Here is a 279,217-nt window from a genome sequence, read left to right as displayed (position 1 = left end):
GCAGCCTCAGCATGGAATTCCCAGTAACAGAGCTCCAGAGGCAGGCCAGGATCAAGGGGGAGAACTCAGGGATGGGTCTGGTTTTAGTTTACACCTTGGTGGTGGTCGCCAGGGGAGGCTGAGACGGGGAACAGCAAATTTTTTATCCTTTAGAGGAAAAGGGCTGAGCTTTGCTGCTGCTCCCCACTTTGCAGGCAACCCCATGCTCGATTTACCCATCTCTTAGGGGTATAAAAACATCTCTTTCCTATCTGGGGCACTCACAGCAGCTCAAAACCCCCGGCTGAGCAGCTCCTTCCAAGAGTCTGAAGGTCCTGCTCCCTCTGAGAGCAGCAAACTCTTAATTTTAGGTGCTGTCTGTGTAATGGGCATTTTCTGTGTTGGCAAATCTCACTGAGGTGGGCAACAGTGAGGGGAAAACAGGGTTATTCTGTATTTTTACCAGTGGGATGACTTGTCATAGCCACAGGGAGGATTTGATGGAGATACGAGCACAATTTTCTGGTGTCCCTATGGAATTTTCAACCTTCTGGTTGTTTCTGCCAGTATGGAAAATTTTGCTCCTCAGCACCTGATGACTTCCCCCAGCCTGTCCTCTCTAATCCCAAGGGAAAGTAAAGTTTTCCTCTCTCAGGTTCCAAAAATATGGAGCTCAAGTTTTCAAGGAGCTGCTCTTATGCCCTACATCTCCCCCAGTGCCAAGGGTGTTTCAAGGACTCTTTCAGCTGCCTGGAATGAATCCCAAATTCATCCTTCAAACACTTCCCAAGAAGCAGCTTATTTGGAGTCAGGGGCTGGGAGAAGCTTGAAGAGGAGTTTTGTGGAAGTAAAATTGGGTTTCCTCCTCAAACAGCAGCTGTCCCAAGTTCTGCATTAGCACAGGGACAGGTCTTGCAGAACTCAGCTTTTAGGATGGAGCTGGAATCCATCCCACCCTGATCCACTGATTTCCCTCCTTTCCCTTTTGGATTCCAGCAGAGTCAGCACCTTCACCCAGCTGATTCTGGTGCTGTTGCCTTTGGGGGGGGTCAAGCTTTGCTTTTTCTGTTTGTTCTCTCATCCTTGCTGGCACCAAATTTTGGATACAGCAACGTCTCTGGTCAGGATTTATTTTTTGCTGGCTTGGGCACGTTCCCACTGCGTTGGTGATGCAGCAGGAGAGGAGCTGCAGTGATTTGGAGCTCCAAGGCAGGCTGTATCCAGGCTCTGTGGATGGCTGAGTGATTTCCAGGAGGGAATGGACTGGCTCAGGCAGACAGAGATGCTGCAGAGCTTTGGGATGGGTGGGATATGAGGGGGGATGAGCAAGGGGAGGGGAGAGCTGCTGTTATAAAACAGGAAGCACTTTTTAAATCCAGCAGTTAACAAAGGCAGTGCCAGCTAAAAACCCCAAATGAGGCAGCTCTGGCTTCTATCCCAGTGAAAAAAGAACTTTCTGTGCCCTTTGACTGGGGTCCTCTTCCAGTTCACAGAACCCTAGAACGGTTTGGGTTGGAAGGTGCCTTAAAGCTCACTCAGTTCCATGGGCAGGGACACCTCCCACTATGCCAGGCTGCTCCGAGCTCACCTTGAGCAATTCCAGGGATGGGAAATCCAGCCCCAGTCCTCACCTAGGTGTGATCCAGGCTGTGGAATGTGCCCTGGGTCCTGGCAGGGGAAAGACCACGAAGGATTTCTTGTGAGAGCTTCCCTGGCCCAGCTCTGACTGACAGCTGCAGCGAGGTGAAATCTCATCTCTCTGGTGTTAAACTTAACCTTTATGGGTTTGGAACAGCTGTGGAATTACTCTGCCTGTCCTTTAATCGTGGGAGGGGTTTTAAGGGAAGGGTTTTTGTTTAATGCTTCAGTCCACTCAGATTTACTGAGGAGATGGGAGGGAGAGGGCACAGGAGGAGGCAGGTGGGGAAAGGAGAGGTGGTGGAGGCAGCACTCAGGGACAAGAGCAGGGAGTTTTCAGGGGGATGCCTGCATTGATTTGGGCCAGGAGAACACTGGAACATTCTGGGAATTTGCCTGGTTTGGGAAAGGAATTATTTTTCTTCCCTATTTGGGGAGACTGAGATAGAAATTTGCTGCTCTGGGCATAGAAAATATCCAGGGAAGCAAAGCAGAACCGCTACAGGCCAGTACAGAATAATCTGGAATAGTCGTGCCTTCTGTCCTTCTTCTTCAGGCCCAAATATTCCCTTCAAAATCTTCTCCTTTGCCCCAGTGCATGGAGCTTCCACATGCCAACTTTCCACACCATCAGCTGCACCACACACACACAAATAATTGATCGAATCCTCCCCCAGTTCCACAACCTCAGGAAAAATCCCCAAGCCATGAGCATTGGTCCCCTCTGAGCATCATTGAGCGTCCCCACTTCCTGCACTGGAGCCTGTTATCTTTAATTAACACTCCTAAATTCCCTTTTCTCTCCTTCCCAGACCAGTTAATAATTCTTGGATCTCATTAATGTTTTTATTTTTGTCAGCAAATTCACATTTTCTTTCCAAGTCCAACTTTTTAACAAATAATGAGCTTAATTTATGCCTGTAAAAAGCGAGCTGACCTTCTCAGCTTTGTATTGCAATTTAAAATTTAAAAGAAACTGGAGGGGAAGGAGTGCTGGAAAGTGACTCCAGAAGTGGCTGGAAGAACTGAAACACTCGTTTTCCTCATCAATTCTTGGATTTTTGCATAAATTGCCTGATTTTGGCCCCTCTGGAGTGGGAACCAAGCATCCCTACAGCACCAAGCCCCAGTGTGAGTCAGCAGCATCTGTCACCACGTCCCCACTCTGCCTTTGGAGGACGAGGCAGGAGCTGCCAGGGCTCAGCACAGAGCAGGGAGGTATTATTAGGGACTTCAAACTTTAAATCCCACACCTTTAAACAGCTGCGAGGTGAGCAGAGGGAAGGGCTTGGCTGCTTCACCTGGGCTGTCCTCAGCCAACCCTCAGCACTGGGAGGTGAGAGGGGGCTCTGCTGGGATGCTGCAAACAAGCGGGCATGGAAAACGCGGAGCTGAAGGAGCTGGAAGGGATTTTTCCTGGCGATTTGAAGTGTGGAATAATGCGGGCAACGCGCTCAGCGCCCAGGATGTGAAAGTGGGTTTGGATTTTGTGTGCTGGGGGCACAAACCCAGGGGACAGCACGAGGTGCAAAAGAAAAAGGGATTGCGAGAGCCCAGTCCCACCTGCAGCGACCTGCTGGGGAAATGCCACCCTGCAGTGGCTGCTGGGCACCTGCAAAGGGATGCTGGCACCCTGCTGCCCACCCTGAGCCACCCAGGTGGGGTTTGTCCCCTCCTCCAGCTGCAGAGCGCTGCTCCCAAGGGCAGTGCCTGGCATTTGCTGCCAGCTTCAGCTCTGCATCCGAGCGGAGGCACCGGCACACGACTGAGAGCAGGGCTGGGCTCAGCCGGAGCTCTGAAAGGCAAACAAACGGGGCGCTGAAAAGCAGCTGCGGTTTGGGGTGCAGGGAGGGGACACTTGGATAAAAGTTCATTGGAGAGGGGATTTTCAGCATCTGGAAAAGCTGATGGATTCTATTGTTTAGGCCAGGGCTGCTGAGGAGAGGTTTTATCTCCAAAATGTGGCTGAAATGGAGAGAGTTCACAAAGAGTACCCAGGGATGGGGCCGTACACAATGCAGAGAGCTCAGAGTGGGGCTGTGTCTGCCTAAGGTCTGTGGGGCTGGATTTAATGATAATCACTGACCCTGCATTGCTTCCCGGGGCTTGTTTTCATCCTCTGAAACCCCACAGCCCCGTGGGTAATCAGGGCAGCAGCCGGGCTGCTCTCCCTGCCCTGATCAGCACCACGCTGCGTTAATGGCGGGCTCTGTTCCTGCTGTTTTCCTCAGGTTAATTTTACCTAAACCTCCGGTTCAGCTGCTGCAAGAGCAGCCTGGGAGCAGAAATGTGCAGGTTTTCCCTCAGTGCTCTGTCCCTGTCCCAGGCAAGAGCCACCTCAGGGTGCTGGTGAGGACGTGCAGAGCTGTGGCATCACTTTGGGGTTCTCGGTGGGTTTGGGTTGTCCTTTCCTTTCACTCTACAGATTCCTAACAGGGTTTTGCGTTGCTTGGGGCAGCACAACGAAGTCAGGTTGTACCTGGGCAAGGTGCTGCTGCTCCAGACAGAGGCTGCTGCTTTGTCAGCTGTGATGGCTGCATTCCCCTGGCACGGAATGAGCTGTCCCCGAGAGCTGGGGACTTGCAATTCATCCCTGGGGCAAAGCCCAGCTCCAGCAGTGGGAAAGCTGAGCTTTGCAAAGCCTCAGCCTTCACGCAGAGCCCCGGTGGTGCCAGTGCCCTTGAGCTCTGCTCCTGCAGGCACATCCCTGCTGGGAGCACAAAATGCCCTTGGAGCTGTGCAGCACAGCTGAGCCTCAGCAGGATTTTGGGATCTCAGATCTCAGCCCCAGGCTGCCAGCACGGAGCAGTGCCCAGGGGAACGTGCAGCTGTGGTGGGTCTGACAGCAAAGCCATCCACAAAGAGCATAAAAAAAGAAAAGAATTTCATGTTTTCCATCCTAATATTTGGCTGTCGCCATCCCGGGGCAGATTCCTGCGGAGAGGAATCCTGTCGGGGGAGGCTGGTGGAGGAGCAGATGCCAAACCCCCAAATCCTTTCATGATGTGGCAGAACCGAGGGGGTTCAGAGGCAACAAGGAAGGAAATCGGAGATAAAAGTGCTGGGGCAGATAAGAGGTGTGAGGCTGAGCTGACAGGAAACAAGGCCGGGTTTAGGCTGGAATCAATGGCCTGGGGGGGATGGGGATGGGATTCATTCCGGGCAGGCTGAAGCAGATATTACGCACCCTACAATTCTTGTGTGCAGGAGAATTAAGGACTTTGACTTCCCAAGGCCTGACAACAGAAAGGGGGATTTGCAGCAGATAAAGTCAACTTGCATGACTCTGTAAAGGCTTAGAGGAAGGGGGAGAAAAAAATTTCTTCTTTTAACAGGCAGCTTTTCCCACATTTTCTCTTTTGTTCTGCCCTCTGTCATGTGAGGAACCATGCTCCCAGTGCTGGGAAATAGCTATATTTTTTTTTACCTTGAATTTTGGTGTAGTATCCAACCAGAATTTCAGTTCTTGCCATGCTCCCATTCTCCTGTGCCTGTCTCAGGTATGATCCATGCCTGCGACCCTCTGCTGAGCTCTGGAGCACAAAAATACCCTTTGGCACAGAGGAATGGCTTGTCTTTCCACCTGGCTCCTTGACCCAACTTTAAACTCTTGGAATAATAGCATGTAAATAAGGAAATATGGAGGGCATGGTCCAGGATGTGCAAATTCAGAAGTGTTGAGGTCCAGCAAAATCCAGGCGGAAGGAATCTGGGTTTTTTCTGTGTGTTTTTGATGTGCTCTGGTGGGGAAAGGACACTCAGAAGCCACAGGGAAGGTGCCTCTCCCAGTGTAAGGAAAATGCTTTGCATAAGAGGTTTTTTTTCCTGTTGCCAACTATTTCTGCTCCTGCAGGTGAATCAGCTGAGAAGCATGAAGGCCTCTTTAGCAGAGGCTTTGGCTGAGGGATGTGACAGGATGATGAACATTCCCAGGACTTTTCTAACTGAGTTGGGAAGAAAGTGGTGGAGAAACTTCCCCAGGCGGGGCTGTGGGTCGAGGAGAGGAGACGGTGCAGGGACAAAGATGAACTTCTCTGTGGGGAGGGAGGGAGCCAAAGACAACAGGGTCCACCAAAGATTTTTGTCTCCTCCTTCCAGAGGGACATTTGTCACCCTGGAAGGGGATGCTCGTGTGTCACATGATTTACAAGAAGCCACCCAGTCGAAAATGTCCCTTCTGTTCCTCCTGCTGTCCCTGCATGGGCACCACAGCAGCAGGAGCTCAGCTCCAAAGGGGGCTCTTCCTGCCTGAACTGACTTGGCAGCAAAACTGAGGCAGATTTTCCAGGGTTGTCCTGCTCAGGGCTGCCTAGGAGGCTCAAACAGGGGCAGAGCTGGAGCGTGATGAGGATGAGGAGAGGTTCTGGCATCCCCAGACTAATGAGCTCTTGTGCAAGGGACACATTCCCTTTCAGCTCAGCAACACCCAGGATTTTTATTTTTGCCCCCTTTGCCACTTGGTCCACCCAGCTCCTTCCCCAGCAGGCACAGGGCTGGTGGAGCAGCCCCAGCCAATCCCTGACTAAATATTCCCAGCTTCTGACTGAGCAGAGTGGAGCAGGGCAGGTGTCTTTGGGCAGAACACAGAAACCCTCCCGTTTTCCTCAGGAGGAGGAATCGATGGATGGATGGATGAGTGGGCAGGAGAACCCTGTGAGAGGCTTATTGCTCCTGTGGGATGGATTGTGCTGCTCCTCTCAGGGCAGTATCCTCTGGCAGCAGCGGCTCCCTCTGCTCTCAGTGAGCCTCGGGCTCCTGGAAATTCTCCTTCGGCCTTTTCATTTCACAGTGGCTGAGGATGACATTTCCAGAGCAGCCCATGGAAATCAGGTGCTGCATCCCAGTGGGAGCTGCACCTTGGCTCAGGGATAACACTTGGATGAGCTACTGAGGCTGCCTGTGCCTCCTCCCTCGATAACCACAACTGCTGAAAATTTGATTTTGGGGCTCTTCTACACCTTCTTTGTACCCTCAGCCCTTTGTGCCACCACAGGGGTTTTTGGGATGTGCTGTCCCACGCCAGGGGAAAGCAGGACTGAGTGACACCAGCGTGGAAGGAGCTCTGTGCTCTTTGCAGGGAACCTGGGAGATGGATATGTGGGAGTGGGAAGTGTTTCTCCATCTCACTTCACCTACCTGGGCAGGGCTGATGAATTTCCTTCTGCCTGGACTCCTTTTGGCTGTGTGAAGCTTTGCAGATGAACTGCATCCCTCCACAGGCGCGCTAAGGCTGTAAGAGCCTTGCTCCAGCAGCACCTGCTTGTTGTGGGAGTGTTAAGCACCTAAAACAAGGTCTGGGAGCAGGATTTTGTACCCCTGTGATAAGAATGCCAAGCAGAATTAATAATGAACAGCCCAGGTCCTGCTGGTGCTGCAGAGGAGGGGAAGCAGCTGTTGTTTGTTGGCTTTAAGGGCTCACAGGAACAGGAGGTCATAAACAGTTAAATCCCTGCTGGCAGCTGGGGCTGCTGAGGGCTCAGCCCCGTGCTGGGGCTTCTCCAGCACCTCTGTTCGGCTGCAAAACTCGATGTTTTTCTGTCCAGTGCTTTGATCAGAGGCACAGCACAAACGACACCTTGATGATTACTCACATTTTCAAATGCTGTCCAACAGCAAGAGCTGTCACCTTTCATAAACCCCCCTGGGCTGCCCTGGCTTCGTGGCCCCTCTCAGGATTTCTCACAGCTTTGGCTCCCTGGGAGTTGTGGATGAGGAGCTGGGTTTGGTGTTTTTTTTGGGGGCTGGTCAAGTAATTCTGATCAGTGAATAAAAATAAGAGCTGCTTGAGAAGTCAGGGAAAAGCAGGGGATCAATGGGATGTGAAGTAGCTTTTCCCTCAGGGGGGCTGAGTGCTTCCAGACGAGGGTTATCAGTGGATAAATGAGTTGAGGAGGTCAGCTCAGCCCTGCTGCAAGAATGGCTTTTTCCAATTCAGGCTGTGATTTAATTAGACCCCTGAAAGTGCGACAAGACAGTGCTGAGTGGATGAATATTGGACAAATAAATATTATGGGAGGCCACTTTCAAGTTGACTGAGATGATTCATAGATTAGTGCTGAAGTTGGGCAAATTGCTTCAGCTGGGGGAAAGACAAGGAGGGAAATTTGTGTGTGGATTCAGGATTAGCAATCCCCAGCAGGCTGAGCTGGGGTGGGGCTGGATCCTTGCTCCTGGATGCCAAAGTAAATTCTGGGTGCAGCAGAAGAAAATCTTGAATTGTAGATCACAACCCCGAAGTGAGAACTGCTGAAAGGAAGATTAATTGATATTCAAAATCGCTGTTGTGATTGCAGGTCACAGCTCTGTGTGTTTTCAGAACAAAGTGCTGGCTCAGGGAAATATTTCAACCTTGTTCTGTGCTTTCTCTATCCCCGCTTTGTGCTCTGCTCGCTTCTAATTAAATGCTTAATTATGGGGGGTAGAAGCACCCCTGTGCCTTCCCTGCCTTTGGAATGCTGGATTAGATGGTTCAGGCTCCACAGCCACTTCGAAACACGAGAGGATTGGCCATTTGCTGCAGTGCAGGGATTGCTGCCTTCAACCCAAACCCTCCTCCACCCTCACACTCCAAACCAGCCTGCCCTGAGCAGGCTCCTCCTCCAGCTCCTTTATCCTGAAAACCTCTGCTTCTCCTTCCATCACCCATCTCCTCTTCCTCTTCTCCTTTTTGAGGGTGGTCACCCAATTCCTCACTCCTGTGAGCAGCTGGGGCTCCTGGAAATCAACTGGAGAGGGCTCATTTTTCAGGGAAGTGATGCCTTGCAGCATCCAGCTGCCCTTCCTCCCTCCCCCCAGCACCTGCAGCCCCTGTGCACACCTTGACGGATGGGGGGATGCTCTGAGGAGCTGCTTCAATTTTTTACTCCTTCCTATAATCCATGGCTGCAGTGCCAAATGCTTTAAAGCTGCTGCTGCTCCATAGATCACCCCAAAGTGGTGAAGTCCAGTTAATAACAGCCTGGAAAACGCCATCAATCAGCAGAGGGAAAACATCTCCCAGCAAACTCCTTAGTGCCCAGTTCGGCTGTTTGTGGCAGAGACTGATGGGGCTGCGGTGCTCTGGGGGGCTTTTTCTCCCTTTCACCCTCTCCCTAAGCCCTTTATCGGGGTTTTTCTGATCGAGGCAGCTGGCTCGGGGCTGGAATTCTTCCCCCTGCCCTGGAATTTCTGCTGCACTCTCAGCCAGATGTGTGTGCAGAGGCTGTTCCTGTCCCCATGCACGTAGAGCTTTATGTTTCAGACAGTTCTAAGCACTCCTGCTCAGGATTTCCACCTCCCTGCCTGGCTCCTGCTCTCAGATCTCTCCTGTCCTGACATCGTTTCCCAGCTGGGTCCCTGCACATCCTTTCATCTGTCACAGCCACGAGCTCTCAGCTGCTGAATGCCACAACTGCCATGAGCCAGAGGAGTGATGTAACACCTGGCAGGTGATTTTGCCTCCCTCCCTGTGCAGCTTTTTCTTCCATGCATCATCTCCTGCCACTGCTGCAGCCATCACAGGGTGGGGAATGGCAGCGGGGACGGGGAATCTGGGGCCCTGCCACAGTTTTCTGTGCATTCATATTCCAGTCCCTGGCAGGGGTCAGGATGCCACTGTGCCAGGAGCTGCTCCCAGTAATGAGGAGTGGCAATGTGAGAGCCATGCAGAGCAGGGAAAAGGAATCTTCATTCATTTGGGGAAAAATGAGGAGCAGAGCTTGCCTGGTGCTGGTTTTCCTCCGAGGCAATGGAGTATCTACAACCCAGAGCTGTGCTCCTCATCAGTTCCTGGCTGTGCTGTGCTCTGTGTGCACACGCCCCACGATCCCTGTCCTGGGGGGTGCAAAATGCTGCTCTCGGTGATCCAAACCTGCCAGAGTCACACAAACAGGGGTTTCTTTAGGAGGAACTCACCATTGTCCCTTGATAAATGCCATTATGGACTTGGTTTATTCTGGAGCCAGACTAAAGCTGCTTACCCTCCCTGCTCAGCTGCACTGGAGGATGAATACAGAGAGTTATCCATGTGCCAATAATCCCACTGGATAGGTTTGTTTGGGGTTTTTCCCCTCTGGGAAGAGACCCCTGTGCAAACACACCCCTTTCATTCCCTGTATCCCAGCTTCCAGCCCTGCCTGTGCCCAGCCAGGTGCAGCTGGAGGCTGCTCCCCTGCTCTTCCCCAAGCTGTGTCAGGCCAGGTGGGATGTGAGCAGGGAGCAAACAGCTCGGCTCTGGCTGTGCTCGAGTAAACGAGGGCCGAGCAGATTGTGGGGGAGCGAGGTGGCCCCTGCACAGGCAGCCTCTTGGGCTCCTGTCTCAAATACCTGCAGACAAACCTGATTTTCCTCCTGAGGGAGCTGCAGGGGCCACAGAGGTGCAGGGCAGCTGTGCTGAGAACCCTTGCAAAGATTGCTGAAGGGAAAAAGTGGAAACAAAGCTTCTGGACGGAGATCCTGATGCTCCCTCCACATTTATTTCCCTCCACATTTATTTCCTTTCTCCCAGCTGCAGCCTCTGCTCTGGGATGGGTTAATAGCTTTTTAATGCTCTACCTCGTAGCAGCGTGTTTGGGATGGCTCCGAGTGTGCTCTGAGTTATCAGGAGCAGGTTTTAATGGCTGCATCGCTCCTCTGCTTGGCTGCTGCGGTGTTCGGGGGATGGATTGTTCACTCACCTTAAACAGCCCCAAGTAAAGACCTCCAATCTCTTTAAGTGCCTGCTCTTGAAAGTCAGCAGTGCCCTGGTGATCCAAGCTGGATCTGGAGATCTTTGAGCGCAGGACAAATAACCACAGGCTTAAGCCACTTAATTAGGAGCTGCCTGTGCCTCGTAGCAAGAAAACTTTGTGCCATCGTACAGGGAGATCAAAAAACCCATATCAAACACCCAACAAATCCCTCTGGGTTTATCTAAGTGTCTCCAGGCCAAATGCCACAGCTCAGGCTCCTCCAAGAGGTCAGGAAGGAATTTCACCTTCCTCTTCCATGTCCTGCCTCTCCCAAAGTGACATTCCTGGCTGGACAAATGTGCTCCTGTGGCACCAGCTGGACAGGCTCTGTAATGTCTGAGTTGATTTGCTTTGGTTTTAAATAGGAAAATAAAGAGGAAATAGTACAGAAGGAGAGGACTGTGACAAGGGACAGGGTGGCTGTTCCCTTCTTCCAAGTCTTGTTTCAATGAGAGCAGGAAGCAGAGACTGAGGTATTAAATCCACACCAACTTCCCTGGATCCCCAAACCCTTCCCACGGCTGATCTCCTGCAATATTTCAGCTGTCTTTGCTCTGCTCTGGGAACTGACCACTCAGCCTGATGCTGAAATGTCCTCAATCTAGCCTGGACTCAAATCCAATATTTTATCTTTTTTTTTCCCTCTCTGTCTCTGGTACTTTGCTGGGCTGAGGTATGAGCTTGTCCACCACATTTGGGAACAACTCTTCTGAACCCACCTGGCTCCAGAGAATTCCACCCTAAAACAAAGCAGCTCCCTGCTGTTGGTGGGTGGCGGCACTGCAGGACCACCTCTGAATCCCATCTTGGCCAGATGCTCTCCTCTGACAGCTTAAAAATGATCAACATCCCACAAAGACATAGGAAATCCTCTAAAACTCATTTCTCTCTTCCATTTCCCCTCCTTGCTTGACCTGTCTCCCAAAACCCCGCTGCCCTAAGGTCCAGGATCAGGGAAATCTCCACGAAATCCGCATTATGCCTCATTTTTTTCCAAGGAAAACCGCTGTTGGTTGACTCTGGAGCTCAGCTTTTAGCAAACAGACCCACGCTTGATTGCTCTTTTGTCTTTACAAAGGCAGCAGCAGGGAAGTGGCTGAGCCAGTAATGTACTTGTCTGTGTCATTATTGAGTAACCATAAATAAAGCAGGTAATAAAAGCAGTCTTTTTTACTCTCTCTTTTCAAACAGTGACAGGAGCTTCCTGGAAAATTACCTTTTTACCTTTTTCCTTTCTCTTAGAGCACAAGTTAAAAGGGTTTTGGTATTTCTCGACATCTAATAAACAACCACTTTCCCCTCATTTTCTCTGCGCTGAAGTGGAGGTAATGAGTGCATTTTATCATTGTTCTCTGGAGAAGAGCAGGAATCAGGGATCTGAGGGAACAGGGAGAGGCATCTCCTTCCTTCCCCACAGTCTGGTGCCGTAGGGAAGTCAGACGTGGTAATTCCAACCTTCCATCCCAGAGAAAAGCAGCTCTTGAGAATGACTAAAATTGATCCATGTTATCCATCAAAAATGGGATGGGGGGGGGGGAGCTGCCTTTGAGATTTCCCTGCAATACAGAGAAAGGAAAATATGCAAATAACCACTTCAAGGTTCCCAAAGTGCTGTCCTGATATCCCATCAGGAAGAGGCTTTGGAGGGAAAAGGCAGGTTCAGGGAGGGGACGTGGCTGTGGCTGTGACACCAGAGCAATTCTTTAATCCCTCCCTTTATTCTCCAAAACAGGAATCCTGCTTCGTGTGTAGTACTTAAAAATGAGCTTTTATGTCCCAACGCCACTTCTCAGTTCTGACTTGGCAGTAAAAAGCCTCTCAGAAGGTGTTGTTGAGGCTGTTGTGTTAACACCGGATGGGATGAAAAACCTGGGTGGATTTTGGGGCAGGGGAGGAATCCCCAGTGCACACCAAACCCCCTTTCCCCCTACCTGCAGCTCCCACCTCCCCTGGGGGAAGTTTTTTACCTGTGGGAACAGCAGAATGGGAGCTCTCAGGGCTCAGAAAGGTGAAGCAATTCTCCAGCCAAGGCTACTTTCTTCTCCTCCGAATGGGAATGCGTTAATGAGCCGAGAAAAATCATTCCTGGCAGCTCAATTCGAGAAGGAAAAAGGGGGGGGGGAAGAAGACAGAGATAAGGGGATTGGGTGAAAAGTGACTATTTGGTGTTGGGAGAAACCACAATCAATGAGCACAACGTTAAAGCTGGTTCCTTTCCTGAGGGGGCTGTGGGATGAGGCTCTCAGGGATTCTCCTCCCAGCCCCAGACACGCTCTGGGAGCTCCCGGGGAATTTCCAGGCTGACATTCGGCACAGCACCAAAGGGAGACGCGGCTCTAAAATCGGTGTCACTTTGCCGGGGGCCAGGTGCCACCCCGGGAGTGGTTTTGTTCCTGTGGTGGAAAAGGGGATTTTCCGACCGTTTAGGATCTGTAATGTGCTGTCCCCCAGCTCCTGCTCCAGAGACGCTAATTTCTAATTCAGCTGCGGAGCCCTCCCACCCCTGGGACAGAAAAAGGCCACCAGGTGTAAAGGGAGTGGTTTTAATACCAATAACTGGCTTATTTGGGGGTAATTTCAGAGCTGACGTGCAGGCTGCTGCTCTTAGAAGGGAAATGGGGACCCCTGAACAGCGCCCCTGTCCCTGAAGTCGCAGGGGACGTGCTTTGATATTGGGTGGTGGATAAAATCCCGGCGTTGTGGGGCAGGGGTTGTTTTTTAGTGCTTTGCACAAGGAGTTTCTGCAGAACAGCACAGCTGTGCAGTGCTGGTGTCACAGGAACAGCTGGGGATTTTTCTCCGCTCCTGTGGACTTTGCCAAGTGGTTCAAACTCACAACTCGGCGACAGGAAGTGTTAGATATTATGGATTTTTTTATTATTATTATTATTATTTCTGTCAAAAATTAGCCAAGCTGGGGAGGAGAGTCTGCTCCTTTTCCAAAGCTGTCCTAGGTTACAATTAGGTTAAAAATCCTTAAATTTTTTAAGTAAAATTACTTTCTTCCCGAGTACGGCACGGGTTAGGGTACTCCGGAGTGTGGGAAAACCCGGACTGGATTTTTCCCGGAGTACGGTATGGATTCGGGTATGGGAGAGTAAAACCGGGGTGGATTTCTCCCGGAGTACGGAATGGATTCGGTTGGTTGCAAAACCCGGACTGGATTTTTTTTTTCCCGGAATACGGAATGGATTCAGGGAAAAACTGGATTTTTCTGGAGTATGGAATGGGAATACCTTAAAATGCATGCACAGACTCACATTTCCACATCCATCCCAGCTGTTTTAACAACGAAACCAAATGTTATTCCTTTAGTTCAGCCTAAAATGCTGCTCCACTGGCACCAGCAATTCACTGTACCCCAGTCCCTCAGCTGTCTTTTAGCCACACCCACTCACCAGAAGTGCTGACGGCCTTGAAAGCAGAGGATGCTGCTTGGGAGTGAACGTTGTTAAAATGATACCACCAAAACCAATACCACCAAAAATTACATTTCAATAAGGGTTTTGAATTTCAGTTGTTTCTGCTCCCAAAAGGTTCCTGGCAAAGAGAGAGGGAAGGAAGGGGATATCTGAGTCCTTTAATACTGTTCAAGGACTCTTGTCCTAGGTTATAATGTAAGATGTAACCAACGGTTTGTGTTCTATTATCACCTTCACAAGCTGTTAAAGCAGGTGGGGCTCATTATCTCCTATGGTGACTCATCCCGGATAACACCCTCAGGTGTTATCTCTGTTTAATGGGCAATTAAGGACCCACCACGTGACTCGTGGAATGACATCATCCTATTGTGAGAGCCTCCACCCAGGGGGAGGGGCCAAGCATTCCCTCCTGGATATAATCTGGGGTTTGGCACAGCACCCTTCGACAGGATCACTGCTTTGACAAGACCCCACTTCATCTGGACTGCTACCACCGCCCTGTTACGGTCTGGTCTTCATCTGAAGGCCTAGTGGTAGTAGCTCTTGTCCTCTGGGAATCCAGTGGGTCAGGGCTGCTCATGCTGTTCCAAACCCCAGATTATATCCAGGTGGGAATGCTTGGCCTACTCAAGGACCCACAACGTGACTCATGGGTCCTTGATTGCCCATTAAACAGAGATAACACCTGAGGGTGTTACCAGGGGTGAGCCAGGGTAGGGGATAACGAGCCCCACCTGCTTTAACAGCTTGTGAAGGTGATAATAGAGAACAAACTAGGACAAAACCCCACCCTGGCTCCGATGTGGGCACAGAGGTGCTGGGATCCCCTCTCGGATCCCCTCTCCTTCCCACAGCAGGAGGCACTTCCAGCTGTGAGTGACGCGCTGGGAGGATGGAGTGACAGGTTACAAACGCATCAGCAGGAGGCTGGGCTGATCTTTCAAGGCAGAGGGGCTGTTTTCCATCCAGGAGCAAAACTGTTTCCATGTCAAAGTGGATCACAAGTGACAGGCACAGCCAGGAGGGGGAGGACCCCCTGCCCTGCCAGCAGGGAGTTATCAGGACCTATTTTGCTCTGTGCATCCTTCCAAACAGCCTCAGAAGGGAAAGGTGGTAGCAAAAAAAAAAAGAAGTTGAGCCACTAAAAAATGCGCAGGGATCTGCCACCTGTCTGTGCTCCCTTCTCCAGGGTGTTCAGGACTGAATGTTTATGTATTTATTGGAAGGTTTCTTTGTCGTTTCTATGTTAATTGAACAATTTATCCTCCAAATAAGAGCCTGTTCATAGGAGAAGGGATTTGGGTGCTGCCCACAGAGCCTGCAGTCTCAAGGTGTGGTTTGGGATGAACAGGAGTTTAATGGGAATTGAGGGATTACCAAAGGATGGTGGGGACTCGAGATCAGATCTCAGTCTAATGCCAGTCTGGGCCCTGAGGAGCAGAGTTGGGTCGTTGACACGGGGCTGAGTGCTTGGCCAGGGGTGCTGAAGGATGGATTTGAGCCCGGGACTGCGATGTGGTGCTTGGGAATAGTAAGGAAGGGAGCGGATGGAGAGGGGCTTATGAAGAGTGGTGCTGATTTTTCTTTTCATGGGCCAAGGAGGATGAAATGACTGAGCTGGGCTTTTGCAGGAAACTAAGCCCAGCTCTCCTGCTCTCCTCCTGGTGCTTTACATCTCATTTTTCTCTGAGGAAGCATCAAGCACATGGCCTGACCTGGTGAGACATCAGTCCTGGAGCCACCTGTCACACAGCTGTGCTGGCGCAGCCCCTGAGCCCAGCCCCTCACAGCTCTGTCCTCCTATTTGAAAACAAACTTGACCTCAATTCCTGTGTCAGCCCTGCTGCTGAAGGGGATGGGCAGCGGAAGGATTGGGTTTCAAGTCCAGTTTCCTCAGCTGACACCGGAGCTTTTATTTAAATGGAATAGTTAAATAAGTCCATCTGAATAAACTCTGCGGGCCCTGGGAGGGACAGGGCTGTGGCAGCTCATCCCCTGCCTGGCTCTGCAGGGTTTCAGCTGCATCACTGTGACATTTGTCGGACCAGCGGCGCTCAGGGCATCGCTGTGACTCCAACATCTCCTTCCTGACGCTGCCAGGGGCTGCAGCTCCTCCAGGACGCTGGCCTGTGGCCTGCTAGGACAAAACTGATGTGTCAGGGCCGATCAGCTCGGGGGCTCTCATGCTGAATAACTCTGTGGAGTGTCCTTGGAAACCACCGTGGGGAGGGCGAGGAGCCCTTCTTGCTTGACAAAGCAATTTTTAAAGACTGGAAACCTCTTTTTTCCCCTCTAAGGGGCTCCTCGCCGGTTTGAATGTACAAGGAACGACGTGGATGTTCGTGATTATCTTGACATTGCCTTCCCCTGTGCTTGTCCTCTGTGAAATCCCCCTTGCAGGGAGTGTTTGTGTGTTTAACTGTTGCCTCGATGGGCTGAATTCCATACCGGCTTTTCCATCCTTTCTCTTGGCAAAGCAGGATCTGCACCGAGAGGGATAAATGGGGAAGGAATTGGTAGGATCTCCATGCAGCTCCTCTTCCAGCTGTGGTTTTCCTCACCGAGTTATTCCTGTGAATGTCTCCTGCTGCAGGAACGGTGTGGAAGGCGAGGGAGTCACAGCTCAGGGCTCTGATGGTCAGTTTCTTTGGGGAAGCGTGTGAAATTACAGTTTTTCCTCGTGCTGCAAGGGAAGGGAGAATGGAAAAAAAAAAAAAAAAGAATGAGAAGCACTTTTGGTGCTCTCCTAAACAGGCAGAGCCTCGGGATCCTGGAGACCTCCTCCCACTACAAAGCAGAATTATTTGGGGGTTTTGTTTCTGCCTCCTGCACCTCATTCCTCTCCTGCTTTTGTCTTCCGAAGGCCGAGTTGAGGAGCTGGAAAGGTGCAGAGGGAAGTGAGGCAGCAAACAAAACATGATTTAATATTACCTGTGATTAGTGTTACCTGTGATAGCTGGAGTGTGGGGGAAGGAAAACAGAGGCGTTGTGTTTTAGCTGCTCCTGCCTTGCTGTTGTTGGCCGGGGTTGTGGCGCTGCCTGATTGTACCTGCACGGGTAAACAATGAGTCTGCCTCATCAGCATCATTAATGGGGCGATAATTAGTGCAGTGGGAGTGTAACTCTCTCTATTTATGGCCCTGCAGAGGTGCATCCTCACCCCAAAGCACGCAGGGTTCGTTCCCACCCTGTGCGTGTGGTTCTGATTTACACCAGCACGAATTAAGCCTAAATTAAGTGTGGGGTTTTTTTTGCTACTGAACCGGCTTGAGAGCTCTGAGCATTCATCTCCCTTCTGGGAGTAAATAGCACGGTGACCACAGATTAAGTAGCTGCCTGAAGAACAGCTTTAGCTGTGAGTAGGGAGTAAATGTGTTTTCCCAGTTTCTCTGCTGAATATTAATGTCCCGTCCCCGGAGCTGTGGGGTTTAGCACGAGATGTTCTGCAGGCGCCCTGGGTGAGTGCTGTGCAATAGAGCTGAGAGCCCCAGCACGAGGGAAGGGCCTCGTCAGGGGTTTTATTTACAGAGTTGATGGAAATAAACAGGGGCATGGAATGTTGGTTTTTTTTTTTTTTGGGAAACACTCAGGATAGCTGCTCCCTAGCAGGTGAAACATTGAAAATGAGTTAGAGAGGGGTGAGCAAGGACAATTTGCTGCCCATCCTTCCCCAGCTGCAGAACAATTCTGCCCACAGCACAGGAGGCACAGCCTTTGCTGAATTAGGGGATGATGTGAGGTTTGTGCTCTGTGGGTTCAGGTGGGTTTTTTTTTTTTTTTGCATGATCTGGGGGAATCGTTGCAATCCAACAGCCCAAGGTGCTGGATCACATCCCCTCAGTGCCCCAAGGACCAGGATCCATCCGCACTCCCCGGATCTGCCATGGATCTCATGGACTCACGTGTGTCCCTCGGAGGATTCCTTTGCCCCACAAAGCCAATATATGGAAATACAACACAAAATTTCAGCCCTCAGCACTTCTTTAATCGTTTCCAATAACACAGGAGTCGTTCTCTATGCATCCCATAATCAAATTTCCCTGGGTTTATCTGTCACTTGCAGACCTCCATCACCCTTACCTGGGAACAGGGGGAGACATCCCAGGGACTTGTAACACCAGCCATGTCCTGTTGTTCCCATTTGTTTGCTGAGCATGCAGGTGGAGAGGCATAAATATTAAAATATCCCCATTATAAAGCCAGGCCTCCATTGATAAATGATGTATAAAATCAATTTACAACCCAGGAATAAAAAGCACCCATGAAGTGGTTGCTAGGTCCAGGTACTAGAAAATTATTCCTCCATAACTTGCTCTGACTGGAACTCATTACACACTCTGTCCGTGGAATGATTTTGTTGTTAAAAACTCTGTCACTCAGAGCTTATTTATTCTCTCTCCTGGCAAAGAAGCCCGGAGTGGCTGCTGCCTGTAGAGCAGAGAGGTGCTGTGCTCTGCTGTTTTCGGGCACTGCCAGTCCCTCACGCCTCAGTGCTCAGCAGAGTTTGGGAGGCAGGGCAGGAGGAAGGAAAATCGGCAATCGCTGACATCTCCTGAAGTGTTGGCAGCTGCATGTTTAACTTCAGACAGGTGAAGAGTCCCCCTTTTGTCTGATTATGCTGAATTTAACCCCTTGGTCACGCTCGTCAAAGGGAAAAGTTTCCCTGCTAAAGAAATAAAAACTTCTCCAGGTTTGTCTGGGTGCTGCTTCTCCACGGGGTTTCCATTTTAGGAAGGAGCAACAGCAACGCAGACTTGAGAAATCTGGAATAAAGGCACCTTCCTTCGCCCCTGATGCACAGCTGTTAGGTTTGTCTTCTTCCACAAATTTTCTGGGACAAAAAGCAGAAAAATTGTTTGGTTCTTGATTGAAAGGATATTTGTGTCACCAGCTGTGGATTATCTCAATGCTGATGGTTTTGTACAGGGTTTTGTGTGTCAAAGCACCTAAAACATCCCAAAAGGGAGAATTTCCTGTCGTTTGAAGGCAATACCTGATGTCCAGCTCTGTTGGGCAGGGCTTGGAGCACCCTGGGATAGTGGAAGGCATCCCTGCCCATGGCAGGGAGTAGAAATGGATGAGCTTTAAGGTCCCCTCCACCTCAAACTACCCTGGGAGTCCATGACCCTACTCTGCTCCCAAAATGAAGGCACTGAGACCTCTCAGGAACGGAGGTGTTGATTTAAATTCGTTGCCCTTAGTGGGAGCCCAGCCCTGGGTGGCTGCAGACAGACGTGAGCTCACGGTGCCCTTGCTCAGCCCTGGCTCTGGGCCAGTGCTGCTGTCTGGGAGCTGCATTAGCTGATGAGGCTTTGGGGAAGGAGAGGGAAGTGAGCCCGGCACGTGCCCGCGTGGCCCCGCAGCTGAAGGTGAAACCCCTGGGCAGCCCTTGCCCTCCAACGCTCTGCCAGGGCCTCCCGAGATCTGCAAGGCTCAAAGCAAGGCACAAAAAAGCCAAGGCAGGTGGGGAGAGCAGCAGTGAGAGGTCAAAGCAAAGTGGGGGATAAAAATAGACGGGGTGTGAGTCAGCAGAGCGTCCTCAGGTGGGTCTCATCACACAGAGCTGCTGGAGTTCTGACAGCTGGGCACATCTGCCTGCTCTGGGAAGCAGTGCTGGAAGCACATCCTGATCATCCTCTCAGGGCTTGGTCTCAGCTGGCATTTTGATTAAAGAAAATGTTCCTGAGGTGGAATTAACGGGGTGAGCGTGAGGTGGAGGAGAGGCTCGGGAGCAGAGCCGTGCAAGGACCAGCACCCCTGGGGGAGGGTGTTCAAAGCAGCTTCCCCAGGGATGGATTATTTCGGTCTTCAGCTACTCAATACCTTTAGTAATGACTGAGCTGATGATCCATGTCCTCTGCTGGGCTCGGCTGCAGATGAGGTAAAGATCTGTGATGTTGCAAATAATGCAGTTATTGTTACAGCACCAGGCAAACTGCCTGCTGAGGTGGCCACCGTCCAACAAATCATGGCTAAAAGCATCCAGTGCTTCTGGAATTAAGATCCCAGGGTTTGGGAGCTCAGTGTTTTGCCAGAGATTGGCCTTGCTGTCCTGCTGGGCATTGTTTTAACTGTTCTGTAGCTCTGCTCTCCAAATAAATGCTGCCTGATGCTCAGAGTCTCTCTTCATGATGAGGGATTTAATCACACCCTGGTGGAAATCATCCTGCAAAGCTAATCCCAGTCTAAAGCAGTGTAAGCAAGGAGAGAACTCAGCTCCCTGAGACTTCTTAATTCAGAATATTGGCACCTCTGCAGCCTCTGGAAGAAGCAACACCATCCATGGCTGTTTTTAGGGCTGTTGATGTGAATTGTGTTAGCAGAAATCAGCCTGGTGGCTCTGCAAAGAATGTTCCAGCAGCCACCCAGCAAAACTGGTGTCCTTTACTGCTTGTTTGGTTGGTTTGTAGAAAACAAAAAAAAAATTCAAAAATCATCTGGTTAAATGAGGCAATAAAGCAGTGAATTAACTCAGTGCCGGCTCCTCCTCTGGGCTGGCGCTCCAGGGATGGGCTCTGGAGCACGAGGGGAGAACGGTTCAGACAAGGAAGCGCCGTTTTGGGGCACATTTTTAGGACAGCCAAGGCAGCAAGGGCAGGGCAGAGGGGCTGGGAGCCCGGATGAGCACAGAGCTGCCCAGCCCTGGTGCTGTCCCTCCCCAGGCTGGCACCACACCGTGATGGGAACACCTCGGGGGCTGAACCTGCCCTGCTCCTCTGCTCTGCAGGCGCAGTCAGGGGGTGAATAATGCAGCAGCGACAGAAATTAAACCCCACTCTTCCCTGGGGCTGCAGCTGGTCCTTACAGCTCCTCTGTCACCGCTGATCTCTTCAAGAGGCACAACTGCCCTATCCAAGCTCTTTTTTCTCCCGTTTTTCTCCTCTGAGGCAGGGGTTGGTGGTGTTCACCTTGTTAAAAAGCCATTATGCTGTAAAACAATCTCTCTCTTAATAAGTGTATTAATTTTAAATGCCAGAGACAGAGTCATAAAACCTCCTGGTGGGTTGATACAAGCACAGAGCCCTTTCCCTGCCGTGCCTGCAGGATGAGGCTTCTCCCCAGCCCCTTCCTTCCTCCATTGGCACTGCTGGGGACTGGAACTCGTATTTTACAGCAAGTACCCTGTTTGAAAAGGTCAATGGCTGATGTTATTCATGGCATGGGGAAAAAGGAGGAGGGAGGAGAGGTCTCCCAGCTTTTTGCTGTGGAAAGTTCCCTCAGTTCTGCCGAGGGGCTTTGGCACCTCCTGAAAGGGGAGCAGAGGAGTGGCGTGTTCGTGCAGTGCTTGGGAAAAGGTGATTTCAAAGTCAGCCCAGCCTCTGCCTTTCAGAAAATCTGAGTTTCCAACAGGTTCCTGTGAGTCTGGGTTTGCAGGGATCTCCAGGCTGAGGGGTGGAGTGTTCTGGACAGTTCCAGAGCTTCTCTCCTATTATTTAGTGCTTCCTAATGCTTCACCTCAGTTAATGTTGAGCTGGACTGAGCCAGGCTGTGTAACCCTCCCTGGGAGCTCCGGACAAAACTGAGGAGAAAGGATTTGTCCAGGGATGTGGGACCATCAGCAGAGATGGAGGAAGAACCACTGCTCAGGGAGGGCTGTGCTGGAAGAGGCAATCAAAAAAAGAAGTGCCCTTAAATTGAAAGTTCTTCTTTGCCAGTTCATCTCATTATTATTGGTGGAAAAGCCATTTAATTTTTTGTGGCAGAGTTTACAACATCCTTCAGCTTCCTTTGAGAGAGGAAATGGATTTTATCTGTTGAGGTGTCAAAGCAGCTTTGAGCAAACCCAGCTCTGTTCTGGTGCTGAAACACTTCTGCCAGGTGACTGCACCCATCCCAGGGGTGGGAGGTGCCCCCAGCTCCTGCAGAGCATCAAAACAGGTTTGGGACAGAAAAATATTTCAGTGGGTGAGGTCAGGAGTGTGGAATTGGGAGTTAGGGGAAGAGGCAGACCTGAAATCAGCCCAGTTTTTGGCAAGGAATGTCGTGAGTCTCAGTAACCACTCAGATTTCTGCAGGCTGTGCTTGTTACGGGGCTCACAGCAAATGCTCTTCGTTTGATACCTCAAATCTCCTACCTTGGTTTATTTCCAAACTGCTCCTGAGCCAAACCAGCGGGGGATCCAAAAATCAGTGATATTTTCTGTAGATTTTTAGAGGCAAAAAGGATGTTAGTGTCAGGTGCTTTGGCCTTCTGCAGAGCTGGGCAGGGAAAATAGTGATAATGCTCATGGTTGTCATTTTCTCCGAGGAAGAGTTGTGGGTTTGTTTTTATTACTTTTTGTGGCTGTTTAGGATGGAGATGGGCAGTTTGGACTGAAGGCACTGAGGGACACAATCCATATTCTTTTCTGGGGGAAAAAAAACCCCCACCAAAATAAATCATGTCCTCCTTCCAGCCTGGATTGCTTCAGCTTTAAGCCGCCAGTTTTTGTTCTGCCTTTGGCAGATTAGAGAGACCTTTACAGTCTCGGGGTGGGTTAGAAAGACTAACAAAGCCCTTCCTTCTGTCAATAGGCAAATAAAGCCTGGCTTTGCTGTGAAGTTCAGTGTCTCTGAGGCTGGGACTTATAGCTCTGCAGGTGACTCTGCTCTGGACTTCCCTTCCTCCTGGTATTTATAAACTCCAGGGCCCCTCTGTCCTGGTTTTGGGGTTTAGGGGTGTCATTCTACAGCCAATATTTATCCAGACGAAAGTTTTCACTGAATTCTCTCCCTTAGAGGCACCCATGAGAAATGTTGGGGTTCCTGGGGTTATCGGAGCGTCCTGTCAGCTGCTCATCCCTAAAAAATGAAGTTCATTGAGGGTTTCAAAGTAGAAAGCACCGTTTTCTGTCCTGGTGCACCCTGCAGCTCTCACAGGTGTCTTTTGCTGACGTCTCCCGTGTTCCACCTCCTGTATTTAACCCCCATGTGCCAGTTTCTGCTGCCTGCTGGAAGAGCAGGAGAGAAGGGCAGGAGCCGCCTCACGGAGGGCATCAGAAAACCCAAATCCTGCCTCGTGTTTAGCTCAGGCTGCTTCATTGCCAGGAGCAGCTTGGTGGATGAGGAGGGAGATGGGCTGTGAAGGCTCAGATGGCTCCTGCTCAGGAGAATTCCCCTTCCTGCCGCCCCCTGAGTCCCCCCTGTGGCACGGTGACATCCAGGTGACAATCAGCAGTGACGGGCAGTGTCCGACACACATCCCTGCTGGATGATGGAACACCAGGGCAGGGAGGCAGGGAAGAAAAAAAGCCAAAACCAGGTAGAAATGGTGTTCAACGACAAATATTGAGTGTTTTGTAGTCAGCACTGCTGTCCTGCAGTTACAGCCCCAGCTCATTGCTCTGGGTGCAGACAGGAGTGAAAAGGCCAGGTTGTGAAGACAGAGGAGTTCTTGTTGTATTGCCACTTGTCCTTTTTTTGATGTGAATGCTTTCAATTTTACTGCCAGCCTGAGAGCTTGCCGTGTCCTGCCTGCTCACGAGCCAGGCGTGCTCTGTGTGCTCATCCCAACCTTTCTCCCAGCTCAGGGCATTCCTGTGAATGGTGTCTTGTGAAAAAGAATCAAAAACCACCCTCCTAAGCTCAGTCAGACACAATATTTATCAATCTGAGAGTTATTTAGACTTTATGTGTCCTCTGCAAGACACAGAAATGCTCAGAATGAGGTCGCATGGCTCAAGGGCTGAGGGAAGAAGTGGTAAATAATTCTTGTGTTTGATCCAGAGCTGGCTTTGTCCCTGTTTGTCAGCTGTGATCGATGTCACCCACTGGTCTCTATTGTTATTCTGCTGTCGAGTGTCACACTCACACCTTCTTTTGAATCCTGCTCTTGTCTCTTTTCCCTTTTTCTCCCCCCTCTCCTGACACCAGCCTTGTGAGTAATTTACCTATGACAAAACGAGAGTCATTCTGTTGTTATGTCAGAGGGAAATTGAATCTGGGGCTTGAGAGCTGCATCTGGGAGGAAGCTTCAGATGGATCTGGAGCTCAGGAAAACTCCGTGTTCGCCTCTCTGGCTTGTCACGCTGCCTGCCAGATGAAGTCATTATGAAGGGCAGGGAGGAGGAGAAATGAGGGGGAAAAAAAACCCCACAGGAGCTGGGCTGAGAAATGGAAGGGAAAGGAGGAGAGGACAGGAGAGTGAAGACCAAAAATAGGAGGAACAAAGGAGATGGCAAACGCAAATGAAGATATTGGCAGAGCATTCAGCTGAGCGTGTGCTCAGCAGTCAGTGGAGCTCAGTGAGGCTCAGGCAAGGGTTTAGACCGCTCCTAAATGCCCAGCAGTGCAGGGAACTGTGCTGGAGAGCGGGACAGCCCTGAGAGCCACCTTTTGGGCTACGGGGATGCTCCATGTCCCTGCTCTGCTGGGCATAGAGACCTGTCAGCTGCTCATCCCTAAAAAATGAAGTTCACTGAGGGTTTCAAAGCAGGCTGGAGTATCACAGCACCATTTTCTGACCTGGTGCACCCTGCAGCTCTGACCTGCTCCCTTTTGCCGACATCTCCCACATTCCACCTCCCCTCTTTAATTCCTGAGTGCCAAATTGCTGCCTGCTGGAAGAGCAGGAGAGAAGGGCAGGAGCCGCCTCACGGAGGACACCAGAGATGCCTCGAAATCCCAAATCCTGTTTGTGTTTAGCCCAGGCTGCTCCATTCCCAGGAGCATGGATGGGCTCAGGCACTCCATGGAGGCTCCTGTCCCTTCCTGTTGAGCAGGAGCTCGGCCCTGGCCGTGGAGCTGATGAGCTGGGGGAGGCAGAACGTGCCCCGTGTGTCACCTGCAGCTCCTGCTGCTCCCATTTGTCATTGTCCGTGCTGTGTGTCACCCAACAGAGTGACCAAGCCTCAGACTCTGGGATCTGGGATTTGCTGAAGCAGAGCAAATGGGAGCTGAAATTGAGGGGTTGAGAGGAAAAAGCACAGAGCAGATGTAGAACTTTGAGCTCCACTCGAGCAGGTTAAAGCAGCAAAACTCCTGCATGGTGCTGAGGGAGCTGGGCTTCCCCTCTGAGCTGCAGACAACACCTCAGCTTTGTCTTGAGGCATGTCGGAATTAACAGAGCCCTGCTCCCTCCTTGGCACGCCCGGAGTTTGTTTATTTGCACAACTTTGCCCCCAGCCCTTGTGGAGGGTCCCACAAACCCTCTGAGCTCGAGGACTGCCAGCTCCACCCCCCTCCCAGCCTCCCCTCCCCAGCAGCATCCCTCACCCCAGCTCCTGATGCTGCTCCACTATTAATTGGCTTGTGTAATCTCCGAGATTGTTATTTATTAATAGATCGTTCTGAGCGTAGCAAAGTTCATTATTTAAAGCAGGCGGCTGAGAGAGATCCAGAGGAACAGATGGATGCATGGAAGTATCAGAAGAAGGACTAGTTAAAATTCCAGGCATGTGCTGAGCCTTGACAAAGGATGGAAAACAGAATCAATCATCATTATCTAGGAGAAAAGCCATCAGTCTGTGTTTAAAATAAGCCCTTTGGGTATTAAGCCCACGATGCCAGACTTTGCAAGAGTTTTGCCTGGTAGCTGCAGACCCCGGGGTTAGAAACAGGGCTGGGGAGCACTGCTGCATGCTCAAAGCAGCACAGGCAAAATAAAAATAGATATTGAGGCATGAAAAAGCAAGGAGAGATGGTTTTGATGTCCACCCAGTCCTGACCAGCAGCAGACAAAGGTTTTTCTTCGTGGCTGTGGTGGTCGAAGTCGCCCCAGCAGAACTGTTAAACAATTTCAGATGTTAAGGGCTGCTCTGACATGGAAAAAGACCCGTAATATTTCTCTTAAAAAAGGAATTTCCTCACTGGAATGATCTGGTTTCCCACCAGGCTGCCCAGGGTGGGTTCTCAGTGGAAGGTGCCAACAGAAATCGGGGTAAATTTGGGAGCTACGAGGGATTTTTGAGTCAGCTGAGCCTTAAAGGTGGCTGAAACCAGCCACAGAGAGGCAAAGTCACTGTCACGTTGGGCTGACAGCAAAGATGAGGCTCAGATTTAGAGATTTTAACCCCCAGACCAGTCTCTGACCCCAGTTCCCAACGTGTTTTCCTCTGCCGAGCTGGGTTGTTCTGGTACTTGCCAACACAAAAGCTTTCTTCTTCCCACAACAAATAAAATAATATCCAACATCATCTCTCTGCTGGCCCCCTGCATGGGAAAGCAAAGGTCAGCTCTGTTGTGAACTCTTGCTAAAATGGCTCTAATTGCATCCAATTTTCCAGACATGAATTTATCTCCCATTAGCAGGCCCTGGAATACTCAACTCTAATGGCCAAGCTGCTGCTCTGAGCTGCCTCTCAGTAATTGGTTAATAGTGGGGCTGCTTGGTAATAGGTAAACAGGTCTTTTTTCTTCTAAATTTAACATTTCTCTCATGGCTTTTCCCCTGAACAAGGTTATTTGTGGCTGTGCCCTGGGTGTGCTTTTATGCTGAGCCCACCACGTGTTCCTGGGCTATTGCAGCATCTCCTTTCTGCCCTCCTCAGCTCCAGGGGGAATATTTGGGATCCCTGCTGCACACGGGAGGCTTTGCTGGAGGTTCTTTCACCCTCCCACAGAGGAGCAGAACACTCTGTGGGGTTGTCTAAGCACCTTTTTCTCAGAACCCACCTTCAGCTTTCTCCTGAACTCTGAGATTTCCTGGCCTGGCACCTGTGAGGCTGTGCCATTTCTCCCTTCCCCAGCCAGCACTTCTCCCTTGGAGCCTTTATAGAGCCTTTTAAAGACACCTTTTAGAGTGTTTAGGCCATTTAGAGCCTCCCAGTGTGGCTCTTCCTTGCACTGGGGGGGCAACTGGAGATGATCTGATAACGTCTGATTTCACTTCTCCTTTCTCTGTCTCTCTCTCACAGAGAGATTTCTCATAACCTACATGTCCCCTTCATCCCTGGCTTCTTTTTTTTTACACCTGGAACATGAGAAAGGGAGAAAATTGAATAAAGCTTTGTGTTCTTCCCACGTGCATCCCTTACAGGAGAGGGGTGGGGGAGAGGCTTTGCGAGGGGTTCTGATTTCTGCACAGACCCTTCCTGAGCTGCTGGAAGAACTCAGGTGATGGATTCGGGGCTGTCAGACCCATCAGTGCCTTCGTGAGACATTTTGCAGATCCCAGCAGAAGAAAATGATGGCTGGGGCAGGTGGGAGATGAATCCTGAAATGATTTGTTGATGTTTTCTATCTTAGTCCTTGTTTGGGGCAAAGCTGCCTCTGGTTTTCTTGAGTTTGGGCTGGGGTTGTTCTTGCTTGGGAAGAGGCCACAGAGAAATAACTTTGGGGTTTGTGAAGGATATTTAGATCACTCCATTCTGCACTGGTTCTGTAGTGGAACAGAGAAGCTGTGGCTGCCCCAACCCTGGACGTGTCCAAGGCCAGGGTGGAGCACCCTGGGAGAGTGGGAGGTCTCCCTGCCCATGGCAGGGGGTGGGATGGGATGTTCTCAACATCCCTTCCAGCCCAAAGCCCTCTGTGATCCTAAAAAACCCCTCCCTCTTCCCATAGCCTGGAGGAGAAGCTGGCAGTGAAGGGGAGCTGTGGGAGCTGCCACAAATTCTTTAGCAAAGAGAATTTCAGTTGTTCTGGTGAACGTGCAAAAAGCTCCCAAGTGATGGCCATCAATCTGTCCTCAGTATTAAGTCTCGTCCCACCCTCTGAGAGTTAAGAAATTACTTCACAGTCACAAAAACCTGACTCTTTAGCTCAAAATCTGCACCAGCTCAACCACGCTTTTAGATTTTATTGCTGCCTGCACCATGAGCCTCCCTCTGCCCACTCAGCACTCCCCAGCCAGGCCAGTCCAGGCCAGAAATAGTCCTTGCTGGCAGGGATAACAGAGGAGAAAACAGATTAAGGAGGTGTAGACAGGGATTTGCATTTGTTTCACCAGCTGTCTTCTCATTCCTTGTGTTCCCCACTCGGACGTACCTTGGCAAAGGACTGGAGTCAGGGATAGGAGCAGAGAGTGGTGAAATTGGAGTGAAATATCCCTAAAAACCTGATGTTGAGGCTGTGGCCAAGCTGGAACGAAAGCTCAGAGCTCTACTTTGGGAGGAGGGAGTTTTTTCAAGTTAAATTCAGTGGGAGTGGGATGAGGTGTGGGGTGAGCAGAGCACGAGCCAGAGGTGAATTCTGCCTCCCTCCCCATCAGTTTGTGTGGGACTGGGAGCACAACTTCCCCCAGGCTATTCCAGACAGGAATACCTGGAATTGCTGCCAATCCATCACCCAGGCAGTGGCTCAGCCCCAGTCCTTGGCTGCCACCAGCATTTGGCCCTCGGCCCAGGGGACAGGACAGGACAGTGGCTCCTCTTCAGCTGCCTCTCAGGGGAATCTGAGCAGGGCTGGGGGGTGATGGATGGCAAGTTTAGCAAAGCAAGTCTGGGAGATCAATAGGAGAATATCCAGCCCATGGATCATGCGAGTTCCTCTTGTCTGGGCAGCACTAAATCAAAAATGATGAACGGCAGCTCCCTCAACCTTGGCCCCTCCGGTCTGCCCCAGTGGAGCAGCATCCAGTGACTGAGAGGGATTGTGCTGCTTTCCAGCCTATCTCCTTTGCTTTCCTAATAATTTTGGCATTGAAACATGAGGCTGTGTTTTTAATATCCTCTCCTTCCTCCAGTGCTGCCTCCCTCTTTCCCCAGGTAATTTCCAGCTGGCAGGCGCAGTGCCCAGCTCACCTTCCCCTGCTCTCCGGGTGCACCTGATCAATCTGCTGCAGACTGGGTTCCTCTGGACCTTGCACCAGTTTATTTCTTGATTTTGGGAAGATTTGCCCTCCCAGAGGTTGTGTGGCAGCCACAGGAACAGTCAGGAGCTCTGAACTCCTGTCCAGGTGTGAGCTGGCTGCTGTCAGTGCTGATCAGACCCGGATTTTCCATGGGAAGGGAATGCAGGAGCAGGTTTGGAGAGGGTGCAGGGTGGCAGCAGCTTTGCAGAACTGCCCTAAACTCAACAAACAGCACCTGGATTTCCTCAGGAATTAATGTTTTTGACTTGGAGCAGGAATTCACAGGCACAGAGAGTTCCATCATCTCCTCCAGCCTTTGCAAGGTCACTTCCACCACGAGAAGCAAAGCCTCATTTTATTGCATGAGATATTTATAATACATGTTCTCAGTAGCAGCTGAAGTGACACTGATCTCAGCAGGGACGTTTCCCTGGATCTGAGCTCTCTGGCTGCTCCAGTGGGAATATTTCCATCCCCACTGCCACAGCTCACTTGGCCCAGCTGCACATGACGAGTGGCTGCTTCAGTTCTTGACGTAAATGAGCTGGAGGTTTTGCCCAGTCAGACTCGTGCCCCTGTGACAGGCAGGACACAATAAAGTCAGAACATCAGCTGGCCAAAAAAAAAAACCTGGGAAGTTCTCCTTAAAAACAGCCAGGGTGAATTTGAGCCGATGGAGAAAGGCCATCGGTTCTACCAGGGCTGAAGTGGCCAGGAGCGATGCTGAGAGGGTTTAAAGAGCTGCTTTGCAAATATCAAATTATGAATCATGGAAAGCCAGCCCAGGCTTGTGCAAAAAAAAAAAAAAAAAAAAAACAAAAAAAAAAAAAACAAAACCCAAAAAAAAGCCTTGAGAACCATCTGGGAATTTCCTATTTCATGTCTGCAATGACATCATGATGGCCCTGAAAGCGGCAGCAGAATCCTCCCAGGCTGCTGGAAGGACAGGAATTGAGCAGGATCTGAGGGACGCATGTGCTCCAAAAAACCCCATTATTGCAGGATGGGGACAACGAGAAGGGAAAAACCTAATTCAGAGTCATGACAACAGCACGCCCCTGGAGAGAATGCCGAGCACACAGCCCAGAATAAGCTCCAGTGGGTGAGAGAGACAATAATAGAGAGAATTGTGTCTTGATCTGGCTCTGAATGAGAGCTCCTAGAATGAAAGAGGAGAGGCAGAGGATGCTGCGTTATCTATCAACCCAATTGATTGTTGTATCCAGAGCCTGGCTCAGTAATAAATGAGAATGCCACTCATCTGCTTTTCTGGTCTATTTAGAATATTTTTAGAAGCCTTTCTGAAAGTTATTCTGATTAATCTGTTGAATTTTCCTTTGCTCAGTGAGACTTATAGCAACATCGGATTTAATTACCCCGTGGCTGGGAGGGCTGTAATGAAGGCAGATACAAATCCCTGTGACAGCTGAGAGTGGCAGGGAGAGCATTTATCCACCAAGGAGCTGAGATGACAAGTGCTGAGTTTGAGCCTGAGCCTCTGGGAAACAAAAACTGGGATTTTTTAGCTGCCAGCAGGGGCAGGGCAGAGGAGCTGAGGTGGTGGGAGAGAGCCCTGGATCCCCACACAAAGCCAGTGGCACCCAGATTCCCCAATCCATGAGCTTAGGGCTTCATGAACTCGTTAAGATTGGAAAGGACCTCCAAAATAACCGAGTCCTGATGACCTGCAAGCAATAAGAAATAGGCTTTTCGAAGCGATAAAATGAACCCCATGGAGACCAACAAGGTTTTATGGGTTATAGGGATGCTGGATTTTGGTGTTGGCATGGATTGGGACAGATCCTGAGCAAATCCAACCTCCCCTGCCACATTTGGGACACCTCCAGGGATGTCCCCACAGGCAACTGGTGCCTGCTGGGCTCTGAGGAGCCTCCCAGCCAGAAGAAGACAAATATTCCTTCAAGCTGCACCTGCTTGCCTGAATAATTTCCCAGGAAAGGAGGCCACTGCACAGGAATTCATTACCCAGCCTTCGTTAGCACAAACAGGGCTGGGAGGAGCGAGCACAGCTTTCCCTGCTCCTCGCTGTTTATCAGCTGGGCTTTCTACTGAGGCTTTCCAGCACAGCTCCTCTCTCGCTTTCCCACTTCCCAGCTCTGCAGCCAGGATTTTGGCAGGCTGGGGACATTTACAGCTGGTTTTGGCTGGGGTTTGTGCCACAGTCTGAAGAGGGAAAAAAAAACAAAACCAAACCAGCTTTTTCATGTGGAGGGAAGGAAATGGGAAGAGGGCACAGAGCTGTTGCTCAGCATTTCTCCCTGAGCCCCAAAATGTGTCAGTGTTTTCCTTCCAAAGCTTGGTTTTGCATCCAAAGCTTGGACCCTTCAGTGCCGTGAGGAAGCTGCATGAGCCTGGATGGAGATTTCTAGGACATGCTTTTTGTGTCAGGGACACTGGAGACGAGATGCTCCTTCCCTGTGACCTCCAGATTTATTCCTTTTAGCTGGTTACTATGGAATGTCAGGATGGTTTGGGTTGGGAGGGACTTTAGAGATCCAGTTCCAACCTCTGCCATGGGCAGGGACACCTCCCACCATCCCAGGGTGCTCTAAGCTGGCCTTGAACACTCCCAGGGATCCAGGGGCAGCCACAGCTGCTCTGGGCACTCTGTGCCACGGCCTCACCCCCTCATTTTCTTCCCAAAATCCAATCTAAACCTACTCTCTGTCACTTTAAGCCATTCCCCATGTCCAGTTCCTCATCCACATTCTCTCCCCACCTTCCTCATATCCCTTTCAGATCCTGGGAGGTGCTCTGAGGTCTCCACACAAATTCCCCTTTCCAGCCCGAACAGCCCCAACTTTCCCAGCCTGAAGAAACCTTTGACACTTTCCAAATCCCTTTTTTTCTTTCCCCGTGGCTTCTTGCTATTTAGGGGGGAAAAAAATGTATCTCCAGAGCAAGAATTTGGCGACTTTCTGCTAACAAGAGGAACGGGAAGTTCATCCACACGTTTTGAGGTTCTCTCGCCACGAAGTGTGAATAATAGATAGGGAGAAAGGCATTTTCCCCTTCGTGCTTGGATTTCTCTCACATCAATTAGTTTCCATCAGGCTTTCCTGCAGGAGAATGGAGCTTTGAAACGCTCTGGCTCAAAATTAAGCGGAGTTGTGGGGGAAGAAAGGGCAGGAAGTTAAAAGGAAAACTGCTGGTGCCTTCTCCTGTGTAGTTTGTCATGTAATTAATTTCTTGTTTCTTTAGAAACCCTCGATTTTTTTCCCATTTTGGTCAAAGTTGATCTCCACTAACGAGCTGGAAAGCCACTGGCTTGTAAATCTTATTGAATGGATACAGGAGAGGAAAATTAGGATTATTGTCCTCTAAGTTGTGTTGTCACCTCTGTCTGCAGCAGGCCTGGCCTTGGCTGAATGTTATTTTTGGGATATTTGTGGAGGTTCCTTCATTTCTTTTGCTAAAGGTTTATTGGCAGGGCTCACTTGGGGGTGTCCCATCACAGAAAGGAGTGTGGATAATGATAATAATAATATAATAATAATAATAATAATAATAATATACCTTGAAGAGGGAGTGCTGGCTGCCCATCCTCCCTGGGGAAAGGTGTGGTAAAGAAGCACTTGAGTACCCCCATTCTTAATTAAAACCTGGAGAAGTTGATGAAAATGAGCCTTTCCATAGTTCCTTCTTGATTCTAGTATGCAATTGGTTTTTTATCTGATTATTTTGAGTCATTTTACTGCATGGGAGGAACTTCCCCCAGTCCTGTCCAGTTAAAGTTGCTCCTGGCATGCTTGGGTTGGGAGAATTGTCTGTCCCTGTCACTCACCTGGGGGTGTCTGCACCTCTTGGAACAGAAAGAAAGCTCCAGAAAGGCATTTTATCACTTTTATCATTTATTTTATCGATGATTTTATTGCACAGAAGAGTTCCCCTTCCCACTGCAGGTCCAGGGAAGGGGGATAAAAAAGCAGGAAGGAGGCAGAGCGTTTTTCAGGGCTATTTTCAGCTGGCCTAATCCTGGTCCTCCCCTGAGACCGAGCCTGACCTTCAGCCAGTCCCTTCTGCATGCTCTAAACAGGGTTTGAGGATGTTGATCACTCCAGGTCCCAGCAGGAAAAATGTTATGTAGGGCAGAGGAGCATTAATATCAAATATTTCTGCTGCAAAACCTTTCGGGGAGCAGAGCATCCCTTGTTCCAGGGTTCTTTGGGCAGGGAACTGTTCCCAGCACTCTCAACTCAGCTTATCCAGGGTGACAAGCAGCCAAATGCTGCTTGGAAGAGGGAATACAAATAAATCAGTGCTGGGATGCTGGAATCAGGTGCAGACCTGGAACTGGACACATGAATCCCTACAAAACAACATTTGTCTGTCACGAAGCCAAAGCTCCTCAGTGACTTTTTGCTGAACAAGTTTTGAGACCTTTTTGTCCCAATCCAGCAGGAAAAATGTCTCAAAATGAGCTTGGATTGCCCATTTTTTTTTGCTTCTTTTTTATCCCAAACCAGCTATAAATCCAAAATAAGCTGTTGGTTGGGCAGGAGCGAAGGATTAAGTGTGCTGCCTGCAGAAGTGCACGATAACATAAAGCATTTTATTCTCCTGGAGTTACTCCTTGCAGGGAATGCAGAAGATTGGATGTTTCACTGGCATTTGTCAGGCTGGCCAGCAGACACAGGGATCTTCTTGCAGCCTTGCTGAGCCCTTGTCAGGCAGCTTGGCTGTGAAAATGAGCACCTCCAGCGCTGCTGAGGGAGCCCTCAGGCTGGAAGGGATTGGCTTTCCAGGATGCCGAGTGGCATTTGGGCTGTGCTGGGATGAGCACGGGAATCTGGATTCCCTCAGCACTTCACAGCTTTCCCCATTTCCCTCTGTAAATTTTTCCCCCGTGCTCAAAAACCCTGGGATGAAATAGGGGAAGCACAAATCAGCGTCTGTGGGGAAGGAGATGGAGCAATAGAATTGATATTCTCATCTCTGGGGTAAAATGATTTAATGTTTTGTTTTTTAAAGAGCACTGAGATTTATAAACTTGCAAGGCCAGGCTGTGTTCTGGTGTAAATTGACGTTGTTTTTTGGGTTTGCCTCAGCTGTGGTTCTGGGTTTTTGGAGCTTATTAATAGGCTGCAGCTGACTGTTATCATTTGCATTAAGCAGGAATTTCCAGCTCCCAGTCTCCACATCTTGAAAGCCATTCCTCACCTGGGGCTGTGTTGATAAAACTGATTAGCAGGAGGAAGGCAGGCAGGGAGAAATGTGTTCCTGGTGAAAAGGGCAGTACATCAAGCTGAAATTCTGGAGAAATGCTGAGTTCACAGAACATATCAGGAGTTATTAACCTTTGCATGAGAACCGTGCTGCACAGGGGGAGGAAATTTGTCTGAGCTGAACTTCAGCGTCTCTCTGAAGCTGTTTGAAAGTGCTGCAGCAACGCTGGGAGTCTGATTTTCGCTCCACAGTTCCATCCAAGGATGTCAGAGCACCTTTGCCTTAATGAATTTATCCGTGCAAGAACCTTTGGCTCCGGGTAAATCCTCACCAGGTGAGGTGCTGTAGGTGAATTTCTCTGTAGGAGATATTTCCACTGGATCAGGGCTTGTTTCCTATTGAATGTAGGGAATTGGAGGCACTAAAACATCTCTTCTCTGCCTTATTGTGAGCATCAATCAGTGCAGTGAACAATCCTGCATTTCCTGTCACAGCCCTGGATCTGGAGCTGATAACGTGGTCAGGGCAGGGTGTGACAGCCCCCAGCAGGGAAATCAGCAGCTCTGGGGAGCTCAGGCTCAGTGCAGACATCAGCTCTGCCATGGAAACTCCACTGGGTTCCGGGCTCAGGCTGCTCTTTGGAGTCGAGGAAAGTTTGGATCCTTTTTCAAGCGAACTGGTTTGAATGGCGTGGTTTTGCTTCTCCAAAAATAATGTTGCCTCCCTACTCACATCTTCCTCCAAAGCTGCATTATTTAGTTCAAGTAAAAACAAGTAATAATGAGGAAAAAAAGAAAAGCCTTTGGGAAGGAACACGCTCCCCAAATCCCCTGAAAATGAAATAACAGCTTAGCAGAGCAGGTTTGATTGATGCTTTGTTTGACATGCAGGGTGTAGGCAGCTACCTTGCTGTGGCATGTCTGGCTAAATCATCTGCTGTCACTTCTCAGAATATTCAGTTACCAAAGGTTACATGCTCGGTAAACCAGAGCTTAATTACTCTGCATCACCATCTAGAGAGCAGAGGCAGAACTAAGGCTGGGAGAACAGCATCGTTTCGATGGGGATCCTTTCTGCTTTAGCGCTGTTTGCTCTCCAGAGCAGCTCTGTAATTTGTGCTCTATTGCCACATCTGCTTCGTTGTATGGAACAGAACTTTCCATTTTTGCTCCTCTTCCACACAGCAAGAGGCATTTTTTTGGGTGAATTGGGACAAATAATGGAAAATTCTTAGTGACAACCACCTCAGAAATGAGAGATTCTGGGCTGGCCTTCTCCCAGAGGGAGCTGTGATCCCCATCTGGGGAGGATTTGAATATTGCCCGTGACAGTGCAGGAGCTGTGCGCTGTAACGCACGTTGTCGTGTCTTTTCCTGGGTCCCCACAAGAATTAAGGATGCAATGATGGATGCTGAGCTTTGTTCCCTTGCTCCAGGAGAACTCCTCTGCTCTCTGCAGGAGCAGATCAGAAGATTGCTCTTAGTTCCTGGGGTAGAAAGTCCTGTGGGCCAAGATTTCCCTGCAGCCCACTCCTGCCACGGCTGGGAGCTGCTGCGATGGGCCTGTGAATAATGGAACGTTTTCATGTTTTAATCAGATGCAATTTTCCAAATGGTTTTTATGATTTAGCAAGTCCATTAAAAATGACATTTGTTCTGCTCTGACACTCCTAAGGAGCTCCACAGAGCATAAACACTGGAAATTACTTGTAAGAGGAAGAAGATATTAAAATTCCCCAGCCCTCATGTGCCTGTCTGAGAAATCCTGGTGCCTCATGCGGTGCCAGCTTGGAGCGGAGCCACTCGATGCGCTCGGAGTTTTGCTGTGATCAGGGGCAGCTCCAGGCTGCTGCAGACACCAAACATTGGTATTTCTCATGCTGTGCCTCTCAGATGCTCTACAGGACCACATTTTGAGGCTGGAGATGAGGCTGAGCTGAGCTGGATGGGGCACTGGAGCGTTCAGAGCAGGAGGGGCGGTGAATGCGAAGTGTTTTATCCCGGGCACGTCAGGAAAGCAGCACGAGGACCAACTGCTGCTGCCCATCAGCTCCTGCATTTATTAACTGAGCTCATTCTGCTTCTCTGTCAAACTCGAGATTTGCACAGCACTCAAAGCAAATCCCAGTCTTCTGCCAAGTTCAGGGTGGTTTCAGAGTGATGGTGGAGACTGGTCCTGCTCCTTCTCCAGCTTTTTCCCTCCATTTACCAAAGAAATCCCTGGAGTTCAGTTCCAGCTGACTGTTATCCTCTGCATTAAGCAGGAATTTCCAGCTCCCAGTCTCCACATCTCGAAAGCCATTCCTCACCTGGGGTGTGGAATCATCTCCAGGGCTGTTCTGGACGGCAGCCACCTGCCCCAGTGTATCTGAGCATCATCAGGAGGCTAAAAACGCCTCTCCAGGAGCCCTGTCTGTCGGAGAGCAGCATTTCAGCTGGAGCACACGGCTGGACAGCTCTCAGGAAGCATTTTTCCAGCCTTGCTTCCATATCCTGTTCAGGCAGTGGAGTCCCTCTTGGTGGGGAACGACTTTCTGGAACCACATCAAATTGCCTGCCTTGGTTTATTTGTTTCCCCAGCCACCACTTTGGCGCCGGTTTATTTTGTGTGCATCCTTTAAAATGGTTTTTTGCGCTTCAATTATGGATTATTCCAGGCTGTGCCTCTCTGGGCGTGGAATGCTGCTCAGGAGTCACAGCTGTCACCATGGGCTCTGCCAGAAAGGGAACAAGAGTGGGTTTTAGGTAGTTAAGCTTCCAATGGCTCCTCTGAAGCCCATTCCAAGCTGGATTTGAGCCTGAATGGACTTTCCTTTTTTAAAATTTATTTTCCTCTGCAGCCACCAACCACACACTGGGCCCTCGATGCTATTCCAGATAATTTTTCCAAGTTGAAGCTTTTACTTTGCTAAAGTGAAAAACCTCAAATCAGGAACCACCTAAAGCGAGCAGGAGATACCCCAGGGGAAACCTGTGCTGGGGAAATTGGTCACCACTCCAAAAATTACTGCTCTAGCCCTGATTACTCATTAATTAGCCAGAGCAAGCTGCTCTTTCCAGCCTGCAGAATATGTTCCCTGCTGGTCCAGCTTGGAATGTTATTCCCTTTCTGTTCAGTCCTGAATCAGGCATTGATTTACCACCCCACGGTCAGCCAGGCAGGAAGTTTGTTTTTTGCAGAAATGCTGTGTTCAGTCCAAACCCCAAGTCCAGCATTTCATCCCATTTTTCCCTTCTTCCTTGTGCAGGGATTAAGGTTTTTCACTGTAACAAGTGTCCCATCTTCCTGGGTGTGGGAATAGCTGGAAGTCAGATTTTCCCTGTTAGATTCTGTCTGTAAGACCGGAGAGTTCTGGTTTTCTTCTCTGCAATGTATTTAAGGGAGAATCACTGAATCTTTAATGTCTTTCTTCTCCCTCCACCCCAGTAAAGCAGGTGGGTTCTGTTATCCCAATTTTCCTGATGGGAGCTGGAGTGCCAGGCTGGGTTTGGGCAGTTTGTGCTGTCTGAGCACTCTGACTGCAGCCTGAGGAACCCAAATCTCTGAGATCTCCTCTGGCTTTGGATTCTGACCCTTGAAAACGGAATCCAGGAATGGCTTGGATTGGAAAGGACCTTAAATCCCATCCTGTTCCACCCCCTGCCATGGGCAGGGACACCTTCTACTATCCCAGGGTGCTCCAAACCCTGTCCAACCTGGCCTTGGACACTCCCAGGGATTTTTAGAGACATTTAAAGTGCCATACTCCTACTGAGAAGTTTAATCCTTTCAAAGGGGTGGTTCAAAGTTCCTGGCTGAAATATCTCGGTGGGTTCTGGGAGCTGAGCCTGGAAGTCAGGATTAGCAGGCTAAACCCAACCCTCCCTCTTTCTTCTCCTGCTGGAGATCTCCCACAACCAACCAACCAGCATCTCTCTAGTCCCAGCTTCCAAGCTTGATGGTGGACTTGGAATTATTTAGAAAGGACATTTCTTTCTCCTTTTCACTGAAACTGGAGACAAAACCAGCCCAGCCAGGCAGCAGCATTCCCACCACAAAGATTTCCCTCCTCCTGCTCGGCTTTAAATCGTTGCCACAACGAAGCCACAGAAACAAGGAGATTGAACAGCAAAAGCTGTGTGAGATGTGATGGTTCCTAATGTGTTACCAGCCCCCAGAGTTACCCTGTTGGGAAAGAATCCCAAGGAAAAGGGGATGGAATTCCAGCTGGGGGAGTGTCTCCCACCGTGCTGCTCCAGCTTTCACTTCTAATTCTGGCAAACAAAGTGAACGTGGAAAACACAGTGTTTGTGCAAACTCCCGGAGAAAATACGGGCTCACCTGGAGCCTCTCCTCGATTTGTGCTTCAGGCTGTGATTGCACAACAAAGGGAAAGGGTTTTATGGAGGTCGGGGCTGAAAAGAAGTTGTTGTTTACCAACAGAGTAAATGTGTGGTTATCTTCTCATCTCGGATCAGTTCTGATTGGGATTAATCTGCCACTTGAGTGCTCAAATCCCTTGGGTTGCCTGAGCTTAAACACGAGATTTTTTTCTGCTGTGGAGCTTTGGAGCTGCTGCTGTCCTCGGTCTGAACATCCATCATGGGGTTTTGGGGGATGCTGGAGGGATCCTCAGGAATTTCTGTGATTCTGGTGGTGCCCAGCACGAGCAGAGTGACCCTAGCTGGGTCAGGAAACACATCTCGGAGCAAAAAGTTATTGATCCTCTGCACTAATCCGAATCTTCTCTCTATTTGTGCTGTCACTGAGGGAGCTTTCCCTGGAGGGTTTGCGGGGTTAGGAAACCCAAGTGCTGCAGGACCACGGGGCGTGTGGAGAGGCATTCCCAGGGGATTGTGGCAACCTTTGCTCCTGGAACAAGTGGAAAGGGGAGAGAAAGTGCAGGAGGTACAGAGGGACCCTGGGGTTTGCAGTGCCATGAATGAAACATTATAAAAAGTGTCTGGCAGCGGAGGGAATCTGTTATCAGGGAGCTGTCAGAAGAGAAGCAGGGAGAGAGGGGAGAAGGAACAATTTAAAAGAAGAAAGGCAGAGCACAACTTGTTTTATGGAACCTTTATTTGAAGTAATATTTGTTGAATTACTTGGGGTTTTTTTCCCTCTCAAGCTCGAAGAAAAACCATTGATTCTTCTTCTTGCCTTTGATTCTCAGATCTGGAGAATTTTAAGTCAAGGGAGGGGGGAGAGAGATGCACCCAAAAGGGTTGGGATCCTAAAACCACGGCATTCCTTGTTCCCTGCAGCCAAACATCCCTGCCCTGAGCTAAAGGACCTGTGGAGCTCAGAGCCTGCAGGGGAAGATAAATATTCAGCTCTTATCTTTAATAGAAAATCTGTGAGCAGAGCTGACATTTCCTGTGTGCTCTCCCCACGTTCAGCTCTGCCCTGGGTGAATGTAAACAGCAGAAGAGCCTGGACCTAGCAGAGAGCTGACCCCACCACCTTCCTTTTTCCCAGGGTTTATTCCAGCCACTGGAATTGCTTGGTTTGAATGTCAGCAGTGCAATAACTTTGATATCAATCAGCACAGGTGCTTGGGAAATCAAAAGAGAGATGGTGGCAGAGTCAAATGAAAAATTAAACCGGGCTCTCGCTCACGTTCTGGGCTTGGCCGGGGCGGTTGGATCTCAGCTCCAGCGCTGCCCTGCACGTGATCCTCGTGCAGTTCTCCCCCTGCTTCCCATTGCTGGGGAGTTTGGGGATGGCTTGGTGTGTTTGTTCGGATTTTCTTTAGGCTGTACTAAGAGATGCCGGGGAATTGCCTTGAAGTGGTGAAAGCCGTGGTGGAGTGACTTGGTTAATTCTGGACGAGTTTGAGATGTCTCAGGATTTTGCCCTGTCAAAAATGGAAAGTTCTGCACAAATTAAGCTGTAAAAAGGTCTGGTTATGCTGCTGCAGAAGCCTCCTCTGTCCAGGAAACTCCCCCTGGATCCATAAAGGAAGGATTAACTCTGCCCTACCCGCCCCAGTCTGAGCAGGGATCACTTACAGACCTGTCTGGCTCTCTGCACAGCTCATCCCTTTTCCAAAACCAGCCAAAAATCTCTATTTTAACCCCAAATCAATCCTTAGGTTGTGAGGGGAGGGAGGCAGAGGAGGAATCAGAACAGCTCCAGGTGGCACAGGAAGGGAGGCAGTGCTTTTGTCTGTATTTTTCCAGTTTTTCTTTTAAAATTTGCATTATTTTTGGGAGCTCTGGGCAGGCACTGAGTGTTGATGGCTTTGTCCTTGCCCTCCAGACCTTGTAGGATTTATCCTGTTCTCTCTCATCTATCCCCAGCCTGCACAACTTTATTCTGAGTGACACTTTTCCATGCTTTTTCTTAGAATTTTCCAGTGCTTTTCATAGGAAAATCCTCTGGTGGCCTCTTCCACCTTTCTGCTTTCTGATTTTTCTTCTGATAAATTCCTGGAAAATGCAATAAAGCTGAAATTCCTGGGGGGTAGAAGGTGGACTGAGGTGACTTCTATTTCCTGCTTTTATTCCAAAATCTGAGAGGAATGAAGGAAATTTTGAAACAAAATGCCGTGATTGCTTTTTCAAAGCTCTCTAAAGCTCCAGCTCCACGCAGGAGCTGGTGAGGAGGTTGGAACATTTCTTTTATTTAATCCAATCCCATTCATTCTTGGGTCCTGATTTTCTAGCCCAGCATGAAAAGTCTTTGATGACTCTGGCACAGACCTCTTATTATCTAATTGCTTTTCCAGAAACCTTTCACCTGATAATTTGGATATTGTTATCCCTCCTGAAGCCTGATAACTCTGCTGTGCCAAAATCTGGCTCTATTTATTATTAATTGTGGTTTGGGAACTGCTTAAGGCTCCCCATGTTCACCATGAGGGACCTTCAGAAAATTTGGGCAAGAGAAGTGGAGCAAAGGAGTTGTGCTGATGGGGAAGAACATCAGGGGCTCATCGAGGTCACTCCAAAACTGCAGCAGAGTCTGAGGCAGGACCCTGCTCCCTGCAGAAATCCTAAAAATCCCAGCTGGTGTTTCATTCCTGGCACCACAGAGTGCATTTGGGTTGGATTTTTGGAGGTCTCACGGCATGTGGAGCTGTCCTGGTTCTCCCACAGCTTTGTGAGTAGAGGATTTCTCCTCAGGTCTCTGTGTAATCCACGGTGACTCTCTGAAAGATTCACCCAGGCTTCTGCACTTATTAGAAGGGTCATTAAAGAATTTGATAATTAAACAGAAGGATCCTGAACTGACTGCTCAGCAAATCCCTCCCATTTCTCTTTGACCTGCAGTTAATTCTCATTTTCTGAGGGCAGCCCTGCCTCAGATATATTTTTTTTTCCTTTCCTTTGGACAATGCCTTTCTTTCCATGAGTGGTGCAAGGATAAAATTCAAAAAGTGTCTGCAGGAACCAAGGCAAACAGCCACAATCTGTGGCTGGGCAGGGCCAGGCTGGGCTCCAGGGAGAACTTTGCTCTCAGGAGGTTTTTAACCCTCAGGCAGAATTTGACAACAGAGAATTTCCCGAGGCTGGAGGCTTGTCTGGAGCAATCCCCAGAGCTGGTCTCATGCTGTTCTTTAAAGGTTATTAAGGTTATTTCCCCCCCTCTCCCAAGGACTGATTGTGGAGGAATTCAGGGTGATCGAGTGTCTCTGACAGCACATCCTTGAGGTGAAGCTGTTCCGAGGGGAAACGCCTTTTTCCTTGGATGGTTGAGCGAAATTTAGGGATTAACACAGGGAGGGGATGGAGGGAAGAGGTGTTTGACCCCCTCCCTGAGAGAAGAGAGGGGGAAGAAAGCAATCTAGGTGGGAAGGAGTGGATCTGGCATAGCTGGAATGTGCACGTTGGGACAGAACCTCTGTGACAGCCAGGCCAGGACTGGCCAGGCCAGGTTTAACAAGGAAAGCAATCCATGGAGTGGAGCCGATCCAATTCCTGGCAGGCCTGGAGGATAAATGTGTAAAAGCACCAGAGCTGTTTCCAGCACTGCTCCTGCTCCAACAGCCACGATTATTTATTGTTTGTCCTACACCAGCACCGCCAGGCTCCCACCGAGACCTGAACCCGTGTGCAGGGGGGAAATAATGTCACCAAATATTTATTTTCTGCACAAAAAGGGGCTGGGGAGGCGGCTGGAGCTGAGAGCTGGCACAGCTCAGCTCTCCCTGGTGCTGCAGGCAGGAAGGAGCTGCCCCACGCCGTCCCTGGGATGCTCCCAGCTGTCACTCAGGGATTTTGGGCAGGGCAGGCTGCTCCTGAGGGGGCACAGAGCAGGCAGCAGCAGGGTTTGCAGCTCAGCTCTGGGGAAGCTCAGAAAGTGCCCACTGGGGATGGGAGGGATTTGTTCCTCCAGTGCTGTGCTTGGTTTTGGGCCCCTCAGTTCCAGAAGGACATCGAGGGGCTGGGCCACGTCCAAAACCAGGAATGGAGCTGGTGAACGGTCTAGAAAATATCTGGGAATTGGAGAGGTTTAATCTGGAGAAGAGGAGGCTCAGGGGAGACTTTCTACAACTCTCTGAGAGCAGCTTGGAGCGAGTTGGCCTCTCCTGCCAGCACTCAAGTGAGACGATGAGAGGATACGGCCTTGGATTGACCCAGGGCAGGCTCAAATTAAAGAGTAGAAAAATATTTTTTGTTGGAAGTGTGTTCAGGCATTGAAATAAGTTGCCCAGGAGTTGCTGGACTCCAGGAGCTGGAGTCACTGGGGGATGTGGTTTAGGGCTGATGATGGTGGGGCTGCGTTGAGGGCTGGGCTGGATGGTCCCGAAGGTCTCTTCCAAACTGATGACTGTGCCAGCAGAGCCCTTGGGCTTTGCCCAGGAGTCAGATTTGGGCACTAATTGCACAGCTCTTGAGTTCGAAATGCGTGACAGGAGCACGAGAAGTGGCAGCAGAGATCTGCTGGTGTCAGTGGCTTCATGTTGGCTTTACAGCAACAGAGACTGTGCAAAACGTTTAATTTCAATATCAAACACAGAGCTGCCAGACCCCCTGTCCCTGTAACCCTGATGGGTTTCCCAGGGCAATTTTTAACTTTTACCCTCCTTCCACCATGTCCTCTGTGCTCACCCCCAAAACAGCAGATTTTTTTCCCTACACAGTCAAAATTCAGCAGCACGAGGCTGCAGGGCTGGCCTGGTGTTCCTGAGACTTGAACAAATTACCCTACAGAACATTAACTGGTGTGCCATGAAGAATTATCATAATTAATTACAACTAAACTGTAGTTGTCAAATAAATGAACAAAGTACATTTCATGATGCATTATCCTTGCTCTTTTATTGTTTGTCCTCTTGCTTGTTAAGCTGGGGATAATCAGTCATTTGCAGTTGGGCTCCTGGCTTGCTAAAGTGGAAGCTCCACTGCAGCCACGGAGGTGTTGGTGCTAAGAAATACGAAATTATTAATGAGAAAAGCTCAAATGACAGCAAGATTGAGGTCAGGGGAAGTTTTTGAGGCCTTTAAGGGATAACAGAGAACCAGGAGTTGTTAAAATGTTTGTATTGTTGGGCAATTTTGTGTCCTCTTCTGTCAGAGGTAAAAAATAATTTAAATTTAGATGGGCAAAGTGTGACTGGGGTGTGAGGAAGAGCTATAAAATAGAGCCTGTAGGGTACCTGTGACACCTTTCTCCAGGTAAAGGAGACAAGATGTTTGCAGAGAATGTGTAAAATGACCTTGCCAAGGGTTTCTGAGCTCCATCTTCAGCTCCCAAATATTGGCAAAGCTTCCCTGAAGAGGCTGGGATTCACCTGATTTACTCCACTCAGCTGCCTGGTGATTCCCCCCAAATTGGCTAAAACAAGGCATCACTTTTATCCCTCAGCTCTCAACAACTGCTGGATGAACCCTAAGTCCCTTTCCCTGGATGTGACTGAGTTTATCTCATTAAAAGGCAAAAAATTGATTGTCTTAGCTCAAACCTGCCAGAGCAGGAGGCGATTGTGTGCAGAAATTTCCAGGGTGGACACATAAAACCTGATTTTTGCATGTGTGACCCATGTGAATGCACACAGAGCTGGCAAACAGTGGCTGTGGCTGCCCAAAGAGCTGCCAAAAAGTGGAAGTTTCGGCGTTTGTGCGTCGGGAAGCACTCGGGGAAGGAGCAGGGACACCTGGCTGCTGCTCTGTTTAACATCTCGAGGTGGGCACTGTAATTCTCTGCCAGGCAGATGCTCCTGTCAGCTCTGTTGTTTCCTTGCCAAGATGCATTTTACCTCTGGGAGCCCTCAGGGGCCCATTTACCAGGGATAATTAATTAAATTAACAGGCTTTTTAGGCTCGCTGGAGGTTGGTGTACCAAGTGTGCTCTGAAAGGAAGCTGAATTTCCACAGCCCTGGGTAAACAATGTGCAGGTTAAAACTCCTGGCCGTGTCTTTCACTGGTATTAATCAGAGAGAAAAAAAATCGAGTTGTGCCAATTTAGCCAGCTCCTTTCATCTGTGCTTCCCTCTTCCATATCTGCTCTGTCTCTGCGAGGTGTGGAAAAGCTGTTTTTCCATGGATCCCACAGCCCCTCCCTGTTAGCAGCATCACAGGGCGATTTTTCATCATCTTTCATGGACTAGAATTAAATCTCGTTAAAATAATCCCTTTCCCCGTGATCGGGGCTTGTTCTGTCTCCCCAGTTTGTTCTAAGGAAACAATTCCACCCTTTGCACCCATTCCCTCCACCTTGGGAGGCAGGGAAAGATGGGAAGGAGCAGCTGCCATGGATAGCTCTACAAAGGAAAACCAAACGCTTGGAAAACCCTCATTTTTAGCAAAGATGGCCCTGTTGGGCTGGAATTACCCCATGGCTTTCCATGGCATCCACTGGGACAGCTGGACAACCCTTTCCATGCAGAAATTCCTGCTGGTGCCCAACCTGAGCCTCCCCTGGCACAGCCTGAGGCCGTTTCCAAACTGACTCCAAATTACAATGGAGTCAGATTTGAGCTAAATGATCTTTATGGTTCCTTCCAACCTTCTGGGAGCTTTGCAGTCTGGCTGGGAATTTTTCTGGAAGGTCTCAGGATGCTGCAGCCTTTGGGGTTTCTTTTTTGGAGGGGATTGGTTTTGTTTGTTTTTTTTTTTTGGTTTTTTTTTTTAAGATGTTTCTTATCCCCCCACCCACCAAATCTTTGCATTTTAAATCAAGGAGGAAGGTGCAGCTCCAGGTTTCATCCTCAGGTTCTGGTTTCACTCCTCTCCATAATCACCTCCCTGTTTCGATCCTGCCTTGCATCTTTCCCGCAGGGATCTCAAAGTTTAGCTCCCTGTATCCTCTTCTTCCTTTATTAATTATGGATTGCAGCAGTCCCAGGAGGGCCCTGACTGCACAGGAAACTTGGGGGAACTCCGAATGAAACCTGGCCCTCGGGACCTTCCCGTCTAACCAGACAAAATTCCAGGCAGGATCCTCTCTGCTCTGTTGTTGCTGCTCTCCAGGTACAAAATAGGATGAAACTTCCACTAATTAGGAAGCTGCTGAGACAGTGCAATAGTTGAAAAAAGTTTGAACTCTCACTTCTTCCTGAGCTTTAAATAACTCATGTAGCTGTGGCCTCTTTCTAGAGTAGAAGTGAGTGCAGAACTTGAGAGTTGTGGTTTATCAAAGCCGGTAAAGTGAGGTTCCGATGAAGGATTAAAGCTGGGATGTTGTTCCAAGCCTCCCCCAGATGTTCTCTCTCAAGTCCAGGTGGCAGGCTGGTGGAAAAAAAAAAAGATAATTTGAGGAGATTTTGGACATGTAAGAGTTTAATTTTAATGGCAGGGTGGAAAGCCTGAGGGAAAGCCACGATCATGAACCACCAGTGGACAGGGAATGTTGTCAGTGTGGAGGTTCTTGCAGAGCAGAGCTGTGTCCTGAGGGAAATAAATCCTCCCCTTCAAGGTTTTTCCCCCTAGATTAAGTCAAATTAAGAGCTGCCAACACATGAGAGCACAGGTGAAGCAGGATTTGGGTTTTCCAAGGTTTAGGAGCCACAGGTTTGATGTTTTTCAGCATGAATGTCGTGTTCTCAGCATCCCTGTCAGCCCCAGCTGAGGACCTGAGCCCCCCATGGCTCGGGATTTTCCCTGATAGCCTGTGAGGGGTGCAGCAATTAAACCTTCATCTGCAAATATTAACTGGGAAAATATGGACCAGGTCAGGATGGGTTTGTTGTTCTCTGCACCACTCCTTACCCCACTCTCCTCGCCATGAGCCTTGATGAAAGGGTGGGACGTGCAGCTGGGCTCTGCCTGACAAAGGATTCATTTATTTTCATCAAGGAGTCAAATCTTGATCTCCAAACCATCAATATTTCAGGGCCAAGGCAAAGCCCTGAGTGGGGGAGGAGAGCTGCCTCAGTCTCCAGGCTCTTTCCGTAGTTAAAAGTTCACCGCAGAAAATTTGATGCTTAATAAATTGGAGCCTTCTCTGCTTTAAATCATTGCTACAGCAATTGCAGAAGAAAATATAATTATTACAAACTGGTCATTTGTTACTGAGAGATCTCATTAAATTGACTTCATGCTGGAAGGTTTGGTGGGGGATGGAAGGAGAGAAGAGGCAAAAACCTGACAGAGGGGTGGGAGAGGAGTCTCTTAATTACAGATTGATTCTTTCTGGAGATTGAATGTAGAACATAATCAGCTCATCCTTTCTGCTGGGGCAGATGGGAGCTACAGGGACCTTTTTGTCTTCCCTGACCTGCCAGCAAGGCTTGCTAATGGCCTGGGGATGCAGGGAATAGCCTGGAGAACTTGGAGAAAGCACATTTAGCTGAAGTCATGGATCAGGGCTGCTCTCCTCCCCGGGGAGTCAGCCTGGGCCAGGATTTAATACAGTGTTGTGTCCTCATCACATCTTCATTTCGTGCCGAGAGAATCCCACAGCTCCTGGGCACAGCAGCCACTGCCCTGCAGCTCAACAGGGAGAGGTTTGGGAGCCCAGATCCGAGCCTGGAGACAGCTCAGGAGCTGCTGGCAGCATCCAGGCTTGGAATCACAGAATCCCAGCGTGGTTTGGGGTGGAAGGGACCTCAAAACTCATCTCATTCCACCTCCTGCCATGGCAGGGACACCTTCCACTAGCCCAGGGTGCCCCAAGCCCTGTCCAGCCTGGCCTTGGACGCTTCCAAGGATCCAGGGGCAGCCACAGCTTCTCCGGGAATCTGTGCCAGGGCCTCCTCATCCTCAAAGAACTCCTTCCTAATTTCCAATCTAAACAAATTCTCCTTCATTTTAGGGCCATTCCCTCTTGTCTTGTCACTCCATCCCTTTTCCCAAGTCCCTCTGCAGCTCTCTTGGAGCCCCTTTAGGCTCTGGAACGGGCTCTGAGGTCTCCTTGGAGCCTTTTCCTCTCCAGGGTGGCACCAGAGTGGAGGGGGAGAATCACCTCCTTCAACCTGCTGGTCACTCCTCTTTTGATGCATCCCAGGATTTCCTGGGAAGCTGGGAAAGCAGGAGCTGCTGAAATCTCCCTCTTCAGTCTCAGCCAGCTCCCAGTTACGTGTGTGTGTGTACTTGTGTGCATATGCAGATTAAATAAATGTACAGGAATGCTCTGAAATGGGCGAGGATTTAAGGTGGAGCCTCTCAGAAATAAAACAACAGAAATTAAAGCTCTGCTGTCACTCCTGGGAAAGATATCCACGAGCACAAAGTGCCAAAATCACGGGGGGAAATGATTGCTGCTGAGGGGGATGTGAATTTTTAGAAAATGTTCTTTCCATGGAGGAGAATATTGTGTGTTTTGACATCCAAATGGAGCAATTGTTTTTGCGAAGTGATTTTTTCCCCCAGTTTTAGACTTTTTTAGTGGCTTCTCATCTCGGAGCCTTAAAGGAAGAAATTGCTGGAATCTGACAAATTGATAGACCATGATGATCTAATGGTGTGTGGTGTGATTGTGAGACAGGAGGGAAAGAAGAGCGAGAGTCTCTGCTAGGATTTTAAGGAAATTATTCCTGGACATTTAGATCGTCTCTTCCCAGCACTAAGAACAATACCAAGCACCTCCCCAGTGGATTTTCCTCCACAAAGACAGCAAAACTTCCTGGGTGGAGAAGGTTATCCAAATATTGGAATATTTCTTTCGAATAAATCCAAATATTATGGAAATCAGCTTTTTTTTGGGTCCAATTACCAATGCACGCTCAGGATCTTGGGCAGCAAAGCCCCAATAAAAAATTAATAGAGGCTGAAGCACTCAGGCAGCCCCAAGGGAGCTGTAATCTTTCACTCATGGGTTAACACCACATTTGGCTTAAGTAGGAGCAGCAGGACCAAAAAAAAAAAAAAAAAAAAAAAAATTAAGAGAAGAAATTAAAAGTAATTGCAGTGACAAAAATAAAGAAAGGTTTGGCAGTTCTGAATTTTTTACAGATTCTTCTGCTGACTGCAAGCATTCCCTCAACTCACCCGGATTTTTGTAGTTGCTTCCCGCTGGTTTCAAACTGTTCCTTTTCTGGTTTTGGATACATTTCACATGGAAACTGAAATGTCACCCAGCTTCAGCACTGAACTTTTGCTCCCTTTTTCCGTCTGAAGCCGCTAGAATAGAGAAGTGAGTTTGCCCAGCAAAAAGCAGCCTGTGAAATTAGGGAGAAAAAAATTCCAAAACAATACAACCCAGCAAAAGCAGAAGTCTGAGATTGTGGCCAGAAGTGGAAAGGATTGGGAATTTTAGGGGTTTGCATCAGCCCAGGGACATGGGCAGTGCTGCTGGGGATGTTCTGGCTGCTCAGTCAAGGACGAGGAGCAGGGAGAGCTGGGTGAGGTTTATCCCTCTTGGAATGTGAAACAGGCATTCCAGGCATAGGAAAATATCCCTTTTTCGGTGCCTTTGTGAGGTTTTCACAGAGTCCTGGAATGGCTGGGGTTGGAAGGGACTCTAAAGCTCATCCAGTTCCACAGGCAGGGACAGCTCCCACTATCCCAGGCTGCTCCAAGCCCCGTCCAGCCTCTTCTGGGACACTTCCAGGGCTTACCTTACCCTGCTCAAGGGCTTTTCTGGGAATGAAGGCTGTTTGTTTTGTGGGGTTTTGGGATGGGGAGACCCTGCAGAGCTCATGGGTCACTCCTTTGCTTTGTGTCCACCAAAGATCCAGCAGTGGGAGAGGAGGAAGTCAGAAGCACCTCCAAGTGGTGACACAGCCCAGATGTCACCGTGTCCTTCCAGCAACGTCTCTCCCTACAAATCCACTCCTGGAGGCAGGGGAAAGCTGCTTCCCAAAGCATCTGGGGCTGCACCAAGCCAGGTCTTTGTCTGCCCTGCCAAATCCTGGGAATCTCCCCAAAACGAGCAGCTCCCGGTGCTGGCCTGACCTCACTCCGAGAGCAGAGCTCCCAGGATCCAGCCTGGTTGCACACAGGGCACTCTGGGGAAGGAGAGAGGGGTCTGAATTCCTCCCAAGCAGCAGAATGTGAGCTGGGGAAGCATCTCCTAAATATTAAATGAGTGATTAATCAGTGATTAATCCAGGCCAGGAAACTCAGACAATCAGGGGGAATCTCGGAGGCTCTCGATGTCCGTAAGAGAACGGGAAGCTGACAGCCCTTGTTTCACTGAATGACCGAATAAAAATCCTCAGCCTTCAACGAGCAAACCAAGAAATAAGAAAAGACTCAAAAGACAAAGTCTAGAGAGCACCAGCCTTCCCAGCTGGACTCAAAATATCATCAGGCTGGCAGAATTCCTACAGAATAACAGAGCAGAGTGCCAATAAATATAAAATCCTTCTCCCCCCTGCCCCCCCCAAAATTGGTATTCATGTAGTGCTGGTGCAGCAGCAGTGCAGGGGATGTGTCGAGGCAGTGTCTGTGTCCTCTGTCTGATGTTCAGGTTTTGTCTCAGCTGTGACAATCCTATCTGATCATTAATAATACAATAATGAAATAGTGACTGGAGAGACACTTGGATAATCATCTGAGCAAAGGCTCATTAGTGCCGCAGAACAATCACTGCCGTGTAATAACAGATCCCAGGAAATTTCAATTAAAGCTGGAACTCTGTTGCAATTTCATTTTATTTCCAGCCAGACAGCGCTTGGTGTAATTGCAATCAGCCGAGGCAACACAAGCTCCTCTAACTCAAACCTTCCCATGGGAATGGAGGTGGGCTGCCTGGCTGGATCCTGGGATTTTTATCCTGAATTTCATTTCAATTCTACCTTAACAGGGCAGACAGAAGTGGATATCGTTCCCTGCAACATCAAACGCTCCCCTTGTGCTGCTGTGCTGAGCTGAAACTGGGACAGAATCAGAATCCCCGACTGGTTTGGGTTGGAAGGGACCTTAAGGACTGTGGCAGGGACACCTTCCATGAGACCAGGCTGCTCCAAGTCCTGTCCAACCTGGCCTTGCACATTTCCAGGGATGGGGAGTCCTCTCTGTCGGATTAAGGAAAGCTTTCCCAATCTTCTGCTGCTCTGTAGAAGCGTAGTGGAAGAGCTGACAGGCACCTGCCATCGTACAGGGAGTCAGGGAGCAGAGGGAGCTGGAAGTTTTCTTGGGAGAACCAGGATATCAGAACGTTAAAATCCAAAATTTGACCCAAAATACTTCAGCATTTTGTGCTTGGGGATGGAATGGGGTTTGCACTCTGTCCCTTGGTTCTCCCCACCGTGCTGGACACAGATCAGTGGATTCCTGTGCTGCTCCATCAGAGCTGCCCTGTCCTTTGTCCTGGTGGTGTCCTGCAGGGTGGATGTCCCCTGCCCGCCCTGCAGGCTGTCCCTTGTCCTTGGGCAGGACAGCCAAGCGTCCTCACGGAGGTAACCAAAGGTCCCCAACCCTCTTGTCCACCCAGGCTGAGCCCTTCCGCTCAGATATTGGCTGGCACAGCTCCAGGATGAGTAATTGCATCTCGATACCTAATTAAAACTTCTTCTGTGCCTTCAGATGGATGCTGTGCTCTCCTTCCCTCCCTGGCCTGGCCCCTTTCATCTGTCCTTGGGTGCTGTTCCAAGTGGCTGCCACGCTCCACCCTGGGAAGTGCAGGGATCATGGGAGCGAGGTGTGTGTTTAACACAGCCTGGAGAGTGGAGTGAGGGCTGAGGAACCCCCTCACCGTCCATGGGCAGCAGCTGAACATTCACTGAGGGACATTCACAGCAGATTTGGGGAGGTGGGGAAATCCACCTCATAAACACCTGGGTTTATTTGCAGAGCTGATGGTTTTATGCAAACCAAGCCTTGTCTCTTTGGCAGTCACCTGTGGAGGCAGCTCCTGGGGATGTTCGGGATTGAAAGTGGTTTTGTTTTAATGCTTTAGCTAAAGCTTTTTTTAAATATCAACTTGCATTTCCCTGCAAGCACCAAGGTCCTGGTGGTGCAGAACAGGAGGTCAGAGTGCGTGCAGCAGGCAGCAAGGTTCACTTGGATCTCTTACACTTTGGCTTTTAGCTGGGGATGCAGAAAATGAAGTCTGTTGGCATCACTGCTCCCTGCTCTCCACAACCCATGGAATAATTGTTTACACGTTCAGTTCCCTGGTATTTGCTGGCATCGCATTTTGGGATTAAAAAAAAAGGCTCAGTGGACTCACAGCCTGACCCAATCCAGGGATTTTCATGTTGTTGTGGAGCTGGAGGGGTCAGCAAAGGCACCCTCAGGGTTCCTCTGCACATCCGCGTTAGGAATGGAGCTGAATCCCAGATCTCCTGGGGCTCAGGAGGGCCAAGAGGCAGCACAGGGCCCCTTCAGGCCTGGTGTTTGTAGGGACTTGAGCGCTGTTCTGGGGGAATGTTTCCATAAAGGTGAGCAGCAGCACATTCCCTGAATTCCTGCTTTTGTCCTCCTTTCCCTTGCCAAGGTCCCTTGGGGGTGGGTTCCTTCCCGACCACAATTCCATCAGCTGCACCCTCACAGCCTGGAGGAAAACTCCATCCCATTCCTGGATGATTCACTCCTGAGCTGCTGGACCCTTCCCAGCTGTTCCCACCCACACCTCTCACAACCTGGAGCACCTTAATCCTCCCAAAACGTTGCTCTCAGCTGGGTGCAGACCTGCCAGAGGTGCAGAACCCACTGGTGCCCTGTTTGCAGCAGCTCTGCCAAGGCGTGGAGAGGCTCTGGCTGCAGAGGCAGCAAGAGGAGGCAGGAATGTGCGATGATAATCGGGGAGCAAACACCCCTCAGGGAAGGGAGGGATGTGCTGGAGGGATGAGAGAACATTCAGAACGTGCTGATGAGAAGGAAAGGTGCTCTTGGCATGGGATACTCGGTGGGTGCCAGGGATGAGGAGAGGAGGACTCTGCCCCAGCTCACCCTGGCACAGCTGGGGATTCAGGGTTGCTTTTACCCTTTTCTGCTGTTTTTCCCCCCATTCCCACGGCAGGTGAAGGGCTGTACATTCAGCTTGGCTGCTGAATCCTATCTCCCCCTGACAGGTTTCTCCTCTCGTGCTTTGGCAGTGCCTGTGGTGCCTGTCATGTCAATAAAGCCTTTCCCCTAATTTGAATTTTTCTGAGCATTTGTGCCGGTTTATCCATGTGTGAGAGCAGCTGCGTGCGAGATGGATTTATTTCAAGAGGGATGTGCCGGTGTTTGCCAATAGCCAGGAGTTCCAGACACCTTGGAACAGCCGTGCCCCCATCCTGATCTTGTTGTGGTGACCCTTAGACAGCACCCAGAACTCCACTGGGACAGAATGTTCCTTGTCCTGCTTTTCTCAGGTGTGGCAGGAGCTGTTCAGCACCTCTGAAAGAATCAAACCTTAAACAAGCAGCCATAAAACCACAATTCCCTTGCAATGGTGTTCTCCTGGCACATCCCAAACCACCCTGAAAATGCCTGACCCCAAAGCAGGGATGGATAAAGCAGCTCTGAGATCCGGGGAGGCTGAACCTGTGGTACTGGTGAGCACTGGATCAGCCCTTTGGATCTGGAATTGTCACATTCCCTGCTAGCTCCACACTGCAGCCACGCTTTTCCTGGCACAGGATTCAGGATCTAGGGTTTAGCTTGACCTTAGGACAGGGTTTAGGTTGAGATTTTGTTCTCATCCCAGTGTGGCAGAGGCTGTTTGCTCCCTGCAGCCTCCTGGATGCTGGTGGCTTTGTCCTCTGTGATCTGGGGTTGGCTTTGTCCCCATCTCTGTCAGGCTTTTGTCTTCTTTTCTAATATTGTCTCATCTTCAGTTGTTTCTTTAATTAGCTGCAGCTTTTTCCTCTCTCTCTTTGATCTTGCTCCGGCCTGCTGAGACCATCAATAAGCTTAATGGAGAAAAGGTGCTTTTTGTTTAGCTTTGAGATTTTTCCTTTTTTTCCTTTCAGCTTTTTTTTTTTTGGGGGGGGAGGGATGGGGAAAGAACTAAAGAAAAGGAGAATTATCATCATTTTACCTGTCTTAGCTGCCACTTCCTTATTGAAATCTCGAGAACGAGGATGAAGTGGTGTTTCTGGATCTGTTCTTTCACCTCCCTGCATTTCCGAGTGTGGGTGACAGATCCTCGGGCCTGGCCTCGCTGCAGGCTGATGGCAGATCCCAAATGGGGCCCTGCTTTGCTCATCAGTCAGGTTTGCTTTCTAGCTGAAAGCTTTGCTCAGGTTTAGATCGGATTTTAGGAGGAAATTCTTTGCTCAGAGGGTGGTGAGGCTCTGGGAAACTGCAGCTGCCCCATCCCTGCAAGTGTCCAAGGCCAGGTTGGAGCAACCTGGAAGAGTGGAAGGTGTCCCTGCCCATGGGAAGTGGAATTAGATGGTTTTTAAGGTCCCTTCCACCCCAAACCACCCCATAATTCTCCATCAGCTCCCAAGCATATATCCCGTGTGGAAATAGGTCACTGCCAGACTTGCTTCAGGAGCACGGGAAGGCACAGAGCGAGCGGGACTGACACCGGGAATGGCTGTGTGTCAGCCATACGTCCCGGAGCTGAGTGGATTCCCTTCCCCTCCGGAGGCTGCCGATGAAGCACCAGCCCCTGCAGAGAGAGCGGGATGGTGAAATGGGATTGTGCCTCCCGAGGGAGCAGCAAAAGGAAGGAGGGAGAGGGATAATGGAGATCAGTGTGTGTGTGTGAGATCAGGACCCCGTCTGCACTATCAGAATCGACAGGGGCTTGTCAGGGCTATGGGATCTGGGATCCAGAACTCATCCCGTCAGCTTTGCAAAGTGGCCGGGTTCAGGAGTATTTCTTTGCTCTGCATTTCAGAATTTTTCTCTGACACCTCCTGATTTATTTCCATGAAACGCTGCAGGAGCTGGGATAACTTAGGAATCCAGCTGGGATAACTTGGCAATCCCCCTCCCTTGGGAAGCATCCCAGCTGCTGAATCCCTGCTGGGGAGAGCAGGGACAGGGATCTGTCTGGGGGCTGCTGTGGGGAGCAGGTGAGCGGGACGAAGGAGAAGGAAGTGGCTTCTCCAGCGCAGGCACTATGCTTGTTAACTCCACATCATCCTGCCTTAATTATAATAATTAGGGGCTTGATGAGGATCTGTTGACATAATGTTCCTCAAGGGAGGGTTGTGAGGAGCTTTGCCCAAGCCAAGAAGCTCCAAAATCAGCTGCAAACACAATTTTTTCCATCCAGCATGGTCAGCCATTCCTTCAGTGACCACGGGTAGTCTGGAACCCTGGGCATTCCTGGCTGGAAAAATGCAGCCTCTCACCAGCCTGGCAGCCAAATGTGCATTGAAATATTAATGATGAGGAGGGTGAAGGAAAATTTTGCATCCTCACCCACTGAAATCGTAGCAGCTTCTGTGACTTTGGAGTTTTACTACAGCTCCAGTGAACGCTGCAACTCCCGGCTCCCGATGTAATTCAATCCAAAAGGAACTGACAGGGAGGTGGGGAAAAAAAAGACACAAATCCTTAAATTCCATATAAAAATAGATAAAAGCAACTGGCTTAAAGGATTTGGTTGAGCCTTATTTAAGAACTTTTTTTTTTTAAAGGAGAAGAAAATGAATTTAGCGCACACAAACTTTTTTACCTTGCTCATCAAAGAGTCACAAATTTTTGCTCAGATCCAGATCAGAGCAAGATTATAAAGGTCACAGAGGGGAAATAATCTGGATAGGGGAGGTGGGAAGGAAGGGCAGCTGCACAATGTCCCCAGCACCCTCTAATTATGCTTCTCCCTGCTTGCCAGCTCTCAAACAGAAGGCAACGTTTGAAATAATGCATCCATTAAGATACCTTCAGTGCCTGTCAGATTTGCTCTAAGAGGATTCTGCTTATTGCACACTGGTAAGGTTTTTATATTCATAAAATTCCATCGGAGCAAGCCAAAAAAAAAAGAAGGAGGAAGAGGAAAACCTGGCTCTGGAACGGGGCTGGGCTGGCAATTAAAATTCTGCCCTGTGCTGGCAGAGGACACAGGCGTGGCCAGGTTGGCCTGTGCCTCTTTGGAGATTTCTACCGAGCTGGGGCATATCCAAGATGACAATCTTGAACAAGTCTGAGATTCCAAGGGAAGAACATGACGATGTCAGGGATACTTGGAGTGCTGGGGCCTCGCTGTGGGGTTTGGAGCCATCCAAGGCAGCGGTGCCAGTTTGGCCAGGAGGGAAAGGGGGATGTAGGGTACTTAAAAGCAATGCTCCTGGAATGGTCAGGGATTTGCTTCCTGGCTTTTTTATTATTATTATTATTATTATTATTATTATTATTATTTAAGCTCTGCTCTCCCTTTGCCAGGCTCTGGGTGTGGAGAGGAGCTGTGGGCAGGGCTGTGCTCCTGCTCTTTGGTGTGATGATGGGCCAGTTCTCTTTCCTGCCTCTCAGCTTCATCCAGTGCCAGCTCCTCATCCTTCCCTCACCCATCTTTCTTCCATCCCCACAGCTCTGGGGATGATCTTGGCTCTTGCTTGTAGTTTCAGATGCTTTATCTCAAATTCAGTGTTGGGCTCTGGTTTCAAGGGTTCCCCACCCGTCCCTGTGTCCCGTGACCAGGGGCAGGACTCAAGGGAGAATGGAGCTGTGTCAGGGGAGGATTAGGTTGGATATCAGGAAAAGTCTCTTTTCCCCAGGGAATGGTCACAGCCCTGAGGCTGCTGGAGCTCCAGGAGCATTTGGACAATGCTCCCAAGCACAGGGTGGGATTTTGGGGTGTCTGTGCAGGGCCAGGAGTTGGATTCCATGATTCTTGTGGGTCCCTCCCACTCAGGATATTCTGATTCTCTGGAGTTGTCCCTATCACAGATGTTCCCCCCGACACCCCGAGATCCTTCAGAGGAAGTTTGTTTGTCTCGTGCAAACCAAAACCCTGAGCATGCCCTGCAAAGACAAGAAGCTCTGGGGATGAGCAGCATTGTAAAAAGGGGCTGAACGTTTTCTGGGGATCCATGAAATGCCTTTTCCATGTGATTAAATCTGTTCTCCTGCCCCAGAGCTGCACCTCTGTCTCTTTGGACAGAAACCACCTCTCCTCTTTGCTTTGATTGTTTCAGTCTGGATCTGTCAACAGAGGAGTGCTAGCAGCTTACACAGGCAGCAGTTTTATTTAACATGGTGCCTTTTCCTCCTCACCAGCGTTTTTCATTTAATCTCTCAAAGCCATAATTATCTAATATTAATGTTCTTATCATCACAACGCTCACAGGAAGACAGTGGGGCTTTTGTCCACAGAGACAAAGATCTCTGAAATTAATATAACGCTTGTACAGGACTGATTTCAACCTCAGAATTGCCCTCAGCTGGAGGGACCAATCTGATTAAAAATATCTGCTGCTAATTACCCAAAGAGCCGTAATTTAGCTGGAGGATTGAGTGAAATTGTCCTTCACATGTCACATCCACCTACAAACCCTCTCAACCCTCATTGTTTTTACATGGCTCCAAAAACACGTCGTGGTTTAACCCCAGGCAGAAACCCAGCTCGTCCCCCAGGGTGGGATGTGGGAGAGAAGTGGAGGAGGAGAGGTGAGAAAACTCGTGGGATGAGATAAAGACGTTTAATAGGTACAGCAAAAGCCAGGCAAGCAAAGGAAAACAGGGAATTCACTCTCCACATTCCATCATCAGGTGTTCAGCCATCCCCAGGGTGGGCTCTGAACATCCCCCGTGTCGTCTTCTTCTTCTTCCTCCAGCTCCATGTGCTGGGAGAAAATCAACTCCATTCCAGCCAAAACCAGCACAAAAAATTGAGATATTTGATATCTGCTCCAGGAGGGAAAGGAGAAACTGGGCACTGAGATATGCAGAAGTGGGATCTGTTTTCTTGCAGCGAGGAATTTACCTCATCCCTGGAAGTGTTCGTGGATAGGGTGTGGAGAATCCTGGTTTTGTGGAAGGTGTTCCTGATCACAGCAGGGGGGTTGGAATGAGATGAACTTTGAGGTCCTTTCCCACCCGAACCATCCTGGGATTTGGGAAAATGGGAAAAGGTCTCACCCGCACCTTCCTTCAGAGCTTTGAGAGGAGGTGGTGGCCACATTTGGAGATAAGAACGATAATTAAAGGCACAAGGCTTGGGGTTGCGACGCTTTGCATGTGCAGGATGAAGTTGCCTTCCTGGTGCAGATGGATGACGACCACAGAGCTTTAGTCTTGGTCTTGGTTTTAACTGCCCTGTGCTCCAGGGGATATCATGAGCTGATACCAGGAAATAGCTGGGGCAGGGAGAGGAGAAAGAAAAGGCTGAGTCCTGCTAAATGCAGCTCCAACGGGTGTTTGGTATCTCCCTCGATGGCTCCATATGGCCCAGCCCACGCAGCCCCGCTGGGAGCTGTGACAGCCCTGGGAATGTGAGGCACGACAGAGGCAGGGGTGGGAGCCAGGGCCTTCCCGCCAGAGCTGCTGCCCTGCAGGGGAACAGGAACACAGAGCTGCCTTCACGGGGTGTTGCCAGGCTGTCCTGGGCCTCACTGGACAGAAGGCCCAGTGGTTTAATTCTCAGGAGGCCCAGGAACCCTAAGACAGCTGCCCGCCACAACACGGACACCTCAGGCTGCCTGGCGGGAAAGTTCGGTGGCCAAGGCGGGAAAGACGTGACAGCCTGCGCGTCTGCAATGGCCGCCGCGCTCCCCTCCACGTCTGCAATGGCCGCCGCGCTCCCCTCCACGTCTGCAATGGCCGCCGCGCTCCCCTCCACGTCTGCAATGGCCGCCGCGCTCCCCTCCACGTCTGCAATGGCCGCCGCGCTCCCCTCCACGTCTGCAATGGCCACTGTGCTCCCCTCCACGTCTGCAATGGCCGCCATGCTCCCCTCCACGTCTGCAATGGCCACTGTGCTCCCCTCCATGTCTGCAATGGCCGCCACACTCCCCTCCATGTCTGCAATGGCCACTGTGCTCCCCTCCATGTCTGCAATGGCCACTGTGCTCCCCTCCACGTCTGCAATGGCCACTGTGCTCCCCTCCACGTCTGCAATGGCCACTGTGCTCCCCTCCATGTCTGCAATGGCCGCCGCGCTCCCCTCCCCTGGTCACTGCCTCACTCAGCCATTGCTCACTCTCTCCGCCCACCTCTCTCCCCATGGGTTAAGTTGTATAAATCCCCGCCTGTGTAACGCCCCTTGTCTGTTCTGTTCTTGGATGTTCTATGGCTGCTCCGCCCTGAGCAGTGGGGTAGAAAATCCCCTGCCAGAGACATTTTCTCGGCCCTTCTCTGGCGGGCTTCGATAAACCCGTTCCTGTCCCCCTGAGAAGGGTCCCTCGTTGCTTTGTCTCTCCTTGCGCCTTTTCCATTGGTGGCTAAAGCGAGCCTCACCTGGACCTCGCTTAGCCTCCCGCTTTTCCTCGGCACCCATCCTCTGCTACTGTGGCCGGCATAGCTATTGCCTGGTGCCAGGCCCTGAGCTAGCCACCCGGTCCCTGAGCTAGCCACCCGGCCCTGAGCTAGCCACCCGACCCCTGAGCTAGCCACCCGACCCCTGAGCTAGCCACCCGGTCCCTGAGCTAGCCACCCGGCCCTGAGCTTGCCACCCGGCCCCTGAGCTTGCCACCTGGCAGGCACCACGGCAATGGGGATGTGATAAGTCCTCTCTGTTTTGGGGTTGATTCATCAGAAGCCAAACACTTCCTGTAAAACTTCCCCAGATATCCCATAAAAATCCAGAGTGACAAAGCTCTTTCTTTTATTTTTTATCTCCATTCTTTTCTTACGTGGATGAAAAAGGGTTTTACTGGAGGAAAACGTCTTTGATGGAAAAAATATCGACTTCTTAGGTTCCTTCTTGCACATCGTCTCTCTCACCCTCAAGGTTGTGCACCCACCAGAGTCAGTGGATTTGTGTGGGATTAAAGCCAAGGGGGGGAATTCAGGAGTTTTACCTGGACAAGTGTGGCTGTGGCCGCTCAGGTGCTCCATTTTAGGGCTGGGTTTTGCATCACCAGCTCTCCCCATAAATTCTGCAGCTCTGCTTTGGCTCGTTTTACGCCTGTGATTTTTTGGAAGGCTCCACACTGGGAATTTCTCTGCTCCTGACAGCCTTTGCCATGTCCCTCTCCAAGTGCTGCCATCGGGTCCCTGTGCTGATCGTGTGGTGCAGCCAAATCTCCACTTTCTTGCCATCCCCCAGCACAGTAGGCTCAATAATTAAAGTCCTTTATTCTCCTCCCTGACATAGCCCAATCCTGGAAGCAATTGGAAGCTCCCACAGGCCATGGGGAAGTCTGGAATGGCTGCTGGTCCCATTAATTTTCTTCACATGTCATCAAGACAGGTGCAGAACGAGCCTAATTAAGCTCTGAGCTTCAGAAAAATGAAGGAGCTGGGTTTTTGGCGGGTTTTTTTTAGGAATCCACTCCTAGCAGCATCTGTGTGATAGGTTTGGAGGAGAGAGAGGAGTGAAATGCTGGATAACTGGAAATGTCTTGCTAAGGACCCAGGAGGGAAAGAAGTTGAGAGCAGGAATGTCCAAGCCCCTGATGCCTGAAGGTCCCACCCAGGTGACACCACGGCTGCTTTTGGGTTTGCTGCAGAAAGTGGGGGGAAAGCAGTAAAAAATTGCATCCCTGCTGTAGGAGGGAAGGGAGAGATCCCTGACTATCCCAAAATTGCATCAAAAGGTCTGATTTTTGTGGCATTGCATGAGAGAGCTTTGGAAAAAAGAGCAATGCTGAGAGGAAAGTCCAGGAGCGTGCAGATTTTTGTGCCTGGAATTGTGGCAGATGAAGATTTGCCTTGCTCTGGGGATCTATAGCTCCAACCCCGGGCTGTAAATGCCCCAGCCTGGTATTTAGGGACTTATTTTTACCTCAGTATATAATCCTAAATGTAACATGATCACGGAAAATTACGCTTTTTGGCCTGAAATGCTCTTTTTAAGGGGATATTTTTGCCTCCCCCTTATTCCTCCCCATCCCCAGCACCAGAGCTGCCTCTACCCGGCATGACTCAGCCACTGAACGAACCAAACATTCCCAAAAAACCCCGCAGTGCACAGAGCTGGAGCTGTTTGATCAATCAGAGGGGAGTGATGTCAGTGAAAAAAGCGACTTTGCTGCAGCACCACGAGCTGCTGGAGCTGCTCTCCCACATCCCAGCTCCGGTGGGAGCAGCTGCTCTGGATCTGGGAGTTCAGGAAGAGCCCTGGAAGAGCAGCAGCAGCTCTGAACAGCCTGGGCACCACGGGAGAGAGCCGTGGGATGCTTTCAGACGAGCCCTTAATTAATGAGCCCATGCAGAGAAGCAGCGACTCCAAGTGCCCTCCCCAGCACTTTGTCTGAGTCAAATCCCAGGAAACCTTGTGGAAATCCAGCTGCTGGATGCGAATTCCTGTCCTTTGTCAGGGAGTTTGTCAAGGCATTGTTGCCACAAAGTGGCTCTTCAGCGCAGAGATGCTCGGCAGCAGGGCAGGGCCTTACCCTGAGGAGCTGCCAGGATGGGATCTGGAACCCAGGAGAATCCCTAAAGCTGCAGCCAGTCTTCCCTCATGGAGGGAGGAAGTCTTCCCTCACCCATCCTCAGTCCCACCGTCCAAACTGGAGTTTTTTAGATGGGATATTGGGAAGAGATTCTTCCCCGTGCGGGTGGCGAGGCCCCGGGATGGATCTCCCAAAGGATGCCCCATCCCTGCAAGTGTCCAAGGCCAGGTTAGAGCACCCTGGGATAGTGGAAGGTGTCCCTGCCCATGGCAGGGGGTGGAAAAAGAAAATCCCTTCCAAGCCAGGCCATTCCATGACACCAGGAGAGGGATAAATGGATGTTTGTCTTTTCCAGACGAGCTGCTTTAATGTTTTTTTGGAGATGACATTAGCACAGCCAGTCAGCTGTAACCTCTGGGCAGATTCAAACCCTGCTCGAGCAGCTGGCTGGGAAAAAACAACCACTGAGGTGTTGCTAAATGCTTTTATTTCCTTCCACTCTGTTGTTTGGAGATCCTCGTCAACGAGGAAGGGGAAAAAAGTTTAATTTGCACTAAAACCGCATTCAATATCTGGGTCCCGGTACATCTCACCAGCACAGATGTTCCTCTGTTGTTCTCCCTTGAATAACTTTGTGAATTAAATTGGGAATTGGGTGATTCACAGCGTTCAGAGCCTATTTTGGGAGGAAATGAGCAGGACGTGGCGGGGCTGTGTGGGCTGAATTCACACCTTTGTGTGGCTCCTTCCTTCTGTCCCTTTGCTGAATTGCTGCTGCTCATCCCAACCATCCCAACCCCTCCCCAGGATCCCCCTCACAGACATTCCAGCACTCAACACCCTCCCGGCGCAGGATTTGCTCGATGAGTGGCAAAGTTTTGCCTCACTTTTCCAAAATTCAGCTCCGTTTTTCTGTCTCCTCGTTCTCCCAACCCCACAGCACTGCAGAACTGAGATTTTTCTACTCCCTTTGCTAAAAACAACCCTGTTCCCTTCTTATCTCTGTGAGGTTGAAGGTGCTGTCACAAAGAGGGGGACATCCAGGACACATCTCTTCACACCTCCACCTTTTAACTGGGATGTTCAGGGCACCAGAGGTTTTCCCTTTGGAGTTCATGGCCTGGCAAACCCCTTTGGGAACATTTCCTGCCACTGCGACACCTCCCAGACAGACAACACGATGCCACGTGAACTTTTGGGTGGCCACAGATGGCATCAGAGACAGGAAATGTCACCAGACACAGACTTTTCCCTTCTCCTGGCCCCAGGGGATGAATTCAGAGTCCTGTTGCTCCGGCCTGGGAGTGACCAGCCCCAGTCTCTGCTGGGGGAATCTATTCTGAGCTGGTTCTGCTCCAGCTCTGCCCTTTCCACGTCATGTCTGGCTCAGCAGGGCTTTGCATTTTTGTTGCTTTTTAAGGGGTTTTTGTCAAGGATCTCTGTCAAAACCTTTCGAGGGGGCTGTGCATCCTCAGGGCAGGAGAAGGGGAGGGAGAAGCTCAGAAATGAGGGGGGAAAAGGGAAAAATGGGCGAGTGGGATTCCCAGCTGCAGTTATTTAATTCTAAAGTCAGTCTCTTCCCGTTTCACTGAAGCTTTTGGCCACACTGGCTATTTAGGTCAGGAAAAATATCATGTTTTGTAGTGTAAATATCACATTTTGTAGGTTAAAGGCTGTGGAAAGGAGGAACAGCCCAGCACAAGCAAGGCAAACACGCAAAGAATTCCTCTCAGCGTTTCAAAGCGGAGAGGAGGAAGGGAGCTTTGTCCCAAAATATTTGGATTTTCAAAGCAAAATCCCTTTGAGGAGCCCTCCCAGGATGGATTACCCCCTGCAGCCAGCTCTGGTGAGGTGCTGCTCATCCTGCAGATGACTTTTTGCAGGTCTCAGCCCATGTCAGCTCCCCTCAGCTAAAAAAGGACCCAGCAGATGGGTTCATGCATACATTTAGCTCAGACGCGAGGAGGTTTTTATGAGCAGTGATTTAACAGGAGCAGATAAAAAAAAAAAAAACAAACCCTCGACTGTTTTTAGGTGAAACTTGGTCAGCTTTCAAAATGGAACAGGTTTGCCTCAGCGTTGCTGTTTGTAACCTCTCACGTGATAAATTGCAATTTAAATCATCTCCCAAAGCAACAGCAGCGAGATTATTCCAAAACTGTCAAAGCAGAACACCTCATCATTGTCAATATTCTTTTATCCCCCTCTGGTCAAAATTAGCACAATTTCACAACATCATTTGATTCGGAATGAATGACATTTTCAAATGGAAAACAGGCCTCATTCAGCTGCTCATTCACTTGATTGGAGATGAATTTTTTAGTGGCAGTTTCACACACTTTGCTTTCTGTGAATACTCTGTGATTGCAGCTTTCTCAGACGTGTGTGTTGGCAACAAGATATTCCAAAAAAGAGTTTCTCCTGATAAATCTTGGCCTAAAGCTTGTCACTTATGGGTGTCTGGGAAGAGTATTTGGAGCAGCTTTGATTCTTGTCTGTGGCATGTTTTAAATCCCTGATTGGATGAGCATAAATCATTTCCTGTATAAATCTTTGTGATTATCAAGCTCAGATTTGGTTTCCCAGCGATGGCTCTGCTTAAAATGGTGTCAAAGACACTTTTTCTAAGCAATCAATTTACTGCAATTCTTTAAAAAGAAACCAAACCAACATGAAGATCCTCTGGACACTTCTTATCTCAAGAGCTTTTATCCATTTCCTTTCATTGCCTGCATTTGTTTGTTACTTGTCCCAGTCGTGCTTAATTCCAGTTGAGATCACAGGGCCTTTTGAGCAGCATTTATCTCCCCACGTGAACACAACATTTCCAGCATAAAAGGAGCCTCATCTGGGGAGCCTGTTCTGCTACTAAATAGCACTGGAGGAATTAGATTTAGGTGAGATATTGGGAAGAAATATTTCAGTAGAAGGGTAGGGAGGCCCTGGCACAGGTTGCCCAGAGAAGCTGTGGCTGCTCCATCCCTGGAAGTGTCCAAGGCCAGGTTGGAGCAGCCTGGAATAGTGGAAGGGCTGAAACTGGATGAAATTTTAAGTTTCTTCCAGCCCCACACCATTCCATGACTCTATGAAGCAATATTGGCCATTTTTGTAGTGGATGTGTTGGGGAATGCTCACCTGACACCCCAAACTGAGGCTGGGTCTTGCTGGTACTGAACTTGAAAAATGTAAAAATGCTTTAAATGGTCTTTAATTGGTCTTCAGTTTATTGTAAGTACTCATTCTTTTCTGGCAGAGGTTCTTTTAGCTGTAAGGCTGGATCTTTTCATGCAAGAGCTGACTTGAGGATATTCTCTACCTTTGGTGGATGCCTTGTTCTTATTTCCAAGTATTAAATCCAATTTTCCCTTTCTCTTCCCTGTCCACATCCATAAATCCTTAATGATAAGAGATTTATGGAACCAATTTGAACTGGTTTGGGGTTTTGTTTTAGAATAAAATAAAACTTTTAGTTTAAACTAAAACATCCTGTCCTGGATGCACATCCCAGGCTGGATGGACCCCCTGCAGGAATTTATCCCAAATTTTCCCATTGAAGTCAATGGGGTTATTCCAGATTTTTGATAATCGGCGTTCAAGCCTTGGGATCTTCCCAGAGAAACAACCACAGAGGATCCAGCCACTGGTCTACCAGAACAATCTATTTATTCCCAAAAGAAATGGCTCCAGATGATGGACAGGAGGTTACCAGCGGGTAACTGGAAGTGTTTCCTCCTGGGGAAAACACCTCGCAGGGAAAACATTTCTTCTCCCTAACATCAGGATTGATATCCTCCTAAAAAAGTAGGAATAAAAGCAGTTTACTGAGCTCTCCCCTTTATAGCTAAGTCATTTTTTCCTTGAGGCTTAGTGCTAATTGGCGCAGCATTTAATTGTCTTGTATTTTTATTTGCAATTCATTTTTCCCAAGGATCGATGCAGTAATTCAGATAAAAGATTGGGAGCCACAGAGAATTTATCATTATGTATCGATTCCCGTGGCATCAGCAAATGAAACTCTTGTCCACACCACGAAAACATAAAGCAAAGTGGGATAAATGAAGAGTGGGAATTGCAGGGTGGATTTAAGGAGCAGTTGCTACAGTTCTGTGTGGCCTTTCTGATCCAAACAGGGAAGTGAGCAATCAGCTCTTGGCGTGCCCTCAAAAGGACTCGGAGAGCAGCAAAACAGAGCTTGGAGGGCCATTCACGGCTCTTAATTACCCAGCCACGGGCAGGACTATAAATACAGGGTGTGAAAATCTTGGATTTGATCCATGGGTGGTTATTAGATCCCAGGGGCCACCAGCAGCCTGCTTTGGTCACTAATTACACACGAGCTGATTGCATCAATCAGCTCCCTGTGCACCCAGCTGAGGCCAGTTTGGAGCTCTTCACGTGGAGAAGGGGAGAAGAAAAGGGAAATATTTCACTGGGATTGTTGGGCTGAGCTTGGTCCGCTCGGCTCCTGTGCCTGTTCCATCGGGGATTCCATAGGCCTGGAACGTGCCAGGAATGTGGCACCTCCCCAGGACCCTGTCCTGCTCACACCAACCAATCTGTGCTGGGTCAAAAACCTTGAATCAGAGCTTGCACAGGTGCCTGAGATCTGCTCCAGTTTTCCAGGAATTCCTCTGGAATCAGAGTAATTTCCTGCACAGAGCCAAAAGGGAATCATGTCACCTGTCCCCTCCCCAGTGCCCACTGATGTGTGAGCAAGCCCAGGCTCCCAGGCTTTTGTAGAACATAGATTTTGTAGAATTTATATTTTATAGACTCTATGTGTTTAGAATATATAGAGTATACACAAATATAAATATAAAATATACAAGTATAAACACATAAATAGATATATTCTCTACACAGAGTATATGTATTATAAATACACAGTGCAGAAACCTGATTTTACTTTCACTTTAATCTTGGAGCAACTAAGAATCTGATCTTACTGCCACAAACCACCAGTAAAACCCTGCTCGTGTCATCCAGAGTCTCCAGGAGGCTTTGTTTCCTGGTGATCCCATAATGTCTCGTTCCCTGAATCCACTTCAAGAGTCTTTTCCTTATCAATTTTGGGGTCTCAAAGCTTCTCCCTCAGCCTCCCGCCCCAGTCCTGGAACTGGATTTTGGAATATTTTAAGGTCCGTTGCGTTGCTCCCCTGTTGAAACCTCCGTGACAGAATTATGATGTTGTGATTTTGAAAGAAAATTGGAAATTCCTTCTGGGATTCCAGCCTGAGGAAAGTGAGCAAAACAGATCAAGGATATGCAAAAAATGTTCTAAGTCACAGTTCTAAGAGCAGGAAAATTGTTGGGCAATCCCATGAATCTCGCATTTATTAGCAGTCACTTGTCAGAATGCAGCGTGAAACCAGTGGCACTTGCATATCTGCGGTTATTAAGGAACGATTAAGGAATTTAGGGATTCCTGCAGCCCTGCCTGCCTTGACCTTGACTTCCCTCCTTGCTCCTCGTGTGTTGCGTTCCCGAGCCGGCAGCACCGCGGGATGCAGAGGGAGGGAAGGGGGAATTGGTCCCTGGAGTGATGGAGGAGCCGGGAAAATCTGGGAGCTGTGCTGGATGCAGGGCTGGGCACGGCGGGGAGGGCGGCAGCCGCCTGCGCGTCTCGAGTCTCGGGGTTAACAGCGGCATTGAAATATTTAGAAAGCAAATGTCATCGAAAGGAAATGTTGCAAAGCCCCTGCCAGCACAAATCCCGGCGCGGCTCCCGCTGGGGTGTGACGGGTTCCTCCGGAGGTGGCAGGGGCTCTGCAGGAGCCTCGGCTGCTGCTCCCCCCGCCTGCTTGTGCCCTGTCGGAGCTCACTTGGCATCTGCCAGGGAGCCCTGGCACAGGGGAGAGGTCTCCATCCCTTTCTGAATCCTGGGAAAGGCTTCCCTGCCCATCCCTTCTTTACCATCCCAGAGGAAAGAGAGAGTTAGAGGCATCACCTGCTCTCCTGTCACCAAAAAGCTGAAGGTGGAGAGGTTTTGTGAATCACCAAGGATGCCCCAGGACCCACATCCCCTTCTCGTCCCCTCAGTCCTCAGAGCTCTGTGTGAAGTCAGCTGTTCCTGCTTCCATACCCAGGAAATCCTCTCGGATTCCTCAGGAACTCTCATGAAGGATATGAGTGCCCCTCAGTCATTAGGAACTTCTTCCTTAGTTGTTCACGCGTCCTCTCCCTTTGTCACGAGCAGTTAAAGTGCCAAAGCAGCCTTGAAATGTGGAGTAGCCCCCAAAGTGCACTCCGAGCTCTGATGAGGCAGGGAATTAAAAAAAAGAGAGAGAAAGAAGAGGGGGCAGAAATCGGAAACCAGAGATTTGGGGCTCATTTATAGCCTAGCACCACTGGAGCTGCTGATGTTGTAATAATGGGACTGCTGCTGTGAGATAATTATTTCACTTTTTGTTTCAGAGCTTCAGGTGCAGTCAATCTCCATGGTGCTGAGGGGAATAAGGACTCTGTAGAAGGATGGTCCTTTCCCTCAGACAGTTGAAATTAAATGTGCCAGGAGACAGAGAGAGAGCACAGACAGAGATGAGGTGAGGAGCTGGGGTAGTTTATCATGATGGGCCACGGATGCAGCCCCAGGAAAAGCTGCTGCTTCACTGGTTTCTTCTGCAAAGGTGTTTTCAGGACAGCCGTGAAGGGGAACAAGGATTTGGCTTCATGCACACTTGCAGGGTGCTTCTCTGGACTCTAAGAAAGCTCCAAAACACCACACAAATGATAAAATAAAGCATCGGAGGGCTTGGCAGCGCTGCGTCTTTGGAAGAGACATCAGTAACTCGGCAGCCAAGAGGTAAAGGGAGGATAGGAAATGAGTAAACCAAAACAGCTGCTCCTGTCAGCTCGGCTGGGGTACCAACTTCACACCAACACTCCTGTTTTCATCTGTAATTAAAACTGCAGCGAAAACAGGGCTCCTGGAGGCTGCGTGGATCCTGCAGGGATCCTCACAGCCCCTCTGGAACCTGCAGATTCAGTGCTGCTCAACTTCTGCCAGGGTTCTAGCAGCACAGAAATAAATGAGAAACAACATCTTTGTTTTCCCAGCCCCCAGGGCAGGGATCTGGGTGGACACAGGGGCACGGAACCCAGAGCAGGCAGCTGCTGCCGTGAGCAGGGTGCAGGTGGAGGTGATGCCTGCACAGTGGAGCTGTTGTGGGAGGGCTGCTGAGCTCACCCGGCGTGAGACCAAATCCGGCCAGGGCTCATTTAGGTGCTTCCAAGGTCCCCTCCTCTCCATGGCAGAGGCGCTGCTGAGGGGATGCTGTGGGCAGCAGGAGGATGAGGAGGGGAAGCAGCAGGACGGCTCTTTAGTAGGAACGTGACTTTTAGTAGCTGCTCAGAGGGAGAACGGCATTTCAGAGCTTGTTCTTGGTTTCCTCGTGCTGCTCACTAGCGCTGCTCCCTCCTCCATGGAGCGGTTTTCTGTCCCTCTCTTCCCTTGCACCGCTCCCTGCTCGCCCCGCAGCGGCTGAGGAGAGGCAGCTGGGAGCGGCCCGGGGCTCTGCGGAGCCTCTGAACTCCCCGGTGCTGCCGGGAGAGGGGAAATGAGAGCTGCCGGGGTGTGTGCCAGGGAGGGACACCCGCTGCCGGGGTGTGTGTGTGACACCGAGGGACACCCGCTGCCGGGGGTGTGTGACACCGAGGGACACCCGCTGCCGGGGTGTGTGTGACACCGAGGGACACCCGCTGCGGGGTGTGTGTGACACCGAGGGACACCCGCTGCCGGGGGTGTGTGTGACACCGAGGGACACCCGCTGCGGGGTGTGTGTGACACCGAGGGACACCCGCTGCCGGGGGTGTGTGACACCGAGGGACACCCGCTGCCGGGTGTGTGTGTGTGACATTGAGGGACAGGACACCCGCTGCCGGGGTGTGTGTGACACCGAGGGACACCCGCTGCCGGGTGTGTGTGTGTGACACCGAGGGACACCCGCTGCCGGGTGTGTGTGTGTGACACCGAGGGACACCCGCTGCGGGGTGTGTGGCACCGAGGGACACCCGCTGCCGGGGTGTGAGACACCGAGGGACACCCGCTGCCGGGGTGTGTGTGTGACACCGAGGGACACCTGCTGCCGGGTGTGTGTGTGTGACACCGAGGGGACACCCGCTGCGGGGTGTGTGTGACATTGAGGGACACCCGCTGCCGGGGTGTGTGTGACACCGAGGGACACCCGCTGCCGGGGTGTGTGTGTGACACCGAGGGACACCCGCTGCCGGTGTGTGTGTGTGTGACATTGAGAGACACCCGCTGCCAGTGTGTGTGTGTGTGACATTGAGGGACACCCGCTGCCAGTGTGTGTGTGACAGCGAGGGACACCCGCTGCCGGGTGTGTGTGACATTGAGGGACACCCGCTGCCGGGGTGTGTGTGACACCGAGGGACACCCGCTGCCGGGGTGTGTGTGACACCGAGGGACACCCGCTGCGGGGTGTGTGTGACATTGAGGGACACCCGCTGCCGGGGTGTGTGTGACACCGAGGGACACCCGCTGCGGGGTGTGTGTGACATTGAGGGACACCCGCTGCCGGGGGTGTGTGACACCGAGGGACATCCGCTGCCGGGGGTGTGTGTGACATTGAGGGACACCCGCTGCCGGGGGTGTGTGACACCGAGGGACACCCGCTGCCGGGGTGTGTGTGACACCGAGGGACACCCGCTGCCGGGTGTGTGTGTGTGACACCGAGGGACACCCGCTGCCGGGGGTGTGTGACATTGAGGGACACCCGCTGCCGGGGTGTGTGTGTGACACCGAGGGACACCCGCTGCCGGTGTGTGTGTGTGTGACATTGAGGGACACCCGCTGCCGGGGTGTGTGTGTGACATTGAGGGACACCCGCTGCCGGTGTGTGTGTGTGTGACACCGAGGGACACCCGCTGCCGGTGTGTGTGTGACACCGAGGGACACCCGCTGCCGGGGGTGTGTGACATTGAGGGACACCCGCTGCGGGGTGTGTGTGACATTGAGGGACACCCGCTGCCGGGGGTGTGTGACACCGAGGGACACCCGCTGCCGGGGTGTGACATTAAGGGACACCCGCTGCCCCAGTGCTGCGCGCAGCCCGGCCCCGCTGCCAGTGCGGGGATGAGTGGCAGCCCTCACACGGCGCCTGACGGGGCCCAGCCCACCCCAGAGCTCCTTTGAGGAGGGATGGGAAGCCGGGATTGCCCCTGGGCTGGGGAGGGAGGCAGCAGTAAAGCCTCTGGCTGCGGGCTTTCCGTGCTTTCCCTGAGCACAGGTGTCCCTGTGTTCCCTGGCCCGCAAATCCTTGTGTCCGGGTGGGGTTGAGACAGAACTTAAGGACTGAGGACATCCTTAGCTGATGGGGGGAGCAAATAGAGCCTGAGAGAGCTGGAGGTGAGGCCAAGAACCTCAGACAGCTCAGCCTGAGAGCAGGGAGATGCCAGTTCCTCTCTTTGCACCTTTAGGTACCTCGAAGTCCCTTTTTGGAAAGCAGCCTGACCTTTCCAGGGAGTTTAGGGCACCAGTCATAAACCAGACATTTTTTATCAGAGGAAAAGGTTCCTCCCAGGAAATCTCCCCTCCTTCAGAGCCCAGCCGAAGCAGAGAGTGCAGCACCAGACCTGGTCCAAAGCGAAATCTGGGATGAGCCAGGCCAGTCGCCTCAGGAGGAGATGAACCTCACAGAAAGGTGTCCCCTGCTCTCTGCTGGCTCAGAAGGAGCCCAGGCAGGCTGCACACACCCTCTGTGCCAGGGGTACCCTCCGCTGGCACAGCTGAGCCTTGTCCTTTAGTTTTGATGCTTTTTGAGGAGAAAACCCAATTCTCCTGCTCTCATGAGCTCTCCCTGTCTCTGCACCGTTTCAGTCCAACCCTTCTTAAAAATGGCATTGAATTCCTCACATCATCCTTCACTGACAGATTCAGGGAGGTGAGGGGACTGCACCGGTCCCCCAAGAGCATCCAGAGCTCTCCCAGCCCATCAGTGGCTCATAAAATCCCCAAATCCAGGGTTCCTTTCACCTGCCTGAAGCCCTGTGACCACTGCCAGAGATGTAAAGCTGTCTCCAGGCCAGGGAAGGGGGTGAAAGGAAAGAAAATACAAGATCTAGAGGAAGCTGGTGTGTTCAGTAACCTTCAGAGTTTGTTCCTGAACAATTCTTGCTGTTATCCAGATGGGCCCTGTTCCAAGTGGATGTTCGTGTAACTCCTGAGGGGCATTAGCAGCCCTAGATCAGCATTTTAATCTTCCTTCAATTCCTATTTTCTTGTATGGCCTCTGGGGAGCATCTCGGAGCTTTTAGAGCAGTAATGGGAGATTTGAAGTGAAATTAAGGGGGCTGCTGGTGCAGAGGAGGAGATGCTGACCTCCAAAAAACAGGACTTTCCCCAAAGTTTGCTCAGCTGCTCCCAGAGCCGTGATTGCTCTGGAAGAACCTGCCTGGCAACCCAAAATGCAGACACAGCTCGACTGGAGACAAATCCCCCCCTCCCCACCAGCTCCGCGTTCTGCAGAAAGAAAACCTCCCCGCCTTCAAAGCAAAGCCCAGGTTTTCCCAAATTGGCAGGAAATGACTCATCCCACAAATATAGACTCAGAAATATCCCAGTTCTCATGCAGGTATGGCCGTGGGAGCAGTAGAAAAAGATCACTTAATTAGGGTTTTGTGGGGAAGTGTTTTGGAGGTCTCAGGTGCTCTGCTTGTCCTGTGTTGGTTTTGAGCCTCTTCAAGAGCAAAGAGATTCAAGTGAAGCCTCTGGTCTGTGATTTCCATGTGGAAAGGACTTCCTGGGACAGGAAAATTGTTGCCCACACCATCCAGCCCAGCAGCAGCTTTCTTGCCAGAGTGGCACAGGCAATTAGGTAATTAGACAGGCAATGTCCAGGTAATTAGACAGGTAATTAGGCAGCCAAACCCTGACTGACAGGAAACTTGGGTACCCTTTACTTGGGTCATAACTTCAGGATGTGTTTCCAACTGCCTGGAGAGGAGAGATTTTAGCCAAGGTCTCTCTTTCTACTCTTTAGGCTCAACTGAAAACTATTTTTCCCATGGGGGGAAACAGATAGGGAATGACAGAAGAACAAAACAAATCCAAAAATAATCCCTGCCCTTGTTTTTGTTCCATCACTGGCTCCCTTTGGCCAGGCTGCTTAACCGTGGCTGACATCCTCTCGTGGGCACAATCATATTGATTCCACTGATTCTGTTCTGGAGGATCCGCTCCAATTCCTGGGAAAACAGAAGCAAAATGAAGCTCTGCTGGACCAGGGGTAGCTGAATAGTTTGGGGATGTTTTCCTACAGAAACCCCTCAGGGCTGCTGGTTTGGGATTTTCTCTGGGGGAGAGAAGGAAGCAGAGAAATATCAAGGAAATATCAAGCTCTGTGCAAACTGATTCCCATCCCTTTGCCCCCTTTCCTGCATCCCTGCTGGGTGTAAATTTCAGCACATCCTCATCCCCCCCCCAGAGCTCCCATTCCACAGGGAATTCTCTCCTCAGCGTTGGAGAACGCCTCAGGAGGAAGGAAGCAGGCAGGGAAGGCTTTGCTGACACAGGACCTGGGGTTGATGTTGGGTTTTGGTTTTTTTTGCTCTTCCTCAACTCATCTGTGGTAGTTTCTATCAAGGATGTTTGGGTTGAATTTTCCTGATGTATTCATCCCAGATTTGGGGGGATTTGTATGATTTTGGTCTCTGCTTTGAGCTGGATGACCCTAAAGACCATCAGAACTGTCCCAACACCAAAAAAAAAAATCCCAAATAAATAAGCACAGCTCAGTCCCCTCTTCCCCATTTGGTGTCTCCCATTTTGGGGATGTGTCAGACACTGAGCTCATCCTTGCAAGCGCTGTAGAGGAGTTGTTCAACTCACCATGTGTAGATGCATTAAAAAAGCTTGATGTGTTTGTCTGGTGGGAGGAAATGCTTTCACTTAGGAGGTTCCAAGGAAAACTTAGTCCACTTTTCCCTACCGAAAAAAGATGATTTCATCAGATTTCCTTGAGTTCTTTTTTTTTTTTTTCTTTTCTTTTTATTTATTTTTGGCTTTTCTTAAAGCTTCATCTCCATGAATCGTGTGTTTATCTTTAAAATCAAAAAGAAAAACTCCCTGGCTCGCCCTGCCTTGCGCTGCCATTAAAAATTCTAAAAGCTGTGTAGCCTTAGAGAATAGCCTTTCCAAAGACATGAAAAAGAATCGCTGATTTATTTATTATTTATAGAGCTCATTATATTTTAACTCCAGGGGGTGGCAAATATAGGAGAGACTCCTTCAAACAACTTGTGGGCCCTCCAGTGGTGCTCTCCATGGTTTCTGTGCTGGAGAAGGGAGGGAAAAGCAGTCCCAGAAGAAAAGTGAAGTGAGGACAGGTAGGGTGGGCAGTTTCAGGGAGATTTGATGGACTGGGATAAGGAATAACAGGCCCAGTTTGGCCAGGAGAGCTGGGAATTGTCTGGAATGGGATTCAGGAAGTTGGGAGCTGGCACAGGATCACCCCAGCAGTGTGTGAAGGATTGGAGGAAGGAAATATTTTCCTGGACAGTGCTTGGAAACACCGAGAATTTCCAGCTCCTCTCCCCTCATCGCGCTCCTGCATCCCTGCTCCATTAAACTCCCTCAGGAAGGAACTTGCCAATGGGTCTCAGGTGGGAAATGAGCCCTGGCAGAGGAGCTGACAGCATGGGAGAGGCAGAAAAATGGCCTCAAAATCCGAGGCTTTGTGAGCAGGGGAATTGTTTGGAAGTGCACTCGGATTTCTGGTGTTTTCCCCATCCCACTGGGTTTGGTCACTGGTGTTTGCTGGGGGACAGACAGGGAGAAAGGATGGACAAAAGGAGATTTGTGATGACAGAACCTTTAAAATCCAGCTTTTTTTTTGCTGATTGTGACTCCCTATCATAATTCTGGTTAAACTTTTCCCAAATCCTGCTCGTTAGCATGATTTGGGTGGATTTATTCTGCGTCTCAGCACCATCCCTGATTATTTATGGGAGCTAATGACCGATCACAATCAACTTTGATGGGAGAAGGAGAAAAATACCCCCTCCCTTTGCCATAATTCGTAATGCAGGTGAGTTTGGGGGTGCAAATAAATGCAAGTAGGTCATAAAACACCCTGAGGCAGGGGGAGAATCTTTGTGCTCCGCCACCAGGTGTAACTCCAGCAGACTTCACGGAATGGCACCAACTTGCTGCAAGTCCTTTATCTTTAATCTGGATTTTTCCTGCTGATTAGAGTTTTCCTAATATTGGGGGGCTGCTAATTTGCGTAGATTTATGCACCCTGGCAATGTTTATGTGGGTGCACACCAGGAAAAAGGGAGGAAATGGTGTCATTGTCAGAGATGTCCTGAGCGAGGGGAGCCTCTGGAGAGGCTTTGGCTTGGGAAGCAGCTCTGCATCCAAGCTAAATTCCCTAATTCTCTACACAAGGAACCACCTTCACCTCAAAAGGGAGAAAATCAGTGAAACCTTGAATTGTGATGATATTCCAAGAGGTTTTTGCTGTTCAAATTCCATGGCAAGGGGAGAGAGCCAGCTCCTCCTGGAAGCTCAGCAAAGCACACCCCCAAATCCCACCCCACAGGACATGGGGATGATTGTCCCAGCAGCAACAGGCCTGTGCAGCCTTTCCTGATCCTAACTTTGGTTTCCCCATGGAAACTCACTCTGTGTCCTCAGCAGCTCCCGGATTTTTTCTCCTTCGGGAAAAACAAGGATTCACATCTTGTTTGTCACTGTTGTCTTGTTGCTGCTGCTGACCCGGGGATAAGGATCTGGCACAGAACATTTTATCAGCTGTAGTAAATGTTCCTTCGTTATTAATTCCATTTGGGATCAATAATTAATGCTGCTGTCTCCTTTACAATCCCCCTCGGTGGGAGAGGACGTCAGGATTTCACGGCTCTGTGTTCCTTGAAGCTCCCACAGTCCCAAAATACACAAGGGTTCCTATAGTATGGAAGTTTTTTTCCTTGTTTAGGGGTCAGCGAGATCCCAATTTATGGAGGCAAAGTGGATAATTGGGAGTAGAATTGCCAGCACAGAGAAAAGGTAGCAAAGATTGAGCAAGGATCATCCCATCCCTCCTTGGTGAGGGCCAGAATAATTCAGAGAGACTTGAGGGGCAGAAAGTGAAATTTAAATCAGTAGGAAAGCAGCAACAGAGAGGATTTCTCTGCCCAGCAAAGTCTCCCCACTGCTGAGAGTTTTCTGACCAATTCTTTTGGCAGAGATCACCAAATTCCAGGTGTGGGTCAGTGCAGCCCAAACCTCTCGTGCCCAGCGGTGATTCCAAGCTGGAACCGCTTTGTGGTCTCTTGAGCCAATGCACGTCCCTGGAGCATCTCTTACTTCAAAAATCGAAGTGATTTGGGTTCCAAATTTCCCAAAACAAATAGGGCAAGGCTCAGGAGCCAGGATTTCTTGGTTTTTTAGCTGCCTTTAGCTCCCAGCTCCCCTTGGGCCAGCCCACAGCACAGCAGGGCTCTTTCTTGGCTGCTTTTCTGAGGCATTAACCAAGAGCAGATAAATCCTAAGCTTAAGTTTATTTCTGGGACAGCAAAATGCCAAGATGGGATCTCTGTGCCAGCAGCACAAATCTCAGCCCCACTGGTGGCTCTTGGCTGTGAGTGAAGAGGGAATTTCAAAAGGTGGCAGAGCACCTGATAAAGGCTCAGTTAATCCCACATGTCCTGGTGTAAGAATGGCAGAGAGCTTTTGCACACCCTGCTGTGCCAGGCCTGCTCCTCTCCCTCAGAGGGAGATGTTTTCCTCCTTCCACATGGAGGGAAACAGAGGCAATGGGGATAAAATTTCCCCATCCATTTCTTTTCAGATGGTTTCCTTTTCCTGCTGTCTTCTCGCAGCTTCTTCCCTGCCCTTAGTCAAACCCAAGTCATTTCACTTGAAAAAAAGGGGTTTTAATTCCTTTCTGTGACAAGGTGCCACAGCACTGAGCCTGACAGCAATACTGGGATAGATATTCCAAGGCTGCTCCTCCTGGGCAGCTCTGGCTCCTGTGCCAGCCCATCCTTTATCCCAGCCACGTTTGCTCCAGTCTGGCCAAAGCTGCACAAACCCAGGGGAGACCTCCTGGAGGAGCTGAGCCTCCTCCCCTTGGCTCTGTCCCACACGTGGCTCCAGCTCTCTGTGTGTGGATAATCCAGGTCCCTGCAGAACCTGCTGGAAAAACTCCTCCAGCCTCTGTTGTTGTCTTTTGTCTGATGTTCTCCTCTTGCATCCCCAGATCTTTGCCAGTGGTGGTTTCGATTTCAGTGCCCAGGAATTCCTCCTGCTGTACCATTGTTATTTCCTAGTCCCTGGCTCTTTTGCAAAAGATCTTCAAACAAAGATCTTCAATCTCAAATTCAGAAGTTAATTCACTCAGGTGGTTGGTCTTTGCCCCACATTCGAACCCATGGATGCTCTGTGGTATAAACTGAATTAATATTACCTGGGCCATCCTCAGCCTTTGAAAACTCTCACTGGAGCATTCAGTTTTCTTTGGTTTTTGCCTCCTCCTCCACCAGAAGCATAAATGGGATTATTCCACAGCCCTCCAGTCAGCCACAGCCCCAAAACAGGGAAACAATGGAGCTCTCTGCCAGCAAAAGTGAATATGGGATTCAGAGCCTAATTAGATGGGGAGACTGGGAGCAAATATGTAAATACCGGGACGACTATTGTAAAAAATATTTTTAGTTATTTGTACTGCAGGATTTCTTGATTTGCTGCTGGGACTGGGAGGTTTATCTCTGTGGTCTCTTAAGGAAGGGGGGGAAAAATTGACATGCAAATCAAAGCAGTGATTTTGTTTTCCAAGTGTGCTGGAAAGGGGGAGGGCAGGTGAGCATCACTCAATTAAGAGGAATGTGAGGGGGGAATTAAAAAAGGTGTCAGAGATGCTCAGCAGTGTGATCTCTGAGCACCTGGATATCAACATGGAGCGATGGTTAGTGTCTGAGAGGTGTAAAATGTGGAGAGATCCAACGAGGATCCACGCTGCAGGGAACAAGCCGTGAGACCAGCTGCTCCTTTTGGTGGTTTTTTTTAATGAGTAGAACTAGAAATGCCTGGCAAGAAGTGTTTAATGAGTGCTGCCTGCGGAAAACGGAGCAAGGAATGACAGACAGGAGGCGATGAATGTCCCTTCTGCCTGGGGATCAGGACATTGCAGCAGGTTCATGTGGGACTCAGAGCTTTAAAAGCTGCTGAAACTACAGCCCCGGGCAGGAACTTGTGTTCTGTGGTGGGAAACAGAGTTTGTGATGCCCTGATTGGCAGCAAGAAAGGCAACTGGGCTTACTGGTAATGCAATTGCCAGCTCAGATCACCAGAACAACCTGTGGAAAAGCAGCTGCCTGGAGGAGAGTCTGGCCTTTGAGCAGCAGCTGAAGGAAATTGCTGTGGGCCCTCAGGGGAGGCTCTGAAGGACTGATTTAAGATGGGTCAGAGCAGTTCTTAGCCTAAATTGCTCTCTGTAATTCCTTGTCTACCACGTGCCAGCCCATCTCCGCTCTCAAATCCCAACGTCTCCCAGAACCTTTCCTGCCATGATCTCCTTTCATCCCCTTCCCTGAGCCCATCTGCTTTAAATAGAAAGCATCCTTCCCTTCTGTGGGGAAGCACAGACTCGGAGTTACCTTTAGAGGGGAAGCAGACCCTTGCACCAAAGTGCTTCTGCACTGCTGGAGCTCCAGCTCTGTCTTTGCAGCCCACCAGGGACCTCCTTCCAGACAGGAAAATGCTCAGCAGCTGCACTGCGTCCCTCAAGCACCACTGTAAGGGAAAAGAAAAAGACAATAGCATCCTTCCAGCTGGAAACTTCTGCCCCATGACCGTGTTTTCTCTGGGGCGTAATTCCTTCCAGTGAATATTCATGGAATTAGAAGGGGATTCCATCCAGAAGCCACGAACTGGCCATAATTATGCTGACTGGGATTTGTTTACCAGTGCCTTTGCTGGTTTAGTTAATCTAATCAAGTTTACTGGTGCTTAGCACTGGCAGCCCTTTAGAGAAGGAGATGCAGGAGCTTCACTTCTATTTTGGGGTTCTGTGCTCTCCACAAAGTCCCTCAACATCTGCTCACTGCTTTTCTCATCCAGCCTCAGAGGAGGGAATTGTTCATCGTTCCTTCCGAGGGCAAATCCATCTCCCATTAGGGCCTCTAAAGTGCCACGGGAATCTGGGAGGTTTTCTGGGATTCTTTGGTTTTAAACCAGGTGTTATCAGACATCACCCTCTGGAGAATGAAGGATCTTCCCTTTAGGCGCACAGGTGTCTTTAGGAGACACTGGGAAGCAGCTCAGCAGAGTTCAGGCAGGTTCAGGGTGGAAAATCTTGGGGTTTGCTGCAGGCTGAGGAGTTTCATCCTGGGGTAACCCAGAACTGCTCTTCTGGCTCAGATAAATGAGAAACCTCCCACTGAACCTGATCCATCCTTGCCTTGGACACCTCCAGATCTCCAGCCTCGTTCTCGTATTTCATCAGTCCAAGCCAGCCCTCTGTCCTTTATTTAATTCTCTGTATTTCAGACAAACTCGCTGCCTCACAAGTGATGGAATTGGGGCATGCAGAGAGGTTCAAACAAGGATTAATAATTTCTCTGGGTAATGGAAATACAAAGTTACTGTGTTAGTTATGAAGGGCAGGAGTCCCTCATGCCTACTGAACATGAGAGGATGCCGGGATGAGATTTTTGTTCTTGATTATTTCCCTCTCCTTGCAGTGCAGCTGTTCTTTAAGCAGAAGCAAATGGATTTGGGAATATTCAGTCATTACTTCTCCCTGAAATTATTTTTCTTCTAAGTATATCAAATAATAAGTGTTTCAGCAGGGACAATTTTCATTCTCTCATACTTTTTTTTTCAGAAAATACATTATTCTGTTTAGGTTCCTCTGCTCCTTTCATCATGTGTGTTATTCCATCTCCTCTCTGCAGCATCTACACATAAAATACTAGAATTATTTACTATATTTTGTATAGGCCAAGGTTACCAGAATAGAGAGATATTTTAGACTAGATATTAGAAAAAAAGAAACCTTTCCTGTGAGGTTGGGGAGTCCCTGGTACAGGCTGCCCAGAGAAGCTGTGGCTGCCCAATCCTTGGAAAATATTCCTCCCCTCATGGCCTTGCTCCAAACTCCTTTTCCTTAAAAAAACCTCACCTTCTCCGTGTTTGTGACCCCTGCGGCTGTAAAATGGGGATTCACGTTTGCTGGGGGGGGGGGGGGGGGCCTGGGAAAATCAGTTCAGTAGAGATGCTGATGCTCAGCTGTTCTGCTGATGGGCAGCCACCTCAGGTGTGTGGTTAACGTGATTTAAAGGTGCTAAAAGTGGCATTAACTGGGGCCATGAGCCAAGTGCTCACTGAGGGGGGTGTGAGGAAAGAGCTGGCCCCAAAGGCAGTGTCCCCACATCTGGGGTGTTCATGGAGCAGCTGCTCCTGGCAGATGGGCCCCTCAGCCAGCTGCCCGTGCTCTGCCTCCCCTCTGCCTCTGTTCCTGCACCTCCTCACTGATTTTCCCCCCCAAAATATTCCCCTTTTCCATTGCAGGGTGTCAATGAGGGTTGATCGCCCCAGCCATGTGTAAACCAGGCTTGATTGGGGCTGAGACCTTTCTTTTCCCCCCTAATAAAGCAGGAAATCATAAATATTGCTGAGTGCTCACCTCTGCAAGCCCAGCGGTGAATTTTCTAGCCCAGCCAGGTTGTTGCCACCTGAGGCCTGGGTGGAGGGAGGTTCTGAGGACACTGCTCAGTTCCCATCCCTCAGGGAGCCAAACAGGACTCTGAAAAAGTTCCTTGCTGCTCACTGGTGCTGAGGTCTGGCAGTGGGTTGGGACAAAGAGTTGGACACCCTCAGTGACAATCTTTAGCCAAAACAGGGCCAAAAATTGACTGACCAGAGCAAAATGAAGCACAGAATTCAGCAGATGGGGAGATGGGATAGGGGCAGGTCTGATAAAGCAGAGTCAGGCTGGAGACTCAGCTCCACACAGGCCCTGAAACGCCTGTGCCACGCGTGGCACCAGCCAGCTGAGTGTCACAGCAGGCAGAGCTGCCTGGTGGATTTTAATTAGAGTGAGACTAAATTACACGGGACTCGGCGAGCCCGTCCTTTTCAGCACGGCTTGGGGAGAATGAAAAGACGAGCATTTTCAATTTAAGGTTTAGTTAGATAATGCCTGTTGGTGCCAGTGGATTACAGAGTGGATATTAAATCCTCCAGGATTTGCAATGGGAAAGTACTCGCAGAATCCATAAGCAGGAGGGAGAGCGCGGCTGTGGAGCTGCCGTCCCCTGGAGGACCCGAGCAGGAGGAGAAAATGGGAAGTAAAGCTTCCCTTTGAAGGAAGCAGAGCACGCATGGGCAGGCTGTGGCCTTTAGAGGTTCCCCTGCTAAGGAGCTTTCCTGCTCCTGACAGCAGCCAAAGCAGGGAAAAGGGCATGGGGTTTGTCAGGCTGCTGGAGCAGGGGGAGGCAGGGCTGGATCCCGAGTGCCAGCGCTCCTGCCAGGGGTTTGGGGCCAAGGATCCCACAAAAGACCTTCTGGGAGTGTCCCTGCAAGCCCACACAGCTGTGCTGTGGTGCCTGAGCTGCAGAGACCCTACAACCAACTCTGGCCCTGAGATACTGAATAAAATCAGCGTGAGCTGATGCTGAGCTGATGCACAGGGTGATGAGCAGCTCCAATGGCAGCAAAGCAAATCCAAGCAAAGCTTGGGATCTGTGGGCCCATTTAGCCCAGCTTCAGCAGGATTTGGGGGCATCTCGGACTTGTCAAGTTCTTCCTAGAGCTCATCAAGGCCAGACTGAACCAGGTTTGGGGTGCCAGCCACGGGAAGGTTGACTGGGACCAGGTTCTAACAGGGTAAACAAACACTCTGAGGCAGAGTTTGACAGAATCTGCTTTAAATCCTCCCCAAAGCACATCCCAGAGCACGGGGTTCAGGGTCAGCAGTGCCAGGGAAGCTGCTGCTGTTGGTCCATGCCTCTGTGTCCTGATGCTGCCTGACTTCTCAGGGAGGAAGTGTTGAAAACTCACATTTACAACATTAAAACTCTTATTTACAAAACACTGAAGACCCAATAAAACCAAACAGAAAGGACAGAACATTCACCCTTCATTGCTTCATATATAAGGAGCTTTACTACTCCAGGACTGGATACGTGGCTGAGGGAGAGTGTAAGATTATTCGTTTAGAAGCACTAAAATGTGCAAATTAATTACCACAACTACCCATGCATGTTTTATCTGGCTTAAATGCTGGGCTGCTTTTTCCAGGTTAAGGGAAATGCTAACCTGTAAGGAGCTTTATCCAGGTCTGTAGCCTGAAGAGCTAAAAGCCTCAAGATCTGAGTCCTGGCAATGAAAATTCAGGAGCTATCATAGCCTTTGATTGAACATCCCAATAGTTTCATTAAGACCTCGTCCCTGTGTTTTATGTTTGCTAATTAGCAAATTCAAACACTTTATCTCCGTGTTATCTTTGTGCAAGAGAGTGGCAAATTTATGTCATTATAAAATATTGCGAGAATTTAAAGGTTCACAAGCAATTAGATTTTGTAATTCTTGTTTATGCCTCTGAAGCACTGTTCATTTTAAAACTTTATGGTTAATATGTACGAAGATAAAACAGTGGCCTGCGTTGCTCTGGTGACTGAAGTCAAGTGGTTGAGTGAGCTGAATGGATTATGAGAGCAAAATGTTTTGGAAGTGGCTGCCTTGATCCTTAGCTGGATATTGCAGGGAATTTACACCCGGGCAGAGGGTCTGTGCCCAGGTTAGTGGCATTTTCCTTGGCATCATTCCCATTAAGAAGCCCGGGATGATGGATGTGGCAGCAGGATTGAGCACAGGCTCCCTGTGCTGCCTGTCACAGTCGGGTTTCGGTGGGTTTGGGGGTAAGAAGCGATGGATGCGGTGGCAGCGGGGTGAATTCCAGGTGCCGGTCCCGGCAGGAATGCAGCGCGGCGGAGCGCTGACACCTGCCGGCAGGAGCGACCTGGGACCGGCCCCGGCAGCTGCCCCTGCCCCGGGATCCCTCCCGGGATTGTCCCTGGGACCGGCCCCGAGTCACCTCCTGCTCCGGGATCCCTCCTGGGATTGCCCCGGGAGCCACCACCTCCCCCGGGATTGTCCCTGGGACCAGCCCCGAGTCACCTCCTGCTCCGGGATCCCTCCTGGGATTGTCCCGAGACCCACCACCTCCCCCGGGATTGTCCCTGGGACCGGCCCGAGTCACCTCCTGCTCCGGGATCCCTCCTGGGATTGCCCCGGGAGCCACCACCTCCCCCGGGATTGTCCCTGGGACCGGCCCCGGCAGCTGCCTCCTGCCCCGGGATCCCTCCTGGGATTGTCCCGGGAGCCACCACCTCCCCCGGGATTGTCCCTGGGACCAGCCCCGGCAGCTGCCTCCTGCCCCGGGATCCCTCCTGGGATTGTCCCGGGAGCCACCACCTCCCCCGGGATTGTCCCTGGGACCAGTCCCGAGCTGCCTCTTGCACTGGGATCCACCCTGCGACCAGCCCTGAGACCCTCATGCCCCCGGGACTGACCCATGGACTGGCCCCGAGCCATCTCCTGTCCCCGGGATCCATCCTGGGACTGTCCACAGAGCCACCTCCTGCCTCGAGTAACCCAGCCTAGCGGCTGGCTTCCCTGTCCATGGCAGGGCTTGGAACGGGATGACCTTTAAGGCCCATTCCAACCCAAACCATGCTGTGATTCCGTGACCCAGCCCCACCGCAGAGCTGCCACAGCCGCTGGTTTCACTCCGAGTCACCCTGTGGGTGTCCCTGAGCCTTGCTCTGACAGCTCCTTTGGGTGTCCAAGCATCCCCTACACCCCCACTCCCTGGCTGGACCAGGGAGAGACCCATCACTGCTGCTCCTTAGGCAATCATGGAATAATTTGGGTTGGGAGGGACCCTTTAAAGCCCATTTAATCCAACCCTCCTGCATCAAAAAGGTTTATTACTCCATTCCAGCCCTGCTCACTGCCCAGGCCAGGAGCTCCATCACCATTTCCTGGTGTCACCGAGCCCAGGAGCGCAGGGAGTGCTCGTAACTCACTCTCCTCCTGCTCCCGTGGTGGAACTGAGACGTTCTGCAGCAGTTCCAGGACAGGAAGAAGATTTCTCTGTGATTGCTTTTTAATCACAGTAATAACAGTAATGGAGGCAATGAGTGGAATTGATGGGAAAGAGCTGAGCTCTCTCCTCTGCCAACTCCCTTGTGGGGTAAACAAGAAGGATTTACTGGCTCCTCGGTGAATTGGTGGGATCCTGGCTCTTCAGGTTGAGTGTAGGCGATGTCTGGGGAAAAATAGCTGGTGTTTAGTGCCTGGGAGTAGAAACATGCCAGGAATCCTCTGGAAATCCTCCTGCTTTCATCAGTCTGGGGATGTGAATAACCCTTGTCCGCACAGAGGGATGTACAGTTGCTCTTTTAACCAGCTGTCAGTGCTACATCTCCTTGGTTTTGGCCTTGAATCTGCATCTTTAGCACCCCACAGGGGTTTTGTCTCTCCCTCTCCCTCAGAGGAAGGAGATGCTGTGATGGACACAAGACCTTTGAACTGAGCAGAACCAGAAGTCCCCAGAAGGGCTTGAGTGGGTGGAGGGTCCCAGTGGTGCCCAGAACCAACCTCTTGAGGAGATCCAGCTCTGGGCTGGGGCAAAACAGTCTCATTTTGGCCCGTGAATACAGGACCAAGTGTTTTCCTCCAGTGGGAGCTACTGAGGTTTAACTCAGGCACAGGCTGAGGGGTTTTTCAGAAATGCCCTTGCAGGGAAGGACTTTTGTGGCACCAATGCTTGGGAACTGGAAATGCATCCATCAGCTTCTGGCCCTCAAGGATGTGGGAATTTCCTCTGCCCTTAAATACCCAAAAAGCAGTGAAACAGAGGTGGGAAGATGGGCTCTCCAAGCCTGCTGCTCACATAAAGGATAATCTGGGGAGACTCAACCTCACTGAGAGCACAGAGACGCCAAGGACAGAGCTTACCCCGTTGGTTTTGGTCAGACATGGAGCTTTCTCCTTTATTTCTGCAGCGTGGTGCACACGTGAGGGGCCTCGTTTACATCGCCAGCGCGGCCGTGCCCTGCCTGAAGAGGAGGAGGAGGTGGTGGTGGAACCCCTCTTGCTTTGCTGACCAAGACATGATCAAAACAGTTCCTGCACACCTCAAAGGCTCGCTGGAAGCCCCCCCGGGAAGCAGAGGTACCACAGGGCTGGGATGTGCCCCATCCCGGGGGAAAAGGGGCTGGGGGGCACCAGCGGGGGGCCGGGCGTCCTCCAGGGCTGAGGCAAATGGGGAGCAGCTCCATTCCTTGTGGGAATTCGTGTGTGCAAGGGCTGGGAAGGCCCCTGGGGAGGGGAAGGGGAGCAAAGAGGCTGTGGGGGTGCGGAGAGGGCAGGGGACAGCGGGAGGAAGGGGACAGTGGTGTCCTCAGGCAGGTCCCGGCTGGCACCACCCAGCCTTCCTCAGGGCAGGGAAGGACGGGGGGATTTTAACATCCAAGCTTTGGAGGAGGAGGAAGGGTCATGCCCACATTTTGGAGCATGGGAAGGAGGTGGTGGAAGGTTTTACTGGACCTGCTCAGGGGCAAAACAAACAGTGAGACCCGGAGGGGGCTGGTTTTATCCTTTCACACACATACTCAGAGCCCTCAGTGCTTTTCCCAGCACTTCCATCCCTTTTTGCACGTCCCTTTTGTCACATCCTGCCCTACCACGCCAGCCTCTTCCCTCTCTGGTCTTTATGGGGAAAAAAACCCTCATTATAAAGTGACATTTCAAGTTCTCTGGAGCAACAGACGTTCAGGCCCAGGAGTTTGGGGTGAGGTGTTGGGTTACAAAGCCGTGAGTATCTTTGCGAAGGGATGAGCCAGGAAGGAATTTTCAGGTGGGATCTCCCTCAGCAAGGTGCTGCAAGCAGGAAAAAGTGGGGGGAAAGCCATTCCAAAACTGCCTGAATAGAGCAAACCATGGAAAGGAGCTGTTAGGTCTTGGTTTTCACCATTTAAGGGCTTTTATCCCATTTCTCCCCCTGACTGCCCTACATGGCACGGACTGAACCCCTCAGCTTGTCCATGGAGAGGGAAAATCACCTCAGGGAGATCATGGAATGGTTATCCAGCCCTGGATGTGATTCATCTGTCCAGGGGACAAATACAAAAACATGATCCTGAGCAAAAAGCTGCGGCAGTAATTCTCATTGCCCACTGCAGGGAAAAAAATATAAAATAGCTGAACAACAGAATGCAGATCAATTTGGGTTTAGGGGAATTAAGAAAAACCACCACAAACCAGAAAAGCACCCACCACCTATGGCATCTAATCAATCTTCTGTTACTAGGATGGATTTGCTTTTTATTTTTTAATTTGAAAAGGTGGCTGGAGGGGCACTTTAATGGGCTGGAAAGCCTCCCTGGCCTCCTCCAGCAGCTCTGGGAAGATCCTGCTGGACCTCTTTGGCAGGTGAGGAGCAGAGCTGAGCTGCTGGAGGACCCTGGGGATGCCTGATGCCACCAGGGGATCTGATCCCAGCGGGAGCTGGGTGTCCCCAGGGTGGAGAGGTATGGGAAGAGCTCAAGCCTGGGACCTCTCCGTGCTGGGAAGAGCTTTGGGAACGGCCAGCTTGGGGCCTTCACCAGGATTTAACAGCTCTGGGGACAGGGGGACAGCTGCCTAGCAGGGGGTGCCACCCAAGCATCCACAATTCCCAGGAGGGGCAGAGCAGCTGGGGACAGAGAGGGGACAAGGAGGGGACAGCAGAGGACGGGGTTACGCTGTTAAGGCCTGCGGAGCTCTCAAGGCGAGCGGGTGATTTGGGGAAAAGTCCTGGTTTCCTCAGGGAAAGGCAATTCCCTCGTGCACCTCCCCTGTCCCGGGCAGAGATTAGAGCAGTAAGGTTAAGAGAGTAGCGGGTACATCCATGAAAATCCGCAGCTGAGTCTCCACTCCGAGTGCTGCCAGCTCTCCCGGAATCCTCAGGGAGCCTCGTTGGAGGTGGCTCCGTTGCCTTTGTTGACGTAAAAGGGGCGGTAATGTGACTGCAAGGAGAATTTGGGGCACGTCAGTTGGAGCCCCCCTCCTCTTCCTGACCTCCTACACCTCACCCATCCATCCATATCTCACAAATTCCTGCCCCAGCACCTCCAGCTTCTCCTCCTGGACAACAGCGCTGCCTCCTTCCCCTCCTGGAGGTGCTGGAGCCATCAAATGCAAACAACTTTGGGCTTTTTTTGATTTACACACGTGCTTTGCATGGCCCCTGCTGCCGAGCCAAACGATGCCTCATGTAAAACCTTAGACTGTGACTCACGGCTTGATGAGAGGGCTTTTTTAGGGAGAAGGGGAACGTCACCTTTATTTTTATGCCTCTGTCAGTGTGTTTTAATTGCTCACTAACCTGACAGCTCAGGGGAGCTGTCACACTGGGAGCCACGCACAGTTATGCAAGTCGTGTGGGGTTTATTTGTGCTCTCTGGCGGGCAAACCCCAAACTCTTGTGCGTGGCAATTCCCACACAGTGGGGCAGCGTTGGTTGGTGCCTCCGTGCGCTGCAGCACCCAATGTTTGTGTAAACAGAAATATAAATGGAGAGGTGGGGCAGAACCAACAGGAATTGGCATTTTCTGCCTCTCTAGCTCCGTTTGCTGCGGTCCCTGAGTGAACCTCATCCCATCAGGACCTGCCCCTGGAATTTCACTCTGATCTGCCCCATTTCAAGGAGCAACACGTGGCAAGGTTGTGTTGTGCAGCCTCGTGGTGCAAAAACAGCAGCCAATTTCTTTGCTGGGATCACTGGCTGCAGCCTGGGTGGGAATATCCTCCTACCACTGAAGGAGTGACCATGGAAATCAGGAAAAGAGGGGGTTTTTAATGTCCAGTGTGTGCTGGGTTTGTTCTCAGGTGCAGAAGGTGGGAGAGGGCCCACAGGAATGTTCTGGCCCCGTTTAGTGCAGCCCTATTTAATATTAGGAACAGCAGGAAGCACGGGCAGAGCAAACCCAGCCCATCTCCCTGCTCAGCGCTCAACACCTCCTGCTCCACGTTCCCTTTTGTCGAGATTCTTTTCATTTTATGGCTTTAATTTCCAACATAATTAAGATATGAAAGAGGAGGGGCTTCATTTGAAAGAGCTCCCTGGGCATGAAAAAGACCTTCCTCTTTAAACAGCACAATCCTTTGTGAAAATTTGTATTTACAGACCTTTTAGAAGGTATATTACTTAAATACACATTTAAGGCTATTTTAAAAGCCAGATTATTGGCCCAATAGACCATAAAAGCTCCTACAGAGATCCTGCAGCCTGGAGTGTGTATTTCTATTTTGGTGCTTTTAAATGCTCATATTTATCAGCTCAGTTGTTGGGTTCAGGGCTGTGTGGTGAATATTGGCTATAAAAAGAAAATGGTCATTACAGATGTGTGCATGGCAGGGGAAGGGAGACAGGGAGGCAATGGTGGGAGCAGTTACCCAGATTTTCTCTGTGGGGATTAAGGAAAAATCACTGGGAACACACAGTGGATGTGGGTGATGATGTTTTAGAGGGTCAAACCCAAGGCAGAAGGGACGGCAGAATTTTGCTGCTTTGCTGCAGCACCTTCAAAGGCTCGAGGCTGGATTTCCTGAAAGAATCTGCCACGGAACATCCCTTCCACAGGATTCACCTCCTGGGGAGCCTGGAAAACGGAGCAGATCCAGCTGCAGCCGCTTTCTACCTGTTGTGTGTTTCCCTCAGTGTGGGAATGCTCTCAATTCCTGACCCTCTGCTCCTTGCAGGTCTCATTTCCATGGAACAGTAAATAATCTCCCACAAATGTGCAATCAGAAATTTAAAAAAACATATGTAAGATTTCATCTGTGCGGGCAAAAGCTCGACAATCTTAATTCAGATCATGCAAGGCCTTAACGCAGTGCGGTGTGAATAAAACCAGATTAACTTGGTGCTCCTGAGGCAATGCATTCCCTGGTTGTGTATTTGAGACTACAAGCCCTAAAACATCCCTGGCCTGGGCCTCTGACAACGATCAGTGTAAAACGAGTGGCTCGGAGATGCTGTGATGATTTCTGATCACAGCCGGACCCCTCATCTTTGATCCTGCATTTGCCCACTGCAGGGCATGACCAGCAAGGCGCTTTTATGTGGTTGTCTTTGGTGTCATTTACACATTCTGGATGTCACAGAGTGACACAGAGTGGGTGTTGAGAGCACACCTGCAGGCAGGAAAAGTCCTCTCAGTATCATTTTACAGGATTTGCACAGTTCCTATCTTCTGCATCACATTTTAGACCAAAACCTTCTCCAAACATCAATTCTGCAGCACTGATTATTCCCACACCCCAGAGCTGTGGAAGCTGGGGGCTTAATCCGCATCCTGAATAGGGTTGAAGCCTTTATTTCCCCACCTCCAAAGGACCCATCCCTGCATCTGAAGCCTCCCTGGAACAGGCTGAATCTCTCCCCCCACAGAGCTTTTTCTTACCAATACAGACTGCTTCGAGGAGGATTTCCACGTCTGTGGCGTCACCTTTGCAGACTGGTGCCTCACTATGGAGGGGTAGGCTGTGACGACACAAAACACAGCCAGTTACAGAGCAGCCCCTGCCACCACCACCCCCGTGTCCCCTGGCCAGCGCCAGGACCAGCAGCAGGACTGGAAGTGCCACCTCATTAGTGGTGGCACTAATTGAGTGGTGGCACCTCATTGCTCAACATGGAAATGCAGCCGACAGCCATCAGACGGTGCCTCTTCCACCATCCAACCAGGCAGGAAAAGGCAGGAAAGAAGGGCTGGCTAATTAAAACGTCTGAGGAATGCAGAGAGGTGGAATGCAATCAGACCAATTAAATTCAGGCCGAGTCCCAAAGTCAGCATTGTGACTCTTGCAGAGAGCATCACAGGCTGTTTAATTAGTGCAAAGAGCTGAGCCTGGGGTTCTGCAGCTCCTCTGGCAGCTTGATAAGCCCTAAGCCCTTCCAGCCGCCCGGCTCTGCTCTGCCCCACGGGTGCCAGCAGCCCTGCTGTGTCACAGCCAGTGTCAGGGCATCGCACCATGGCCCTGCCCCACCATCTCCTTAATCAGACCTGACTCTGAGCAGGTTCTGGTGCTCTTGGATTCCACCTCTGGCGCCCTTGGACCCGTGGGTAGTGATGAGAGGACGATGAGATGGTGAATGGGGGGTTTGGTTCAGGTGAAGGAGGACAGGCAGCTCCTGAATATATTTTTTTTAAAGGTTGTGCTGTTTGTGTTGTTTTTCAGTGACAAAGCTAGAGGGGCGAATGGCCATTGTGCCTTTCTCGAAAATCATCTAAAATTTATCCCATTCCAAACAAAATTTAAAATCACTTCACCTGCTCACTAAACAAAACTTTGTAATAGTTTTTAACACTCCTTGTCGCCCTGGCTCAGCAGAGTCGCTCGTGTGCAGGTGCCTGGGAGATTGGCAGTCAGGCCAAGGTGTGGGAATGCTCTGGGAAGCCAGAGCAGGATTAGGGGGCTTGTCACCTCAGAAGGGGCAGGAGGAAGGGGAATACTCAGTTCCTAGTACCGGTCTTAGTGAAGAGGCTCCCATCAGACTGTTTGCTGAAGTCACCGGGCGGATTCTGTCCCACCGAGGAGAACTGAAAAGGCAGCTTAGTGCCATTGCCTACTGGAAGATAGAAGAGGTTGTGTTATTCCAGGGGGCTGCAGGGGGGCATTTCCAAACACACCTGTGGCGCTGCCTTCACCTGGCTCGGGGGGCGTGGGCAGGGACAGCCCTGTCCCTTTTCTCTCAGGGAGAAAAGGCAGATGGGAGCAGGCAGCTGTGAGTGGGTGGGAGCGATCCCAGTGCTCCAGGCAGGGAAGAGCCTTTCTCCTGAGAGCCCCAAGTGCAGGTGTGGCCGCGGAGCAGCAGCTCCTGCACCTCCAGAGGCAGCAGGGACGACTCCAGCGCTGCCCTTGCCTCCTGGCAGTGGAGGCTTCATTCAAACCCCACTGACATTAAAGCAACGCTTCCCCTCCTGGCCTCCTCGGGGTCAGGCCCTGGCTGCCAGAAGGAATCTGAGAGATGAGAGGGACACAGCCCTGCCTGTGGCATGGAAAGCAGGGAGGGCCGAGGTGTGGCCCTGAGTCACCAGAGCTCCCCCAGGCAGGGTGGCCGTGGCTGCTGCCAGCGTGAAGGGAAAGGCTGGACCTTGCAGGAACGAGGCAAAGGAGGAAAATATAGGGAAAGGAAGATGGGGATCTGGGAAGAAAAGGCATGAACACGGGCCAGGCTGTGTCTTTGAGAACTTATTGGTAAAAGGTGTGATGGAGAGAAGCACCTTATGCTTCTGAGAGTATTTGGAGTCTCCTCCTGGTTCTGCCACAACCTCCAGAGTGTTCTGAATGATGGTTCAGGATCTGGGGATCTTTGCAAACTGGCTCCTGTGTTTTCCACCTCCTTTCTCTGTGTGAACAACGGGAAGCAGGGATGCCTTTCCCTCCTGTGAGCACAGCACGGAGAGCCTAGGCTCGGGTGGGTGCACACAGTGCTGATAGCCCAGCCAGGAGCTGGCTCTGGGACTGGCAGGTGCCAGGGCAGCTGAGAGAGCAGCAGGAAAGGTGGGTTAGTCAGGCAGAAAGCTGTGGCACGGGGGGTTAGATCCTCTCAAACTGAAGGCGGAATTACCCGTACCAAGTGTTTCCTCAGTCGCTTGGAAGGAGGAAAATTCCCATGACCGTGGGTTGAAATTGGCTGTAAAACAAGAGCATCCAGTTCAGCAGTTGGCTCCTGATGAGCTGGCCCAGAGGCCTGTACCTGGCATTGCTCTAGGAAAAGGTCCCCACCGAGTTGGGAGCAGCCCCAAAGCAGAAATCTGGGCCCAGGGAGCAGAGGAGAACCTGGGTTTTATCCCTGGGTGTTAGGGAATGGGGAATAGGCTTCTCCTGCAGTGAGCAGAGCTCTCAGTGCCACAGAGCTGCAGCAATTTGCCAGCTCAGGTTTGGCTACTCAACATGAGAGATCTGCAGGCAGAGGTTTGGGTTCAGAGCTGCAGAGACACCAGGACAGGAACATCCCTCTGCCCTGTGCCAGGCGTGTGCCCCAGGGTGCCACCACGACGCAGACTGGTGCTGCCGTAGCCCTTTTGGGAGGCACTGGGAAAGCAAAAAGAAGATGGATTCTTGGAGCGGCTCTGCTGCCATCCTGTGGGCTGCTTCTCTATTTAAGATGTGTTTCTGTTTACACAATTCTCTCTCTTTGTGCCCGAGTCCCTTCTACTCTTCATTCAAAGACTTTCAAGATGATTTTTCCAACTTTGGCTTTGGCCAGACTGTTTGACACATCAGGAGAAGAAAGCTTAGTGGGAGAGGACAGAAAGGAGAGTGGAGCAGTTGAACAGATTGTTCCTCTGTCTTTGAGGCAGCGTTTGAAACGTTTTATATCTCCCCTCTGCCCCATCCTGTCATCCCTGCAAGCAAATGTGGGATCATAGAATGGTTTGGGTTGGAAGGGACCTTAAAAACCATCTAATTCCACCCCCTGCCACAGCCAGGGACACCTTCCACTATCCCAGGTGGCTCCAAGCCCCGTCCAACCTGGCCTTGGACACTGCCAGGGATCCAGGGGCAGCCACAGCTGCTCTGGGCCAGGGCCTCACCACCCTCACAGGAAGAAATTCTTCCCAATATCCCATCTAAGCCTCCTCTCTTTCAGTGTGAAGCCACTCATTATGACACTGTCTTTAACAACAAGAGCAGTGGAAGTCTCCTTGAATTTATGCAGGGCTTAAAACCTTACAAATTCAGCTGGAATCCAAGCAGTTCTTCAGTTTGGGCTGCTGTAATTAGCACAGAGCATTCCTCAGTCCAGCAAACAGACTTTCCACTGTGGCCTGGGGCAGAATCTGCAGTGACCCGGCCTCACCAGAAAAAGGGTGTGTAGCAAAACTGCCATGAGATACTGAAGGATTCCGAGCCTGTTACACAATGCCAAGGGTGGTCCTCGCTTTTTCCTCCCGTTTTATGGGATTCCTTAGCAAAGATGCAATCAGCTGCACTGCTGGACTTCGCTGACACAGGGACAGGGTGCAGAGAGCTCCAGAGAGTGAAATGATGATGGGGATGTTGCATTATTCATCAGGTAATCCTTGGCTAGCCAGCCTGCAAGCTAAATGGGTCGCATCTCCTGCCTTGCCTACTGATTCATCCTGCTCCCCAAATCCCCACCAGTGTGGTTCCAGCAGCTGGATCCTGCCTGTCACCCCTGAGCCCTGACCCTGCTGAGGTCTGTTCGTCAGCACAGGCTCTGTGTGCGATCATGAGCTCGGTTGTTTTGGCCAAAGTCACTTTGTTGATAGAAAACACAGAATGAGTAATTTGGAAGGCAGCATTGTCTGTGTTTCCAGGAAAACACGGATGTGGAGGTGGGATGAACGATCCCTCAGCGTTTGGACAGTCAGAAATGCATTGCAGGAAGAGGGGAATTGTTGTACAGCCCTCACTCTGCTCTGGACACTCATCACTACCTGGATCTGGCAGTGCCTGCAGATCCCTCCTGGACCTTCAGGAGGTTGGGATGCTGGATCCCAGCAGGAGCCTCTTCTCCCAGGTGCCAGCAGCTCCAGAGAGCAGCAGAGGGAGGTTCAGGCACTCATGAGAGCACCGACCATGCTGTGGCACTGCCAAAATGGCTTTTCCCTTCCTTTTTTCCCTTCCTTTTTGCCAGGCTGGGAAGCATCTCCGTCCCAGACACACGTGGGATGACATTGCCCAGTGTTCCTCCCACCACACCCCTGCCACACTCTTTAAATGCCTTTGGGGCCGTTTCCACCTGAAAGCTCCGCATTTTGGGAAGAGACAGGCTCAGCTTGTGCAGTTTTAGAAATTATTTTCAAACTTCCCCTGGGGCTGGAAAGTTTTGGGTGCAGGGCTGAGTCTGTGGTCTGAGCAGGATTTCCCTGGCAGCACAGGGCCTGGAAACCCTGAGGCAGCTGAGCAGCAAAACAAACCCAACTCTAAAAAAATGCCCCTCTGCCCCTGAAGTTGGGAAGAGCCCTGCTCAAGTCCTGCTGGCACTGAAATGGGAATGTCAGCCCTGCTCCAAACAACATCCTCAGGGCTGCCAGGTGTGGGCTGAGGGCACGGGAGAAGGGCCCAGTGGCAATCCCGACAAAGGGCTCAGTGTCGGGGTCTGGGTTATCCTCAGGAAACCCCAGCACAGGGCAGGAATGTGCCTGCAGGGAGTGTCCCTGCTCACTGCTGGCACATCCCTGCCCACCCTCTGTCTGCAGAACGGGAGCTGGAGACACCTGGCAAACCCAGGCAGGGCTGAAATGTGGTTCCTTGTTCCGTGCCACCCTTCCTGCTCTTTTGTTCCTCGCCTTGCCTGGGCTTTCAGCGCTCTCAGCTTCTCGCTCTGGATGCCAGTTTAGGAATGACAGCTGGGATTTTAGAGCTGAATATGTTGGAAACACTGGTTCACTCCAAAAGCTCATCCTGCAGTGGCCGTGCAACATGTGGGACATAACAAATCACCAGGGCTCTTGCTGTCAGAGCTCAGAGAGGAACTCCAGACTCCTGCCTTTTATTAGGACACATTCCTCACTTCTTCCGTCCTTTCCCTGGAAAATTATGTTTGGTGGTGAAAGTAAAATCTTAATCCTTAGTGCAGCTTTCACTTGATAGCACAGAGAGGTGAGCTCTGGGTGGAGAAAAACTCTGATTTTATCCTGGTAGCCCCTGTTAAAACTCCTCTATATTCACTCCTGGATAGCGTTCAGTCACTCCAGCTCTTCCCCATAAAGCTGAGAACCTTTTCTGCCTTGTTTGAGGCAAAACCTTGTCAAAGCTCTGTAAGCTGAAGAGAGGAAGTGCAGAGGGCTGGATCTGGAAGTGTGAGGGAGAGGAAATTTTGGGATACATCATCAGTGAAGTTCTTTTCCTGAGCTGGAAGGGAGCCTGCCCACCTCTGGGGTGCCCTACCTTTGGGAGACAGGAACATGGAAAATCTCTTCAGGTTGTCGGGCTGGTTCCACTCGTAGTTGTTCATCATGAACCGGTGGTCCCCTGGAGAAGCAGAGCAGGGCGTGAGCTGGGGGAGGCACTTTGGTGGTCTTTAAACCCCCTGTGGGATCTTTGGCTGGGAGCTAAAGCAGCTCTGGAGCTGCCCAGAGTCGAACATAAAAGGTTCCCTCAGAGGCGGAGCCCAGCTGAAGGATTCAACCTCTCAGCAGACACAGGATCTCCTAAAATCCACAGCGAGCCCTGAGGGTTGAGGTGTTTTCTTACCAAAATACTGTTGTGTGGCTGAAAATGCCTTCAGAAGTTTGAGTTTGGCTCCTTTTGTGCGTTTAACCTGAGCACAGGGCTGGCTGATCGAGAACCGCCACTATTTAAAGCTGCAGAAATCAGTTCTGGGAGGGTTAAATGGCTTGGCTTCTCCAGTTTTTAGTGGAAGATGCTAAAGCTGTGTTGCAAGCAGCTCTAAACTCTTGGACAAGGGTGGTTGGTTCAGGTTTCATGGATGAAACTTACTCCTACACAGCCTGGGTTTGGATTTCTGACACTGATTCACAGGAAATGAGGCTTGAGCACTACACTTGCTCATAAAAACACTTTCTTTGAAGGCCTCTGTAAACCTATTGTTCTCTGCGAGGAAGTAAATTCGGTTTTCATGTTTAAATAGCTCCACTCTTTGATTCTCAAGTCACTGAACAAACTTTTCTTTTCTTTCTCCCATTTATTCCGGTGCTATTTAAGCTCCCTGAATGCTCCCTGATTATTTGTCTCCTCGCCACGTAGGCACCTGTTATGACAACTGAAAGGACGTGGATTCCCTTTGGAGTCTGCTATTAGGCAGGTTTCATTCCATTAATAGAAGATTTCTTCCTGGGAAGTGTTTTACAGTAGAAGATCAAGCCAGCTGCAAATGAATTTGTTGCAGTGACTCAGGGGGAGTCCAAGTTAATAACTCCACAGTTCCTTAATGGATTTAATTCCCTTGCAGCCAGTGGATGCAGAGTGCTGCCCTCTTTCATCTGTCACCGTGGCTTGGAGAAGGGAGAGCTCTGAAGCTCCTGGGACTCACCATAAGTAACATTTCCCACCTGTTCCCAACTTTTCATTAGGCACACTCCAAGCTGTGTCCTTGCTAAAGCCCCTGGAAGCACCCAGGTTTCTGCAGAGCAGGAGTTAAAAATGGTTTTGGCACTTGAATTCCATGGATTTCAAATAACAATCAGGGCTTCTGGCATCACCAGCATGGAGGAGACCCCAAATAAAATAATCAAGAAGTAATCAGGCTTTATCCTGAGCTACCAGGACTGAGCAGCTGCAGAACCTTGTTGGGTTATAAGGATGTCCAAGGAAAACGGTTCAGGGCTGGCAAAACCCATCCCAGCAGATGGAAATTCTGCACAGCTTCAGGTGAACAAAGGAAGGAAAATGCGCAGAAAGCGATTTTTGGATTTGTTTGTCATCTATTCATATTAAGTTATTGTCAAGTTTTTTTGACACCTATTAATGTCAAGTTATTGTCAGTAAATCTGGAGCACGTGGAGTGTTGAGAATTTAAATGGGAATGCTGCAGTGTTGAAAGATAAGTAAGGTTCAATTTCTGGTGCTACTTTAAGGGCAGGAGAGCTTTAAAAACCTGCCTCTAGCTGTGTATCCTGAGCACTTGGAGTGGGACCCCTGACCTTCCTGAAAGGTTGGTCCAGAAGGATCTGGTCTATCTGATTCCTGTTTGATGGAGAATGGGCAGTGTAAGGTGTAGATACAGGAGGGATGGCCACTAAACACTGAATTTGAGCGAATTAACAGCGATTTGCAGATTTGCAGCACAGTTCCTCAGCTGCTTGTGTTGTCTGAACTGGCCTTGAGGTTATTCCTGCACTTTTCCGGCTCCCACATCCCCCTGGAAGAGCAGGGTGCCATTTCTCCTCGCATCACCCGCTGCTGTCCTGCTTCCTGGGGTTCCTCAATGACTGATAGATTACATCCTCCCGGCAGCCAGGTGAGATAAGCACTCATTCCCATCCCTGGGATTAAGCAACCTGCCCAGGGTTACAGAGGCTGCTTGTGGGAGAGCTGGGAAGTGCAGACAGCAGAGCCCCATCGTGGTGCCCTGGCTTAATCTGAGGTGTGAGCCTGATGCAAGACAAGGCCTTTATTCATGGCTAATTGGGAGGAAGTGGGTTATAAACTTGAAAGATTAATTTTGGTGCTGTGGTGTTGGCTGTGACCTCTGCATGCACCTTAAAGATCTCCTTAAACATCACTCAGGTGTGGGGATGCCTTGGACATCCTGGATCAGGGCAGGCAGGAAAGCTCTCCCAAGTGGAACAGGGAGTATGATCAGAGTTTTTCCAGTTTAGGTTGTAGCTTAACACCCAAATGGAGCCCTTTTGACTTGGAAAATTAGATTTTCAAATACTTCCTTTTCAGTGACAGGTGCTTGCAGGGTATTTCATGTTCCAGCCAGGCAAGCAGAGGCTGAAACCCTGCAGTTGTAATATCTGATGTCACACCAGCACCCCACATGTGCTAACCGAGTGTACAAATAGGATTTCAGACTCGCCATCCCACATTCACCCTTCTGCCACTGCCTTCTCCCTGCACTGAGCTGCCTCAGCAGATCTGTGGAGTTTCCCATGTGGAAAATGTCCTGCTGAACTTCCAGGGGCTCGCTGGAGCCTGGCACAGGCAGAATGGCACAGGGCAGGAGGGAAGGGAGGCTGTTCTTGAGCCCACACAGGAGCTGGTGGAACCCATTAAATCCTAAACATGAAACCCTAACACGAACCAGGGAACTGGGGCCAGTTTGAGATACTTGAATTCCCTGGCATCATGAGATACTTGAATTCCCTGGCAGTTCTACTGATTCCATCCCCACACAGGAGTGGCAGGATAACTCTGATATTCCAGAATTCATATTCTAATGACTCCCATATTCCAGAATTCATATTCTAATGACTCCCATATTCCAGAATTCATTCCAGCTGCAGGTGTTGTTACTCCCACTTTTCCCCCAGCTCTTTGCTGACTTTCTTCTTCACCAGGATTGCTCATCATCCTCATCACCCTCATCTCCCCTGACCCTGCCTTCCAGGGGAGCAGCGAGGGAGGGAAGGGGAATATTTGGGATATTTTACCGTTCTCCATGTGGTTCCTCTCGATGAAGTTGCGGCCCAGGTCTGCCTTGCAGATCTTCTCCACGTGCCTCATGCAGACGTTGAGGAGGTCATCCCTGAGCAGCCCCATGGATGGGCTCATGCTCTCCCCTTCCAGCAGCACGCTGTAGGTTGGGAGGGATGGAGGGGGCACGTAATTCCTCATCAGAGCCCCAAATTCCTGCCAAAAAAAGAGGGATCACGGGTTAATGAGGAGCATAAGAGGATAGATCCTAGGGAACTGGTTGTTGTTAGACTCCAAAGGTGCAAAGGAAAGCAGTGAAGATGGGCAGGAAAATGTTCTGCCCATGGTTTGCAGCCATGGCATGTCCAAGCTCATTCCTCACCCACCAGAGCACAGACAGCTCCAAACGTCCAGGTGAACCCCTGACACAGATGTGCAGTGAACTGGGGAAGGTTCACACATCTCACACTTATTTGGGGTTGTCTTTGGGACAAATCCTGTCCTCGTGGGGACAAAGGAAAGGAAAATGAGGTCTCTGTCACCTGCAGGAAGAGCACGGAGTCGCTGATCTGGTGGATCTGCTCCCTGTTCTCCTTGTCCTCACGCAGCAGCTTCGCCCTCTCCTCCAGCTCATCCACAATTTCTTTCACGTTCTCCGAGGCGATCTTCTCTCGCTGGTCCAGGGCAGCCTTCACCTCATCCCTCTGCCTCTCCAGGTCACGGATCAGCTCCTTGAAGTGCTGGTCCACCGTGGCTTTCTCGTTGGTGGTGTAGTTCTGGATGGGGAAGGGGCAGACAGAGGAGGCAGCAGGAAAGAGGAGAAAGAAAATATTAAGATTTCACAGAGTTCTTTGCTACTAGAGGGACACAGAGGGGGATAAATCCAAGGTTTCAGCTTTTAGGTTATGGAAACTCCAGCTGTGCAAGTCTTAGCTGCAGGAAAGCTGTGCCAAGAGAAGCAATACCTGTTCCTGCAGTGATCACATGGATGCAATCCAAAGGGGACACTGCCTTCCCAGGGGTAAGAGCATATCTCTTATTTCATTCATGCACTCACAAGTGATATTTAAAAACACTCTGTAGCCTCCTAAATCATGGTTCTGGCTCCTGGACAATTTGAGGACTAAATTCCCACCATTTCAAAGGATGAAAGGTGCTGAAACACTTTTTACAGGCCTGACCTCGAGGTGCCTCTGAAACATTCCTCAGGAGGACTGGGGATGTAGCTATATTGAGAGTCAACATTTCTAGGTCAGGTTTCCAGTAATCATAATAATAATAATAATAGTAATAATAAAGCAGATGAAAAGCAGAGCTGGTGAGCCAATGTGCTTGCACCACATAAAAGGGAGAAGAATGGCTTTGCCTATTAATATTATGCAAATTTGCTGGGGTGTCTCCAACTTGTGCTTTCACTGCTTTATTCAGTTAGGCTATAAATGAAAAAAATAATACCATGACTCCATTCCAACCCTCACCACGGTGCAAGAATTATAAAGGAGCCCTCTCTCGGCACGGAAAGAAGCTGTTCCACCATAAATAAGATGTTTGTTGGGGTAACTTCATCTGCTCCTGCTGTCTTATCTCAGTTTGGGCAACCCAGAGCCCTTTTTCAGGTTATTTGTGGATTTTGTTTCTAAATCTGCCTGGCTACTGGTGATGGAAGGGCCATAAAGGACCTAAAAAAGGAGCCAAAGCAGGGAGGTGCCTTGGTTTTGTAACAGGGCTTGATCTCCCCGCAGGGAATGTCGCAAGACGCCTTCAGTGGGAGTTGTTGTTTCCAAGATTTGGCTTGGAGTTTGGGATAGGGACGAGATAGAGGCCAGGGAAGGATGGAGTGAGGAAGAGCTGAATGTCTTGAGGAAAGGAGGAGAAGGAGAAAAGAAATCGGTGATCACAGGAGGAAGAGGTGAATTTAACATCTCAAACACACCTTGATGCGGTCCCTCTCCTTCTGCCACTTGTCCACCTCATCTTCCACCTCGATGATCTTCAGCTGCAGCTGCTCCTTCTGCAGCGACAGCTCGGCCTGTGGGGAGGAGAGGAGAAGAGAGGGAGCCTGGTGAGCTGGGGCTGAGGGTGGCCCACTTCAAACAGCCCCGAGCCTGCCCTGCTGTGCTCAACAGCAGCAGCAGCGGGGAGGTCCAGGCTGCCGGCACTGCCAGCGGGCAGCATCCCAGCACAGTCAGCTCCCTCAGCAAAGCAGCAGCACCCACCTCCCAGGCTGTCAGGGTGCTGCTTTTAATCACATGGGAGTCATGAGCTGCAGGGGAAGGGAGCTGTTTCAAAATTCAGCTGTGTGTGCAGAGCAGGGCCCAGCCCAGGGTGTGCCTGTGCAGCAATAACAGTTTTCATGTAATTACGGAATGACGTTTGACGAGTGTTGCAACAAGAGGATGATGCCTCCGGCAGGAATTCTGTTTAGACAGGATCGTGGATTAATTTGCTCTGAATTGAGAGCTTTCATGTAGCGATGGAGCAGGGGAATGCTTGGAAAAAAATTAAAAAAAAAAAAAAAAAAAAGCCACAAAAGGAGGAGGGAAGAGGTGTAGTCAGAGCCTGCTGGGCTGAGATCAGCAACTTCGCTGGCATTCATTTGCATTTCGTTGTGCAGTGGCTTCCCAGAGAAGCTCGGAGCAGGGACTTGTGCAGGAATTTGTGGCAGTGGAGCCATGGAGGTTGGGCAGCCATGCACCGTTTCCCCAGATCATTGTTTCCCTGGATCGGCCCAGGACCTGGATGCTGGCAAAGCCTTGCCCCGTTAACTCCAGGTCGTTCCCATTCACCATCCCTGCCCCACAGATGCCTTTGTTGGTGCATTTCTGCATTTCACGGGTGTGCAGGTTGGTCACAGCCGTGGCCAGAGGCAATCTGGCTGTGGGACACCCAGCCCAGAGCTGTTGAGGAACTATGGAGCTGGCAGAAATCCCCTGCGTTCTGTCATGTTAGAAGAGTGCTCAAAACCCGCTGTTCACGGGGGATCTTTAGGAAAATTGTAGGATTAACCCAAACCACTTAAATTCAGGCGGACGGTTAGAGGCGTGGATGGATAAATCCACTCTCACACTCCAGCTGTCCGTCCAAGAACGTAATGGAACATGAAAATGTGGGTGTTTATTGATCAGAGCTGCCCTCAGGAATTTAAAAGTTTTCAGTTCTCCACTTGAAATGAAGAGCAGGGAAGAAGCTGTGAACCAGCCCAGACAGGAGCTCTTGTCTTGATGCCAGACAAGTGTCTGAACACCCTCTGGAGCTGGAATCCAGCACAGCTGCTCCGAGAGCACCAACCTCAGCTGCTCCAATTTAGAAAATCCCTATTTATGGAGGGAGAATGATTGGATGGTGGTTTTGTTGCCTTATAAAACACAAGGAAAGTGGGGAGAAAAAAGGGAAGTGTGCTCAGAGGTGTCTCAGTGCCACAAAAGCTGCATCTTCAAATTGTTTTTAGGAGTTGGGAGAGCATTGGCCATCTAAATATTATCCACACACCCTCAGTAGCGGCCTGAAGGCTGCCATGAGCTGATTCTCACCCTCTCCAGGGGTTTAGGATTTCACAGGAAAGGATTTTGTGGCACAGGTTCACCAGGGAACCCACACTGGATTCCAGATGAGAAAATTTGCTCTGCTACTGATCAAAAGAACAAAGACAGGAGCTTGATCCCGTAATTTTCACATTTTCAAGACAGTGACTTGGAGGAGTTCCTGCTGGTTTCCATTCCCACGTGCAGTGGGAGATGTCCTGTGCATCAAGACTCTGCACAGCAGGGAAAGGCAACGAGATAAAAATATTTTAGATCCATTTATCCATTGCACTGCATTAGCCAATGTGAGAAATGACACCCAAATTCCAGTTGTTTCCCTGAGCCCCAGAGCTACATCCAGGTGGAATTATTTGTTTGCAAAGTAAAAACTCATCTCCAGAGCAATTATTTCCCTCCTCATCCCCAAAAATCAGGACACCCTTATAGGAACGTGAGTGAAATCCTACAGAGAAAGACTGGAAGGAATTTTTGGGGAAGAGCAGAACTTTCACAGCCATGCAGACACTCCCAAACTCAAGGGATTTGCAGAGAAAATGACAGGAAAAAAAAAAATAAATCAGGTGATGGCTGGAAGAGGGTGATAACTATGCTTTTCTAGTCCTTTTTAATTAAGATGGGTCTCCAAGGAATTTTGGGAACTATGATTTGTAGAAGTGATCCTGACTCTCGGCAGTTCAAACATCCCCCAAAAGGTGGTTTGGGTGCTTCTGGTGTGGGGTGTAACAAGCATTTAAGAGCAGAGCCACTCAGCAATTTGGAGCGAGATTTCTGACTTGCAAATGGGAATTACAGAGATGGTCCCAAGAGCCAGGATGCAAATCCCACACTCAGCCAGGTTTGGCAAAGGAGAAACACCAGCACAGGCTGCAGCCAAGGCAGGGGAGGTGAAGGGAGGTGTGAGTGTGTGGTACTGCAAAACATTTTAAAAATACTACAAAAAAACCACCTTAAACATAGAAAAGAAATGTTAAAGAGAGGTGTGGGGAGACTCTGGAATAGTGGAGAAACTGGTGGCATGGGCAGCAGGGTTCAGGGAGGGTGCTCTGGAGGTGGAGCACAACATCAAGGGGTTCAGGAGGTGATTTCCTGATGGTTTTAAGACCTTTTTTTTGTCTGGAAGGTTGCTTTAGCAGTCCATGTGTATCACAAATAGGCATTTACAGTGGTTACTGTGGCATTACACAGGTATTAGGGACAGGCGGTGCCTCAGCTTCATTCCCTAAGAGGAAACTCCTATCTGCCTTCATATTTCTCCAATTTTTCAGGGTCAAAAATCCTTGATGGACCACCCAGAACAAATCCATTGGAAGATCTGGGGTTCAGAAAATCCCAATGAGAGATAAAACAGCAACACCCCCCATCGTGGGGGTCCCTCCAGAGCAGAAATAACAGGAACAGTGGGAGGAAATCCAGGAAATCCAGATGCAGACAATTTTTGAGCACAGCTGGTTGAGAAATGCAGGCACTGAGAACCTTCAAGCTAAGATTGGATCCCCTATTAAAGCCTCAGTTAATTAGGGCAGTTCAGAGGCTTCAGTGAAAGTTCAGAGCGTCCATCCAAACACGCACAGCTGAGCCCAGCCCTGGTGCCGTGGAGGACCTGCAGATGGGAGATGATGAGCCTTGCACAATGATGCAAGTGGTTTGTGCAAGGCAGCAGCAGCACAAGCAGCATCATGCCCTTAATGCCCTGGGAACACCCCAGTGTCCCCAGCCTGGGAGAGAGAGCTCTGCTAATTAACCTGCCAGCAGCATCCCAAGGAAATCAGGGAGCTGGAGAAGTGCTGTTCCAACTCGTTGTCCATGTGGGTGCCATGGCTGAAAAGTCAGGGAGTTGTTTGAGACATTATTTCTGCTGGGTTTAAGATGACATTTCCCCATCTCAGTTTCTGTGGTGTCAGAGGGCTAAAACCTCTGGAGACTCTGCCAGCACCCTGCAAAAATGTCACTGCAGGAGCTGAGGCTCCCTGCACAGCTTGGAGGGAACTCCTTGCTTGCAAACAAGTGGATTTTCCCTGGATTCTGCCCTCAGTGTAGAGGATTAATGCAGAATTTGGGCAAACAGGCGATTTTGCTCCAATCACAGTCACTTCCTAGATTTCCAGCTGGGAGAAGAGTGCCCTTCCTGCAGGTAACTCTGGGGAAAGAGCATCTATTCCGAGCTATGTCCACAGAGCAACCACAGCTGATGCAGATAAAATCTCACAGCCGCGCTGCGCCAGCGAGAAAGGCCCCAAAACCCTTCCAGGGTTTTATTTTGTTTGTTCTCTGCTCAGTGAAAGTGGTGCAGAGATGGGAACCCCTCTGGATCCGTCTTTGTTTCTTCAAAGCCTGGCTCAGCCTTTGTGAAATCCCCCCCTTTTCAAAGCTGCTCTGTGGGAAGGAGGAACACCAGCTCCCCTTCCTGCGCAGCCCTTCCCTGTACCCACAGCGAACTTTGCTTTAAAAGATAAATAACTACAGAAAAAAAGCCCAAATCAAAGAGTTTTTCAGCAGAGCTGGCCTGACATGCTGAGCACCAAGGCTGGTGCTGGAAGGTAGTGCCAGGTTGTTTACAGCTCTGGGACTGGCAGGCAGAGGTGAAGTTGTCTCCTTCGGAGAGCAGGCCTGTAAAACAGGTTTGGGATGAAGGATCCCCTTCCAGAAGGAAGGATGCTGGCTCCAAGGGGGGCTCTGGCTCTGCTGATAAATCAAGGGTTTTATTGGAGCTGCTGTGGAGAATTCTCACTTTTCAAGTGTCAGTGGTTATTATCCAGCCTCACAACCCTTTCCTCGGCTGTTTTTTATACTGGTTCTGCTGCAAACTGTTACTTTTCCTTTAAATCTGCAGCAGGAAACGAATGCAAAGTGGATCTGGGGAGAGCATTAAAGGTTTGCTGGGTAAAATACGCAAATAGAACAGGGTGGGAAGTCAGGACAAATGTCTCTGTCTGAGTCCCTGTGCCTTTCACTTGTGTCTGCTCAAAAGGAACAGGGGGTGAGTGACTCTCACCCCAGGCTCCTGAAAAGTGGAAGATGCTGCTGTGTTCTCTGTCTGAGACAGAGATATCAGGCCTAACTATAGGTGTCTCTGTTCTGGCTTGTTTGCATTCCTCTTCTCCTGGGCTGCACCGTCTCTGTCTGCTCCATGAGACAAGCAGGGTTTCCTAATTCCACAGAAGGGTCTTTCCCAGCTCCAAAGCACAGCTCCTCTCTTCCCTACAGGCCTACAGCAAAGACAGGCTCCTGAAAGAGGCTCCAAGCTGCATTAATCCTGCAGAACTCAAGGGCAGATGGACCTAAACCCAGCTTACTCTGTGACAGTTTTGTGCCACCAGATCGCTGAGCGCCCAGGCTGGCAGTGCAGCAAAATAACCACCGGTTCTGGAACCCTCTCCAGTTCTGGAACCCCCTCCAGTTCTGGAACCCCCTCCAGTTCTGGAACTCTCTCCAGTTCTGGAGTCACACAGCAGCCAGGGACAAGGAAATCCTCGCAGATAAGTCCTGGACATCCAGCACTGTGTGAACGGCTCTGGCTGGACACAGCTTTATTCTGGTCACCACTCCAGTGGCAGAATGAATTTGGAGGTTTTAAAGCTACTCTGGAGCTGCTGGGATGCCAAGCTGGGAAAACAGGGCAGGGATAGGGGTGACCTGGCGTGGGGTTGTTGCTTATCCCTTCCAAAAGGGCAGCAGCACCAGCCACTCTCCCAATTTGTGGTCACATTCCAGCTGGGCTGATTTGATAAGGAGAGGTGTTACACACCAGGGGCTTGGAAATATTCATTGCTCTTTGTGGTTCTTGCTGAGGCTCCACCTCTGGTGAATAAATCAGGGCTGGGAACAAACATTCGTAGGCAACAGCTTTCGTGCTAATTGTTTTTGTCTGAGTGAATGCTCGCTCGAGTTACAACAAGATCAAACTCGTTGTCAGGAGAAACTTGCACATGTGCATGATTCATGTTGATAAATCCTAACTCCTTGAGGCCGAGCAGCGGCAGAGCCAGTGCAGGAGGACCTAAGGACTCAAGGACTCTGAGAGAGGAATCAAACACCATTTGAATCACAGTTCTCTGCTCATCCACGGTCGCCTCTTTACAATCAAGGTGCTGGAGGTGTATCCAGCCACAGGGGGAAGGATCTGAGCAGCTTTGCTTCCTCAGGAAGCAGCTGTTCCCCTCATTGCAGGGCAGGAACTGGACACCCCGGCAGACACCAGACACAGCTTTATGTTAGAGCTCTGCAGTGTTCAGGGCTGACATCAAAACCACGAGGACAGGCAATTACGGAACAAACAAGCCCTGCAGGAAGCTGGGAAAGGCTGGCTGAGACATGGAAGAGGCTTTGTCTGGTTTCAGCAAGGCTGCAAGCTGGAGATGACACGGCAAGGAAAGACCAGAGAAGACAGAGATAAGCTCTACACAAGATGCTCTTTCAGGCTGATGAGATAAATCTTCCCAGCTCCCTAGAAAGAGTAAAATTGTTCTTCCCATGAAGGGAACTCAAGAATTTCTCACAGCAGGAACCTGTGTTTGCCTGGTCACCACATCACAGCACTGGTTTGGGGTTTAGGAGATCTTAGTGCTCTTCCAGGTTCTGACTGTGTGACTCCAGGCACATTGTTTTATATAATTATTATTTTGCAGGTCTCCTTTCTGCCATCTCTCCTGTCCTGTTTCTAGGCTGGGTCCTGCTTTTACCACAGGGGATGTGCAGCAACAAACGTGGTGAGCCCCTGATTTTTGCTAGAACAAGTGAAATCTCCTCATCCACCCAGAAAGCAAACAACAGGAGGCTTTAGGCAAACAAAGCTGAAAGACATTTCATTAGTGGAATCTCCCTGGATGTCCATCCTCTAAACCTGTTGCAGTAACACTTCAGGGGAAATGATCAGGTTTTGTGCTTGCCACCAGGGTTTGTTGTTTTTTTTCCTATCTGAGCTTCAAAAGACTCTTTCCGTAGGTGTGGCTCAACAGAAAAGGGAAAAAAAAAAATCCAAAACCTCATCTCACTCTAAGAAGCTGAGATAGCAATTTTCAATCGTTATTAGTGCCCATGAGGAACTTTAGCAGCCACTGGTTTGACAGCTTGTGTTGTGGAGGTCCTGCCCCTGAACAATGCCCACCTTTCTGTGGGTAACAGCCCACAAACACCATCAAAACTCAAGAATAGTTTTTAAAATCTCAGCATTTCTGGCTTTGATTCAGCTTCTGCTGAGAGTCAGGTGTGCTGGAAACCAGGTTGTCCATCCCTAAATCCAGCGCTGTGCTGCTCCAGCCAGGATTGGGAGAACGACAATCCCATGGCAACAGCACGCAGGCAATATCAGTTCTCCACTAAACACTTCCCATCCACCACCACTGCATCCCGGGATTCCATCCCAGCCATGATCTGAGGGGAGATTGCAGGCTGGGGAGCAAAGGCTGCGGTGTGACACTGGGATCTGCAGACTGCTGGGAACAGAAGGAAGAAAAGGAGAATCAAATTACCTCTTTCCCTGCCTTCTCGATCTCCACTGTCACCGTGCTGTGGTTCTTGTGCTCCTGGAACATGCAGAGGTAGCAGATGCACATCTGGTCTGTCTGGCAGAACAGCTCCATGGTCTTCCCGTGCACAGGGCATTTTCTGGCTTCGAAGTCCCTGATGGGGTCCAGGAGCTGGTGGTCCCGGAAAGCCGCTCCCTCCAGGTGGGGCTTGAGGTGCAGCTCGCAGAAGGAAGCCTGGCACACCAGGCAGGACTTCACAGCCTTCTGCTTGTTGTCAATGCAGGAGTCGCAGAGAACATCCTCGAGCTTCACGCGGGGCCGGGAGCCGGCGGCTCTGTCGGCCTTGTTGAAGGGTCTTCTCAGGTCGCCCGTCTCCACCAGAGGCAGGGAAGATTTCTTCAGGTCCCCCATCTGCCCTGCAGAGAACAAGGATTTCCTCCCTTCCCCGTCAGCGGGCAGGAAGCTCTTTTTGGAATCCAAGGAGAAGAGGGACTTCCTGAGGTCGCCCTTCTCCGGGAAGGACAGGGCCGGTCTCCTCATGTCTCCGATCTGGCCGCTGGCGAACTGCATCTTCTTGGAGTCTGCTGAGTCCATGCTGAAGTAGGTTGACCTCTTCTCGTCGGATGACTCCACAAACTGAATGATGGGCCTCTTCCAGTCACTCCCAGAGAAGAGGGAGCTCTTGATTTGCCCCGTCTCCAATGCAGCACCGCCCGTGCCTTTTATAGCTTCTTTCTCGCCTCCGCCAGGGCTCGTGGCCTTCTTGGCTTCCTCTTCTTTTTTGGGGGCAGTTGGGCTCTTCACGTCCTCGGGCTTGCTGGTGGTGCCGTTTGTCCTGGCTGCGCTCCCCGTTTCCATGTCTCAACAGGGTCAATGGCTTCTCTGCTCGCTCTCTGCTCCAGCTCCCGTCTCTCAGCCCCCTCCAAGGCAGGCAGGCTCTACCTGGTCGTTGTCTCAGCAAGGAATGGCTCTGGAATGGCTCTGGAATGCAGGAAACCTTCTGCCCGAGTGACGCACCCGCAGCTCCTGCGAGGAGGAGCAGCGCACCCAGACCGCGCCGAGGTGGATGCAGGGGGGAAGAAAGGAGGAAAGGAAGGAGCAGACGTGGAGGGATCAGAAGCTCCAGCTGTGCAGTTAATTATACAAGGCAGTCCACACCCAGGAACATTCTTGTCTAACCAGGTTGGGGAGGAAGGGCTGTTTATATACATAGAAATGGCTCCTTGGAAAAAAAAAAAAAAAAGAAAGAAAGAGAAGTCATTTTCATTAAGATGTAGCAACCAGTTCCACCGCTTGTTTCAAAAATAATTTGGCCAGCAGCTGAGGTTCCCCTCCTTGCAGAGATGGGCAGGGTTGGGGAGACCACGAGATGCCCAAGGTGGGTTTGTTAACTGGGTCATAGCAATGCACCAAAATAATTAGGGTTGTAATTAAAATGAACGCCTAGAATAAAGCATTCTTCAACCAGGCTCCCCCAAGGGCTTGCTGCATTCAGGAGGGAGGAGAAATGCATGGTTAATACTGGGTTTAAATGGCCCTATTACCTTTATTTTGATTTTATTTTGGGTTTGTGCAAGGTCTGTCCATCTAGACCTGGAAATAACCCAGCCACGGATCAGAACAGGAAAAATTGGCTGGGCCTGCTTTTCTCACAGGCCACGGAATCTCCGAAAGATGAGTGGTAAAATAAAACCCCACTGTGTGCTCTGTGATAAAGGTTTAGGTGTATCCTACGTAGCGCTTCCCATAAATGTCCTCGGAACTGGAACACACCTGGAAGAGGAACCATTTTGCAGCTTAGATGGTCAGAACGTCTCTTGCCAGAGAAAAGAAGTGAAGAAGTTTTAAAAATAGATCTGTCTCCAGCAGCTGAACTCCTGGGAAATATTCACCTGTTGGAATCACAGAAGATTTCAGGAGAAAAAAGCTTTTTATAGGCACTGGTGGATTCCAGCGACTTCTAAAGAATGAGGTTGATCTTCTTCTCACATCACATCAGATTATACTCAGAATTTCAGTGAGATTTCTCTGAGAGGAATGTCCAGGGTGCAAATTAACCATGCCAGAGATTTGTGCTTAATTGAGTTTTCTCAGAACGCCCTGGTGACGCTGCTGGAGAAGGTGATTTTTACCTGTAAAAAATCTCCTTAAACATCCACCAGGAACCCCTTGTTGGAAGGGTTTTGAGTACAAATCCAGGTCTGCATTTTCCAGCTTTTTTTGAGGTGTGGAGGAAACAGAGGCAAAGAAGGGACAGCATAAATTCTGGATGTGATAGGAGAGGAGAGCGTGAATTACAGACACAGCTTCTAAAGGTCTCGTCTGTGCAAAAGGAGAGAAAAGCAAAGTGAAATTTGTTTTCTGGGCCCCTGGCTCATAGATCCAGCCCCTCTCGCTGCCTGCCTGTCTTTACCACTCTCTCTTTATGAAAAATGCCTCAGCATTCTGCATTTTTTGGATAATAGTTGTTGGGAAAGGGCATTTCTTTCATTAATAATTTTTTATTAATAGGCCTACAGCCTTTCATGAGTCAGAATTCATTCCCCGGCGCAGGAAAGGGCAATGCCGTTTTTTAAGAGCCGATTTCATAAAAGAAAAATTTGACTGACATAAATGCATTTCTTTCCCCCTGGCTTGCTGGGCTGAGCTGTTCTTTAGAACATCAACAGTCCTGTAAGTCTCCAAGTAATTAAAAATCCTGCAGGGTGGAGGCTCCTGTTCTCACGTGTACCGAGAGACTCAGCAGAGCTTTTCCAGCCAAGGTTGATCCTTGAGGAACAAAGAAACATCCCTAGGAAGAGGTCTGGCTTGGATGAAGGTGGCCTTGGTTTGTTTTCCTGATGCTTTGATAAGATTTTGGTGCAGCTAAAGCAGATGAAAGGTTAAGGGTTGAATTTTTAGATTTTGGTTTTACTGATGCAAATCCAGAGGAAATCCCAGAATCACAGGATGGGTTGGAAAGGACCTTAAAGCCCTTCCAGTTCCAAACCTGTGCCATGGGCAGGGACAGCTTCCACTGTGCCAGGATGCTCCAAGCCCCAGTGTCCAGCCTGGCCTTGGACACTGCCAGGGATCCAGGGGCAGCCACAGCTGCTCTGGGCACCCTGTGCCAGGGCCTGCCCACCCTCCCAGGGAACAGTTCCTTCCTAATATCCGACCCAAATTTCCCCTCTTCCAGTTTGAACCCATCATGCCGTGACATTTCCTGATCCCTGTCCAGCTTCCCTTCAGACGCTGGCAGGTGCTGTGAGGTGTCCACACAAGGTTCTCCTCTCCAGCCTGAACATTCCCCACTCTCAGCCTGTCTCCAGACCCCTTATCAACCTCGTGGCCTCCTCCAGACCTGCTCCAACACTTCCATGTCCTCTTTGTGTTGGGGACCTCACATTCCAGGTGCCAATTTGTGCACACACGCACATTTTCCAGGCAATTTAGGAGCCAAAACACAGCCCAGCCTGGACATCTCCTTATCTTTGCCCCTCCCAGAGGGTGGCTCCTGCTGTTTCCAGCATGAGTTCATTTTTGTAGGAGCATCCCCTGCGATTTTTGGTCCCTGCACAGGACAAGTGTCCCCTGCCGGGTGCTGGCCCAGTACTTGGGTCCCTGGCTGTGCCTGTGACTCAGAGCACACACCCACGGGTGGCATCTGCAGGGCCTTTCATCTCCAGGACTCGGCAGAGCTTTTCAAAGGTTTGCAAATTAAACCTGACAACACCTTTGCAAAATAGGTCTGGGCTGGTAACCCCACACAGCAATTAGGGAAACTGAGGCATGCACTGGGGAGCTGGCAGATTTTTTCAGCAAAACGGAAGTGTTTTCCCCCCTAAAAACGTTGTGCAGCCTTTTTGCTTTCTCTTATTTTTTATCTCTTGCATTCTCTTATTTTTCATCTTTTGCATCCTCTTACTTTTCATGATTGGGACCCCTCTCAATCCTTGCTCTTTTCTATTAATACCTCCTGATGCTGCTGTTCTTGTTTAGAGCTTCATCTTTTTGTCACTCTACCAGGAAGTTTGGGTGTTTTATTGCTGGTACCAAAGCATTTCCACTCTGCAATATCACTGCACATGGCTGGTGCCTGGAAAACCAATCTCCCCAGGATGAAAAAGTGAAAGAAACTGGGTCCACTTCAAACTAAATAGAACAGAAACAGTTAAGCCAACCCCGGGGCACTCCTTTAGACAGGCTCCAGAGCAGGTTTTCAAACAGCAGCGAGTGATGAAGTCATGGGGAGTCAGGGAGAGTTAGCTCAACCAGCCCGTGATTCACTGGCCCTGGTTCTCACAACTCCGAGCCAAGCAGGAGCAGGGAGCCTGCCCGGTAATTGCCTGCTCCGTGCTCTGCCCACTAATCCACGGTGCCTTGCACATCCTGCATATTTCCAGCCCTTTCTCATTTCTTCCACCTTTACATGGAATAAATCCCCGGCCCAGAAAATGTGACGCCGAGGTGCAGCCAGGGTGGTTCTGCTGTGGGAGAGCTCACAGATCACTCCAGCAGCCGTGTGGGGACCATTGGGCAATGCCAGGGCACGAAAGCAGCTCCCAGGGTGACAGCAGAGCTGGCAGAACGAGTTCAGGGCTTCGTGTTGCTCTCACAGGGATCAGGTTCAGGCAGCAGCACGTCCAGGTGTGGGTCGGTGGGGCTCTCCTGGAAGAGAGGGCAGCTCTGCAGAGACTCTGGGCTGTGATTTCATGGTTTGGGGTGGAAGGGACCTTAAATCCCATCTTGTTCCACCCCTGCCACGTTCAGGGACACCTTCTACTATCCCAGGTTCCTCCAGCCTGGCCTTGGACACTTCCAGGGATGGGGCAGCCACAGCTGCTCTGGGCACCCTGTGCCAGGACCTCTCCACCCTCACAGGGAGGAATTCCATCCAAACACCTATTCCAACCTCTTTTAGTGTAAAACCATTGTCCTGTTGTTACCTGTCCATGTAAAAAGTCCCTCTCCCTACTTTTTATAAACCTCCTGAATACTGCAAAGCCCCAGTGAGGTCTCCCTGGAGCCTTCTCTTCCCCAGGCTGAGTTTAGATGAGACAGACTCAGTTTAGATGAGATAGACTAAATTTATAGGGCATAAGGTGAAGCTCAGATGTTTGCAATGATGTTACCATCGTCTGTGTGTCTTAGATTAGGGGATGAAGGGAAGGAAAGCTGAACCAGCAGGACTCAGTAATTCGGGGGATGAATTTGGTTCCGTTCTGGTCAAGTCCCGGTCAGGATTTGGCTTCCTACACCAAGACTTGGACTTGTAGGGTGTTGTGAACATCCAAGGAGCTTCTCATGGGTACCACCGAGGCCAAGCACCCTTCCCAAGGCTTAAACCAGGCCTGCAGGCTATGAGCAGGACCACGGGGAGCCCTAATTGTTGGCAGAAGTCGCAGGCAGGACGTGAGTGCCCCGTTGTGTAAGAGCGATACCGGGTGAGCGTGCAGGAGCAGGGCGAGGCACTGCAGCAGGGACAGGGGTGTGACAGCACAGAGGATTTGTGCAGCCTGGGGGACAAGCCCTGTGCAGGGCTTGTGCTGAGTCTGGAAAGGCTGAAGGGCAAAGCGACAGCTCAGCATTAAATTAGAGGACAGACAGAGGGGAGTCGGAGTTAAAGGCCAGTGTCAGATCAAAAAGGGTGAATTTGCTCGTTCAAAAACACAGGCTGGGAATTAGGGGAGCACCACAGGAGCACAGGCCAGGCTTTGGAGGAGCCTTGGACCCCAGAATCCAGGGTTCTGCAGCCACCAACACGTTGCATAACTGCGCAGAGGATCCCGCATGCCTTCAACGTGCTCACAGGGCTTGTTGCACCATGTTCCTGTTGTTTATAATTAATTAATTAAAGCTGTGTTTCAAGGCTCCTGCTGCTTGCCTGCTGAGGGCCCCCCCCGACTTTGATGATTAACTTGGTTTCTGTGTCATTGAGTTTGAGTTTTTGTTTTCTTTTCCACCTCCTTTTCACTGGAGATTGGCCCAGGGGAGAGGGGGAAGTTGGGTGGAGCTGGCTGCACCTCGCAGGTGTCTGCTCAGCACTAAAATGCCAGCTCCAAATCTGGGATCAGGAAGGGTTATTCCTTAGCTGGACTGGAAAAGGACCACTGGAGATTTCTTGCCATCTGCTTTGGCTCCTTGGGACTGTGGGCACTGGCAGTTTTCAGCCTCAGTGACTCTGGAGCTGGGATTTCATGGGTGGTTCCTCATCCAAACTTGGGAGATGGAGATTCTGCTCTGCTCCAGCCTGTTTAAAGTGCTCTGGGATCTTTGGGAGCAAAGCAAGCTGCCAGAGAAAGAGATTATTTATGTGAAATTGATAGTTGATATAATCTTATGCTTTTGGGAGGCTGTAGAAGTCTTATAAAACATTCTGCTCTCTTTATTGTTTATTTATTCTTTATTTACCCTGCAGCTGGCACAACTGACTGCACTGAGATCTGGGTGGCTGCAAGAGGTTGTACTTCCACAAAAAGGTTTGGTCCTGAGGTGTAGCTGCTATCAAGGGTCTGTGGCCCCCAGGATCTCCTTTGAGGAAGCTCTTTTTAATCTGAAATTATAACTTTCAGCACAATTTGCTTTTGCCCCCAGCACCAGGAACCCCTTTGTTAGTTTAGTTCTCTCTGGATTTGCATCCCAGTAAGAAATTCCCTGCGTCCAACTCTGCAGAGCCGGGGAATGCCAACTCTATCTTGTGCCTCAGGAAACTGCAGCCTGCCCAAGCTGGGAAACATTGGCTTCCCAGAAATCCAGAGACTGGAAACCCCAAAACAGAGACCTTTTTGTCCCTGTCCCACTGCTTAAAAAGTTGATTTTCCCCCTAGAGCTTCTTTTCCTGGTCTATGAGATACAGTTCCAGTGTGTTGGCAGGTGGGAAAGGCTCACAGGGCACATCTGGAGCAGGGCACATCTGGAGCAGGGCACAGGGACAGCTTTGCTCCCTCTGAAGAGTTGTGCTGGTCCAGCTTGTCCTGCTGGGGTCCTGGAGTGGGGGTGAGGTGCTGTGGGATGGAGACCAGGCTGGGAAAGGGTTGAGGGCACCACTTAGTGATGGGAGGGACTTGACAAGCCCAGATATCCAGAAGCTGTGTGAGGATGGAGCTGGAAGAAGCTCTGCATGGTCAGAAGTTGTTAGAAGGAACATCGTCACTTAGGCTCTTTCTGAAGGTTCTCCCTTCCCTTCATGGTTCCCTGTCTGCCTCTCCAGGCGTCTCTGCTGTTCCCAATTTCCCTCTCAGTGCAGCCTCTGCCTCCCCAAGACCCAAGTGCAGCTCCCTGCTGAGGTCAGGGAGCTCCAGCCAGCGGAGCCGGTGGGATTTGTGTGACTCACAGAGCCCAGCCTGGAGAGAAAGTGGGGAAACAGCAGGAGAAAGAGCAGCAGGACAAGGCCTGCCAGGGAAAGAAGGAAAAGGCCAGCCAGATGTTAATAGAGTCTCCTGTGAAATCCTCTGAAATCCTCGGGATTTGGCAATCCCAAGCCAAGCATCCCTGCAGGCCGTGGTCCAGCAAGAGAGCTGTGCACGGAGCACTCCCTGCCCTGGCCTGCCCTGGGGACAGAAACTGGGGCTCTGTCCCTCCTGAGCCACCCAGGGTCACTGGGCAGCCTGGCACAGCGGCAGGGACAGAGCACAGGCCAGGCTGAGGAGGAGGCAGTGCTTCCCTGTGCTCGTGAGGAGCTGGGGATGTTGGCAGGATCATGGATTTGGGGTCAGCTCTGAGATTTTTTTGGCTGGTGTCTTCATTACTCTGAGCACATGTGGTGGGTGCCCCCCAGATGTTCCTTCACCTCTTGGAAAAGCCTCGAGTGGGATCTGACTCCTGAGAAGGCTCATAGGGATAGGAGGCATCACCCAGCCCGGGCAGCAGGGCTGAGCAATCCCACGGATGTGGGAGAACCCCAGCACAGAAAATCCTGCTCCCGTGGCTCCTGCCCTGCACAGAAACCTCCAGCAGAGGCTGTGGCCCTGCTCTGGAGCCAGCTCAGCACCCGGGGCGCTCCAGCTGCCCTGCAGGCAGGCTTTGGGTGGGCTCTGTGTCATTGTTGGGTTCCTGGAAATCAGGAAAAGGGGGGGAAATCCTGAGGAGTGAGGCCACCATGCACAGCAAAGGAGTGTGAGCTCAGCCCTGCTGTGTGGCTGTGCGGAGGACTTCTCGCTCTGAAAAGCCCCTGGGAAGTGAAATGGGAAAACATGTTGGAACAAGGACACTTATTCACCCTGTGACTGAGCAAGACAAATATCCAGCCCGTGTGTGTGCCTGCACGTGTGGCTCTGGATTTACTCCCCTCTCCCTTCCCACTGTAAATACAGAATGAAAAAACAGGCCAATGAGAGAAATATGAGACAGGGGTGAAGGGGGAGAGAGCAGGAAGAGGGAAAACACTGGGAAAAGGAGTGAAAAAAATCCAGAGCCATTCTGGGAGATAAATAAAAATATAAATACCAAATCTAGATAGGAGCGTGAACCTGGGGCCTGAAGCTGCCTTACTCATGGCAATAAACTCAGGATAACGTGGCAGGAGCCAAGGCAGGTGGAGGGTCAGGACCAGACCTCGGGGAGGGTTTTGCATCCACCACTCTGACTCAGCAAGAGCAGCACCGAGCTGCCTTGCCTGGGCTTGCAGTCCTGGGTCAGCATTATCCCTCTGCAGCCCAATCCCACCCTTTGGGTTTAGGGTGGTGGCAGCTCCTGGGAAACAACTCTGTGTGTGTGTGTGTGTGTGTGTCATGCCATCCCCTTTTCCAGGCAAATCCAGCAGGATCAGCAGGCTGCAGGCAAGGCCAGCAAGGCTGCTCTTCTCCAGGCAGCAGCACAGAGAGGGTGTTTTGGAGGCTGGAATTTAGATGGAAACAGGATCAGGTAGTGCTTGACACAGCTCCTCTTCCCAGCTCCCTTATCTGCTCCTGCCAGGGCTGCTCCATGTTGGAGGCTTGGGAAGGGATCTGTAATTCACTGGGAGCATGTGGACACCAGCCCTGGCTTGCAGGAATGGGAGTGAGATTTGGCATCCGAGGGAAGCAGCGCCCGATGGAAAATGTCTGATGTTTGCCTTGGAAAGGAGCTGGGGACAGGCTGAGCACGGCGGCCCTGACGTCAGTGGCACTGAGCTCATCGTGGGCCCTCCTTCAGCACCTGTTTGTGTCTGCTCCCAACCCGCTGTGGGATGGCAGGGACTGCACCTCTCATCCTGCTCCTGCCTCTCTCCAGGTGCTCCATCCTCGCTGCTCTGGACAGCCCAGAGTGTCACCTGCACCCCAAAGTCCCCTCACGGCCTCCACCACCCTGTCAACACCCTGAGGCCTCTTTGCCTCATTCCTACCTGCTCTGGTGGCAGAAAAAGCTCTTCCCACCTAGCAAAACCTCTAAATGTTCTCCAGCTCAGGGAACATCCCCAGCAGGACCTGACTCAAAGTCAGGGCAGACAGTGAGGTTCTAGGTGGCACAGCAGTGACATCCCACTGCATCCCTGCCCATCCATCCCTGCCCATCCATCCCTGCCCGTCCATCCCTGCCAGTCCATCCCTGCCCGTCCATCCCTGCCAGTCCATCCCTGCCCATCCATCCCTGCCTGTCCAGCCTCTCCCTGACCCCTCCCGGGCAGGATTTGCTGTGTGCCAGCTCTCTCTGGACTCGGCAGCAGCTCTGTGTGGGGAGCAAAGTGCCCAGAACAAGGTGCGGGGAGCAGGCTGGGCACTGCCAGCAGCAGCACGGGCACAGCCCACAGCCTGGCATGGCCCACACTGTCACCTGCTGGCCCTGCACGCCAGGGTGGCACTGAGGCTGGAGAACTCCCGTGCAGCTGCACTTTGGGAAGTGCCCAGAGGGCCCAGAAGCTCCTGCATTGCCTCCCCACCGTGCTGCTCCCAGCAGAGCCCGCTCCTCCGGCAGGATCCGGCCTCCTCGTAGGTGGCACGGTTGTGAAAGAGGGGGAAAATCACGGGGCAGATTCCCAGGCAGCTCCTCAGGGATGCCAGGGAGCAAGGAAGGGATGCTGCTTGCTGTGCACAGGCAGGGAACACCCGGAGCTCGGGCAAGGCAGGGAGCCCTGCTCCGCTCGGAGCCCGGCCTGCTCTGCTGGCTGGGCTTTATTACATTAATTGCATCCCAGCTGGAGGCTCCACCAAGTCCCAGCGCAGCCTCATGTGGCGTCCTGGGGCTGGCTGGCACCCAGGGAGGGGAGCCAAGGGGTGGAGGAAGGTTGGAAGGTTGGGAGAGGAAGCTGCAGCTCCCTCTTGGAGCAGGGAATGGCCTGGCCCCGCATTCCCGGGGCTCCCCGTGCCCTCGGGGCTCCCTGGGGCAGTCCCCTGGCACAGGGACACGCTGGCACCCAGGGATGGTGGGCATTGCTGGAAGGGTCTCACATCTCTCACCTGAGGCTTTGGTGCTCAGATTTTCCTGCACTCAGTGCTCACATCCTGCCCGTGCAGCGAGGGAAAGTGAACAACGAGTGGGGATGTCCCTCCCAGGGCACTCTTAGTGACTTTTTTCCCAGAGCAGGACCCTCTGAGCATCCACCCAGGCTCCCAGGCTGGTTGTGCAGCCCTGCTGAGCACCCAAATTCCTCCTTCCCTGTGCCACCTCTGCCAGGCTCCCCCAGCATCCTCTGGCCCATCCCAGCTCCCCTTATCCTGCCCATCCCCGTGCCCTGCACCAGCTTGGGAGCACACAGGAGCTGCTGATTCTGCCTTGCTGACTGTCTGCATCCATATTCCCACCCCATGGAGCATTCCAGGGATCCCCCACACATCCTGCTGGGGCCAGGGCTTGGCTGGGAGGGTGCCACAGGTATGGAACAAAGACACTCATTATCCCGGCCATGTGGATCTCCCGGGATCTGGGGCTTCTGTGTGAGCATGGAGGATGGAGAGGGGATATGGGGATGGAGATAGAGAGGGAAAAGGAGGATGAAGATGGAGAGAGGAGATGGAGAGCAGAAAGGGACATGGAGAGAGGAGATGGAGAAAGGAGATGGGAGAGGGGAGATGAGGATGGAGAAAAGGGATGGGAGAGGGGAAATGAGGATGGAGGAAGGGGATGGGAGAGGGGAGATGAGGATGGAGAAAAGGGATGGGAGAGGGGAAATGAGGATGGAGGAAGGGGATGGGAGAGGGGAGATGAGGATGGAGAAAAGGGATGGGAGAGGGGAGATGAGGATGGAGAAAGGAGATGGACAAAGGAGATGGGAGAGCAGAAAAGGACATGGAGAGAGGAGATGGGGATGGAGAGATGGAGAAGCTGGAGAGCTGTACCCAGCAGAGGAGGTGCTATGGGGCAGGACACCCCGCACGGGCTGCCAGCCACTAGGTGTCCTCCGTGGCCCACACACGGGCGTCAGGGGCCCCAAAAATCTGCGAGTGTTGGAAAATCCCTCCAGGACACGGCGGGTCAGTCCCACTCCACCTTGGGATGGGAGCAGGTGCCTGGCGCTGAGCAGGGGCAGGGGCTGTGATCACAATTGCATGTTTTTGGTGGGAAGGTGGATGTCTGGAGCTGCAGGGATGGGTCCATCCCTGGTGTGTTCCACTGGGTGTAATCCTCCTGGCTTCTCCGTGCTTTGGGAAAGGGTAAATCCACTGGGTTGCAATGCGGCCAGCCCTGGGGAGCCTGTGCTGGACCGGGTTCGTTCTCCATGTGCTGCTCCCCTGCTCCATGCCCATCCTGCAGGTCCCCGGCAGGGTCAGCGCCCTCAGGATTCCTTCCCAGCAGTACCGGGGCTCCCTGGGGCTCTGATAATCCCCTTTCCTCTCCTCCTCCCCGCTGGAATGCCCCGGCTGCTGGGAAGGGATCCGTTGGATTTACAGCAGGGAAAACACCCCAGATTCCATCCCGGCGGTGAAATCCTGGAAATCCCAGCTCTCCTAGTTCTGTTTTTCTGTCCTGGGAAGACCTTCTCCCTACGAGGCCTGAGAGGAGAGCCCGGGAGGGAACGGTGTTACCTGTGCAGGGTGCCGGGAGGGCATTTCCCAACCAGCCTGCAGAGCACACCCAGCACTCCCCATGCCCATATTCCCTCCCGGCTGAAATCCCCGGATCCTGCGCTATCTTATCAGCACGCTCATTATCCCCTCAGAAGCACCGTGTAAACATCCCCACAAAGCGCTCTCCACGACAATTTCCTTGCCGAACAAAGCCACTTCCCCGCTTGAGTGATGGTTGAGAGGGAGGATTGCTGTACCCGCTGCTGTTTGAACAAGCGAGGAGCAAACAGAGCTCCGAGCTCACCGTGCACCTGCTCGGCCGAGTTTCATCACAGGAAGGTGTCTGTGGGAACTGCTCATTAAAATCCTGGCAGCTCATCACGGCTGCTTTGTTCAGCTTCTCACCTGGAATTTGGCTGAGGGAGGGAGATAACGCTGGCAGGAGCTGCCGGGGGAGGGTTTTCTTACACTCCAGGCTGTCAGGCAGGCGGGTTGATGTCTTATTCCAGAGGATGGCACCTCCAGCGGCATAGCAGCTCTCATCCAGAGTGGCAGGGCTGAGTGGGGAATGGTTGGTTGTGCTGGGATCACAAAATCGTGGAGCTGCTGCTGGGCACCAGCCAGAGAGCAGAGGAGGAGATGACAGAGCACTCAACGTCCTCAGCTCCTGTTTTCTTTCTTCTTTCATTCATTCCCTGCCACTGCTGTGGGGTTTTGAGCAGTCCCTGGGTTGCTGCACTCCAGACCAGGTAATGCTGGAGACAGGCCAGAACCTGTCAGGGATTTCAAGTGCTCTTCTTCAGCGTTTAACTCAGCCTGAGGAAGCTCTTCCAGCTCTCCCTGGTGTTTCCTCCTCCTCTGAGTGACCCAGCCTGGCTGGAGCAGAGCCCTTGGCCGCCTTCCTCCCCTATTCAGAGAGAGAAAGAGGGAGAAGGGGGAAAGAACAGAAACTAAATTAGTCTCCCAGCTGGTAGCAGCGATTCCAGGAGCCTGTCCAAGCCCTTCTCCATCACCAGGCTGTGCTGCAGCCCCTCACCTCCTGCCTGAGCTCTCTCTGTGCTCATTCCTCCCGTGGGCTGGGGTGTCTGCTCAGATCCCACCCCGCTCCCCCTTCCCTCTCAGCTCCTATTTCACAAAGATTCATTTTCCCTTCCTTTCCCCATGTAAATAACACCACATATGGCCCCAAACCGTGTGTGCAGCCTGCCAGGCTGCTCCTGACAGCAGCCAGAGCTGAGCTCAGCAAACACCATCCCCCTGGCCTGATGCCCACCCGGGCAGGCTGGGGGAAAGCTTTACAGCTCAGGGAGAAGCATCAGGAGGAGAAAGGGAAGAGTTTTAGACAGGAACTCAAATATAAAGTGGGAGAAAATGCCCTGGGTGTTGAATGTTGGTTGTTTTGGATTCTTGCAGGGATGTGATGGTGCTGGAGATGATTCTGTATCACCCCTGGCACACATTAAAATGAGGTGCTGGTGCACAGGATGCTTTGCACTCTCACCCTGTGTCCACACCAGCTCTTTGCATTTATCCAGTGGTTGCTGAATGGTGACTGAGAGGAAAATTTAACTGCAGTCTTGGGATTTAACTCTGTTTTTTTTTAATCTGGAGAGACTAGAAGTGAGAGAAAAGGTAAAGCCTTGTCCATTCTGGGCTGAACCCTGGTTTCAGCAGCTCCCTAGTTCAGGGAACTGCATTTCCTCACCATTTGCAGCCTGCCCAGCTCTCAGAGGATGTGTTACAGCTCTCTGATGAAGTGCAGGAGCACTCTGAGGCCAGATCTGAAATAATTACAACTCCCCGAAGGGATGTGCAGTAAAAGGGGCAATACAGAGCTTTAGAGTGAGAATCCTCCAAGTCCTGACATGCTGTAAAAAGAATCTATAAGGCTTAATATCAGTAGAGAAGGAAATCTGGGCTGGTCTTGGTGTTGTCAGGGGGGTTCTGTGAGTTCCCAGGGTCAAATTGGGACGTGGAAAGAGAATCCTGCAAAATGATTCACCTGACACAGCATGAGAAAATGTGTTCTTAGGAAGGGAGCCTCTTATTTAGCCTGAAAATCAATGACATTAATAACAGCAGGGAATATATCCTGGCGTGGGATAGAGATGAATTTCCTCACCAGTGTTCACTGAACCAGTGAGGAAAGGCATTGCTCTGTCCTGGGGTTTGATAAGCATTGAGGGCACCGCGCTAAGAAAGCAACCTCGGATTCAGAGATTAACTGCTGATTCAATTACAATGAAATGGAGAGGCAAACAAAGCCTGCAGACGAGATCCTCGATTTCAAACAGGCAAGCCCTCGTTGGTGGAGAGAAATCCACAGGAATGAAAATTGGACTCAGGAGCTCAGAGGAGCGATTGCAATTTTTCTAAAAAAAAACCAAAAAAACCAAGCAGAGTTCAAAACGTTTGAGAGGACACCTTCCAAGGGAGGTTTCCAGTTCTAGCTGGATGAATAACCACCTCAAAAGGATGCTAAGAGTCATCAGAATGCCTGCAAGGGATGGAGAAACAGGCCACAGCAGCAGAGAGAGCAGAGGTCAGTGTGTGGAGGAATCAGCTGTCAAAAGCTGGGCTGAGTAACCTTGAAAGAGGCGTTAAAATACCCGGCCCGAGTTCTTTGGGTGCAGAACAAAAAGGGAAACGGAGGAGGGAGAATGGGTGATGTTCTGCAATCAGAAGGGGTAGGGATGAGTCTAAGGATTGCCTCAGAAGGGTTTAATCATCAGTGGGAAAAGGGCTGAGTGTGGGGCAAGTGGAGGCAGAGGTCCCAAAGGGAAATTGCCAAGTTCCTGGTAGAGGCAAAACTCAGAGCTCGCTCTCTGGGGAGGAGGATTTAGGAAAAAACCTTCTTCCCTCTGGTTCTGGAGAGTGGGGGAAACCACGGCTCCTTCAGCAGGGTTTTCAATATCTCAGCTTTATCACGGGGTCAGAGCACCTACTTCAGGACCTACAACTAAAAAGGGGATAGAGATGGGAGAAATTATAGTAGATGAATACAGAAATGCTGCCTCACTCCTCAGCAGGATGTCTCAGAATCCGGGAATGGTTTGGGTTGGAAGGGACCTTAAAAACCATCTCATCCCACCCCCTGCCACGGGCAGGGACACCTTCCACTATCCCAGGGTGCTCCAACTTGGCCTTGGACACTCCCAGGGATCCAGGGGCAGCCACAGCTTCTCTGGGCACCCTGTGCCAGGGCCTCCCCACCCTCACAGTCAGAGCAAATTTTTCAGGGCAGAAGCGCTAAGATTACAGATAAATGGGAAACAAGATTAACTGTAGCTGCCTAGGTTGTTTTCCTGACTGGTTGTTTTTCTTTTCTAAAAGAATTTAACTTGTAGATAAAGCCTTGGGCGGCAGGAAAAAAAAACCTCTCTATTTTGAGGAAGGCAGCTGTGATATGATTTACCCTGAGATTACTCCAGCAGATCCGAGCCCTGTTTCCGTGTACTCCTTCCACATGGCCATGGGTGAGCTGTGACCCCAACTCTGAGATTACAGGGCCACAGAAATTCCCGTGTCCGGCTGTTATTCCCAAACCCAGCATATCCAGATCTGCTCTGCTACCCTGCACACACACAGCGAGAAACCTGAGCCTGGCCTTCCCCTTTTCCTTACTTTCTCTCCTCCTGCTCAGGCACGTTGTCGCTGAGGAGGCCAAAAGTCAGGGCTGCTCCAGGAGGGAGCCCCTGAAGTGACACAGGGGGAGAGGAGCCAGCTGGCAAGGGAATGGCTCTGGGAGAGGTGGCAGGAAAAGGGAAAGAAGGGGAGAAAAAAATTCAAGGAGAGAGAAAGCATTTTTGCTCCAATTTGTGAGAAATCTCCCCGCTGCCTGTTAGCAAAACTCTCCTTTTTCTGCAGCAGCTGCATCCCTGAGCTCCAGCCTGGAAGCTGAGGAGGATGAAAGCAAAGGAAAAGGTGGGAGAGGGCCCAAGCCGTGCTGAGCCAGCGGGACATGGGAGCTGCGGCAGGGCCTGGCTGTCAGCGCTCGCTGCTGCTCCCCACCACGGCCCTGGCAGCACAGCCGAGCCCCTCGGCACCTCGGTGTCCAGCAGTGGCCAGGGACTGCCCAGGACTCCCTCAGGGTCAGTCTTTGGCAGGCAGGACTTTCTCCAGCGCTGCCTGCTCCAGATCAAAGCTCCTCTCGCTGCCCTGGCTGGCAGGCAGCAGTTCCGCTCCAGCACCAGTTCTCCTCTTGGCACTGGAGCAGCAGATGGGAAGATCTCCTAGCTCAGTTGGAAGAGCCTGTCCTGACTTTAGGGTTTTTGTTCTTTCTTTTATTTAAAACCACAGTTCACGTCTCCGGCGCTAAGCTGTGCTGCTCATGCCTCCCCAAATCTTGCACTGAGCAGGTCTGCTCCTGCTCCGGCTCAGGGGAGGTGTTCAAAGTGCTCCTGTGGGGCAGGGGAGGGGGTTGGCAGCCGTTTGCTTTCATCATCCCTGTCAGAGCTGTTTCCTGACCTTGCAGCTCTGCACTCTCTCCTGTCCACCCCAGGCCGTGGTCTCTGCCTTCCCTACCTCCCTCCTCAGGGGGTTTTGCAGGGAGAGCACCCCTGCCTGCTCTCCAGGTGCTCCGTATGGACCTGTACACCCTCCAGCAATGCCAGCTGGACCCCTCTGAGGGGCTGGGAATGTCCTCCCCAGCTCTGAGAGATGAAGCAGTGCCCAAACAGCACAACAGAACCAAGCCTTTTATAGCAGCCAAGGCGCCTGCCCTGCCAGGATTAATCATTACACCGAACGCAACACTTCCATGAACCGCGGGTGGCTGCGGTGCCGGGTGAGGGCTGTCCTGCCCTCCTCTGTCCTGCCCTCCTCTGTCGTGCCCCGGTGCCTCGAATGCCGCATGGCAGCAGCAGGGCAGGAGCTGGGAATGCTGCCTGGCATCCTCTGCTGCTGTGCCGGTGCTGCCGGGGGAGGCTCTGCTCCAAGGGAGCAGCTCCGGGCCCGTTTGGAGCTCGTGTTCCGAGCAGGGGCCCCTCTTTCTGAGCCCACCTCCTTTCCCCCTTTTACGAGGAGCTGGCCCCTTTCAACTGACGGCAGGGCTTTCCTGGCAGGCTTGTTAGCTTTAGCTGGAACAATTTCCTTTGAACTCGGCTTGAATTAACATCTCCATGGCAATGGGATCAGGGCTTTGTCTCTTTGCAACCTGCCCTTCACCCTCAGCACGAGGTTCCAGCAGGAGGTGGGCAGGGACGGGCAGGGCACCCCGGCCAGCAGCACCAGCCCCTGCTGCGGGACAGCACAGGGCAAGGCAGGGATGGTTCTGCTGCCTGGAGCTCCCAAGGGGTGGCAGATGCTGGCAGGTCCCTGCCCAGGTTAGAGGAGCTTTCTGCACCAAGTGCCAGCCAGGGGGTGTGTGGTGGGGTGAAAGCAAAGCAGATTTCCCTCTGCCATCAACAATCCCAAATGAACAGTTTCCCTCGGACTGGGTTTCTCCGGTGCAGGGGAGGGAAAGGGAGTGCTCCTGCTGGATCCAAACTCGGCATTTTCCCTTCTTTCCCCTCATTTCTCCCACAGCCATCCCCACTTCCAACTCTGTCTGCTCCTTCACCTCCGTGGCTTGGCAATGTGCTGCTGCCCACGGAGGTTCTCCCATGCTCCCAGGGACCATCTGCCTGTTCGCTGCTCAGATTCTCCTCCTCCAGCTCCCCCAGAAGGGAGATCCCTCTCTTTGGGCTATTATGAAACTTGACCTTTCCAGTTCTGCTGCCTGTGCATCACCCCCAGCCCCGTCCAGCCCGGCCACCGCATAAAGAGCCACTTTATTCCCTCCCTGTGCCACTCCTGCTCCCTGCCCTGGCCCACGTGGGTCGGGCTGTTTGGCAGGAGTGGGCTCTCCCCAACAATATGGGTTTTTTCCTCTTGTGAAGCGAGAGGCTGCTTTTGCAGCCAACTCCGTAGGTGGGGGGAAAAAAAAAAAAAAAAAGAGGCCTTTTTCTTAGAATGTCGGGTAAATTCTTTGGGAGCTGCCTGGGGGAATCGCAGCTCGGCTTCTTCTGTTTGGGGGTGATGTAAACAGCGCAGGGCTGCTCCTCTTCATCCTGCTCTGCTCCTAAACGCCCTGGGAAGGCAGTGCCCCCCCTGCTCCCCGCTCCCAGCATCCTGGGGTGGGCTCAGGGTGCCTGGGAAGCCCCAGTGGATGTTTCATGGGCAGAGAGGTTTTGCTGGGGGTTACACTGAGGTCAAGGCTGGTCCAGCTGTGATCCTCCAAAAGATTTGGGGAGCAGGACACACTGGGGTCAGTGAGGGTCCAGCAGGGTCCTTAAGGAAAGGAGTGCAGAGACAACACCACGAGGCTCAGAGCTCTGGGCTCTGAGTGTGACGCACTGTGCAGGTTTGATTTCCTTTTCCACCTCTTTCTTCTCCCTCAGCGCTTTTCCTCCCTCCTCCAAGGGAGCTGCCGCAGCTGGATCCCAGCAGGCACTTTTCATTCCCTGTTAATGAGAAACTCCTGCACTTTGTCCCTTGAAACGGAGCCACATTCTCCACGTGGTGCTGGGGAAGGGCTTTAGTTGAGGTTACAGGGAGAGGAGAAGGGGTGAAGTGGCTCCTGTCCTACCCGTGGTTCCAGGGCTGGGCTGAGGGAATCAGAGCCTGGCTGGCCTTTCCCTGCCTCTGCGGGGCTGGCCAGAGCCTTCCGTGCCACGGAATGGGAATCCATCCCCTTCCAACCTCCCCCAGCCCCATCCTGGGCTGTGATGAGCGCACCAGGCACGGAGCAGCCACTGCACCACCCAAATCCTGACTTGGGGTCTGCTGGGGTGGTGTCCTGGAGCTGGACAGTGGGGGTCAATCCTTCCTCACCTCCTGGACAGTGGAGGTCAATCCTTCCTCACCTCCTGGACAGCGAGGGTCATCCCTTCCTCACCTCCTGGGAGGGCTGGGCTGGCATTTTCCATGGGGAGCAGCTTTTGGGCAGGGCCAGGGAGTCCCAGCTTGTCCCAGAGGCAGATTCAGGAGTGTCCCTGGGAAGGAGGGAAAGGGAGATTTCTCTTCCATGAGCCTCAGGAGCATTTTCTCTCCTGCCTCTGCTCCTGAGCAAGCAAAGCCCAGTGCCCCAGGCCCTGCCTCCCTCCCGCTGTGCTTAATGCCTCTTATCTGCAGCAAAAGGGATCTCTTTCCTTGCTGATACAGACTGGAGTGCCCTGACCCTTCCGTGGCTCCGTCCCAGCCAGGAATTCGTGTTCTCTGGCACTCCTGGCCCACGAGCTGTGATAGGAATGTGATGTGATTTCTCCTGCAGCGCGAGGCGCCGCTCAATTAATCCTGGGCTGCAGATTTCCTTAGGGCCAAGAGGAAATTCCTCACCCACCAGCAGCAGGAGGGACCCTCTCCAGCCTGGCACTTCCAGCTCCAAGTCTGCAGTGGTTGGCAGCGCAGCCACAAGCAGGAGCATCCTGGTTTGTCCTTAATCAATCCGTGAGCTCCTGCCACGGTGCTTTGGGCACACAAAGGAGGTTTCCCACTGGCAGCTCTGTCTGATTCCAGCTCCTGTGCCCCCTTGCTGTCTCGTTTCACGCTTTTTCTGCTTGCCTGAGTCACTGTCTGGAAGTGGAGCCCACTGGTTTTACTCTGCAGAAAGATACATCCAGAGTCACTGCTCGAGCCAAACCTCTCCAGCCTTTGGAGTATTTGAAATTCAAAGTTAAGGTCTTTCATGAGGGAGGCTTGGGAACTCTGGGATTTGAGGCTCCATTTTTTGGGGTGGCTTCTCAAAAGGTGCTGCTGATTTCACTCACCTGCCACAGAAAGGGAAGGCAGAAGCTGGGCCAGAGGGAAGAAAAATATTCCCAGCTCTGGAGGCTTCTCAGCTTTTGCATTCCTGCCTTTCCCACCTCCTTAAAGGGGCGGGGGGGGGGGCGAGTGAGGGGAGGCCGAGCAACAGGAAGCTCTCAGACAGCTGTGATTTTTCACCAGAACCCGACAAAATGCCTGAGCTCGGCAGCTGCACTTTGAGGTGGGTCATTAAAGTGACACAGCAGCTCGGCTGGGCTGCAGGGGAGCAGGGAGAGCTTGGAGAGCAGGGCTGGGGGAAGCCCCTGAGAGAGACAAAAAAAACCAACCAACCAAATAAAAAAAACAACTTTGAAAAGACCAACTGGAGATATGAAAAATATTCCTGTAAATTCTGGTAGCTGCTGGGGAGCCCAGCTGGGGAGCTGCTGTGGTTTTTCCCCAGTGGCATGGGAGCAGAGTAAAGGGTCACCTGGAAGAGTTTGGTTTCCTTTGCTGGCCTCGTGCTCCTCCTGCTTTATCTGAGGGGCTGGGGCCAGGCGAGGAAGGCATTATTTATTTGATTCTGCTTTGCTCCATCCCCCAAACGCCACATCAGCAGCAAACTACAGGATGACCTCAATGAGGAACAGATTGTTCCTTGGCCTGCGTCCATCTTGCTGCCTGTGGGGACATCAACCTTGAGCTGGGAAGAGAGAGAGGAGGGAGGGTGGGCTCATTCCAGGAGCCACGCGTCAGGATACCGTCACCAGGGAGCTGGAGAGGGGTTTGGGAGCTAGAGAGGGGTTTGGGAATTACAGAAGGGTTTGGGAGCTGCAGTAGGTTTTGGGAGCTGGAGAGGGCTTTGGGAATTACAGAAGGGTTTGGGAGTTACAGCAAGTTTGGGAGCTGGAGAAGGGTTTGGAAGCTGCAGTAGGTTTTGGGAGCTGGAGCAGGGTTTGGGATTACAGCAGGGTTTGGGAGCTGCAGAAGGGTTTGGGATTACAGCAGAAGGGTTTGGGAACAGGAGCACTGGGTTTGGGAGGAACAGCAGGGACTGCAGGAATGGGCACAGGAGGGAATTTATTCCCTCATCCCAAATTTGATGGCTCACTGGCATCACCCAGCAAGGATTTCCATCCAGTGTTAGTCCAGAGCTGTTCTTGAGGAGAAGCTGCACCGTGCCCTGGCCCCGAGCTGCTCTCCCTGTGCCCCAGGCTGCTGTGGGCAGCCCTTGTCCTCCTGCAGCCACCAGCGAGGCTTTGGTGCCAGCTCGGAGCGAGTTCTGTGCCCCCAGGGCTCCTGTTCGCTGGCTGCACAGCACAACCAGCTCAGTGTCCGTCCTGCAGCGTGTGTGGGGCCACTCAGCCCAGAGCAGCAGGGGGACACAGCCTGCCGGGAATCCCTGCTCAGTCCCGGGGCTGATCCCACCCATGTTTGCCCTGTGCGGATCCCCAGAGCCAGATCCAACCCACTGTGCCCACAGGGACACTTTCCCGTATCTCATTCCGGGGCTGCAGAGGTCAAACCCTCCTCTGGTGTAAAATTTGTCCCAGGAGGACAATCCCAAGAGGATTTATTCCATCAGAACAGAGGCTTTTTGCTGTTCTCCCACAACTGGGAGCCCAGGAAAAGCAGGAGGCACTCAAGTGGCAGTCTGGAGCTGATGTGTAACAGCCCTTAGTCACCTATTTCCCAATTTCCAGCTCACTCATTCATTCCAGCTGTCCCATCTCATTCCTTCCAGCTTGAATCAGGCTGGGATTTAGGGGATGCTGATGGTCTGCCCACATCCTCGATTCCAGGAAATGGGTTCTGGGAGGTTTGGCTGGAGGAACCTTAAATCAGAGACGGGATGGCAAAAGTGGTGACTGTGTCCTGGTCATCTCCAGCTGTTTGCTTCAAGCTGATCCCCCTGATCTGATGAGAAGAAAATAATATAATTAATATAATATCATTTACAAACCAATTTCCAATGGGTTTTAAGACCCCATTGACACAAATGCTGTCCCCAGATCCATAAATAAACTAAATTGACATTTTGATTAACTCGGGGTTGGGTTTTTTTTAAAGCTGTTTGTCTCAGTGGCTGCTGAATCCTGCCTTAGCGTTTCAGGAAAGCACAGTGTACTAGCTTGCAAACAAACCAGTGGGAGGCACCAAGTCAGAATAACAATTTAATGGAAATTAAAGAAAAGGGGAAAAAAAAAAAGTAAAATAAAACACTGGTTCAAACTGACAGAGTCAAGATACAACCTGAGTCCCTGTTAGGCAGGGTGGTGGTAGCAGTCTGGTAGAATGGTGGCTGCAGTCTTCTGAAGTGGTGATCCTGTAGTAAAAGGGTCTGCTCCTCCTCAGGTCCAGTGGTGGCTGTGCAGCTCCTGTCCTCTGGAAATCCAGTGGAAGAGTTGTCTCTGGTGTTCAGAGTCCCAGCTTATATCCACGATGGGATGCTTGGTTCCTCCCTCTGGGTGGAGCATCTCACAATGGGGTGATGAGTCATGAGGCCAAGTGTTGATTAGGCTCATTAACAGAAGATAGTCCGGAGGGAGTTATCTGGGAGTCATGCGGCAGGACAATGATGGGCCATGAACAGAAAGATAGTCTGAGGGGAGGAGGCAAGGAAACACTGCCCCACCTGATTTCACCAGCTCATGAGGATGGGAATAGAATACACTGCAACCCAGGACACACAGGAAATATTTCCAGCTAAATCTGCCAGAAAAATACTTGCGTTTTCCTCCGGGCTGATTTTCGAACATAAATTGTTGGGGTTGGGGGGTTGGGGAGGGGGTTGCTGCTTCCCAGTGAATTACCACAAAATAGATCTTTTCCTTTGCTCTGGAAAAAGAAATGAAATCCAGGCCACTGCAGATGCTCAAATGCCAAATGACTTTCAAGCACGAGAAAATGTTGGAATTGCAAGTATAAAACATATGGCACTTTGGAGGAAGATTGGAAGGCAAAAGCACAATTGTAAAGCTGAACTGAGGGTGTTTTATTATTCAGAATGAAAATACTTTCTTTTCGCTAAAGGCAGCCAGAATTTTGAGCAGATCTGCTTATTTTCTGGAATTGATTGGGTTTTTTTCCCCCAAAGACAAACAGCATTATTGATTATGATTGTTTGGATTGTGGCTGGATTAGGTCAATTATTCCATCACTTAAGTGGAAAAAAAGAAAGACCTTTAGGAACTTATTTTATGTGCAAGTGGAGGAAAATGGAAACTACAAATGGGATTTTTCCAGTTTAAGGCAAAAATAGTCCCCACTGTGTCAGTCTGCAAACACAGCAGATTTGGGACAGTTCTGCCTTTAAACATAGCAGGTGAACAGGGGAGTGGAGAAAATCCCCAAAATCCTTCATTTTCTTTTTGTTGCTTCACTGTACCCAGGAAAATTTGGGTCGGGAATGAGTAGGGCGGGAAAATATCAGGGCTGTGCTGGCTGAGTTCTCCTGAGCTCCCATAAATTCCTGCTGGGCTGAGGATCCCCCAGAACTCCCAAGACCTTGAGCTGGAAAATTCTGTGGTTCCCCTGGCATGATTTTCACCATTTACCCCATGAAACCATCCCCATTTCACTGCCTTGCCCTGGGAAATGTGGGTCAGAATAAAGTGGGATTCAGAGTTGTGGGGAAGAGGAGCTTCCCTGACCCTCTTTGCAGCTGGAGCACAGCATCTCATTAACCTTGGGTGATTCTTTGTGGTTTTATTGCTCATAAACCTCTCCTGGTCCCCCTCTCCAGCTCCTCTCCTCTTCTGTGGGCTGTGATTCTTCTCGAAATGTCCATTTTATAAATCACTTTAATTAGTTTTAGATCTTCCTGCTGTATTTATAGCACTTGATTTAGGGTTCAGATTGCTTCCGTTACATCTTCTATATTGCTTTGATTTTATTTATGATGTTTCTGGTGCATTTGCATTGCTTTCCTTAGATGGGTATCATTTTGGCTGGATTTACAGTGTATTTCTCCTGTTAGATTTATATCACTTTAATTAGATTTATATCCTTTTAGAATTTGAGGGCTTCACAGAGATTTATAATATCTGTTACACAGGGCTTGCCTTGCACGGAAAATTCACACCCTTTTTGTTTTAAAGGATATTAACTCCACACTGGCGTTGCTTTCTCTGGTCTTTGGTCAGCCTCCCAATTAAAAACTCACCACTTGGGGGTTTTTCTCCCCCCCTAAATTCCCCAGGAATCATTCCAGCCTAAACTGTGCTGGTTTAAATTAACCTCTCCCCAGCCAGCAGCAGCAGGGCTGCGGTGCAGGACATCTCCCTGCCTGGATTCCTCAGAAGTGGAGGGACACTTGGAGAGGCGTCGCTTTTATTCATGGAATGGTTTGGCTTGGAAGAGACATGAAAGCTCCTTCCCTCCATCCCGGCTGTCCCTGGGGGCTGTTATTTCAGATGTTCCCAGCAGGATATTCGGCTGCTTTCATGGGAATGTGGGATCCAGGGCTCAGAGCAGTTGCTGCTCCCAGACCTTGCCCGTTTTTATCTCCAAACACGCCGAGGGTGTGAGTTGATGGACTTTAATCAACATTGACCTCCTGGATTGCTTCATTTCCAAAATACAGCACGGAGCCTTCCGTGTGCCCAGGGACAGTAGCAGATTCCCACTTCCCCAGCTGTGGCCCAGGGGCTGGGCTGTGAGAGATACCTGCAGAGCATTCCACATCCTTTCCATCCCTGGAAATGGCTGGAAGGTTTTCCCTCTGCCACTGAGGGATTTCACAGGATCCCAGCATGGTTTGGGTTGGAAGGGACCTTAAAACTCATTTTGTCCCATCAGCAGGGACATTTCCACTAAATCAGGCTGCTCCAAACCCCGGCTTTGAAAACTTCCAGGGATAGGGGCAGCTTCAGAAGACTTTTTTCAGTGGGTTTTAATGGGATTCCTGTATTTCTGCAGCATTTGGGAGCCATACAGGCCAAGAGCTGAGTTCGGAAAAGGAAAAGAAGAAATGATTTCACCTCCCAATGCCTTCCTCCTGCCCTGTCCTCCTTTTTCTCTCTCTGGCCTCCCCCTCTTTGTGTCTGTTCCCTCTGTGAACAGGACACGAGGCAGGAGGGAGGGGAGGAATGTGCTGCAGAGATCCTGCTGCTGGGTAGTTGAATCCAGATGTTGAGGGAAGGAGCGGGGCTGTGTGAGCAGGACACAAAAGGGCCGGAGCAGGAGGAAATAAGGAGCACCAAGCCTGACTTCAGCACAAAAGGAATGGGAATTTGACTCGTCAGGTACAACTTCTGCCCCCAGCAGAGGACAGGGGACCAAAAGGGGCACCTGCCCAAACCTCCAGTGCCACAGGAGGCATCCACAGCCCTTGCTCTGCCCCACGGAGGAGCTTTTACTTTTGTAAGGAGCAGTGCTGGCCATGAGGAGATTTTTCCAGTAATTTCCTAGTACTTCCCAAATCCACACCATCAGTGCGAACTCTGAAGTGTCTCCTGGCAGCCCAGACCCTTCCACATGATCCTTCCAGCTCTCATGGCCTTTCCAAGGAGGGCAGCCCAGTTTTGGCTGGGTGATCTCCAGCAGCTCCCACAGTTCAGGATTGTTCTCTCAAGGCTTCGGGAGCCCTGTGAGGGATCCTCACCTGGATTGTGGGGTGTGGCTTCAGAATTGTTCTTTTGTGGCACTTCCCTCTTCCACCTGAACCAGGTTACGCCCGGCTCGTGCTCTTGAGTCCCTTTCATTAATTAATCCAGGAGAGAAGGGGCAGAACCCCTCCTGCACACCCCAAGAACCTCTCCCACTGCTCTCCTTCTGCCCTTCCCAGCCTCCCTGCAGCTGCATCGCTGAGCGTGGAATCCCAATTAACCTGCATCTAATCAGGATAACATCTCTGGACAAGCATCTGCAGCAGCTTTAGAGCACTCAATCAACTTCCCAGTGCTCTGCCACCGGGGCCTGCTCATTTAATTACACCCAGGCTGCTGCACTGCTCAGCCCCTTAATTGCCAAGGACAGAGAATAGAGTGGTAACCAGGTCAGAGCCAGAAGATGCTGGGCATTCTTCTAAGCCACTAAAGCTGTTTTTCACCCCCATTCAGAAGCTTGGTTTATGTAATTGTCAAGGAAAGGAGGACATTGAGGAGGGGCAGCAGGGAACACTCCGAAGGGATGCTGAATCACTTTTAATTAATGAGAAATGACTCGAAGCCTGATTCCTTTCTGCAACAGTCAGATCTCCACTGAACGCCACAACACAAATCCTTTCCCAGAGCTTCAGATCAAGCCATAGGTCCTTGGTAGTAATATTCCTGATAATAGCTGGGATTTAGTCTACAAGTTGGGGGACCAGGAGAGTGAAAAAAAATCCAATTAACTCTCCCTGAGCTCTTTTAGTTCTGTAGTGCTGGGAACAACAGCAAATAGCTGGGTTTTGTGTGTTCAGCTCCCCAAAATGCTTGCCCTGATTGAATCCTTCAAAAAGCACTGATGATTCTTTCGTGTAGCTTTAAAAGTAGTTTGGCACGAGAAATGAAGGATGGGAGATTAAAGAGTTTGGGTCTGACCCCTGACCTCAGTTACACCAACTTGAGTTGGGATTAACACCAGAGTAAACAAAATGAGGAACTCGGGCACTGAGCAGGCAGCAAAGGCTTGTTCTTGGTGGATTTTAATTTGGAAGACTTCAGATCTTTTGGGCTGATCTGGACAACTGCTGCGTGGGGTTTGCAGAGCACAGCCGAAAGTCTGGGTTTCCTCTCTCTTCAGGGCTTCCCATTCCTGCCCTGAACTCCAGCTGTGCAAGCAGTTCCAGAGTGCTGGAAGGAGCTCCGAGCGTGCACAGAGCTCTCCTCAGTGCAGGCAGGGAAATAAACCTGCTGGGGCCGGGGCAGGGGAATAAACTGTGGTGATCCACAGGCAAAACCCCTCCATTCAGCTCCATCCTGCTTCCCAGCTCCAGCAGGGCCAGGAGCTTGCTGCTTCCCAAGTTTGTGGGCACCGCTGGTCTGTTCTGAGTGAGCAGAACCTGGTGTTAAACTCTGGCACTGACAACCCTGGTGGGTGCAGCAGCTTTGGTGCTGCTGCCTCCATCTCCTCCATGCCCTGACCAAGCCAGGGTGCTGTGCACAGCTCATTAGACACAGCCTAATTAATCACCTCGCAGGGGGAGGGTTTAGGCTGGACATTTAGGGCTCGTTGTTGCTGTTGGGGTATGGCTCAGAGCTCCTGCCCGGCTGGGTCCTTTCCCTGAGACCAGGGGAGCTCCTGCACTGAATTTCTCTCCATTTCTGCCGAGGCAAAGGCGACTTGGGATGGCAAAGAGGCCTTTTTGAAGAAGCAGAGGCAGTTTGGAGGGCCTGGAGCTTCTCGGGGAAGCACTGTGGTTGTTGATTCAGCACTCTGAGGGGAGCCACAGGGGTGCCGCTGTTTCTGCAGCAGCAGAGCTGTGCGGGACTGAGAGCAGCTGAGAGCTGGCAGAGCTCTGGGGCTGCACCTGCCTGAGATCCCCCTGCAGCCACCCCAAACAGGGCATGGGAGAGGGTTTTTTGCCCCTCCGAAGGTCTCTGGCAGCAGAGCAGCTCCCAGCAAGATGCTCTTCCCCAGTTTTCAGCCTCCTCCAGCCCAGAATTACCCAGATTATTTCTCAGAATAAGCAGCTGGTTCCCAACAAACATCGTCTCTCTTTGATGTGCTGTTGTGGTGGTTGGAATCCTTTGGTTTCATGCTCATAATAAGCAAAGTGGCCACAGAGCTTTACTCTAAGCTGATGAGAAAGTAGCAGTAATTATTGCTCTCTTCTGCATGGGAAGGGAAACTCTGGATGTTAATGGCCTCTGGAGTACGGGCTGATTACTCACTTTGGAGTGAAACAGCAAAGGGAAAGGGCCTTCACTTTCCCTGCTCTTAAAAGCTCCTTTGCTCAGGAAGCTGGGCATCCTGACTGCGTAAAAGAGATTTGGGTTAAGAGGGGAAAGGATGATTCATTTTATTTTATTTTATTTTATTTTATTTTATTTTATTTCATTTTGTTTTATTTTATTTCATTTCATTTCATTTTATGTTCTGGGGGGAGGAGGGGTACAACACCACACAGGTCAGGTGCATTCCTGGGATGGGTGAAAGGAGAAGCTGGTGCAGGAATTTCTGCTTCACCCCTGGCAGCATTCACAGGACAGCAAGTGGCTGGCAAGTGGTGAAGACGAGATGGCTACAAACATTTTGGTTTGCCTGGAAAATCTGCATGCAGGGAAGGCTCTTGCAAGCAGAGCTTTGTGTGGATGCTGCAGCACTTCTCACACCCTCTGCTCTGTTTTTCCCTCGCTTGCCAGGGCTCCGAGCGAGTCTTTGAGTCCAGCCTGAGTGGGCATTGATCCCTTCGTGGTTTTCCAAGGTGCCAGCGTGACACGGAGCTTCTGTAAACAAAGTTCTGAGGTGAGGAAGAGGCAGTGAGGATTTGTAGCTTGGCCAAATCCACGTGGTTTTCCCCAGGGACGACAGAGGCACCAAGGCAAGCCCTGTGCCAGACGCAGTTCCCCGCTCCCACGCACTGGAACTTCACAGCAAAGCCCAGCCAGGATTTTAGCAGCACTTTTTGTTCCCCTTGACCTCCTTCTCAGTCGTGGCTGAGGTATTTTAATGGAAGTTTTCTCCCAGTAAAAGGCTGCAATGTGCTCACATACCAGGAAATCCTGGCCCAGATCACTGACTTTCAGTCAGACTGATCCCGCAAGGGGCACATTGAGCTGCGGGGAATGTTTCACCTTCCCTGGGGTTCAGGAAAGGTTCCATCCATGCAGCTGCCCCACAGTAGCAAACAGCAAAGGTAGAAAGGCTGACTGACACCAGTAAGGCACTGGTTTGGCCTCTCAGACCTGTCCCAAAGTCTTGGAGCTGCACTTGCTCTTCAGGAATTCTGTTCAGTGTCACCTGCTGACCACTCCGTCCCTTGGCAGCTTCCAGCCCCTTGCACATCCCAGCAAGGCTGTCCCTCCTGTGCTCTCTGATTGCTTTTCTGCTCCCTGCTCTCTCCCAGACAGCTCCTTGTTCGTTAACTCTGCCAGCGTTTTTAATCCCCTTCCAGTGTTTATCTGTGCGTCCATTCGTTTCTGGGACTGGGATCAAACCCACCGTTCCCAGGTCAGAGTTGCAGTCTCCAGGAGGACTCCAGCATTCCTGGCAATCTGCTGAGCCTCGGGAAGAGCTCCCTGAGCCAAACTGCTGATTTCCTCTGCTCTAGGAGCTCCCAGGAGGAAAATAACACCACGTACGCCAAGGCAGCTTTGCTGCAGCAGCACAGCGAGGGACAGCCCCGGATCACCTCTCACACCCCAGGATCCAGCGGCTCAGATAAAACCTGAGTGCCCCCAGTGCCACAGGGATGTGGATTCCAGGTTTGGGATGAGAAGAACCCTTCGGACTGGAATTCCTCTAAGGGTTGTTTGTGCCCGCTGGCCTCATGGCGCTCTTCCCTCCAGCCCCTGCTGAGATCCTCCTGGTTTTTGCATAATCTCTTCTGAATAAATTCACTGTGTGAGTGGGGCCGTGTCCTCTGCAGCTTTTGTCAGGAAGATCTTTCTGTTCGTTCCTACCTTGTGGGCCCTCCCTCTCTTTTTGTACCCGAGCTGAGCCATTGCTTTCCTCCCTCGTTTGCACTTCTTAACTTTCCCTTCTCTTATTTTTAGCACCGCTATTGTCCTGAAAAGCGTTTCAAAGAGCCAATTTTGCTTGAGGGAAGCGGTGAAAATTTAGGGTTAAAGCTTGTGTGAGGTCACGCAAAAAGCACTATTTGGACAAGAGTGATCTCCCTGCCTGGAGTGGCTTTAATGGTTGTTTCTGTTTATTTCTGTGCTCCTCCTCGCAAAGCTCTTTCTCCGAGGCCCTGATCCTGCTGCCACAGTGACCTTTGTGTTTGCAGGGAGACCTTTTGAAATCAAAGGGGCCCTTCAGCAGCATCTGCCCATCTGGAAATGATCACAGAGCCGGGAGGGTGAAGGGCAGATTGGGAGCGTTTGGAGGGTGAGCTGCAGGCTCTGAAGTGACACAGGTCCCTCATGCCTGGGAGAGAGGCTTTGAGGTGTCCCAGTTACATCCTCAGGGGCAGGGATGCTCACACCAGACCTGTGGCACTGGGAGCCTGAGCAATCACATCAGTATCGTTCGATTTGCAGCAAGAACGCATTCAGAAAACTCTGGGTGTATTTAATTGTGGCTGCCCCATCCCTGGAGGCGTTCAAGGCTGGGATGGATGGAGCTCTGAACAACCTGGGCTAGTGGAAGGTGTCCTTAAGGTGGGGGTGGAACTTTGGGTGATCTTTAAGGCCCCTTCCAACCCAAACCATTCTGTGACCCCATGATTTGAGCTGGGCTTTGCTTGAACCATGCCCTCCTTTGTAGCCAGCTGGGGACCCAGGGCGAAAAACACAGCGGGAATGCGGGAGAGCCCCGGAGCGGGCAGCAGCAGAGCCTGTCTCCGTGCTCCCAGCTGGCAGCCGGGGCTGCGGGAGATGGATCCGCGTGTGCGGGACTGGGGCTCTGGATGGCGGACGCGCCTGTGCGGGGCTGTGGAGGATGGATCCGCGTGTGCGGGGCTGTGGATGATGGATCCGCGTGTGCGGGGCCGGCGTTCAGGACGATGGATCCGGGGTGTCGGGGCTCTGGCCCACGGATCCACGTGCGCAGCCAGGGCTCGGCCGCCGCTCGCCGCTCCCCCTCCGCCCCGGCGCTGTCCCTTTAACGACGGGGCGGGCGCTGCTCGGCGGGGCCGTCCCGGGTCCAGGGGGGAAGTGACGGGCGGGGGGCGAGGGCAGAGCCCGCGCGGGGAGGAGGCAGCGAGCGGGCGCTGGATGAGCCGGGCGAGCGGGCGGCGCGCCGAGCCACCCCCGCGGGGCCGGGGGCGCGGCGGGGCCGCCTTCCCCCGCCGCCTTCCGCGCTCCGCCCGCGCCCCCCGCCCCATGCGCGCCCTGCCCTGAGCCCGGGGCGCGGGGGGATGCGCGGCCCGCGGCCGCGGCTGCCGGCGCTGCCCGCGCTGCTGTGGCTGGCGCTGGCCCCGCTGCCCGGCCCCGCGGCGCGGGCAGAGCTGCGGGTGCGGGTGCGGCTGCCCGGCGGGCAGGTGACGGAGGAGAGCCTGCAGGCCGACAGCGGGGCCGACTGCGTCAGCCTGGAGCTGCGGGCGGCCGACGGCGCCCTGGTCACGCTCACGGCGGATTTCAGACAGGTACGGGGCGGGGGAGAGCATCCCCGAGGGGGGGGTTCGGGCAGGGATCGAGCAGGGAGAGCATCTCCGGGGAGTTCGGGTGGGGAGGGAGTGAGGAGAGCATCCCCGGGGAGTTCAGACCGGTACAGAGCGGGGGAGAGCATCCGCGGGGCTTTCGGATAAGAACGGGACGGGGAGAGCATCCCCGGGTGCCGCGGGGTCCCGCGGTGAGTGCCGGCGGGGCTCGAGGAGGGCACAGGCTGCGGGATGGCAGCGCTGGCCCCTGGCACCTCGCGGGAGGGTCGCGTCAGGGCTTTTTTGTGCGCTCCGTGAGTGCTTTTTGTGGGATGAGCGCTGGGGATGGCGATGCTTCCCGTCCTCCTTCCAGACCCGAGTCCATCCCAACTCGGAACCTGGAAAATCTTGTCTGGGGCTCCAGGAGCCAGAACTGTTTCAGAGGCACGGAATTCCCTCGAAATGCGCAGGGAAACACAGTCCGTCCATGCTCTCGCACCGTCGGGGGCTTTGTTTGGGCTCTCCCGCACAGCTCCAGGACAGGTGACCAGCCTTGCTGTCCCCGCCGGTGTCACTGCTGTGACCCGGGCTGCCTCCACCCTGGAAATAGCTGGTGAAAGATCCCAGGTAGCAGTTTCGCAGCTGAGCGGGGAAAGGACGGGCAGCAGTTTCCCAGCTGAGTCCAGCAGCTCTGATGCTCCTTGCTGAGTTGTGAGCAGCACAATTTTGCGCGGTTCTGCCCAGTTTCGCGTGGCAGACTCAGCACAGCCGGGCACGGAGCGGGGGCCGGGCAGGAGAGGCTGGGCTGGGGAGATCTCGGGTCCCTGGCTCCGGTGTGGGGCTGTCCACGCTCTGCTGTAGCCCTGGGATATCTCTCTCCATGGTGCCATGGGGTACAGTTAATTCCTTAGGTGGGCTCCTGCCGTCTTTGGGGGCTGGTGTGTGGTGTGGGACGTGTTTGACTGACAGCTGTCAGTGGGGCTGACAACAGCCCTGCTGTACAGCTCCCTCTGCTCCCAGCCCGGAGTGCAGGGAGCTGATGCTGCTGAGCTGAGGCCCCAAATCCCACATGTCCCATGGGCATGGAGATGCCGAGCCTGGCTGGATGCGGGGAACTTCCCGCTGCCCAGGGAAGAGCAGTTTGCCCGGGGTGGCACGGCTGTGTTATCTCATTCCCCATCCCGCCTGTTTGCTCAGGTGGACTTTGCTTTGCAGCAGGAGGAAGCCCAGACCCAGGAGATAGGAAGGTGGTGTGTCCCAGCCCGCTGTGAACCTTGGAGCCTTTTGCCAGGGGTTGTTCTGGTGCCTCTTCCCCTTTCAGTCTCAGTCTCCTTTGGATGTTCCTTTTCCTCTCTGAGGTGCCGGCAGAAGCCGTGGTGATTTTGGAAGTGGTGGCATGCTCCAAATCCTCCAGCACACGTGCAGGGAAGCAGCCCTGTGACTCCTATTAGAGAAAATATTCAATAATTGCGAGCCGTGGCACAGCAGGGAAGTGAGGGGAGGGAGGAAGGGCTCGGAAGCCTGCGGATTGCAAACTTGCACATTCCCAGGCGAGGGAGGTCCAAACTCACTACAGATCCTCTAGGTAGGTCCTTTGGGAACCTGGGGAATGACCTGGGGACTGCTGCTGTGCTGAGCTGGTGATTTTTTCAGCATTTTTCACTTGCTTCAGCTCTTCTTGAGAACTCAGAGCTCAGCCACAAACCCGACTGAGTGTGTGCTAGTTCTTCTCTCCCTCCCATCCTTATTAGAGCTGAGTGTCTTCTGGGTTGGGGTTCTCTGGAGCTGTCTGGAGTCCAGAGGTTAAATGCTCAGCCCCTGCTGGAAGCGATGCTCCCTGGAGGGCTCTGCAAGCATCCAACTTGCAGAAGTGCATTCCTGATCCTCAGTTTTAGAGCAGCCGGGGCCTGACCCTCCCTGCTCCATGGCTTTGCTGGAAAATAGCTGGGAAAAGCCAGGGAAACATAAAGGAACGAGGAGCTGGCTTTGTGGTGTGTGAGTAATGTGTGAGCAGGCAGCAGCCTGGCCAGGCTTCCCCCTCTGACCTGCTGCAGCTGCACCCAGACAGTTCCCTGTTCTGCCCCGGTGCTGCTCTCGCTGAAATTACACAACTTCTCCCCTGCACTGAAGGTCGTGGGGATCTGAGTGTTCTCAGAAGCAGCTGGGTTGTTGATCTGCTGCCCTTGAGCCTGATGGTGTGGTCACGCTCTGGCCAGGATGCTGGGGTTTTTCCACAAACGATTTTTCCACTCCTCTGGCTTAAACTGCAGGGGGTTCATCCAAAGTCAGGGGTTTATTTGCCATTTTTTAATTATTTTTTTCCTCTGCTGGCAATTTGTGGCTGCCAGACCAGGGGCTGGAGAAGAAAGGAGCTAAATGAGATCATTGTTCATTGCTCTGCTCTGACACTGGTGGGACTTGAGCAGTGCCTGGGGCTTCCACAGGGCTGGGATTTTCACTGCTCTTTTACCCCTGCCTGCCCTCCAGAGCTGAACCTGGAGGAGCCGTGTCCTCAGAGCACACCAGGTTATTTTTCCTATTTAGAGCAGCACAAAGTGGTCAGTGCAAATTTGAACTGGGACTCGGTGTTTTCTGGGCAGAGCAGGAACGACCCTTTCTTTTCTTGCAGTTTGAGAGAGGAGAACGAGAACATTTCTTTTGCTGTGGTCAGGCACAAAATGTATTGCAAAAACTAGTGAGGGGGCTCGGCAACCCTGAATGTTGTGTCTGATTTGAGAGGAGAGATGTTGCCAGTTGTTAAACACTGCGAACAAAGTGGGTGGGGGTTTATTTCGAGGTCAGCACATAGATCTGGAAAAGTTTCTCTTCCCTTTTGATTGCTGGAAAAGTTGGGGTTGGAAACAGAAGGGAGTGTTTTAACCCTCACACTGCCAGTCTTTTGGAGGTCTTGATAAAGCTGTTGTGTGATGTTTTGGGGTGCTGGTGTCAGAATTTCCTCATGCCAGGGCGCCACGTGTTAGGTGACAAATCACCAGGTGACACAGGAAAGCATCTGACCACAGATTTTATCTGTGTGATTTGGAAACTAGATTCTTCTCTGAACATTCAGGACCCTGTGGGAGGGCTCATTAAAACACCCTGGTGTTTGTTACTCTGACTTCTAGAACCTTATTGCTCTGAAAATGTGCTTTTTTCCCCCCTCTCCCAGCACATCCTTGATGTGCCTTTTATAGATCCCTTAATACGAGACACCAAAATTCTTCATTCCAGCCATTTCCAGAGAGAGAGGGGTTAAAAACCATAATCCCCACCCATTCAGGGTAGCTCAGCTGGCTGGACCCCCGGTGTGGATGCAACACCGAGTTCCCTGTGCTGTGCAAACACATGGAACTGTGGCTGGCTGTGCCTGTTCCCTGGGGCAAGGGCTGCTGACAGCGTGCAGAATGGGGCCCAGCAGTGCTGCTGTCACCCCACGGCCCCAGCAGCGCATCCCCTCTGCCTGTGCCACTGCAAAGACAGAAGTGGGTCCTCACAGCAGCACTGATGTCCTTGGGGGAGAGAAATTTGGCAGCAAAGCTGAATGGGTTGCAGGGCGGAAGGCACTGAAATGATTTATTTCCCTGGGAACTGGTTTGCTCCACTCGACGTGGAATCGTTGCTGGGCTGGGAGCTGGACCACACAGGCTTGTGAATCCCGGCTGGAATAAACCCCAGGCAGGGGGGTTGAGCTGCTCTCAGCCCCAGATGACAGCCCCTGGCTGGGGACAGGGTGAGGAGGGAAGGAGTTTGGTGATTTCCCTGCTGCTCCCTTTGGTAGGGACAGGCCACCCTGGGATTTTGGGAGCCGGGAGCACTGATTTCCATGGTGCCTTGAGGAGCTGCTGTGGCCTTGCTGCAGGGCTGCTTGTTCCCTGTTCCACCGAGTGTTTGACAGCCAAACCCCAGCAGCAGCTGTCACTGCAACCACTCAGGGCCGAGGATTCCCCGCGCCCCCGCCCTGAGTTCACCCGGAGAGTCCCCGCTCTGCTCCGCTCTGCTGGGACTTGTTCCCTGCTGGGAAGTTCTGCAGGAACCCAGAGCTAAAGGTGCTGTTTGCTGCCTTGGCTGGGTACCCACCTTGGCACTGATTCACTGCTTTTCCTGCTGGGAAAAGGTGAGGAGGCTGGGGAGGGGAAGGTGCTCTCCGAGGGGGAGAAGCTTTGGTGGCTCTTTCCCTGTGGCATCGTTTTGAAGCAGCATGGTTTGGTTCTTGCTCCACCTGGGGCTGCAGGGAGAGCTGTGCCAAAGCCGAGCAAGGATTTGGGACAGAGCAGGGAAAAGAAGGGACTGATTTTGCTCAGGACAGAGTGGTCACTGCAAGGTCCACTTTGGCTTTGCTCAGAGCCAGGTAAAGGTGGGATTTCTCCCCTCAGAAGAACTCGTGCCACAGGAGCCAGACCCTTGAGAAAGCACCTTTTTTAAGCTGCTTTTGGCTGTTTCTATGTTGGCAACCCAGCCCATTCCTGCCTGTCCCAGTGCATCTCCCTTGGTGTCAACAAATGCTCTGGAAATCCCTGGCACCTGGAGTTCAGGCAGAGGGAGTTGTGAATTCCTCGTCTGCATCAGCCCTGAGGAGGAAAGAGTCGGCTGGCTGAAGGCTAATTCTTAAATAGACGGATCAGGAGGATTAATCAGCTGCTCAGCACGTTCTCATTTTACAGAAATTGCCTCCAACCTGGGAAGTGCTGCACTGTTTTTAATCTCCTGCCTGTGGAGGTTTTCGGCCTGAATGCAAAACGTGGCTATCCCTGCTTGCTTTTCCCAGACTGTTCAAAGGGAATTAGAATTGAATCCGCAGCTGAGGAATATGCCAGAGTCAGCTCCTGGTTTTAGTCTGCTCATCCATGGGCCCTGCACGCCGTGGGGGCTCCCAGCTGGAAGCTGGAAGGCAGCTGGACTAAATGTGGATGGGGAATGTGGGTTGTTCCAGTGTCTCAGTGGGACATCTCCCCATTAAATCTCTCAAAAAAAGTAATGATTCCATAGCAATTTCACAGGAATTTTTGGTATCTCTTTCTTCTCAAGCCTCCTCTTCGCTGTGCAGTCAACAATTGCACCAGCAAGATGATTTCTGCAATCCTGGGGGTGGAAATGCTGTCCTTGCAGCTGTCCAGATGTGCACTGAATGGCATTCCCGTTGCTCTCCTGGGCATGGAGAAAAGGCAGGGAGTAAAGAGTGGGCTCTGTGAGCGGGAAAGCTCAGCTAGAAAAGAAAAATGCTCCCTTCTAGGGCAGAGAGAGGCTGGGAGAGGCCAATGAGGCATCCAGCAGGAACAGCTCAGGAGGAGAGGGATCCGAGGAGCTGGCACAGCTCTGCCTGCTGCTCTCTCACCAGTATCTGTCCAGCTCTCTGTGGTGAGGGATGGCTGCAGGAGCTGCCAAAGGCACGGATTGCTCTCCCTGTTGCAGTCCTGCTTAGCCCTTGGAGTGGGATGGGCTGGCACCAAGGGATGGCAGATTCCCACAGAGGGCACGGATGCCCCTGAAGCCAGAGCCAGAGGAATTGATCCCTGCAGGGAAATCAGGGTTTGATGCCAGAGCAGGACACAGGGAGTCTCTGCTGTTGACCCAGGAATTCTGTGGCTCCACATGAAGTAACTGTGAGTGATTTCCAGGCTGGTTCTGGAAAGGACTGCAGCCCATGTCATGTAAAATGACAAAATTAGTGACCTGGACAGGAGAGGAAGTCAGCTGCAGCTGATCATAACGGCTCCTTCTGCCTTTAACAATTTGATTTTCACTTCTGTTCCACACATTCAGGGATGAGTAACTTTTTCTCCAGGATGCCACCTGTCAAGAAGCAAGGGAGGGAAGGCTACAGAGGAAATTTGGGGCTGCTTACTCAGTAAGGCATGACCATAATGGCTGTGTGATATTTGCTCAACAAAACCAGACGAGGTTCCTTGGAGTTTGCTTCCCTTCTTGGGAAAGGACAGAAACCCTGTTGGAGGTGGGATGTGACCTGGCAGCAATTTGTCCTTGCCACAGCGGGCAAACCCTTCATTCTCTACAGACACCGGGGATTCTGCTGCAGGCTTTGGGGTGGGATTGGAGCTGGGAACAACCCCTGTGCTCAGGTAGCACAAGCATGAGACTTTGGTTTTGTTTTTTGGCTGGAGCCTTTCTCTTTCACCCCGACCTCTCAGTTCACCTCACTGGTGCCAAAGGTTTGCAGCTCTCATTTTTGTTATTCCTCTCTCTGTCAGGAGGTGAAGATTTTCCGTGCCTTAATCCTCGGAGAGCTGGAGAGGGGCCAGAGCCAGTTCCAGGCCCTCTGCTTTGTGACCCGGCTCCACCGCAACGAGATCATCCCCAGCGAGTCCATGGCCAAGCTGCGGCAGGTACGGGGCTCCGTCCTCCCATCCAGCCAGGAATTCTCAGAGTTATCCCACCTGGATGCCCTTCCCAGGCATCTTAGACCCACCTCTGACCACCCCTCCTGCTTGAGGGATTTGGTATTAAACTGAGTTCTTCAGTGGTATTGATCCTGTTCTAGTAAAGCACTCGAGGTTTAGTTGAGCCTCATTTGTGTCAGGGGTGGGTGAGTGGCCATGAAAATCCCTGCTCTGGTGGAGCCAGTACTGATCTGGAGACAAAACAGCACTGATCAGGACAAAACAGTACTGATCTGGAGACAAAACACTACTGATCTGGAGACAAAACACTACTGATCTGGAGACAAAACACGGATAAACCACCACAGGCAGTGGTAAAACATCGTGCTTGCAGCATCAACAGATTTTTAAAGTGCCTCTCACCCAGGCAGGATCAGGTGCACATCTGTCCTCACATCTGGTGTTGGCACCACCTCACAGTGGAACAAGCTGCACCCAGCATTGAAGTTTTTGATTATTTCCTCTGCAGAAAAACCCCCGGACAGTGCGGCAGGCGGAGGAGGTGCGAGGTTTGGAACATCTCAGCATGGACGTGGCTGTGAACTTCAGCAAGGGAGCCCAGCTGAGCTCCCACATCCACAACGTCTGCGCGGAGGCCAAGGAGGCCATTTACACCCGGGAGGAAGATGTCAAGTTCTGGCTGGAGAAAGGTGAGTTCCCGTGGGTTTCGCTGTCAGCGAGCTGGCACGGTGCTGCGATGGCTCCTGCCAGCTTTCTGGGCATCAACGCGGATTGTTTTGGCTCTGAGGCACGTGTGTCACCCTGCAGCAGCCTGTGTGTTAGCAGATCTCACTCCTCCTGCTGGTGCTCCCCGAGTGAACCTAATTTGGGATTTTAGAGGTAACCTTTCACCTGCTCCACCACCCAGCAGAAATACGTTGGTTTTATGTCTTCTGGCTTACTTTCCCCGAGGTCTTTTGTTCTCCTGTGGTTCCTGTTCAGATTTAAATCCTTGGAAATGCTCTGTCCAACCTCCTCCTTAACCTGGGGACTGTGCAGAGAGACCAGTGCTGGCTTTGGTGGCTCTCTCCTCTGGCTTTACCTCATGGCAGCACCCTGAGGGATGTCTGTTCCAGGTGCTGCCACAGAGCTCGGACCTGCCAGACCTTGCCTTCCTCAGGGTCTTTTGCTCTCCCGTGGCTCCCATTCCGATTTAAGTCCCAACAACCCCTGAAAACGCTCTATCCAACCTCCTCCTCAGCCAGGGGGCTGTGTGGGGATGCCTTTGGTGGCTCTCTCCTTCGGTTTGCTTCTGTCCTGAGCGATGTCTGTGCTTGCTCCCGCAGGGGTGGACGGCTCCATGTTCGAGGTGCTGCCGCAGGGCTCGGACGTGCCGGAGCTGCAGCGCTGCCGGCTGTGCCCGGACCGCTGGAAGCCGTGCATCTGCAGCTACTCGCTGAGCATCGAGTGGTACCCCTGCATGCTCAAGTACTGCAAGAGCCGCGACGCCGGGGGCAAGGTGTCCTCCTACAAGTGCGGCATCCGCAGCTGCCAGAAGGGCTACACCTTCGACTACTACGTGCCTCAAAAGCAGCTCTGCCTCTGGGATGAGGAAACTTAGAGGCAGGCCGGACTCTGCAGGGGCAGCTCGTCTGGCTGCTCTGAAGAAGGAATGCTGTTCACAGTGGTGCCTTGTGCTCTGTGTGTGTGCCTTTCCTTGTGGCCTCCTGTGACTCCCTCCCCACCTGATGCTGCCTCGTGCTGTGATGAGCAGGCTCAGCTCGCTGGGTGGTGATGCTCCGGCTTCCCTGGAGCAGCAGATGCAGGTTTTGGGGTGAAGCACGGGGAAAGGGGTGTGCTGCCCTGCTCTGGAGCTCAAAGGGGCAGCTCCCAGCCTCGAGCTGAGCGGGCAGGGCAGGCAGAGAAAGGATCTCGCTGATCTGGCTTGCCAAACATCGCTGCCATGAAGAACCCCCTTCGCTGCCTTCACCACCTCCTGGTGACACAACAACGGGAAAACAGCTGACTTTTGGGTCCACACCCCCTGAACAAGGAAGGTTTGAAGCCCACCCAAAGCAAGAGCCTGCCTGTAGCTTTTCCTAGTGCCTGACTGGCTGTTATATCCCCCTGTGGATAGAAATACAACGGGGGGATATAGCCCAGCATCTTGTGCCCCCAAAGGGCTGGTAATTAGGGCTTTAATTAATCCCTATTTAGACTAGTGAAGGCCCAGCTTTTTGTGTTGGTCTTGTGACTCTTCCACTAAGAAAGAAAACATCCAGAGACTCATGACTACCACCACAACCCTGTGGCTGCAAGGGGAGAGGAGGATCCCAGGTGGGTTTTGAAGAAAGGATTCTACACCCACGTCCAGTTTTATGTCCTGCTCTGCCAGCTATCCACAAGAAGCTCTTCAATAACTGTACTGCTTTGCTGTGCCCAAATGTTAAACAGGGATGGCACTGAAGCTGTCCTTGGCCCTGGAATATTCCTGGAGGGATCAGACAAAAAGCACTGGAAGTGCTGCCTGACCCTGTGTCCTCTTCCACTCAGATTAGAACAAGCACAGAGGGGTGAGAAGCTCTTGGGGTCTTTAGGAACCCCTGTGCCTCCTGGTGAAAAGCCTTCACAGTGTGCCTTTTTGCCTAAAATACAGGAATTTCTGAGAAAGAAAGAAAAAAAAAGGATTTGGTCACAATTATTTTTGTATTGATCACTTAGGGGGGTGGGGGGAGAAGGGAAAGGTATTTTAATATTGGAACATGAAGTAAAACACACTTGAAATGATTTTTAAAAAAAACCAAACAAATTATTTATCATTTGTAAGGTAAAATAAACTGATTTTTTAAAGCATCCTTGGCCTAAAAATGTCTCTGTGCATGATGCTCTGTGCATGAATTAAGATTTGTTCCTTTATGGGTAAGTCTCAAACCTGCACCTGGTGAAGAGCCATGGGCTGGGGGAGAACACCCAGGGATTTTTGACTCAGCAGTGTGATGCTGCACCTCAAACACACCATCCTTTGGGATCCTCCATAGGGAGACAGGTTTGGCTCCCCCCGAGCAGTTGTGGGAGCTCTGAGCTCGAGCTCTGGTGGATAAACCCATCGGCAGAAGCAGGTCCTGGGGGCTGCTCCTCTCGCCGAGTGGCCCCACGAGGCTTCTCTGGGTCCCGTAAACATTCCCGTGAATTCCTCTGCAGCTCCAGCTGATGAGGGCGGCACTTTGGGCCAGCCCAGAGCTCCCGGTGGCTGCTGGAGGGAGAAATGTGGAGCTCTGATTCCCTCTAGTGTGGGGAATGCAGGGATGGGGCGAGGACTCGAGCCTTTCTCCGCCTCGCCCACCAGCAGCTCTCCCTTTCCTGGGCACGGGGAACGGGGGTTTGTTCTCTGCTCTCTCGGCTGCCGCGGGCGCAGGGATGTTGGGATGGACACGGGCTCGCTCTGGGAGCGTCGGGACCCATCCCAGCGAGCCTCCATGGGCTTGATTTTGTAATTCGGGGCTCTGGGATGCCCGGGAGCCGGTGCAGTTCCCCGGCCTCCAGCAGTGGGTGCTGGCGGAGCGCGGCTGCGCCCGGCCGGGTGTCGGGATGTCGGGATGTCGGGATGTCGGGACAGGGATGGATGCTCGTGGTCCAGCCGGTCCCTGCAGGATCGCAGGGTGTCCCCAGCCCTGCTGGAAGAGAACGTGTGCGGGGGGAGGGTTTGTAACGTTTCCTTGCAGTTTGTGCGTCCCCAGGCCGTATCCCATAAACCAGGTGCTGTCTGCAGAGCTTATCTCCGTCCGAGAGGGGAACGAACGCTGGCAGCAGGAGAGGAGGAACACGGTGCCTGCAGCGAGGAGGAGAGCGGACAGGTCATGGATGACCACAGGGACAAGAAAGAGCAGCGCCTTTGATGGTGTCTGGGAGTGATTGCAGCAGTGAACAGAGTAAACCCAGTCCTGCCCTGCCTGATAATCCCATTTCCACAGCAGAAAGAAGTGGTGATGCTGCGATCCATCCCCCATTTTTCATTAGGAGGGTGTGTTCTCTCCTGCCCATCACCGAAGCTCAGGGCACCCAGGGGATGGGCTTGGCTGCCACAGCTGTTGGGGGAGAAAACCACCTAAATATTCAATTTCCCCCGCTGTTTCATTAAGCACGAAATAATAGCGAGAAAAAGTCACTCCCAGCTGTGTTTGGGGCCAGGAGAGGGCACTGGTGCCCTGCCCGTGGCCGGGACAGCATCCCTGCCCAGAGGATGCCCGGGATTCCTGTCCGGCTGGAGATGCCACCCGGCAGAGCCGCTTTCCTGCTCGGCTCTGGAGCACGGGAAAAGCGCCAGGAAGAGCAGAGAGAGAAGAGAAACTCCTGGTTGGTGAACAAAAGGTTCTCCGACGTGGGGGAAGGAGAGCTCCCGTGGTCCCCAGCCTTTCAAGCTGGCTGGGAGCCACCAGCACATAAATTCCTGTTTGACGCATGGAAGACACACGATCACGTCAGCCTTCAGGATGGGGAAAACCCAGAGAAAAACACGGTAAAAGAGGGCGGCAGCTGCCCAGGAACGCCCCGGGGCTCAGGGCCTGAGTGGCTGGGCGGGCTGGGGCTCGGTGGCACCAGTCCAGCCCCTCCAGGAGCTCCACGGGAGCTGCCGTGCCAAAAGCACCCCGTGCCACCTCGCTGCTTCCTGGAGGCAGAAATCTCCCCTGCCCTGGAAATAAATGTCAGTCTGACCCGGGAACCCCCAGCTTCCCTCCACTTTTTCCTTGTTAGCGTTTCGTTCAGCTCATCCACCCTCTCCTCCCGTCTCTCGGGATGTCCTCCCTGACCATGCCGCGGGCAGCTCCAGCCCCAGCGCTCCGGACTGGGTTGGAGGTGAGGCTGGAGATCCTGCCCGCCCACCCATCCCTTCGGAGAAACCTGTCTTTCCAGGGAGGGAGAGCGGCATGTGGGAAAGCCGAGAGCCCTGGAACGTGAATTACCCAGGGAGAGATGAATGTGTGATAGCTCGTACCTGGCAGCTACTAATTGAGCGTTAACGCTTTCAGCAGGGCTGGAGCGGCGCTGGAGCTCGGCCCTGTCACACGGGTGTCCCGAGGGGTGCCGGGGTCACCAGGGTGGCACACGGCAGGGACAGGGAGCAGCTGTCGGGGTGGCTCGGTCCCTGTCACAGCACGGAGCATGGGCTGAGGCTCTGGCCTCTGGCTGCTTTCTGCAGAAGAAGCCAACGTTAGGGGATTTTTTTTTTTCTTGCCTGGGTTCCCTGGAAGTTGGTAAATCCTTGAAACAGCAGGGATGAGGAGGAGGAAGAGGCTGGCTGCCACTTCTCTCCTCTCCTTAGGGGACACAGATGGACCCTACAGCGCACATGTCGGGAGAGCGGGGTCTCCATGTGCCAGTCCTAACCCTGCTCTTTATCTCCAGCCAAAAGTGGTTTCTTTTCTGCTTTTAACTTCCCTTCTCGTGCTGTTTCACGCAGCATCGAGGTTCAGCCCAGACTGAGAGGACACAGTCCCAACGCCACAGGCTGCTCCCGTGGCTCACCAGCGTTATCAGAGTGGCCCAAAAGGGCTGTCCCTTCACTCCAACACCTTCCCTCAGGGTGCTGCCCGGCGCGGCTGGGTGCCTCGGCCTCTCTGAGGTGCTTCAGGGCCGAAAGGGGGGACAGGAGGGCTTTGGGGCAGGTGCTGCTGGTGCCCGTGCGCGGCCGAGGGGGCGGGCGGAGCGGAGCGAGCGCCTTCCTTCCTGCCCTCCTTCCCACCCCACCCCGCAGCCTGGCAGCGCTGCAGGGACTCATCCATTCCCGAGTTACTAATATGCAAATGGCAGCGTTTGCATGGGCCTGACGCCAAGCTGCTGGGTGTCAGGGCACCCGAGGGAGCCGGAGGTGGGGCGAGGCGTGGCACCGCTCCGCATGCTCACCTGGCCCTGCATGGCAACAGGCAATGGAGCTCTAGGTCCCTTCGGCAGCGGACCCACGGCCGCTTCGAGAGGCAGCGGGTGGCAGAGGAGGGAGGGCAAACTGGCAGCCCCTGGCAACCTGGGGCTGACGGCAGGAGGCTGGGCACACCGCGGATTTCCCCCCGCCGGCAGGATGGTGAACCTGGAGTCCGTGCACGCAGGTAAAGGGCACCGGAGCGCACAGCGGAGCCGGGACCGTGGGCTCGGGCAGGAAATGGGGTTGCTGTGATTCCCGTGACCTTTCCTCGCTGCTTTCCCTCCTCTTTTCTCCCGCTGGGGCGCCTGGTGAAGTGCCCACATTCCTGCAGGGGATGGATGCTGCCCTGATCTGTTTAGGGGGCTGCCAAGCCATGCCCACAGAGTGGGAGCAGCGCTCCCGCTGCCAGCCCCGCGGGGTCAGGGAGCAGCACAGAGGGCTCTTGGGTGCCTGGAAAATGAGAATTTAGTGCCTGCCCTGTGCGTCCTGTCATTGGGGTAAAGCTGGGAGGAGGGAGAAGGGAGAAATCCACGGAGGGATGCGGGAAGGGTGGAGGGAGGGGTGTGAGAGAGAGAGAGATGGAACACGGGCTGAAAGGAGAAAAGTTCATGGCAAAGAGGGAAAAGGAGAGAGAAATGAATGAGGAGGGAGCTGAGGGAGGCTGGGTTGAGCCGGGAATGAATGAACAGGGATACTCGGGAACTCCTTCCGGGGGGTCTGACCCAGGGTGCAGCTCAGCGCTCACATCCCCTCTGAGCAGCCCCCCGCCCTGCAGTGAGCTGGGAACCAGAGCAATCCCTGCCAACCCCCTGGAGCTGTGCTGAGCCCCGGCTCACCCTGACAGAGCTGCCCCAGCTCAGTCCCAGGGGCAGGACACATCCCTGGGCACACGGAGCTGAGGGTGACGCTGGAGCGGGAGCAGCGTGGTGGCAGCCAGACCCCGACAGCCCCATCCTGGCAGGGGCAGGCAGCGGGATTTTGGGATACAGGAGCCACGTGCCCCGTTAGTGACTTTTGTCCTGGGCTTTGTGCGGCACAGAACGCTCTGCTGGCCCCGGGCTGGAGGGGAGGGGAGGATGCATCCTTCAGTCTACGCCGGGCTCATTCCCTGGGATATCCCTGTTGTTCAGGGGACACCTGGGGGTCTGTGCCCAGGGCTGGTAGCCCCACCACAAGCCCTGCCTGCCCCTGGGCTCGCAGACAGGCCTGCAGGGCAAGGTGCAACAATGCCACCACCTAACCCCGTGTCAGTGCCATGGCAGAGGTGGCCAAAGCCTTTGCTCCACGGCCGTGTCCCAACCTCTCCACGGCTCTGGGATGCCTCTGTGGCCAGCCTGAGTGGGCTGGGGAGCCCTGGCCACGAGGAGAGGCTGCCAAGGAGGGAGGCTCGTGGTCTTGGCTCGGGGTGTGAGCCCGACTGGTCGGAGCACCTGCGCTGGGTGTGCTTGTGTTGGTGTCTCTCGGGGACGCGTCCCCCGCAGGCTCCAATCCACCCATCCACCCATCTGCCGGGCTTGTGGGCGACTCTTTCTTCATGAGAAGATTCCCCAGATCGATACTGTGCCCTCTGTCAGAGCTGGTGGCATCGCTCCCAGGCTGGATTTGGAGCTGTGGGTGCGTGTGGAGCTTCCACTCCCCCAAAGCATCCCCTGTGCTGTCAGAAAGGCCGGAGTTTTAAGGAGTCTTTTTGCAGGGAAAGGAGCCCAGCACAGGTGGGAGGGGTTTTTCCCCCCTGTACAAAAGCAGTTCCATTTTGGGGTCTCTTCACAGCTTTGAGGCCCCTCTGTAACAAGCTGCTTGCAGAGCTGTGCTCAGTTTTAACCCAGTTTTTATCTTGGAGGTCTTTTCCAACTTTAATGATTTTAGGAGAAGACACAGCCCCTGGGGGGCTGCCCAGGCTCCACACACCTCCTCCCTGCCGAGACACTTCCCTGGTGGGTGCCACCACCCCCTCCCCAGGCATTTTGGATATTTCTCCTCCCTGCAGCCTCCAGAGGGACTCAGGCACCTCAAGTCCAGAAAACTCCAGGTGATGCTCCCAGCCAAGCCAAGCTCCCCCTCCTCCACGTTCGGATTCCACTTTTAAAGCCACCAGGCTGGTTCACCCTTCGCCCGTGCCCGAACAGCTACCGGGAACGAGGGCTTGGGAAACGCTTTATTTGCTGACACCGTTTGTTTCGGCTAAAATAGAGATGCAGATATATCCCCAGAGAAGTGTCTGCACTGGCAGAGCTCCTTTGGTCTGGCTGAACCACCCAGCCTGCCCCTACCCCAGCTCTGTTTGGGAGCTGGGGCAGAGCAGCACATTTTTAATATGGCCCAGGCCGCAGTGGCGGCTCCTAATAGGGCTGTGGTTAGGAGTTAGGCAGTCCTAAGCCAGGTTATTTTTCCCAGAGAGGTTTTATTTTTCCAAGCCTGATTATCCTGTGTGTATTGCTAAGCTGGCAAAGCTGGGGAAGGAGCTGGACTCACAGCCTGCCCTGTCTGAAGGTGTTTTTGAGGATGGAGCAGGGGTCACATCTGGATTTGCATCGCTCTGGTTTTAGTGGAAGGGTACTGAGTGTCCATAAAGAGATGTTGGCTTCACTTAGATAAGAAAGGAATTGCTCTGTGTGTCTGCTCCTTGTTCCCAAGGATCCCTTGGAGGGTGCTGGTGCTGTGCTCTTGTCCACAGGGATACAAAAGCTGCCTCAAACCTCCCAGATGAGCAGGCAGAGTTTTCCTTTTCTTCCTGTTTACTTTTTCTTTTATTTTCCCCCACAAGATATTCAAACTGTGATAATCTGGGCACGTTTATAGGGGGGATTTGAATCTCGCTGCAAATAAAATTCCTGTGCATGGGAATCCCAGGGCACCTCCTTATCTCCTGGCTCCAGGAGGAGGGGGTTTACCTGATGGATGACATGTGATATGCAATCGAGTTGCAGCAGCAATTCCTCCTTCTCTCCCCACCCACCCCAGTTTTTAATGGCAGAGGGGTGTGGGGGTCACTCCTGCGGGAAGGACAGAGCTTTTCATGCTCTGCTGCTGTGTCTTCCCTTCCTCAGCTCTGTCTGAACTGTTCCAGCTCTTGCTCTCTTGGGAATTAGATCTTTTCTTTCCCTAATTTTATATTTTTTACAAGCTTTCAGGCTTTCTCACCAAGGCAAGCACCAAACTTCTGCAGGCTTTTAGATTTTTTTTCCTCCCTCTATTTTATGAGAACTTGCCTTTTTTTTTTTTTTTTTTTTTTTTTAAATACTTTTTGGCAGCCAGCAAAACTTTGTGCTTTGTAGATTGCCTAAGTTAGGGTCCCTTGGCAGTGGTACAAGACAAGAAGATGTTTATAGCTGATGGTAATTACTCTTCCTGCAGTAGAAATGCTTAGAAGCCCCACTAAACGTTCATGTCTTAATTGCAGAGGGTTTATTTGAAGGGGAAAAAAAAAAAAATCCCACAACTCTTTTCTCCCTCCTTCCCCCCCCCACCCCCACTCCTTAATATACTTTAAGGGAAGGAAGTTTCTGAAGTATGTGAAAGTTTCTGCGCTCTGGTATAAAATCCTGATTTTTTTTTTCCACCTTTATTCATTTGCTGGAGAAAGTTTCAGACTTTTAACTTGATCAAAGCTATGAAATCTTGGCCAAAAAAGCAGATTATCTGCCGTTTGCACACGGGAACTTTGGATGTGGGAGAAGGAAACCTGCACACACACACACACACACAAAGCCCTGCCTGTTCTGGTGTAAGCAGCAGAGGGAAACGGGGCTAAAAATCCAGCGGGGCTGCTCTCATCCGTTTGGGAATAACAAAAGGTGGATATGGGGAAGAGGAAAAGGGTTTGCATGATGCTTTTAGGTGGCTTCCACCTGCCTTCCCTACCCCGGCAAAACCACAGCAAACACTGGCCCAGCTTCGCCGCTGTTGTTATTCCCCGATGCAAATAGGAAGAGTCTGTGGCCGGGATTGGCTGCAGGAAGCACATGCAAATCACTCGGGTCTTTAGAAAAAAGAAATATCTTTTTAGTTTTCTTTTTATCCCCCCCTGCCTCAACTAGTCTGGAAACAGTTAAAATTCCCATGGAAAGGGTGGAAAAGCTGAGGGGGTGTCCATCTGAATTTGAATAGATGCCCCCCCCTTCTCCCACTGCTGTGTCCTTGGCCTCTGTTGAGGAGGGGATGAGCAGCCCGGTGTGAAGTTGACCATTCCCACCTCTTCTTGCAGCTGTCCCCGAAGGAGAAAGTGGCCCCGGGTGTGGTGGCAGTCATCACTTCAAGGGTAAATGACAAATTTGTTGGCGTGGGTGAGGATGGGAGGGAATATGCAGGAGCTGGATGGGTTGGGGACAACACTTCGGGCCAAGGCAGCTTCTGGGTGGCTTGTGAGGGGTGTGAGCACCTGTACGTGACAGAAAAGAGGATAAATAATGGGCAAATTGGGGCAGTGTGAGAAACTCAGACTCAAGTTTGAGCCATCTTGAAGGACAAGGAAAGGATCTGGGAGAAAGCTGGAGGGATCCCCATCAATCCAGGTGTGGGAGGATGGTGTCACCACGGCCAGACCACCACAGCAGCTTTGGGAAGCCTGACCAGGGCTGGGGGGCTCCCAGTGCTGAATCCACCCCTCCTCCTGTGGGTGAGGAGGGCTGTGAAGGGTGAAAACCCCGCAGCAAACTGGGGAGGGGGGACAGGAGTGAGGGGGGGCTGCAAAGAGCAACAGGAGGGAAAGTGCATCCTCAGAGCTGATGAATATTCTAGTGCCTGTATGTTGAGGAATCAGAAATTTGAAAGTCTGATGGTTTATTATAATTACACACATTCATTTGTGCTGTTTAGTGGAAGCCACATGTGCCTGTTGCCTGGGACTGTGACCTGTTATTAAAATCAGTTGTGCCTCCTTTTGCAGAGATCAAGATGAGCGGGGATGCGGCAGATTCCACAGACACCCGGCACGAACCTGACCAGGTGGAGCCAGGTAAGGAGGGCCTGGGGTGGCAGGGGCACGAGAGGGAGGGCAAAGACAAGAAAAAGAAAGAAGAAAAGGGGAATGTGGGTGCTGGAAGTTTCTCCCCGCGCTTCGCTCGGCTCCTGTTGCTGCTCTTCCAGCCTGGGAGTTGATCAGGAATGTGCTCTGGGCTAGGATTGCGTTGGTATCTTGATCAGCGATGCAAGATCCCTTCTCTGTGAGAGCAGCGAATCCCTGAGTGCCTCCCTGATGTCCTCAGTGGGTTTGGCGTGGAAATTCATTCGCTGGCGCCTTTGCCAGGGCAGTGATGGCTTTGGAGCAGCGCTGGAGCGCTGAGCTGAGCACAGGCAGCTCTGTGTCACACGGGGCTCTGCCAGGAGCTGCTCCTTAGGGAAAAGAGCCTTTTTTTGGGCTCTGTGTATATGAGAGAGAGAGAGAAATGGGAGGGACTTTGGGAATAATCAAATCCAGTTCGGATTGCGAGGCGTGATTGGGTTTCTCCCCTCACACCTGATGCTGTGCAGGCTCCGGCTCCTCCGGGGAGCCCCAATGTTCCTTGGATTGGGAAAGCTGAGGCACAGGGTGATCCTTTGAAGGCGACAGTGCTGGTGTGAGCAGGGATTTCTGCCAGCTTTACCCACCTCGAGGTGTGACAGGCACCAGAGAAATCAGGTTTGTGTTTTCGGGCTGCCTGAAGTGAGATTTGAATACAAGGCCTGAGCCTGTAATTTCCCAAAGGGCCATGGTCACATCCCTTTTTAGGCAAATGAGCAACGAGGAATCATTTTAGCACCCACTAGGTACAGCAAATTAAGATTATTAAAAGCTGTGCTACAGGCTTAGAAATCAACACCTTTCCAAACAAAAACTGGTGGAGAAAATGTAGAAGAATTGAATATTCTCTGAGTAATGAAGAGCCCTAAGCCTGGGCCAGGGGGGTGTGTAAGAGCAGGGTGAAAACTGCATGGAATGATTTTCCTCTTTCTCTCATAATACTTGAGATAACTTAGAAAAAAAATGAGATTTTGGGTAAGCAAGAGAACTCCAGGTTTTAAAGGGACTAACCCCACCCCTTGATTTAGAAATCCTCTGTGCTTTTGGCTGTTAAGATGGGTTATTTGACATCATCTAAAATAGAGATAAAATCTGGTTCTATTCACATCCATGAACTCTGATTGACTTTGGCCAGCTCAGCTCCTGCTCGGGGCTCTCAAGTCACCCCAAGCTGGGGTTTGGGATAAACGAGCAACAAACACATCCCCAACTCCCCAAGCTCTTCACAAAAACCCTGGTAGCTGTTACAGGGCATTAAAATGGGAACTGGAGCCCCCTGGAATATTTGGCACTCATTGATGGGTGGCAGGATTAATCAAGATTAGGGAAACTGGGATTTCATTCTGGTATTGGCTGCTATTAAAGGTAGTGGGAGGCTCTGCTGTTGGAGTCAGAAGTGCTAAACCAGAAGCTGGCAGCACATTTGGTTGGATAAAATACGGGTTTTTTCCCTCAACTTAAGCATCCCAGACAGCCATTAGCGCGAGCTGCAGCACTCTTTTTAGTGGTAATTGAGAAAAGAAAGCAGAGCAGCGAAGTCAATTTGTTTGAAAATAACAAAATTGTTCTCGGCAGCGGTGGCTGCGCCCTCGGAGCCTTCAAATCAAGCAGGGAAATCAGGACGAGTAAATCGCCTTCACCTGCAAAGAGTGCCACAAAGAACCTGTTTAAATCGCTTTTTTCCTGAGGCTGTCCCCGTGATTTTTTGGGTCTGTTCGGGTTCTTCAGGCAGGGCAGAACTGCAGAGGGTCGGGAGCTTCTCGGGGGGGGTCTCCAGCAGCAGCCACAGCCCCTCCCGAGGGGTGTCACCCTTTGGGGACACCTTGTGGGACCCTCGGAGGGTGGGATCAGCCCCTCACTCATCACCTGTCCAAGGTGCAGCTCCGGGTACTTCACCCACACCCTCTCCGCGCCTTCCCCGCGTTGTTTTCTCCCCTCTTTCAGCCCATTCTGTTTATAAACAACAAAGCTCTCTTTGTGCCGAGCTTCCCGGGAAGTTTTTGTGCTGCTTTGCACGCATTGTTAGAGGAATATTTACTGCAGCTCCTAATAGCGGCGTGTTTTGGTTACCCGCTTCATGTGGGAAAAGGCACTTTTGTGATGAGTCATTAATTGAATTTCCCATTTCCTACGGGATTAGGCCAACCCGCACGGCTCCCCAGGAACTTCGTCCCCCCCCCAAATTAACGATATTAGACCTAGAAATCCTTCTAGGTCCAGGTATCCAAAGGGTTTTCATCACCAAAAGATGTGGGCTGGTTCCAAGAAGAATTAAAAAAAAAAAAAAAAAAAAAAAGGAATTAAGTGCCAAAATGCTTTTGTAAACCAAGCCCTTGATCTAAAACTGATGCTTAAAGATCTGATGGGAAGTGTCAGGAGCAGAAGCATAATCTCATCCTTTCATATCCCCGCCAATTCCAGGCTTAGAAGGGGGGGAAAAAAGAGGTAATTTGGGGCATTGTTTTACTTTGAAAGCGTTTGAAATAATTGTGGGGGTTTTCTTCTTCGAGAAAATTGTTAAAATCGTTTGCCTTTCGTAGGAGGTTGGGAAAGTTCAGTGTTGTTTTTTTTTTTTGTTTCCTTTCATCCACATCAATTTCATAGAAAATATTTCAGGGCTTTTAAAAATACATATTCTCCAGAAACCCGTGGGTTCTTGATCCCAAATCTACCGGTTACAGTGAAATTATATCATTTTACGAACTGTTATTTAAAAAATATATATAATTTCTAAGGGATATCATTGCCCAGCCCTGCGAATCTTAATCCTTCCTTCAACCCTGCATTATTTTATCAGGTGCGTGAGGGGGAGCAGGCACCAGTCGCTCCCACCAGGGTTGCTTTGCCTTCCCCATCACCGCGGGGATGTGGGGCAGCCCGATCAGAGGTTATCCCTCTGGTTTTCGGGTCCTTTTCCCCTTTTCCTGCGTGATCCCAAGCCTTGGCATCGGGGCTGGGCTCCCAGGCGAGCCTCCATGGGGGGTAATGACGAGCAGCGAGTTTTCTGCTTGGCTCGGAGCTCTTTTCATCTTTTTTAAACTGATGAAAGCCATGCCAGCAAGCTCGGCGTTGATTTTTTTGATGGGAACTGTGGGGGCTTGGCACTGCCGAGTGTCGCCCCTGGTCCTGCAGCCGCGGGGCAGAGATCTCCCCCTTCTTGTGGTTTATCTAAGCCCTCGGTATCTGATGCAACAGAACGCTGAGGTGGGACTTGCCCCTGTCTGTCTGTTTGTTTGTGTCAGACACTTGTTCCCCGCTTATCTCCCCCATCAAAACAGGTTACACCAAGCAGAGCTACTTCCCTTTGATTCCATCTGTTGAGGCTATGGGGGGGAAGCCAAAGCTTTTACACAAAGGGCGATAGGGAAGCGCTTCAAACACAACCACGGGGAACTGGATAGCTGCAGGCGCCCCGAGCATCTTCCCTCCCCACCCTGGAACCCAGGGAGCTGCCCGGCCTGCCAGCAGCCCGGGGTGGGGGTGTGCCGGGCACCCCGGCTCTGGGGGGGGATGTGGGGTGCCATATGGGACGGCCCCGCGGCCCTATGGGCAGGGCTGGGGTGGCTGCTGGGATGGGGAATGGGATGAGCCTGGGAGCTGGGGGGGGCAGCGATGGGGACAGGAGCGTGGCTGGGTGGGCTGGTGGAGCTCGGGGCTCTTGGTGGCCATGGGAGCAGGGTTACCTCGCCCTCGCAGCTTGGGTGACTTGTCGGAGTGCTTTAGGATCGCAGAATATCCCGAGCTGGGAGGGACCCACAGGATCATCCAGCCCAGCCCCAGGCCCTGCACAGACACCCCAACAACCCCACCCTGGGCATCCCTGGCAGCGCTGCCCAAACGCTCCTGGAGCTCTGGCAGCCTCGGGGCCGTGCCCATTCCCTGGGGAGCCTGGGCAGTGCCCAGCAGCCTCTGGGGGAAGAACCTTTCCCTGATCTCCAGCCTGAGCCTCCCCTGACCCAGCTCCAGCCGTTCCCTGGGTCACGGAGCAGAGGTTGGAGCTGCAGGCAGTGATGAGCTCTGCCCTCAGGCTCCCCTGGAGAGAGCACTGAAGCAGGAATCTTCTCTCTGGCAGTAAGAAAGACCCTTTCCCTTAAACCTGCAGAAAATCAAGCACCGAGGGGCTGTGATGCATCTGCTCCTGAGTGTCCCTTCTGAGGAGACCCTGCTGTGACATCCATCCCTGTGGATGGATCCTGCACCCCTCAGGTCCCCTGGCAGTGCAGCAGAGAGCGAGGGCAGCTCTGAAACTGGACACCAAAACTTCCACCGCAGACGAATCCCCTCCCAGTGTCAGCGCATTTTGCATGAAATCCGGGTCAGGGCAGATGGAAAATCAGAGACTTTGCCCCAGTCTGCCTCCGCCACAAACTGAATTAAGCCTCTCTTCATTCCCCAGCTCCCAGGTGAGAGTCCTGCTCTCTTCTGGCACCTTTTTGCAGGGTGTGAGCTGTCTGCAGCTGCTGCTCTGCCCAGGGATGGGCAGGACGGAGCCCTGACCTCTGCTGGGCTCTGGGAAGGCGGCTGTTTGTGGTATTCCCGTGGGGTAGGGTCTCTTTGGAAGGTGATGGATCCCGTTGGGATAAGGTTTGGGGGTTCCAGCCTCTGTGTCAGCTCCTAACTCAGGTGGAAGGACCCAGCGCAGGTAAGGGATGGCAGAGTGGCCTGGGGGGTGCTCAGCCCGTGCTGCCTCCCAGCTTGTTTTTTTCTGGGAGCTTTTTTTCCCTTCTGCCTTTTGTTGTTCCCTCCTCAGCTCGGGCTGGAAGCAGCTTGCCAGGCCAAAGTCTTTTGAGGAAACTTGGCCTCTCCCAGCCCCACGCTGAGCTCAGCACTGGGCTACGCCTTTGCTCCCCAAGGCTGGCTCTCCCTCGTGAAACTTTCCTCAAAGCCTCCAGGATTTCTCTCGTCTCTTCCCCCTGCAGCCATGCACAGCCCCAGGACAAGTCCCGGGTAAATGAGAGCTGCAGCAGTTGGGCTGGAAACAGCTGGTTGCCATGGCAATTGGGGCTGCTCGGGATTTGCATAAGGCTGATGATTTTCATAGCACAGCCACATTTAAGGCAAGCAGGAGAAATTTCCATATTCCCAGCTCCGAGTCAGTTGGGGCGTGGGGGAGGCCAGGAGGGGGATATTTGAAATTCAAATGAAGGTGATTAGGGTTTGAGGTTGCGTTATTTTATTTTTTTTTCTTAAACATCCCATTATGGAAGAGGATAAAAAAGGATGGGGAGGGGAAAGGGGAACAAAAGGCTGGTTTGACTTGAATTAGAGGGGCAAAGGAAGAGCTGGTCTGATCTGCCTCTTGCCTCTGGTCTCGGAGAAGAGACTTGCCCTCTCCCAGCACCTGCAGGTGAAATGTTTTCCGTGGGAACAACTGCTGCCCTCGGGTTTCCTTCTGGAAGGTGCCTGAGTCTCCCACACTCGCTGTCCTGCTCTCCCCCTCTCCCTGCCCCACACGAAGGGGCTGTTTATCAGCAGAGGGACCCGGGGATGGGATTTCTCTGAGGCACTGCTGACACAGGGAAGGCATTTTTATAACCCAGGGGTTTCCAGCCCAGTGAAGCACTTGAGTGTTCAGTGAAAGCTTCCCCTGGAGTCTGGAGCTTGTCCGAGTCAGCGCAAGATTCACTTTTGCTCACCAGCCTTGGCTTTCCCATGGAGATGCTCCGGTGGTTTGGGGCTTTTGTGTCTTCAGAGCAAAGAGTTGAGATTAAAACTGCAGCCCTACCTGGCTGCCTCAAATCCCCTTCCTGCTCACACTTTAAAAAAGCACTTTTTAGGTGCCTTGGGAGCATCAAGCATCCCAGTAGGGCACGTGGGAATCCAGGGAATTGACTGGTGCCTGCTCAGCTGCAGCTCCTGCTCCCCAGTGCTGGTGGGAGCAGCTGGAGGGAATCAGGGGTGGCCACTCCGTGAGGAAAAGGTGATTTGAGTGAGCTCCCAGCAGCCAAAGTTTCCTGTTGGCTCTGGAGAAGTCGCTGGTGTGGCTGCTGGGAACAGCAGCACAAGGGCTGTGCCTTGGTTTCTGCCTGAATTTCCAAAGTCAGTGGAAATCCTGAGGAGTGTTTGGTGCTGGATATCTTGGTTTGCTTATTCCTTCAGTGGAGGTGAGCATTTGGCTTCATTTCCAGCTCGAGGGACAAGTACTGGTTATAGTTACAGTAATTGCCACTCTTTTCTCTACCAGCACTTGGGCAATCTCTTCATTTCACGCCTTCTTTGAGGTGAGGGATTCGAACGAGGGAATTTATCAGAAATGCCCCTTGAAAGGCACCCTGCACCCGGCCTGCTCTGCCAGCCTCCCGTGGCATTGTGCTCCGTCAGCTGGAGTGCTAAAATCTCCAGGATAGGTGAGATTAATCTGAATTTTAGATATTTGATCCTCTGAGGCTGGAGCCTGACCTGCTCACCCCAGGCAGACCCTGATGGATGGAAACAGGGATCTCCAGAGGGTGATTCATCCCTGTGCCATCTATCTCGGGGGCGAGAGGAATTGCCCTCTGGAAGCGCCTGCTTCCTCTGCATGGCTGTAAAGGGAGCCTGGAGCAATTGGCTCCCGGTTAGGCACCTCAAAGTTTCAGACATCTCAGCCCCGGCAGCCGAACCCCCTGCCTGGTGTCTGCCTGGCATCGTTCCCCCAGCGCCCTTCAGCTGTTCCCCATTTCCCTCCCAAATGTGCAGCAGCAAACTGATTCCCTGTGGGAATTCCCCAACACCTGCTGAAGGCTGGAATCACCTCCTCATCCCCCTGTCCCCTCAGAGCGTGGGGTGGGTCGAGCGTGGAGCTGGCTGGGAATGGGGACGAGGCTGGCACGGCCCTGTTGGTGTGGCCGGGTGAGAAGTGTCACTCCCTGGAGGTGACACCTGCCCCTGGCTGCCTGTGTGAAGATGAAGGCCACCCTGATTTTCCTTTTCTCCCATTAGGGTGCTTTTATCCTCCGGGGCCGGACTGGCTCTGCAGCTCTGGTCCTGATGGATCCCTCGCCTTGGGTTTTCCAGGGGGGGAATGGCCGCCGGTGGGGGGAAGCTGCCCGGAACTGCCGTGCTGCTCCCATCCCCAGAGAAACCTCCCCAGGCAAACTCGCACCAGATCTGATGCCAGGGCTATGCAAAACAGCTGCCAGGTGAACCAAGGAGAGCAGCACAACCCTGGGCTGCCGGGCTCGGGGAGCCAGCTGAGCTTATCACTGCCTCTTCCCCCAGCCCCAACACCCAGGAACAGCAGGGCGAAGCCTTGGTTGTGGGCAAGCTGCTGGGAATTGTAGGGGCTCCAAGCAGCCTTTCCCCATTGAAATCTCAGGGCTTCCCCAGCCTCGTGGAATTTAAGGAAGGGGAGGACTGATCTAGCAGATTCTGGAGGTTCTGGATCCCATTGTGTCTGGCTCGTGCAGCAGAAATCAAGTTGTTGGCTGGGCTGAAGCTCCATTAAAATGAGTGGAGTTCTGGCAGTTTGCAGCAGGAGAGAGAATCTGCTGCCACTTACACTTTTCTTTCTTTTTATCTCCTGGAGCTAGAAAAGATTAAATCTTAAGTGCAGATTGTTTGAACAGCTCATTCCTTTAAGGAGAGAAATGACTGCTGCAGTGCGAACCCTGATGTTGACAGAAACTGGGAGGAAACTGAGGCTCTTTTTATAAAGCATTTGTAGGAAAGTTACAGATTCAACTGGAAGAGGAGAGTTATCCCTATCACACCCAATCCTTGGCCCACAGCTGCAATCACTTGAATTTTACATTCACTGAAACAGACAAAAAAAAAAGGGCCAGATTTTTTTGCAAATAAATCTGTGCCCAAACACTCGTCGGTCCTGCAGAGATTTGTGTATCCAGCTCCCATTTACATAACCACTGGGAGCAGAAATCACCCCTCCCAGTTTTAAATCTCTCCCTCTTGGACATCTAAGGCTGAACTGGTTGCCCCTGGGTCCCTTTGGAGTCAGTCAGGAGGAATAGTCATCTCCAGAGGGCCATTCATCCCAGCGGAGATGGGCGGCTCAGATAGGTGCAGGAATGGCCTCTGGAGGTGCCTATTGCTCCTTCTGTCTGCCCAGACAGCCCGGGGCAGTTCCCTCAGACTTGAGCACCCCAGCCAGTGCCAGGCTCCAGGAATATCTGCAGTGTGCTCAGCTGGCACAGGATTCCTGCCCGGCGTGCTCCCAAGTCCCCCCTGCTGCTCTGCAGGGATTTGGGGGATGCTGTGTCTGACTTTGTAGGAGAGGAAGGGACAAGAAAAGGTCAAAGAGTGTCAGCTGCACGTGCTTGTGGAGGGAGGGAAAAGCAAGAGCTGGGAAGAAGAGGGAGAAGGCTGTGCTGGAGGATGCGGGCCTGTGCAGGGAAGCTCCGTTCCAGCTGCGCCTCTCGGGTTCCAAGTTTTGGGGTGAATGGTGGTGACTCAGCCATCATCTCTGGGACCCAGGGATTCCCCTCCAGCTCTTTGAATCTTGCCTCATCACCACGCTGCGCCTGAACGTGAGTGAAACTCCTGTTTCCAAGAAACCAGGAGATTACCTTTTCCTTCCTGTTCTATTTTAGCAGCTGGGAACTTTTATTTCCTCCTTCCCTCCTGGCTGTGCTTCCCTTCAGCTGCTGCCTCCAGATCGCATCAAACACCCCCCCCACACCCTGTGGGGGTTTCAAAGGTAGAAACTGCAGGCCTTGGAGATGCGCACGCGGTCCTGCTCAGGTGTGTGGATGCTGATTGTGATCATCCATTAACGCTATCAGCATTCCCATCGCTGGATCTGCTCTCCTTGGCTTTTGGGGCTGGAACGGGGCTGGAACGCAATGAATGAGCCCAAATCCCGCGGTGGGAGCAGCTGGAGAGAGCTGGACAGGGAGCAGAGGGGGTTGGAGCAGAGTAGGGAATTACATGGGGAAAGGAGATAAAGGGCTGAGAGCTGGGAGAAGCAGGTCGGGAGGAAGGCAGGAGCAGGGCAGGATTGCAGCCAGGCTGGGGGAGAGGGCTCAGAGCTGGCTGGGGTTGCAGATAGTGAGGACACAGAGGAGATTTCAGAACTGGGGGACAGCTCAGAGCTGGCTGGGGTTGCAGATAGTGAGGACACAGAGGAGATTTCAGAACTGGGGGACAGCTCAGAGCTGGCTGGGGTTGCAGATAGTGAGGACACAGAGGAGATTTCAGAACTGGGGGACAGCTCAGAGCTGGCTGGGGTTGCAGATAGTGAGGAGATCTCAAATTGAGGGGGCAGCAGCTCGTTCTGCCGTGGCACTGCTCCATAGCATGGTCCCACAGCTCCGTCTCCACAGTCAGTGCTTTTCAAATGTCACAGATTAAATCTCCAGGGCTGTTTCTAGACAGCAGAGAGCAGCCACAAAGCTCTGTTATCCCTGACTCTCCAATGTTTTGCCATCCGTGGATAATTGTACCAAGCACACTCCCCCTCAGGATCCAGGCTGATTCACCTGGGAATACTCTGTGCATGGAAAAATGTGTGCTGGGATAGGGTAAAGGCTTGTTCAGTTGAGGAAGGTCCACGGGAGGGCTGGATTTGCCCTCCTGCCTGCACAGCCTCTCCGAAGCTCTTCCCAGCTCCTTGCAGGAGCCCTGAACTGCTGGAAAACACGATGTGTTGGAGCTTGATCAGATCACAGGCCACGGGCTCTGCTTCGTGGGGAAAGGTATCCTGGAAAAACCAGCAGGAGGAGGAGGCCTGGGGGCTTGTGCCGGTGGGATGTGAACAATTCCAGGCTGTTCATCACCAACTCGGCTGGACTGGCAGGGAATGGCTTGGGGAATGTGTTGCAAAGGGGGAAGGGGTGTCTTGGGGTTGCCTCTGCAGCTCGAGAGCTTCGTGGAATCCCTTAAAGCATTCAGATGTGTGGAGAGCACAACCTTTGCTCTGTGATGTTCTTGATGAATTTGGCAGGTGTGATGGAGGGGGGGGATGTTTATCATCAAAGGGGAATGAGTGAGGGCCTGTGCGGTACCTTCAGGCTGAAACCTGTCTGATTTTTCCCCCTGTGCCTGCCAATCTCTTTTGGAATCAAGGAGACGCCTCTTGAGCACAACCCCACGGCACCCTGTGTTCCCTCAGATATCCCGTAATTACCAAGTGCCACGCGGGTTCCTGAAGATCCTGGGTGAGCAGCCCTGGCCACCTGTTTGCTGGCCTTTCCCACAGTGAGCCCTGGATTTCCCTGGAGATTTGTGATGTCCTCCAGCTCACCTCTGCTGGAATCTCCCTTGCACTCAGCAAGATTTCCCCCACCCTTGGCCAGGTATCTCCCAGGCAGGAACACTTTTTATGGCTCAGCAAACGCTGGCACCACCCAAACGCTGCAGAAGCTGCCTTCATCCTTCCACTGCTGCGCCTTCCTCCTCCTCTCCTTGCTCTCCCAGGGCCAGGCTTTTGGTTATGTGTGTTCCAAGTTCTGGAAAGCTCCCACCAGTGCTGACTGTCGTTAATACTGAGATGTTTTTCTCTTTGTTTCGTTGTAGGGAATGAACAGAATGGGCTGGACTTTAACAGGCAGGTAAGAGGCTCCCTGGCTTCCCAGGTATTCTCCTCCTTTCTGGAATGGCTGTTTTTTAATTGCTCATCGTTCTGAGGCCCAGGCAGCTCCTGCTAAGAGATAAAAACTGTTAGGTCAGAAGCTGCCATTAAACTGACCACAGAACTCCTTCCCAGTTCCCTTTGTGGGATAAATGACAGATTACACTTCTGCTTTCCCTCTTCCTAATTCATGGAAGTTCAGCTAATTACAGAGTTTCTTTGAATGACCATTTGCTTGAGGGGTTTTCTGGCTTTTGAATTTTTTTTCTATCATCATTTAGGAACAAAAAGCACCTCAGTTATGGTGGCAGGGGTGCGAATCTGCCCCAAAGCCCCAGTGCTGTGACACTGGCACTGACAGCACGGGGGTGTGCAGGGACAAAGGCACGGGGCTGACTCACAGGAGTGTTCAGTCAGCACTAAAGGGGAGGTGGTTTGAGGTCTTGGGGTGCCCAGGTCAGGTTCCTCTTTGCAAGGAAGCAGGGAAAGGGACAGCAGATAAAAATATGTGGAAGCAAACCCCAGTTGCAAAAGAGCAGCTGAGGGGCCATTTTCCCTGCTGGGTGTGCTCTTCTCCCCCAGCTTTGTCCAGATAAAAGCATTCCCTGGCTCTCTCAGTGCCTGCAGATCTTCCTGTGTGGCTCTAAAAATCCCTGAGTGCCATATCAGGAGGTGACAGCCCTCTGGAGGTCCTGGATCTCTGCAGACACAGGAGTTCTGCTGGCAGGGTGATGAGGCACAGATTGCCCAGAGCAGCTGTGGCTGCCCCTGGATCCCTGGAATTGTCCAGGGCCAGGTTGGACAGGACTTGGAGCACCCTGGGATGGTGGAAGGTGTCCCTGCTCATGGCAGGGCTGGAATGGGATGGGCTTTAAGGTTCCTTCCAGCCCAAACCATTCTGGGATTGTAGGAAAATGCTCTCTGAGCCCAGAGCGGAGGCCTCCTGTGGCCAGCAGAGCTGGGCTGAGCCCCGGCAAGGAGAAGAGGAGCCTGGAGAGCCAAACACTGCCCTGCTGCAGGATTCCAGGGACGGGAGCTGCAACCAGGAATGCAGAAGGGGCTGGGACTCCATCCTGGACAGGCTTGAGGCAGATGTTGGCACAGCAGCCAACACTTCCAGTGTGCATTCCCCAAACTCAAGGGCTCCCTCCCAGCAGCACAGGGCAGCTGCACCTTCTCCACATGGCTTTTTTTGTCCTTCAAGCTCCCCTTGGTGGCTCTCGCCTTGACAAATGTCAGCCAGGCTGCTGTTTGTTTGTTTGCTTTGGCTGCTCCTGCTCTGGGTGGGTCTCCCCTTCCTATCCAAGGTGTCTTAACACGCTCAGCCATCTTCCAGGGTTTTGGAATCCCAGCTGCAAACAAAAAGCCCTGTGTCTCCAGCTCTGAGCACTGCAGAGCCCAGAGCATGGGCTTGCTCTCCGCATGCCCGGAGAAGAATCCAATCTTCTCACCAGGGGTGATAAAAGGAAATTCCCTGCAGATAGAAATGAGCACGAGGTCGTTCCATGCTGCAGACTTCTCCTATGGCAACACCACAAAGGTGTTGGGGCTGGGGTTAATCGAGGAGAGGTGATGGAGCAATGCTGATCTACACCCACTGCTGATCTGACCCTCCGTCCTCTGTATCCCTCTGAGTGATGCTGGGCAAGTTGTGGGGGCAGCCAGGCTTGCAGGCAGTAGAAATACCTTCCTCCTAAAAAGAAATTGTGGTTTATGATTTTTTTTTTTTTTTTTTGCAGCATTTCCACTTTTATTTTCCTCCTTCCACCACAAAATCCAACTCATTTATTCCAGCTCGTCTGTGTAACTGAATAGCCAACTTAGCTGGGCATTTAGCAGGGTTTAAAAAGCCAAAGACTGTGAACGAGCTCATTTTATTGTTTTATTTTATTTCTACTCTGCTCTGATTCCCCAGAGTCTGCCAAAGGGGTTTGCCGGGATGTCAGGGATGGGATGGAACAGTCCCTGAGTGGACACAGCCCTCTGCAAGTGGCTCTTTGTCTCCCTCTCTTGGCCCTCCCAAGGCCATGGGTAGAGTGATTTTAAATCATTATTATTTAAAATAATAATTACTATTTGAAAGTAGTGTTATTTAAAAGAACAATTATTACTTTAAATTATTCTCTTAAATGAGCAGGAGCCCGAGCACACACGGGCTCCACACTCACGTTTAGGGTTGACCTCAGCTGTTGGTGAATTCATCCTCAATTCTGCAAATAGATTTCAAATGATGAGAAAAAAGGAAAAGAGGAGAGCTGGAAATATCAAAGTGTTTTCATGTAAAATCAGGTGCTGAGCTCTTTCATTAGGGGTGGAGGTTGGTGGGTTTTTTAATTTGGTTTGGGGTTTGAGGTTGGTTTTGGGTGGCTTTTTTTTTTCCTTCTTCTTCTTTTTCGTTAGCCTGCAATTCAAGTTTTCAAACCGAAGCCAGGGCAGGATGGTTTGAAACCCAACTCCAAACTGACTGCAGGAGCTCTCTTTGCCTTTATTTGGAGTGCTGGGCTCTAATCACTTTCAAGATCATAAATCTCACATCGTTGAAGCCTCTCCCCCAGCCTTTGTAGATGGCCTACATTTCAGGTCTGCTTCCCTCCCTCCCCTGCTGCGCTCCAGGCGGGATGGGAAGGGTGGAGTGACCTGGTTAGACCCCTTCCCTGCCTCCCAATTCCCTGCCGGGGCTGCTCGCACCCTGCAAACGGGGAGGAGGGAAACTCTTGCGGAGTTTGAGGTTTTCTAGCAGTTTGTGGGTCAGCCCAGTGCTTTATGAGAAAGCTCCTTCTGATCCCTCAGCCTATTTGGCAAACATTTCTTCTCCCCCCCCACCTTTCCCTCCCCTCTTCAAACTCTCCTCCCACCTGGATGCAACAGTAATTTGTATGTGAATGAGAGGGAAAAGGGTGTGGATGGAAAAAGCAGCATCTTCAGCCTTGCCTATCTGGTTTGGCTTTTTTATTTAGTGAGTCTGATGCTGGTTGTTTCCTGTTTATGGCGAGGGAAATGCAAAGGCACAGTAATAAACTTTCACCTTCGGTGCTGGCAGCCTCCACAGGGACATCTGCCTCTGATGGGTTGGGATTGTGGCCAGAGCATGGCAGGGACAGATCTGAGTGACTCTTTCCTTGCCTGGCAAAATTCAAGGCCAGTTTGCCTCAAATGGGACCAGGCCAAGGGCTGAGAGTGCTGGAACAGCTTTTCCTGGCTGCCATGTGGTGATGCTGCCCAGGTGCTGCGGTCTCGCCGGGTCTGGGGTGGTTTAATTCCCCGCTCAGCCTTTAGGAAATACCAGATTGTTTGTTTGTGGAGAGCCAGGTGTCTGGAGCTAAGCCCTGGGATAGTGCTGCCTGCTGGAAGACACACTTGGATGGAGGGCTGATGGTTCTGGGAGGTGCCAGGGCTTGTGTGAGTGGTGTGAGGGTTGTGGCCCAGCTCACGGTGATGTGCATCCGTCCACAGCTGGAGGAGGAGAACGCACAGCTGCTGAAGCCAGGAGTGCTTTTCCAGCAGGGAAGTGATGGCAGGACCCTGTCATCTGCTGCTCCTGAGTGCCAGGGAGGAATGCAGGATCAGCTCTTCCTCCAGAGAGGGGAATGAGAGCTCCTCTCCAAGCCCTCCCTGCACTCCAGAGCTGGGAGGGGAAAAAATGCCCCTCTTGAAAAGAAGCTGACAGGTTTTTGTGGAAAGGCTGGGCAGGATCTGCCTCTGCTCCCTATCCAAATGTGCCAGGCACTCTTCATTCCAGCAAAAGGCTGACCCTTGCAAGACAGGCTGTCATTTGTTTATCAAACCTGTCATTATCATTAATCACATCAATCTGAAGGGGATCTGGCTGGGAGATTCGACAATGTTTAAGACAAGCAGGCACAGAGGTGCCTGAGCTGGGCCCAGCTTCAGTTTTACTGCTGGTTCTTTATTCCTTTTCTTTGCTTTCTTTGGTTTACACCAGCCAGGGGATGTAGCAAGGACATAGATTTCCAACAGACTTCCTAGAAAGCCTTTTCAGCTGGATCTCTTGGAAAATTCCTCCTTTCTAAACCCAAGTGAAGGATCCTGCAAGAGGTGCTGGAGGGGTTCCCTTCCCTCAGGACCTCCTTGTCCAAGTCCTCTCCCTGCTCTGTTCATATCTGACCATCCTTGCCCAAAGAAACTTTAATTTCTGAGGTTGATGTGGGATTTCCAGCAGTTGCTTTGAGGTAGCAGGGCGAGTTATCTCAGGGCTCCACAGCTGATGTCCTGTAGGCACATGATGTGAGAAATTCAAAGCGGGCAAACTGCCCCTGAGATGTGAAATCCCTGGTGGCTCCTTTTGGGTGCCACTAACAAACACCCTGACCTTGTTTGGTTCCACCCACGCGTCTGAAGGCGCTCTGCTAATGGATTTAGCATCCCTTGGTGCCTCTGGAAGGCGGGGAGGTGTTCAGCCCTGTCTTGCAGACCCAGCCTGCCTCCCTGGCTTTTCCCAAAGATGCTGAGCTCTGTGATTGCAGCTGGGATCAGGGGATGCTTCATGGGACGGTTGCCCCTGGACATTGGGGTGGATTGGAATCCAGGGGCCTGCTCCCTGGCAGAGCTGGGTTATGGACTCCCATCCTCTGATTCATAGTCTTGTGCTCAACCACAGACCAGTTCTTCCTCCCCTCCATCCTTTTGAAGGTGGAGAGGAGGGCCTAACTCGCTGGGTAGTTTGTTATTAGTATCTGGGATGCAAAACTCCCTGCACTTTTAATTTCGCTCCACCAGGGCTTCCCTCCCCCCGGGGATCTCTCTCATCGCTTTTCATTGCACTCCGTGTTCCCACCTCCCCTAATCTCATGTGCTCCCTGGATGTCATTTCTGTTCCTGCTTGGCTTTTCCCCGTGGGTAGCTCAGGTTTCAGTCTGCCCTCCAGATTTCCATCCCAGTCCTCTTTTGCCCTCCTCTCAAGGGGAGGTTCACATCCTGCTTCCTTCTCCCCTCTGGGGATCAATTCAGATTTCACTCTCTCTTCTCCCCATTGCCTCAGGGGATCAGCCTAAGTCTTGCATCTGCTTTTCATCTCTTGAGCCTCCCCTGGCTGGAAATCAGGGCTGGCCTTGTATCTGCCTCGCCTGACACTGGATCTAAGCTCAGCTCTGCCTTGGCCTTTCCCTTTTGAAGTCTCCCTGCTCTGTCCTAGGGACAGGCTGATTGCATAAATTTGTTTGTGTGCAGGTTCCTCATTGAAATGCAGCCCTTTGGGAAAGCATCAAAGAAAGCCCTGGCTCCAGGGAAAGTCCTCTGTGCCTAAATGTGGCCCTGCTTTGCTTAGGACAGATATGCAGAGGAACCCCTTCTTCAGGCTGGGTTTGTTCTGGCACCTCGGATGAGCTTGCTGGGAATGAGCTCCAAAACAGGCCAGGGGAACTTGTGAGGGAAAGGGGGATGCAATTAGGAGCAAGGATTTGGCCTTTTTTAATTGGTTTTCTCGAGAGGTGGACCTGAAACCACTGAATTAATTTGTTGACAACAACCCAGAGTTGGCTGGATTTTATCTGTTCCTTAACATCCAGCTGCAGTCCGTTCCCAAACTCCTGCTCTCCAGCTTTTAAGGAGCAAACTTCATTTATAAGGTGATTCCTACACCTGTTTCCTTGGCAAAATACCTTGTACAGCTGCTTCAAACCTGTCTGAGAGCGAGAGACGGAGATCTTTGTGCAAATTCCCTGCTCATCCTTTGGGAAACGCTTTCTGTGCTCACAAGGGACAAGCCCCAGTTTCACGGATCTATCTGAAGGGTCACAGATCTCGTTTTCCACAACAGAAACTCAGCCCAAGGCACGGCTGTCACTGGCCAGCCACAATCCAGGTGGCCCAGCACTTCTTTGAGGGCTGAGTGGCACGGAGTGCTGTGCCTGGATGTGACTCTCCCGGAGTCACCACTAATGAGGAGAGAACTCCGAGTCCTTGAAGGCCTTTCATGTGCTGAGCTCCAAGGATTCACCCCAAACCCTGCACCACCCAGCCAGGGTGGGGCCCTGCACCCGTCCTGCACGAGGGCAAGTCCCAGCCCACGGAGGGGAAGGCGATGGGTTCCAAGCAAGGCCTCTAATTTTGGACATCAGAGGGCACTTTCTCCCTCCCCAGAGGTGCTGATCTGCTCAGTGTGGGATCAGTGGGTTTATCCAGCAGCAGGGAACCCTCCTGCCTGCTTCCCCAGCCCATGGAATTCACACAGGTTGGGAGCAGAGAGCTGGCTTGGAGCTCCCCCCACCCGTGGGCTTCATCCCCTCACCCAGGATGAACCCCGTGTGATGCTCTCCCATCTGCTGCACTCTCCCTTTCTCTTTAATCGCGCTGCTCGCTGTGTTTAATGCAATCCCTCCAGCTGCTCTTGTCCTGTCCCAGTTCCCTGGGGCGTGGCAGCCGCTGCCAAAAGTGCCAGGGACCAACGGGAGCGGCCCGTGGAGCTGGGATGGAGCCAGCCCCAGCCACGAGAGCCGTCTGATTCCGAGTTAATTCCTCCTAAACGTGGGATGCGGTGGGAAGTTACCTCTCAAGGGCTACCTGGGCTGTGTGGACACTTTCCCCACGGATGGCTAATCCAGGGATATCCATGCGGTGCCAGGTGTTTGGATTTGTCACTGCCAGAAGGCACAGAGAGTCCTGAACAAACAGAGATTCCTCCCCATGGGCAAGGGATCCATGGAAAACAAACAAAAAAAAAGGGACATTTTTCATGCAGGCCCAGAAAATCCCAATAAGGCAACTTTGGAGTGGAACAGGAACATGCTTGGGCTCCAGGAGACCTGTGTGAGCTTGCAGGAGGGCAGGGGAGAAGCCATGGAGTGGTGTGTGTGAAATCAGGGTGATAAGGAAAGGGGCAGGGATGCAGCCCAGGGTGAGAGCAGAGCAGATAAGCACGGAGGTGTAGGCAGAGGTGGAGTTCTGGAGAAGTTTGGGAGTTGGGCAAGTGAAATGGAGAGAGAGAGAGAGAAAGAGGTGCAGGAAGCAGAGCTGCAACCCATGGGAAGGTTGGGGCAGGGGGCTGAGGAAGGGACAGGGAGAGCCCTGAGAGGGAGACAGAGGAGAAATCCCAGCCTTGATGGGGGTAAAAGCATTTTCCATGCTTTGATTGGAGGTTCTGGCCACTCTGACCAAGAAAATGGCATCTTCCCCTGGCTGTTGTTGAAATGCTCCCAGTTTGGGATGCCCACAGGCCTTGGCAGGGAAGGCACCGCGTGCCTCAGTGCCACCAGCATGCGGGAAGGTGCTGTAAGTTGCCTTTCCAGTATCTTTTCAGCAGCTCTGTGCCCCCTGAGAGCACTCACCAGCCTCTCTGCCCCCCAGGCTGTGGGAGCAGCCCTGGCCAGGACGCTCCCACCTGAGCAGGTGTCGCTGTGAGCGTGGCCAGGCAGGGCAGGTGCTCTCCCCACCTCTGGTTTGGTTCTCCTCTCCCTTGCCCAGCCCCTGCTTTGGAAGCCTGCTGTGCCACAGGGGATCATTTGAGGTTCAGCACAGCGAGGGGGGACTTCTCTCTCTTCCCTGTTTGTTTGGAAGCAAAAAATTCCGGGGAAAAGCTGTATCAGAGAGCCCACAAAAGCTGCGTGTGGTTCTGTTTGTTTTCTCCTGTCAGGCATGCAGCTTGGTTGCTCCTAAAGTTTTGACTTCCCACCTCTACTTTGACTCCAGCACAACCATTAACACCCCAAGCCGAAGCTGAGGATAAACCCTATCGGATCAGACCTCAATTAATAACCTCAAAGGCCTCGTGTAGAGTGATGCAGGTGTGCTGAGGTTAGGGATTGCATTTGAATTTTCCACGGCTGAGTTTTAGGACACAGCCTGTTAGGGACTTAATCTCACACTGAATTCCTTCCTGTCACGCTGACAGCTTCCAAAAATTCCTAGCCTTCGGTGGGATATAAATGTTACGGGGTGAATATCGTGGCATTGGCATTAAGGTTTTCTGCCTTCTTTCCAGGTGTCTGCTAAGCCCTGCTGTACGTGCAGGACGGTACATGTGGAAATAGTAATTGCAACCCCATTATTATTATTATTATTATTGCCATAATTTATTATTAGTGTTTTTTTATTTTATGGGGCCCACGTGCGCGGGTAATTCACGGCGGAGCGCTTACGCCATCGGAAGGTGGGAAGGCTCAGGGAGCTGCAAGAGCCTTGGATCGGGCTTAATACCCATTTCCATCTTAAAGCTTCCTCCCTGGGCTTGAGGCAAAGGTATTTGGGGCAGCTTGAGGCAGCCCGGCTGTGCTGGAGAGCGTTTTGGGGTGACTCAGAGTTGTGCCGTTCCTTTTCAGTGAGGGCCAGGTGCTCCAGACCCTCTGTGTGCACCTGATCCTCCTCTTCCCTCTGCTCTGGAGGGCTGGGAGTGAGTCAAACTCTTAAACTCGGCTCTGACCGTGAGATAAGCCAGATGTGGAGGCAGATAAACGTGTTTCAAAGAGGTCACTGTCTAAAGAGGAGCTTCCCAACAAATAGGGCTGTCTTCCATCTCCCACTAACACGGTTCCTGCCTGAAAACTGGTGCTGGAGAGGGCTGGCAGGGCTGCAAGGATTGGCAGGGCTTGGACAGGAGAGATCCAGACCTGGATTTGGGGAGAGGATTGGAGGCTCTGAATTGGTGGCTGAACGAGGAGGATGATGGAGCCCTGCGTGTGTCACACCAGGAGCTCACCCCAAGGAGGATTTTGGGGCTGCTTTGGGGTCTGCTAGATGGGGAAAACATTGAGATTATCCCTAAACTGGGATGACCCACGGAGGGCTCCAGCCCAGCCAGTGGGATCCAACCATCAGTGCATGGAGCCTAACGCTGGTCCATCTGAAGGGAACAGCAGCAAGCAGAGCTGCTCAGGTGAACCTTCCCAGCTTCCCGCCTTTCCACGGCTCTGCAAGATGTCTGCAGGATGTTTTCACGAGCCGAGCGTTTGCCAGAAGTTCACAGATCAGTTACAAAACAGTTGTACCTTTTTTTTTTTTTTTTTTTTTTTTTTTCCCTCTCCCCTTCTTCCTACTGGTAAGGAAGAGTTTGTGCAGTAATTGCAGGCAGGTTGGGAGATGTTTTCTTCATAATTCTCCTTCTTATGAAATGTTTATGAAACACCTTCCACAAATCAGTTACGCAAGCAGGCTCCGGAGCTTTGATCATTTTCCATCACCCTCAGTGTGTTTCTTCGTTTGTTTTGCTTTTTGTTGTCGTGTTTAGGCCAGAGATAGGTAAGAACCCATCCATCCTTGCAGATGTTCAAGCTGACTGCGGAAGGGACTCTCTCTTTTCCACCCAGTCACCCCTTCCTGTGTTTTTCACTCGGCTTGCTCCAGGGCTGACCCTGTTTCAAGGCTGTGAAAACATCCAAACATCCACTTGAGATTTGCAAGTGTGATTGCTGCCCTGGCCCAGAGGAGCTCCCGGGCCTCCAGCTGCCGTTACCTGCTCCCAGCCCTGCCCCGGGCCCCCCCTCGGGGAGGAAGGTGCTGGAGATTCACAGCCAAGAGCCCCCACACCTCACCTCAGCCGTGGGGATTTGCAGCTTCTGCTCTCTTCCCTGCTCGTTTTTCCGTGGAATGGTTTAGGTTGGAAGGTTGCTGAAGGATCATCCCGTTCCAACCCCTTGCCATGGGCAATGAAGCTTCCACCAGACCAGGTTGCTTTCTTTAAATAATGCTATTTTTCCAAGCAAAATTCAATGGGAACAAAGTCTCTCCGTGACTTCTCGTTCCCTTTTCCCCATCCATGATGATCCTATCAAACCAAGATCCTGAGCAATCCCAGTGGGACCTGCTCCTGTAATTTTTACCCAAATCACTGTTGCTCACTTGCAGTGTTTCAGCAGAGCTCCCATCAAATCCTCACATGAGCTGATTCTGTGAGGATTTCATCATTTCAATCTTTTTTTTTCTGGTTTGGTTCCTCAAGGAAAAGTCTTCCCATATTTGCAGGGATTTTCTGCAAATCTGAGGCAGATGCACTGGGAAAGGAGGAGGCAACTCCTCCCCTCGTTTTATTAATCCGAAATTTACATTATTTTAAGGGAGTCTCATGATATTGAGTGGCCTCGCCCACAATGTGTGTGGTTTTTTGGGGTTTTTCGGGTTTGGTTTTTTAATGTACACTTGGCAATATTGCCGGTTTAGCCAGGGAAAAAAAATGAAGGAGCAGGATTTGCATAAACCATCCCCAAAGTTTTGGATAGAGCCCGAACTCCTGCTAATGAACAATTAGCCAGCTGCAGGCCTGTCGGGGAGAGGAAGAGGAGGGCGAGGTAAATTTGAGCCTAAACCCAATGGAAATAGGTGCGGAGGGAGAAGGATTTGTCAAGAGCAACCCCAGGTTCCCGCCCACTGCGCAGGAGGGAGCCAGAGAATTCCAGGGCCGGGGGAAGGAGCAGTGGGAGATGTTGTTGTTTTTAAATCGGGAACCGGTCCTCTGCCAAACCCACCTCCCGTTCTCACATCGAGCCATGCCGGGATGCGGCTACACACCCCTTTCTCCCTGGAGCGCCGCCAGCTCGTCCCGCTTGGCAGCTGCAAAAATTGATTTCAGTTTGGAAATGGCTCGTGCCTCTTCAACACCCCACTCCCATCGGGATCACGGCTCAGGCAGCACCCAGAGCCCGGCTCTCTGAGACGTGGAAAACTCGATATTTTTTGGGACTGCTCCGCCTTGGATGAAGCAGACAAACGTTCATTTCTTTTTTTTCTTTTCTTTTTTAATAATTGAGTCTTTTTCTTTTTTGGCGCCGACGGATTCTTTTTAATGCAAAGAACGTCCCTAAATCCACGTGCCTGCAAGGACTGGATGGCTCAGGGGTAACGGGGTGTCCTCCTGACCCTTTTTGCCTGGCATCTAGTGACTTATCGCTGTCGATAGCGATCAAGAAGATCTTTCCACCTGATTTTTTTTTTTTTTTTTTTCTTTTTGCCCTGCCAGGCTAAGAGGGATGATCATGCCAACCTGAAAGGTAGGAAAGAGCTGGAATTTATAGCATGTCTACCTCTTGTTGCAAGGAGCTGGGATTATTGCAAAACGAGTTTCGGCGGTGTCCAGAGCTCGAGCTGTAATGAGAGGGGGTGTTGTAATCACCTTCCCTCCGTGCAGCACCTTCCAAAATGCACAGGGGAATGTTGCAGCTCCCTGCTCTGGAGCTGTTGAGCCTCTTGTGATCCCATTTCCCCCTTTTCTCCTCTCGTGGAGATCCTTCAGAGCTCAGACTCGATGATTGTAGAGGTCTCTTCCAACTGGAATTGTTCCGCGTATTTCTTCGCGTTGCTCAAGTGGGCAGAAAAGCTCCTTCAGCCTCAAAATATCCACTTGAGATGTTGTTTTTAGAGCGGATTTCTTGTCCCCCTCTGCTGGCAGGAGGTTGCAGGACTCAAGGCCCCATCACTGGGACAAAGACCCTCCTCTTCTTTGGGGGATGTGGGGTTTGGAAGGGGGTGGGGGGTTTTGTGGGGTCTGGTGGGACCTGGGGATGGTCAGTCCAGGAGTCAGGGTGAATCTTCAGGGGTTTCAAGCCCTGTCCTTTGTAGAGTCCTCCTGGTTTTTCCAGTTTTTGGGAATTAGAGGCTCTTCTTGCTGTGATGAGGAATAATCCTTGTTCAGGGTGTTCTCATGCTGAGGAAATATTTGGTTCAGTCTTTTCTTGGAGGAGAGTTCTGTATGATTTACCTGTCCCCGTGCATGGGCACTCCTCACCCAGCTTTCAGGAATTAACCTAAAAACTTCCAAAATCCTCCCCTTCCTCCTGTCCTAGTCAGCACTACCAAAAGATTTCAGCTACCACAATAATTGGAACAGATTATTATTCATTTTTTTTAAATAAATTAATTTTTAACAATGTAGCAGCAGTGTTAGAAATGGACATGGAGACTGTGGAATAAACCAGAAACAAGGATTTGGTTCTGCTCCCGGGGTGCGTTTTTCTCTACGAATGTGGATTTAAAAATCATTATTTTCTGGTGGACAAGAACTTTGCTTGAACATTAAAGTAGCTCCAAAAGACCACTGGACACCTGGGAAGTTTTCCAGTTCTTTTTCCACAGCTTGTAACTGAGGAGGGAGATTTTGCTCACAGATTCTTGTTGCTTTTTGGTAGTAATGGCACAAAAGCATTTGGTGCCTGGAGTGCTGCATTTTCAAGTCTGGGAGATTGCTCTGCCTTTTTGAGGTCTTTTACTCCAGGACCTTTCCTTTCCCATCCCCTTGGACCATTCTCTCTTTCCTGCAGGGAAAAATGAGAGGTTTTCCATGGCCAGCCCTGCCATCGGGGCCTGAGTGGTGATCTGGAAAGGGGAACTGCTCTGTGTCTTCATTAAAACTCCACAAAAGGCTTTAAACCTTGAAAAGCTGCTTGCAATTGGTTTTTTCCTGAAGTGTTTCAATTGAGCAAAGTGCCAGCCTGCCCTGGGCTTGGCAGAGCAGGAGAGCTGTCCCTGGGATCCAGTGGAGAGCAGGAGTGTGGATGACCATGATTTTCAGCGATGGAAACCGTGAAAATTCCCTGAGAGGAGCATCTTGCAGCCCCTTGGATCCCAGCTCCCCACTCCTCCTGCTCATCCCTCCTCTCTGCTCTCTAATCCTACAATTCCTTTGCTCTTTTGCAGATTAAAACCGAGGACCTCAGTGACTCCCTGCAATCTGCCATCCCCCCTCGGTCGGGTCACCTCGTGCAGGGATCATCCATGATGCCAGGGAGCCAAATCGCAGGGGTGAGTGACCTGGCTGCCCAGGGAGCCGGGATCTGCTCATCAGGAAAAGAGGCTGCTCCTCACCCCCTCCCTGAATTCCTTTGGCCAGGGGCAAAAGGAGCCTGAGGGGGTGAGGAACACTGAATTGGAAAAGTGAATCCTCATCTTCCTCCTCGGCTTTTCCTCATGGATTCAGGGGTAGACTGGACATGTGCTGGATTTCCTCTGAGGGTTTGCTAAGCAGGGAAACCACTCCTGGTCAGGACATCCCTCGGACTGGAAATAACTGGAGGCTGAGACAACACCGTGGGGAAGTGTTTGAGAATGTTTGCCCTGCTCTTCCTCCTTCAGGAATGTCTGGTTAATGCCATTGTTGGAGATAGGATTCTAGACCAGATTAACTCCTAATCTGAGCCTGTTGTTGCCTCAAATTGATTTACACCAGGGAAGAAATTCATTCCTTGAGGGAATTGGTTTTTCCCTAAGGTAAAAAAAATGGAGTTTAGCACTTAACTCTTGTTAAATTCTAGTGGGAGTTGGATGCCAGGGGGGCACACAGATGCTCAGTAAGCCCTTCCCTCGTTCTTTCCTGGGGTATTCAGATCCACTATACAATTTAGGGATTCTTCAATTTCCCCCAGTCTTCAGAACAGTCCTGTGGGAAGCAGCAGTGGTGAGCTGGGAGAGCCTGCTGCAATTTGCTGGGTGATTTTAGGCAGTTCACTCTGGAAATACTTTGTCTGGAAGAAATTGAAATGCAAGAGGTTTCACTGTTCCAACAACCAGAGTCTGATTGCCTCAAAAATGTCTTCTTCAAGAGTTACCTTTTCCAGGGCAAAGCAGACGCTTCTCCACGGGGATGTCTCTGTATGCACAGAATTCTTCTCCTACCCCTGAAACTTTTGGACCTGCAGCTCTCCAGCCCCCCAGACTACCCACATGCAGTGTGGATTTGTGAGGAGCAGAAATCCTTGAGTTTTATTGTTCCCTTTGCTGTTTTCTGTAGGACATGAGCTCCCTCCACACCCTGCAGCAGCTGGTGTTGCTCCCTGGGCACATGCAGTCAGTCCCCCAATTCCTTCTGTCCCAGTCTCAGGCAGGACAACAAGGTAAGAAATGGATAAATATTCAGGGAAAACCTCATTTCTCGTGGATGTCGGGTTTTCCTAGCGTGATGCTGCCTGTTCCCACACCGGGGCTGATCCCAGAAGCATCCCGGGCTGGAGATGCTGCTGGCACCTGCACCTTGTGCGCTCCACGAGTGCCACCTTGGGGCCAGCCCGGGCAGCCAGGCACGGATCCCAGCCTGGAATTCGGGACAGCGCCCGGTTTTCCAGCAAAACAGTGAAGGAGCTGCTCCTTGGGGAGCAGGGCCAGCCCGCCCGGGCTCCCTCCCACTCCTCATTAATTCCAGAAAGCTGATCAGAGGCCGGGCTGATCGCTTGGAGGGAGGGTAAATCCAGGCAAGGAGCTGGAGGACAGCGCTGGCAGCAGAACAGGTCCAACTTAGCCAGGAGCAGCTGTGGGAGGAGAGCGAGAGGTTTGGATGTTCCATAGGGCAGGAAAGGTCTCACTGCTCCTGAAACACGGAGAAATCAGCTCCAGGAAAGCGCTGAGGGCTCGCTCAGTGCTTGAGAAAGTCCCTGTATTTCTGGTTTTACCTCCAGTATTTTTACAGCATTTCTCCCGCCCCAGGGGTGAGGATGGAGGTTTTCTGCTGCTTTAATCCATAGCCTGGCAGATCCAAGGGGACTTGCATGCTTTGCTTGTGTTCTGGATTTATCCCAGCACAGAGCTGCCTCCACATGAACTGGAATTCAGGATTATAACCTTAAATCTCTGCAGCTTGAACCCACTGGTTCGCACACTCCAAAAGAAAGTGGGGACTTTATTTCTTCCTGACAATATATAAATTCTGCTCTCTGCCAGATGCTGCTGAGTGATGGATAAAGGTACTTGATGTATATTTACAAATAATTTTGAATTAGTTTGTTTGAAATACGGTCAGGACAGTCTATTCCTCACTGCCTGCTTTTACTCATGAATAATAAGCATCTTTTACTGCAAAGCAGAACTCGCTGCCTTTTATAGATGAGAATTTCTCTGTTCACTGACTTTTTTTGGCAGCTATCTTTGGTTGTCACCCCTTCCAGTTCCAGGCTTGACCAGGACTGGATATTCTGGCCAGGAGTTGGATTTCTGTGCAGGAACAGTTCCATTTGCATGGGTGATTGCCGGGTTTTAGTGATCCTTTGCCACGTGCACACAGAGCCAGTGGGGAGTGAAAGGGAAGGCTCAGGTTGGCTCTGTGGAATTTGTTGTTTTGTACAAGTGGAGTTTTCTTCCTCCTGCAGAAAGGCAGAAAATATTCCAGAATTGCCCCTGGGGCCATCAGGGAGTGCCCTGGGTGTCTCCTGATTTCAGACCGTGGCTCCATAAATGGATTTTGTGGCCAAAGGGGCTTGGCTGGGGGCTGCCCCTTTCCAAGAGGGATGTGAATTTTAGTTGGGGCTGTGTTTTGAAGCTCTCAGATAAATTCCCAGCTCTGATTCCCTCGTTCCCTGCGCAGCCCTAATCCTGGCACACCTGAGTCGGGGTGGGAGAGCTCTGTAAAGGTGGCAATGAGCAGCCACAGAGATTTTGGGAATCCTGTCAGTCGAAATATCGCTGCTGAAATCTTCATCTCAGCTGCCAGACCGGTGATTCCTGAATGCAGCCCTTCATTTTCCTCAGAGCCAGAGCTGAGCTCTCACAAAGGTGTTCAATCATGATTTTAAAGACTCCAAATGACAGAGCATCTGCCATGTCCCAAGGCAAAGCCACGGCAGTGATTAATTACCTGCACTGGTAAAAATGTGCACCTCATTACCAGCCTGGATTTGAAATTCTGAGTTGTTCCAGCGTTAGGGAAGGCTTATTCCAACCCCAGCCTAAGTAAATAAATGGGATAGTGCACATCAGATCTAAATTAAATAAGAAAAGGCAGAAAGAGAGAGAGAGTGAGTGATTGATTCTGGAGATTATCTGTTTTCCCTTTTATTAGCAGAAGTCCATAAATTTCTATGGCCTTCCCTGTAATTGGCAGTTATAATCAATTAAATATATTGACTGCTCTGGGCAAGGTTATAAATCCTCACTAAATTCTTTAGGTTTCACTCACAGTGGACTTGATACCAACTAAATTTCTAGGGAACTACACAACCTGATCCTGTAGGACATTCCCTCTAAGAGATATAGGCTTGCACTTGGCAGTTTGTCAACTAAACAATTACACAGTCTCCATAAATCCCAGTTTTTTGTTGGGTTTATGGATTTCCCTTCTTTTTCCCTTTCATCATTTCGTGTCAGCTCCTACGTTCTGAAAGAAATTCAATTTGTTTGAAATACAGTAGGGTAGGAAGGGAAGGGTCAGATGGCTTCCAAATGACACTTGAAAATGAAATGTAGAACAGAGAGCAGAGTGGGAGGGCTCACGAGATTAACTGGAGGATCAGGGGTTTTTTAACAAGATCAAGTGGCTGAAAGTCGGAGTCAGAAGAGCTTATATTGGAAATAAGATGTCCATTTTTCTAAGAGCTACAATGATTAAGCACTGGGAGGGTTCCCCGTAGAGGATGTAGGAAATTCTCTGCTGCTCGGCACCTAAAATCAAGGTTAGAGGTCTCTAAAATGCCTGAGCACAATGAGTGACACTCAGGGATCAGCAAATGAGATATTTCACTTCTATCATTATTGTAATAATCCCTTGCAGGCTAAAAAGCCACGGGAAGAACCTTTTCTTCCTCATAATCCAGCTCAGAGCCCGACACTTCCCTAATGGCTGAAATTCTTGTATTTTGGGCAAGAAATAACTTAGGGAGCTTCCCACTCCGAGCTTTCCTGGGGATGTTCACTGAGCAGCCGTGTCTCTCTTTTTTCTCCTCAGCTTTGCAGCCAAACCTCCTCTCGTTCCCTCAGCAGCAGGGCAGCCTCCTCCTCTCCCAGCCCGGACCCAGCCTGGCCTCCCAGGTAACAACACACCTGAGAGCGTGGTGAACTCCCCGCTGCTGCTTTAGGGAGGGCAAGTGGCACAGAAAACGGGGTGGTTTTCTATTTTCGTGACTCTGAGCATCTCTTTTGGGGTGTCTGGGCAGGCTGTGGGGCGCTCTGGCCTCCCCGGCTCCTCGGTCGAACCCCACCTGGACGTCCCCCAGCACTTGCAAGTGGCAAAGCACCTGACCCCAGCAGGGGCTTCTGAGGAGCCCAGCGACCTGGAGGAGCTGGAGAAGTTCGCCAAGACTTTCAAACAAAGGAGGATCAAGCTGGGGTTCACACAGGTGAGAGGGAGGGGATGGGAGGAGTTTGGGGCAGAGCCTTTCCTCCAGAAAGGCTGGATTAGGTAAATTTGGGTTATTTTGCGGCATCCCTTTCCAAATACACAAAGAGAAAAACCATTCCTAACACCTCATCACCTCAATACCTGCACCTTCTCCAGTATTAAGGGGTGTGGGGCAGATTGCTGTGGGGAAAAAATCCCCTCTCCCTGGCAGGCAGGTCATGGGAACAAGGCTGAAGCTATCCTGGAAGCAGCCTGGGGGGAAATTGAGGCTGGACATCAGGAAAAAATTCTTCACTGGAAGAGTGATTAGGCACTGGAATGACCTGCCCAGGGAGGTGGTGGAGTCCCCGTGCCCTATATGTGTTTAAAAGAAGCCTGGACGTGGCACTCGGTGCCATGGTTTAGTTGATGAGGGGGTGTTAGGTCGTAGGTTGGACTCGATGACCTCAAAGGCTTGCCCAGCCCAGTTCATTCAGTGCTTGTGGGCGGGGCTGTGGCAGCTGTGAGGGCTTTCCCTGTGCTCACACTGGGATTTGGGTGTCCCCTGGCAGGGTGACGTTGGCCTGGCCATGGGGAAGCTCTACGGCAACGACTTCAGCCAGACCACGATCTCCCGCTTCGAGGCTCTCAACCTGAGCTTCAAGAACATGTGCAAGCTCAAGCCGCTGCTGGAGAAGTGGCTCAGTGACGCAGGTAGGTGACATCAAGGCAGAAGTGCCACCAGCAGGAGAGGATCCATCCAGGAGCCTCAAATCCGTTCAGCCCCTCCCTGTGTGAGCTGCAAAAGGAGGGAAGGAGCTGCTGAGGTGCTCAGGTATTACCACAGGCCTGGGCCCTAGGGTATATCACCGTGTCCCACAGCCGTAGGGAGGAGGAGGAGAGAAGATCCAGCAGGCAGGAATTGTGCAGCAAGATTGATTTATTTAATTATTTTACAAACTCTTTTGTAGACTTTTTTCTTCATAGTCTGATTGGACAAAGGACCAGCCACCCCTTGGGGTGATTGGCTAAAATCCTAAAACATCCATTGTCAAAATATTTTTCTACTGTACCATAAACAAGACTTTTCAAGGTTGCAGGTGGCTTGGTTGTTTACATACTCTGCTACCTCTTCTATGAGAGAGAAAAGTCTCTCATGCACTTAGAAAATAGCAAGAAAATCCTTGCTAGCAGCATTTTTGTATCTACACTCAGGCATCAGCCCAGGAGGGGTAACTGGAAAAGGAAGATATCACTGAGAGGGGAATTCCCAGGGGCAGCAGGATTTGGGGTGGTGTCCTGTGCTGACCTCACACCAGCCTCGTGCTTCGCCCAGCCCTTCAGGATGTCTGAGCCATTTATCACATCTTGGCCACCCCGAGCCAAAGGGTTTGGTCAACATCTTCATCTGGGTGCAATGAACTCCTTGGAACACCCCTGGGCCCTACCAGAGCAGGCTGGAAATCAGGCTCACAAAGGAAAGATGGTGTGTGGGTTAAAATATCAGCACTCCTATTCCTTCCCTGATTTGGACAAGCTCGTCGATGGATTTGGAGCAATTTTAATCATCATCAGAGGGAGGAGCCACAATGTGGGAACAATTTATCTATTTTAGGAGGCGCCTTTGTTTCACAAAAAGTAACTGGGAATGAAAATAACTCATTATCTTCTTGCAAATCTCTTTTTCCCTCCCTCTTCCCCCAGAATCTGCTCCTTTGGATTCTTCCATGAGCACCCCCAATTCCTACCCCTCCGTGAACGAGATGTTTGGACGGAAAAGGAAGAAGAGGACCAGCATCGAGACCAACATCCGCTCCACGCTGGAGAAGAGATTTCAAGATGTGAGGGGGAAAATCTTTCCATCTGTTGGGAACTCTCCCTGAGCTTGGCATTTGCAAGGCTGGAGCACTGAATCCCCTCCAGAAAAGAGGTTGTTTTGGGGTTTTAATTTGATAGCAGGTTAGAAAATGCTTGAAGGGGCAACAGGTAAAGAGTTAAACCCAATGAGATTCCCAGTTATTTCCTTGTTGAATGTTGTTTTAAGGGAATTACAATTTTAGCACCACATTTGGGCCAAAGCTGATCTCTGCACCCAGCTCTTTTTGAGTTGCAGATGTGTCACAGGAGCTCTGATGACCCATTAAGCAGCTCTTGTGAGACCCCAGAACTTGTTGCTCCAAGTATTTTTGCTGAGCCCATTCAGAAGTGGAGCCCTTCTACTTTTTAAGCTCCAAGAATTTCAAGAAAATTCACTACAGAACCCAAGCAGAGCTTTAATCAGCAGGGCTAAACTGAGCTTTGGAAATTTCTCAAATCAAAGCTGTTTCTGAGCTTGTTTTCTCTTGGTTTCTCCCTCCTATCAAAACTTGCCCAGCCATCATCAGCTCATTTTGGCAGCTCCTTTTTAGCTGGTAGAAGCCATTCTCTGTAATGGGAACATTATCTTGGCACCTCTGTGCCAGATATCTTTGATATTTTTGAGCTTCAGCTCCGAGCAAACCCCACAGAGCTAAAAGGAATGAAAATAAAAGACTCGGGAGGCGGGGTGGGTTCTGTTATTTCCCTTTCTAAATGAGGGCTGGGGGCAGAGAGAGGCAGTGGCTTGGACAGTGCCAAGGCCACCAGGTTTGGGTGACCCCAGCACTGATTTTGGGGCTGTTCAGCTCAAAGAGGGCGGTGATTTGTGCAATGACAGGGTCAGAAGCTGTGACTCAGCCCCGCCCCGACTCCGGGAGAGCTGATGTGGAACCAGAGGCACTTTCTGGTTCACAGAACATAATCTCTCACCCAAATATTTACCCTCGGCCTCAGATGGAGCTTTTGTCCCCTCCCCAGCTCGCAGCCAACCCCACCCTTGTCCTCCCAGCAGCCACTGAAGCTCTTTGGGGCTTTTTTAACCTCCTGCCTCTCTCAGAAGAACCCCAAGCCCAGCTCAGAGATCTCCTTGTGCTCTTTGGGGCTTTTTTAACCTCCTGCCTCTCTCAGCAGAACCCCAAGCCCAGCTCAGAGGAGATCTCCTTGATAGCAGAGCAGCTCTCCATGGAAAAGGAGGTGGTTCGGGTCTGGTTCTGCAACCGGCGCCAGAAGGAAAAGCGGATCAGCTGCCCGATGCCATCCCCCATCAAATCACCCATCTACAACTCCAGACTGGTGAGGCACTTGGGATTCAGCCACCTGAATGGAATCTCATCCAGAACATTCATTATTATTCTATCGATTGAAAACAATCAACTCAATTATAACAGTTAATTAAGTGATAATTCTAGCTATTGAACACAGTAGAAAGAAAATACAAATTTCCTAGGAGGAATTGATTAGCTTAATTGTAGGATAATTTATTCAAATTAGGATGCTATCCCAAAGCTTTTCCCCCAGAGATTGATAAAGAAAATCTCTCCAAAGTTAATGGAGGATGAGGATTACACACACTCTTATCAATTTAGCTGCATTTCTACTGGTTCATTTACGAGTTGCCCGGTGCCTTTGCCATTTAAAAGTGGCAGGAACCTCCTCAGTGCTGCAGCACAGGAGTGGGAGGCAGGGTCTGTGTTTGCCAGCAGGATTTTATCTTGAAATCTCCTGGCTTTTGGAATTACCCATCAGAAGGCAGCAAAACATCACGGGAAGTTTGGTTGCTGGTTGCCCAACCTGTTTGGGCACCAAAACAAGCGCTTGGGTTGCCACAGCAGGAGCCTGGGTGAGGAATCCCCCTGTGACTGCTGTGCCCTCACTCATCAGCCTCCCTGAACAAAGCGCTGCCTTCAGGTATCAATGCCCCAGGCTAATTTGGATTGCAGCTCCCAAGCTGCCAATTGTCACCTGAGAATTAAACTGCCCTAAAGGAGATTGGGATTATTTGTGCCCTAAACCAGAGGCAGCTGGGAAATTCCAGGCTGAGAACACCTGCTCTGAGATGTCCGAGTGGATCTTGGGGCTTCCAGAAAATTTGATCATTTCAGGCTTTTCCATTGCTGATCCATAAGTTTAGATGGATGTGGAGAGTGTCAGGCACGTGCAATACAAATTCTGATTTCTTTCCATGGCCCTGGATATGGGAATGGTGCTTCTACACTGGAACATGAATGGAAATATCCATGAGAGGCCCAGATGTGGGTGATCAGTGTCCCTGGGAGCCAGCACACTGCACAGGGGCTGTGAAAGGAGCAGAAGGATGTGATTTATCTGCTCACAGTGCCCAGTGCTCACTGCCTGCCTCTGTTCCTGCCTAGGTCTCTACCTCAGGGTCCTTGGGGCCCCTCTCCGTCAATCCAGTGCACAGCACCATGCCTGGGACTGGTGAGCCTTGGGAAACCTCCCTTCCCTCCTTCCTCTGCCTGGTTATCCCTGACTCCTCCATTTCTGGGTCAGGATAATCTTCATCAGACCCCTGGCTTTGGCCAGGGAAAGAGCCCCCACACAGCTGGGATAAGAACAGCCGAGTCTTTCTGTTGGGTGGCATAAAAACATGGAAAACACTGGGCAAAAGAGCATTTCCAGGATAACCCTGGGCTGGGGTGTTTAGGTTTGGGAGCCAGGCATAACTGGGAGCCAAACAAAGGGTGGGTCAGTGTCGGATCTCCGTGGAGACGTGAGATTCCCAGATATAGGAACAGGGAACGTTCCTGGGGTCCCCCACCTTCCCCACGGCAGGGGCAGTGAATCAGAGGAGCCACGGGATGGGCACAGGGATGGGGTGGGAATGTTTGGGCAGGAAGAGGAGACCCCAGGCTCACTCTGCTCTCTGCCACGCAGTGACATCCTCGTGCTCCCCAGGGAACTCCAGCAGGCCCTCGTCCCCTGGCAGTGCCCTCCATGCCAGCAGCCCCGGCACAGCCCAGAGCAACTCCAAAGCTGCCATGAACTCCTCTGGCTTCAACTCTTCAGGGTAAGGCAGGGGGGCCCCACAGCCCACAAAACCAACCCAGGGCATCGGGGGGTTGTGGGGAAAGCAGTGGGATCTTCAGGAAGAACAGGAAAGCTTTTAGAGATCCCAGCAATGTGGGGTGTTCTTGTGTGAAGCTTCAAGTGTAACGTCTCAGGGACAGGGTGGGATTGCTGGGGTGTCCTGTGCAGGGACAGCAGTTGGATTTGATGATCCTGGTGACTCCCTTCCAGCTCAGGATATTCCATGATTCTTGAGATGTGGCTGTTTTTCTGCTTGAAAATGAATAGTCAATCAAGTTTTGCCTGAAAAACTGTGCTGGGTTAAAAAAAAAAATTGAAAAAACCAACCCCAAAGTGGTTAGAAACACTGTCCTCACCGGACTCCTGTGTGAAGGAAGCAGAGGCAGGTTTATTCTGCTGTTCCTGCTTGGATAACCCACCCACAGCCAGTTTTCTCTCCTGCAGTGCCACCCAGAGAGCTCTGCTGTGAGCAACTCTTCCACAGTGGCACAACAAGGATTACTTTTTCCCCTCCACCCTGCCTTTAGAGGCTGCAAAAGCATTAAACCAGACACGAGGGCTCAGAGCCCTGCTGGCTGTTTCCCTGGGGGCTGTCTGCACTTGTGATTTCTGCTGCATCACCTCGAGGATGCTGAGTTAGGGAGGCACCAGAGCAGAGGGGTTTACCCACAGCTCTTGGGTCACCCTGTGCCATGAATCCCCCTCCCTCTATGCTGTCCCTGCAACACAGAATTTGTTGCTTGGAGTGAGGTTTTGTTATAGAAGCAGGGAGTGGAAAAGATCATTTCTTGAAAAATATTTCTTTTTTTGTTTTAATACTAAAATAAGTTTTTTTTCAAAACGTTCTGACACAAAAAAAAGAGAGAAACTATTTCTGCTTTCTGGCTTCCCCCACTCCTCATTTACCTCGAACTGAAACACTTTTATCGTCTCTGGTTTTAGTGGAAACATTAAATGAAACAGAACTTTTTTTCTAACAAAATCTCCTGTGATTTAAAAAGAAAAAGGCCAGGTAGCAGCTGAAATGAGGAAGATCTTGTTTAGAAACAAGGGGGGGTTGCTATGATGCAATACAAATTCTGATTTCTTCCCATGCCCTGGATATGGGAATGGTGCTTCTACACTGGAACATGAATGGGAATATCCATGAGAGGCCCAGATGTGGGTGATCAGTGTCCCTGGGAGCCAGCACACTGCACAGGGGCTGTGAAAGGAGCAGAAGGATGTGATTTATCCACTCGCAGTGCCCAGCACTCACTGCCTGCGATCAACCTGCAGCATGGGCTGAGCCCCAGTAGGGCTGCGAAGGAATTGGGGCTGACTTTTCCTCCGAGGTGAAACCGCTGTTTTTCCGTGTTGCAAACAGATCCTGGTACCGATGGAACCAACCCACCTACCTCCACTGAGACGCCTCCTCCGCCAGGGCGAGAGCAGCTCTGCCACCGGGCCGTGGACCAACGATGCTCGGGGCCTTCCAGTGCCTTCCACCGCTGCCAGCGCAGCCTCGCGCCAGGGCCCCCCAGCAGCGGGGCTGTGCAGGGACTCAAACTGCAGCCCAGCCCTTCCCCGAGGCCCCCCCAGCCCCACAGTGACATTGTCCCCCTTCCCCTCAGCCCCCACAGTGCCACTGTCCCGCTGTGCCCGGCTCCAGGGCGAGCCCCTGCTTTGCTGTCCTCGCATGGCTCCTCTGCTTGCAGCTCCGCATCCTCCCGGGCGGGATTCCCGTGTCAGGACTCTCCTCTCTCTCTGTCCCCGTCCCGTTCCAGAGCTTCCCAAAAGGAAGGAGGGTCCCTCCTGCTCTTCCTGTCACGCACAGCCCCCAAACTGAGCCGAGGTTTGAGTTCATTTCACCGCAGCCCCGTGGCTGGGTGGGAGCCTTGGTTTTCCCCAGGCTCCCGATCCACTTGCTTTGCGCCTCCTGCTCCCTTTCTAAAGGTGCTTTTTGTTTTTTTTTCCCCTTCCTTTTTTTTTTTTTTTTTAATTAAGTATTTTAGAGCCTTCTTATTTTTTCCTTTAAAAAAATACCAACCAACCAACCAACCAACCAACCAACCAAAAAAACCTGTCTTTTGCAAAACTTGTGTCCAGGTCTTGTTATTGCTCTAAACCTTGGGGGAAATTCTGATTCCATGAACACAAATGAGATTTGTGCTGATTTGGTGGGATGAGGATGAGTGAGCACTGATTGTCTTCATAACCTTTGCCTGCACATTTTACCCAGTAATTCTTGCTCTTGGGAGCTGAGCAGTAATTTGGATTTTTCCTTCAGAGTCAGGTGACTTGGTCCAGACTTGCAGAGGTTTGTGAGCCTCTTGCTCAAAAGACACCACAAACAACATTAAATCAGTTATTTCCAATAATCCATTTACAATTTACTGTACCTCCATATACTCTTAGAGCCTTGAGAAAATACATTAAATCCAAATCTGGCTGTTAACTGACAAGAACTTCTGGGGTCTCAGGAATTCGTCCAAGTAATTTGCTCCCACCTGCAGAAACTTTGGAATAGTGTTTCTGAAAGCTGGGAGGGAAATCACCAATGTCTTAAAAGCTGAATAACGGCACCTGCACGTTGATATTTCTGCTGAGATCATGTGCCAGGTGTTGTGCAAACACGTCCTGAGGGTTCATCTCCTCCACAAAGTTTATAAGCACAACGACAAATCCCTGGGATTTATTGATAAACCGGCCCTGCGTGGGAAAACAAACACCAGCAGTTTGTTTGCTCCACAAAAATCTCCAGTTGGAAGGGAAAGAGCTCCATTCCCCTGCCGTCCAGGAACGCTTCCAGCCTCGCAGGAGAGCATCTAAGGGATTAAAAGTAAACAGAGCAGGAAATCCCAGCTTTCCAGGACCAAGAGTCACCTCCCACAGCCACAGAGAAACAATGCAGGGAGCAATTGCTCCGTGTGAGAACTCAGTGACCTCCTGAACAAGCTGAGCTGTCACCAGAGCAGCTCCTGTGCGTGGACCACTCTGTGCTCTCTGTCCCTGCTCTTCTCCAAGGAGAGCTGCTGTGGCAATTCCAGCTGCAGACCAGGAGCTGGGATACCCCATAAATTGGCATTTAGCAGTGCCCAAGTTGAAGCAAGGCTGGGGAGAGCTTCAAAATTAACAATTTGCTGTTATTATTTAATTTCTTTTATTGTTCATTCATTTCTTTCCTCCTCTGATTTCCCCCTGTGAAGAGAGTGAGTGCAAGCTGGGAGAATATTCCTTCTCCTTCCCAGGTTTCCCTGTGGCCTGAAGGGAGATTTTGAGCATTTCTCAGTGTCCAAATGATGCCACCAAGTTCCTTCATCACTCCTGATGCTCCCAGCCTTGGGATTTGCAGCTCTGGTAGAATTACATGGATCCTAACAGTCCAATTTAATATCCTAGCTTCAATTCAGGCTCAGATTTGCAGATGCCAGCAGGGATTAATGCTCAAACTGCAGTGGGACGCCCTTTCTCAGAGCAGGAAAGGAGACAAAACCCAGCAAGTTTTAGCTCAAATATAAGAGCAACCTATAATCTACAATCCAATTAAAAGGACATTTGAATGTCTAACTCTGAGGAGCCTCCTGTGGAGTGCAGCACACATGAGGCAGACCTCGGGCACCACAGAAGGGCTCTCATGCCCTCGGTGGTTTCACTCCCAGTGCAGAGCTCTGGCTGTAGAGAAAATCTGCGTTGTTTGGGGGCCACAGTCTCAGATTTTGAAGTAAATTGAGTCAGGAGTGACACAGTGCTGACACCGAGGTGGCTGGCAGGGGTTGGAGGAAGCACAGCCCTGTCCTGGTTACTCAGTCCTAGCCCTGAACTTGGCTCCAGTTCAGCTCCTGGCTCACTCATCCTGTTCTGCACGTTCTGTGTCACATCTCCCTGAGCCCCGAGTGTCCAGCACCACTCCCAGCCCCGGACCCAGCCTATCCCGAGATCTCTGACTCCTGTCTCAGCCTCCCCTCCCTGCCACCAGCACAGGACAGCACCAAGGTGGTCCCTGTGCCCCCACCTGGTTGAAAGATCGAAAGAGAACTCCAGGACACTCGGGGAAAAAAAAAAATAAATGGAAAAAAGAATAAAGGAAAAAAAAAAAGGACAACAGCACCTCCCCTCTTGCCTGATGCAGCTTTATTCTCCATCACCAGAATGGAAAACACCCAACCAAAACAAAGTCTGGGCGCTCTCCGGGGCGGCTCCAGCCGGGCGAGCCGAGGCTGGGCGGAGGCACCACCCGCCCGTCCCCGCTCCCCCGCCCCGTTCCCCGTTCCCTGCCCGCCCTGCCCCGGCTCCGGCCCTGCCCCGGGGCTCGCAGCTCCGCTCCGCGCATCCCTGGCCGCCTCCGGGGCAGGTAAAGCGGGGCTGAGCGAGCGGGGATGCAGCGGAGCATCCCCGGGGGATCCCGCGGGGGCCGGGCCGGGCAGGGCGGGGCAGGGCAGGGACGATAGAAAAGCTCCGGGAGCGGCGGCACCGCCTCCCCGCCCGGGCAGCCCCAGCCGGGCGCAGGTGCCGGGCACGCAGAGCCGGAGCGGGGTCGGTGCCGGAGCGGGGTGAGGATTTGGGGGCGCTCAGGGTATCGGGGACCCCCCAGCCCCGTGCCGAGCTGGGGTCCGGTCCCCCCACGTGTCCTGGTTCCCGGGGGCAGAGACGCTTTGGCAGCGGGAGGGTTGGGATTGTGGTTTTCCCTTCGGATTTGGGTATCTGGAAATGGTGCTGAGGGGGCTCGGGAGGGCGCGGTGCTCACGGGCGGGGGGGACGAGGTTTGTTTTGCTCGTTTCGGTTGTTTGTGGCGCTTTTCCCCGCTGTCGGGGTTTTCCGTGGATGTGCTGGGGTGGACACGGAGGATGGTGTGGATGAACATGGCTTGCTGAGGGGGCTGCTGCCCTCCTCACGCTGTCCCTCCGTGTCCAGCAGGATGGTTCCCATCGTCCTGGAGGTGACCTGCAGCTTTGTCACCTGGCTGTGTCTGTACGGCTGCTTCTGCCGCTGGAACAGGCAGCGTTCCTGCAAGTGGAGCTGCCGCCTCGTCACCCTCCTGCACGGGCTCATTGTCACCTGCCTCTCTGGCTACGTCGTGTTCCTGGATGGCCCCTGGCCTCTGACCCACGCAGGTATGTGCAGAGTCTCACCTGTGCTCACCTGTGGCTCTGTCACAGGTGGAGGGAGGGGCTGATTTCCTCTCCTCTTCCAGGTGTGTGTTGGGGGCAAAAATTTGTTTAATTCTGCTGCTTCTTTTTCTATCACTTCTCACTGTTCATCCTTTTGTTCTTTGTTCTTTTATTATTTTTTGTTGTTTATCTGTGTACAAATTGGAAGCTTTCAGGTTGGCAGCTTGAGTTTATTGCGGCATCAGGCGTAGCAAGGCACGGAGAACAAAGTGCTTTCACATCGTGAAGGGTGTAGTAACTCCTGACATTTGGCTGCAGGGTTTTGGTGGCTGGTTTCTATCGTTAAATCTCAGATAGTGCTGCTGATGGAGGCCTGGCTTTTCTAAAAGGCCAGAAGCAGCAGTGGGCCAGGCTGGGGTGTGAAGGGGAAGCAGAACCAAATATCCTTAATTCCTGGCACTTGGCCTATAGGATAAGGCTGGAAATTCAGGAGGAGAGAAGCATACTTGACCTGTACTGGTCTATAAAGTAGAAAAATATCTTTAATACGACCCCAGACTTATGCACATCTTCCATTCCAGGTTCACCAAACACCCCTCTCCAGATCCACGTGCTGTCCCTGACCTTGGGCTACTTCATCTTTGACCTGGGCTGGTGCCTGTACTTCCAGACAGAGGGGGACCTGATGCTGCTGCACCACACCCTGAGCATCTGTGGCATGATCCTGGTGCTGGGGCTGGGCAAATCCGCCACGGAAGTGAACGCTGTGGTGTTTGTCAGTGAAATCACCAACCCCCTGCTCCAGACCCGCTGGTTCCTGCGGGAAATGGGCTCTTACCACACCGCCCTGGGAAAAGTGGTGGATTTCCTCTTCGTGCTCCTCTTCCTGGTGCTGCGGATCGGGGCAGGAGCGTGGATCGTGTACGGGATGGTGACGTCCCCCGAGCCCAACTGGCTCCTCAAGGCTGGGGGCCTGGCCATGTACATGGTGTCCTTGGGGTTCATGGTTGAGATTTGTCGCTTTGTAAGGAGGAAAGTGTGGAAAAAAACCCCTTCCCTGGATACACAGTCTTTCCAGGAGTAGGAATGCACCTGTGGAAACTTCCTGGCTGCTCGTTAACGGGTTGTGGAGGTCAATCCCCTGGGTTTGGGGCCTGGCTGCTGGAGCTTGTTCCTGTGAAAAGAACTCCTAAAAATGACAAGGAATTGACTTTCTGCTGCCCCTGGAGGAGATGGATCGGCGCTAGAAACATGGAAAAGCTGAGAGAAGAGGGATTTGAGTGGAAACCTAAGGAAGCTGACGCTGATTCCCTGACTTCTCCAGCAATGGTACAGTCTCGAGGAGGGTGGCAATGCCAGACCTGATCAGTCTGCAACCAATAATTGCACAGTCTGTATGTTCTGTCCTCATTTCCAAGGTACAGTTATTTGACAGCGTAGAGAAAATCAAATAAGAAAAATGCCATTTTCCTGCCAGTGGGGCTGGGTAAGGGGAGTGACCTGGCAAAGGTTTCCTGAGCCTCGCTCTCCTTAATCCTGGATTTGGACAATGTGCTTGGCTAAGTACTCGAGTGAAATCCTCTGAACACGACTGAAGTGCTTGCAGGGGTGTAGTGGAGCTGTCCTTTGAGAGTGTGAAGTGATGGTTCTCGAGGGGAGGCAGTGTTTTACCTTGGTTTTTAATGATACATTTCCTTTTCTTTTTTTTAACACTGGCATTGGGGCAGGTGCTGATCTCAGAGCAGAGTGATTTCTCTGGGACTGACTCAGGTCCTCACAAACAAGAGTCAGGAATTAGACTTGTGCCAATAAACTCCACGAGCAGGTGTTGGCCTGGACTTGGATTGCTTAAGAGGAATAATCAGGCTTTTTGTGGGAGAGGGAGGATAGCAAAGAGCCCCTCTGGATGCTCTTCCTGTCCTGGGGTTGGCTCATTTACAAGCCACTTAAGCAGAATTCTTGGCTAATGAGTCAAATATGTGACAATTTCCAGGGGTGCCAGTAATGTTTAGGCAGATCTCAGTGTGACATCTGCTCCACACCAGCAGGCCTCGGAGCATGGAACAGTTCTCTCATTTTCTTTACCTCTCAGAATCGTGTTCTGACATTTTCCCTGGGGTTTTAATGTGAATTTCCCTCTGTTTAAGGCCACAGTTCAGATTTAGTCTCCTCTAAAAGCCTCACTGAGAGCTGAGAAGCAAATGCAGGGGTGAGGGAGGGGAGCAGTGTGGATGCAGCTCCTCCACTCCCCTTATCTCACTGACTTTGGCTCTGTTCAGAGCCGATATCAGCCTTTGGCTGGGGCTCCTCAAGGTGTCTGCAGAGATTAAAAAATGACCTGAAGTAACCTCACTTTTGACACATCCACTGAAAGCATTGCAGCTGTGAACCCAGGCAAGTTCCTGGGCCAGTATTTTTAGGAAAGCAGGAGCCAGAGTGGGCACCTGCCCGGGTCACTGTGCTCTTCCAAAAACTCCTCTGAGTGAAGGGACTTTTAATAAAGTCATGTTCTCTTTCGAAAAAGAACCGACTGCTGTGATGTTCTTTTGTTCTGGGTCTTGAGGAGGCAGCCGGAGCGAGGGCTGAGGCAAAGGGGCTTGAGGGAAGGCTGAGGATGCCGAGTCACTGGCTCATTCCCTTTGTGCAGTTCAGGAAGGAGAGAGGGGATGAGGAAATGAGTCCAGGAGCTCTGGAGGTCAGGCTGGAGCTGTGAAGGGCAGGTGAGGGTCAGCTGAAGCTCAGGTTTGTGAGCAATGCACCCACAACCTGCCTTGCCAATGAGTCAGTGCTGCAGGGAGCTTAAGAGCCACCAAACTGAGGGGTTTGCTCTTGGTGGGCACAAGAATAACTTAAATTCTGGCCATGGTCTCCTACATCCCAAGGGGCTTTTATTTTTACTCTGCCTCTCTGGTGTTGGGTTTCACTGGGGCAATGACCAGTTCAGAAGGGTTGCAGGGTGACTTGGCTATGTTCTTTTTGGAGAAGCGATCAAAAGCATGAGAACATCTTGGGGGTTATAAGATGTCCTAAAGTCACCGCTGAGTGGCTGTTTCTGGCTGGGAACCTGCTCCTCATGGGCCAGGACTCTGCTGTCTGGAGTGGAGGAGAGCCTGGGTTGGCTTCCAGCAAGGAAATGCTTTTCCTTCAGCTGAGGGACAGTATTGGGACAGTATCCCAGTGCACCCAGGTGGCTTCTGTGCAACCAGAGTTACCTGGGGAGGTTTGATGCAAAATAAGTGCCCTCGGGTGCTCATGTGCCACGTCTCACCCAAGCAGAGCTTTAGTGCTAAACCCTCTAATGTGATCCTAGAAAATCATCCAGCTCCACTATCCCACTGTATTTCTTATTTCAAAGAATGGGATTTTTAATGCAGGTGTCTGCTTTTCATCTGTCAAATATCCTTGAGGGCTTTTACAGTCACAAAAACTGGGTTTTAGCAACGGCCTGTTGAACTCCCAGGTTTCCAGTTTGTGTTTATTCCCAGTTTAATTGTGGACAAGGAGTTTCCCAGTGGGGGTAAGATAATAAATACATTCTGTGATGCTTTTCAATGCTGTGAGCTCTGGTTAGAGGTCCAGGAGATCAGAGGAAAGGATGTGCAGCTGGGGGAGGCTGTGGCTCTACTAAATGAGGCAGCAGTGTGCAAACAACTGTTTGCAGAGGTTCCTGCCCTGAGCTGTTTTGCTGAACTCTGTTCATCTGCAGGCCCAACGAGCCAGTGCAGCACAGCCCATTGAAATGGCTGACTCTGCACAAAGCAAACAGGAAAATTGGTGTATAAACTGCACCTCACTTCTGGTACAATCCACAGGGAGATGATTTCACTTGCCACCTTGCACCTCACCGTGCAAAGTCTGTGCTAGAGAAAAAGCCAACCCACAACTTCTCTGCGTTGCACCTCCTGCATTAAGTGGTCTGTGCCTTGTTAGGGCTTTCAGGGCTCTTTTGTGAACATCTCTGGTTTTCTTCCTGGCTTCTCATAGAATCCCAGAGTGGCTTGGGTTGGAAGGGACCTTAAAGATCACCTCATCTTATTCCAAACCCCCTGCCACTATCCTGGGTTGCTCCACAACCTGCTCTTGGACACTCCCAGGGCAGCCACAGCTTCTCTGGGAATTGCATCCCAGCCCCTCACCACCCTCACAGCCAAGACTTTTTTCCTCATGTTGCATCTAAACGTGCTCCTAATGTGAAATACATCAGCCCTATAATGCTCTGTCTGTCCATGCTTTTCTTTGACCTAAGCTAGATATTAAACCAGCTCCCTCTCAGGTGTTACTGATGCTACTGGAGGGCCAGAAAAGGTGGAGGGAAGCAGGATGAGACCTCAGATTTGTCAGAGGAGCAAATGCACTGTTAATGCTCATGAGGACGTGCTGAAATAGCAGAAGGATGAGCATTTTGTAGCAGCAGGAACCTGTACCTGACCTGAACTGGAAAAGTAAGATCTGTATCTTGTTGAATACCCAGCTGAAAGCACTAATTAGAAGCGCTGTAATAGGCAAGTCAAGCCACTCCCAACGCCTGCATTTCAAAAGGTAAAACTTGACGGGATGAAGAAAAAAACCAAACCCACGATTTTGGGTGTGAGAGGTTGTTTTGACTGTAACTTATGAAAGGTGGAGGAACTTTTGTAGCTGCTTTAGGTGTCCTGCTTAAACCCTGAATTTGGGATGTGGAAGGCAGCAGAGAGAATGGGCAGCGCTGAATGCCTGCAGAGAGAAGAAATCGCTGGGCTTCGTAACTGCTGCCTCAGCGGGGATGGAGGGGATGTCCAGGACAGGGTGTGAGCTCTCCCAGCCTGCTGCAGCTGACAAAACTCCTCGGGGGATGTCACCTTGGACCTGCTGCTGCACTGGCACAGCTCTGAAGCTCTGCAGAAGGGTCTGTACTCATCAGGCACTGCCCGGCCGTGAGGAGAGCAAACTCCGGGTGTGCTTTGTGCCTGTTATCTCTGTGGTGATTGGAGCGGGGGTGGGTGTGGGACTGATTTCTGTGTTCTCGGGCTACAGCGATGCTCCCTGTGCCCTGTGGGGACACAACCGGGTCTGGGGGGGCCATACGAGGAGTGGCTGAGGGCACTTGGCTGGTTCCACCTGGAGGAGGCTATTTGGGGTCTGTAGCTTCCTCCTGAGGGGCAGCACCAATCTCTGCTGTTTGATGACCGGGGACAGGACCTGAAGGAATGGCTGGAGCTGTGCCAGGAGAGATTTAGGTTGGATATTAGGAAAAGAGTGTGGTGGGGCACTGACCAGGCTCCCCAGGGAATGGTCACGGCCCCAAGGCTGCCAGAGCTCCAGGAACGTTTGGACAACGCTCTCAGGCACAGGGCGGGATTGTTGGGGTGTCTGTGCAGGGCCAGGAGCTGGCTCACGATCCTTGCGCATCCTTTGGAATTCCGGGCATTCCACGACGCAACAAGGAGGGCAGGGATGCTCCGGAGTGGGGCGGCTTCCCAGGGATGCGCTGCGAGGCCGCGGCGACTGCGGGTCGCCCTTCCCGCCATCCTGCCGCCCTATTCCCTCCTCCCTCCTTCTCCTCCTCCTCCTCCTCCTCATCCCCATCGCTGCCGTCCCTCCTCCCGGCCGCCAGGTGCCCCTCGGCCGCCGCTCGCTCCGTGTTCCGGGGCGGCCCCGGCAGCGCAGCCCGGCAGGTGGGTGCTGGGGAAGGGTCCTGTCCCTGTCCCTGTCCCCGGGGGATGCGGGAGGGACAATGGGGTGGGCACGGGGGCCGCTGCATCCCGCGGGATGCGGGAGGATGGGGCGGGCGCGGCGCAGGCGGTGCCCCGGGGCTGCGGTTCGTGCTGTTGGTACGGTCCGTGAGCTCCTCCATTTTCCCGTTTGGACTGAAAAAAATGTGGATAACGGGATACCGGTGCTTTGCTGGAGGTGCCCGTCGGGTTTTTAGTCGCTTTCGGGCTGTTCTGCACCGGGTTTTTAGGCACGTGTGTTTATTGTAGAGGCTGCTTTCATTCAGGGCCTCATTGCTACGGGTGATACAAATTATAATCTCTTTTATGTATAACAGATATATTGGATATATTATATGCAATAATATAAAATAATATATAGGGAAATACATAATTTTATATATGATCATATTTTATTTATTTTTTAGTTTTTATATGTATATTATATAGAATTGTTATTTATTGTTCTATAATTATTGCTGGTTTTTAAATGATACTGGCCTTTCTAGTGTGCATATATTGTGTATGCTGAAGACAAATCACAGGATGGTTTGGGCTGGAAGGAACCTTAAAGATTATCTTGTTCCACTCCCTGCCATGGACAGGGACACCTTCCACTATCCCAGGATGCTCCAACCTGGCCTTGGACACTTCCAGGGATCCAGGGGCAGCCACAGCTGCTCTGGGCAACCTGTGCCAGGGCCTCCCCACCCTCACAGGGAAGGATTCCTTCCCAGTATCTAATATATACTTACCCTCTTTGAGTTAAAGCCATTAAATGTTGATTTTTGATGTGCAATTGGAAGAAAGCTCCCTGCTTTCTTCCTGAGGGAACGGCTGGAGCTGGGTCAGGGAGGTTTAGGCTGGATTTCAGGGAAAGGTTCTTCCCCCAGAGGGTGCTGGGCACGGCCCCGAGGCTGCCAGAGCTCCAGGAGCGTTTGGACAGCGCTCTGAGGCACAGGGTGGGATTGTTGGGGTGTCTGTGCAGGGCCAGGGGCTGCACTGGATGATCCCTGTGGGTCCCAGCTCAGGATAGTCTGTGATTTTTTTTCCAGGGGATGGAGAAATATCTTTTTCATGAGCAAGTGTGGAAAACACCTCAATAGTTTTAAAACTCATTCCTCTTCTTTCCACCAGCCTTCTCCAGCTGGTCAATCCCTTTTGCCACTTCAGAATTCTCCTTCCCTTATTTGCCCTGAGCGTGGACCTCAAGCACCAGGGATGTGAATGGAAATTCCCGCTCAGAGCAGTTAATCCCATCCCTATTTCATCTCCCCATGTTCCCAAGGCCCATTAAAACATAATGGTTTTGTTTACCCAGCCTCCAGTCATTCCTGGGAATGCTCCAACAGGCCAAACAGGAAGGTTGGGCTTTGCAGCTGTGACTCCTCATCCCGTGAGGTCCCTCTGGTGCTCCCCAGCCCTGGGAGTGGGGCCAGCGTTGGGCAGCAGGTACCAGTGGTGCTTTGGCTGTTGCACAACTGGAAACTCCTGTATCCCAAAGCCTGACTCAACTTCTTTGCTGCACTTCCCTGACAGCTCAGGAGGAGTCAGACACACATTTCATGGGAAGGCATTATATGAACGAGGGGTAGAATAGAGTAATGTGTATTTGGAGGGTTTGAGCAACACCCACAAGTGTTTATGTGCTTCAATTTTGTTCTGGCAGTTTGTCTTTTGCTTGTTTGAGAGATTATTGCACAGTGTGTGAGGGAAGATGTATGAAAGAAATACTGCTGAAAAAAAATCTTTATGGTCATAGATTCTTACTCTTTTGCATCCAAAAGATTTGGAGGTTTTGGTGCCAGTAAGGATGAAGTGAAGTCTGCAGAAAGGAGAGCAAAGTGCTTTTCACACAGTTCCTCTGCAGAGAAAAATCTGTCAGGAGCAAGCAGCCCCATCAGGAAGCAGCTCTGCCCACTCGGGGCTGGGATGGTTACGGAGCAAAGCCGTGCTGGGTTGTGCTGACACCGCCACAGGCTCGACCTCCTGCTCACTTTGTCTTTCTGATCCCTTCTGTCCTGCTGTTCCCAGGACAGGATGCTGTTCCCGCTGCCCCTTCGTGCAGCCTGCAGCCTTCTGGCCTGGTTCTGCCTCTACAAGTGGTTCTGCCACCGCTACAGGCACCGCAACATCGAGTGGAGCTGCAGGCTGGTCACACTGACCCACGGCATCCTTGCCACCTGTCTGTCTGCGTACATTGGCTTCATCGATGGCCCCTGGCCCCTGAGTCACCCAGGTGAGTGAGGAAATCGGTGATCCCACCTCCCCCAGGGGTTCTCCTACACCTCAGTCCCCAGCCTGCTTGAGGGATGATGGTTGCAGTGATATCTGAGCCGCTTTGTGGTGGAAAGCCCCAGAGGAATGGAGAGCCTGGCACTGCATTTGCTGGTGTAATGCCCCTCCCCAGCTGCACTTTGGCAGAGCGTGTGACCTTTTGTGCGGCCATTACGTGTGTGCAGCTGCTGGGCTAACAACTGTGGTATTGTGACTTGGGGGACTTCTGTGGCTGAGCTGTCACCAGTGCGAGCCAACACCAGCCTGCCAGCGCTGCAGGTGAATACCCCTTCCCCGTCTCACATCCCGCTCGGTGCCCCCACGCTTTAAAGCTCTGTTTTTCTGTTTCAGGGACACCCAACACAACCCTTCAGGTGCACGGGCTGTGCCTTAGCTTGGGCTACTTCATCTTCGACCTGTGTTGGTGTGTGTACTTCCAGACGGAGGGTGCCCTGATGCTGGCCCACCACCTGGTGAGCATCGTGGGCATCGCCGCCTCCTTGGCCCTGGGCGAGTCGGCCGCGGACGTCAACGCCGTCATCTTCGGCAGCGAGATCACCAACCCGCTGCTGCAGGCCCGCTGGTTCCTCAAGGAGCTGGGCCGCTACCACACCTTCACGGGGGACGTGGTGGATTTCCTCTTCGTGGTGCTCTTCACCGGCGTGCGCATCGGGGTGGGCGCCTGGCTGATGTACTGCGAGCTGGCCTCGCCCAGGCCCCGCTGGTACATCAAGCTGGGTGGGGTCATCATGTACGTGGTGTCCTGGGCGTTCATGGTCAGCATCTGCCGCTTCGCCCGGAGGAAGAGCATGAGGAAGTACCAGGCCTGGAGGAGCCGCAGGAGCCGCGAGCTGGGCTTGAAAACCAACGGGCACCTCAAAAGCCACTGAGTGGATGCTGAGCAAAGACTTCCTTGAGTTCGCGGGCTGGCAAGGAGGGGGATCATGCCTGAAATGCCACTGTCGGGAGAGGAGCCAACGCACGTTAGCAATTCTGGAGCCAAATTTATCCCTGGCGTAACTCCACTGAAATTCATGGAGCTATGCCATGGATTCACTGGATCTGCAGTGTTTGGCCTGGCAGAGGCTGGCTCGGGGTGTACGTAAGCCCAGCCTGAACGATGAGTGAAAGAAGGGCTAATTTTATAGGCTAAACATGACTAGTCCAGCAGTGCAGGTGTAAATAGTGATGTCTGTAGCCAAATCCTTCAGGATCTTGGAAGAGAGGAGGAGGTAACACTAGGTCTCCATGTCCAGTGTCCTGTGCGGTCTAGGCAGCTAGAGTGACTCTTCATGCTGGTAGGAAGAAGCATGTTCTAGTGTTGCATCCAAGCTGGGATTCCTGGCTCTTCCACCATCTCGTTGTGTGACCTTGGGCAAGTCACACAACTCTGACTCTGTGCCTAATTCCCCCTCTGTGACTTGGGGGTGATGGAGCCGATCCATCTGTTATGCACTTTCAGATTTTTACTTGAGAGGTGCTATATAATGCAAAGTGATGGTTGTTATCTGCACTTGGTTCATTATCCCTGTGTTTCCCTTGGGAGAAACGACTTTGGTGGTTGAGCTAGAGTGAGACTCTAGAAAAATCAGTATTTTAGGTAGGTTGTTGTTTCCTACCCTTTCTAACTCCTTTTAATAACTTATTTATTAACATATTGATAACTTATTTTTCTGTAGTGTCCAGAAGCTCTAATCAGCACTGGCACCGTACAGGACTAGGTGCTCTGTGAACACACCCAAAGACACAACCCCAGAAGGGAAAGTTTTTCCTGATTTTTCCCTCTTCATCCTTGACTGTTAAAACTCCCCTACAAACACTGCTTTTAGATCCTTGGGTGACCAGCACACTCCATTTTGAGAAGCCCCATCAGGGCTTGCCAGTCAGGGGTTTTCTTGCTGATCAGCCAAGCCCTGATTTTGCCTGCAGAACCCCAAAATTCCCTCAGCTGTGCCCCAAATCCAAATTGGGATTTCTGGTTGCCCAGCTCCAGATCTGCCCAGTGGAAGCCACAGACTGACTTTGGCTCTCCTTCATCTGAATTGATGCTTTGACCCCTGGGCTCTGATTTCCCTCTGACTGGGTCTGAGTCACTTTTTAAAAGTGAACATTTAGAGGGTCAGAGAGATTTATTTTACAGCTTAGTAATTAAAGAAATGAGAGGCCCAGAATCCGGTCTTTTTTAAGCAAAAAAAAAACCTGACTGGGAGAAAAAAAAAGCATTACTTATCTTTATTCCCATTTGCAGGGAAAAACCATGCCCAGCTGGCAGCTTCTGGAGTTTATTTCACTGCATGTTCTTAAGCTGTTCCTTTGTTGTTGCTGTGATTTTGAGCATCTCCTTTGAGCCTCCAGTGCAGCTCAGGTACCCCTTCTGCTAGAGCCTTGCCTGCTGCAGCCAAAGACCTGAAGAACCCCCAAAAAACCCCTTCAGATGAGCAGAGCCAGCTGATGAGCTGGTCCTGGAAAGGAAACTTGACTCAATCAGCACAACCAAGCCTTGAAAGGAGACAAGAAGGGCTGGTTGGGGCTTGCTGGGTCTTTCTCCCAGCTCTGCTGCTCTGTTGAGCACATCCAGGAGCCTTTTTGCCTCAACCCACTTTGGGAAGTGGGTCCAGTCTAACCTACCTCGTGGGGTGTTTCCATTTAGCACCAAGCCACCTTTGATGAATTCTCGGTGGTTTGTGTCACTCTGTGCTGTACAAAAGTTGCTTTGAGTGAAGCACTTCCCGCTATGAGCCATCAGCAGTGCTTTGTCACCTGAATGTGGCACTTCCCAGCATCCCAAAAGCAGGAGTGGAGGTGTTTTGCAAAGGTGCTTAAGGGCAGGGTCAAAGGGAGTGAGCTGGACATGCAGGTGGAGATCAGCTGTGCTGCTGCTTCTTCACAGGGACCCCCAAGCTGAGGAAAAGGTGTCTGGTGGGTTCTCCCTGGTCAGGATTGCAAGGAATCTGGAGCCAAAAGATTCTCAACCACCAGCCTGAGCAGGGAATGAGGGCTTTCAGCAGCAAGTCCTGGAGAAATGGAGGTGAAAACAGGCTGGTCATTTCTGGTGAGCTGCTGACCTGCCCACCATGAAGAGTTTCCAAAGCAGCCCTGGTGGTTTGGGCTCTGACCTTTGCTGAGGGTTGGGGTGCAGCTTTAGGGGGTTACAGCCCTTCCCTGCCCAGGTGGATGAGGATGGCAGTGACTGCAGTATCTGTGAAGCACCTGTTTGAAGGTATTTTGAAATATAGTGGTTGAGTGGTCCCCTTTTCTGACCTGAGGGGAAACTTGGTTGGAAGAAGGAGAGCACTGCTCAGTTCTGAGGCTTTAGAAAGTAAACAAGAAAACAAAAGGGCAATTAGGAATGGCTTTATGAGGTAGAGCAAGGCCTCATAGCCCAGTGAGTGGGCTCCAGCATAGAATCACAGGCCCAGAAGTACAAATTCCAAGCTGTGGAGCACAGGGTGGGACCTGTCCTCAGGCTAGTCCATAGTGGCTAGGGCAAACTGTGAGAGGAAACTGCAGAACTAGTGTGAAATAATAACTTGTGTCTGGATTACTGTGTAATAGCAACTAATGTTCCACCAGTCAGTGGTGTAGATGCTTTGTATTATGTTTTATAAAAATAAAGATTATTTAATTATATGAGGAATTGGTTTTCTCTCTTTGGGTGCTGTTCTTAAGTCAAAGGTTGCACTTGATGGTTTTGGAGGGCTTTTCCAACCTAAAAGATTCAGTGATTCAATAGGATGGAGCAAAAATGTTCTCTTTGTTTTCCATGCCCTGGATGCCAAGGGAGATGGTTCTCCTGTGTTTCCACACTGCGAGCTCATCTCAATCATAAATTAATATTATTGCCTAGGAAAGCCCTGTGGTGGTGTGTTGGTAAACAGCCACTCTGCTTGCTGATGGCCAGAGATCCAGCATGCTAAAAGTCTTGGCTTCTATAAATAGTTAAGCCAATTTAGTTGTTTGCACGTAACCCTTAAGTCCATCTTAAAATCCTCCAGGGGGCTGGGGAGCAGCTGCTGAGCAGTGCTGAGCCCTCTGGAGATGTTGTTCTGTTTACAGAGCCCAGCCTGGGGGTGGAGGGGTCTCAGGGCCTGCAAGAATTTGTGCTGGGACTTTGCTGAACCTCTGAGGTAGTTCCAGAAGCAGGGAAGAAAGTACAGCAGAGTTCTGAAGCTTTGCTTTAGAGCTGCAAGTGTCTCCCAGGTTTCGTGTCTTCAGGAATGACAAAATCTGGCATTGTCAGTGGTCAGATGTGCTTTGTCTGTAAAAAAGTGACATCTCCCTCTCTACACCCAATTAATTTCATTTTTTATCATCCTATTATTTCTTTATAGGCAACCCTGCTGCCTGTCTTTTGCTTCTCCTGCTGGCCCTGCAGTCGAGCTTTGTAAAATTAACCTCCTCTTTTAGTCGTCTGCCCTCTCTTTGGAGCTGAACTCCTTATTTGTACTTGAAAAAATTGCAATTTTTTAATAGTCAAGGCTTTATTCCCTTGCAGCAATAGTCCAGGCACTGATGTGAAAGCAGCATTTTAAGTCTTTGAAATGCTATTACATCGATACCACAGGGTCTGCCATGTCCGAAGAAATCAATGCCCTGTCTGCCTCAAGTTCCAGGGGCAGTCTGGCAGCGGGTAAGTTGGCAATATAAGGGATCTTTAGAAAATTATTTTAAGAAGGACTAGAACAGCTTGAGGTACACGGAGAAAGCTTTTGTAAAGCAGTAACGGCAGCTTTTCAGCAGTGCTCGTGTTGTGTTGTGTCAGAAGGTTAAGAAAGATGTGTTCAGTGCCACAATCCTCAAATGTGAAGAGAAATTCTGTTCTCCATTTCTTCAGATTTTACCCTGGTGACAAGTACCTCTCTTTAATCAGAGGATGGAGAAAGAGAAGGAAATTCAGGGCACAATGTCCAGCAGCTTCATCTGTCCTTACAAAGGTTGCTGCTTTAATTCTGCTGATATGGAAAGAAAGCTTAGTGCTATAAAAATGCTGACTGCCTCGTGGATTATCCAGGTTTAAGGACTGTAATAAGCTGTCAGTGTAGAAGCTCTGATAGATTAGGCTCTCTGTGTCTCAAAATCAGCAAAGCATTGTGTCACAAGTGGCCTAAAAGCACAGACCAACCCTGGGTGCATTTCCAGGGTGCAGGACAAGTGGTAGGGAGAGAATCTGGTGCCCATTTTTAAGGTGTGAGATGCAAAAAGGCTTTGAAATTGCACAGAAATGTGGAGCACAGCACAAATTTGTTTGTGTTTTCTGGGATTAGGTCCTCTCTGTTTTTCAGGAGTCTCAAATTTCTAGGTGCCTTTGGGAAATGAACTTGGAATCGTTTCTCCTGTGCTTTTCCCCTCCAGCTGTGCAAGGTGTAAAGGTTTGGCTGTTGGCTTCCAAAAGCAGCAGAAAACCAGGAGCTGGCTGAGCATTTTATGGTGAGTGTAAACAACAGTTCAAAATACCGGGGCATTTTATCACTGGCTTTAAATTGATCACTTTTTAGGAGCAAAAGAGTCTGTATGCACTTGATTTTTGTGGTGGAGCTCAGTAAAACTCAGCTGATTATCCCATCTCAAACACAAACTGAAATTCTTCTGAAATTTATCCACACTTAAAATCTTAAGCATCACCTTTTGCTGATTTTTATCTCTGTTTATGCTGAGTCCACAGCGGTGCAAACCCCCTCGGAGCATTCCAGAGCTCCACGATCCTAAAGCGCTTGGAAATGCTCCTTTTTCCAAATTCCTCACCTTTTACCTGGCCGGGAGCTCAGGTTAGAGGAGCCATTCGAGGCTTTCCCAGCAGATGGCAACAGCTCCTCGGTGCGAGCCTGGGAAAGGGGGATTTGGCCAAAGGATCCTCGATAAACACTTCCTCTATGAATTTGATTTTACAGGAGCCCCTATAAGGCACCGCCAAGGATTTGACCTTTATTTTAAGGCAAAATAATAAGTTTTACTCCATAGGAATTAACCTTCTCCACTTCAGGGTCCTGCTTAGCTGTGCTCTGGACTGAAAAACAGATTGATGAGGTTAATTAGAGAAATTAGGTTTGGGTTGGAAAGGACCTTAAAGGTCATCTTGCTCCAACCCCCCACACCATGGGATGGTTCTGTGTGTAAATTCAGGTGAAGTAACAATTTCAGAGCTACAAAAAAAAAAAATCTATTTTAATTGGCACAATATAATTGCGTATTGATTTCCCCACCCCATATTTCAGGTTGTAAACCAGAATTATCATAAACAGGCATCTGTCTTAATCTAAGTATGCAGTCAGCTCCCACCAAAAAAAAAAATCAGCATTTGCAGAAAAGAGAAGCAGTCACAGTTTCAGAATCTATGTCTTAGGATTTCCTCCAGCTAATTGTTCTCGTTATGTTGTCATGCACAATAAAATATAATTAAAGTAATAAAAAAGCATTGAGGCCTAATATGCAAATACTGGGCCTGCCATGAATCAGATCTCCCAGGAGCTTTCCCCTCTCCAGGCACAGTACTCGATGTTCCCAAAGTTAAAAGCAGGGAGGGATTTATTGCACAGAAGATGCAATAAAGAGATATATAATAAATAAATATAGCTATATGGAGGCATCCAGTCACTTCATCACCACTGATGACTGTATTGCACACAGCTGCAGAAGGAGAGGCAGACGTGGCTGCTTGTCTTGCACTCCCACACTTTTTTTTTTCCTCCCAAGCCTCTATTTTCCCCAAAAGGAAACCAAAAAAGGAAGTATAAGTGTCCCGCGTATATATGTGAAGTATCATGTAGAAAATGATTTCATCCCACGCTTCCCCTCTTTGCTCTGAACTTCACCAAAACAACAAATTCTTCAGACTCTCAGACAGTCTGCTGGCTTCCTGATCCACGCTCGCTTCGCTCCAAGCAGGAAAAAGCTCCGTGTTCCAGAGCGGCAGCGGCCTGGATGTAGCTTCAGGCAAGGTATGGTCCTGTGTGCCGAGCGAGGCATCTGCTCCCGAGTTTCCAGAGCCTGTTTTCCAGCCTCTTTCCAAGTCCAGTGTCCCAGCTTTGAATTACATCCCGGCAAGATTAATTAAAGGGAAGAAGCATGGTGTCCTAGATGATTTGGATTAGCTAATAAGGTTATTTTAGTCTGCTGGCATTCGGTAGGGAAGAGTGATGTTCCACAAGTTCCTTTGTGCAGAGGGGGCAGGAATTACTGGCAGTGGAGACATCCTGCTCTTCATTCCACATCTGTGCTGCTCACGAGCTTTAATTTCTGGAGCAGTAGCATGGAAGTTTCCTGAAGTTCTAAGACAGGTATGTTACTTCCAGGTGTTGGGAACAAGTTGCTTGTAGTGCCAGGACAAGGGGGAATGGCTTCGCACTGACAGAGAGTAGGTTTAGGTGAGATATTAGGAAATAATTATTCTTTGTGAAGGTGCTGAGGCCCTGGCACAGGGTGCCCAGAGCAGCTGTGGCTGCCCCTGGATCCCTGGAAGTGTCCAAGGCCAGGTTGGAGCAACCTGGGATAGTGGAAGGTGTCCCTGCCCATGACAGAGGTTGGAACAAAATCATCTTTAAGGTCCCTTCCAACCCAAACCATTCTGGGATTCTGTGTAGATTCGAGACAGGCATTTCTCTCTTAGACTGTGTTGTACGTGGCATAAGTGGCAGGGAGTTACAGCAAGGATGTGTCTGTGTTGAGGCTGCAGCTGAGGAGAGGGAAATCCACACCTGCTGAAATTTAAATGCCCAAATACCCTGTGTTGCTCATCTTTTCATACCAGAGGTTTTGAAGGGGAGCAGGAGCAGACCCTTGGTCTCAGTGTTTCCAGAACGTATGTGCAGGGAGGGATCAGTTCTTGGATTTGTGTTGACCTTAACCTGTGAGAAAAATTCCTGACGAAACGTGTGTGGGAGATGCAGGGAACGCGAGACTGGACAAGAGAGCCAGGAAAGGCCTGGGAGCAAACAGCGCAGCCGGGGACTGCCTGAGGCTCCGGCGCTGCACAGCTCCTGGCACTTCTAATCTTTTAATTCGCCGTTTATTTATTTTGTTTCTGCTGTAAGTTTCGTCGGTGTCACATTTTCCATGGAGATGCAGGGAGCGCCACATCGCTGGCGACACGGCAAAGCCGGGCGATGGATGGCTGGGGATGGGGAATGGAGACGGGAAAAAGGGAAACCCCTTCGGGTTAGGGATACAGGGTGAGGGAAAGCTCTTCGGCAGGGACACACGGTGAGAGAGGAGCGGCTGCGACCGAGCGGAGACGGCAAGAGAAGGAAACACCCCGCGGGTCTGGAAAAGGCTTCCCGAAGGGGAAAGGCCTCGGCAGGGACCGGGGGAAGGGCTGCGAGGGAGGAGGAGGAGGTGGGGGAAGAGAAGGAGGAGGGGGAGAAGGAGGAGGAAAAGGAGAAGGAGGAGAAAGAGGAGAAGGAAAAAGAGAGGGAGGAGGAAGAGGAGGAAGAGGAGGGCAGCCGGCGGAGGGATCCGGCGGCGGGGCGGGGCGGCCGGAGGTACGAGCCCCCCGGAGGCGCCGGGGAGGGGCGAACCCGGCCCGGCCCGGCTCGTGTCGGCGCAGGCTCCTCCGGACGCGCCGCTCGCGCCTCTCAGCAGCGCAGCGGGGCCGCTACCGGGCCGGGAGGGCAGCGCAGCGGGGCCGGCGGCGGCAGCGGTGGGACTCGGCCCCGCGGCGGAGCGGAGAGCGGAGCGCAGCCAGCCCGCAGCGCCCCGCTGGGTCCCGGGCCGGAGCGAGAGGCGGAGCGGCGGGGGATGGAGCCCCGGGCCTAGAGGCGGCCGCCCTGCCCGACCCCCCTGCGGGCGCAGCACGGGCGGGGGTCGGGGCGGGCGGGCAGCGGGGATGGGCCCGGCCGCGGGCGGGGAGCGCCGCCCGCCCCCCGAGCGCCGCAGCCCCTGAGCCCCGGCGGGGACGGGCACGGGCCCCCCCCCGCGCTCTGCCCGTGCCGGGGAGGATCTGCCGCTTCTTGGGAAGGTTTTTTTTTTTTTTCTCCGAGTCCACCGAGCTTGATTTGTTGCTTTTTTTTTTTTTTTTTTTTTTTTTTTTTTTTTTTTTTTGAGTTTTTTCTTGTTGGAGTTTTTCCTTTATCCCCCACGCCCCACTTCCGTGGTTTGGATATTCTGGGTGACTGCAAGAAGAGTTTTGGAGTTGTTTTGGATTGGGTTTGGTTGTTGTTTTTTTTTTTTTTGTTCCCTTCTCCTGCCCTTGAACTGAGTTTGTCCTCTGTGCATGCCTCTTCTGGAGCAAGGCTGGATCCTGAACCTCGGTGCATGTGAGGGGCAAAGCCTCGTTCATATTCCTGCAATAATAGTAAAATGTAAATTGGATAATACGACTTCTTGCCAAAGGCTCCAATGAGTGGCACACAGTCCACAATCACGGACAGGTCAGTATAAAATGAGGTTTCTTAATTTTTTTCCTTTTTTTGAAGTGGGAGATATTCGCAGAGCTCATGTACTTTGTGTTCTGACTTCAGTGACAGACGGGATCAGAAAAGCAGGATTAAATCAGAGTTTCTGGGAACCAAGAGTGTCTTGACTGTCAAAGTGACTGGGTTAACTTTGAAACCGGAGTATTTCAAGTCCAACAGCTTTCAAGCCTGCCAGGCTGACTTTGTAGGAACCAGGGGTGGTAATTCAGCTCCCAGAATGGGCTGGTGCTGTGAGGAACACCGAAAGCAAGTGTTCCTGCAAGAAGTTTAAGCAGGAGAAGCCACCAGAATTTAGGATATAGCTCAAGCCTGAACTCAGAGACCGTGTTGAGGATGCACTTGGGTCTCCTTGGGTCAAGTACTGCAGAGAGGTCACTCCAGGTGAGGGCAGGAGGGATAGTTGACAAGCAGGAATGTCTGCTGGTGTCTATCTTAGCAGTAACCTGGCTTCAGATACCTGCTCAGGCCTCTGGGCTGCTCTGCAGGTGCCTTTCATTATGTTTGGAGTTCTCTTGTTTGCGCTGGGATGTTTCAGAGGAAGGGGAAAAAATATGACCAAAAAAAAGTCAAGTAGGAAACCTCTTCACTTGCTTTTGAAACGAGTGGAATGAGAGTCCTCAGATTTTTTTTTTTTTATGAGAAGAAAAGATACCTTTTTTTGACACTGTACGCTAAAAAACATTTATTTTATCGCATTTTTATCGCATTTCTCTGGTGGTTAAGGTTTGAATGCGTGTGGCAAAGGCCTCACTTTGGCCTTTCATGACCAAGCAGTTCTGGCACAGCAGCGCAGCTGGGGCTGGGATAGAGCAATGATGCTTTTGGGTGCCTGAGCTCACCAATTTTGGGCTCCAGGTGTGGGCAGGAAAGAGACTGAGTGTGGTTCTCACTCAAACCCAGGCCTTTTCGTGACTCCACAGGTCCTCACAGACAGCACAGTCCAAAGGGCTCTGGGACAGCTCAGACTTGTGTACAGTCTGTGTTTACAACTGTTCACAGAGTATTAAATCTTGGCAATTAATTGTGTAGTTTGTACTAGCGGAATTGTTTCTTTTGCAGTGCATGAATGATTCTTGAGTTGCAGGATGTTTTTCTCTGTACCAGGCAAGGCAATGACAGTAAAAAAGCATTTCAGTGGATTTGTGAGGATTTTGTTACGCACTTAGGGCCATATGTCTTGTGGCAGTTGCATGATATCAAAAAGAACGACAGGATTTTCATACCAAGAGGCAGCTGAGTGATGCATGGAAAGGAAAAGCATGAGAACAGGGAATTTAATTTACTTGTTAGTAAAACAAAATACTTTCTATTATTGAATTGGAGCAGCCAAATTGAAAATGCAGCGAAGACAAAAAAAATGTCTCATTTCCTTTTGCTCTCAGTCATGTCAGGAGGATGTTTCTGTTTGGTGTTCCATTAAGGTTTTGGATCAAAAGGCTTTTAATGTCAGGTGAGGAGCTGTCTCCACAACCCTGGCAGGTGGATTTCTGTGATGGCTGGGGGAATGTGGGGAATCTGGATCTCTTCTTGTCTCTGTTTTTCACCTCTGGCCTGAAGCAGTCCCAGCTCTGGGGGACAAAGTCATGGTCATGGTTCAGCCTGGAGAAGAGAAGCTTTGGAGTGACCTAATTGTGGCTTGCTAGGACCTGAAGAAGCCTAAAAGGAAGATGGAGAGAGACTGTTTTAAAAGGCCCGGAGTGACAGGACAAGGGGGAATGGCTTCAAACTCAGAGATTAGGGTTAGATTGGATATTAGGGAAAAATTGTTCCCTGTGAGGGTGGGGAGGCCCTGGCACAGGTTGCCCACAGGAGCTGTGGCTGCCCCTGGATCCCTGGAAGTGTCCAAGGCCAGGTTGGAGCAACCTGGGATAGTGGAAGGTGTCCCTGCCCATGGCAGGGGGTTGGGAGTGAGATGATCTTTAAGGCCCCTCCCAGCCCAAACCATTCCGCGATTCTCTGATGATTCTGTGATTGTTCCCTGGCTGAACCTTCCAGCAGAACCCCAGACATGGTGGTGGTGTTTGTTCCCATCATGTGGATCTCTGCCATTCCTTTTTATCTCCAGCATTGCGCAGCATTTGGAGGGGATGGTTTTTGATCACCCTCGTCCCTGCAGTACATTCCCCTTTTCTCTTTAGGCCCAGGCAGCCTCTGTGTTGCCTCTTTCAGTGTGGCTCTTAAGCTTGGAATGTAAAGCAGGTGCAATATAAATAATGTTGATGCTTCCACTGTCATTAGATCTACGTGGTATAAATCATCTGACATGTTCAATTCTCTTTTTGCTTGTCAGTCACCTTCCTTGGTGGGATCAAGATGGGAATTGCCTTAAACCAGGAAAACCCAGCTTGCATCTGTGCCAGATGGTATTAGGAATATAATAGGGTAGCTTGGGTCTGGATTTTTCTTCATATTAGCTTTACATATTTGCATTTTGCATATGTAGAGCTGCCTAAATGCATGTTACAGACAGCAGATATTTCCTTTGGTATCCCTTCAGTTTAAGGTGGTAATGATTTGACAGCTGTCACATTTCCCTTGTCCAGGGTTGCACTCGTCTCATCCTTGACATGTTTTTTATCTCATGTATTCGTTGATGATGTCATGATTACCATTAAAATATATCAATTAGGAGTGTATGAATGGCCATTTCTAGTGCTGTTCTGTAGCCAGGATGATAAGCGATGTTTTTATTAAGTCCCCTCCTTTTTATTTTTTTCCCCTTTTATTTTCGTTCTCTTTCCCAGGAAAGTTGAATGGATTTTAGTGTCTGGCACTGCTGAAACACAGTCAGGCCAGTTCATATCTGATGTGTCTGGGCTCACTCTCTCTGTGGACTAAACCTTAACCCAGTTAATTTTGGTAATGGTTATGCTCATATTTTGTTATCAGAGCTCCCAAAGCAGCATCATTTTCTGGTGTCTTTTTCTTCAAGTGCCTTCGGTCTGGAGGGAAGTGAGTGCCGGGGGGAGTGGGGGAATACCAGGCATTAAACAAAAAAGGCAGAACAGATGTTAAGGCTCCTGAGAGTGTAATGGCTGTTGAGAGTTCCTGGAGGAACTCCTGGCACACACTGCTCCCCATCAGCATTTCGGGGAGCACCTAAAGGGTGCAGGCAGACAAAAAATTATCTCCTAACGTAGCCCTTGAGGCTTAGAAACACAGCAGCAGAACGTTCTCCAGGATAGCTGTGGTGCCTTGCATGGCTTGAGATGGTTTAAGAGAGTTAAACACTGACTTCAGCTTCCCCTTCTTTCCCTCAGGATGTTCTTTTACTTTGTCAGCTGCTTTTTTTTCGTAGTCCCGGTGCCCATGGGACCGTATTCATCTCCAGCCCTATTGCTCCTCTCCTTTCTGTTTGTAAACATTTACACCCTCTTAATTTAATCCTCTCTTAGCTATGCTGTATTTGTTCAGAGGCCTCCAAAGGTGGCATTTGTCTTGCTGAGCTTAGTAAGTCTTTGAGGTAGACATCCCTGAGCTGCTCTTCTGGCTTGACTTGATCGTTAGTGGAAGGAAATCTGCACATCGAGGGGACCTTTCTTATCCTAAAGGTATCTCAAATCAGTCAGCTGACTGAGCTTCATCCAGCTCTGGATTTAGGTGAGATTTGCCATATCTTTTAGCCTGAAAAAATCTATTTTTGGCTACTCGCTGGTGCTCGGTTGGATTTTTGCTGCTGGATGCTGGTTTTTGGCGGGGGGATAGTGCACTTTGAGGCCCATCTGTGACCTGCTGAGAGGTAGCGGGTGGCTGCGCAGGGTTTGTTGGAGGAGTTTTTGTGTTCCTGCTGGAGTGTGCCCACATTCCCTGCCTCTGGAGCTCTCCTGGCCGGACACTGGCCAGCTCTGGGCGTTGCTCTGTGCCGTGCGTGGCCGGCCACACATGGCTGGGTGAGATAAGGGCTTTATTCTTCCCAAGGCCACGCTGGGGCCGGGCTGAAATTCGGCCATTTCCAGCCTCTGCTTGGCCACTGAAGGCCGGGCCGAGCTCGGCTGTATCCTGTTATGACACTAAAGAAACATTTGTGTGCCATTAATTTTTTTCGCTCTCGGAGTTAACTGTATTTTTCTTCCTGTCACCGTTCCAAACACACTTCAGGGTTGAGCAATTGCGCGGCTGCAGGACTTGCTTTATGTTTCTTTCTGTTTGTTAAAGGCCAATAAAAGAAAGGAGGCTCTTGCTTTCGCAGGACCTCGCTGAGGAACTGGTGGCTCTTCTCTGCAGTTGCTTGCAAATGAGTTTTATTTATAACCGTGCTGTAGTTTCTGTTGCTATGATTGGAAAACAGCAGCACATAATTATCCTTGAGAAGTTTTAATTGGTGATTTGCTCCTGACTTGGTATTAAAATAGACTCTAATTGTTTCTTATCTGCTTTAGATGCACTTTCCCTGTCTTCGGCTCTTTGGAAGTCCCTGTAGTAACTGGGAATTCTTTGACTGTATGGTGGGAAAAAGGGTTTTATTTCTTCCAGCAGGGTAAAAAACTGCATGGGAAGTCACGCCTTACTGAGTAGCTAGATGTCATTATCATGCATTTTTAAAATTAGTAGAGTTTGTAAAATCCAGTCTTTATGGAAAATGGGCTGCAGCATGACATCTAAGGACTGAAAAGAATAATAGTCTTTGAGTGGGGCTTTCCATCGTTGTGCCTTCACTGTGTTTGGAAATGAGCAGTTGACAGAGTCTGTGCATAAATTCATGTTTTATTTTGCTGCTCTTGAGGCTGGCAGAAGAGAGGACTGTCTGGGGTGTTTACTGCTGGCTGGGACACAAATGCTACCACTTCATGTTGCATAGTTTATTAGGGCTTTCACTGGAGACAGGAGCTGAGGTGAGCTTGATTTTCTAGTTTTGAGTAGAGCTGTGGGCGTTGTGATTATTTGGGTGGAGGCAGGAATGATATTTCATCTGTGAGCCCAATTGTATAATTCCCCCTGCGCACAGAACTCCTGTTAATGGCATTTTAACATTTCGAACGGATTGATTAGGAAGGGTACTGGGATGTTGGCTCCCTCAATTTTAGATTTAAAAAATTCTGGACCACATCTACGGGAATTTAGCAGCAAAAAAACCCCAACAACTCCGCGCTGCCCTAGCTGGAGATGCTTGAGAAGGAAAGTGCAGCTTGCCCTCGGAGCAGGAGTTTGCCGAGGTCACTGGTGGGACTTGTGGGTGTTCACTGGTGTCCTTTGACTTCGTGACCCATGTGGGAGGAGAGTTCCTTGGTCCTGGAGGGTGACAGCGGTGACCACAGTCCTTCTGCTGGAAATCAAAGAGTCTTCTGTTCACTCTCACAACCGGTCTGGACCATGTTGTTAAAAGTGATGATTTTGTAGTAGAGGTGATTTAGTGTAGAAGTGGTGATTTATTGTAGGAGTGATTTAGGCATTGGAGATTTTGGCGTTTCATGCTAAGGCTGTACAGAGTATTGATGAATTTGCGTGGGGAAGGTGGTGCAGATACCAGTTATTTTCCATATTTCATGATTGCACACAAGGATTATTTGGTTATTTCCTGAAGTGGGGTCTCCCAGTGAATTTGTGTCTAAGGAATTTGAGTGGCTTCAGTGACTGCTTCTGTTTTCCCAAGAGGCTTTGGAGTATAACCAGCAGGATTTTGGACATTAAGTGTTGTTTTCCCATTTTCCCTGCAGTGTTTTGAGCAGCACCACTTACCTCTGATGGTTATAGTTCTCACTCCCACCTGGCCAGCCCTGTGCTGTAGTTTCCAGTTATGCAGAGTGTCTCAGAGAGGAGCAGTGTTTGCTTTGGTCTAGAGACTGAATTCTCCACTCCACCTCGAGGTGGTCCTTTGGGTCACCAGGGAGGTATGTTGGCTGTGCTGCTTGAGAGATAAGCTCAGCCTCTTGCCTCAAGGCTTTATCCTCTTGGTTTCTCCTTGAATACCTCTTCCTTCCCTCTGAAAATTAGCAGTTGGAGACTTACTAATGAATCCCATTTGTATTATCCTCAAGTTTCTAGTGGATGAGTTGCTATAAAAGTGCTTCTTGCCGCATTCCAGATATTCCTCTGCCTAAGCACTCCCCCTGATATTTTATCTGCTTTGAGATAAGTAGATTCTCCTGTGTAAGAGATGTCAATAGCACTAAGAGAAAATAGACTTAAATGCATATTTTCAGGTAGGTGATGCTGTTTTCTGTGCCCCTGCTCTGGATAATTATTAGGTTTAAAGAATGAAAGTCTTAGTTCATGTCTCAGCTTGATCAAACTAAGGGTCAGGAGCCTGGATGTTGGTAATATCTCAACATCAGAAGAGAGGGCTTAAAATAAGGACAGGAGAAGCAGCAGCAAGGGAATTAGTAAAATGAAAAGGGATGTAAAATGTGCAGTGTTTAAGTAAAGGGGATAAAATACAAGGCAGGATACATACAAAATAGTAACAGCACACTTAGAAAAAGACAGGAAGAAGCAATGTTTACTCATTTTTCTTTGAAAAGAAAACATGTAAAAATAAATACATTAAAAATGACAGGAAAAAACAGTGTCCTTATGTTTCAAATGGAAGCATAAGTATAAATAGTAAAAGCCAAACAAACAGTGTTCAGCCTGTGACATTCACAAATCGTCTCCTGAACGCGGCAGATGCTTTGTTATCACCCTGCATCCTTTCCTTGAGGATTTTCAGTGTTGTGTCTGTTTGACTTCTGAGGCCCATGGGCAGGAACCCTTTCTTGCAGAGCCTGGTGGTAAATAAGAAACATTGCTGTTTACATTTGTTGGCAAACACTTAAATGTGATCCTGTGGGGCTATTTTAAGCTCTGTTTTGACAACGCTGAAAGGTCTGGGCTGGGATGTTCGGTGGCAAAGGCGCTCCATGGAATTGCTCTGGCGCTGGGAAGGCAGATGAGAAGAGTCCTTCCTGAGGTGGAAAAGATCACAGCGCAGGTTTCTGTACTTGGAATAATTCTGGTGTGAGCTGTCTCATTGTCCTTTTAGTCCCTGGGATGCTGTCAGATGTCCTGCTGCAGCCAGGCCGTGTTCCTGGCAGGAGGGGCATGGTCACAAGTGTGTGCTGTTCTGGATGTGGCACTCGGGGCTCAGTTCTTCCAAAAAATAAACCTTTTATGGGCAGGGAGCAGGGTTGTGTAAAAGCGGAACTGTGTGAATTAAGCAGCAGGGCCTCTCTTGGTGGTACAGAGAAGATGAAATGTTGATGCTAAAAACCTAGGAGAGAATCTCCAGGTTCTGGCAGCTCTTGGTTGCTCTCACTTGGCACAAGAGCTGTGGCTGCAAGGGCAAGACTTGAACTGGTTTTACTCCTGAGCTCTTGAAATACGTATTGGAAATCTTCAGGGATATTGGTGGAAAGCTTAACTTTATTCAGGTTCTGTTCCTTATTTTAATCTGTGAGTGCAGCACAACTTACTCTTGCTTGTGTGAGAAGCTGATCCTGAATTTATTTGCACGCTGTGCATCCTGGTTTGTGGTATCACATGCAGTTGTTTTACAAAGGGCTTGGGTGACCTCCTAAGTGGAATCAGTAACCTAAAAAGAATTAAATACTCTTTTCTGAGTATTTAACTGAGTCCTGAGTGAGCTGGAGAGGGGCTGGAAAGCTGAGGTGGGACCTGGATTGACCTGAGCAAGCATTTCCCAGTCTGGAGGAAAAGCCCCATGTGTTTAATAAAGCACCAGACTGATGTGAGACAGGCACAGGACTGGGAGTCCGCCACTCCCATAAACATACAGGCTTCAACCTGCAGGCTTACCTGGAGCATCTGATGGCTGCTTTAAAGTCTTTTTTAGCCTGTTATGATAGTGGCTGTTGGTGCAGCTTCTTGGCAGCACTTCAGACAAGGTGTCTCCTCTCAGTGCTCCGTGCCACAGAGGCACCGCTGCCTTTCTGCTGTGCCCAGATGCAAAAGAGAGTTCAAAGCTGCCAGAAAAGTGATGGAAAACGTGAAAAAGAAGAGAATTAAAGGAGGAAGCCATAACGAGCGAGCAGAGAAAGGAAATAGGAAAAAGCTGCAGTGTAAGACAGGAGAAATCAATAGGAAGTGAGTGAGAGGGAGAGAAATGGGAGAGCTGGTGGCGGCTGCCAGATAGGAGAGGGGTTTCCTGCCTGCCCCATGCTCTGGAGGCACATGTCAGCCCTCGGGGGGCCAGGACCTGCTGCTGGAAGGCACAAAGCCCTGACAAGGCAGGGCTGCAGCTGAGTGTGCTGTGCAGGACTGAAGGAACACGGTCGGTGTCTGGGAGCGCCTGTCTGGCTCTTGAGGAGGCTGCTCCGAGTGACAGCAGGTCCCGTGTGACAGTGTTTGAGCCATGATGGTAATGTTCTTCTGTTAAGTGTCTTCAAAGCTGGTGCTTACAAGCAAGAAGATAATGTGGTTTTCTGCTCTGTGTCGACTTTTGAAAAATTATAATTATGTGATGTCCTCACTTAGGCATTGACCTCAGCTAAAAGTGAGCTGCTACTCTGGGGTCTTAAAGGAGGGATTTTGCCTCCATCCTGACTGGGGCAGCAGCATCAGCTCTGGCAAATATCCAGGGGGGACTGCAGTAGAAGAGAGCAAATTTATGTCGTGTGGATATAAATGCAAGGATGGGGGGAATCCTCGTGTGCCAAGGATGAAAGAGATCTCCTGGTGCTGAAGTGCAGCTCTCCAGCTGGCAATTTGTTCCTGCAGCCTGTTGGGAGGCACCAAATGATAGGTTGTGGTTTGCCCTGCGCAGGCCCTGCGGTCTGGGGAGCGGAAGTGGTTCCTGTGGGCGCAGATCTGATCTGAGCAAACCCAACACCCTCGGTCGCTCTGGGGATCCTGCACAGAGAGCCGTCTGCAATTGTTGTGGGATTCACTTTGTTGGGAGGATGTGTCAAAGTCTGTCGGGCGCCCAAAGGAGCACCTGTGCAGTGCTGCTCTACCCTGAACCATCAGCAGTAAAAGCAAATACCTCGGAATAATTTGGAAATAATGATTTGAAAGAGCAAAGCTTTCTAGGTTGTCATTCCCTAGATATATCTGGAATATCTATCTAGATATCTAGATCTCTGGAGCACAGGTTTGGATGCTTCAGTGCTGGGTGACTAGGTGTAAGAGTTTGATAATACTTGGAATTGGTAAATACTGTTTGCCAAGCACAGCAGCCCCTTGGAGTGCAACTGAAAGCCCCAAGTTTTACACTTGAAGTGGTGTAAAATGCTCAGGCTGCTCAAGTTGTGAGAATGAAGTACTTAGGGAAAAAAGGTGGGGGGGGAAGGCAAGCACATGTTTCTTCCAGTGTGGAAAGATGTAGGAATGTTGGTGCTGGCTGTAAATGCTGGAGTGGTGTTTACTTTGGATGTTAACCAGTGCAACTTCAGCTGTATGTATGGCACAGCAAACCCTGACCTCCCCTCCCTTTCCCTTCTAGCAGGCTCATGATCAGCTTTCACACTCATCAGTGACACTCCAGCAGTGTTTTTTGGTGTCTGCACCTGCTCACCCCATGCCTTGGCCTCCCCTCTGTCGCTGGGGCGCCTGGCCCTGGTAATCCAGGCACAATCCCAGGTTTAGGCCAGGAAAACCCTTCTTTCCTGGCAGGGTGGATCTGATTGCCTGGCTGGGAGGTCAGCAGGGCTCCAGGTGGAGGGGACAGTCCCTGGGTGCTGCTCTGGCACTTGGCATTCTGGAGGAGGCTCTTGCCTCTCCCAAGTCAGGCAGAAGCAGATATCTGATTAAACTTAGCTGGAAGAGGGAGAGGAAACAGCTTTGCAGCAGGCTTGAGTTTTGGGCTGCCTGCAAAACTCTAAATCCTTTCCCTGGAATTCAGCCAGATGAAAAGAACCTGTCCCTTCCCACTCCCTTCTTTTTTTTTTTTTTTAATTAATATCTGTTTTTTTAATCAGCCTGGCCCTGCAGCTCCTGGGAGGCAGCTCTGCTGAGCCTCCTCGCTGGCTGCAATGACAGGAACATCACAGCAACTCAGAATGTGCTGAAAATTTTGTTCCATCTGTCGCTCTCCATATACAGAGAAAATGGCTCCTTCATATCTCTAAATTGATTCTTGGAATACTGATGGGATTTGATCAGCAAAGGTCTTAAGAAACTTGAAGTTTACACTTGAAATAAGTTGGTTTCTCTGTTGTTTTATTGGGGAATCTGGCTGTGTTCTGGCCCTGGTAATCCAGGCACAATCCCTGGGAATATATATATATAATTTTGGGGAGTATATTCCCCCCAAATAAGTGTTCCTATAAAGTATATGTAGGGATTTAGGATTTTCCTTTCTTTTTTTTTTTTTTTTTTTTTAATTACATGCCTTTTAGATCAAAAAGCTGGCCCCAGAAGAGCATTTCAAAGAGGGGAAAAAATAACAAAGAACATGCAAATAATGAGGTGGGGTTTGTTGTTCTTTTTTTCTTTTTGTTAAATAAAAAAGGTAGTTTGTAATTGGTTGTGGGGATGAGCACAAAGGGACCCTGGACACTTCAAACAAGGACTGTGACTTGTTTATTTAAATTGTAAATTTAAATGTCAAATCTCTTCATCTTCTCCTCTGAGTTGTATTTGGATCACTTTGGCGTGGCAGTAAATTAGAATAAATGTAAAATACAGGGATGAGCTGTATGGACACAAGGAGCCCTCCCAAATATCTGGGACCCCACCATGGGAAGCTCGTCCCCTGTGGGATTTTAGGGAATACTCTCTCAGTTGTGCTGAGCTTCGTGGCAGCCGATTCCATGATAACGTGCAGGGAGAATTGCCCAGTAGCAAATGAATTTTGTCTTGCAGGATCAGGAGCTGCCTGGGCTCTCCCCCTCTCTCTCTTTTCCATCACGTGGAGATGTTTGCTTTAGATTAAAGCACTTCTCTGGCATCCTGGTGGTTTCCCTGCTGCAGAAAATACCTTGGGAGGAGTTGTCTTACTGAACTGAGAGAAAACTGCGTTTCCCTTTGCTTTAATGCACTCAGCACTGACATTCTGCTGGTGACCAGTGCTTGCTTTTTACATTTACAGGTTTCTTGCATATGTGGTAGCGTGGATTATCTCAACTCCTTAAGCTCAGCTGTTGCTTCTGGTGATAACACAACATTTTGTTAGTCCTAGGAGATGTTTGACTGTGGGCAGCTGATGGGTGGTGAATGTATTGGGTTCATACAGAGGAAATTGGAAAGAAAGGGCTGTGTTTTGGCATTTGGAGTTTGCCAGGACAGCAGGGAGAGAGTTGTGGTTTCTTTCAGGCATGGGTGACTCCGATCCAGCTGATAACAGCCAGCATGTTCAAGTTTCTGTGGGCAAACTGTGTGCGTGCTCTGCTTAAATAGAAATAATAGCACTTCATGTTGTGTATTTGATGATCAGTTTTACCTGGAAAGCAGTCGCTGGGTTAAAATTTGTCTGGTTTCAGCCCTGCTATCCCTCCAGAGAAGCAGGAAGCACCTCGTGTGCAGCACAGTACAAATATATTACGTGCAAATATTCAAAAATTCAGATGAATCAGCTGCCAGGCCCCACCGAGGAGGTGCAGTGAGCTGTGTGAACGTTCCTGCTTTGCAGTCTCAAAGCAGAGGCAGATGCAGGGTTGGAGTTAAACCAGCAAAGCTTCCTGGCAAGGTTTGAAACCTTCCTTTCCTCCCTGTGTATGCCTTCAGTGCTGGGCTTTAGGGGAAGGGGGAGATGGAGAACCCTGGAAAAGGCTGGTGGTTATCCACTGGCTGGAGGGCAGAGGAGGAATTGTCAATAGGACAGAGTCAGAAATAAAGTGAGTTCTGGGGGAGATCAGCTGGTGTTTGGCTCATCAGCAACATCTGGAAACACTGGGAACTCTAAATTTGTGTCCTCCTTGTTGCACTGAAGCAGGGGGAAAATGAAAGTGTGTTTTAGTGCATTAAAAAAATGGATTCTGCCTTTTCAGAGGTCGGGGCTGTGAGTACAGGTGTTGCTACCTTGCATTTTCACTTGGGTTTTTCTTCCTGGCTTTTTGAATTTGGAACTCTAAGGCTGCAGGTGTGGGATAGAATAATGATAAAGCCAGTCCTGACTTGCTTCTGGGGTCAACATTTTGATGTTGATGGTGTCCTTGAGTCAGTTTATGTTTTGTACTGTAAAACTGGGGTGGGATGAAGTTTATGGTGAATTAAAAAGGACCTGCAAAATTCTTTGGAAAGAATAAATGAAGCTCTGCCCCTCCCTCGCTGGTTCTCGATGAATAGTGAGCAGTTCATGGAGTTTTATAGGCCTGGAAGTATTTATTGCTGACAATTCCCAGCTCTGGAGTGAACCAGAACAAGGTACTGAGTGCTAAATCCATGAAATCGGTCTTGTGTTTTTTATCTCTCTCTGAATTACGACACAGTTTTAACAACTGTGTTCAGTTTGCTGGGAATGAAATAGATTTTGTCTTAGCAAATGGAGTTTCCCAGCTCTCACTGCTCTCTTCTCAAATTGTCAGCTATAGAATAATTACGTTTCTCTAATTTACGCTGTTTTGGCGTGGACTCAAGTTTGCATTTAGTGGCTGGCATAAATATTATATTTTGGAGCTGCTTGGGGGGGGCTTTTTTGTTTATCAGATTTACTGGAATTGGTTGAGCTTAATTCAATGACAGGATAAGCAAAAAATTGTTTAGATGGGCTGTTCTGAAATGTTTAATGCCTTCTAAAATTGTTCATGGTAAAAGATCAAGGAAGGAAACTCTGTGACCTTTTAAATGCAGCCCCATAGAACCCATTTTCCTATGCCAGAAGTCAGCCCAGACAATGAAACTGAAAGAGGGTTCCCTTTCATAAAGGATCTTTCATGTTTTGCTTTTGCAGATTTATTTTTTTTATCACAGATTTAGCAGACTTTACAGCTGTCTTTTAATCAGTTTCCATATTTGTACCAGAACTTTCTTATTTTAATTACTGTCTGTAGAAACCATTCAGCTGCTTGTTGTGTGACACAGTAGAAAATGATAATTTTCTGTAATTTTTTTCTTGGCTTAGATCACTTCAGTAATATCTATTAGCAGCAAATGCACAGAGTTACAATTTTGTGCTGAAAGTTTTAATGATTCAGTGTTTTCTCTTTTTTTTTGAGAGCTGATTTTTAAAGCACTTTGCTGAGGGTTAATGCAGCCGTGCATTAAAAGCAGACAGCTGTGGTTCAGCCTTGTAATGATTGACTCTAAAGTAGGTTGCCAGTCTAATCCTAACTTGTGCTGATCTGGGCTTTTTGCTCAGCTGCCTGCAACCCACGAGGTGGGTTTTGTTCAGGGCACAGGATTTGGGTGGTGAATCATCCTAAATAATAAACTGAGTTGTATCTCCAGCAATAAAGTTGATTTTCCCACCCACTCACTTTATCAGTTTCTCTCCTGTCTAAATCATTGCTTTTGTGGGTAGTACTTCTGCATGTGATTTAATCTTTTATTTCTTCTCTGCCAGTTTTAATTTGAATTTTCCCTGGCATCCTGCAGATGCTGTCCTCAAGTTTCACTCAGTGACTGCTGCAGCCCTGTCCGTGATTGTACTTGAAAAGTTGAGGGTTTTTCTTAGGGCATTCTCATCTGCATCCTAAAAGTATTTGCTTAACTCATATAGCAAAATGCTCTGAAAATTGAAAGTTTGCAGGAATTCTGCCATGTGCAGTGCCTTCCCAAACAAGTTGTATATGCTAATATCTGTAATATTTTCTGTACGTCGCAAGGTGCCACAGACTTCTGTCACTTCTCTTTAAAAGAAGGAATTATGCTACTGATGTAAGGTAGAATGGCTGATCTGGACAGCATTTCCACTTCAATTGTTGATCTCCCTTTTTACTGCAAAAACAATTTCCTGTTTCTGTACCTTAGTTTTTTGTTTTTCCAGCTAAGTTCCAGTAATGGAAGGAGCTGAAGTAATGAAGGGTTGTCTCTGTGAAGCAGGGGGTTTGGAAGATGATTACTTTATCTGCTGTAAGCTGTCCTTAAGTTGTCTCCTCTGACTTGCAGAAATTCCTAAGAGGAAGCTGCTGTGTCTTTAACTTCCACTGCTTCTTATGTAACCCAGCATAGCTGGGATACTCAAATGAAATATTTACTCATTTGCTCATCAGGTTGTCTCCTGCTTTCCGTAAAACAGACCCAGAGCAGCCAGAGAGAAGATTTCTTAGTCCTTTGCTGCTTGTGAGTGGCTGAGTCCAATAAAAGGTTTTGAGACAACACACAGACACTTTTTTGATGGAGAAAAGAAAACATAAAATCCCCCATATTCGATTCAAGCGCAGGTCTGTGCCTCTAACACCTTTATGACTTTTTGTAGGATGTACTGACAGAGCAGCCCATGATTTTTGTGCTTGACAGCACTCAGGTGTTTCTCAGATGTGTCAAAACATGCAGGTCATGAGTGGACTCTGATTTCCTGCTGAAATATGTCAGATTTCTCACATTTCTTCTTGTCTGTACTTCTATATTTACCCATTCTCTCAAAAAACCCCCATCGCAGTCTTTTGCTAGTTCCTGTTCATTTAGGATGTGTGGGATGGGTTTTGTTCCTTGATATAAAATAGGAGAAATGAACATTCTGAGCCCAAAGGAAAGGGGGAGAATGAGGGTCAGTGTTTATAATATAAAGCTCTGTGGAGTATTTGGGTACTCTGATGGGGAAGCTGGGCAGCCATTCTCTCAGGGATGATTTTTGGGGCTAATAAAATGTGTTGGCAAGCTTTTTATTCATTGTTGTGTTACAGTGTTAGGGATTTACTGCTTTAAAATGCACATGTCCACCTATCCCATATCCTGGTAGTGTCTGTATGGAATTCTTTGTCAATAACAGATTTTTTTCATCCATGGCTGCCTGAACTTCCCAAAAATTTGAGTGAGGTTTGGCCTCTCCAGCTGAGCTGAAAATATCACACCATGGAATCCCAGACTGGGTTGGGTTGGAGGGGACCTTAAAGACGATTTTGTCCCATGGGCAGGGACACCTTCCCCTATCCCAGGTTGCTCCAGCGTGTCCTTGGACACTTCCAGCGACACAGGGGCAGCCTGTGCCAGGGCCTCCCCACATCCCAAACAGGATCCTGGGAGTTTGGTGTGTTGGAGGCTGAGGATTTCCTGGCAGGACTCCCCCAGCAGTGGCAGGATCGGATGCTGAGCTCCTCCTGCTGCTGCTGCTGCTCCGTGGATTCTTTCCACAGGGGTGTGGACTCCGTTCCTTGGGGACCACTTGGCTTCCGCTCTGTGGAGCTCTGGGAAGCTCTGCTTTTCCCAGGCCTGGCTCCTTTTTGGGCTAAAGGTCTGGAAATTCTGTGTAAATATTTACCATAGGCCAGCCTGACGGGCGGAGAGCTGGGATTGAACAAGGAGAGGAGCTTTGCCGATGGGCAAGGAGGAAGGAATTCCTTAATCAGTGCGGAATATGGGGGACCAAAATTGCTGTTCCTTGCAAAGAAGGATGGAGCACAGAGACTTCAAAGTTCTGGAAAGTGAAACCTGGGATGTTCAGGCTTGGGACTTGTGTGATGTTTAAGAAGCACTTATTTAACTTAATTTTCATGCATTTTATTCTAAACAGGCAAAGACAACTCTCTAAGTGAGTTGTTCGCTACTTATTCCTATCCCATCTTTCCTATGTTCTTAGGAGAGATTTCTTTTTAAATTATGTATTTTTTTCCATACTTTTCTTTCCTTATCCTCCTTTCCTGCTGTTGTCCAGGACTGTAGAAATCCCCGTGGATTTAAAGCAGTGATATTCCATTTACAGTCCTCGCCATTTCTTGGCTATCTCTGATTTCTCCTAAAAACCTGATTGCATCAGACTTTCTTGCTTTTTATGGTCATTTTTTTTTCCTCCTCCAAATTGTTTTCTTATTATGTCCTGTGACTGAGCGGACTGGGGGAAGGAAATCTGGGAAATCAGAGTAGGAAGCGAGACAGATTCAGGAATGGAAGCTTCTTTCTTGTTTTTACACTGTTTCCTGGCAGCTGTGTTGGTTTGCAGTTGAAAGGGATGTATTGTGTTGCTTTCTCCCAAAAACTGTAGATAAAATAGAAAAAAAAATTAATTCTGTGATTTTTTTTTAAAGTTAATTATTTCCATAAGCAAAACAAAATTGCAGACAACAGTTAAGTCTTACATGACTGTGCCCTGAAGTCCTTTTTTTTAATAGTAAATGTTTTTCCTGATAGACTGAAATTTCATTTGGATTCTTCAAAGTCTGTTTGACTTCTTTATAACGAAGAGAAGCTGCAATATCCATTTCTGACCCTTTTAAGCTTGTTTTATGGTACAAATGCATTTGTTTTCCCAAGTGCTGATGCCAATAACAGAATTTTTATGTTTCAGGGAATTGAAAATGTCCCTTCTGAGTTAAAAGCCTTGAAGCATATTCCTTTTGTATTCCTGGTTCCTTCTCACTGACTTTAATGACTTCAAGTTAAATATTTTGCACGAAAATTTAAAATGGATGAATCTGAGGGGTTTTTTTGCAAGGATATTTAATATATATAAATATATAAAGAGACACAAATATGTATATAAAAGACATAAATCTATAAAATACAGAAATACATAAAAGTAAGATATAATACTCTATAATGTTGTACATATTTGTATGATTGTAAAGCAACCTGCAACCTTAAATTGGTGGTAAGGGTGAAGTGTGGCAAGCAGCTGGGAAATGTGAATTTGCTCTGTACAGTGAGGGAAATAAGAAATACCAATGTTTTAACCAAAAGATAGTTCAGTAAATTAAGGTTTATTGGTCTGTGAGATTGTCCCATCTGTGTTTCACTTGATGATGAGGAGCATTAGGGAGAAAAATTTGGAAATCATTGATTTTAGAATGTAACCCAGGTTTAAAAATATCTCTGTTTTGACACCCTCAGCAGAGGCTGTTTGGTGCATGTGATTCTTACTCAGGCATGAATAAACTGGATATGAAGCCCTGCTCTGGGATTTGCAGCCCCTTTTCCCTGGCGTCCTTAACTCTGATTCCACACTGGTTAAAAACCCCAATATTGATCATTTTTTCCCTTGTGCTTCCCAAGGACTGTGACAGGAAGGGGTGCTCCTGTGAGGATCTGAGCTGATCCTGGCCTGGCTTTTTCCTTCCCTCTGGTTACCATTTTCTTCTGGAGAGCTGACATTTTCTGCTTTGTGAAATTCCTAGAAAATTGAGGAGCTGGGCAAACGTTTCAAAATAGGAACCAATGAGACGGAGCTCTCTGCTATTTCGAAAATGATAATGCATGCCACTGGAAAAGGGAGAAGCATGGAAAATACAAGTTTTGGCTGGGAAATTATTGCATGGAGCAGGGAGATGGAGGGGTAGGAGTTGATTTCTTTGGCTTCCTGTCCTCTGGGTAATTGCAGCCTTGCTGCAGTTATGGCTTGGAGATGATGTTTGGTACCAGCATGCATTGGACTGGGCAGGCTAAAAAATTCAGTCACGAGAACTGAGGAAATGCAAAAAGAATATAACCCTGTTAATATATTAAAGTGGTTTGCTGCAGTTTCATTTTGTAATAGGCCTCGTGATTTGGGAGGAGAAAAAAAATAGTGGAATTTAATGAGGAGTAGGGTAATTCAAATCAAATCACCAAAAATGAGTTTGGTGGAGTTCTCTGGGGTTATGGCAAGGACTAAAATAGAGATCTTGGTTTTTCCCTGCCCTGTCTGTATGTGGCAATTTGGCCGCTTGTTAATGGAGACCCGCAGCCCGGGGCGTGCTTGGAGCCCTGGGAAGATTTACATTAATCAAACACAAACAGACAGTGTAGCGTGAAGAAATTTCTATCCCGCCAGCACTGCTCCCAAACTTCATTAGGTTATTGGGGCAGAAAAAGAAAACAGCCCCTTCACCCTCCAATCCTTCCCCAGGGCTTGACCACTCGGGGAAGCTCAAAAACCTCACAGCCCCCCTGTTTTGACCTCTGAGTTTCCCTGTGTGGATGGCAGAGAGGGGCAGTGCTTCGTTCTCAGCCCGCTGCCTGCCTCCCCACTCCTGAAACAATCCAGAGGCTGTGTTTTCCTGGTGTGGGCGCTGCTTTTCCAGGTGCCACACGTTGCAAAACGCCTGGAAACCCAGTACGTGCCCAGCGTGGCACAGCATGACCCCTGAAAGGCTGGAAGTGGATTGAGGGGAAAATCTCAGTGCCCTCTGCCAAGCCTTTGTTCCTGTGCCTCGTGATGCAGCTCCTTGGATCAGTGTTGGGATTTACTGGCGGGAATGCACACAAATCTATATTTTTTTATATATATATATATATATATATGTATGTTTATATGCACGCATATAGATGCACACAGAACATGCACCTCCATCCGTCACGCATACATAAACATATATAGAGATATATATTTTTCTGCCCTCCCCCAGGACAGCCGGAAATGCTGAATTTTAAAATCCCAGCTCTCTCTCCTGCTTCCCCTGTTGCTGTGGGCTGGCCATGGATGCTGCTCTCCCTGAGTCCATGAGCAAGCCCCGGCTGATGCTGCTTGGGAGGAGGTGGGAGAGAAGAGGTGGAGTTTCTTCCCTCCCCTTGAGTGGTCAGTGAACAATCAGGCAGATGCCTGCCAAGGATATCCAAGGAGAAGCGTGAAAACCCCGGGAAGCTTCCAAAGAGGACAGCTCAGGCTCCTTGGGGAGGATTTGGGATCAGAGCACTCCCCCTGGGAATGGGCCTTTGGGATCTCCCTGCTCAGCTGACTTTGGCGTGTGAAACAGGTAACACAGAGCCTTTGTTCCTATTCCCTGAGACAGGAATACCTTCCTTGAATGCAGAGCAGAGAGAAAGGATTTTTCCTTTAATATCTACTGGAAAAAAAGGGTGGGAGGGGAGGTTTATCTCCTTTTTTTTTTTTTTCTCCCTTTCCTTTTTTAATAGCTGTTTTGTGAACCTGAGTTGCTCCTTTGTATTTTCACTGTGAAAATGGCCAGTTTAATATGTTTGCTGTGAAAATCTGTGTCTTGGTGTCTGAGCTCAAGAACAAAGGTTTTGACAGGCTGGAAAGATGCTTTAGATGTAGATGCTGGCAGCTCTCCCTTCTTTCCATTTCCCAGTAATTCCATACCAGACCCTTCTCACCAGCCATAGGGAATGTGATTTTTGATAAGCTGATATTTTATGCACGTTGATGTTAAATTAGCTGTTGCTGCTCAAGCAGTCATCTCTGAGTGTTTTGGGTGGGGTTTTTCTTTTCTGAATACACTTTTCACTGATATTACATTTTTTTTCCTAATTTTATTTTATTGCGTGTTCTAAAAGTGTTCTGAAAATTAAACTTAATTGTATCAGTCGCAGTGGTGGTGTGGACAGATTTGAGGCAGTGTTGATACAGTGACAGCCATCAGATGAGCTGTGAGAGAAAATGCAGTGTTTTGTACTAATACATGAGGTTTTGATGTGGAAAGGCTGTGAGATGCTGGGGGGATTTGTTTCTTTTTAATATAAATACAAATACAGGCAGTGAGGGCTGGCAGTTCTCAGCATCCTGCCTGGCTGAGGGGGAGGCACCAAGAGCTGCTGTCACTGAACCCAGTGGGGAAACAACTCCAATCTGGCATTGCTGTTTCTTGGTTATCTCCATACCCCTTCCACATATCTTGGGGAATTTGCTGCAGTCACCTCTTAGCAGCTGGTAGCTTTCCTGAGTAAATATTTGTTTGGGTTTGGTTTTGGTTTCTTTTTTTTTCCTTTTGCTTGTATTTTTATTTATTTTATGAGACCCAAGAGGCAAATACTGATACAAACACGTTCAGAGGCCTATTAATAGCTCTGTGTTTGACTCATAGGCTGTTCTTAGGATCTTGAGCCATTTTACAAGGAGCTTCACTCCTGGTTTTTTATCTTCCATTTTACAGTCAAAGAAACAGGGCTTGATGTTGCTGAGAAATCCTAATCCTGTGTTCTGCTCCAGTCGGTCTTTCTGGATTTATGCTGTACTTTAGATGGAGGGGAGATGAAATGGGAAGGAGCAAAGCATGCCACGGATGCCTGTGTACATTTTTCCCTCCTCATGCAATGTGTGCTATGTGCATCTTTTCTCTGGTGTTTTATGGGCCAGAGCTGCATTTCAGGGCAGAAGTAACAGGTTTGCATATCCCAAAAGCCTCTTTCTTTTTCTTGGGCCATTTAAACAACTGAGAGAGCTTCAACTCCAGTATATAGCGCTGCTAATCTCTTTATAGCTCAGCTGACATCACATTTTCTTTTTTTGGAAATCCTGACAAACTGCAATGCATGGTGGAGAAACTTTCCATGGATGCTTCTAAAATCTGAGCGAATGCTGGGACAGAAACCCTCCTGGGAGGTGTGGAAGCCAGCAAGGTGAAATGCTCCTTCAGTTGCATACTTTGAGTTTAGGCTCAAATAGTTTGGGTGCCCTTGGTGTTTGTATCTACAGGAGTAAAACTTCACCAGAATTAGCTGGGAAGGACTAAGAGCTAAAAATACACAGTACAGGTTAAGCAACACTGTGGTAATGATTTCTTGATTCTCTCCGTGCTGCAGCTTTCCTTTGTAAAATTGTGGATCCAATTTTTCCCTTGGTGTAAATTAAGCCCCTGGGAGCACTTTGCCTTTGGGTGGTTTAAGACATATTAGCTGTAAATTAGTTTATGGCAGCTGGGAAATATTTAGAAGCTTTGCAGAGGTCAGAGTGGTGGATGTTGTCTGCACATCCCATGCAGAATGGGTGTAATTTGGCCAAAGGTTCATCACTCAGTGGGAGAAGGGAAGGCAGGGCTGGAAATGCTTTTGGGTTGAGTGTTTGCTTAGCTTTGAACTCATAAACGGCTGGTTCTGGTGAGCAGGCGAGTCTTGGCTTACATTTCCGAGCAGTAAACGCACATGAACCTTTAAAACAACCCAACGAGTGCTGAAGGAAAATTTAAATTAAGACAAGGTGCCTGCTGACCTCGTTTGTCATAGAAGTAACTTAATGAAACTTCTGAGTTGTACAGTAGGTCAGACAAACTGATAATACCTTTGGAATGTGTAAATCCATGGGGGAAGGTGCTGCTGAGCTCCTGTGCTTCTGCTGATGTTGTCAGGTTGTAGGGACATCTGTGTCAGGTAAATCACAGGATCCCAGGATGGTTTGGGTTGGAAGGGACGTTAAAGATCATCCAGCTCCGTGGGCAGGGACACCTCCCACTATCCCAGGCTGGTCCAAGCCCTGTCCATCCTGGCCTTGGACACTTCCAGGGATCCAGGGGCAGCCACAGCTGCTCTGGGCAACCTGTGCCAGGGCCTCCCCACCCTCACAGGGAACAGTTCCTTCCCAATATCCCATCTAACCCCACTCTCTGTCAGTTTGAAGCCATTCCCCCTTGTCCTGTCACTCAAAGCCCTTGTAGAAAGTCTCTCTCCATCTTCCCTGCAGGTCCTGGAAGGCCACAATGAGGTCACCCCAAAGCCTTTTCTTCTCCAGGCTGAACAATCCCAATTCTCCCAGCCAGTGACACATTAAACCGGGCAAAGCTCATAATGCTGAGGAGCACAGCAACAACTCAGCCTTGTCTTTTCTTTAAAACATCTTTTTAGAAAGACACACGGGAGGAATAATAAATGTCTTATTGCAGGTTCTTTAGTACGCTCTCAGTAGTCCCAGGCCGTGGAGGTGTGGTGTTCCTGTGCCAGGCAAGTGTACTCACTCCCCAGAAATGTGAACTCTGGGCCAAATACTCCTCTGTGCCTCTGAACCTTGTACATATATTTGCAAAACTTAAAGCTGCCTAATTGGAGGCAGCGTTACACTGCGTTGAAAGCTACATTTCCAGTTGTATTACGTGCACTGTGTGTTGGGGTTGGTGTTTTTTTTTTTTTTTCCTCTCCTCCCTTTCTAATTGCTGTCTTTTGCTGTTTTTAAGGACTGTTTCCACACCAGGCTCGTTGCTGGTTCATAACAACCACAAGCTGGGTATGGCATTAATAAGGAACTAGGCTTGGTGCCTAATGAAATGCACCAACTGCTCCCCGCGCTGGGGCAGCACGAGTGATGCCAGTGCTGGGGGTGTGTGTGCCAGGTGAAAGCAAATCCCGCGGCACTCCACAGCTGTGGGTCTCTCTGGTCTGCTTAGGAAAAGAAAATTGTCTTGTTCCTTTGATTTTTTTTTTTGGGGGCATTTCACTGGAAAGCTGTTGCAGACGCTGTGGAGGAGGAGCGGTGCTGCTGCCACCGAGCCAGCTCCGCATTGCAATTATTGGCAAGCAAAGCAAACATTTCATTTCCCCGTAATTAGCTGCAGTTTAGGGAGGGCAGGTTAATTTGGACTCCACGCCCTGTCTGCGCAAGAAACCCTGGTGCTTGATTTGATTCTTTCAGGCTGTGGGCAAAGGGGTTTAAAAGGACTTTTCAGAAGTGAAAGCTGGTGGAATGAATCACAACAAACGTGCTCTGCCCCTCTTCCTTCCCTTCTTCCAAACAGCTGGAGCTCAGGATGCAAAGATGATGTGAAAATACGGAAAAAATGGGGTATTCTGGGGCTCTTCTAGTATGGCCAAACTGCATATTTCAGCTTTTTCTTGCTTCAGGGAAGCTTGAGCTCTCAAGGCCTGGGAATATTTGTCTATGGCCTACTTCAAAATAAATAAATGAGTGGGAAAACTCATAACTTTTGAAGTCACAAGCGTGACCTTTCTCCTGTACCTGGCCACTTGTGTTAAATGGGTCATGCAGTAAAAGGTTGCAGAGGAACAAATCGTGAATGTTTCTTGTCTGCTGGGCGCTCGTTCTGTGTAAATTTTTGTGATGATAACATTTTCTGGAACTCTTTTTAGAAAAGCACTTGGCCTCTTTCAGCATTTGTGGTGTTTAATTTTTTTTCCATTTCAAAGCTGTCAATTTTTCTTTCCCAGAGGTGAAAATGGAGAGATTCAGTAATTTGTAACCAGTCACGTTGGGAAACCAGTAGGAAATCGCCTGGGATTTGGCAACCTCTGTTCCCCACCAATTTCTGAGCGGGGTTTGTGCTTTCTCTGAGCTACATTCAGTGGCCAAACCTCATCCCTGTTACTCAAATCTTGCTTTTAGGCTGAATCTAAAGGCAGCATTAAGGAAACATGAGCAACCTGGTTTATTTATGTTCCCTCCAGAGCCCCCTCCCCAGTTTTCATTTGTTTGGCTGCTTCCACCCTGTTTTAGGGCTATTAAACAATAAATGGCCTTGTGTGACAACTTCAGGGCCTGGAGAGGGAAAGCTGCTGCTTGGAAGCTGAGCCTTGGAAGTCAGTCAGGAGTGGAAGAACAGCACTGGCTGCTGAAAATGTCTCTGTCCCCTCCCCTTTGGAGAGTTTCTGCGGGGACTAAAAGTTCTTGCAGGGTCCTGGCCTGAGCAGCAGAGCAGCACAAAGGCCACATTGAGAATAGCTGCTGGGGAAGCCCTCCTTCCTTGCCTGCCCAGTAAATGCAGCTCTTTCTCCATGAAAAGCCCTGACATCAGCTCTTGGAAAAATCCAAGTGCTTGTGTCATGGAAAATAGCTGAGGCACTTGCTTGGGCTGGGGCTGAATGACTGAACTGTGGATGAAACGTCTCTGGAGATGCTTTTCTTCTCCTTTTTCCGAATGGTGCAGTTCATGGAGAGACTGAAACCCTTCCCATCTCAGGGTTTTACGGGGAAGGACGCTGAGGAAAGAGCTACAGCTGGCTGTAGTAAACTCAGAGTACCCTGCTTGTCATTTTTACAGGACATACTATGATGATACATTCCTGTATCATCAGGAAATTCCATGTGTGGAGGCAAATCTCCAAATTCTTGCTGTTTGTTTTATGGAGCAGATTTATCTTTGCATTCTGCTTTTCTTTCATAATTTAAGCTGGGTTTTTTTTTTTTCCTCTTTTCTTGCTCCCTTCTCATGCCACCACCTTCTCTTCACCCCTCTTGATGAAGCCCCTCACCCAGAGCCAACCACAAGAATGAGAAAGAAATCTGTATATAGGTATTTAATTTTTTAAAGCTCAATGAGGAAGCATCCTGTGAAGGCAAGGCACAAGTGGAATTCTCTTTTTCTGTAGAAATACCTTCCTCTTGGAGCCCTGACCCTCCCCATCTTACAGATGGAACTTGCCAGCCTTCCAGACTTTGATTTTTATCAAATTCATCTTAACCTAGTTTTAAGTGTTTTGCTCAGCACGTTGGTTGCCATAGCACCAGTCCCTTGCATCGATCCATATCCTGATCCATCAGGAAATATGCTGATGGGCTCTGTTGGCTACTCTGCACTTTCTCTCCTGAAAGGAAAATTGAATGGCATATTCTGGTTATGGATAGAGACATGAGTGGCTTGAAAAATGATAAAATATTGAATGGGAGGCATTTCCTGATGCTTTATTAAGGCAAATGCAACACTGAGGCTGCTGGGGATGTTCAGGGGGGTTTGACACAGAACATACTGGCTCTGTGGGCTCTCTGGTCACTTCCCTAAATTTCCCGTGTTCCTTCTCCAAAGGCAGTGATGCCTGTTCACGGAGCTGTCAGCAGGGCAAGGTTAATAATGCCAGGAAGGATTCCTCCATGAGTCACTGCGTCAGCTGTGCTGCCTGCCTCGGACTCCCACAAAAATAACATGGAGCTTGCAGTGCCTCCCTCCCTTCTGCCTCCTTGCACAAGTCCCTGAGATCCATCCATAGGCTCTGACAGTTCCCAGGAGTCCTCCCCATTTGGATCCCCGTTCCCCTGCTCCGTGGGTCCAATCTGTTGACATCGGTATGCAGTGGTTTTGGGGGTTTTTTATTTAGGAAAAAACCGCGGTGGTTTCCTGAGCTTCTGTACTTTGATCCATGGAAAAGATGACCCAGCAGAAAGCTGCTCTTTCCGTGGGTTAATGCCGAGGTGAATGGACTGGATGTGTTGGATCAGGGCTGTCCCAGACTGCTTGGTGTGCTTCCAGCTGCAGTTGGTGGCTGCGTTTTCTCCTGCTTGCCAAAAGTTGCCCGCTTGCTGCATCCGTGTTTTCCCTGGATCTGCCTGTCAGTTGTTATCTCCTCAGCTCCTTTGGCTCTCCCACTGCCCTGTGCCCTTTTCCTTGGGACACAAAACTGCCTTTAGCTCCGTGGAAAGGTCGTGCGGGTGCCACTTCGTGTCAGCACTCTCCCCTAATGCCTTTGTCAGGGCTTTTAAGAACCTGCTCTGGTGGATCTGTGCCTCTGCAACCCTGGAAAACAAACTCCCTGCCGTGTTTTTCTTTCATTCTGTCTCTTCCAAGGTGAAATTCTGGGAATTATCTGCAGAATAGCATTTATGACAATGCTTACTGTGCTTTCAGGGCACTTTAAACCTCCTAGATTTAGATAGAAAATGAAGCATTTCTCTGAGTGCTGTCGGTGAGGTCCAATCAGGGTGTTGAAAATGAAGTTTAATAGGTATTAAAGGAGCTGGATGCACTAGGAATAGTCCTGGAACTGTTCAGTGATTTTTACCTGTCACCCAGGAACAGACTTTGGTTTTTTCAGGATCTGTTTGGGGATGTATGAACGAGAGGAGAGCACAATCCAGCTCAGCCTTTCCGAAATCTTGAACACCCATCCCTGGGAGCGTCCAAGGCCAGGTTGGATGGGGTTTGGAGCAACCTGGGATAGTGGAAGGTGTCCCTGCCCATGGCAGGATGAGCTCAAAGGTCCTTCCAACCCAAACCTTTCTGGAATTCCAAGTGAGCTAAATTCACTTTTCACCAAAATCTGTGGAGCTGGTGCTGGCCAGAGGCTTCTCATTGACTCGTGGCTTGGTGGAAACCTCCTGAATTAGGATGAGATTTTAAAAAGCCATAGTTTAGGGTTTTTATTGGGGGGACTTGGAGTTAACCTCTGGTTTCCCTCTTCTCTTTCTAAATGTATGAAAAAGACAATGAAAATTATCTACCCTGGAGTATTTCTCCTCTCTGCTGAATTTGGCATGATCAGCTGTGCTTGCTGCTTTTCTTTCAGAATTAGAATTCATTCCGAGGGTTTTTCTGCAACAAGCAACATCTTCTTTAAATGAAACTAATAAAGCACTGAAGCAGCTTCTATTGCAACTGTTCATCTCCTAATTAAAGATGAGTTCTGTCAAGCAAGCAGTTTTTGGCTGTTCTCTCCTGCATGGGTTTCACAACATTTCTTACTCATCTGGGCACAAGTTGGAGTAATTTCTCCTTGCACGGTGCAAACACACACAAGCTTCATTTCAGGCATGTGAGCAGTCCTGGAACTAAAGTTAGGCACATGAATAAATATTTCCAAGGTTGAGGCCCTTGTCTGAATCTAAATATTTTTCTCTTTGATCAGCTTTTGAGATAACAGATACTTGAATTCTGGTAATATTTTAGTAAGGGAGGAAAAAACCCCCCACATGGTTATCTGGATGCTGTGCTATTTATGGTCAGCTATATTTTCAACCTCCCGGGCTAGAATGGAATGCTTTGTACTGCTGGAAGCCGGGAATCCTTCCTGCTCTCATGTTTTTTGACACATTAAGTCTTTAAATTACCTTTTTCTTCCTGGCTTCGAGGTGGTTATTAGGCTCTGGTGGTGCTTATGTGTGAGCTAACCTGAAATGTAATGTTTAATCTGCGGTGTAACTATTGGTAGGTGTATTTTCCTCACTTAGATTTTCCTAGTGCAGCATGACTAAGAAGACACGCTTTTAGTAATTTGATGCATTTAAATGACTTTTAAATTATTCGGACCCAGCATTTTAAAAACAAAATCTGACTTGGCTTTTAATTGGTGCTGGTATTTGGGAGAGTGGAACAACTCGTTTGAAAATGTGCTGATGTTCATCAGTTATCAGACAAAATGTCTACAGGGTTTTTATCGTGGAGCCTAAACTTGCCAGCTCCATTTGGAATTAAGGCTCCAGCTGTTCACCACACCCTGCTCTGCCTTCTTGCTGCTGTTTACAGTAGGAGGTGAAATATATTTTAATTTGAATTATGTTGTGCTGGGTGCCGTAACATGGGGAGGGGATTTTCAGGGCTGCTTTCAAATGTAAGAATATTTGCAAGTGAAGATCAGTTGCCCTGAAACACAGATAAACTCACGAGAGCTCCTCTGTGATCTTTGATGGGATTTTATCCACTTTTGCTCCGCTTCCTGCTGTAGTGACACAGCGTTTGGGAAATGAGGAATGTTCTCCAGGTGGTGTTCAGGCAGGGAGCTGGGAGGAGAGGCAGAATGTGGTACTGCATGCTCCCAGCAAGGGTCGGTGTTGTAGCCTCAGCCCAGCTGACTCTTCCACCTCAGATTTCTGTGATTTCAGAACTCGGTGCCCAGGAATGATTGCAGATCCAGGAGGGGAGGTTTTTTTGGAGGGGCTGGAGAGCTTCACCTTCAGCCTGGCTGGACAAAGCCCGTCCCTTTCTTACTCCGTTGATTTTAGGGAGTACCTGTGGAGCAAAGGCAAGGCAGGAGAGGGTGTGGAGTGGTGGATGTGCAGCACGCAGAGGCTTTGCTGGGGTGCCCTGCTGCCTCCTCCCCTGCTCCCACCCTGTCCCTGCCTCCTTCCCAGCTTCTTGGGAAAAGAAGGAAACTCGGGATGCTGGCAGGTGGCCAAGGGGCTCCGGCGCTTCCCAGAACTGCTCCTGGCACGGCTGCATGGGATGGGGGACACAGCCCTGGGCTGGGGTCTCTTCCCAGGGAGGAGAATTCTCCAGAGCCAGCTGGATCCTGACCCTTTGTACCATCCAGCTGTGAGCACAGCTATGGATTGGGAGCAAGGGGATTTTGGCTCCCACCCCACAGGAACTTGAAATTCACCGGTAACGTCAAAGCACTGAAAAAATTCCAGTGATTTCAGTGCTGCTTTATTTACAAAATCTTTAAAGTTCCTTCCTAAATAATTAATCACCAGCCTAGGTATAATAAGCAGAAAAGTTTTACACAACTTCTGGACCTGGAAAATAGGACGTTTGTGTTTCAGAGATAATAAAGAGCTCTGAACCAGCCCAAAAGATACAACAGTGAGCTCACTTTGTGTTGTCCACAAACTCTGCCTGTTGCTGCAGGAGCAGAGCCTGCAGTTCTGGCTGCTGATAAGAACCTCTATAGGATTAAGTTTGTCACTGAAATGCTTCATTAAAATACTTATCAGTGGTGGTAGGGCTTTTTATGCGGCTCAAAAGTTCAAATGCATCAGATAATAAAATGGGGTGTAATTCATCCTAAGCATCTTTTCCTGTCTTTCCCTGGCTTCCTTTTTTTTTTTTCTTGTTTTCTGCTTTTCAATGAAACACTTGATTGCTGCTGCATCTGTTGACTGCTCAGGGTTCAGGCAGGGTTAGATTGGCCTGAGATGACTTTTGTTTGCTTTGCTTTGGGATTCAAGCTGTCTGTCCTGCACCAAGTCCTCCGTCAGTGGCTGAAATGTGTAAGTGGGAGGATGGGATGCTGAAGAGATGTGGCTTTGCAGGTAGAGCTGAATGAGGAGGGGATGTTTCTTATTTGAATCAGAGTGGATTTCTCAGACCTCTCAGATTAAAACAGAGCTCTTGGGGGCTGGAAGAAAGAGGACTGCCGCCTCTTGCCTTCAATGAACTAACTTTCTGCTGTTTATGCAATCACAGGGCCCTATCTGCCCCCTTAGTTTGGAAGCTGCTGTTGCAGTTCAGCTGAATTCGATGCTGTTATCTGAAAGATGGCAAGTGTCTTGCTGTGTATAATTATTTTCAGGAACAGGCAGACAACATTTTAATTTCCCTTGCCTAATGTGTCATCAGATGCTCGTTCGGAGTTCCATATTAGTGCATGTTTGCACAGGGGATTGGCATGTGGGAGCTGGCCAGTTTTGGGTGTATCCACACTTGATGGCACAGCTCTTGCTCCAAGAGAGGCATTAGGCTGGCTCTGTGCAGCTAGTTACGGTTTTCAGGTAATGGGGAGGGAGTTACTGGAGCTTTAGGACTGGGCTTTTCCTGCCTGGGCCGCTTGAGGTGGAGTTATCGAGGAAAGAAGAGGGGAGTAGGTGACAAGAGGAGCATTTGGGGCAGTTTTGTGGTGCCACAAGGAATCTTGGATGGAAAGCTCTGGGAGAATGGTTTGGTTCTGTGTGCTGGACCAGTTTCCGGGATGGGGCCATGGCTCAGCTCGGAGTCACAGAAACGCCACATCCACGTGTTCCCTGCACACCTCCAGGGATGGGGGCTCCAAACCTCCCTGGGCAGCCCCTTCCCGTGTCTGACCACCCTTATCATGGAGAAACTCCTCCTGCTGTCCAGCCCTCCCCTGGTACAGCCTGAGGCTGTTCCCTCACGTTCTTTCACTCATTGCCTGGGAAAAGATTCCAAACCCCCTTGGCTCCAAACTTTGAGCTGAGCCTGACTTTGGAGCTGCTCCTTGTCCCTCTCGTGTTGTCCTTTTCTAATCCAGACTTCCCGTGGGACTGTTGATCGTTACCCGACTGGTCTGTTTAAACTAAAAACATCAAATGAAATTATGAAATGGTCATTTATTGCCCTGGTAACGTCTGTGGTGTTAGAATTGTGTGGGCTTGAATTTCTTCCCTCTAATCCCTCACCCTGGCACTTCTTGGAAAAATGTATATAAATTGGAGAAAATGCATTAAGAATGACTGTTGTATATAGAGGGGGAAATTATCAGCTATAAAACACCTGTAGAGCCTTCATTTAGAACAAAAAGTGATTTAGGTTACCTGGTCTTTCCTTGCACAGCTCTAGAGGTGTGTTTTGCCTTCCAGATGAAGGATCTAAAACACAAAACGAGTAGGAATGGAGCTGAACTTGTGAGTCTGAGAAGGAAATAGTTGTGTTTTTTGAGAGCAGAAGTTTTGGTGCCTCGAGCTGGATGGCACCACCTCGTCCTGGCAGTAATTGAAGGGAAAAAAAATCTTGGATTCGTAAATCCCACGTTTTCCTCAGTTACAAACACAAACAGACTTTTTTCTCCTTTCAACTTTGTTGCTTTTGTTACCTGTATGTGTAATGCTACTTGGAATAGGTAATACAATTTCAACTTTGTTGCACTTGTCTCAAAGATGGCAAGTTCGTGGAGTTCCATGAAAATAGAGATTGTGAAGGTATCACAGAAGTGTAAAATAACTGTTGGTATTTAAGCATTAATGGTGATATCAAACCTAATACTGAAAAACATACATTAAACTTCTGTTCTTTTTTCTTTACAGGTTTCCTCTCAAAAAACCTTCGAGGTGAGTTCCTGAAAATTGTTTTTTTTATTGTAAATTATGTATTTTTTTATTGTCAGTGATGCTGCAGCATTTTTGCAGGGGGAATGCTTTTAAAAGTTTATAAAAAAATATAAATACACAAACACAGCTTGTAGTACCCATTACAGATGTGAGGAAATCAATATCCAGATGGGGATAAGGTGCCAAAAATAGATTTGTTGGTGGTGTCCTTGGCATAGGGTGAATGTTTGCATTCTGTTACATGGCTGGGGGCTCATCTTACCTGAGATTTGAGATGGTCAGGGAAGGGACACTGTTGGTACATCATGTACAGGTGCTTCCCTTCTGGGGCTATTCTGAATCTTTAATTTTGGCATGCTGAGATATTTCAAGTTTGCTGGGAGAGTTAAGATTTCAGGAGGGTTTTTTCCATTAAATTTATTTCGCTTTTAAAATAAAATACGGGCTGATGCTGACTGATAAAGAGAATGCACTTGCTGTTACCAATTCTGGAGGTTACCAAGACTGTTCCTGGAACCTTGGATACGCTCCCAGAGATTGCAAGGGAGATCATTTTCCCCTTTGAATTCAGCCTGGGAATAAATTTTTTAAGCGAACTCGATGCCTACATTTCAATCTGAATTTCTGGTGAGCAGGCAGAGCTGGGTGAGGTTTTTTCTGAGCAGTCAGGCAGCTCCTGTGGGCTCTGCAGTGAGGATTTTGTGCTTTTCTGTGCCCCAGACATGGCAGCATTCTGAGCAGAGAGTCTCCAGCTGACAAGAAGCAGAAGGTTGAACGCTGCAGCAGCACCCACGACTTTGATCCCACAGGTAAAATCCTAAAATTCGAGAAAAAACCCCAGCAAAAGCACTGGGAAGCAGAATAAAAATGATTTTAATGTGCCATAAATGTGGTTTTCAGAGCTGTGTTGTTCTGCAGAGGCGATGTGGGCATTGAAATGAATGTGGGCTTGATTTTTAACACCCTCATAATCAACCTGGATTAGTGTATCAGTAAATAATTATAACAACTTCCACTTTCAGGAAAGTCAGGAGGCAAAGGCTGTAATTAGCTGTGAGGAGTTCTTTAGTGAAGTCTGAAATTAGAGATGTGGTTGGCTCAGCCAGCACTGGGTTGCCCTGTTGGGGTTTTTAGTTTTTGGAGGTTTGTTTTGCTCTTTGGTGCATTTTGATCCCTCTCTGCCACTTGCAAAGTGAATTTGTGCTTCCCAACGTGACACATTTGAAGATGAACACCTCATTTTAAAGGATTTGCTATCCTGCTTTTATTTAGCCTTCCCAAAGGTTCAATTAGGGAAATGAGGGTGAACACAGGATTCTTATTCTCTCTGAAACACTCACCCAGTGCCTGGTCATGAAATGCCTGCTCGTGTCTGAGCCCCCTGGCCCCATGCAAGGTGCATTTTTCCTGTCTGTGCATTCAGGCTTTTCCTTGGGGCTTGGGGAACACAGGGGAGGTGAATGGAAGGGTGGCACAATTTGCAGGATGTGGGGTTTTTTGTGCACAAGGCTGATGTTTATAAACCACCCTGGTCATGGTTTCTGCCACTGGCTGCATGAGTCCTTCTAGTGTGCACAAAATAAATGAAAATGGGCTTTAAATGCCAGTTAAAGACATCCTGTAAGGGAAAAAAAACCTGATTTAGTGCTCACCTTTTTTTTGTTTGCCATTTGGGGGAGGTAATGTAAAGTCATTTCAGGTCGGGGGAGGTCTCAGGCTGTGAACTCGTTTTGTAGAAGGAATTTAGTTTCTCCAGAAACAAACTTCAGGAATCCTCTAATCTTAATTTGCAGAAAGTCACTCCAATGTTGAGAGCTGTTACCTGGCTTGGGATTTGATAGGGGAGCTCTGCAGTGCAGCCTTCAGAAAATCCTTTTCTTTTCGAGGGGTGAATTCAGGATGCTGAACTGCTGTGCCTGTGCTGGTTGTTTACTCTGGGGAGCAACATTGCCAGAATCTCTGTGCTTGGACTGGTTTTTTATCTGTAGTTACTTCAGAGAGCTCCTTTGGTTGTGTCCTAGCTCCTGTAACAGATTCTGTGTGCTGTTACCTGTGTCTCCGTGTATTATTCACCCCTTATTCCAAGTGTTCCACCTATGTTTTGTTCACATCTTATTTGTGTTTTGCACGATTTAACCCAATAAATCCAAGTCTGTGTTTTTCATGAAGTTTGGTTTGTTTTTTTTTTTTTTTTTTTTTTGGTTTTTTTTTTCTCATGTTTAGTCTCCATATTTTCTATATCTCTCTCTCCTTTTCTCCTGCTCTCGTGCAGATAGCTCCTCCAAGAAGACAAAGTCTAGTTCTGAGGAGAGTAGATCCGAGACGTATGGTAAGCCAAAGCTGCAGCCTCCCCCTGGGCAGCTCCTGCTTTTCCTGTCTGTGCATCCCAGGCTTTTCCCCCTTCCCTGATCCGCATGGTTGGCTCTGCAGCAGGGACTGCCCTTCAATCCTGCTTCAGTTCTCAGCTTGTAGCGTGGCAGTGGCTGGAAAAGGTTTGATCTGGCACCTGTGGAGAGTTGGGAGTGCCCTCCTGGTGTCACTGGGTGCTCCTGGCAGTGAGGGCACAGCTCCCGAGGGGTTTGTGCTTGTAGGAAAGTCTGTGCCATCTTCTCACCGTGGAGGTTGGAGCAAGAAATGCATCTTCCTGCATTATTTGTAGGTTGTCTCTGTCAGTTCCTTTGAACAGAAATGGAGAAATGTATCTGTAAATAATTTAAATGAATGTAAGGATGTGAATTTCCCCATTCTCTGTCTCAGAGGGAGTGAGTGGCCCTGCACTCCTGGGCTTGGAGGCTGGAATAAATGGCACATAACGAGTTTGGGATGGGAATATCCCCACACATCCTGGCGTTGTCCCTTCCCCATGAGGGGCCTGTTTGCTCCCTCAGCTTTCCCAGATGTGTCAGTCTTGGGCTGTGACACTCCCCATCCTGTAATGACTTATTCCATTTCCAGTCTCTGTAGATATTTGCATTCATACCTTAGAATTTAGAAGGGAATGAGTTCTCACAAGTTGTTTTTTTGGATCCTGTCAGCATCTCCAGCCCCTTGGACTTGGGCTGAATCTGGCTGCATTTCTTATTTCCAGGTGTGCATGTCTTAACTCCAGCCATGGGTTGCTCTCTTCCTTTCTTGTTTCGGTGGTGGTTTTTTTGTTTTTAATTCATGTTTAAAACAGTCTGTGACACTTTCTGATTTTAATTTGTTCAGAAAATTGCTGCTGCTGTAGGATTTTGGATGCAGTGACTCTTCCAGAATCATCAGCTTTTATCATTCCACTGGAATAAACTGCCAGGTGTTCATGGCTGTGCTCCAGCTTCTTAACCCACCTCTGGAATACAAAATGAGGCTGTCAGAGCAAGAAACACTAAAAACTAACCAAACAACACCAACCCTGAAGAGTTTAAACCAACATAGGCATGTTAGGAAAGGCTGGTGCAGTTCAGGGAGGTGTGTCCTGTTCTTTCTGTGAGATCTCTTCACTTCCCCTGGAATTTTGAATCACACACTTTTTTTTTTTTTTAAAGAAAAGTAACATGATAGTCATGTTCCTGAGGGTGTGAGAGTGTTCCTTCAGAGCTGTAAACAGCTTTGGAGGGTGCCTTGATGGAAACCTGTCTCAGAGAGAGCTGGCTTGCTGCAGCTTGTCATTCTTCCTGCCACCCTCCCAGGGAATGAGCAGGGAAAGGGCTGGAACAGCAGGGATTTGGGGATGATTTTCTGGTGTTGAAGCCTTGTTGCTCCCCTGCCAGGTTAGTCAGGATAACCAAACCACCCTGGGCTCCTTTCTGCCCGGTGCTGTGAAGTGCTGGAGGTGCTGTGGGTTAATGACAGGAAGCATTTGCTGCCTTTGCTGGAACATCTCCGTGGTGATCCCTCTGCCCCAGCCCGGGCAGTGGCCTGGCTTTCCCTGTGTGCCAGAACCAAACACAACTTCCTGACGTAAGCTGTGACTTCCCCCAGGCTTCCTGCAGATGCTGTCCCCGTGTCCAGGATCCGTGGGAGCAGCTTCCACTCATCCTTCCTTTGCAGCAGCCTCAGCTCTGTTGGGCCTTGCCCTGCCTTTTGTCTGCTTTTCCCAGGTTTCTCTGGAATGTGTGCGGAACTCTGCTGTTTGCTTTGGAAGGGACCAAACTATTCCAAACCCTACAAGTAGAAATACTGTACTGATATTTTCCTCGCTGCTGACTGGATGGTGGCTGGCCTCTGGAAAGGGAATAATGGGGAAGGCTGGAATGACAACAGGGAAAGGAGGTGTGGCTTTGCTGGGTGTTTGTTCTCACCTCTTGAAATTTTGAATTAAGGAGCCAGAATTTCTGCAAGTGTGTGAGTGGCTTGGAGGGGCAGAGTGGTCAGGGAGGGAAATCGTTCTAATGTACAGAAGTTAATTTATGGTGACATGAAGCTCTCAGTGAGATACTTTCATTCTTAAATCCAACCCTCCCGTGTTTATCTGTTCAACAAAATTGAGATGGTCAGGAGAGACACTTGAGTGTAGTTTGTTATGCTGTAATTTGCTAATTAGTGCCATGATCTCTCATGGTATTTAATATGTTTTTCTTAAAGTAGAATTTTCATCTCTTAAATGAACTTAAAGCTAAAATTACCTTTCAAGGTGGTAGCTGAGGTATCAGTTTCTCTTTCCCTTTCCTCACAACTTGGTTGGTCCCCAAAGATCTTTCTATTTAGCAGTCATCAATTTCTGGCCTAAATATCAGCCTGGACTTGACACAAACTCTTTCACAGATTTTCTCCAACTTTGTGATAAGTTTTTGGATTTTGTTTTGAAATTTGAGATGGTTTTTAATTGAAACTTATTCTCCCTGGGTTTTGGGGTTTTTTTTTTGCAGTTCTTAATCAGCTTTGCATTTTCATGTTGTGGCCACCATTTTTTCAGAGAAATTTGCCTTCATAAAAGTTCTATTTCTCTTTGTGGAGCAGCATTTCTGACAATAATTTATAGACAGAAAGCTTCCCAAATGAAGTGAAACATTTGTCCCCTCTCAAAACCCTGAGGAGTTTGGCTTTTTGTTTATGGAATGATTCATTTCAAATCCCTCTGTTAAACTGCATTTTCCTATGGTGGCCTCATGCCCCCAGGGGAGGTTTTAGTTCCCAAATCTCAGCTCCCAGGCCATGTCCTGCAGACTTGGGAGATGGAATTCATGTCCCATGGAATCCCAGGCTGGTTTGGGTTGGAAGAGTCCTTAAAAATGCTCTTTTTCCAACCATTCCATGGGCAGGGACACCTTCCACTGGCCCAGGTTGCTCCCAGCCCCATCCATCCTGGTGTCTCCATTTTCTCAGTCGGGTTTTTAGAGTGAACCCCCTGCCCTGTTTGTTGCTAAAGAAATTCCCTGTTTCGTTAAATAACTTCCAAGTAGGATGTACAGAGGAGACAAATAAAAGCGATCTCCCAGAGCAGCTGTTGGACAGCCCAGATGTGTCTGGCCAGGCTGTTTGAGAGAATTATTTTGGCCATGGGGTGTCAGTGACCTTGAGAAGTTCAGGCTTTGCCCTTCCACCATCCCAAAGGCGCTCTTAGAGCAGGGCTGGAGAAGGGAGAGGGACGAGTGCCACCTATTGAGGAGCCACTCCTCTCAGCTTTCATTCTTCTCTCTGCTTTCACTTTTAATTTTAACCTCTGTAACTCCAGCACACCTTTGGCTGCTTTGTTGTGCTCCTGGCTTGAGGCTACACCAGTGAGTTTGGGGCAGTTTTCATCTCCATGGGGACAAAAAAGAGAAAGATTTATTATTGTTTTCCTCCAGAATTTTATGAATCCACTGAAGACACAGAGATTTAAAGCATAGTTAAGTGATAACTCACTTCATAACATGAAGATACTGTTAAGGGAAAGCAAAAATGAGAATTAACATGATTATTGATTCGATTTTGAGTACTGTCAGTGATGAATTCTGTTGAGTTTGTAATACTTACTAAGTTTCAGCTGGAAAAAGTGAAATATCACGGTGAGATATTTGAAAGTGAGCAGAGTAGAAGAGAGCACGTGAAGGGTGGTTCAGGCAGGGAGTGCTATCAGAGCTGATCTAGTCCTGCAGGTCACACTTATCTCCAAGAAACTTTAAGATAACTTCATTAAAATCACTATAAATTGTGTCTCAGTCATGCATGGTATCTCCTACGCCTCATTCCAGCCTTTTATATTGGATTAGGAGAAGGGTTAAGTGTTTGCTCCTTATCTGAAGGAAACAAGTACAGGAAAAAGCAATTATGGACTAATTTTGGGTCAAGTTGTCCTAATTTCAGCTGTCTCTCCATTCTAAATTTAAATTCTTGGGTGAAATTGAGCCTTGTGGAGTGAGAGTTTAACTTGAATAAACTTGAATTAAATTAAATTATATTCTGCCCGCTCAGTTTATGTTGCACTGGCACTGCTTTGGCATCTGGCTCACCCAAGGAGGAAGTTTATCAGTAGATCCAAGGATTATTGCTTCTGGAGAAAGAGAAATCCAGTGGCAGAGCAGACTCAGGGCTCTGCTGTGTCTTTAAAGCAGGACAGTCCTCGTGAGTCAAAAGCTGAGTTTAGTGCCTTACTCATCCAACCTGTGGGGCTGGCAGGGAGCTGGAAAGGAGCTGTTTCTCTGAAAGAGCACCAGTTCCCACACCCCAGCCCCAGGCATCATTCTTGGGAAGTGAGGCTTCAAGAAGCTTGGTCATATAAAAGAAGGGGAGGTGCCCGAGGGAGAGGCATGTTCCTTCACTCATCCCTGTGCAGAGGGGGTGAAAGGTGGGGGGATCCTTTCCATCTATTCCCCAGCCCTGCAGAGCACGAGGTATCCCATGCTTTGCCCTGCTTTGTTGGCAGGAGGGGAATTACTGGGATGTGACGGTGCTGCAGAAGGCCTGGAATACTTTTTCCACTGCTCCCACACCCATTTTCATCTGTGCCACACTGGAGGAGAACAGGACTGACTGGGCAGGCAGTGTTTGCTCTTGAGGCTCCTCATTTCCATGGGGAGTTGCTCCAGAGAAGTGAAAGGAGCCATGGTGGTTTGGGAGCAGTGTGAGACACGGGAATGACTCCCTGCTCTGTTACCATGCATCCCTTAAAACTCATTCCAGAAAAGCCAGTCTGGCTGGGACAGCATCTTCCCAGTTCCCCGTGTTCCCTCCATACCAAACAAAACTGCTGCAGTTTTGGAATCTCATTTGGGAGAGCTCTGATTTCTTTCTCAAGGTGCCAGTGTAGGAATTTTGCCTGCTGTGCTTTTAGAAATGGAAAAGCAAAGCAAGCTGTTAGAAGGAAGGGTGATGTAAATAAAAGAACATTGGGGGAGCATTTTACAGAGTTCCTGAAGTGACTTTTCAGGATGAGGGCTCCCTTGTGGGAGGCTTTTTGCAGCTGCTCCTAGGAAAGTGCTTGGCAAGGAGTGTGCCAGGGCTGCTGCTGGCTTTTGTTTTGTCTTTCCCTTATTTCATTTCCAGGTGAACAAAAGACATCCCCAGCTTCCCACCTGGTCCAAACACTTCCCCTACTAAATGAATTTATCTCTGCACGAGCATTTGTGCTCACATTATACTGAGTGCACCAGGAAACAAAACAAGTTGCCTTTGATGTCTCGCAGCAGGTTAAAGGAGGGGCAGATTCATCTCCTGGGATTTTGGCCCTGAACTGCTGTTTATTTCAGAAGCCCTGTTCAGGGCAGTTGAGTGTGGCTTGTACTTGTTCACCTCTGCTGTTCTGGCTCTGTGCAATATTTCACCTGGAGCAGAAGGTGCCCCAGGAGGAGATTTTGGCTGAGAATTGGGAGAATTTTCCTGATCAATAGATCTGTTTTAGTCCAACCCCCTCGTATTATTCTGAGGGATTTGTGCTCCTCTTTCAGAGCAGCTTGTAGAAGCTGTGAGGGGTTTTTGGTGGTGCAGTGGTACCTGACAGCCCTCTGAACTATTAATGCAGACAAAGGGAAATTCTGCTCATCGGTGTGGGTACTGCTGCTCTTCTTTAAACCCTGCTTTTCCCTCAGGTTGTCTCTGATGTGCCGGAGCTGTCTGCATCTCTGCTGTGAGATTCCTCCATTTTGTGTAGCTGGAGCAATAAGCTTGACCTGTCTGGACATCCCTCTCCATTTCTGGCCTGCTGCCCTGTCTCTCCTATATTTCCCCTGTGCTGTGTTATCCCCATTCCACTGAGTACTCTGTGATTATCTGGGAGATAAGGATTCGGACTGACACCTGCCTTGTGTCTCTTTGTGTTCCTCTCCTCCTCTCCTTGCTGCCCTCTCCCCTGTGTCCTCAGGCCTGGTGCAGAGGTGTGTGGTGATCCAGCGGGATGAGAACGGCTTTGGGCTGACGGTCAGCGGGGACAACCCCGTCTTCGTGCAGTCCGTCAAGGAAGGTGAGAACACCCTCACACCTGCCAGCTTTCCATGGGGATCCTGGAAGTATGTGTGAGCTGGAGCAGAAAGCTCCCAAAGCCCTCCCCAAGCGGGCTGGCTGCAGCTTGGGAAGGGATGTGCAAGGACAGGGTTGAGCTGTGGGGATGCAGTGAATCCTTTCCTCTGTAGTTTTTCCCAGGCAATCACTGACAGAACGAGAGGGGACAGTCTGAAGCTGTGCCAGGGAAAGGTTAGGTTAGACATCAGGAAAAAACTCGTCCCTGGAAAAGTGATTGGGCACTGGAATCACCTGCCCAGGGAGGTGGTGGAGTCCCCATCCCTGGATGTGGCACTCAGTCCCATGGTTCAGTTCATGGGGTGGTGTTAAGTCATAGGTTGGACTTGGTGATCTCAAAGGTCTTTGCCAAGCTGGTTCCTTCTGTGATCTGGTGGATTTGGAGCTGACCTCCTGCATCCCAGGGGGAGGAAGTGAGTCCTTGGCACGTGGTGGGATTGTGGCCTGGCGTATCCAGTGCCAGGTGAAAGCAAAACTGCTCTAGACTTGATACTCAGAGATTTTACTGATAGAGGAAGTCTGGCTGAGTGCAGGAGTATTTTGCATGTTTTACAGAAGTCTTAAAACCATTTTTGCTAGAAATGATTGTATTGAAACGGGAACTAAATGATTCCTTGCCCCTCCAGATGGAGCAGCCATGCGGGCTGGAGTGCAGACGGGTGATAGAATTATCAAGGTAAGAGCATTTAAATTGTGAGAGAAGTGGGTCCTTTGTCTTAAATGAGCTCTTTCCCTGAAAAAAAAAGTCATTGATGTATCTGCTGTGGTGTTGGCATTAGGAATGGTCTAAGTTTCAGTGTTCCTCATCTCAGGATTTTATGGCTAAGTTCAGCATCCTGCCAGGTTTGAGTATCGCTAATACAATAAAACCAGAAATGGCAGGGAAGAAAAGGAAAAGTTGTTAATAATGACCTGTATGTACATAAATAGCCTGCCTGAACTATTGTTTTCCCCCTACCTGCCCCCACATCCATGTTCTTTTTTAGTCCCAAGCGAGTAAGAAATCAAATCAGTAACTTAAAAGACTGTGTAAACTATTGCTGCAAAATGCTACAGCAGCTCCTGACACAGATGGAGCTGGGATTTCAACCAGGCATTGAAATTAATGAATTAAATTAGCTACCCTGTTGTTTTTCTGCCCAGGCAGAGATGGATTGCCTTTTTTTTTTTTTTTCTTTCCCTGCCTCCTTGGGTTCTTTTTGGTGATGTGTGCACAGTTTTCTTTCTGCAGAGCTCTGCTCACCGAGATAAACTGTTAGAAGGATAAATTATTTATCTGGTAATGTCTTGAAAGACGCAGTAACGGAGATGGGGGAGAAGAAAATGCTGCTCCTCCTCCCGGTGCTTGCTGTGGAATGTGTGGAACTGCTTGGAAATCAGGAGTTAAACACTGAATTTTCCCCTCTCCCTGCCCAGGTGAACGGGACTCTCGTAACACACTCGAACCATTTGGAGGTGGTCAAGCTGATCAAGTGTAAGTAAAGGCAGGTGGCTCTTCTGTCACCTCTAAGGCATGGCAGGCATCATTCTGAGGGCCCGCTCGAGTGACAAGGGTGAGGTCAGTGCTGAGAGATAAAGGGAGTGTGTGGAACAGAGAAGTGAAATTGGGGTTATTTTGACATCCTGAATTCAAGCTGATACATTCCCCTGTAGTTTCTCCTTGACTTAATGTTTGAATTACCATCAAGCCTTGCCTGGGTGCTTTCCCATCTTTTGTTTCCACCTGAACTACCACAGCTGGGCAGGCACTTGATGTGTGCATTGCAGAGCATTACAGGAAATACGTTCCTGGTGGATTTTCTGCTACAAAGAAGGAGGTGGTGATGGTTTATTTTGTGTGTGTGCGCTGTAAACGTAACGTGCTGGGCTGGAAATCGGATTGCTTGCTTTTGTAAGGGATGATTCTCATGAAGGTTTTTGGAACATCTGAAATTTGAACAGATTTCTAAACCAAGCAGTGCTCTCAGGTTCATTGGTTTGGAGGAGGAATGGTGTGAATTGTGTCTGCAGGGTGAAATGCCAGTGAGGGAAACCAGAGAACCATGGAAATGTCCCCGTGTGTGTGACCTGTGCCTGTCCTTGTGTCCCCACAGCGGGTTCCTATGTAGCTCTCACTGTCCAGGGGCGCCCTCCAGGGTCGCCCCAGATTCCCTTGGCGGATTCCGACGTGGATCTGGCAGCTTTTGGGCATATGTCTCCCATCATGACATCCCCCCACTCGCCTGGCACGTCAGGGAATGCAGAAAGGATCACCAGCCCAGTGCTCATGGGGGTAAGGCTTAAAGCTCTGTTTCCAAGGGAGAAATGGAGTCAGGTGATTTTGGCCTGAATTTTTTTGCACTTCAAATTGGCAGTGGAATATTTGTCCTGTCAGTGGGTATTTGTTCACTTCTGAAAAAGCATTGTGCAACTAAAAATGTCTAGTTCGGTTTGAGATAGTAGAAATACAGGTTTTTAAAGTGTTGATAGCTATGTTCAAAATTAAGAAAGAATGCCTAGCATAGGGTTGGAAATGTGAGTTGTTTCTCATCGGGCTTTTCAGAGCCCATGCTTAGGAAGTAGGTGAAAAATGTGCATGTCTATTTTCCTTATCTGCTCAGCTCCACCAGAAATACCCCAACCCTTCATCTCTCTGTATTTCCTAGGAGGAAAATAACATTGTCCACAACCAGAAGGTGGAGATTCTGAGGAAGATGCTCCAGAAGGAGCAGGAGAGGCTGCAGGTACTGGAGTTGTGCAGGTTGGAGAGAAGGCGGGGGAAGCGATGCAAAGAGGGCTTGTTGAATCACAATTTATTAGCAGAGCTGTGTAAAACACACATTCTGTAGCAGCTCCTTGAGCGTGCAGATGTGCTGGTGATCATTTAAAACAGCCACACAATTCTGTTCCAGTTCCTCCAGGAGGAGTACGGCCGAACCTCCTCCACCCGCCTGCTCAAGGAGATCCAGGAGGCAAAGAAACACATTCCTCAGCTGCAGGAGCAGCTGTCCAAGGCCACGGGCTGCTCTCAGGTACAACAGGGTGCCAGGCTGCTCTGGGGACAATTCTGGGGTGCTGATGGTGCTCTGGGCAAGCTGCAGTTCCCTGTGCTCGGACAGGCAGGCTGCACCCTCTAGAGATGACATTTGAAGTTGGCTGTCAGGCACTGTAATGTCAGGATGTGGAGTAGATTTTACAGTGGGCTCTCAGCTCAGCTGTGAAAAACCTGCTTTTAAGAACAAGTGCAAACAATGATGTGTTTATTATCTGTCAGTGCAACTTAAAATACACCCATGAAGTCATTCTTGGAGGCTTTAAACAATTTTGCTTTCGCTTTTGAAAAAAAATAAACGTGGGCCGTGTCATTTTTCCCTTTTCCATGTGTTAAAAGTGCTGAAAACTTGGTGTGGGTTTTGTTGTTTTCTTCTAGAAAAGCACTGCAGCCTTTTCTAGATAAATTAAGAAGGTTTTATGAGTAATGTGAGCTAACTGGCTTTTGAAGGAGTTGCTGTTTAAGGATGGTCTCTTGAAATTTTCTGCTGTCTCCCAACTCACTTTGATCTTTCCAGGATGGAGTCTTGTCCTCCAGGTCTGGGTCGGAGTCGCTGCAGATCAGTGAGGGGGAGGCAGAGAGTGGGGACAGTGGCAGCAAACTGGATTTCAGTGGTGACAGCCCCTCCAGACCCAACAGTGACATTGCTGATGTGAGTCTGGGACAGCCCCGAGGCTTTGCTTCCCTCCCTCTTGCATTTGGGTTTCCTTGGCAGATTCTGTGTTTGTTGGCCTGGGTAACACTGTGCAGTACTGGAACAGGCTCCTCAGTGCCCAGCAAAACCTTTTCCCTCTGAAAACCTGGTATGTTGGACTGGGATTAGAGACTGGGAGAGAAATAGATTTTGGGGCTTTATCCAGGGTTAGATTGTCCTGGCATTAATCCCTGTAACCAAACAAAGAAAGATGGATGCCAGCATCCTTCTCAAAACTCATTTGTCTATTAGAGCATCTTTGAAGGGAATATTCCAACTGCACACTGGGACTCAGATCCAGGCAGTGGGCAGCTTGCCAGGAAAGTGGGAAAGAGCTTCCTTCTGCCGAATGAGCTTCAACTCTTGGCACCAGCAAAGGCTCTTAAGTGACTTCACTCATTAGTTATCAATCAGTTAGTGCTCCTGCGCTCTCCCTTGGTGCCTAATCCTTAATTAAGTCACTGTCTGATTAGTGCAGGGGAATTGAGACTCTCTGCTTGGATTTGGCCTAAGTTTGTGGATTGACTTAAGGATGTGGGAGCTAAATTTGTCCCAGCAGTTGGAAGTGAAAGGGAGGGGGGTCAGATGGGAGCATCCACGACTCCGTTTTGAAACATTCCAACTCCCAATCTGACCAGCTCCCGCTCAGTGTTTGTCTATAATAGATGCACAACAAAATTCATCATTATCTTCCTAATAATCATCATCCTGTCTGTTTTGGGGATGGTATTTGATCAGTGCAGGTGATCGGCACACCAAACATTCCATTTTCAATCCAGCTCTGAGAAACTTAAGGATCGGGGTGAAAGAAACATTTGGAAGTGGAAAGAGTTCTCCAGCTGGGAAAAAGCCAGGCTGGAAAGCAACAGCCTGAGCAGTAGCCTGGCTGGAAAAACCTTTGGCCACACTGAAGATGAGCCAGCAGCACGTGGTTTTTGCAAATAAGGCTCTTCTGGGCTTCCTGAGCAAGAGGATTGCTGGGAGATTGGAGGAGAGAGCTGAGCTGTGAGAGAAGGTGGAGAGAGCAAGGAGAAGGCCAAGGGCTGGGGATTTTACAGCTCAGCTGTTGCTCACTGTCACCAGATTTCTGAGCAGCACTTCTGCATTCAGTTGTGTTTTGGGGTTTTTTTTTGTTTGTTAACTGTGCATGTAGGACACAGATTTTAGTCTGGTGTTTCACACCACCTTTTCCTGTGAGAAAGGAGAAGTTTTTTGGCTGTTGTGGCTGACAAACTGCACTGTGCAGTTCTCCCTTTCCTGGACTTGCTGGTGCTTACCAGAACTGAACTTCCCTCTTTCCCAGAGTCCTCGCAGTGGCCTGAAGGAGAGGATTTATCCAGATGAGAGCCCAGAAAAGGCTGAGCTTCAAGATACTGTGAGTACAGAACATCAAGTGTCACAACAACATCTCCTCTAATGGACCCATTAAAATCTTGCTGCTTTCCCCCACTTTCTAAATGGAGCATGCCTGAACTTTGCTTTAGAAGATAAAATGCAATTAAAGTGGTGCAGGGAAAGTTAATTAGCTGAGTAAATGTTTATGGAGCTTAAGAGCAGGACCATTTAGAGGCAAGAAATACCTCATCAGCAGTAAAACAGCTGGGCCTGGAATAAGCAGAGCAGTTGCACGTGTTTTATTCCTTGAGTCCAGCCTTTTTTTAGGATATTCGGCCATTTGGAGGCTGGCATTCCCAGCAGGGCTGCAAGTGGAACGCAGCAGGAAGTGCAGACCTGTCTGAACACATCATCATCCTTGGGATGATTCCTGAATTCTCGTTCCCCTCCTCTGCTTGTCCTCCTAGAGCCACATTTCCCCATCTGTGCAGAGATGGCATTTGCCACGTGCCACGTGCTTGGTGTGCTCCTGGCTGCAGGTGATGCAGCTGCTCTTGAACCACCTGATCTGGTGTTTGGGAGTGTTTGGATCCTGGGAGAAGCTTTTGGGAAAGGGAACCAAGGTTGAGTGGGGGCGTGTGGGTTTCCGTGGCGTTCTTGAAAGATTAAAATGATGAGAATATCTCGAAGTTTTCCTGGGAAGGACAATCGCAGCATTGTGCTCTCCTGCCTTCTCTTCCCCAGGACTCCCAGTCCAGTGTTGGAAGCCCCTTGTCCCGAGTGGGCACTCAGATCATTGGAGCAGAGGATGATGATTTTGACACGGAGCAGGAGCAGGTGGGAATGACTTCCAGCCTTTTCTCCCCACCAACCAGAATTCTGTGCCCCTGTTCCTAAACTGCCTTGTTTGTGCTGAGCACTTCTTGTATGGTGAAATAAGAATTAGGGAGTGGGATTCCTCTTATTGCTGATCCTGCCAAATAAAAACATTTGGGGAGTTTATATCCATCTTTGAGTCTGTGTTATTCCTCGTCCTTCTCCTAACTTCAAGCTTTCTAGAAATTAATAAGCCTTATTTAATTTTCTTCAGTCTCTGTTAAATCCTGAATTATTGTCATGGCAGTGTGGGCTTTGGCATACTTACTCTGAACTATTTTAGCTGTCCTTTCTCTTGTTCCTCAATAATTCAGATGTAATTCTTGTGTATCCCTGCAGATCAATGGGCAGTGCAGCTGCTTCCAGAACATCGAGCTCCTGAAATCCCGCCCAGCTCACCTGGCTGTTCTCCTGCACCACGTGGTGTCCCAGTTTGATCCTGCAGCCCTGGTGAGAAGCTCTGGAATTGTTTCGCTGGCTCACATTTGGGAATCTTCACCAGATCTTGTGTAGCTCTCAGTGCCATGACTTGGCAAGGAGGGAAGTGCAGACCCTGTGCAGGCCTGAGGGTGATAAATCCTCATTTATCTCCTCAGATAAATGGAGAAGCACAAAAAGAATTGTCTCTTCTACATTTGGCTGCTTACAAATAATTACTTATCTCTTGAAAGCCTCTCATTCCACCTTCAGGTGTGGAATTGTCTACAGGGAAGGGCTGACCTCTCTGTGCCTCTTTTCCAGCCCCTTCCCTCTCCCACCATTGCCAGGGCACCTCCCTGAGGAGCCAGGAAAGGTTTCAACCCAGCACTGCTGAATTCCTTGAACTATTGGAAAGAAAACTTGGAGTTTTCATGGTTTTCACCTAATTTCTTGCCCTCCTGTTCCCCACAGCTGTGCTACCTTTACACAGACCTGTACAAACAGACCAACTCCAAAGAGACCCGGCGTGTTTTCCTGGAGTTTTACCAGTTTTTCCTGGACAGAGCTGCAGTAGGTTCCACTTGTTTTCCTCATTTTCACACATGTCCAGCAAGTTGACTTTGACCTTTCTCCACTCAACCTGAACTGCGAAAAACTAAGGGGGTTAAAGCCCTCCAAAATAGATCGTTTTAAAAATAACAATTGGAATAATACTTAAGAAATAACTTCATAAAATTTAACAACGTAATAAAAGTTTGAAGTATTTTTGTTGAAATGTTACCAGGAAAATGAATGGCCTCAGATGCCTGGTAACAAAATAAATCCCAGGGGATTTGTTGTTGATAGCAGAAATAATTTAGTGGCAGGTAAGCAAGTTCTGGCTCTTCTGCATTGCTTTTTAGTTAATAATTGCTGTGGGTATTGATGTGGCTGTTCTAAGGATTGGGAAATTTTATCAGTCTGTTGGAAAGCTGAGAAAATTCTTTGCTGTCATGAATTAAACTCCCAGAAACTGTAGCAGAGGTTTATAGACCACATGTTCAGATGAAATAATCCCTGTGAATTACAATCTATTCATGGGAGTCTCCCCTTTTCAAACCAGCAGGTGCTCAGATTGGAGGATTTTGGCTTTTGAGGGAATTCAGTGTGTGATCTGTGTGTTTCATTGGGTGCTCTTTGCTCTGTTGGTTCTCCCAGCCTTTCTTTCCTTTTGCAGAACCTGAAAGTCCCAGTTCCAGATGAAATCTCCTTGGAATTAGGTAGGGTGCTGTGTTTGTGGGAGTGAAAGGCAAAGGGTGGGTTAATTCAGAGAAATGGCTTTATTGAAGGTGGGGACTGTTGTTAGAGGAATAATTGGTGAATTTTGTGCCTCACAGACAGGAGACGGCCAGAACTGCTCCCTGAGGAGCTCCACCGCCAGTTCATCCAAACCATGCAGGACAAAGTCTGTCCAGAGGTTCAGAGGAACCTGGAGGATTTCAGGTACCAACAGCTCTCTGTGGAGTTTCCTTTTAATTCAAGTTTGATTTCAGTCAGCATGTCCAGCACAGGGAAACCTGAGGGACACAATAATTCCTCTTGGGTTGGATAGGAATGTACCAGGAAAGGACCTCCAGGTCACCTGTGACCAATCTTTAAATCAAGTCATTAATTGCAGTCCTAGAGCTTGGATTCTTCATTCCTTGCAGCTGTGTGAGGAAATGTCAGAGTATGTTTTCTTAGGTGTTATATAAATCTCTCTTACTGATTGTGTTCATAATCAGCTTATATTTTTTTTTTTCCTTTCCCTGTTTTCCTTCCGTCTCCCCTTTGGGCAGGCAATAATCCCCTTTACAGAGTTGTCACGGGCATGGAGTAGAATTTGATAATTAATTTGCTTTTCCATGTGGAGTCCTAAGAGCTCTGTGCCAAGCTCAACAATGAACTACTTCATCCCTAAAAAAATCTCTCCATTCACGCAGATGCTTTAAACATCCCGAAAGCCCTTCCGTGACTTCCCCATTTTCGTAATGAAACCTGTGGGACACCCTGAGTGCCACAAGGCTGCTGCTCCCTATCCCAGGGCAATACCCAGCTCCAAGGGATGCTTCCTGTGCCCTTTTCCAGGCAGAAACGCAGCATGGGGCTGACCCTGGCCGAGGGGGAGCTGACCAGGCTGGACGCGGAGCGGCTGCGGGACCGCAACGCCGTGGAGAAGGAGAGGAGCTGTGCAGAGCAGATCATTGCCAAGATCGAGGAAGTCCTGTGAGTGACAGCAAAGGGAATGGTGGGGGGAAAAAAGGAATAATAAAGGTGCTGCCTCAGACCTGGGAAGAGCAGGATAAAGGAATTGGGGGGTGGAATTTGGCGTCCCTGTGTTTGTATTTCTGCCCCTGAGTGTTTGTTGGGATAATGACAGCCAGGACTAAGCCAGGAGGGAAGTGAAGTCTGTTTTGTCCAGGAGGCTGCTGTTCAATAGTGCAGGGAGTGCTGCCATTGTCAGCTTGTGCATTATTAGATCAGAGCCCTTCTCCTGTAGAAACCCCAGCTTCACAGCCCATTTTGTCGTTTCGTGTGGGCTGAATCCAATTTCCGCACCTGAACCTTCCGTTTTGATTTTTGATTTTATTTTTTTCCCCTGCTGGGACTGCTGAACATTCTAAAGGACACTTGTGGAACACAACTGCTGGTGCTCTGGGTGGATGGGACCGAGTGGTAATTGGGTTTTGAGTTTCATTTTAAAACGCTTTCTTGTTTTTAGGATGTCATCTCAGCCTCTGGAAGAAGACAAGAGGTAATGGAAGCTGGGGGAGCTTGGGCTGTGCCAGTGCTGGTGTGCTGTGCTGATAGAACACGACAGCCCTCTCCTGGCTGTACCTCCAACACTCACCTCCTAAATCCCCTGGCATAAATCACTGGAATTCAGAGCATCAGCCTCTCCTTTGCTGATGTTTGTTGTCTGTGTTTCACATTTTAAAAATTGCTGTCACTGAGAGTTCGTGTTTATTTTTGTTTTGTGTTGGCTTCAGTCTGCTCCAACATTTATTTTCTGTTTCTGCCTTGTCCTGCTCAGTTTTTATCTGAGCAGCTTTTCCTCCACTCTGTGCAGTAACCTTTTACTGCTGCTTATTTTTACTATAACTCAACTAGAATGGGACATCAAATGTGGTTTCAGTGTAGAATTTTAGGACCTTCTGTGTAATTCTCAAAATTGTGTTTTCACCTCCTAGGCTTCTGTGCCTTTTATCATGGAATGATTTGGGTTGGAAAGGATCTTAAAGATGATTTAATTCCACCCCTTGCCATGGCAGGGCACCTTCCACTGTCCCAGGTTGCTCCAAGCCCCGTCCAGCCTGGCCTTGGACACTTCCAGGGATAGGACAGCCTATGCCAGGGTCTCCCCACCCATAAATTCCATCTTTATTTACTCCATAATTTACAAAAGGATAAATTCTGATGTTGGCTGAGCCTTCCCATTATCTGTGAGAGTTTATTTTGGTTCATTTCGTAACTGACTTCAATTTAAAAATTAACTTTGCAATAGAACCTTGGCACTTAATTTTACTGACTAAATGTATTTTCCCAACATACTTCTCTTTAACCTCACTGTTTTTTATGCATTTGGCAGCTCCACAATGCAGTATGTGATCCTCACCTACATGAAACACCTGGGAGTCAAAGTCAAAGAGCCTCGGAACCTGGAGCAGAAGCGTGGCCGGATTGGTTTCCTGCCGAAGATCAAGGTACTGCTGGCGTGGCCACAGAGGATTTGTGTGCAATTCAAACCCCAATTTAGCAGGAAAAAGTTAAAAATGGCTGTGATTTTCCACTGTTTCAAGAGGTTCTGGGATTACTGAGCTGCACAGCAAACCTAAGAGCTGAGATTGGGTTCTGCATCCGTTTGGCAGACACGTGAATTAGAAATAAATAGAATTATTTCCTTTGCCCCTGAATTCACCTTGTTTTTTTAACTTGGAGTGGGGAATGTTTCATAGAACACAAGCTTGAACCACATGAGGGTCTCATGAAAGCTGTTGCCTTGTTTACTTCAGTTTTCTTCTGGAGAAACTTGCTCATACCCTCCTGGTTTGCGATGCAGGAGAGCTCTTCTCCCTGCCACCCCCACTTTTCCTGTTGCATAACGAAATTTTCCACCAAAACTTCATCTCTGTGGGTGTGATCCCTTGTCTCCCACAGCATGGGGGTGTATCTGGTCACAGTAGCTACTTATTTCCATCAGCATTTCAGCTTCCTTTGAAATATTAAGAGAGTTTCAAGCAGTTCTGCACTAACTGTGAGGAGGTGAAACAGTGTGAAACCCTTTGGTAGGTTTGTGTCCTCTCTCTTCTGCAGCTTTAAAGAATTTAATTAAAACCTCAGTAAACATCTGGATTTGAAGCAGTGAGTGATGAGTTTGCTTTTCTTTCCCTGCAGCAAAGCATCAAGAAGGAGAAAGAAGGAGAGGAGAAAGGAAAGAGGAGAGGCTTCCCCAACATTCTGGGCCCCCCAAGGAGACCGAGCCGACACGACAGCAGTGCAAGTATGTCAGCCCAGGAAACTCGCGTGCCCTGGCAGCCACAGAGAGTCCCTGCTGCCTTTAAAAATTCATGCCAGGAAGACCCAGTAAAATTATTGTTCTTAAAATACGGTTTTAAAGATGCACAAACCAGTTTTGGTCCTGAAATGCTGCTTCTCTCACCACTGGGAGCAGGCAGAGGTCGGTTCAGCAGTGTGATGATCGTTTTCGTTCAGTTGGCAGGGCCATGGAGATGCAGAAGCCCAGGCACCCCAAGCACTCGCCCACAGCCTCTTCTGTGAGCCCAGAGCCCCCAGAGGCCAGCAAGCTGCGCCAGAGTGGCTCCTCCAGCGATGGCACCGATGCTCCCTACCCCCCTGCCAACCCCATGTCCCCGCTGGCAGTGGGGCCCTTTGCCTCTCCGGAGGGCAGCAAGGACAGTGACACAGGTAGGGTGGAATGCAGAATGATTAAAGGTTGTGCTGGGAACAGGATGTGCAGAGCACCCATGCAACAAAGCTGGGCAAATGAGGAAATGCTTTGATGTCATGAGAGCTGCTCTTCCTCACCTTGGTCAGCTTTCCTCAATTAGGGAGTCTTACCGTGAGCAGAAATGGTTGTTAGTGGGTTCTGCCCCTGTGGCATTGGATCATCCAACAGGAAAAACCCCACCTCAGGTGCCAGCCTGTGTCACCTGGAAGCTTTTGTTACTGAGGCTCTTCTTCCCAGCCTGGGCATTGGGTTCCTCCAGCTCTGAGCTGAAATGAAGCTGGAATCAAGAGGCTCTGGAGAGGCTGGGAATTCTCTAATGTCCTCCAGTTTGGTTCCTCACCTTTCCCGTTTATTTGGCACGCAGGTTTGAAGCAGCCTGGGGAAGCCCCACCTGCCGGTGACTCCATGGATGGCACTCCCCGCACACCCAACAACACCTTCGAGTTCCCGTCTCCTTTGGAAAACCTGCAGGAGGAGGAGGGAGAATCAGAGAGGTAACTCGGAGTGCTTGAGGGAGCCGAGAGAGAGAGTCAGCAAATCTTGGAATGGCTTGGAAAAGATCATTGTAGTCCGACTCCTGTGTCAGTGTGACTGTGGCTGTTGAAATTTAGTACATAAAATTGCAGTGATGCCACTTGTGTTAAATGTTGTTGGGAGAATTAGGGAACTTTGGGCTGTGATAGAAAACTCTCAGGAGAGGGGACAAAATACTCTGGTTTGGAGCTCAGACCACCGTTGTGAAGTCATGCTGAGTGTGTGAGCAGGGAGAAATTCAGGCACAAGCTTCCCTAATGGTTTCTTTCCTTCCTTGCAGGATGGTTGACATGGGAACACCAAAGCCTTTCCGCAAGTGAGTATGCTTAGAAATGTTTGAACTTCGCTGAATTTGTTTGGATTTCAAGAGGTCATGAAGCAGAATGCAGCAGTGCTCATTGTTCTGAGCCAGCACAGTTGTCTGCATGATCTTTTTTCTTTAAGAACACATGAAATCAGACACTGGCAGCCATTTATAGGGCAGGTGGGGTGAGTCATATGCAAAAAAACCCCTTTGATCTGTGAGTGAAGTGGAATGATTGCTGTATCCACTGATGTGAATGGATGGGAGTTAGGTTAGGAAGTAGAGATAGCCCTATTTTCCTTTTAAACCTGTCTGTTGCTGTTGGCAGATAGACAGAGGCAAGAAACTGTAACCTGCCCTTTTCACTGACTTGATATTTGACTGCAAATGATTTGATCTGTCATGGATCTGTCACCTTGATGGAAGGTGATGAAAACACTGTCAGAACAGGCAGCCAGTCTGTAAAGGGCAAAATTAGGGAACGTGCCCAGAGGTTCAGGCATCAAACAGCCTCCAGCTGGCAGGGACAGTGTACTCATGGTGCTGAGTTATGTACTCAGCTTCTGCCTGAAATGGGAATTATCTCACATTTTTCCTCCTCCCATCAGGATGGACAGTGTTGGCTTTGCAGATGTGCAGAGTGAGGACGAGCTCTATGACTTCGACATGGACATGGATCCTCCCAACTGGCAGCAGCTTGTGAGCAGGGAGGTGCTGATGGGGCTCAAACCCTACGAAATCAAGCGTCAAGAAGTGATAAATGGTGAGATGGAGGCTCTTTCCTACCTGGCCAAGCTCAAAGTTGAAACCTTCCCCTGGAGCTTTGAAGTTCTTAAAATTTACAATTAAGTCTTCCTGCCCTGATTTGTTTAAAGTAGGGGCTGGAGAATTGTAGAACTTTTGATTTGAAGAGTTCTTAGGTGTGAAAGTTGTGCTTGTTACTGGGAAATAACCTGAGGTGAGATTGATCCAGTCCCTGGTTATTAAACCTATGAAGGCACTGAAAGGCCAATTTTTAATATGTTCTGTAAAAGAAAGCAGGAAAAGCTTGGCTTTTTTGGAACACAGGTGATGGAAATGCTACTCCCAAACTTCAGAAGATTTTAGTTACAGGTCCTGCAGAAGCCTCTCTGTGGGTTTGTGAGCTGCTCAGAGCTCACTGTCGGTTTGGGGTAAACGATGGAATTTTACAAACAGTTCAAACGAGGAATTACAGCAGAGCCTGGAATACGGGCCAGGGAGGGAAGTGCTGCTGGGGGGACTTGCTCTAAACTCCTTCCTGGCTCCACAGCTGCAATCCTGCTCTCCTGTCTCCCCAGAGCTGTTCTACACGGAGCGAGCCCACGTACGCACGCTGAAGGTCCTGCACAACGTCTTCTACCAGAGGGTCACCAGGGAGGGCATCCTCAGCTCCAGTGACAAGCGGAAAATCTTCTCCAACCTGGAGGATATCCTTGGGCTGCATGGTAGGAGCAGCTGGACTCTGGAATTCTGGGTTCCAGTGGCTGCAAAATTGAAGCAAAGGGACCCTGGAACACGAGGATCCCTTTGCTTCAAGCGCCCAATGCTTGAGATAAAGCAGAAATTCTTAAGGACAGTACCCTGGGCCTGCTTTTGCTCACACTTGTTCCAATTCTGATTTGCAAAGATATTTTGATCAGGAATCGTGTCCAGTGCTCCTTTTCCTTATCTGTGTTGATCATGCTTGATAAAAGAGCCTTATGGGCCAGCATTTGAGATGGTACAACTGTTCTTGAAGAGACCATGAAAACAGATTTATAGAGATTGATGCCTTTTTGTTTCTGAAGAGTGGCCCTTCCTCATTGTTTAGGGAAAGGACTGCTCACAGTAGGAATTCCAGCCACTGGATAATCAGTTGTGTGGGTTTATGGCTGCAGTTGTGTTCCACATTATCCCTGTTTGTACAAAAGTGATATTGAGCCTCAGAAAAGATAAGCTGGGAATGGTTCTTAGGGGTCACTTGAAGACAGGTGAGACAGAAGAGCAAAGGAGATACGTAACACTTCATTAGATATTCTAGATTTATTAAGTTGCAGGATATTGTTTATTAGCTAATTAAAATAATTTCAAATCTAATCTTCTCCTAGAATAGCTTTTATGTTAAATGCTGAAAATCAAGCCAGCAATTTGACCACTATTAATTAAAATTTACTTTCTCTTCCTTATTTTTAAGTTGCACTGAACGATCAGATGAAAGCTGTCCGGAAAAGGAACGAAACTTCTGTCATTGGCCAAATCGGGGAAGATTTGCTCTCCTGGGTAAAATTCTTTTAATATTTCCTATATTTGAAAAGAATATTTCCTAGAATGACCAACAGAGCCAGAGGCTGGAGAAGGTAATTCCCAGCTAATGGGAACTGAAAGGCTGAGAGTTGTCATTTCTGTGGAGCCAAAACAGAGCTGGAGGATGAGGGTGGAAGGGAAAGCAGGAAAAACTCCGAGGATTTTCTTCTGACTGGAGATAAGAGTCATTTAAGGTACAGGAATAATTTCCTTGGGATGTGTGGGTAGAATAGAAAGGCACTTTTGGAGACATAAAGGTGAGAGTGGGATTTTGAGAAACGGAGTGGCACAATTTGTTTCGGTAACACTGAAATGTGAGCCTGGTGTTGGCTGCGGTGCAGTTAAAAGATGGTTAAAAATACTGATTTCTAATCTTAGAATTGATAAATTCAGGTTTTATAGTGCTGGTGCAGGCTTCACTTTTGAGATCTTTATGGAAAGATTTGGCTGCCCCAGCCCTGGAAGTGTTCAAGGACAGGTTGGAGCAGCCTGGAATAGTGGAAGGTGTCCCTGCCCATGATGGAGTGGGACTGGATGGGCTTTAAAATCCCTTCCAACCCAAACCAATCTGGGATTCTTTAATGTGGGAGGGCTGGATTGAGGAGAACTGTGGCGTTTGAGGTGTAAAGGGCTCCTCTGGGAAGACAAAGCCATAAACCATGGCAGAAATTACTCCTCATTTTTGTCAATAATTCATTTCTTCCCTGGTGAGCCCGGTCCCGTGTGGCTCTGCCTGCCGAGGGTGGCATGTGCTGAACTCCAGCCTGTCTAAACTTGGCTTTTTTGGCTTTCTGGCACAGTTTAGTGGAGCAGCAGAGGAGAAGCTGAAACTTGCCACTGCCACCTTCTGCAGCAACCAGCCCTTCGCTCTCGAGGTCATCAAGTCCCGCCAGAAGAAGGATTCACGCTTCCAGACCTTCGTGCAGGTGAGTTTCCCACAGGGCTCTGACTTTTCTCCACCAGGCTCTTTGAGTTTTTTCCACAGGGCTTTGAGTTCTCCACCAGGCTTTGAGTTGCCCCAGGGTGTGGCTGGGAGCCAGCACAGCCCAATGAATCCTCCTGGCAAAGTTCTGATAATTAATGGCATTAATTAATGACATCATGCCTAACGTTGCCTTCAGCTCGGGATCATTTCCAGCACTGTATTTATCTCTCCTTATGGTTCCTGGAGGGAGGAGCCTTCGGCTTGGGGAGCACAGTGTCCCCTGATGGAATGCAAGGCAGCACGCAGTGTCCCAGGCAGGAGATGCCACCTCCCTCGAGGTCAAGGATGCCAAGTTGTGTGGGGCAGAGTGCTCAGAGTGCCCTTTGCTGCGTGCCAGGGGCAGGAGACAGATGATGCACACCTGCTCTGCCTGCCAGGAGCGGGGTTTGGGTCCATGTGGCGTTCGCAAGAGAACATTATCTCCATTAGCACCGGCTGGGAGGAGCTCTGCTGGTACAAGGGGAGATTACCTTGACGAATGTCCCGTGTTTTGCTGCGGTGTGAAAGCCCAAACTGATGTGTTCCTGGCTGCTGCTGACTGAGATTGATTGGGGATGGGCCCATGCCCATGGGGAGTAATGAGGGAAGGAAGGCACTGCCTTTGTGATGAGCTTTTCCTGCGGGTAATTGCAGATGGAGAGGGGATGTGTTGTCTGGGTGATAGATCTTGGCATCTCTTGTCTTGTATTTAATTACTGGAAAGTGAAGTAATAGATGTTTAAGTGATGAATAGATGTTGTGCATTCAGGTAATTATGGCCTTAATAAAAATGACAAATGCAGATATTGTGCTGTTGAAATTTAGGATGCTGAGAGCAATCCCCTGTGCCGGCGGCTGCAGCTGAAGGATATCATCCCCACGGAGATGCAGAGGTTGACTAAATACCCCCTTCTGCTGGATAACATTGCTAAATACACAGGTAAAGCCTTTCCACTGGGGTTTGGGCACCCACCTCTAGTAGGTTTTCTTCGTAAATGTGTTGACTAACACTTCAGTTTTGTGTCTGTTTCTGTTTTCATTGCGACTTCACTGCTGCCTTCTGCACAGGAGGTGTAAAAAAATACTAATAAAAAGGCAAATCCAGTGTTTCTTCCTCCTTAGTAAAATAAAAAGGAAATTCAGTGTGAAATAAGTGAATCTGTCAAACCTGTAAAGCGGCACAGAACGTCCTCGTGCTCTTGCAGAGGGTGGGATTTAATTAGGATGTGTTACACTGAAAGATACTTCCAGCACAGCAGGTAAAAATGTGATAAATAATAGCACAAAATACCTCTCCAGCTTTACTATCTGATACCTTCTGCAGTGTAATTTCATTACTCATAAAAATAGACTGCAGCTACAAGTTCCCTCTAATCCTAATTAGGAAAGCATGTGATACTCCATTATCTTTGATGTACTGGTTTATGTTCCTGTTAACTGAATTCTCAGTGTGGCTGCTGGTGCTAGTGAGAATTGATGGGTGCACCTGGGCCTGTACTTTTAGTAAGGATTTTAGGTTTCTCAGATGATTGTGAATAGTTGTCACATGGCCCTAAAAAAGAAAGAGTAACAGTTGTATTAGATGTAATGATCTGCAGGTCACGATGAATTCTCTCCTGTCACAAATCTTATTTTTACCACTTTTGCAGTGCTTTTGTTGATAGACTTCTCTGTGAGTTTAACTCCTCTTTGTCCAGTCTGAGGCCAGCAAACTGCACTGGAGGGCTGACTGTTCAAACCTGTGCTGGGAAGCACCGTCACACTTTGTTTTATTCTTGCAGAGCTGCCTGAGGAGAAGGAGAAAGTTAAGAAAGCAGCAGATCACTGTCGCCAGATCCTCAACCACGTGAACCAGGCTGTCAAAGAGTCCGAGAACAAGCAGGTGTGAGGGGCACAGTGAACACCCAGGGCTGGGGACAGCAAGAAACCTCCACTCTGGGGAGTTTTGCTGCTCCCAGTGACCATTTCCTTGCATTTCCTGCAGCATTTGGAGGATTATCAGCGGCGACTCGACCTGTCCTACTTGAAGCAGTCAGAGGACCCCATGATGGATGAGTTCAGGGTGAGTTGAGAGCGTTAAAACGATCCCTGAGTAAATTCTGTTTGCAGCCCTGTCACTCACTTTGTGCTTCTTCTGATGCACAAGCAAGTGGTCTTTGGAGGTAAATATTTCTGTATGAAAATGAAAACAGTTAGTCTCAGAAATGTGAGTTTTACCACCTTCCTGAAGATTTCTGTGGCTATAACAGCCCAGTTCTGCACATAATGGTGCTGATGAAGCTTGTCTGATCTTTATGGCCTGCAATCTCAAGCACTGTATCACAGAAGAGATACCTGATGGATAATGAGATTATTGTGGATATTTATCTCGTGTGAGTGCATGTCTTAGTGATGCTGTTGGAACTGGGCAGGCGTTGGAGAGCCCTGAGGTAAAAGGAGAGAGCTTGTACAAAAATGTGGGAGATCCATGCAGCCAAACAAAGCCTGAAGTCCAGCATTAAAAATATTCTGTTTCATGGCTCCTGTAAACCCCTGCAGTTTTGTTGGAAGCTGGTTACCTGCTGCTTGCTTCCCCATCTTCCTCAAAGTCCCTGTGAATCAAAAAAAACCAAATCTTTTCTGTAAAACTGTGTCGTGTATCCTTCTCCAAATAAACTTGCAAGCGTTCAGTGAGGGGAAGGAAGAACTTCCTGGCAGCTCTGAAATCTCGCTGTCATTGATTATAGACTCTGAGACTTGGAAGGGAGGAATTGTGAAAATTGTCACTTCTGCTTGCCTGCAGATCTAAATGTCACAAGCACTGAAGTGCCTGAAGAATCCATTGACATTACAAATCCCGTCAGATCGTTGGGATGATTTGTAAATCATTTGTAGGCACACTTGACTTGCAAATGGAGAGCTGAAGCATTAACCAGTTGTAATGCTGGAGCTGGATGTGGGGTATTGGAAAAACTCCTCCTGGGAAATGGATGACATCCTAATGCCCCAGGAGGTTGATTTGGTGGGAGAATTCTCCACCCTGTGACACTTGGCCTGTGGAAAAGAGCAGTGGAAGAGGAGCAGCGATAACCAGCATCTCTCACATGATTTTGGGTTCCCTGCTCCGTGTTTCTTTTCCCAGCCTGGGTTTAGCTGCTTCTCTCCAGACTGGAGTCCTCTGGCATTCCTGTGTTTTATCATGACTTGCTTCCATAGAAATTTCTTTTTTTTCCTTTCCCCTGGTGGCAGAACCTGGATCTAACAAAGAGGAAAATGCTCCATGAAGGGCCCCTGACTTGGAAGGTGAATCGTGACAAAACCATCGGTGAGTCTGGGCCATTCCCTCGCTCCCCTGGCTCTGGGTGAGTTTGCTGGGGAGGAGAGGAGGGAAAAGCTCTGCAGCAGCTCCCCATTACTCTTCGTACTGCCACCTCTGATAATGCCTGTGTGCTCCTCCAAGCTGATTAAATTACTCTTGTCAATTCTGAAATGTGCTGGAGTATCATTAGGGCCATGCAGGGACACAGCAGTCAGTCATGAGCTGATCCAATTCCGTCTGTAGCTTTCTGTTGGAGTTTTCACGAGGAAGATTTGCAAGCTTTGCTTGGAGTGGCAGAGCACTGATTGCTGCCTCTGCATGAGTAATCAGAAATGCAGCTTTCTGCTTTCTGATAGCATCTCTTAACTCATTCTGGGCTCCTCTGCTCCCTGGGCAGATCTGTACACTCTGCTGCTGGAGGACATCCTGGTGCTGCTGCAGAAGCAAGATGACAAACTGGTGCTGAAGTGCCACAGCAAGATCCTGGCGTCCACAGCTGACAGCAAACACACCTTCAGCCCCATCATCAAACTCAACACTGTGCTGGTTCGCCAGGTGGCCACAGGTCAGTGCAGCCCACTGAGAAAGCACAAGGAGAAGCCAAAAATAAAGATTAGCTCAGTTGAGGAAGATGATTTTTGTGTAGATTTTCAGAGTAGAACATGGAAAACTGCGTAGGCTTAATTCTTGGTTGTCCAACATCATGCTTAGTATGGATGAGCTGTTTAACTTCTTTGCATCAGTAATAGGCATTGCTTGAGTTTTAAATAGACTTCTAAATGAAAGTACTCTGATTGTGTTAGAGGAAGAGCACTCTGGAAATTATTAGAAGGGAAAAGAGGAGAAATGAAGCTTTTTCAAAATGGTTTGAGATGGGCTTTTTCCTTTGAGGGCAAATTTCTTTGCTAGGGCAAGGTCTGTGTTTCTGTGTTGGTGTTGGAGGGTTCTCTCATGGACTGTTTCCTTGCTTTGGGCTGGGGTTATGGCTTGTTCTAGGAGTTTTTGGGAAGCTGTGTGGGACCTGGCACCTCTTTAAATCCTCCCTTCCCTGTGTTGGTGCAGATAACAAAGCTTTCTTCGTCATCTCCATGTCAGAGAAGGGGGCTCACATCTACGAGCTGGTGGCACAGACTGTCTCAGAGAAGAATGTGTAAGTACTGGGTTCAGTTCCAGCTGCTGCTCTGTCTGTTGTACCTGGGAGGCCTTCACCCCATGAACTCCCTGAGTTCCTTCTCCAAACTCAGCTGCAGACCTGGTGGTCTCTGTAGGAAGCATCCGAGGGTAGATCCCTCCCAACTGGCTCACTCCAGACCCTTTTCTGACCTCCAGAATGCTTTGTTTACCCTTAAAATCCTGGTTTTTTGTGCCTGACTGCCAGATCAGACACAGAAATAATCCTGCATCTTCATGCAGCACCAGAGATCTTTGCAGATTTACATTCTGGCATCATAAACACCCCGCTGCAGAAATTGGATTCCATGGCTAAAAGCTTTGTCTTTGGGAGAAACTCTTTTCTCCTGAAGTATAAGCAGGGATAGATTTGTTTATGGGATACATGGCTATTGTTGCATGTTTTATACCCCAGTAATGTGTGAAACAATGCTTTTGTATGTATTTATATTTAAAATAAGTGGTTGATCTGACAAGTGATAAGGTCCTGTCTATCTGAGGAGCATCCAGGTGAGCTGAGCTTTATGCCGTGGTGATTGCAGGGTGTTCCTGGAGGGACTGAATGTAACAGAACTTAAAAAAAAAAAACCCCTAGTAATAATATGAACTAGGTTTAAGAGGATTAAATGGAGAAATGCTCATTCTGCTTCACTTGCTGCATGGTTTTATTTGCTGTTTCTGCTGCAGCTGGCAGGACCTTATAGCTCAGATGGCAGGAACTGTGAAGATGGGGAGCAGCAGAAGAGTGATCCCATTGCCTCAGTCAGGCCCTGGCGAGTAAGTCAAAGCTTCAGGAAGAAGAAAAGCTGATTTTTCTGTCTCCAGCACCCCTTTTCCTGCTCAAAAACTGCCCTGCAAGGCAGGGATCCTCCTGCGGATCAACGTGACTGAAACAATGTGTTTGTTCTCCCCTCCCTGCAGAGAGGAGCGTGAAGAAGAGGAGCAGCAGAAGCTCAAAGAGCAGCATGACATTCCTGCCAGCAGCCTGCAGAGTCCAGGTAAAGCAGGGATTCAGGGAAATGGGATCAGGAGATTTGCTCCACGGAGTGCAGATGTGCCCAGCCATGTTCCCGGGGGCTTGGGGATCCTAGGGCAGCTTTGAGATTTTTCTGGGAAGGGATGATTTCTTTACAAGTCATTCAGAGAAGTGATGCTGAATCTCTGGGAAATGCACCTTTTACTGTTTCCTTCTGATTTATAAACTGCTGGGAGAGTCTTTTTTAACCCTGGAAAGAATTGGCTTTCTACCAAAGCCACGCTCAAGAATTTTAGTGGTTTCAAGAGTCGAATTTTCTGCAGTTTTATCATCGTTGTTTCACCTGAATTAATGTTTTCTGTCCTCTAGATAAAGATTTGGGCCTGGAGTCTCCCTTAATACTGAACCCTCAGTCTTCTTCACCCATCATGTCTGAAAAGGCCAAGGTGGAAGGGCTGCTGGGGGCCGAGGGACAGTTTGAGAAGGTGCAGCAGGCAGAGCTGGCACTGAAAGACTCCTCTGCCTGCTATGAACACACAGCCACCAGCTCAGCCTCGGTGCCAGAGGGGCAGTGGGCACGGGATGCTCTGAGGAACTGTGAGTACCCATGGGCAGTGCCCAGGGGGGTGGGATAGGGAGGTGGAAGTTGTTAAAACAGCCCGTTTGCATGAATTATCCATTGCCCCTGTGCATGAATTATCCATTGCCCCTGTGCTGAATGGAGCTGACAGCCAGGAATGCTGAATTCACACACTGCCCTTCCGTGGGATTTGGGCATCTCCTTGTTTTCCTGGGGTTTTATGTATCAAATGAGGGTGATAATGAATTTTTACTGCCCGTGGAGTGCTTTGATGGCAAAATTATATTGCAGAACTTAGTGTCCAGGGCCATGGCTGGTCAGCAGTTTTTAAAGATGAGGCACTCAGCCCTGCACTTATTTCCGTAGCACTGGAGCAGAAAGGAGAGGTTGCTTGTGTTGCAGAATACAATTTTCCTTTTTTTTTTTTTTTTTTTTTTTTTTTTTGTAAAATCCTGCAAATCATTAAGCTCACCCATATCCAAAGCCCAGGCTCAGATTTTCTGAGCACTTGGGAGGTGGTTGGGTCTAATGAGATCAACGCTTGTGTGTGTTGAGAAGTTTTCCTGATGGACAGATCATTGTTTGAAATTGGTTTGGAGGTTTTTAATCCCTTCTCTGCTCTCCTTTCAGAGGAGGAATGCAGGGCTCTGCAACCTGCTGGATCAGCTCTGGCAGTGCACCTCCTAAATAGAACTTCCTAAAATTTGAATGAATTCATTAATCCACTGATCTCCTCTTGGCAACTCTGGAAGGGACACGGAGTCCCTCAGCTGTGCTTGGAGGGAAGAGTCTGTGGAATATTTGCTTTGACCGAAATGCAGAGCTCTCACATCCTTGGCCCCAGTTGCCTCTTCCATCTCTCTGTCCAAGCAATGACAGTTCTCTGCAGTCTCAGAGTTATCTTGGATCTTTAAATCCATTTATTCTCCTGCTTAGAGGATTTAAAGTTCTTTTCTAGATCTGAATGTTGTACCAATATTCTTGGTACTTGTTTTAAGAGACTGGGGCTAAAATAATCTTAGTTTGGGGCATGTAAGGACAGTTTTAGTGACCGTACAGCATCTCCCGAGTGTTGAGAGTTAAAAGAGCAGCTCCCCAACAGCAGCAGTGGCTCCCTCACACTGTGACAGGAGCCTGAGCTGAGTGACAGTTCTGCTGTGTGACATCACAGCTTTTTTTGGGTGTTGCAAGAGCACTTTCTGGTGAGGATGAACAATCTGAGGCTCTTGACAGCAGCACGTTTTTGTTTGGAACAATATGTCCCTGTTATGAAGTGTTTGGTTGGGATAATTTGGGAACTAAAGGAATGTGGGTTGAAGTTCAACCAGGCATAAATTTGCATCAAATTTTAGGGAAAATGTTTCTTCAATTTTTTCTGGGTTTTTTTTTCTCTGTCATTTCAAACCTGAGTGGAATATTCCCAATTTCCTTGAGGTGGGAATCCCCTGCTACAGCCTCAGCTGTGAACTCCTTTGCAGGGTAAAACCCAGGCACTCAGGGTAATTTCTGGAGACAATTTCTTTGTTTTTCTCCAAGGAGATGCAACTTGTCCTGACGTATTGTAAGGTAAAACAGGGCAGTGAGGCTGGAGCCCTTGACAGATTTATTTTTATCCCTGTTTTTCCAACCAAGAGCAAGGAGAGGAGTGGCACCTCTGTGAGAGGGTGACACCTTTGTGTCTGCTTTTATCCCTTTTGTGCTCTGTGAGCGCTGCCTGAACGTCTCCTGTCCTCGCAGCTGGATTTGTCAGGTGCCATGAGTGCAAGTGCAGGATTTTCAGCCATTAGCATAGAAACAGAGATTTTGGGCAAGCAGGAAGCGGGGTGGTGACCTCACAAAGTATCCTGAGGTGGAGAGGAGCCAGAAGGATCATTGAGTCCAAGTCCTGTCCATCTCATTACGGGGTTTTTGCCTGAACGTTGCCTGTCCTTGCAGTGGGGTTGCTGAGGCAGCTCTTGGTGCAGCAGCTCGGCCTGGCTGAGAAGGGGACCCTGGAGGACAGACAACGCTTGCCCAGGTTCAGGACCGTGTCCCAGGAAGCCCAGACAGAGAGTGGGAATGATCTGCAGCCCTCTGACAGCAGATTCCAGCAGCCTGGAGCGGACAGAACCCTTCCCAGAACTCGAGAGCCCGCGGCTGGGCACGGCCCCCGGACTGCAGCTGAGTGCCCGGCCTCAGGGGATGCCATGCAGCTGGCGGGCACAGAGCCCGGTGCCAGGGGCAGTTTGCCCATGGACAGCATGAACCTGGAGGGCTCTGGCTCGGAGCTGGAGGGGCTGGGGGCCGAGGAGAGCGGGGAGCATTTCTTCGATGCTCGGGAAGCCCACAGCGACGAGAACCCCGCGGAGAGCGAGCTGCTGGACAGGAAGGAGGACGAGGAGGTGCAAATTCGGATCTCAGGTGAGCCTGGGGCACTCGCTCAGGGGGTGATGGCCTGGCCAGGTCCAGATTTAGCACTTCATCTCTGGCTTAGCTGGGATAGGACAGTCAACTCCCAGCTCTCAACCTTGATAAGTCATTTTAGCCCTGTGCAAACACGGACTGATAAATTCTGTATGTGATGGAGGAGAAGCTGAAATGCTGGGGGTGGCACTCTGTGACAGGCTGGAATTGCAGAGGCACCAGGCACAAGCCAAGCCCTTGATTGTGGCCGTCCTGGACCACTTTGTCTCTCTACTGCCTATAGGGACCTGTAGGGAAAAGGTTTTCCTTGGAGGCAAAGCACTTTTTAAGGCCCTTTTCCTGATCAAACTTTAGAAGAGAAACTCTGTAATAGGCTCCTGTGATCCTACCCCACTCTGAACCTCCTAAAAGCTCATTATTTTATTATTTGTATTATTATTGCTGCACATGGACTATCTGACAGCTATCTGAGCACACCAAACTCAGCACAGAAGCTGAGGTTTATCTCGTGTGCATTCGGTAGTAGAAGCAGCTGCTGTCAGGTGGATTCAACACTCACAGTCACACAGAAGTCTCTTATCCGTAAATACGCTTTTATTTAAAAATTGGATTATATCCACGTGGATAAGCCAATTTGTGACTGCCCCAATGCTACTTTCCAACTCCATATTGCAAATAATTTTTCTCACTGAGACATTTTAAATTATTAAAACTGAGCCAACAACTTGAAGCATCTAATTTATTTGTCACCTCTTCCACTGTTTACTTTTTTAACTCTACGGGGACATCAAAATGAGATTGATCTGTTTTTAGTCAATTCTGAGTCCCCTGTGCTGCCTTTGCTGGAGAGAAATTCATTAAATAGATTCCTATTGCTGGGTGCAGGTTGTGAAACCATTTTCTGCCTGTAATTACTTTTATCTTTTAGCATATCAGCAAGCTCTATTTTAAACCTCACCCATCTAAAAGCATCCTCAGTGCCAGGGCTGGGGAGTGGAGTTTGGAAATCAGCAGCTGGATTTGTCAGGTTAGTTAGTGCAAGAGCAGGATTTTCAGCCATTATCAGACAAACAGAGATTTTGGGCAAGCAGGAACGGGGGTGGTGAGCTCACAGAATATCCTGAGGTGGAGAGGAGCCAGAAGGATCATTGAGTCCAAGTCCTGTCCGTCTCATTATGGGCTGTTTGTAATGTACAGTGTAAAAACCAGCCCTGATCTCTGAACCAGCTCAGAACCCAGTGTGGTCTGATGCAGTCACTGATCTTTGGAGTTTTCCCAAACCAGTTTTCTCAGGGCAGTTTAAAATGTCTCAGGAGATGGGCTGTGGGACATCCCCACTTCTGTCTCTTCAAATCTGCTCAAAACTCCCTCCAGCCCTGAAGCTTCTCGAGGACTCTTGACTCAAACCCCTTTGTCTCCGCAGGAAATTATTTGATCCTTGATGGATATGGAACAGTGCAGGAGAGCTCCACGGACGAGGAGGTGTCAGCCCTGGTCCTGCAGTGCACCTCCCACGGCCGGCCCTCCCTGGACAGTGCCCAGCAGCAGCAGCAGCCCCTGTCCCCAAGGGACACCCAGTCGGACGGGGGCAGCTCCCCGTTCCCCGAGGAGCTGCTGGGCTCGCGCTGGGCAGGGCTGGAGGAGCCCTGCCCCTTCCTGGGCAGCCCTCAGCTCCCTCTGGAGACCCGTGTGCAGCTCATGCAGTACATCCAGAACATCGAGGATGCCCTGGAGAAGCTAAAGGTGCGCTGCCTTTCATCAGTTGTTATTATTAATTAGGATTATTGCTGCACGTGGACTGTTTGATGGCCACCTGAGCGTTCGACCATTGCCATACCCATTAAGTTTTGGGTCAGAAAAAGAAGCTTTAAGACAGTTTTGATGGGCAGGAACACTGCTGCATTTCTCTTTATCTCTGGCTCTTACTTCTGGAAGCCTTTAAAAGCAGAATCTTTTGCTTTTTTGCTGTTTTGTGTGCATTGAGTTGTGGATCACGACAGGCCAATAGTTCTGCTGGAGCTGGAGGGCTCATTATGGCTTTGATTTTGATCTGAAGAAATTTCTGAGGGACAGCACAAGCCTGCAGAGGTGGAGTTGTGAACAAGACACTGAGCAATGTGGATTCCTGACATAAAGATTTAGGTTGGACATTAAGGAGAAGTTCATCACAGAGGGGTGGGAGGGGCTCCCCAGGGAGGGTTGGAGTTCCCATCCCGGGAGGTGTTTAAGGAAAGTCTGGATGTGGCAAGGTGACAAGGTTGTCTTAGGGCATAGGCTGGACTCAAAGATCTCAAAGGTCTTTTCCAGCTTTGGTAATTCTGTAAAATCTCTTCTGTGCTGCTGCTCCTGGTGTCACGTGAAGGTGCTGAGTTGCACTGAGGATATCAGAGCAATAACGAGGTTTTCAGGCTCAATATATTCCAGATTATTTTTGCATGAGAGAGGGATTCTCTTTACAGAATAACTGTAGAAGGTTTGATGTGTGAAACGTTCAGTAGCCAGCCTTCAATTTCACTGAAATCAGAGTACTGCATGCAGATAAAGGTTAAATAAAGGAGTTGAGGGGGGTACTCAGTGTTTGCAGTAGTGAAACTTCTCCTATTTGAAGCCCTCTTTGTCTGCTTGGTAGATCGAGAGCCAGCTGAGTTTTGGGGTTGTTGTTGTTTTGCAGGAGGTGGAGGAGGACTACGGCATTCTGCGACGCCAGGGGCTGGCTGGCTCAGCCTCCACAGGAGAGCCCTCAGGTAGGAGCAGCTGGGACTCCCCGAGCCCCAGAACCAAACTCAGAGCACAAAGTCGAGCGTTTGAGGTCCAATTTTGCCTTTCTCACACACTCAAAGAAGGTTTCACCTCCTTGAGCAGCTCTGGCAGTGCTGCTTGCAGGAAAGGTCGGCTCCATCCCTGGAGGCTCAGCTGAGCTTGTTCCTCCTCTGGGAAGGTTCTGTTCCAGCTGCCTCCCCCCAGACCTTCGTCCCAGGGCGTGCAGCTTCTCCTCCAGGCAAGGCCAGAGTGATGGGAATTCCCACAGGGAGATTCCTGCAGTGTGGAATGCTGAGCCTGGCTCTGCCTTCCCTGGGATGGCTCTGGGGCCCTTCACATTGGCCTCGGGCACCCTCCAGATGGAGTTGCTGAACTCCTGCCAAAGGTTTGGAGGTGAAGTGGGTGTGAAGGCTCTCACTGAGCAGCTCTCTGCCGTAGGAGCGGTCAGAAATGCCACGTGCTCATTCCCCAGTGTGTCCCTCTCTCTCACCACCTTTTTTCCCTTTTCCCCCCCCCCCCCTTTTTCCCTCCTTCAGACAAAAGCTAGTCGTGTTTCCAGGAGTGGCTGAAGACTGGATGAAGAGAATCGGGACACAGCACCCGCTGTCTCCCCTGTGGACTCTGGGATGAGGGTTTGGAGCATCCAAACAGGAACCATTCTCTAGCAAAGTGGGCATGGGGTGCTTTTCCTGTGGGGCATCTGCACTATCTCGTCAGTGAGGGAGTCTGTTCTATTCTGCTCCTCTCCTTGCTACCAGAAATTCTTTTTTTTTTTTTTTTTTCAGAACAGAAAAAAAAAAACCAAACCAAATGTACAGAGCTTTGGGTGTAGGATATAAAAAAAAGTGTATTTAGACATTTAAAAGAAAAAAAAAAATCAATGTATTTATTTGACTTCATTCCGTGTATCAAAAGCACATTTTAATTTTTTTAATCTGCCTTTTTTTTTGTTCTATTTTTGGGTAGTGACAGTTCTGGCCCCCTGCATGTGGCCAACCCTGCCTGGTGAGGGGACGGGGGGGACCTGTGTGCAGGAGTTTCCTCACTGGACTGGACTCTGCACTCCCTGCTGGCACTCAAACTGCCAAGAGCTACTCATGAAGGTGTTAGGATGGAATTTGTGGCTGGAATTTGTCTGTATCCAACCAGCTGCATGGGAATTGCTCATGTCACCACGTGTGGAACAGGAATTTTCCATGCACTAAACAGCCAGGCACTTGAGATGGGTAAATTCCCCTTTTCCCCTTTCCCATTCCTTTGCTGGGAGAGGAGAAAGAGGTTCTAATTATTTTTTTTTTCTTGACTTTGTTGGCTTTGATCATTGTCTCCTTTGTAAAGTGATAAAAATACTTGGACCTGCAGCACTTTTGTAACTCTTCTCTGGATCAAAAAAAAAAAAAAAAAAAGGAAAAAAAAAAGAAAAAAAAGAAAAAAATGCAAACCCAGAAGTGTTTCAAAGATGTGGGGCAGCTCTGCCCCTGCTTCACTACTGAATGAAAAAGGGCTGCCATTGGAGTTAGCCACAGGTACTGCTGATTCTAGGGCCAGTAAGTTTTAGTACCTGAAAGTATGTCTTGGTGAGGGCTTGGGGTGGGGTTTGGGGTTGGTTTTTTTGGGGTGGGGTTTGGGGTTGGTTTCTGTTTAATTTTTTTTTTTTTTTCCAATCATTTGTGCCAATGTGTTCTCACCCAAACGGAGATTTGCAAACCCAGAAGGCTGAACCAGCTCTTCAGCGCTTCCTTAGGCCCGTCCTGGTGGGGTTTGCTGCTGGAATTCCTACCAGGATGGGGACAGGGTGGGAATTAGGCTGTCCCAGGGTAACACGGGGCAGCCTGAGCTGTGCCTCTGCCCTGAGCTGGCCCTGCTTGGCACAGGGTGCTCCAGGCTGTCCCCAGTGTCACTGTGTGGGGCTGCTCCTGGCAGCTGTGTGAGGAACACGGCCTCTTCCCGAGTTTCAAGCTCTTTAGGGAAGCCAGACTGAGCATCCTGCACATCCCGTGGGTAGTCAGAGCAGTCTGCCTTTGCTCAGCACCAGGATCCTCCTGCTCCTCTAAACCAAACGGTTTCCCTTGAGCTGCTGGCAAGAAATCACCTCTGTCCCTCGTCAGAAAAAAATCCCAGCTCTCCTTCCCCCCCCCCCCCCAGGATCCTGTGAGGGATGAGTTTGGGTAAAAACAGAGGGAGCAGAGGGGATTTTGATGTGGCAGTTGGAGCCAGGAGCCCTGGGAGGGTAGGGAGGAATTCCTGTTGTTTTAGGAACACCATCTCCCACCAGCACAGCATCACCACTGCCAGCACCAGCCAAAGCCTTCTCCTGCAGCCTGGCAGGAGCTCCCTTTTTTTTTTTGGGATGTCCCAAGGCCTGTCCTGTTGTGTGGGATTATTGTCAGTATTAACCCAGCAGTTCATTCCTCATGGATGGGCTCTCCCCTCCTCACCTCAGCCATGCAATTCCCCAGGTTACAAACATCCAAACTTCCTCTGAGAAACCCCCAGGCTGGAATGCTGCCATGGGTGCTGCCAGCAAGAGAACTGGGCAACAGCCAGACCTGGTGTTGGACCCCTTTTTCCCCCTCACACTCCAAAAACAGGAGCAGTTATTGTGACCTTGGTGATCTAAAAGCTTCCCAGAGGCTTCCATGGTTGACAGGAACTGATCCCTGGACTCCAGAACAGGGAGAGCTCAGTCGGGCTTTAAAAGAATGTGCTGGAAGAGCAGCCAAGGTGAGGCTTGTGGAGGCCTGGCTGTTTCCTGCTCTGTCCTCGTGGTTGAACACAAAATCCTCGGTGGTTCTCTCCAGGTTGCCGGAATTCCGAGGTCTGTGGTGGTTCCTGGTTCCACAGTTCCCTCTCTGCTGGTTGTGGCAGCAGTGAAAAGCTGGGAGTGCAGCGTGTTTGTGAATTCACCTTTTTGCCTGCTGGAGTGGATTTTTCCCCAAATCCCTTCGTTCTGCCGGGGTGGAACGCAGGGGTGAGGGGCAGCTGCGTCCCTGTCACCTCTCAGGATGGGTGAGGGGAGAATCCCCACTCAGTGCCAGGCTGAGGGTGGCACAGGAGCCTCTGGAGCAGCGGGCAGGGCAGGGCAGAGAGGTTTCAGGAATGTTGGAGAGGCCCAGCTCGTCTGAACCCGGTTTTATGGGCGCCGTAAATCCCGCTCTGGGCTCGGTCCTGGCTGTGCTTCCAGCTCTGGATCATCCTCACACACAGGGAAGTGATGGTGGGGCAGGGATCCCTTCACCTGGAGGGGCAGGGAATTCCTTTTTCCTCCCTGGCACATTGCTGCACCACAGACCTCGGGCTGGGAGGGAGGAGCTGCAGCTCAAATGCACTGTTCAGGATTCCCATGGTTTTTTCCTCCTTTAAGCCATAAGATTCCCCTTTTAAAGTGAAATTTTCACTGGAGGGAAGCATTTTCATTTGCCCCTGGTTGGTGATGGGTTGGACATTCCCTCATCCAAACGGTTCTCTGGGGTTTTTGTCCCAGCCACTGTTTCCAAAATTTATTTTGTTTTCCCCTTCCCCAAAGAGAAGAGCAAGGATTTCTTATTTTGGGAACAAGGATGGGGTATAACAACATCTCCTCCTGAGAGGTCATTTCCCCTCTGCTGTCCCACAGCTCACGGACAAGCCAAAAGCTGAGATGGATTAATTCTGGAATGGAAATTCTCCTGTAGGAGATTCCTGAGCTGCTCTGCAGGGAGGTGGGATGGGAAGGAGGGAAGGATGGGGAGTGCAAACCTCAGGAGCTCAGAGGGTTTGGCTCAGCCCTCAGGCTGCACTTGGCCTGATCCAGTGTTCTCCTAAAACCTGGATTTTCTGATTTCCCCTCTCCCTGCTATTGGAAGATTCCAGGCTCCTGTTAGCCGGTATTTTCTCCCTCTGTTCCCCAAAGAAATCCCTGGATTCCCTCCCCTTCCCCAAAGGTGCCAACTGACAAGCAGATGTACTGCAAAAGGGATACTGCAGCCAAAACACTGCTGTTTTATTTTGAATTAAGTCTTGTGGAGCTCTCTTCATACTAGAATATTTTTATTTTCTTTGTACAACATACAATCATGTACTCTTAACAGAGATTTACTTTAAAGAGAAGAAAAAAAAAATCTGGAAGTATTCTTTAAAAAAAAAAAATACACAAAAATCTTTATTAATAATCCTGTATTTTTACTGATCATGTTTGAATGTCTAAAAAGACTTTATTGTTCTAATTATCCAGATGTATGTTTGTAAAATAGCTCTTTTATGACTTAGCTGATGGGGTTGTATGTTTCTGGAATTAAATATTGGTCACTTAAAAAAAAAAAAAAACCCAAAAAAACAAGAAATCTGTTTTCAGGACCTGGGAAATAGAAAATTTAAGCGTTTCAAATATCATTAAATAAGCTTAAAGGAAAATGAGTTTTGTCTGGCGGATTTCTTGGGGTGGTTGGGTTGTGATTGCCTGAAGTGTTTGGAGGACAAACGATGGCAAAGGAAATTTTCCTTGGGGATGAATTTTTGCAGAGGTTGATGTACCTTGATGGTATTTTTGCTTGTCAGAGTTAATGAATTATGAATGAATTAATTAATTAATTGACAGAGCACCAACTACAGGAAAAGAAATCCCCCACTTGCTCCAAGCTGAGAGGATCCCTCGGGACATTCCCTGCAGGAATTGAAGCCTTGGGTGTGTCCTGCACACCCGGGGCCCTCCCAGGTGCTTCTGCAGCTGCCAGGTGAGATTTGGAAAGGGAGTTTTTGCCCTTTTGGATGAATTTCTGCTTGCCCTGGGCACTGACAGCAATTGAATGAACGCTGGGAGAAGTTCAGTGGAGCTTTCAGTGGCTCAGCTCTGGGGACAGTTCAGCCTGAGCAGGGATTCTGCTTTCAATCCCCAAATCAGTTTTGGATTCTTTCCCTGCTTTCAGAATTTCCAGCAGTGTCCTTTTAAATCCAACCAGAGCCATTATTCAATTAAATTAATTAATTGAAATTAATTGATTTTATTAATTTATAGACCTATTTTTTTAAGGGAATTTGTTTTGAAGGCTGGGAGTCCTTGCTGTCCAACCCTTCAATGTGATATTTCACCTCAGCATCTTGCAAACATTGATCTGCATTCCCATTCTTCTGCTGGATCTTTTTCCCTCCGCTGGGATGGACCCAGAAATGTAAAAGAGAAGTGAAATTAAAATTCAGCTGTTGAGGGAACCTGTGAATTTTGGAACAGGGAACATCTGTGCTGAGAGTGTGATGATTTTTGAGCAGAGGCTGCTTTCCCTGAATCCCTGGCATTTGTGACATTCCTGTCTTTAGCTTCCCTGGAAGGTGATGATTCCTGACAGACAAGCTGACAAAAATAAATGAATTAAAGAACAACACCAGAATAGAAAACAAATCAGGTTCATTTCTGAAAACTTGGGAGTTTTTTCCTTTTTTCCCCCCTTCCCTGTCTGCATTATGTACATAAAGCTCCTTGAGAGATTGCTTTATTACTTTATTATAATTGGTAATCTGAGCTCTATTGCACTTTCCTAATGATGCTCTCCGTGTTTTGCCTATTTAAATGTTATTTTATACATTCCCTTTACTGCCTTGCTGTAAATAAATGATTCAAAAACCGAGCAGCTCAGAGAAATCCGAGCTCCGTGCCCTCGAATCCCAGCTGGGGATGGGGGAGAGCTGTGCTGCAGCTTCGGGGCTGTTTCCCAGCCACAGTCCTGGAATTCATCTCTCCACAGGCAGGGAAGACATGAGGGGATCCAAGGAGTCACTGCAGGTGGGTTTTGGGTCAGTTTGGGTCATTTTGAGTAGT

At 50.1% G+C, this 279,217-nt stretch overlaps 6 protein-coding genes across 16 annotated transcripts; 5 read left to right on the top strand and 1 right to left on the bottom strand.

Annotated features, from left to right (window-relative positions):
• Nucleotides 1-83,328: 83,328 nt before the first annotated feature.
• On the bottom strand, nt 83,329-106,609 carry TRIM29 (tripartite motif containing 29). Of its 5 annotated transcripts, none has more exons than XM_048328990.1 (9): nt 105,442-106,609; nt 98,365-98,460; nt 96,974-97,207; nt 96,449-96,647; nt 93,279-93,362; nt 89,992-90,051; nt 88,882-88,980; nt 87,815-87,894; nt 83,329-85,375 (listed from the first exon to the last, which is right to left on the bottom strand). In XM_048328990.1, exons 1-9 carry the CDS (start codon nt 106,294-106,296, stop codon nt 85,313-85,315), a joined length of 1,770 nt encoding a protein of 589 aa, XP_048184947.1. In that variant the 5' UTR covers nt 106,297-106,609; the 3' UTR covers nt 83,329-85,312. The 5 variants fall into 5 exon arrangements, with proteins under 5 accessions (XP_048184947.1, XP_048184946.1, XP_048184950.1 ...); XM_048328989.1 differs by having other exon boundaries at nt 88,882-88,983; nt 105,442-106,608; XM_048328993.1 differs by lacking the exon at nt 88,882-88,980.
• Nucleotides 106,610-136,014: 29,405 nt separating this feature from the next.
• On the top strand, nt 136,015-145,424 carry OAF (out at first homolog). The gene is made up of 4 exons (XM_048328933.1): nt 136,015-136,242; nt 142,443-142,577; nt 143,101-143,281; nt 143,918-145,424. Exons 1-4 carry the CDS (start codon nt 136,015-136,017, stop codon nt 144,190-144,192), a joined length of 819 nt encoding a protein of 272 aa, XP_048184890.1. The 3' UTR covers nt 144,193-145,424.
• A 2,930-nt stretch (nt 145,425-148,354) lies between these two features.
• POU2F3 (POU class 2 homeobox 3) lies at nt 148,355-187,891 on the top strand. 2 transcript variants are annotated; one of them, XM_048329038.1, is made up of 14 exons: nt 148,355-148,672; nt 152,693-152,746; nt 153,374-153,442; nt 163,940-163,974; nt 176,571-176,675; nt 177,661-177,763; nt 180,580-180,662; nt 180,788-180,970; nt 181,524-181,665; nt 182,656-182,792; nt 183,940-184,101; nt 185,181-185,247; nt 185,704-185,836; nt 187,223-187,891. In XM_048329038.1, exons 1-14 carry the CDS (start codon nt 148,387-148,389, stop codon nt 187,260-187,262), a joined length of 1,599 nt encoding a protein of 532 aa, XP_048184995.1. In that variant the 5' UTR covers nt 148,355-148,386; the 3' UTR covers nt 187,263-187,891. The 2 variants fall into 2 exon arrangements, with proteins under 2 accessions (XP_048184995.1, XP_048184996.1); XM_048329039.1 differs by lacking the exon at nt 152,693-152,746.
• A 2,217-nt stretch (nt 187,892-190,108) lies between these two features.
• LOC125338378 (TLC domain-containing protein 5-like) lies at nt 190,109-193,472 on the top strand. Of its 5 annotated transcripts, none has more exons than XM_048329059.1 (3): nt 190,109-190,189; nt 190,750-190,949; nt 191,528-193,472. In XM_048329059.1, exons 2-3 carry the CDS (start codon nt 190,754-190,756, stop codon nt 192,028-192,030), a joined length of 699 nt encoding a protein of 232 aa, XP_048185016.1. In that variant the 5' UTR covers nt 190,109-190,189; nt 190,750-190,753; the 3' UTR covers nt 192,031-193,472. The 5 variants fall into 5 exon arrangements, with proteins under 5 accessions (XP_048185016.1, XP_048185015.1, XP_048185014.1 ...); XM_048329058.1 differs by having other exon boundaries at nt 190,120-190,189; nt 190,753-190,949; XM_048329057.1 differs by lacking the exon at nt 190,109-190,189 and adding an exon at nt 190,322-190,388 and having other exon boundaries at nt 190,753-190,949.
• Nucleotides 193,473-196,291: 2,819 nt separating this feature from the next.
• On the top strand, nt 196,292-202,543 carry LOC125338344 (TLC domain-containing protein 5-like). Its single transcript, XM_048329007.1, has 3 exons — nt 196,292-196,600; nt 198,671-198,875; nt 199,265-202,543. Exons 1-3 carry the CDS (start codon nt 196,409-196,411, stop codon nt 199,801-199,803), a joined length of 936 nt encoding a protein of 311 aa, XP_048184964.1. The 5' UTR covers nt 196,292-196,408; the 3' UTR covers nt 199,804-202,543.
• A 5,378-nt stretch (nt 202,544-207,921) lies between these two features.
• ARHGEF12 (Rho guanine nucleotide exchange factor 12) lies at nt 207,922-277,818 on the top strand. 2 transcript variants are annotated; one of them, XM_048328622.1, is made up of 41 exons: nt 207,922-208,275; nt 238,349-238,372; nt 239,093-239,181; nt 240,645-240,701; nt 246,636-246,734; nt 247,417-247,466; nt 248,207-248,264; nt 248,884-249,062; nt 249,436-249,513; nt 249,682-249,801; nt 250,339-250,473; nt 251,819-251,890; nt 252,595-252,687; nt 253,066-253,176; nt 253,618-253,716; nt 254,363-254,405; nt 254,523-254,628; nt 255,253-255,390; nt 255,887-255,919; nt 256,754-256,868; nt 257,560-257,665; nt 257,878-258,090; nt 258,498-258,627; nt 258,948-258,983; nt 259,580-259,734; nt 260,291-260,437; nt 261,166-261,251; nt 262,076-262,201; nt 263,065-263,179; nt 264,021-264,121; nt 264,224-264,301; nt 265,468-265,543; nt 265,935-266,102; nt 266,600-266,687; nt 267,395-267,484; nt 267,629-267,705; nt 268,053-268,280; nt 270,199-270,663; nt 272,090-272,409; nt 273,338-273,410; nt 273,963-277,818. In XM_048328622.1, exons 1-41 carry the CDS (start codon nt 208,244-208,246, stop codon nt 273,971-273,973), a joined length of 4,620 nt encoding a protein of 1,539 aa, XP_048184579.1. In that variant the 5' UTR covers nt 207,922-208,243; the 3' UTR covers nt 273,974-277,818. The 2 variants fall into 2 exon arrangements, with proteins under 2 accessions (XP_048184579.1, XP_048184580.1); XM_048328623.1 differs by lacking the exon at nt 240,645-240,701.
• Nucleotides 277,819-279,217: the final 1,399 nt, after the last annotated feature.

This window comes from Corvus hawaiiensis, chromosome 25 (assembly GCF_020740725.1).
Source record: "Corvus hawaiiensis isolate bCorHaw1 chromosome 25, bCorHaw1.pri.cur, whole genome shotgun sequence".
In the NCBI taxonomy this organism is placed as follows: Eukaryota; Metazoa; Chordata; class Aves; order Passeriformes; family Corvidae; genus Corvus; species Corvus hawaiiensis.
This window is presented reverse-complemented; position numbering and strand designations above follow the sequence as displayed.

Bases quoted from the DNA above. Each gene is read 5' to 3' on its own strand.
- TRIM29 (XM_048328989.1), bottom strand. From the start codon at position 106,296: ATGGAAACGGGGAGCGCAGCCAGGACAAACGGCACCACCAGCAAGCCC. The intron at 96,648-96,973 runs GTGACAGAGACC...TTTTTTTGGCAG, and splicing joins ACTCCGTGCTCTTCCTGCAG to GAATTTGGGGCTCTGATGAG. The intron at 90,052-93,278 runs GTAGGGCACCCC...CTTGTTTTACAG, and splicing joins CATGTTCCTGTCTCCCAAAG to CCAATTTCAACCCACGGTCA.
- OAF (XM_048328933.1), top strand. From the start codon at position 136,015: ATGCGCGGCCCGCGGCCGCGGCTGCCGGCGCTGCCCGCGCTGCTGTGG. The intron at 136,243-142,442 runs GTACGGGGCGGG...TCTCTCTGTCAG, and splicing joins TCACGGCGGATTTCAGACAG to GAGGTGAAGATTTTCCGTGC. The intron at 143,282-143,917 runs GTGAGTTCCCGT...TTGCTCCCGCAG, and splicing joins CAAGTTCTGGCTGGAGAAAG to GGGTGGACGGCTCCATGTTC.
- POU2F3 (XM_048329038.1), top strand. From the start codon at position 148,387: ATGGGCCTGACGCCAAGCTGCTGGGTGTCAGGGCACCCGAGGGAGCCG. The intron at 152,747-153,373 runs GTAAATGACAAA...CTCCTTTTGCAG, and splicing joins TGGCAGTCATCACTTCAAGG to AGATCAAGATGAGCGGGGAT. The intron at 180,663-180,787 runs GTAACAACACAC...GTGTCTGGGCAG, and splicing joins GACCCAGCCTGGCCTCCCAG to GCTGTGGGGCGCTCTGGCCT.
- LOC125338378 (XM_048329059.1), top strand. From the start codon at position 190,754: ATGGTTCCCATCGTCCTGGAGGTGACCTGCAGCTTTGTCACCTGGCTG. The intron at 190,950-191,527 runs GTATGTGCAGAG...CTTCCATTCCAG, and splicing joins CTGGCCTCTGACCCACGCAG to GTTCACCAAACACCCCTCTC.
- LOC125338344 (XM_048329007.1), top strand. From the start codon at position 196,409: ATGCGCTGCGAGGCCGCGGCGACTGCGGGTCGCCCTTCCCGCCATCCT. The intron at 196,601-198,670 runs GTGGGTGCTGGG...TGCTGTTCCCAG, and splicing joins CCGGCAGCGCAGCCCGGCAG to GACAGGATGCTGTTCCCGCT. The intron at 198,876-199,264 runs GTGAGTGAGGAA...TTTCTGTTTCAG, and splicing joins CTGGCCCCTGAGTCACCCAG to GGACACCCAACACAACCCTT.
- ARHGEF12 (XM_048328622.1), top strand. From the start codon at position 208,244: ATGAGTGGCACACAGTCCACAATCACGGACAG. The intron at 264,122-264,223 runs GTGTGAGGGGCA...CATTTCCTGCAG, and splicing joins AAGAGTCCGAGAACAAGCAG to CATTTGGAGGATTATCAGCG. The intron at 267,485-267,628 runs GTAAGTCAAAGC...CCCTCCCTGCAG, and splicing joins CCTCAGTCAGGCCCTGGCGA to AGAGGAGCGTGAAGAAGAGG.